Raw genomic sequence first — 284,065 nt, 5'->3', positions numbered from 1 at the left:
CGGACAATGCACCGGGGCCTCAGGTATTGTAACCAAAGTGTCTGAGCTGCCTCCTGGCACTTGCCACAGCCCAACCGCAGCCCCATGACTTGAAGGAGAGGTTTGGATTAGGTGGCCAAGTTGGCCTGGAGAGACATCAGGTCCTAGAGATGCTGTTTGAAGAGTTGCAGGAGATGTGGGATGAAGAATCGTGCAGTGGTTTGGGTTGGAAGGGACTTTTGGGGATCTTCTAGTCCAAGTCCAGGGACATCTTGCGCTAGATGAGGTTGCTCAAAGCTTCATCCAACCTTCATGCCCCAATGATGGGGCATCCACAACTCCTCTGGGCAACCGGTGTTTCACCACCTTCATTGTAAAAACTTTCTTCCTTATATCCAATCTAAACTTTCTTTCTGTTTAAAACCACTGCCCCTTTATCTGTCACTACAAGCCTTGATAAAAAGTCTCTCTCCCATCTTTCTTATAAGCCCTTAATCTATTGAAAGGCTGCAATAAGGAAGAATGCGGCTCTTCCCAAGGGACTGCTAACTCCATGGTCCTTATTCTGTGGAAAGGGGGGGACCTGAAAAGCCTTGCTACGAGCTCTCATGGTTAGGTGTGACTTTGTTGGCCAGGGACTTTTGTGTGTCAGGAGATCTCCCATGGGCTGCTGCCTTTCCACAAATGCTGCAGGAAGTCTGGCCACAGGAAAACACATTTAGATTTACATGGCAAAAACCCCAGAAGTTAACTCAAACGGCCACGTCAGAGCTGAGATGTGTTTTGACTCTGACAAAGTTCAAAGCCTGAGTGCCTTTTACCTCTGGTAGGTACCTCAAAGCCCAGAAATGCCAGAGTTTGTGATCACGAGAGCTTCACCGAGAGCCTGAAGTCCTGCCTGGGGTTTGTTGACGCTGCAGCCCCGTGCTGAAGTCCAACTGGCATCTGAGAACTAGGCACAACCCTGCTCCCATCCTGGAGGGATTTGCCATGATAGGTGTTCTCTAGGGAAACTGCATGCTCCCAACAAACTGGGTTTGAACTCCTCCAGTTCTGGGCTGGTGGTTGCTGGCCAGCAGCCTGTTGAAAGCCCAGCTATGGGTGAGCTGCAGTGCAGCGTGGCTTGGCAGTAGTTAGCTCAAGATGCTCAGGGAGCCACGGGCTTGTTTTGAGTTTGCTGGCTGGGAACAGGCATCTCTTGGGCCCAGATGTCTCATGATGGAGCAGATCCAATCTGCACTAAAATGACAGGAGCATCCATCTAGTCCCATAATCCTTGTTTTAACTTTGTGGCCTTGCCTCCTCCCCTTGCAAGCCACCAGCACTTTCCTGGACCAGCCTGACTGCCAGAGCCTGCATCCCCCACGCGGCTCTTATCTCCTGCCGCGCTGGCTGCAGCTTGGCTCTGGCCTGTGTTTACCACCACTTCATTTCAGTGTCATCTACAGCCTCGCTGTGGCCAAATTTACACTGGTGAAGCAGAAGGGGCTGTTGTGTGGGGCACTGATAAGGGCTTTGTTTTAATTAAGCTGGTCTCCAAAGCCTGTGAAGCCCCTAGGAGAGCAGCAGGCTGGGCTCCATCAGAGGTTTCACCAGCGTGATGGGAGCAGCTCCCCAAGCCACCTCGCCACACTCCTGAGCCACAGCCTGGCATCTCCCTGAGGCTCACCCACACTGGAGCCCTCCATGTGCCTGAGCACGGAGGAGGAGATGGGAACTGCTGTGCTGATGGCATGGAGCTGTTGCTGCCCTGCGCCGTGTCCTGTCTCTCCCAGGCACCGCGACCTTAGGGGGATGTGCCCTGGTGCAAAGTGTCACTGCTCAGAACAGGGAGGAGGCGAGGAGGGCTGGGACCACAAAGCAGAGTGCTGAGATGTGCTGGGGAAAGCTTTGAAGGAGGAACTAATGTATTTTCATCTTCCTTTCTGTTCAACAGCTTTGGTGTTGTCCAAGATAAAGCCATGGTGGGCACAGAGCAGCTACATTACAGGGTCTGCATTGCTGCTTTGTTTCTAAAGATGAAACAGCTGCAGAGGGAAACCCCAAAGAGGAGAGGATTGTGCTAAATAACACTCATAATACCTGCAGAATACCAGGATAGGGTACATACAGGGCTTGATCTTGCAGACCTCAATGCCAATGAAAGACGTGGGAGCTCAGGACAGCAGCTTTGGGAACGTTTCCATAGTTATATGCGACTTCCCCACAGAAGCAAGCTCATGTTTTAAATGTGGCTACCCTGCTGCTTGTCCAGCAAGTGTCTTCTACAGAGATGGAGAGGTGTGAGCAGGGAATGGGCTCTCCGTGCTCTTTCTCAGGAGATCTGAGATGAGTGGTGCCAGCATTGTGGGCAAGACCTGGGGCATGGGCATGGTCCTCTAGGGAGGATGAGCTCCGGATCCTGATGGTCTGCGAGCAGGGGGACCATGTCACGGAGACACACACTGCTGTAGCATGCCCTGTGGGGACCATCCCTTCCCCACCTCCAGCTCCCCCGATTTTAAGCCATACAGGTTGCTGAGCTTGTCTCATGCTCTCTGGAGCTGGGGTAGAGGTTGGGAAACATCAAGAGCCATCAAAGGGGTCAGTTGCAATTTTTGCTCTGTTCGTACATTGGTACACAGAACAGGGTTTATTTGCTCTAAGAGAAAAAAACCCACCCAGCCTTTATGAGTATGGATTTATGTTCTGTGTCCAACCGAGCAACACCTGTTCACTTAGCTGATGTTTCTATATGTCCTTGAAATAGGCTTGTGCATTAGAGAAGAAGCTCTATGGGCACATGGACTTCATTTGGAATCCTTCTCTTTTTATCATTTAAAAGTGATGTATTCAGGACAAGAAAAAAGAAGACTTCTCAGCCCACTGCAGTATGCAGGCACATGCATCCTAGAGAGGTAGATATGTGTGTCTAAATATATATACGTATATCACACCCAACTGAACATCCACAGTTTTGCAAACAGCATTTTTAGGACTATAAATACACAGCCACTATGTATGTTATATATCTATGGCCAGTAAAACATAAAACCCCTTAAAATATTCATACATGCACTCCACAAGCCAAGAAATTCTCCCATCATCTTTAACTTATTTAATTGCATATCAGACAAACAGTCAAGTCATGGACTGTGTTTTTCTATGGTGTACTTCTCTATTTGGTGCATGGGGGAGTGGTGCTTGCGGTATGAGCAGGTACTTGGCATCTGCTCTGCTTATTTGCTGGCATCCCACACCACAGCTCATGCCATGCTGACCAAGCTGTGCATTTTTCAGTTCTGGCTGTCCTGACACATCCTCACCCATACCCGAGCACTGATGTAAAGCACCCTTCTGGTTTGATCCTCTTTCACTTACTGTGCTCCTTCGAGCTTCTGCTCCAGCTCCTGCAAAAGTTCTACCGAAGGAAACTTCCTTCATTGCATGGTCTTGAGTCCCCCTCTGAATAAAGCCTGTCCACCAACATGACAAAGGTGGCTGCAGGTGGGAAGCTCAGTCTCTGGGAGCAGGACTTTGCAACCTTGCTCCTGTTCTTCCAAAGTGTGGGTTTGTGTGAGTCCCCACCTCACGGGAGGCCCTGTACAACAGGATATGGAGCAAGGTGGGTCACCAGCAGATCTGAGGTGCTTAAGTATCTCTGCTGGACTTTGTCCCTGCAACTGGCAAGGTAGCTGAGAGCAGCTGAAGGTTGTTCTCCTCTCTGTGGACCCACGTTTAAAGGAGGGAGTGGGATGCTGAGCTGGAGAGCTCCCAGGTTGGGGGAGGTCTCAGCTGATGACCATGCCCCTGGACTGGAACAAGCTCTCTTAGACAAAGACATATGCCCATTCTTGCTCCCGGCAGCTCAGCTCCTTCAGCCTTGTCCTGCCTCTTCCTCACCCCCTTGCTGTCTCCTCCCAGGTCCCACATCACCTGTTCAGTCCTCCCATTTCCTCTACTGGGGAGGTAAACCTGGTGGCAAGGATTAACGGGTCTGATCAAAGAACAGAAAACACAAGAGCAAGAGGGAACTTTATTTGGAAATCTCTCATCTCGCAGGTGTATGTAGCTCTAAAAATGCTGAAGAAAGAGTAATTACTGTCATAAAAATGAGTGGGAAATGAGACAAAGGGTTTATCTCACGGGACAGGTCATGGCAGAGTAACCTGCCTGCTTCCTTCACTGGGAACTGGTTTCCAAAACAAGGCAAAATGGAAAGTCTAGTACAAGCATCATTAACAACGGGTGAGAACTGAGTGAAAGGAGAGCAGGGCAGATGGTGCCAGAAGGGGAGGTCTGGAGCTTGGTGGAGTTTCCCAAGGTCAGTCCTGGTGTCTGGTCAGTGTTTCTCCTGGCATGATGCGAGTGCACAAAGGCAGGTCAGCACTGCGCAGAGAGGCAGGCGTGCCCAATGGGAAGAGGATGGGATCTCATCAAGCAAGAACCACTGGAGGAGAGGAGGGGTGGGATGAGACCTGTTCACCAGGTGGGAGGCAGAGTGTGCAGCATCTATTGAGCCCAAACAGGCAATAATTCTGTGATAAAACCTGGGGACGTTATTTATCATGCAGGTCTCTTTCTTCAAACATGAATGTTTGAACCTGACAGTGTCCAGCCCAACTTAGAAACTGTAATCCTGTCCCTGAAACCATCTCAGATCTTCCTCGTTTGTATATTCAAGCTGATGGGTGCCTGCTGCAGCCATAAGGATGGTGATACTGTCTTGAATACCATATTTGTTTTCCAAAGGCCATCTGGCTGCATTTCTTTATTCTTTCAGAAAGCAGTGACACTGGCAGTGCTGCGTTACCCCAAAAATGCCCTGGGCTGGGAGAGTAAATGACTGGAGGAGCGGAAAAGAGATGCGTGAGCATTCAGTAGTCGGGGCTGTGTATCAGGGATATGCATCACTTTGTGAGATCTCTCAGGTCTTCACTGAGACGAAGAAACTCGCTGTTCAGGATCTCAGGAGACAGCAAGCAGGTCCTCTCCCATGTCATTTGCTCCTCCAGGTCACCGGCTGACTGGACACCCACACACTTCTGCAGCTCAGGGTTTCAGCTGTGGGTTTCCCACCCGGTGCATGCAAACCATGATGGCCTCTGCAGGGATGGTGCTCACTCTGCCAGGGTCCACAGACCTGCTCCCTGTATGCAGTGCGAGAGCTCCGTGCTAGGCAGGATCAGGCCAAGACGATGCAAAGCCAACGAGTCAAAGGCAAGTTGTCAGACCCTGCCCTGGCTCTGTTGCACAGCAAGAGCTGAGGCAAGTGCAGCCCTTGCACTGGTTTGGACTTGTCAGAGGATGATGCTTTCCAGGTTGTCTTGCTTTTGGCTTCTGCCGCGCTTTTGAGGGCAGGCACGCCACAGCCTCAGGGATGCCAGAGCCCCAGCGTGCTTCAGTGTCATTCAGGGACCTGCAGCCACAAAACTGCTCAAACTTTTAACTTTGCAGTCTCAAACCACCCCCTTTTCTCACTTCAGAGCAGCACTCAGCTAAGCCCGAGCCTAGCCACGCAGGCTGCCTGCCATCTGGCACAAGCAGGACCAAGTAGAATTAAATAAATGTTAAATACACACTAATACCATGTGACAACTAGCAAAAGGCAATGACTTCAAGCTCGAAGAGTCTGGATATGTAAACAGCATCCTGAAATTAATATTTACCTTTTAAAACAAACAGATATTTGGGGTGTTTCATAGTCTTTCTGCCTAGCAGATGCCAAGAACAACAGCTTGGTACTGCAGGGAATTGGCTTGACAGCTCAGGGGACAGCAAACTCCCCACTAGTCTCCAGACTGCGGGGTCAGAGCTGGTCCCTCTCTTTTCAAGCAGATAAATTCGCACAAACCAGATTAATCTTTGCTCAGGGGCTGCGACCTCTAATGAGGAGCAGGAGCCGCCCCAATGTCACAGCCAGAGAGCAGGGATTTGAGCGGCAGATGGGCTGGAGGATGAAGGGTTTGGGGATGCTCAGAGAGGACCCTTGTCCAGAGGGGCTCTGGGGAGGCAGAAGGGCTGTCCTGTGGTGGGAAACATTGCTTGGGTGGCAGCATCGCCACCAGCCTGGCCACTGTGCTCCATTTCCAGCTAGACCTGCACCTGTGGGGTAAATTCCATAATTTCTCTAAGGGGTGATAGTTTTGGAAATAACAGCTAAAACCCCCATCAGAGCACAGCTGGGCTCGAGGATGGGGGCTTGCTGCACACCCTTGGAGTGCCCCTGGTTTCTGCCGCTCCTCCATGAAGAGATCTCATGGCCATCCCCATCTTCATGTGAGCACCCAGCACTTTTCTGGGGTTTGCTAGGGTGTTTTTATAATTTTTTATCATTTTCCTGCAATGGGACATGTGTGCCCAACACAGACAGAAAGCAAAAGTCAGCTGCCACCCTGGAGGTGTTAGGGATCTCAGTAAATAAGGGATGAGTGGAGGCAGGGGCAGGAGCCCAGTTTCAGTTTTAATAGGATATTTTTTGCAGATGTCTGAAGCAGAAGAAACTTTAGATGCACCTTACAGCTCGCCACTTCTGCCATCACTTTGACTTTATTTCACCCCTCTGCTCCTAACGCACCTCCTCAGCTTCATCCCTGGCGCTGTGCTTTTCATCCTTTTCCTACCAGCTGGGGACGACTCTTCTCTGTCGGCTGTGGTGCTCATCCCCTCCTGCATCCCGTGTCTGGCTGTGGGCGCACTTATCCCACTTGGCAGCTCGCCAAGGGTTTTGGGCTGGTATGGCTGTGCAGGGGACATGCTCACAGCTACCACGTGCCCATCCTGGTGCTCAGCTGGCTCCTACCTTGGATTTTCAAGTCCCCCCAGCAGATTATCGGTACATTTTTCAACCTTCCTTGGAGGGGGAGAGATGGGCACAGGGAGCCAGCAGGGCCAGGGATGCGTCAGGGCTTGGAGCAGAGCTGGGGATCACGAATCCAGTCCTCTAGGGCACCCTGATCCCACGAGCATCGCACCCCGCACGAGGGGACATGGGGCTGCCACCTGCTACTCGCCCGCCGTGCAGCTGCTGGCTTGGGATGACAAACTGACACCCGCTTTTGGAGGTCGTTACCTGCCAGGCACGGCAAAGTAAACCCATTAATGCCGGCAGCGCGTGGGTGGGAGCCAGGGCGGGCTGGGGCCGGGAGGATGTGGGCAGGCTGTATTACCCCCGTAAATGAAAAACCAACAACGATGCCAGCACGGCTGCGAGCGGGGCCCCTCTGTGGGTGGGGGGGGGGAGGGGAATGGGGAGCGATTAAACAGATGACACCCCAAAAGTGACGTCAAGCCAAGCTGGACGCACCAAACTGCATGAGCTATAGGATACTTGGGCACCAGTGAAGGGCTGCACCCAGTCTGGGGTGCTCAGCGTTTCCAGAGTGCCTGTGCTGGAAAAAATAGTGTGTTTGAGTAAAGATTCATGTTGAATACCTCTTTCTTTTGAAATCTAAACCTCTTTGCATTTAAACTGCTGACAATGTATGTCAGGGCTTGCAGTTACGGTGATTTAAAATGTGATAGCGAGCAGTAAGCAATGCATCTGCAATGCCAAAGTCGAATGGGGAACCTGCAGCTCATTGCAGGGGACTGGGCCTGGGTGAGGTGACGAACAAGCTTTGACACCGATTGCCTCGTCAGGAAGGGCTGTTGGGCTATTTTCTGACTTCGCTTCCTTCAATTAGTTCAGTTCGCTGATGAGGTCAGCCAAAGTTGAGCTGGGGGAAGCAGGGGAGTTTTCCTATCGAGTGACAACTTCAGGCTAAAGCTGGGAGGATGCTATTGGGTCACCCGGAGGTCTGCGGAGACGCGGGGATGGGGACACGACAGCGGGGTCTGGGGGATGTCATCAGCCCTCCTGCTTCCTGGGCCAGGTCCAGCTCTGGAGGGGGTGTCCAAAATGAGCTCATGTCTTGTGTCGGCACTGCATCTCAGTGTCCCCTTACTAGTTAAAACCAAGTGGTTATGACGTTTGGTGCATGGTAGTCGAATGCCAATTTTCCCTAAATAGTGGTTGATATAAATAAGACAAACCCTGAATCTCTGCTATTAAAATGAATGGGTTACTTGCATTTTATATGAAAGCCTAGAAACCGAGGCTCCGAATAAGCAGACTCAAATAATCCTCTCCGAACTGGAAAAAAAGAAATACTGGAGTTTTGAGGAAGAGCCCTGCCCTGGTATAAACGGGCATGTTTTCAGAGCTGGGAGCAGGAGTCAGTCTTTCTTCAGGGAAATAACCACAGAGCTCGGTTAGGGGTGATGGCTTAGAGCAAGTTTTCCTGCCAGCTGATTTTGATGATGGATTTTAACCGTTCTGCCCTGCTCGTTTCCAGCTTGACAATGGGTTTTGTCTGAGGATTTGTATGCCCAGGTGTTTCTAAGAAATCTTTATATAATACATAAAAATAATATAAAAGAAATATTTATATAAGAATATATATAAAGCATACAAATATAAATATATAAAAATATAAGTATATATAATATTTATGTAAGAAATATATAAGAAATATTTAATTATATTATATACAGCAAGGTAGGAGCATTTCCCAGCCATGGAGATGCCCTGCAGAGGGGCTCAGAGGGGCATGTTGGCTTGTGGATGCTCTGCCCGGTGCTTGGCATGTGCCATGGCCCCAGCTCCAGTCCTGACCTCCTTCCTGCAGAGCTTGCTTTCCTAGAAAGCTCTCCCTGCTGCTGGCTGACCAGTCCTGGAGCACCCACTGCTCCCCAGCCCCGACACCAGAGATGCCATCAGCCTGAAGCCAAGCAGGGAGAAAACCCAGCAATGCCAGGAGTCCTTCCATCCCCGCGCAGGGGCTGCCGAGCCCAAAAAAAGACCTGCCAGAGCAACCAGCTGTGTTTGGGTTCGCAGGCGTGCGTGTGCGTGAGTGTGAAACGACACATGGGTGTGTTCCTCCTACCCTGCCGCATCGCCTGGCTCTGCCTGGCCACTGCTGCCAGCTCTTGGTGGGTCCCCCCAGCAAAGGGGCTCTGGGTGTCGGTGGGAGGATGCTTAATCTGATATGGTTATGGCTTTTTTTTTAACAAGTTGGGGGGGGGGGGGGGAAATTCCAGGAGCGCTAGGGAATTAAAAATAGGCATAACATCTAAGCCTTGAATGCAGCCTTCTCTCCCAGCCATCTCCTGCCCTGGTCCCCCTGGGCTGGGGCTCGATGCCCTCGGCTGCCAGGCGATGTGGCACAGGGTGGCTTCTGTTGGAGCAGAAGGGAAATTTCAGCTGGGCAATGCCCTGTGTTAATTTAGGTAGAATTTCATTTTGGAAAAGACAAGGGAACACACATGTGACGTTTTCATTCCAAACTCAGGCTTCATTTTATGTGATAAGCCATAGAGCTGGAGATCAGAAGAAATTGAAATAATGAATTTCACTGTTACTGACTTTAAAAAAAGAATCCATTAAATGGCAAATTCTGAAATGTCATGACTTTTCCGACTGTTCAGCACAAAAACCAATCTGGAAGTGTCAGAATCTGAGCTCCCATCAGTCCTGCAAGCCTGGATGGCTCCCGAAGCTTTGGCGGATCCCCGGCCGGATCGCTGTTTGCTTTGGCTTTCTTAGAGAGGCACCCAGCTGCACATCGTGTTTTTTGCATGGGGACATCAGCCTCGCCAGCATCTCTGAGTGGCATCTGGGGCTCTGCCCAAAGTACCAGGAGGGCAAGGGGGTTTTCTGGCAGTTTTGCTCATGGCTGGACCACCTGCCCCGGTCGCCAATGCAGTACCTGCCCCAGGATTGTGCCTCTCCCGGCCAGAGCCGGACCAACCGGCAGCACAGGGTACCCTGGGACCAGCCAGCTCCAATGGGGAGTGGTGGGTAGCGCAAAGCCCATATCAGCAATGATTTCCTGACAAACAGTGCGGCTCATTGTCTGTTCTCATTTATAAACTGCTCCACACCAGCCATCTGATATCCATTATTACAATTACAAACAACCCACAGTAACTCTCCAGCTGGTCAGCTCCATCCTAACAGCACTGCAGCCATTCAAGGATGCCATATGGTACCAGAGTTTCCAAAGCAGCATTGTCAATCAGCCTTATTAATTTCTGAGTTCATGTCTTTTCCTTTTAGGGATATTTTTTTTTTCTATCTATATAAGACAGAGACACTTCTCTGGCCTTAATTTGGAATATGCAGCTTGACAGAATAATTGAAACATCTACATCTACAAGGCAGCTGGCAGGGAAAGGAAGAGCCTGAACTCCATGAGCAGCCCCCCGAGTAATGGTGCTCATGCAAGACCTCCAAGTGTCTCTTACCATATATACCACAGTGCATGCCACGAGAATATTAAAAACCCATTAGATCCGGAGTGCCGGACATGGCTGGCTTTTTTACTGCAGATGGAGTGTTGCTAATGGCCATTTCCCTTCGATCTCTTAGTCTCCTTTGAGCTATATTTATTTTTTCCCCAACATTTTGGAGCCTCTGGGTGGTATTATTGGAGATGGTTGCAGATGCTGAGATGCTGCCGGCTCTGGCCATGCCCGTCCTGTGGCAAGCGGGTGCCCGGGTGCGTCCCCAGGTGCTGCCCGACCAGGTCTGCACTGCTGCCATCGTGAGAACCCTCCTTTTGGGGTGATTCATGGGGAAAGAGCCACTTTTGTGCTGGGCTGCTTCCACGTGGCACCGTTGCAGCCGGCTGTGTTGGGTATCTGTCGCTGCGTCATTGCAGCTAGCAGTAAGGCCAAGGGTTGTGTCTAGCATGGGTGCAGGCACTGGATGCAGCCACTTTCAGCCCTGCAAACACATCAGGTTGTAGTGACCAGGCATTGCATCTTCTCCATTCACAGCAGCCGGCTGCTGGGACTGGTGGGGTTTATTTTTTGCTCTGCTTTTTGTATTTTAAAGCAAAACCAGTAATCACCAAGGGACAGTTTCTTTTCTCGGCTCAAGGGGGCTGGATTTTGTGGTTCTGAAATGCTTCGCCCCAGCTAAAGCTCAGCACCCAAGCTCCAGCAGGAGTTTCCTTCCCTGGGGGTGGGATAGAAGTGATGGGGGGAGCAGAGAAGGGGACCATTCAGGATGAGCCACCAGCAGCATGGCACCCTCAAAGTGTGCTTTCACATTTGATCTCTCCCCAGTTGACCATGTGGTGTTTACGCCCTAGGGCAAAAGCTGCCTGTCAGGCTACGGGTGCCTCTGGCATCATCCCCAAAAGCGCTGGGCTGTGGGTACCCGTGCCTGGAGGGCTGGGAGAGCTGCTTGGTGCATGGTTTTGCTCCCAGCTTCAATACATGGCTAGGGAAATAGAAAGCAGGCTGAGTAGAGAGAGGAACATCCAGGAGCTCTGTGCGCCGTGGCGGGTGAGAGTGGCATGTTTCAGGGGCTGTGCATTATGCAGATTGCATGGGATTATGTAAAACCTCTTTGTTCACCCTCCCTGTCGAGGGTAAAGAGCTCTGCGGAGCCGGGACAGTTGTGGGGGGGCATCTGCAGTCACACAGATGGTGGCACCGGGGCTCCAGCCACCGGTGGAGGACCTCCCCTGCCTGCCTGTCCCACAGTCCCTACGGGCATTTCCCACATTGCTTTTAGCTCTTTGGAGGCATGTCCCAGCCTTGGGGAGCCCAGCAAGGATCCAGCACCTAGCTACAGCCTAGCCCAGCTCTGCCAGGGGCTTTGCTGACCCCAGAGCTGTGGCCAATGTCCACCTCTGGAGGGAAGCGCTGGGAATATGTCAGCCATCTGGAGTAGCATCTCTTCAATGATGGCTGTTTGCTAGTGAGCAATATTCACTGCTGCAAGTGCCTACACCCATGAAAAGTGCAGTTTATGGTGCTCCTACCTATGCTTGCTCCTTGACATGGGCTGGGAGCCCCTTTCACATGGTTATTCCTTACTGCCATCATTTTTGTCTTATCCAGTGGATATGCTTTGAAGGGTACATTGAACTGGGTGGATTCTTTGATTTATTTAAGATAACAAAAGACCATCTTTTGTTGCTGTTTCACACTTGTTTGGCTCCCAGCACTGAGCACTGGTCCCCACCTGGGACTTTGCAGCTGTGGTTTGGTGCCCAGCTCGCACACCCATGGGGATGCTGCAGGACATGGGTGCTCTCCTGGTAGGTGGGGGTGGCTTGTGTCCCCATGGATGAGTTCCTGTCCTGAGTTGAGTGCTGTGTGTGACCTGATCTCACCTGATGTAGCTCATGGCGGTGGTGCTGCCATGTTGGGGCAGCAGCCTGGAGCCTTCCCTGGTACCTGTGGGCCACATGGACTGGGCTTATGTCACTGCTGAATTTTCATCTGGCTTTCCCCTATCCCTCTGGCCCTCTCCAGTGTGCAGACGAAGAAGGGGTCCTGGCGCTGTTTGGTATGGACATCCAGCTGATGCTCAGTCTCCTGCTGCTTTGCTGCTGCTCTGAGTTTAGCACTGGTATTTTCCCTGCTTTGTGCTGCATTCACACCAGGACTGTGCAATGTCCCATCCTTTGAGTCCCTGCTCCCCTCCTCGGCTGGATGTCTGGGGCTTTCCAGGAGGGCTGGAGGGCCAGGGTTGGGTGCAGTCCCCAGAAGTGATGGGAAGGAGCCCTTCCTTCTCCCAAGCCCACTGCCATCCAGCACTGTCCCCCCCGTGCTGCCCGCAGCCCCCAGCAAAGCTCTTCCACTCACAGTATCTCCCCACAGGGCACAGAGACCTCCCTTTGCCCTCTGGTTACACCTTTTCCTTTGAGTTTCTGAATTTGTGACATTCTGCTTGATTTTCCCATGTCTTTCCCCCTCTGGCTCTCAGTGAACCACTCCACACGTTCTGCAGGAGGCTGCTTGCTCGCTCTGCACCTCTCTTGATGTGGCCACAGGGCTGTCTGAGCCTCCATGGAGAAGCCCCTGCGCCTCTCCCTCTTGCTAATCTGGCACAAACGAGTTTGCCGTTCAAGATGTGATAGTGCCGTGAGTCAGGCATTTTGCAGAGCCTGGCGTTGTGCAGCTCTATTGTTTCCCCAGATTCTCGATGACACTTGTTCAAAGGAGCCTTCACGGCCACAACATTTCTCGTGGGTTGGGAATGCGTTGGGAGAGTCTCCAGGATCTCACGTGGGTCCCTCCAGCCCACTGCCACAGGGCCAGATGCTGCAGGGCCATGTGGTGCCCTTTGACTGTCCCGCAGCAGAAAGCCACTGCTCTTGGGTTTGTTTTCCTTTTTCCCCAGCCCTGATGCAATTTTGCAGTTATCCCATTGCGCCCTGAAGAGCGTCCAGTTGCTAAACCCGTCCTCTTTCATGTCTCTGCCCAGCGCCGAGGCTCTGGGATCTGCACCATTGCTGTTGCTTTTGCTTGAGGGTTGTTGGTTTTTTTTTTTCCCTACAATTTTTTTTTTTTGTGGGATTTTGCTGTTTTCTCAGCATTCTTCAATTATGATTTCACATACCTCCTGGAGCTGACTCACTGCTGACACCATCTTCTCTGCATATCGGAGGGGAAGCCAAGCCAACATGACTTTCTGATCTTATTCCTTCCTCTGCCTACACGGTTCCTTCTTCTCCTCCAGTCCTTCCTGACAAGCACAGTTGCCCGTGTGCCACCGCTTCCTTGGGGACACCTCACCACGAGCATGGTGCACCTTGCTTCATGCAACATGTGGCCGTCGTGCTCTGGGTGAATCTTGGCATCACCCATGGCCATCTCTGCCGATGCTCCCAGGGCTCGGAGCACAGGCTGGGCAGGCGAAGCCTCTGCGTTAGCACTTCTCCTGACACTGCCATTGCGATTTATGCCAAGATCGACAGAGAAGAGAATATTTCCCTTTTTTTCCCCAAGTCCTTGAGGGTGTTGGAGGGAAAAAAGTCCACTCTACCAGCTGCTCTGCCCCGGGGACTGCTGCCTGGAACTGCCTGCACCAGGGATGGCGAGCGAAGCGGGCAAGCACCCATGCAACACCTTCAGTCCCATCACATGATGACGAGGTCGGTCAGCATTTGCTCCAGATTCTGGCCCACACCAGCTTTCCAAGAAACTTTGGAGCAGGAAAAAAAACACAAACCCAACCTTAGTTTTTCATTTGCAGCTGGAGCAAGGCCAGATTTTGCAGCAGGACATTTTTTGGTGAAAATGGAGCTGTTGTCTTCTGGCCAGCACCCATTGAATGGCTCCTGCCCAGCCACCACCATGGGACAGCAGAGCTGGGGCCAGGAGGGGAGAGCCAAGGGGCAACAGCCTGCTGCCTGGTGGGTTTTGGTGCCGAGCCCGCTCCCCGCTGAGTCCCCAGTGAGGTGCCGCCAGAGGGGACCGGCTGCCTCTCTTGCGGGCTGCGATTGCAACTTTTCTTTGAAAACTCTCCAGTGCTTTGTTCTCCCCCTGATACAATCCATTTGGAGCAAATGCAGTCTCGGAGCATCTTGCCAAGCCCGCAAGCTTTGGGGAGGCTGCTGCGAAGCATTAGTGGCAGATAAGGCCTCCTCGGGGGTGGACGTCTGACAAGGGAGGCGGCAGTGGCGGAGTCTCGCCTCTTCTTGTCCCTGGCCTGGGGATACTGCTGACCGGGCAGAGGAGCCTGCCGGGGGATGCCAGACTCCACCTCGGCTCCTTTTCCCAACGGGCTCTGGGGCCTGACCCTGCACACTGCTGCTCCTTGCATCCCATTGCTGGTGGACCCCTGCCTGCTGGGCACACCAGGGTGCCCCAGCATCCCTCCAGCTCCCTGGGGAGCTTGGTGCCGGACTGAGCAAGGGGCAAGGGCACGTGGCTTCGTGGCAGCGGGGCTGGGATGGAGCCCCCGTGCTGGGGTCCTGGTCCTGAGCCCCAGCACTGTGGGAGTCAAGGCCGGACTCACCCCACCTGCAGCCACAGGAGTGCAGGAACTTTTGAAGCCCCTGGAGGCAAATTCCCCTCCTGCCTTTTCCTGCCTGGTCCCTGTCCAGACATCGCTCCTGACACCCTTCTCCTGCACCTTCCAAGGGGTAAGCCAACCAGGTCTGCCCGCCTGACATCCCGGCTGGGTGCAGCGTGGTTGCTGCAAGCCCTGGCACTCCTCCCCTCGGCTGCCCCCCCCCTCCCCGTTCCTCCAGCCCCTGGGGCTCCGAGGCTCTGCATTTCTGGATGCAGCGCCAATAAGCAGCATTTATGTGCTGCATTTGTCTTGTGCAGCGTTTGCACAGAGCGCTTACACCATGCAGCAGTGACATGCAGCAGTGACATGCAGCATTTACATGCAACATTTACAAGCAATGTTTACGTGCAGTATTTTCGCCATGATGTTAGGAGGGGAGAAGAGAGGAGACTTCCAGCTCCGCTCTGTGCATGGGTTAGCCCGCAGGCAGGCAGTGTTAGAGGTGCAGGCAGGGATGCCCATGCCTGCGAGGTGCTGGCTGGGCGATGGGTGAGCGGTGTGCTAAGCCCGGGATGCAGGCTGTCCCCAGCCCGACGGCCCCGTGGGGACCCGGGGCTCTCGGTGACAGTTGACGGGGGGGAGGCTGGGGGGAGTGGGAGCAGGGCAGGGCGCAGCAGGGGAGGTTAATGCCGTTATAAGCTGGGGCAGGGGGTCTCCAACAGACGAGGCCTCGCCGGCCAGATGGGGAGACTCGTCTGCCGCTCGCCGGGGCCACAAAGGAGGGTCCCCTGGTAGCAGCTGGTCCCAAGGAAGAGGTTAAGGAGACACGTGTCGGGGCAAAGCCCAAGGGTGGCAGACGCGGCCCCGGCCTTTGTTGGGGGTCATCTCCCATCTGACGGGGAGCAGGTGGGGCGGGAGCTGCCCGCGCCCGGGGCCGGAGGGGAGGCAGGATGGCTCCATCATGGCCCTGCTGGGCAGTGGCTGGCTGTGGGGGCACAGCATTGCCTGTGAGAGCTATTCAGCACCATGCTGCCTTTGTTGCTTTTCCAGATAATGAATTTTTTTTTTTTCCTCTTTACTTTTTTCCCCCAAAATGAATGGGAATGGCCCCATGGCAGGAGCCCTGGATGCCACAGCCCAGAGCAGGGGACAAAGCAGGGGACAACAAGAGGGTTAGCGGCTCAGGAGCAGGGGCAGGGCCCAGCTGAGCATCCTTCCAGTCTATCTCGCAGGAGCCCGACGGGGACCGGGACGGACATCCATCCTGCCTACTCACTTCTGGTACCGTTGGGCAAACCCCAGGCAATGATTCATCCCTGGGGCTGGGACTGGCACAGCTGCAGCCCCATGGACATTGCTGGCCCCAGGACCCACTATGGGTGGTGCACAGTGGGTGCCAGGATACAGCCGGGGGTCAGAGCTCACCCCCTGGCACAGCTCTGCACCCCTCATCCAGCTCAGGCCCCTGCTGCCCTCTCTGCTCGCTGGCAGCATGGGGCTAATTTCAATTATCTTCTCCAGGCCATATGAATTCTATTAATATCAAAGTAATGAGGTAATTACTGTGATTCGGAGAAACAACTGGGGAATTGCTTGGGTTAGGATTTCGCCAGCCGAGAGGGTAAATTAAAACCTCTCATTGGAAAGGAGCAAAGGGCTGTATCAGAGGTGAGTGGGGGCCAGCCTGGGGCAGTGGGTGATGTTCAGGGTGTCCTTCCACTGGGGGCCACTGCTGCTGTCCCTGGGTCCCCTCTCGTGCTGGTGGGACCCTTTGGAGATGTCGTAGGTGGGATGGGGATCCCGCAGCAGGGGTGGTGCCCCCCATCCCCTTGCCGCAGCCCCTCCAGCCCCTGCACAAGCCCCCTCAGGGCTCGTGCCTGGAGCATCCACTCTGGAATGAAGATGGATCTCCCTGCTCACCCTTCCCCGAGCCATGTACGTTCAAGCTGCTGCCCTGATGTTTGGTTTAGGGACCCCTTAAAAGTGGCACTGAGATGGGCAGTGTGCATCCCGTGGCCAACAGCAGCCTGGGACTCTGTGCTGTGGTGGGTCCCCTCGAGGCACGTGGGGTCCAACAACCCCGGGGAAGGACGAGGAGTGCTCATAGACCCTGCCTGGCCCCTGAATCCGAGGAGCTGGGGCTTTTCCAGGTCCCTGACCGTCAAAAAGCTGACTGGCAAAGCTCCCAGCGCCAATCCCCCAGGGAGCCCTGAGCTCACTTGAGGGACCTGGGCCAGGGACCTGAAAAGACCATTGGGGAGGGGGAAATAGCAGTGGCCATGTATATATGTATACGTCCTCGTATAAAACAAACTCCAGCTACTTGTCAGGCTGACAAAAGAGCTTTGCACAGGGCGGTGGATGGGGCCTGCAGAAATGATGCCCACAAATGAAGGGAAGCGGCCCCTTCTGCATCCCCCCTGGCTGCAGGGTGCATGGGGACGCAAGCAGAGCCTGGCCCCAGCTGCAGCGGGGTCCTAGCCGGGAACCGGGGACAGTGCTGGGCACAGGGAGGGCAGGAGGCTTAGCCAGGGGTGCGTGCGTGCAGCTAGAGGGTAAAAATAGCTCTTGCTGTGGAGCAGGAGTGCCACAGCTGCCTGCCAAGCGGGGAGGCAGCATGAGGTGCCTCCCAGGTCCTTATGAAAGGAATTTGGTAAGGAAGGCAAGGGTGGGTTTTGGGGCCATGGTACTGAGCAGAAAGCCAGGGCATGCTGGGGGACTCTGCTGGCCATCACCCCCAAAGAGTCTGGGCTGGGGCAGTGAGAAGAGGTGAAAATCCCTCTCCAGTGCCCCCCTAGCCCACATAAGGAAGGAATTTTTTTCGCAATGAGGGTGGTGAGACACGGGACCAGGTTGTCCAGAGAAGCCGTGGATGAAGACATCAAAGGTCAGGTTGGACGGGGCTTTGAGCAACCTGATCTAGTGGAAGATGTCCCTGCCCATGGCAGGGGGGTTGGACTGGATGGTCTTTGAAGGTCCCTTCCAACCCAAACCGCTCTGTGACTTTATGACAACCAACAGGCTGAGCAGGCAGTGGCTGGCCTGGGGGAAGCGTGCCCCCTGTCCCCCGTGGCTGCTGGCCTGGGGCTCTGGGGCACAAAGCCATGCCTGGTGAGATGAGCCAGATGGAGCAATGTCCCCCATTTCTCTCATCAGTGCCACCAGTTTTGCAGCAGCCGTGGCCCCACTTGCTCCCCCCAGGCTGGAAGGGGGCTCAGGGCAGATGCTACAATTTGTGAGCTGAGCATGGGGGTTCTCAGCTGGCTGCAAAGCACTACCTGCGCTCCTCCGGGTCCCCGGAGGGGTTTGCCCACCAGCAGGCAGCACCCAGCCAGATGGGTGGGTTTGGCCAGAAGGTGCCCCAGCGTTCAGGGTAGGGGCTGCGGCCACCCCCCCAGCCAACGATAGGCCCTGGCTGGCTGCAGAGCGGCTCTTTGCTGGCATCTGCTGTCAGCTCAAAATCCTGCAGCTGCCTTTTTGCACGGAGCGATATTGAAATCCGGGCCGGAGCTGTTCCTCACCCCACTCGTGGGAAGGAGGAACGGACCCTGGGAGGATGGGTCTGTCATCCGCCCGCAGCATCCGCAAGGCCAGCAGAGCCCTGCAGGGATGTGGCCCTTGCAGGGAAGGTGAACCCCCAGTAGAAGGATGCACTGAACTCAAAAACCTGATGCTGAAGGTGGCTTTCCAGCCAGACCTGTGGGAACATCCCTGTGGGCTCATAAACGGCCTTTTCCCAGGACACAAGGCTCTTCCCATCCCTCCTGTACCTCTGCGCTGTGCTTGTAACAGGAGGCTCTTCCTGCAGCATCCCCTGAGTCAGGGAATGAAACAACATCCATTGAGGTCTCCTGCTCCAGACAACCTTGGTGTTGTCATGTTGAGCCATCAGAGAGAAACAACAGCAGAGGAAAGAAGTGACATTTATCAAAGCTCTAGTTGTTGAGTTAAAAAAAGCCCAGGGGAGCTGTGAGTGCTGGGGGAGCTGGCATTTTCCACGGGCATCCCAGTGTGATGGAGGAGCCAGGAGGGGACAGGGATTTCACCCATGCTTTGCTGGGGTGCATTGATGTTTGCATGGGCACACAGGCACCGGGAGAGGTGCGCAGGGGTCCCTGTCTGCAGGGCCACATCCAGAAGCCCTCTCTATGCATGGGACTGTGTTTGCCAGGGATGAGGGTTTTGCTTGCAAGCATGTTTGTCTGTCTGTCTGTCACCCTCCTGAACTCACAGCCCACCCCAGGATTTTAGCAAACCCCCTAGCAAACACCTGGGATGCAACTAAAGCTGCGCTGGAGCAGCTGGGAAGCGGGGGAGGGGTTGATATCACTAAATAAAGCACCTGGACATCAAACGCCCCAGCAGGTAGCATTGTCTGGGCATGTGCTGCCCAGAGGGAAGATGCTGCCCGTGCCCACAGGAGAGTCCACATCACCAGTGTTGGCCAACAGACAACATCTCCGAGCCCCTACGCATCACCCATAGAGCCAGGAAACATGGCAGCAATGCGCCCAGCACTCCTTGCAGGCCTGGTTTGAGCTATGACCTGCCTGCCGTTGCTCTGTGCCTCGGTTTCCCCACGAGCTCTGGCTCTGGTGCCACAGATACTGCGGCCACAATGCCAGGGGACATGCAGAATCATGGGTGGTATCTCCAGTGGTGTATCCCACCAACTCTGCAGTCCAAGAGATGCCTCTTCCCCAGTGCCCGGCAGGGAGGAAACAGCATTTTCATTTGCAAGCTGGTAATTAACCAAAACACTGGGGTGTTTGCCCCATTCCCCACAGAAGAGGCCAGTGAGGTGAATCAGCCCAACTGAAACTGAAAACACGATGGTAGATTTTACAATCTGCTGTTCATGTGCTGACTTTTATGATCAATTTATGTCCGTTAAATTACCCTAGGGGCTGACTGAGGTCCGTGCCACTGATGCCACTTGGTCTTAGAGCATCTGAGAGCCAGAAGCTGCAGCAGGCAGTGAATATCAGACTTTAATGTGCAACAACTTTTGCCTTTCCCAAAGCTATTTTAGCTCCCAGGTACTGCTTTTTCCCATCCGGTCTCTTGTTCTTTGATACAAATGATCCTGCCCTGATAAGATAAGGTCTGCCTCAAGGTAGCAAAAGTATTTTCACACCATGAGAACACAGCTGATTGTGGCTATCTTACAGGGATCCAGTAAGAGAAGAGCCTGGACTGAGATGGAAGAAACTTTGTAGGGACTAATTATGTCCCAAAGCAAACAGAAAACGCACTCAAGTTAAAGGACTTGGAGATTCCAGTGATTTTAAAGTCAGACAATGCCGTTTTGCTGCATTTCCTGCATAACAAAGGATGAATCCATCAGTTAAATACATATTGCATATCTAAATCTATTAATATCTATAATAAAATCTATCTATATTGAAATTTATCTCTATGAATATCTATCTATATAATAAAAGCTATTGTACTTCCCTTCCATCCCTTGCATGGTTTTCACAGGGTTCAGTCCTACAGGGCAGGGTCAGTGCTGTGTGCTCCCCCCGCCGTGAATTCCCAGGGGACACCGAGCAGAGCAGCACTTCCTTGGTGCTGAGGGCTAAGAACTGTTGGAGCATCCCGAGCACCGCTGGCAGCCTGAGATGCTACTTGGATCCCCACGGTTCAGGACTGTTGTCCCAGGAACTGAACGTGAGCTCTTAAGGTCTTTTATTTTGCTTCAGAAGGGATTAATTTAATTAACGCAAGTAACAAAACATCTCACGGCACTCTACAAATAGACTGGTGGGCTCTGACACAGCTCCTGGCTATGCCAAGAAATGAGTCTAATAATAGCTGCTTAATGAAAAAGTTCAGGGGGCTGGAGAGATTATGCAGAGAAAATGCCAGGACGGGCTCAGCCCTGCGATGGCAATCAGCTGGGGAAGCACCATCTGAAGAGGTCACTGAGAAAGCGCTGCTGGAGGGAATGACTCGGCGTGGGGGGCATGGAGCCCATTGCTGCCTGCACCACCAGGTCCTCCTCCTGGGGACCGTTTGGATGATGGCTGGAGACGAGCGATGCTCTTTCCAGCTAAAAAGCAGCTATTTCCCCCAGGGGCCAGGGTCAGGGCCCTGGCAGCACCCCTGGCCTGCACCACAGCCTCCTGCGCTCCCCACCCCCTTCGCCTCCCACCGCTCCTGCTGCCAGGGAGAAATTCCCAGCTGGGCTTTTGTCACCGACGCACGCGTGTTTCTGCGGGAAGTTTCTATTTCTGTGAATAGCAATTTTTCAAGCAACTCCCCCCACCCCCCGCCTGCATCCCTTCAGCAGGAGCCCTGACGAACGCCACTGGCATGCCTGGAAGCTGCGACTCACTCCCTCGTGCCAGCCCCGGCCAGAGCCTTCATCCTCCTCCCTCCCAACCTGCAGTCCATCCTGCAGCACTATGGCATGGGAATTACACTCACGGTATCTTGCAGTGGGTCAAATTGAGCCAGGACCACCCCATGCGCTGGGCTCCCAGTGCTCACCGTGTGCCCTGGGACACGAAGGGGCTCCTAAGAAATAAATGAAGGAGCCTGAGCAAAAGCAGGCTTGAGAGCCTGGCCAGGGGAGCCAAGCCCACAGGAAAGTCCCAGAAGCAGCAGCACCTCTGCTTGGGGGGCACCAGGACCCACAAGAACGTCCTGGAGTGCCCAACCTCCCCAGGCCACAGCTCTCGCCTGACCCAGCTGTGCAGAGGAGCCAGCAAATGAGTTTTGTCTTTGATTAAAGCCTGGAGCCAAGCCCCCCAATGCCTAAAGCCAAGCCCCCCAATGCTGCACCAGTCTGCCGAGCCCTATCGCTCCCCTCCTGATGTACCCCCTACTTAGGCTGAGCCTCCCAGTTTGTGACCAGGGTCTTAAGGCCACTTTGGACTCCCGATTCGCACTAGAAGAAATCAACACCTGCAATGCTTGCCTTGTGTCTCCATCCCACATAAGTAATTGATGCAATTGCCAAAGGAATATTAATTACTGAAGAAGGGGAGAGCACGCGGTCCCACAGCCGTACAGAAGTGGTGGCTGTGGGATGAGCTTCCTACTGTGCCTGCGCATCGGCCTTGCTGCACCGGCGGGGTGAGGCTGTTTCTCTGAGGGAAGTGAAGTCGGCGTGCCATGCCCTGGCTCCGGGGACCATGGTGTTTTCTCCATCCCAGCAGCCAGACCAGGAGAGGCAGGGCTTCTCCTTCTGCCTGGCATTGACACCATCTGGATGGCTTCCATGCATCCAGGCCATGCTTTGCAGCATCCGTGCTGCTGGCACAGAGCTGAGAAATGAAAGAAAACAACCCAAATGATGCCATTCCGCTGCACTAAAAGCAGTATTTAGAGTTCCCACTGCTGCTTCAGATGGGAACATGGTCTTAAAGGCTGGAAATATCAAAAGCAGTGCTGGGAAGGAAAAAAACCCGGACAAACTGCTGATTGCAGCTGCCTGGGTGGCAAATAGTCAGTGCTCCCAGAGCGGGTGGCACAGGGAAAATGAGCCCTGTCTCCACTCAAGGACCAAAGAACAAAATTCCTCTCTGCTGTACACAAACTGAGTGGCACAGGCAGCCAGAGTGGGGCCCAACTGGCCCCATCGGGTGTGCAGGGAATGGGATCATAGGGAAATACCTTTGGCTGGGTGATGGGGCAGTGTAGAAGTGCTTGCTACAGTGAGCAGCACTGTGCTGCAAAGACGAGGAGTCATTTAAGCCAAACCCTAGACTTTTTAGCAAAAAGAAAATCAGGAATATGTGAACCGTCTGTTTTGTAAAGAAATAACCTTCAGGGTTTCCTCTGCTGCAACCTCAAGAAATTCCACAGCTGCTGCTGCGTGGGAGGGAGCCCTGGGAGCATTTTTCCCCTCTGCGCGTGGCCGATGCTCAGGGCTGGCTGTGGCCGGGGCTGGGGAAGGGCTGTGCTGAGCAGTGCACGCTGCAGCCCCCCTGCCCCGTGCGGCCAGAGCCCCTTGCTCTGTCCTCTTCCCAGCCTGTGGTAAATGTTGTTGAATTCTTATAAATCCTTGTGTTTTGTAGAGGGTCTGGGACCTTGGTAGCCCCATCCCGGAGGCTTTTGGAGCTGCCTGAAGTGCTAGGAGTGCAAGGGGCACAGGGGATGTGCCACAATGTATTTTGCTACTCCTGGAGGTATTTTCTACTCCTAATTGCTGCCCCTTGGCTGCAGAAAAAAAATGCAGGTCTGCCTAAGGAAACAAAATTCTGTTCCTGTTTTCAAGATCCAGGACAAGCAAGGGAAAAGCAGCACAGACTGCTCTGAATGCCTGCAAACACCATCTCCCTCTGCCTCACTGCTGTTTAACACCCGCCGGGGCTGTTAGGAGGTGCCTGCCCCGGAGTCACTGCAAAGAAACTGGCTACCGAGAAACTCCTTGGTCCAGGGATGGATGCAGGCAGCCCCTGCCCTGCCCCGTGTGGCCTCCTGAGCCACCGCCTGCCCTTGTGCCACTGCTGGCCCCTATAAAGGAGCTGAAAGTGTTTTGGGAAGCTGGTGCATTGCATAGAAGCCCCTGTAACAGAGCACCCACCTCGAGGTGCCCCGCAGGGTCTGGCTGGGCAGGGGTGTGGGGTGCGGGAGTGGGGTGCTCCCTGGGATCCCTGAGCATCCTGCCCAGCCCTGCAGATCTACGCCCCAGGCCTTCGGCCCGGTGCCCTTGCTGAGCAAGAGCCAGATCCTGGGCATGGGCTGCAGGTGAGGGGGCTGTGACTGCTGGGGGGGGCTGTGGCTCGTGGGGGACACGTGAAGGGCTGAGCCAGCTGCCCCCTGCCCCGCTCCTGCTGCTCCTCCTGTGAGACAGCCCAGCACAGGACGCTCAGCACGTCCAGGGCCAGACCCCGGACCAGCAACAGAGCACTGGGGAGCACCAGGTCCCTCCCGGTGCCCCATCCCAGGGCGGAGCGGGGAGCACCGGGGAGCCGTGTCCCTCCCGGTGCCTCATCCCGGGCCGGAACGGGGAGAAATGGGGAGCACCGGGGAGCACCAGCTCCTCCCGGTGTCCCGTCCCAGGGCGGAGCGGGGAGCACCGGGGAGCCGGGTCCCGCCCCGTGCCCCATCCCGGGCCGGAGCGGGGAGCGCTGGGGAGCACTGGCTCCTCCCAGCGCCCCGTCCCAGGGCGGAGCGGGGAGGACCGGGGAGCCGGGTCCCGCCCCGTGTCCCATCCCGGGCCGGAGCGGGGAGCACCCGGCTGGCTCCCTCCCGGCGGGGCGGTGCGCGGGCCGCGGAGCGGCGCGGAGCGGGGCGGCGGGAGCGGCGGGGGCGGCGCGGCAGGCGCGGAAGATGGCGGCGGGCAGGCGCGCCCCGCGCACCGGGCTGCTGGAGCTGCGCGGCCCCGGCGGGCAGTGGCTCCGCGTCCTCCTCACCCTGGCCGAGGACGTGCTGGGGGTGAGCCCGGCCGACGGCCCCGGCCCCGCTGCCGGCCCCGGCGAGGCACCGGCGGCGCAGCTGAACGGCGGCGAGCCGGGCTCCGCCGTGCCCGAGGCGCTCGCCAACATCAGGCGCACGGTGCGCGTCGTCAAGCAGGACGTGGGGGGGCTCGGCATCAGCATCAAAGGTGAGGGCCGGGGCGCGGGGGGGGGGGGGTAAGGCACCGGGACCTGTTGCTGCCGCCTCTTCCAGCAGCTGGCTCCCACGTTTGGAAGAAAACCCCGCGGGGGGGGGGGAGCAGAGCTGGGGCAGGGGCTGGGCTCGGGGTTGGGGTCATCACACCCCACGGCACTGCCCTGACCCAGCCCTTGTGCAGGACGAGGAAGGGGACGCGTGGCAATGACGGGGCCCGGAACATCCCCAGCCCACTGCTTTGGGGTGCAGCAGTGACCGGGTAGCCCCTGCCTGCCGTTCCCCGGCCGGAGCAGGCGTCCCCGGCGTTTGGGAGCTGGAGGGGGGTCCCACTGCCCCTTTGCACGCAAGGGCAGGGTGCTGTCTCGTGAGGCAGGTGGGGCGCACAGGGTACCCGGTTACATGAACGCTGCCCTTTTGCGACCAACGGGAGGGCTCTGCCGGTGCGTCCTTGTCCCCTCCGTGCCCCTGTGCTGAGAAATGTCCCTTCCCTTTTAAACCGCCGGCAAAACGAAGGAAGCAATTGTAAAGCCCTTGGGGATTTCCAGGCGTGGAGAGCTGGGGTGTTAAACGAACGCACTCAGGCTCGGAGATGTCTGCTCCCGCAGAGCTGAGCAGCAGGAAGCCTCCGTTACAATCCCTGTTTTCCTTCCTAAGCTGCCCCGCTCCTCAGTGACGTGCCTGAACTTCAGGCTGGAAACTTCTTGGCGCAAGGATGGCGTTTCTGCTTGCCTTTGGTTTTCATGCGGCTCTGAGCATGTTGGAAACTCCGTGAAAGGAGGCTCAAACAGGCAGCAAACAGGCAGGCAAAGGGCTGTCATGGTGCGTGGGTGAGAGGGTTCGTATCTCCGTGTGTGGGCAGGGCAGGCAGTGGGCTCGGCAGCCCCAGGGACAACGGCGGGGTGGCTCTCGCCTCCTGACGTGGCTTCTCCCAGCTCGGAGGGGATGTGGCTGCAGCCTCCGGCTCCCTCTGGAAGTGGGGAGGTTTTGTGATGTGGATGTCTGGGTGCTGGGACTGCATCAAAATTGTGCTGCTGGCTGTATCTGTGGGGTGCCTGAGCCTGCCAGCCCTTCTTTTTGGGAAGCATAAAGCCCCCTTCGTAACGACCCCTTGGTTGCCAAGTTACTGCTAGCTCTGTGGCTCTCCCAGGAAAGGAGAAACACCACTTGGTTCAGTTAAAACTTTATTTTTGCAGTGACGTATGTGGAAACCAAGTAGTTGTCATGTAAAATGGGAGCTAGGAGCTGTTACAGGCGGTGGGGCAGCCCTGCCGTGCCACTGCCACTGCGGGGGAAGGCCATCGCTCCTGACCCGGGATGCTGATGCTTTCAGGTTAAAAAGTGTGCCAGGCACATTTCACCCAGGGATGCTTCACTGCAAACCGGGGTGCGGGTGAGGTGTCCTGCCTTGGGATGTAGCGAGGGGACGGGTGCCGTAGCTGCTGGGCTGGCCTTCCCCTGGCTGGCAGGACGGCGGGGAGCCCTGCAAGAGCCAAGCTGGCAGAGGCTCCTGGCCCTGGCAGGGGCTCTCGGTGCAGGCAGCTTGGGAGAGGAGCCGCTGCTGTAAGGACGGGCTCCGCGGCTCAGAGCAGCCCCCGCTGGGGCCTCTGACAGCTGATAACCAGAGCCCTCTGAGGGGCTTGGCAGGCCTCTCAGCGAGGAAATGCCTGTGGCACTGGCTGGGAGCAGCCCCAGGGCAGGCGGTGACAACAGGCTGGGCTCAACATCTCCCTCCGGGATGAGAGATCATCTCTTGGAGGCTCCTTGGGACAGGCCGTCCTGGGGCGTAGGGCATGTCCAGGGCTGCCGATCCCTGGATCCCTGGCTGCTCCTGCCCGGGCTGGGCCTTGGCAGTAGCTGCTGCACCCCTGCTCCCTGGCACGGAGGCAGCAATGCTGCTCGGATCTTCCTGCGGGTTCAAAAGTTAACGTGCAAATTGATCTCCTCAAGCTGCTGGGAGGTTTGAATAGCATCCTTTTAGAGTGGAGAATGGGGAGCAGCAGGTAAATAGGGCTACTGTGCAGAGAGGAGCAAACAGCCAGATTGGTTCACTTCTCCCTGGCTCTTTTGCCTCTCCAAAAACATTCAGCTGTCTTATCAGTTTACATCATGAAGTCCTTGGAGCCGGGATAGTCGCTCAGCACACACGATTAATAATGCAAATAAAGACATGCTTTGCTGCCAAAATTGATGGGGAGATGGCCAGGTTACGTGTTCGCTCTGTGAGGAAAACTGCGACCATTCAGAGTGGTTTTGGAGCAATCATCTTCATCTGCTCTAAAGCCTTGTATTTGGGCTACTGTGGTTGTTACAGGCATGATGTGGGCATCCGAGGAAATGGGGCAGCAGGCTGTCCTGGCACAGCGCGGCCGAGTGCTGGGAGAAGGGCTTGGCCTCACTGAGGCCAGCTGGTACCCAAGCATCCCCCTCCCCACCTGCTCCTCCGTGTGCTCCAACAGCCACAACTGCTTTGTTTCTCTTCTGTTTCAAGGTGGCCGAGAGAATAAAATGCCCATCTTGATCTCCAAGATATTTAAGGGGCTGGCGGCGGATCAGACCGAGGCGCTGTACGTGGGGGACGCCATCCTCTCGGTCAACGGGACCGACCTTTCCGAGGCGACGCACGATGAGGCGGTGCAGGCGTTGAAGAAGACGGGCAAGGAGGTGGTCTTGGAAGGTAGGAAACGAGGGTGCGAGGGGGTACGAGGGTCCTCCTGCTTCCAGGGGGCTGATCCCTGTTTTTCCTGGCGATGTAGTGGGAGCAGGGGGGTGGCACATCATCTGCATACACATTTGCATATTCTTTCAAATGGAAAACATGTGCAGACTGGTTTATCTACTCATCTGGAGAGCTGGAGGTAACTGCTGGGATCTCCCTATCTCCCTCCAGAGAGGGAGAGAGATGTGTGTGCCATTGCCCACTGCCCAGCGGCTCCATCTCCCCACTGTGGGACCGTGGGCAGGCAGCGATGGGAGGTGTGGGATGGGTATATGGGGTTTGCGACTCTTCTGTTGTACGACATCACCCTGAGGTCTGCAGTTTCTGGGGCAATAGAAAACTTTTTCTGCTTTTCCCGTGATTTGCATTTAAACCCACATCCTTGTCTGGTGTGGCTCTGCATGCTTATGCCAGCAGGGAGGGGGTATGCTGGCACCCTGCTCCCTGCTGAGCACATTTCGCTTTGCTGGGGTGGATTTTGGGCAGGCAGGAGGAGCAGGCTGCCGGGTGCAGGCAGAGCCAGCTCAGGAGCGCAGCCACAGGAGCTGCCTTCCAGGGGATCCCTGGCAGCTGAACCCCAACTGCAGCCCCCCCAGATCTGGCAGCTGAGGCTACAAACATCCCAGGGATGCAGCTTTCACCATCCCAGGGGAGACTGGAGCTGCTCCCCTGGGAACGGGCTCCCTCTTGGTACCGGGCAGCCAGTCCCTGGTGTCTCCCAGCCCTGTGGCGGCTGGCACACTGCAGGAGCCCCCCAAACCCCGCTTGGGGAGTGGGTGAGGGCTGGTGGGTTGGGACCGTGGGAGCCCTGAGGGAGAGACCCCATTCTTCTCCTGTTACCCTTCACATCATGTCTGTCCGTGCTTGCCCACCCTCTGCCAGCTCGGCCAGGCAGGGCTGAGCACCCAGGATTTGTCCCTCAGGACAGGACCCTTCCCCTCCCCTCCCCATCAACTAGCTCCCCGGGTCGCCCTGGCTGACCGAGAGGGTCTTGGCACCACAGACCCTTCCCAGTGCGGTTGTAGGGCTGCAGATCCCAAAGGGAGGTTTATTTGGGGGCAGTGCTCTGGGCTCTGCCTGGACAAAGAAGAGCTCTGTGTCTTCTGCTGCCAGCGACCGCCGTGGCTCTTGCTTTCTTGTGCTTTCCCCAGATTGTCTCAGCTCCAGATTTTCATTTTTAGCTTTGCTCAGCCCTTTCTGCTGTGGGTTCCTCCTCTCCTGGGAGCCGCAGGACCACGGTTCAGCCGGAGGAATGTGCTGCTCTGCACAGCTGCTGGGAGCAGATAGGGTTGTTGGTGGGGTGGTTTTTTTTTTTTTTTTTTTTTTTTTTTACCAAAGAGAAACACAAGAGCCTCTTTCTCTGGGAGTCTGCGAAATTCCTCCCTGTAGCTGCTGTTCTTGGACCACCCTCTCTCTGTTTTTTCTTTTCATCCTTTACTTTGGCGTGGGTTTCCTTTCTGCTAGAGGTCCTGCAGGAGGTGGAGATGAGCTGCCCTTTCTGTAAAGAACAGCTTCTCTCCCTGGACCACCTCCTCCTCCTCCTCCATCCCCCTGGGGAGCCAGGCGCTGCCAGGAGGCAGCTGCAGGCAGGGCCTTTGCTGTAGCTCACTGAGCTCAGGTATGACCTGCTGGGCTTCTTAATTAATTAAAACTCCCAGCAGGTGCCCTTGGGAGGAGAGCAGGGCTGGGCTGGCTCCCACCACAGCACTGGAGGGACCTCAGTGTGTAGCTGATGCCTTTGGGCTCCTGCAGTGCGGTGTTGCTTGGGGGTGCTGCAGGCAGCAGCTGGAGTGGGACAGGGGTCTCTGCTGCTCGTCTGATCCCAGACATGGGGTATAAACATAGTGCATCTCCATCACCTCCCCATTTTGGGTTTGCCTGCCCATGGAGGATGGCGGGGCTGGTACTGCGGTGTGGTCCCCGTCAGGCTGTCACTGCCCTGTGGAGGTGGTGGCCCTGCCTCGGGATGGGGCGTCCCCTGCCTTATACCTGCCACCCCGATGGCTCTCCAGGAGCTGGCTGGCCAAGTGCCCTGCCCCAGGGAGGGGTGACAGGGCTGGGGGGCAGAGGGTGGCCTTAAAGTGCCCAAAGGGTGTTAAAGCAGGGGCCTTCCCTGCTCCCTTCTACAGCTTGGGCTCGCTACAGAGCTTGGAGAAAAGCACCTTAACATCACTTAGGTGCTTTCTGGTCCCTGCGTGCTGCCAGGTGCGACTCTGACTTCCCTTATGGTTTCTGTAAGTACCAAAGCTGAGTAATTTGGCACAGCCAGTGTCTGTTTGCTGCCTTGCTCCTCCTGGCTGCATTCATTCCTGGTTTTAGGAGGTTTTAAGGTAGTTTGCAAGCAGCGTTGCAGCAGGTAACAAAACTGGGAGAGCTTGCGCCGCCTCACGGGGCAGTGAGCTGGAGTAAGACTCTCCAAAGTGGCAGAGCTGGGAGGCGATGCATTTTAATTTGAATATCAGCAGTGGCTCCACGTGCCAGATCTTAGCCTGGGCTGCTCAGCTTGGCTTCTGGCTCCTGGGTGTCGTTGCTGGCCAGGCATGAGGACACGCAGATACCTCTCGGTGTGTCCTGCCAAGTTTTTTTTTGGACGTGCCAAACTACTCTCTTGATATTTGCAGGAGGAGTTTGACTGTATTTATATTACATTGTTATTTTGGGGAGAGTTGCTCTCCCTTACCTTAATTTTTCTCTTGGGTTGTTTTTTTTTTTTTGCATTGCTTGGTATCCAGAGACCCTCCACAGCAGGGGAAAGACTGATAAACATCCTTCCAGTTGCCCTGGGAAAGGCTTTCGTGCCAGGAGTGGTTTTCTTGCAAGGCCCCTGTGCCTTAGTGCCATGGGGAGAGAATTGGGAGCAGTGGGGAGGAGGAGCTGGGGCAGCCGTGGGCATCTCACCTCCGTGGCAGCCTCGGGCTTGTTGGCTGCAGGGTTGCTCCTGGGGCTGTCGCAGCTCTCCAGGACTTGCTTGGCCAAGTAATAGCCTGGAAGCTTGAAATTCAGAAAAGTTAAGGGGTGCCGGGAGGGCACGGCGTTGGGGATGCCCGGCTCGATGGGCTGATTGCCCTAACCGTGGGAAGCCCAGGCAGTTGGAGAGGGTGGAGTTGTGCGTGGTGTGAAATGTGAAATACCCACAAAATTTAGGTGACCCTGGGGTAAATAACACACAATGCAAGGTGGAAGCATGTTTTGAGTGGAGGCAGGTGGTGGCAGCTGAGATTTGTGCAGTTCCCCATCACTGCTGCCCTTTGGGCCTCAGAAGGGCTTCAGGAGAGAAAGCCCTGAGGTGGCCTTCAGCCCTCTGTGGGACACCAAAGTGAATATCTTCTGGCAGATGTGACGGTCCTCGGGGTCTGAGCAGCCAGGCTTTGGCCTCGGCAGCGCTGCATGTACTCTTGTGCTTTAGGCGTGGTAACAAACCCAAGCAGAAACAGAGGCTTTGGACCTGCCCTGGGGTTGATGCAGAGAGACAGTGAGAGTCCACATCCTCCTGCCTCCTCCACACCTTGCTGCCCCAAAGCTTTGCTTTCCCTGGGGAGTTTTCTGGGCACATTTCTTCTCCTGTGGAAACAGGGAGAGTTGTCCCATGATCTCCCTAGGAACACTCAGCCCATGGGTCACTGCTGGCCATGTAGCACAGGGGAATATTTAGCAAAGAGCTGGGGCATGACATGTGGCACTGAGTACTAGGACAGGGTCCCGGGGCAGGAGGGAGTGGTGGCACCTCCATCCTGCAGCGTCCCATGGTGTCTTCCTCCCTGGGGTAGAAGGACTTGAGTTGAGGCAGCTGGGACCAGCAGTTGCTGCCTTGTTTGTGCTCCGAGCTGGGGGCAGGGGACAGTCCCTGGGTGGGATGCTGGATGGGGTGGCTGTGGCAGCCCCTGCATTGAGTGTTTTGGAAGAACATCACAGCATCAGCTTGAAGTTTAGAGGTAGTTTCAGGGTGTCTCTTTGGGATGTGTGTTAGCTGACACCCCCCCCGATTTAACATGTTCATTTTGCACTGTTGTTCCTGAGGCAGAGAGGGACCAGCTGGAGATGGGCTTAGCATCTCCTTAGGGACAGTGCTGGATCTCCAGGACCTCTCTGGAAGCCTTCCTGATGTGATGGCCACCAGTACAGTCGGACCTTTTTGACTTGCCGTGCTGTGTAGATGCTGCTGGAAAGCTCTTGGCAAGGGAAACAGCAGGACTCATCTTACCCCTGACTGACAATGCAGTCTTAAACCTCTTTGTGTTGAATCCATGCCGTGATCTCCGGGCTGAAGCAGAGCGTGCCAGCACCTGGCTGGTGGCCCAAGTGGTGGGTGGGGGCTTTGAGCCTGCTGCTGGGTATCCCTGTGGCTGGGGCTGTTTTCCTGGCTGGAGGAAAGTTTGTGGCTCCTCGGTGAAGCTCTTGGGGGTCAGGAGCTTGGCTTCGAGCGGTGCTGAGCCATGGGCATGTGTGTGGGGCAGGTTGTGGTGACTTGCGATCAAGGGCACAGGAGTGTTTGGTTTGGGCTTGTTCTCCATCCTTAGGAGGGATGGACTGGTGGAGGGGGAGAATCTGTTACCCAAGAAGTAAAACCAAGGAATTTTGATGGTTTTGCCCCTTTCTGGAGTGCTGAGGAGAAAAAACCCAACTGCAACACAGACAGAAGAGCAGGGCAGACCTAGGGCCTTTGGTTAAACATGTCCTCAACACAGCTCGCTGCAGGGTTCGGGGCACATGCGATGCTCTGGCGATGCTGCGGGCTTGGGAGCCCCTGTGCTGTAACCCCTCTGCAGAGGGACCGTCCAGGCATGGGTGGCCACAAGCAGCTGCTTACATGTGGCCTCCCCAGAGACTTTTGCTGTTCCCCCAAAACCTAAAATGAAGTGTTACTTAGTGCAAATCCCCGAGCAGTTAAAGGTCCTATTTGTCCCCTCTCCATCCTGGAGAGGATCAGTGGGACAGGCTGTCTCCCCGGGGGAACAGAGAGCCTGCATGGCTTTGGGGGCCACGTGTATGAGCCCAGCAGCCACCGAGAGGGCTGTTTGCCTGCTGAAGGTGGCTTTAAGTCAACAGCAGTGAGGCACTGTTTCTGCTGAATGATTTTTGGAGGGTGCTGGCTAACAAGGAGAGGGCAGCCAGCCTGGGAGCCCCAGCACTGCAAGATGTTAATTAGAAAAAAAATCAAATTCAATCATTACAGTTACCAGTATCAGAGATGATGCATAACATGGTCTGAGTTGTTTGCTTTAATGAGATGGAGGTAATTAATGAATCCATTCAATACCAGGTGATCCTGCTGCAGTGAAGGGACTGGCAGAAGTGTAAGTCAACCCGCTGTAAAGCCCATGATGGGGTCACCAGAGGAGACAGCAGCTCCCATGGGACAGTGGCCTGGCCCCAGTGCGCAGCCCCCTGGGGAGCACTGCAGCCTCCAACTCATACTAGCTCCCCGTGCTGGCTTGGGACCCCCCTGTACTGCGGGAACACATTGGTGCTTTGTGACCAGCCTTAAATCCTCCTTAAAACCGCGTGCCAGAGACACACACGCTGGCCATTGCCTAATTCTCCATGCCCTGTCCTGGGCTGGGCACTGCTCCTCTCCTCCATGGCTCCGTCGGGACATGACCCCACCATCGCACAGCTAATGCTGGTGATGTCCTCCGCGTGTCCAGGGAGCCACGGGCTGGCGCGGGGATGCTGATCGGGTTTCAACGGCTGAATGATATCTTTCTGAACTCCAATTAGTTCCCAGGCACCGGGATAATGGCAGGTCCCTGCTGCCAAGATTAATGACTCGGGGTAAAATCCAACGCGGCTCAAATGCCTGTGGGAACGCGGTGGCTATTTATAACGGGAGGCGTAGGGCACGAGGCTGGTGGCCCCATGCTGCCTCCTTGGCCCCGGGGCCACCGCGGGGTAACCCGACCCATGGGCTGCTGCAGCATCGCAGCCATTTATAGCTGCATCCCGCTGGGGCCGGGCAGAGCGGGGCATGCAGCGGGGCTCTGCCTCCCTGCCATGCCCCACCATAGCTCGTGCCGGGATTTCAGGTTTTAGAGGTTCTGGGGGGCTCGCTGGGACAGGAATGAAGGGGAAGATGGGGGGTGGTGGGCAGGTGAAGGATGGGGGTGGTAGGCTTTGTGTGCAGACTCTCTCCTGGTGGGAACAGGGCTTTTTTTTGGCACAAAATCAGGCTGCTTTGGCTTTGCTGCAGCGATGGAGCTGGTCCACCAACCAGCCACCTACAAGAGTCGGCTGCAAAGCCAAGCTCGTGTCCCCCCTCCTGCCACCCACACTGCTGACTTGGACCTGGCACGAAACCAGCAGTGATGGCTGGGGACGTGGCAGCAGGCACGTGTCTGTCCCATGGTGTTTTCCCCAAGGGCGACCAAAGGGAAGCCCTTCCCTGGAGCCACCAGCTGATCCCAGGGCAGGACCATTGGCTGGCATCCCCCCCTGCTCAGCCGAAGCTTTTTGGCCCGTGCTGCCGACCTGATTTTCAGGATGTAGCTATGGGGCCCCATCAATTCGCAGTGATTTTCATCTCCCCCTTCCCCTAAACCTCGGAAGCCGGCTGCTGTCCTGGTGCGGCTCTGAGGGCTCTGGCTCCAGAGTCAGACTTGCTGGGGACTGGAAGCTGATTTCTTGTCCCCGGTTTATAACTCACAGGGCAGGGCTGTGCGAGCTGCGAGCATGCAGTTCGAGGCTTTTCCCGGGGCCAAGCCATGGTATTTGAGAGCTGTTGCTCCCAGTTGGCGGCGGGACCGGCTGTACCAGCACAGTTTGGACTGTGTAATTTTGGCCTGGGACTCCTGCCCATTCCCCGCCCCCTGCCTCCCTGTTCTGCCCCGAGGACCCGATCAGACTTGGATCTGTGAACTGATCTAGGTTAAAGGAAAGAAAAAAGCGGGAAAAGGCCATTTTTATCCCTCCTGGAGGGCTCCCCGAGCTGGGATGGTGGGGCAGAGGCACTGAGAGGATCTTAGGTGTCATGTCACCCTCTGGCACAACCTTGCCCACCAGTGCCATCCCCTCCCCACACCCACAGGGGTGTAGGGCAGAGGACCTGCAGCACCCAAGGGTGGCAGCTCTGGGGAGGTAATGGAGGCGGCACCGGCTCTGATGCAGGGAGGGTGTGAGGAGATTCAGCAGGGCAGATGGGTGCTGGTGGGCAGGATGAGGCTGTGCTGGCCTGTGCCATGCCCTCAACTGGGTGCTGCCTCTCTTTCAGTGAAGTACATGAAGGAGATCTCGCCCTACTTCAAGAACTCCTCCGCGGGGGCAACAGTCAGCTGGGATCCCTCGCCTGCCACCCTGCAGAAGCGATCATCACCCCTCCTACCCGCTCGGGAGCTCCTGGAGGGCAGGACCGTGCCTCTGAAGATGTGCTACGTGTCCCGCAAGTGCCTCCCCACCGACCCAGAGCACAGGTCAGGGCATGGTGCCGGGGGTGGCGATGCCAGCACGGTGCCCCGGAGCACCGAGGGCCGGCGGGGACCCAGCGGGGCCGTGTCCCTGCAGGTACCTGGAGGTGTGCTCGGCGGACGGGCGCGTTGCCCTCTTCCTGCGGGCGAAGGACGAGGCCACGGCGCAGTCGTGGCTCAGCGCCATCCAGGCCAACGCGGGCGCGCTGCTGCCGCGGGTGAAGGAGGAGCTGCGAGCCCAGCTGGCAGGTGCCGGCACGGTGGCTGGACGGGACGTCAAGCACGTGGGCTGGCTGACCGAGCAGGTACCCCCATGCCCCTCGCCACCCTGTGCCACCGCGCTGCCGGTGGCCCTGACCCAGTCCCCTTGCAGCTCCCCAGCGCCGGCACCAGGAACCTCTTGGCCGTCCTCACTGAGAAGGAGCTGCTGCTGTATGGCAGCCTGCCGCAGAGCCGTGACGCCCTGGGCAAACCTGCGCACAGCTACCCCCTCATTGCCACCAGGTAGGGCCCACTGACCCAGCGCCCTCCTGCCCGGCGCAGGGGGCTGGGGCGGTGGCAGTGTCCGGGGGATGGGGCTGGGGCTGGGGGTGGTGGCAGAGCCCCGGGGGTGGTGGCAGTGACTGGGGGTGGTGGCAGTGACTGGGGGTGGTGGCAGAGCCCCGGGGGTGGTGGCAGGGGCTGGCAGTCGGGACAGAGCCCCGGGGTGGTGGCAGGGACTGGGGGCAGGGGGTCAGGGCAGAGCCCCAGTGTAGTGGCAGGGCTGGGGGTGGTGGCAGGGACTGGGGGTGAGAGCAGAGCCCCAGAGTGGTGATGGGGGCTGGGGGTGAGGGCAGAGCCCCGGGGATGATGTCAGAGCCCCGGGGGGTGGCGTCAGGGTGTCAGGCCGGGGGTTCAAGGCGGGGGGGGGGCGGGTCCGGCGGCGGACGGTGCTGGCTGTGCCGGGGCGGGGGGGGCCGCATCCGCGGGGCTGCAGCGCCCCCTGCCGGCCCCGCCGCGTGGCCACCGCCGCGGTGCGGAGCGGGGGGCGGTGCTGAGGCGCGGCGGTGCCGCAGGCTGGTGCACTCGGGGCCGGCCAAGGGCTCGGCGCTGTACGAGGCGGAGCTGTCGTTCGCGTTGCGCACCGGCACCCGGCTGGGCGTGCAGACCCACCTCTTCAGCCTCGAGAGCCCCCGCGACCTGGCGCTGTGGACCCGCCTGCTGGTGGACGGCACCCACGGCGCCGCCGAATTGGTCCAGGAGGTCTCGGCAGGTCAGCGGGGGGGCCGGGAGGGGGGGGACGGGATCCGGGCGGCGGGGGGGCCGGCCGCCGTCTCACCCCTGTCTCCGTCCCCAGCCTGCACGTGGAAGGGGCAGGATTGCACCCTGTCCATCCACATCGACAAGGGCTTCACCATCTCCGCCACCGAGCCCGGGCTCAGCAAGACCATCCTGCTGCAGCAGCCCTTCGAGAAGCTGCAGATGTCCTCTGATGACGGCACCAAGATGCTCTACCTGGACTTTGGCGGCCCGGAAGGAGAGATTGTGAGTTGGTTTTACCCTCGCCACCCCGCACCCATGCCCCCCCACTGGTCCCGAGGGGAGAGGGGGAGCAGAGCACCCACCCTGCGCACAGCACCCATCCTGCCTGGCACGTGGGGATGAGGCACGGCCCATCCACCCACGCCTGGCTGCGCGCAGCCCCCGCGGTGCACAGCCCTTCCCAGGGTCCCAGTAAGGCTGTGGTGGGGTTTGGGGGGCTCTGGGTGGTCCCTGCCCTCTCTGCTGCAAGCAGAAACTTGGGTGCTCCAGGAACAGCCCTCCCCATTGCAAACATCCCTCTGTTCCTTTCTTGCAGCAATTGGACCTTCACTCCTGCCCCAAAACCATCGTCTTCATCATCCACTCCTTCCTCTCGGCCAAGGTGACCCGGCTGGGGCTGCTGGCATGAAGAGGGAGCAGAGCGCCGGGCAGAGCTGCCCCAGCCCCCGGCCGATCTACGCACCTCCTTCCAGGCCAAACGCAGCCCCAAGCCATCCCAAGGAGACCGGAGCCCCTGCGGGGTCATGCCACCCCCACCAAGGAAAAGCACCATCCAGCTGGGAAAAACCACTCCCGGGGCGTTTGGGGGCAGTGGTGGGGTGAAATCCCTCTTGGATGGCAGCACTGGGACTTCTCCGGTCCTTTCTTCCCCTCCTTCCTCCACCCTGATGCCAGGCGGCGGCTGGAGAAGCCTGGTCAGAGCCCGCCGCGAGCGGCCACACGGTCGTCACCCCAGTGCCTTGTGAGATGATATTTTCTGTACAAAGAACCCATTTGTATCGATGTTTTATATTTATATTGCCCAGTTAAAAATGCTGACGTGGCAGCTCTCGCCCGCCTGGCTTGGGCTCCCCAGAGAGTCCCCAAGTCCTGCAGCACAGGGACGCGTGTCTGTCCCCCAGACAGACAACCTGAGGGCTGGAGACCAAAGCCAGCTCTGTAGTGCTTGAGAGATGGGAGCTGCAAATCAGCTCTGTTTGCCAAATTTTTCCATATTGTACCAAATGATAGGAACCACTTTTCTTTGTCAGAGTTGGACAATTTGTTTTATTTTGTTAATTCCTGGGTCACTTTATTTCTCAGTTTAGGGGGGAGGGTTGTCAGGTGGCTTCTGAGAAATAACTTCTTTTACGAACCAAAAGATTCTGCATGAAAATGCCTTTTTTGGGGGGGGTCAAATAAACACTGCAGATCACAACCAGCGGGAGCCAAGATCTGTCTCCTGGTTTTGCTTGGAGAAGTAGAAAATCTGTTCGTGGGTGATAACCTGGGCTGTGCCTCAGGGTGTTTTCTGCCAGGGGAAGGAAGGGTTTTTGCTTGGAGGCTGTGGGACATTGCTGTGAGCCGGTGGTGCTGGTCTGGGGGTGCTGAGGACCCTGGGGCAGGGATTTCAGGTGGGGACAAAAAGTCTCTGAAGGTGCCCAACACTGCGCTGGGTGCAGCAGAGAGGGACAGGCTGATGCTGGCACCAGCTTTAGTGATACCAGGTGGGTTTGAATACCCTGCGCTTTGTGCTGCAGGATGCTCAGCAGAGGGCGGGCATCGTTTCCAAACTCAAAAAAGTTCTGTGTTTTGCTTTTTATATGTTTCTTTTTCCAGTAAAAGTAGCTGCCTGGCTGAGCAGCAGCAGAGGCTTTGCATGTTGTTCCCTTCATGTGACGCCCTTGCTGGAAAAGTCAGACAGTGAGTGCAGCCCTCGTGGTGTGGTTATGGTGTCTGCGGGCTCCCGGCACATGTGCAGCACAGCCAGTATTTACCGAGTGCTTCCTGGATTAACCTCGATCACAATTACCCCAGGAACATCCCTGCTAGTGTGGGGCTCAGCACTGAGAGCCTTTTACTCTCCCGAAAAGCGAGGGGCCGTGCTGCGGTGGCAGCTGCTGTGGGTGAGCTATGGAGGATGTCCAGAAATGGCCAAGTTCCCTGGGAAAACCTCCCAGAACTGACGTCTCTCTGTGCTCCGGTGATGCAGCCTGTCCTTGCAGATGCCCAACGCGAAGCACCAAGGCTGTGTGCAGACACTGGTCCTTGAGGGATCTCCGGGAGCTTGGCGAGAGCTGTCAGCCATCCAAGGGTCCCCCCACCCCGTCTCCTCAGGGAACGTGCTGCGCCGGTGCTGGAACCTGTCGGCGTGGTTTAATGAGAGGTGTGATTTGCCGATGCGTTTCTACCAGCTTGCGTGATGTGCTCATCCAGCGCCCCGTGTAAGTGGCAGGAGCAGAGCTCTCGGTATAGAGCTCTCGGCCCAGAGTCCGCACCCACACAGGGACACCGGGATGGGAAAGGGCCGCATTTGCATCGCTGCACAGTGACAGATTCTGGGTTAACCTCCTTTTGTCCTGGCCCTGTACATGGGGGAGCCTGGAGTCTCCCAGGAAAGCCGTTAGGGGAGAAGGCTAATGCTCAACGGTGTAGGCTGAATAATAGCAACTAATTAGCAGCAAAATAATATCATTTTTAATGATAAGTCATGCATCCTGTTGCGCTGTACGGAGTCATCCCCAGCACAGCACTGATCAGAAGAGCGGTGGGGTGTGTTGCAGCGTTGCTGGCTGGGCTGCAGCGGGCATTCCCTTCGGAGCCTTGTTTGAGAGAGGGAATCCCTCTTTCCCCGGATCGGCTGTGGGTGTAGAGTGCTGCTCCTTGGGTGCTTATGCAGAGGTGGCATTTTCAGGCGAGGAGGCTGAGAGCTGCAGGGCTTCTGCTCTGCTTAGAGTGAATCTCAATGCACCACTGGGAAATTAATGATTTGCCTAATGAAGATGAGCCGGTCCCTGGCAGATGAGGGTGGGTGCAGTTACTGGGGCTGGGAGGAGGCTGCCCCTGTGAAGGTGTGCATCCTGGGGGAGGCATTTGGGGGACACACATGGTTTGCCATGTGCAGACCCGCTCCCAGGTGCAGGGACCCTGATGCCGTTGCAGCCTTTGGGGTGCAGGGGGAGAAGCAGGGCATAAGCTGCAAAAAATGGAAGGAAAGCAATAAAAACGCAAAGCAACAAGGGCAGTGAGGTGTATGTGGTTTGAGCAGGGAGAAGGCACAGGAACAGCTTATTTGGTGTAAAGAAATAGTTCTTATGGGGTGCATAAGCACTTAACTGCTCAGCTCTTGGCAGAACAGGGTGCTGGAGGGGAGGAGGCTCAAGGAGCCCATGCGGGTACGGCCCATTCCTCCCCGCGCAGAGCCCTATGGCTGGCAGCAGTAATCTTTTATGATGAACAAGCCCGTACTTTTTATTGCACATAACTGTCAGATTTCCAGGAGACCTTGCAAAATGGATTTGCAAAAGAAAAAAAGAAAAAAAACCCCACGTTACTAACTGTTAAATCAATACAACAAGTAATTTAGAAACAGATGGTGTATTTTTCTATGATCAAAAGCATGTCTGCACAAGGAAACACATTATTACTGCAATTTACCTTCCTCTTCCTGCCCTACAGCCATTACTCTTTGGGGTTCATTCCAATAAAAGAGGGAATCACTCCCAATCCAGAGCAGATTTCCTATTAATCTTATAGACCACAAACTGCCTGGACTTTACAAGCGCAGCTCAGGCAGACTGTCCCACTCTATGCCTGGGCTATGAAAGAGATGGCTCAGTTTGGAGATGGATATTTCTTTTCTTTGATTTCTTTGCATTTGATATGGTTGATGGGGTGAGGATATTTTTCCCCTCATGTATTTTATGGTGGTTTCTCAGCTTCTTCACCCTTCTGGCACCATCCTCTGCTTAATGGGACCCCTTCCCCAAGGATGCTCTTGCAAAGGGGCTGTGAATAAGACAACTGTCTCTTATTTCTCTGAGTGATGTGAGACCTTGTAAGATAAACCACCCAGAAAGAGAGAATTGAAACTGCCTCACCAAGAGGAGCCCGTGGCAGCTGGAGATCTCTCCCTAAGTCCAGCAGCATCTTCGATTCCTGGGAAGATGTCTGGAGAGGTGGTGTGAGCATCCCAGGGATGGTGGTTATTTTCCAGGCTGGTGCTGAAGGATTGAGGCCAGCGCTCATCAGACCCCAAAGTCTTGGGGAAGAAACATTGCGATTATTTCCTAAAACTCCTCATTTTCCTAAAATTCCCTATTCTCATTGATGTAGATGTCTAGAAACATTCTGACATCCGGAATTGGCACTGAATTTCTCTGCCCAGGGAAGGTTTCGGGGTTGGCAGTAGGGACTGGTTCCCGGTGCGGGACGGCATCTGTAAGGAGTGATGAACGCTCCTGCTTGGGACTACAGCACACTGTTCCCCGGGGAGGAATAACAGCTCATTGGGGTTTTAGTCTGCCAGGCACTTTTATGGCAGAAGGACTAATATTTTTGAAAGTGGCTTTAAAATAAATATAATGAACTCGGCTTATAGAACTGGAATGGTGATAATGAACTCAGATAAAAAGCAGATTTCCTCAGCTGAGTCACTTTAAGGCAACTGTAGTTTTATTTGGCCACCATGACTGAAACAGCTCAGGGAAAGGGGATATTAAAGGTGCTGTGAGTGTCGGGAAATGGATGGCAAATGGAGAGGAGGAGGAAAAAAGTCATATTTTGCTCTCTATGTCAAGCTCTTGGGATGCTGGTTGCCAGAGGGGGGCCAAAATGGGGACGGAAATGGAGGCGTAGGGGCATTGGCACCCAAACCACTTTGATGCCAGCCTGAGCCATGCATGGAGAGAAATGGGTGATGGCAGTGGGGTTGGTAGCAGCCCAGGTCTCGTGCCATCCCTTGCCCTTTGGGAGCAAATCCGGGCAGGACGTGGAGAGGTGAGCTTTTTGTTTCCTCTGTGGGGAAAGCCGATGCTGTCAGCATCCCTGTCACAAGCAGGAATTTTCCCTAGAAATGGCTTTTCCAGGTCCTAAGACCTGGAAAAAAGCCCTGAATGAAGGAGCCGGAGAGGGAAGAGAGAGATGCTGCGAGAAGAGTGATTAGGTTGTCCCCAGGCGTTTGCTCACCCATGGCAGAACACTGTTTCCCTCCCGATACCGCTTGTACTTTCCATTAGTTGGCTCTGACCTTTTAGTGCCATAATCAAACAAGACAACCTAACACTTAAATCTGAGCGTTTAGTGCTGACATTTACAATTGGTTCTCGAGTTAGAGAGACCAAATGAAAATTTCCTAGCAGACAGCATGCTGCAGGGAAGGGGAATCAAATAATTCATTTGCTGAATAACAGGCATGCCGGCCCCCTTCAGCTGTCTGCCCGGGCCCGCATTGCATCCGTTGGTATTTGTACTAGAGCGTTTGTCATTAAAAAGTCAATATTCATCTGGAGTTAGTGCGGCATGCCAGTGCCGGTGATCCCGCAGACATCTCCCGTTTGGGGTGTGGGGAAACTGTATTTGGCATTTGATGAATGTAAACAGGAGTGATCTTACCCAGGCGGGAGCCCTGGGGGAGTGGGGAAGCTACATTAAATGTTAAGGATCCGAGGCAGTAATGAGGATGTTTTCTCTCATTCAGCCTTGGCTGTATCCTTGCCTGAAAAGTGAGCACTCAGTGCATCCCTTGGTGCATCCCCTTGCTGTGGCTCCGCAGCCCACACGTGCCCTGTGGCAGCCGCTCACCTGTGCCGTCCCTGTGCGTGTCCCTGGGCAGGGATGGGCTTTTCCAGCCCCGTCTCTGGGTGAAACAATCTCTGAGCATTTAGTGGTGTTTGCCTGGTGAGGATATATGGCTGGTGGGATGTTGGGGTGTGCTGAGAGCCAAAACACCCCTGGGAGCCCCCAGGTCCTGCACCCATCCCACTGTGGCTTCCCTGGCTCGTCCTCACGCAGCGGTGGCTGTGTCTTCTCCTCCCGTATGATAACTTCCCACTTGAGCCACTTTATTAAGTTAAAGCCATTAAAAAAATGTCTGGACAAGGTTTCCCATGCTGCTGCTCACAACCATCAGTACTCCTCCTGCCTCCTCCAAGCAGCAGCAACAGCAGCAAAAGCAGACAGGCTGCAAACAGGAGCAACACAGCTCACCCTCCACCCTGCCCGGGAACATCCTCGTCCCATAAATAGGCTTAAACAGTCCAAGATACTCAGCCCCACCTGGCTGAATCATGACTCTTCTCTTCCTTTGCTAATACAATGTTTGAATAAATTAATATATTTGTTCATATTATGGAAAACAGAACATGAGCTGTCCGAAACACTTGTTATTGCCATATTTTCCCAGCGTTGCTCTACATGCTGCTTTTCTGAAGTACCGACGTTCTCCTGTGTGGGGAAATCCCACTAGGATTTTGCATGAGAACCGGGATCAGCATTTGTGTCTGCAACTGCTTTGCATCAAACAGCATTTCCCAAAGTAACCGGACACAGAAATACTTGCTCAGAGGAACGAGAGCGCTGTCTGCGTGATGTTCCTGCACTCTTCAGCTCTGCTCAGGCGTTGCTTGTCGGTGGCAGTGCGAGGAAAGGTCAGGCAGGGTGCAGCGGTGGGACGGAGGAGGTGAAGGTGCTCAGGTGCTGTGAAGCATGAGCATGCCGTGGCACCAACGGGGCCTTGGGCACGACTGCTTGCATGAACATGCTCATGCTGTCGGCAGCTGTGTCAGCGTGCATCTTCGGTGCAATGGCCTGCCAGTTACATAAAGAAGTAAGAGAAACACAGAAAAAGCAATTTTTTTTTTTTTAAAAAGGCTTATTTCTCACTTTTATCAAATTACACCTAAAAATTGCACTTTAAATGTGGTCAGCTCTCAAATGTGGATGTCTCTAGAAAACTGCAGGGACTTCACTAACTGCAGCTGGCCCCGGCGCTGGGATGCTGGCATGGGGCACCCAAACACCTGGTCCTGCTCTATGGGTGCTGCTGGAAGCTGTGTCCAGCACCCGGTGGGGATGTGTCCCTGACCTGCAGGGACCTCAGCTCTGCACCCCAGTAATTAATATTTTGCCTTGTGCCTGCTGGGCTGCTGCTTTCCCCCATGTTCCTCCTCCTTTCATTCTTTATGGAAAGTATTTGTTTCCTCCTTGCCTCCCTGGTGCTGTGCCTGCCTGCCAGGGTGCTTGGTCCCCTTCCAGCCCGCGTGTGACATCTCCATGGCAACAGAGCGTGATGTGAAATTGCACGGCTCGCACGAGTCATGGATAACCCTTTTCTCCCCTCTTAGAGGTAAATCAAATTGCAGTGGGATATGTTTTAACATGTGACATTCTCAAGGAGACTTTCCCCGAAACACTGCAGGACAGCCGATGGCAGAGGTTTTCAGCCTCGTCCTCGGGTGGAAATCTGCTTGTCTGGAGGGGGGAGCAAGAGCTGGCTGGTGTGGGCAGGGAGAGGCCGTGCCCAGGTTGGACCCCCTGGTTCAGCCGGAGCTTTCCTCCATCTCTTTGGGCACTGCTGGGGTGTCCCTCTGCCTCTCCATTTCAGGCAGCCCTGGTGTCTCCGCAAGGCTTGGGTGAGGATACAAACACCTTTTAACTGGTTTCCCACCACCAGCTGAGGACATCTCCATTTCTCCATGGGGCTGGGCCCTATTTCCCTTTCCCAGTAGATGCTCCCCTGCCATCACACGCTCTCTGGGAGCTCCATGTCCCTTCCCAGGGCCCTCCTGTGTGTTCCAGGCGAAGTGGCTTTGAGCAGCCTTGCCCTCTCCGTTGGCATCACCCGAGGGGGGCCCTGGGTCCTGGCCACCCCAGCAGAGGCTCCTTCAGCAGCCTCCTGAGCCCTCCAGGGTGAAACACAGTGATGCACACCCATGTTTTCATCTTCCCCCCATCTCTTTGCTGAACCTGGGGGGCTGTGGATGCTGCAGAGTCTCAGGCAGTGATACAGGAGGAGCTGCCCAGCCTGGGCACACGGGGGTCCCTTGCACGGCTGCTGGCTGTGCCTCGTGCAGGGTGAAGGGCTTCAGCGGGGCTTGGGGAAACCATCTAAACCATCTCCCACACAGCTATAATCTTTGAACCCAGTAAGTATCAGCATCTGCTCAATTCAAGTTTGCATAAACTATTAAATCCACTCGGTATCTCACTTCAGCTGTTTAATTTTAAAAATTCAGTAGCAAATCTTTTGCCTTGTTGTAGGCAAATCTTGGACCTTTTCTGTAGTATTTGCTCTTTTGGGAGTTTCTATGTGATGTTAGTCTGCTTTGACTAATTTCTACTATTTTTAGTTAAAAAAACCAAACAAAACAAAAAAAGCTGAGAGTACAAGGAGAGGGAAGCAAATGGGTCTCATGCAGCATCTCTGATGCTGATGAGACAGAGGGAAACAAGTCCACAGGTGACATCTCAATTGTCCTCCTTGCCACAAAACAAGGAGGCAGCCGGTATGGATGTTGTCACTGGAGACACTGGGGAAAGATTCGGCAGAAAGCCAGGAAAGCCAGATATTTTCATCCCAGCTCTGCCGCTCATCTGCTTTGGGACCAGTACAGGCTGGCTCTATGCCTCAGTTTCCCTTTCTGTAAAATGGGCATATTCCTGCTCCCTCCCAGTGCTCATTGACAGCCATGAGCAGCAGAAGCAGAGCAGAATCCTGCACCACTAACTACCCTGAGGGATGGAGTGCTTTGGAAAAGTTCCTGTAATGTCTTTGTGTATGTGTGATACCTTTGTAAATGTAAATGTTACAGCACTCGCCTATAAGGGAATGCTGGAGTAAAAAGCTGAATTGATTTATCTATCTATCTATCTACCTACCTACCTACCTACCTACCTATCTATCTATCTATCTCTCCATTTAATATATCCATTTAATTTCTGTGTGTTCTTAAATAGATTAGGTTTCAAGAGGCTCAGGACCAGAGGATGGCTGAATTGACAACCGGAAGATATAGGTTTGTTCTACAGCAAGAGTATGAAAACCACATGAAATTGGACTTGGTTTTATAACACTTACTCAGGAGTCCTGAAGCCAGAAATGGGATTTAATGTATAACGTGGTGAGATACAGATGAGACCTTTTCAGAGTTTCCATGTTTTTGTTATACTATATATTATCAATGCCACACAGTAGATTCCCCCCCCCCCCCCAAAAAAAAAATTCTTCTAAAAGCAGAAGGTTGTTTCTGAAGGCTTTACTGTACTGGTGACATATCCATATGCAATATAAATGACCTGTTGTTTCAGATGATGATAATGGGAATAAATACCAAATTTAAAAAAAAAAAAAATCAAACCCTCTAGATCAGGAAAAATAGCAGAATTTCCCACACCCAGAAAGCTCCTGCTCTAGCAAAGGGCACGTATCCATGGCAACAGGAGCCCTCACTGTCACGATAATAAAAAAATATATTATTCTAGGAGAGCTCTTAAAAGGGAAATATACATTTTGCTGAGGTGGATGATGAAATACTGGGCAGCAGAGTGAAGAATGAGCCAGAGGAGTCTGGAAAGTGATCCCGGCTGTTCTGCAGCCCAGCACAGGTAGGGAGCTGGGATGCAGACCTCCGTCTCCTCCTCCATCTCCTCCATGCTCCCGTGCACATGACTCAGAGACCACTGTGGAGAAGGTCCACCCCCAACGTGTATATGTGGAGCGATGCAAATCTGGTGGCAAAGGCTGGAAATTATGGGGCTGTGCTGGTTCAGGGCAGCGTGGGCCGCAGGGGAGCCCCGGGGGAGCCCTGCTGAGGTCTGGTGGCAGCAGCCAAAGCCCTGGCATCAGTAGGCACTGAGTATCCTCGTGGCATCGTGGCCCGCCACATGCTCCTGACTGCAGGGGACATGTGCCAGCCAGCTGTGAGCCACGGAGCTGCAGCAGCTTTTTGGGAAGGCTTTGAGTTTTTGGCAAAGAGAAAATTGTGGAAAGCCAGCATATTGGCTGAACTTTTCCTGGGTTTGAATTTTGTAAAGAGGCTAAAAACTGGTGCTGGCAAGGCAGTATTTCACCAATGGTAAGAAAAGGATGTGTTGAGATTTGCAGAACACTTTGAAAATGGGGAGGAAAAAAAAGCTCTATTTTCCCCCATAGGATACCCAGGATTTTCTACCCAGCAAGAAGGAGGGGGTGAGCACCTCAGTGGAAAAGTCCAGCCGTCTGCACAGCAGCGGGCACTGCTCTACACCTGGCCTAGGGTGGGATACAGCACTGGGATCCCCTGCAGGAACTGCGCTGGTCTGGGTGCGGAGCACCCGGCTGGACTTCCATGTCCCCTGTGCCCATGGCCCTGGCCCTCCCATGCAAGGGACATCTCCTGGCTTGTGTCCTGGTGGCTGCAAGACTATTTGTGGAGGAGCAGATCCTGCAGCAAAGCGGAGTGAGGGATGCCCGGGCAGCCACAGGAGCCCGGGAGCGCTGGGGGCTGCTCAGTGGTTTGAGGCTACTTCATGGTGCTCTCTGGGTTTCAGGGTGTTTAATCTGGTGCATCATTGGGTCCTGCCTGCTGACAGCACCGAGGTGTGGGGTAAACCCCCCCCCCCCCCCCCACTTGGGGCACCCTGGCCTGAACCCTTCCTGCAGGTGCTGTCTGCAGCATGGAGCTGGGAAGCTGGCCCAGGACTGGAGAGAAAAAGGGAAAAAATTGACCCAAAAATATAGGGGCAAAGAGGGGTGGCCCTGCCCCAGGAGTACTGGGTGGCGGGGGAGCTGGGGGGCTAATTCGCTTTGTCCCACCTGCTGCTGTCCTCCCCTTCACAGCCTGGTGGGAGCCGCAGGGAGCTCATGGCTTGTGCTGCTTCCCACAAATCTGGAGGGAAACGGCCTCTCTGCAAGTGAGCTCCCTGCAGTCCGGGTGAAGGCGGGGAGCCGGGGGGCTTGGCATGTGCTGTACCTGGGTGGGTGATGGCAGCTGAGTAGGGATGCTCCTGCTTTTGGTCCTCCCCATCTTTGACACACTAATCTGGTCTCTTGTCTCTCTTTTCCAGCACCTGTCCCCAGCCCTGCTCTTCCAAAGCTGGCGTTTTGGCCCAGCATCACTCCTGGCACAAGTAAGGGAGCTGCCCAGATAAGCCCAGGAAGGGATGGAGACAAAATACATATTTTTGGTGAGTCTGCAGTGAAGCTGGGCAGCCAGGGCTCTGGAGGAGGACCCATGGGGACCCCCAGCTCACTGCCTCCCTCCTCCCCAGCTGTCATCTCCCCACTGTGGTTACATCCATGACCATATCTCCACTGGTAGAAACCACTAACACTTTGTGTTTCCCGCTGGTCACCCTGGCCATTAAGGTTTCTGCAGCATTGTTAGCAATTGCTGATGGAGATAATCTCACCTTCTGCCTGGGACTAGGCTGCGTCATCCCTGCTGTAACGTCTCTGGCTGCTGGGATGCCAGAAAAAGCTGAGCTTGCTTTATTGGTTATTTCATCCTCCACCTCCCTTGCACTGACTGGGGTAAACCATGAAGTCCCCTTCCACGCTTGCACCCACCCAGGGCAGATTAGCAGTACTTGTCCCAGGAAATCTCTCCTGGTCAAACACTTGGAAATATTTCTGGATCCTCCTGGGTGCCAAGGGAAGGGAGACGGCATCCCTGGATGCTGCTGGTGCTCTGTGCCCCTCAGCAGAGCCCCCTCTCCAGGGGCTTTAATAAGAGCATAGACCTGGGGCTTGCGTAATCTGCTGCCCAGAGAAAACGCTACATGGGCATCCTTGCAGTAGGGAGAAGTCATCTCTACAGACATCTTGGAGGAAGTGGGGGCTCTTGAGATCGATAGATAAACGCAGGACTTGGGCACTACATCTTATCTCCACTATTCCACAGCATGTTCTCGTCCCAAGGACGTTATCTTAGCTCAGGGGAGTGAGAGATGAGTGGATGGTAATTCCCATAACCTTCACGTCTCGGAGGGAAGCAAGAGCAGCACAAGTTGCCTGCAGAGCCCCTGGCAATGCTAACGGCAAGCACAGCATCCCCCTGTGCTGGTGGGGTTTTGCCAGACTTTGCTCATGTTCTCACTGAAATGCCAGGGCCAGGGAACTGGTGAATCCCAGACCTATAACCCCACAAATCTGGCCTTGAGCCCCCACATCCATATCCTGCAGCCAAACTGGGATTTGCTCTGGGTCCCACCCAGCGTGCGTTTCAGCATCCTCTGCCTCCCCTTTTCCCTCATGGGATGGCACTGATCTCCATGTTATTTTAGCCTAAAAGCAGGAATCAAGATTCTTGGCTCCAGGACAGCATTAATGCCCAGCACAACCCATCAGAGCTATAAATACCTCACCGCTTCATTAGAGACCAAGTCCAAAATTGCATCCAAAGACACCAGCAACGGGACGGAGTACGGCTCTCTAACCGACATGATCCCAGAGCACTGGCATTTAGGAAATGGCTCTTTCAGGAGTCCCAAAATATCGGTGGCTTTTTTCATTCCATTAGACCTATAAGCACAGGGTGCAAAATAAATGCAGTTTGTAAAATATTCCTGAAACTTGCCTGGAGCAGAAAGGTGGGAGCTGGATGCTGGGGACTGGTGGCAGCAGGAGGATGCAGGGGCTTGGTCGGTCCCTCTGCCAGCCCCCTCCCGCTGCAGGGCCCCCCCAACAGAGCTGGCAGGTCCAGCTGTGGGTCTCCCTCGGGTGCTGGCTCAATCCGGGCAGGCACGGGAAAAACAGGGAGGAGAGGGCTCGAGTCCCTCTGAGCATTGCCTGCTACCCCGAGGGCTCACCGTGCACCGGCCTGGTGGAATGCCGGTTGCATAGGTGATTTCGTGGCTAAAACCGGACAATTTTGGCTTAAATGTATTCCATGCCAGGGGCTGGCAGGCCTGGCTGCGCCGCACGGCTGCTTTTCCCAGGGCGCTGCAGGGGGAGCTCGTGCCGTGCGGCAGCGCACCCCAACTCCCAGCACCTTCCCTCCTCACCCCGAACGGGATTTTTCCTCCTTCTCGGAAGAAATTCTCTTACAAATGAGTCGAAGTTTCATGTCTCGCAAACTAACTGAGGAGAAATTGAAGACGGTGACGCCTCCCTCCTAGTGATCCCCGCTGCAGCCTGGCACAGCCAGTCCGTGCAGTAAATAGCAGCTGATGGCTGACAGAGGGCATTTACTTGTGAGTTGGGCTCACAGTTGTATGCGCAGATACACCCCTGCATAAACACACACACACACACACACACACACACACACACGCACGCACACACACACAGAGCTGTCTTCAAGGCCAGCACTGTCTTCCCATACAGCCAGAGCAAGCCCCTTCCCCAAGGGTGCTTCTGCACCGTCTGAGCTGGGAGACTGGCTGCCTCCAGAGCTTTAGCCTGGCTGGAGCACTGCATTATCCTGAAATAAGTCAGAATGAGCAGCAATTCTGGGGCTTCTTCTGCTCATGCATCAATCCCTTTGATTTTCCTGGTTCTTGTGCCTGTTTCCACCAGCAGTAGTTGGCGCTTTGAGCGCTGTTTGGCCCTTTGAGCTCTGTTTGCTGGTGCTTACAAAATACGCCAGGTCATGGGCCAACCTTTACGGGAAGACTTTTCTTCCTTGCCCCAGCAAAAAATTCCCAGGAGATGGGCAGAGGGTGAAGGTGGCAGCAGAGCTCGGGGTGACTAAAAGGCATCACCCTTTGGGAAACAGTCTGGGTCTTGGGGTACTGCTGGGCCATCTCACGATTTTTAACAAGGACGGAGAATTTTCTCATCTGATTTTCTTTTGTAACAGAGAAGGTTCAGGGCCTTAACTAGGATTAACTGTGTGCATGAAGAAAAGGGGAATGTCCCCAGGATACTGCAGTTGGGTTGGGGCCAGTGGGAGATTATGTGTAGCCCCAGGCACCCCCAGCAGTTTGCACACAGTTGAGAGACATAAGCCTCCCATTTGCCCGGTGTTCAAGGAAAACTCAGCTCAGGGTGTCCCTGGGACGTTTTCCTTCCTCTCAGCCTTTACCTTGTTTGGTGCAACATCATTTTCCCTACTCACAATTCCAAACTTTGCTCTGGATCAGGACCAAAGCACCAGCAGCAGAGGAGCTCCTGGGAGAATTGCTTGCTCCTCTCAGTATCAGCTCAGGTATCTCTGATACAAACCTCACAAAAAATGGCTAAACAAGCAGGTTAAAGAAATGTGTGCAGATTTATTTATGTATCTTCCACTGCTTGCTCTGGGGAATGAGTAAAAAGAAAGTAAGGAATTAGGAGTTACTTATCCACCAGAAATACTTTTTAGTCTTTTATCTGTTTTCCTCATAGGTGCCATTTTCACATAAATATGAAGACTATATGTACTTAGGAACATAATGCTGGCTTGGGGTGCATATAGGAGATATAAAGGACGTTGGATAAATTGGAGATAATTTAGCTTTTATATATACACAAATATAGTTATACACATCATTACTATTTTATTTATGCGTGTGTGTTTACACATACAGATCTTATATTTACATATTTATAGAAATGCTGAATGTATTGAATACTATCAGAGACAGCTCACAGATAAAAGAAACCCTGAGAGCTAATGAATGTAAAAAGAAGAAAACAAATATAAAATAGTGATAAATCAATAGTCTCACCTTTTTCTTCTGTTACTGGAAGTAAATTACATTGCTGAACAAATACATTTTTTACCCCACAGTCTACTGTAGTGAAGGTGGTCATAATCAGCCTTCCTTCTTCTTCAGCTTGCTGGTTTTCTATTTTTCAAACAAAAATTATCACAACTTTCCTTGGAAACTAAGCCATAAGTATCACTTTGCCCAAAATTCACGTTTCCACCTAAATATCACCCTTGGTGCTGCTGTTTGATGCCATGGGGGCACCATGACAGCCCAGCATCTGCCTCACTGTGGGGCATGGTGGGGTTGTGATGGAAATTAGAGCAGCTTTCATCAAGCCTTGCTTTAAAGCGGCACCAGACGGTGCCCGGGAATGTATGCCTGGATAGGACATCGCATACCACTCCTCCCCTCGGCACACTCCCGGCTTGCGTGAAAGAGGCTGGAGAATTGGAAAGAGGAATTTTTAGCATTGAAGTGGAATTTCACACCTTTTCTGAGATGATATTTCAGTTTTTGCCTTTTTTTTTTCTGCAATGGTTCTTGGCATTTCAAAACTGAATTGAACATGAGCTTTAAATGCTGGATGGTCTCCTGAAGGGCAGGTTCCTCTGTCCGATCTGGACCCCGACCCCAAGCATTTGGCAAAATAAATGTGAAATTACTTAGTCTGTGCAGGTGAAACTCTCCTCGTGTTGTTCATGAACCGTTTTTTTTGAGTGGCTTCTCTTCCACAGACAAGACAATGGGAGATGGTATTTGGAAACAAAAATATCATCAGAAGAGCAAAACCCTGTCCTCGGTAGGGCTGCTCGTGCCCTGTCTGTAGCAGATGGCTGCCTCTCAGTTCCCTTTGAATTGCTCTCAGTGCATTACTTGGTTTTCAATTTCATTCCCTTTCCTAGGAGCAACCTCAGCTTTATGTATCCCTCTTAAGCTGATTGAAATAAAGTATTTGAACAAATGTCATGGGCACTTAGAAATCTCTCCTCTGTTTCCTCTCCTTTGCTTTCATTCTGTCCACCTTCTGCAGTACCAGCTCTTAAAGCTTTGAGTGCTGCCTATCTAAATTAATGCATCTTGTAGGCAGGATACCATACAAATTCATTAATTTTTTGTATATTGGAAATATGCCTTTATTAAGTCTCTGCTCATGTTTTTTCCGATGGCTGAATAGTTGAGCTTCTTTATAAACCATCAGCAAAGAGATGGTGGCTCCTTGAGATCCATTAGATACATACCTCTGGGAGCATGTTCTTCATCCAACAAACATTTACAGTCAGTACAGAAAACAGGCCCCAAAGAAGAAGTTTTGTGTTCTTCCAAACTCCTTTCAAAACATCTGCTGTTGTGTGCATGACTCCTGGAGGTTCAGGCGGGCAGATCCAGGCAGGGTTTCCATCTCAGGGAGGTAATCCTGCACCCCCATCTCCCCCAGGGTTTGTGTGGTCCTTGGGCAGCCCCATCCCTGGTGCCAGAGGTGATGTGCCTTCTTTCAAGCCATGTTGTCACCATAGCCACCCAGATGATCCTTCCCCTCCCTTCCTCCCCCCCGCCCACAGGAGATGCCTGCTCCCAGGGCACAGAGCTACTGCTGGGTTACATCTGCTTTGCATGGTGGGCATGAGATTGGCACCCACCTGGGAGAGCTTCATCATGTTTCTCCAAGCAGAAAAGTCCATAAACCTTTGGTTGAAACCTTTGGTTCCTCAGGGCAATGGGAGCAGTCCATATATCATCTTTTTCAAACATGGTTGTCAGGGCTCTGAGGACACTAATTAGTCTTAATGGCCCTGACCAGCCTCACCTGGATCCTCCATCCACATCCCTGCACCCAGGAGCTCTATTTAAGCTCAGCAGTTGGCCCTTACTCATAAGCTATGGTGGAGGGGTGCTAGTCTGGTACTTGTTGAGCCTTGTCCTAAACCTGGTCTGAGGGCTGACTCCCAACATTGAACTTGGACCTGCTTCACCACCATGTTATTGCCTTATGAGCTGGATGCTTGGTTGGACCTGGCTGCTGTCTCAGGGTCTGCTCTGCTCACCTTGCTCCCTGTTCCTTGAGGAGCAGCCCTGCTTTTTCTGCTCCCTTACAGTGATGTGGGGACTTGAGGCTTTGCATAGAGGGCTCAAGAGTCACAGTTTCCACATTGCCTGTTCCTACCCTGAGGCTGCAGGTTCTCTGTTGGATGCCTGTCCTGCTGAGCACCTGGAGAGGTCAAGGACAGCACTACCAGCAGAGATGCAGTCAGGCTGGGTCACTTGGTGGTGATGTATGGGTACGGAAGCAAGGGCTGCTGTCTTCAGTGCAGGTAGGACAAGGTAAAGGTGCTAGCACCAGCCTCCCCTCTGGGCCCTGACTACCTGTATGGGGCCAGCCGGTGAGCCAGGAACAGTGCTGGCACCCAAAAGCTCCCACCCCACCTGGCTATTCCAGGACTGTTTTTCTCGGGACCTGTTACAATTAGCCAAGATATTTTCTGCCTCTGGTATGTGGTGCACTTTCCATTGGAGCTGGTAATTCACCTAACATAGCTTTAGCATGATGTCAAAGATGAACCATTTCGCTTTCCAAAGAGAAAGTGGATCAAAGAGAGCATCTTCTGTTCATGCTGCAAGACAGCATTGGGGCTACTTGGTGGGCAGAGAGCAGGTCCCATGCAAGGCAGCAGCTGGAGTGAATCTGGCCCAGGGTGCCCTTTGCAGCTATCCTGGGACAAGTGACACAGTTCCTACTCTGAGGGGAGGTTGCCCAGTAAAGTAAGGAGCAGGAAGCCTGGGAGCATGTGCAAGGTCTCATTTCCCACCACACAACATCATGTGGGGAAGGTAGCATGTGCTGTAGATATACAGCCTGAAGCAACTAATCCAGGTGAGAGTCCAGGACTGTCTAAGCACTCCTGCCAAGGTGGGAATGAATATGACCGGGCAGGGCTTGAAATTATGCAGCAATGTGCTGAATCAGACATGGGATCAGAGTTCCTGTAGGAAGAAATGAGGCTGAGTTTTGGTTCGACTGCAGTTTCAGATCTAGTTTATGCCATAGACTAGGGAGGGGAAAAGGCTGGGAGGACAGGCCACTAGGGCTTGGGGGAGGCTGGGAGGACTTCTCTTGGGGAAGGTGGTGTGTTACACCAGCAGAGCCTGGATGAAAAGCCAGGACCCCTCTGCCTGCAAGAATTGGTAGTACCAGGGAGGGGAAGAATGTGTGTCTCTGGGGACCTCTCAGACCATGCCAGTGAGATATTGAAGGTACACTGTGTGTGGCCTGGGCTTTCAGACTTGCTCAGCAGCATACTCCCAGCAATGCTTTCCATGCAATTTGATTCTTCTGGGGTGAAATCTGTCACCAGAAGGATCATTCTAAGGAAATCCCAGCCTCTTCCAAGTCTGTACCCCTGCCCAGTAGCACCTGTTTCCCATCCCCTTGTTTCTGCAGGGACTAATGGAACTACACTGGCACTACACAGTGCTGGTGGTTGGGTCTGTCACCTAACTCTCCCTGTCCGTCCCCAGAAGAGCTCAGCAGCAGGACCATGGGGTCATGCTGATGGCAAGGGCAATGGCAGTTGTGACAGTCTCCAGTGGCTGAAAGGTAGGGTAGGGAAGATGATGCAGGATGCTCTGTGACACTTCTAGCCACACTGATACTGGGTGGCTGTGCTGGCACTATGCTTCCTGTGCATCGGGCTCTGCACACCAAGCAGCATCTGAAGAGTCTGCAGACCAGACTCTGCACGTTGCTACAATGTCCTTGGCTTGTACAGAGTTCATGTCTCAAACTGAGGTCCTGATCTTTATGGCTTCCTCTAGGTGTGATGTTCTTAAGCCCTCACGTAGATGGGAGGTCTGTTTCTGGACTCTGCAAACCACTCTGGTTTCCCCTGTGAGATGCCCACTCTGCATTTCCAGGGCTCTGAGCACAGATGTGTTTATTTAACTGATTTTCATAGATTTCTTCCAGTGATGCAGAGAGAGTGAAAGAGCTGTGTACATTAAATGAAGGCAGTGTAAAAAAATCAATTTAACTCCCATCTGAGTTGCACAGAGAAGGGAATAAATTGAAAATTATTTTTAAAATGACAATTTTGATTGTTCCCACTGCCAGCTGGACCAGTTCCTTCTGCTGCAGGAACTGCAGCCCTGGCCAGGAATACTGGAGATGTGTCTGGGTCAAGCAGCTTCAGAGAACAAAAAGACCAGCAGAAATAACTGAAAAGTGCCCACATTAATACTGGTTTCAGGCAGGAGTGAGGAGTGCTGGCTGTCCAAGCCCCTGGCTTGCAGAGGTGGATGTAGATACACATAAAGTACTTACCTATGCCTTGATAGTCCTTGAGGATGGACCGATGGGGAGGAGGTTGGTGTTCAGCTGATGCCACTTTCCAATCCCTGGTGCTGGTGGTCACACCCTTGGTTAAGGGCAGGTCCCATCCATGGAGCTGCTCTGTGACTGTCATGCTTGTAACTGCAATGTCACATCAAAGTAGATCTGGGCACAGTGCTCCAGGATAGGAATTTGGTGGTTAGAAAAATATTTGTGACTCCTTGTCAGCACTGTGGAGCTTTTAATGTGAAACTACAAAAGTAACTCCAAAAAGAATGAGATAATTCTGTTCAGTTTGCTTTTTTAATATGAATTTCCTTGGTTTCAAAAAATTCTGAATGTGCTTTTTTCTCTACTGCTGAAGTTAAATGAAAACACCATCCTTCCATTTGGAAGAAGGGATTAATTTTAACAATAGATTTGATTTATTTTCTTTGCAATTTTGGCCCAAAATGCAAGGTGTGATTATTTGTAAGGAAAACAGGCTAATGGCTAAAATAGATGCAGTGACCAGACTCAGAGGAGCAATCCCGGACATGGCACCTGGCCAGCCTTGTCCTCTTGGGCTACTAGGGAAGCTACTGTTCCTGTGAGATCCCATGGAGGAACTGCTCACCAGAGACCCATGCCATGAAAGTAGGGAGTGAAGGGTGCTTCTTATGGAGCATTTTGGGGTGGAAGTTTGGGACTGAATAAGAGAACCTGGGGTTTGTCCAGGACTTATGGGATGTTGAGAGGAAGGACCAAAGGAGGTGAAAAGACCAAGGTGGATCAGGGAGGAATGAATGTGGGAAAAGGGGGACAAAACCAGCTGGTATTGAGAAAGATGATCTCAGCAGCTTGCCCCATTGAGTAGGAAAGAGGTCCAATGGGACAACTGGGAAAGGGATAACAGATGGAGAGGAGTGTTGATGTTGACCTGGCTTTGCCTGTGGGAAGGGAGACTTGCAGATCTGGATGCTTCCCTGGAGACTGCTCATCACCCAAGGTTCACAGGGGAGAGCTGCAAGGCCATGGCTGCAAGCACCACCTGTGACTGGGTGCTTGAGGAAGCCCAACCAGGGGTATCCTCCAAGAAGGGTTCTTTTCCCAGTGTCCTCACAAGGCAGCAACAAGATGGGTGAACACTGGGTGCATACCTGGCCTCGCCATATCCGTCAGTGGGTTGCAGGGAGGAGGAGGAGGAGGAGGAGGGACCACAAACAGGAGAGAAGGTAGGAAATAGGAGCTGGAGGGACCCTGGGGACTGGGTGTGGAGGGGAGCAGAGGTGGGTGCACTTTGGGAGGGGACATGGGCCAAAGTTCAGCTGTTCCCAGCAGAAGGCACGTGGCAAGTCCCCCATGGGAACGGCTGCTTTCCCTGGGAAGGAGGCACTTGGCTGCATGGAGGGATTTTAGCTGGACACCTGAACCCTCTGGTCTGTCCTGCCTACTCCAGCCCTGCCACGCCAGGGACCCTGGATGCACCCCACCACAACACTGCAAAGCCCAGAGCCTGCACCAGACCTTCCCAGGCTGCTGCTTGCTGTGAGAAAAGGGAAAGTCCCAGGTGAGCTTTCTGAGAAACACAGCATGTCCCTGCTTCCACTTATTAGCACATCTCTCACCCAACACCCTGGCTGCAAATGTCTGTGTGTCCAGCCTCAGACCAACATGCTGGAGCATTGCAGGGGTGTAAGTGCTGCCTCTGTGGTGCAGTGAGGGCAGCCCCACTGCATCGGGCACATGCCTGGGTCAGGTTTCCCACTGCTCTGGTGACCTGGGCTACGCTCCAGCCCCAGGGGACAGACAGTCGCAGGTAGAGTTGGCACTGAATGTTCAAAAAAATCATCATTTGTGGCACTCGTTGGGTGGATGACTAGAAAAATCTGTTTTAAAATCATATATCTTGAGTTCTGGGTATTCAGTTTTGGTTTCTGCTCATGCAATGTTTCCATTTTCAGGCTTCCTTTTGAAACCAAAGGGTGAGCTTATTTTTTGTCTTCACGTAAGTAACTGGACACTAGCCAGAGGAGAGGCTTTGCAGCTGCATGAAAAAAGAAAATGCCAAGCTCTGTAATGCAGAGGGACCAGCAGCCCTGTGTTTAGGGATGGGTTTAGCCTCAGCCTTCGCAGCAGGAGTGTGACAGTCCAGCTCAGCCCTCCTCCCTCACAGGGCTGTGCTTTGCGCCCTCCACCCACCCCAGTCCTGCTGGCTGCAGAGCTGGGGGTGATCTTTTTTCCTGCAAGTGCTGCAAGTTAGGGGTGCAGGCTGCTCCCTGGGCTGCTGACTGGTTTCCCCAGCTGTGACATGAACCCGTCCCCTTGCCAGGGAGGCTGCAGTAGTGACAGGGGTGGCAGGTAGACTTCACTGAAGTGATGCCAGAGTCTGCTCTGGACCTGCCCTCCATACCTGGGATGCCTTTAGGACAGGGGATGCTTTGGTGCCAGAATAATTCAGTCCCAAACCCAAGGCCAATGCTCAAGCACTAACACTTGTTTCCACTCGGTCTCTCTCTTCCATGAAAAGGCTCTGAGAAAATATCCTACTCACAGGATTCTGCTCTGCTCTAAATGGTAGGAGGGGGGAATTTGGCTACAGTGGCTTGAAATGGGAGCAATCACGGCACCAGACACCAATACAAGAGATGGGCTGATTCCCCTCACCCTACCATACCCCATCCCAGTTAAACCAGCACCTGCTTGTGCATCATCAGCATTTGCACGTGCTAGTTGAAGCTTTCCTTTGCCAGTCAAAGCATTTCCCTTGTCTCTGTCCCCATCCAGCAACCAAGGGGGGAAGGACTGAAGGCTGGAAATGAAAATGGCAGACGATGTCTCACAGAGGGCATGTTCCTTGCTGCCTCACTCTGAAGACATTTGTTCTGTGTGGCAGGAGGGGACAGGGTGACAGGTTACAGGGAGCTTTTGGCTGGTGGTGCCACCCTGTGTGCCAATGGCTGCGCTGTGGTGTGGCCCAGGATTGGAGGGGACGAGGTGGCAGGAACAGAGATGGAAAACAGGGAGATCTTCCACTGTTTCCCTTTGAAAGGGAATAGCTGGCAATATTGGCATATCTCCAGCAGTTGCAGAAAGAAGTATCTCCTTTTCTTATTTTGAATGGCCTTAAAAAAGAGGTTTTGTAAATTCTCTGTTGCTAATAGTTAAGAAGTCAATCTCATAGTAAACCCCTTTGGTCCACCACAAACATGTCTGTCTTGAATTTCCCCTTTTAGGGATTTTCTGGTTGCTCTTTTGTTCCTGTTCAAAATCTCAGAATGTGTCTTACAAAATATAACTCCTGTCCTCTGTGCAGCTGGGCACTATAATGACCATCAAAAAACTCACTTGGGCTGGGGTCTGAAACTGGGCATGAACTCCTGCAAGTTGTTTTTGGGAGAGAAAGGATTATGAAATCCTTCCAGTCAAACCATTCCTCTTGCACTGTGGAGTAGAGAAAAGTGGGATTGATTACACCTCATCCTGATAGCCTGGAGCTCACCCATCTCCCTTTCTCTCTCATGTTCACTTACCCCCAGACTTAGGTGCCTCTGGGATATTTTGGGGGCATTTCTGAGGAGAATCTTCCATTCCATGGTAAACTCCCCCCGTGCACAATCTCCTTCCCACATCCGCTCCCAGCCCAGCGCCAGCAATGCAGCAAGCCCACGGCATTGTTTATGTCCATGATGTATTCACCTGATAATGTGTCTTTGCTTATTGAGTTTACATTTGCTCTCTAAAGAGGCAAATTTATTTATGACCTATAATAAAAGCTGTTTGGTGACAGAAAAAAAATGCTTGTAGCAATGAAGCAAAATTGCTCATGTACCCACAGCAGGAGGCTGCTCTGGGGAGTGTGGCTGGAGAGGTGGTGGCATGGTGCTGGTCCATGGATGTCCTGTCCCTGGGGTGAGATGGTGGCCAGGGTCAGTGCTGGCCATGCATGGAGAAGACTGAGCTTGGCCGTGTTCAGTGGTGGTCTCAAAATCCCCCAAGAAACTCAGATTTCCCCTTGGCTCATATCTGAGAGGAGCACAAGATGTGGCCACGAGCACAGGAATGATGTGGGGAAGATCCTTTCTGTCTCAGTACATCATGTCCAACAGCCAGCAAACAGCACAGGTGCCTTTTCAGCAAGACAGTGCCTTCAAATGCCAAATGTTTCTGCAAAATTTTGCCAAAATGGTTAACTTTCTGGTAGGTGTTGGGGGGGGGGGGGGGGAAGGGTTAAGCTTTCAAAAGCAGAACATTTTATTTTTGTAACCAAAAATTCATACTCTCCACCAAAAACAACATTGAAGACCAGGGTATATTTGAGCCTGTCAGCTCTGCTTTGCTCTCCATTGTTAAAAAAAACCCCACTGCTCCCTGCCTGAAAAATGTCAGAGGGAAATTGAAAAATAACATTTTCTCCTTTTCCTGCTGCCACACCTGTTTTCCTTCAACCACAACAGGCATTTCTCCAAGCATCTTGACAAGCTCTGTGCCGGCAGGTACTGCTGGAGCTGGGTGCAAGTGGTTGGGGAGGATCCTGGCACCCGCAGAGCCCAGAGATACCCAAACATGGTGGGGTGCTGCTTCTCCCCAGGGGTGTGAGCAAAAGCATGGGACCCCATCTCTCTCCCTCTGTAAAGGGAGGGGGTAAAGGAGAAGGAAGGAAAGAGTTTGGTACAGGTGTATTATGAAGATGGAGAGACTCAGATATGAATCACAAGTGCCCCAAAAGTACTGGAATAGCATCACTGTGATATTGAGGGTAACGGCACAAAGAGCGGCTCAGTGCAGTGGCAGTTGCAGTTGCTTCACCTACTCAACAGCTTAAAAGCATGGAAATAAGTTAAAAGCCAAGTCACTCACTTTTTATCACCTTGCTATCAGCTGTGCTGCAGGCGCTGCCACCTCCCCGGCTGCCTGCAGGGATGGCAGCCTCAGCTTTGCCGGTTTGTGTCACATGGCTGAAAAACAAGGGCTGCACAACACCTCCGAAAGTGCCCACTAATAGAGGTGGAATGGGGCATGTACAAGCTGAGCACCTAAAGTTCGTCAAGGTGCAGGCCACATACCTGGCATCTCTTATCATGTCACCTCGCTTGTCAGTGGATTCTTAGTGCTGCTGGAGCTGGGGTAGCCCAAATAACAGCATCTGGGCTGGAAACCCACGGAGCTGTCTTGCTAGTCCTTGTGGACCAGGTGTATTATCCAACTGGGCTGCTTTTCCTGCACATAAAGGCACATCGCCCAGCCAAAGCGCTTGCTCACGCCCTCAGAGCTAAGCAAACCAGAGCAGGACCTAGGAAGTTCTTTGCAAGCTCAGGGACAAAATATTACACTAACATTAGGGAAAGTGAAGGCATCTTGGCAATTACTTCAGAACTGAGCTTGCAAGTCTGCTGGTTTTGTTCGTGTTCATCTGAAAGCCTTTGACATATCCGTGCTGTATGTTTCTTTTATGAATATGCAAATCAAAGCAGTGAAATTACAGATAATGATATGTAGTCAAAACTTTTCAGAAGTTAATGCATATTCCTTATTTTGCAGATTTCTATCACATTTGTATTTGCAAAATAGATGAGATAACGCCACTCAAGGGAACAGCTTTCCTGTCACTGAAGCAGTGATACACCTTTCAGATCCCACCCTGAAGGGCTGCCAGCTCCCTTCCCAGCACTGGGGTCCCTCCTGTGGGAATGGGGTCACGCTGAGCGCCTGGGAACCAGTGCCCCAGGTCCTTGAAGCAGAGCCAAGCTGCTGTGTAGTTTCAAGGGCTGTGCGGTTGGACCGATGCACTGCCATTCTCCCATGGTCCCGCTGTGATACTGTGGTTCTGCTGTGGATCTGGGACAAAACCCTGTGGGGGAAACTGTGTTGGGTCCCAGGCTTCTGAGGCAGGCTGGGCACTGGAGATTGATGGCCACCTGCATGGGGTGCCCGGCACTTCAGAGATCAGCCACAGTGGTCTGTGCAGCATGGGGGGGTTTCTCTTGGAAAACAAAAATACTAATTTGATCATTTTTTGCTGTCTTGCTCTAAGCCTAACTTCAGACACGACAGTAATATAAAACCGATGCGATAAAATACTTTTGAAGATGAGGATATCTCTCCAAAAAGCAATTCAATATTTTTCCAAAGTGAAGTTTTCAAAATAATGCTGGTCTGGTGGGGGTTCTTGTTAAGGGGGAATGTTATATACAATATGGGGGATTTTACACGAATATTTCTTTTTATTTGGCTTTAGGACAAATGTCAGAATGCTACTGTGTAGTGGAAATATGGAGTTTGACCGGAGTGCTCCTGATTCAGACCCATTCACTGCTGTTCCTGTGATGTTCCCTCTTACCAGGTGAGACGCAGCGCTCACCTCTGTTCCTCACTCTGCTTTCACTCCTTCCTGAGTACCCAGTGCATGGCAGACATAATTCACTGTAGCTGCACTAGCAAGCTCTATCCCTTTGGCCATCAAGTGTTTCATGGCAAGTCCACGGGGGCTGTCCTGCAGCACTGGGGCTCCTGGCAGCGCCTTGCCTAAGCTCCCTGCACACTGCTGGGCCTCCTACAGTCCTGGGGACTGCCTGTACCTCATCGTGCTCCCAGCTAGTCTAATTCCTCCATTTCATCCTGTCTCTGCTGCATTCTTAGTACATCCCCATCAGCAGCCTCCTTTTGATTTTTAAGAGGAACCAGCCTGGGCTGCCATGGAGGATACACATCACCCATGGTTGAGGGTACTCATGAGAGCATCTTTGCTCCTCTCAGTCCAGCTCTGGTGGGATCTTGACCCTTTTGTGCTCTGTTATCCCCCAAAATTAATTTCATCACCTTTAATAATGTGTGTGGGTGAGCAGTTTCCAGCAAGTGACACCCGCCAAGGAGCCTGGCAGCAGCTGGCGAGCCCTCCTCCCTTCCCCCCTCCTCTTTCTCTTTCTTCTTGCAAACACCTACATCCTTCCTGTATTGTTTCAAACCGCAAGATAATAAACTGAGAAGCAAATGCTGTCAAACGGCGAGTGGAAAGGTCTGCGGGGGGAGGTGGACCTCTGCGCCTCTGGTGCTCCACCTCCCCCTGCAAATATCACCGGAAACCTCCGTCCTGCTACTTGCATAACCGGGGCTGGGGTGCCGGGCTGCTTACCCCAAAACAGCAGCGCTCGGTCAAGCCCCTGATCTTCTCCAGCCTTTTTTGGTCATCGCGTCCCTCGCCACCTCTCCTGCAGCCCCAGCAGCCAGACCCAGCAGCCCAAGGCTTGTGGCATGGGGCTCTTCTGCTTCTGGGAGCTGCTTGCTGGGTTCTCACCAGCAGTTATTTTAGCAAAGAGCTTTTTTCAAGTTTTTGAATGGCTCTTCCAGCTGTTGTTGGGCCATCTCAGTCCCGGCTCTGTGTTTGCCGGGGCAGAGGGGATGGATGCCCTGTGCTGGGGTGGCAAGGCTGGGAAGAGGGTGCTCCATGTAGCACCCAGGTCCTGCTCTGCCTTGGGGAGTTTGGACTAAGGGTGCTAAAGTGAGCAAGAGCGGCAGTGCAGTAGTGATGCTGGAGGAGAACGCTGAGGCTGCTGGCACCCACACAGCAGGCAGGGGAGACACCTCCAGGCAGGCACAACCCAATGCTTTGGTGCTGGTGGGAAAATCCAGGGAAAAATCAGGAATGCCTCCCCTAGCCAGCCAAGGTCCCCCTGGCTTGGGTGTGAATCTGTGGGCAAAGCAATCCTTGTCCTGCATCGCTGTCCGGTGAGTTTGGGAGCCTGACTACTGAGTGCGGTCTGCTCCCAGAGAAAGGAATAAACCGGTGCCTGCCCATCTTGCTGTCCCTCGAGATGTCTCAAAAATGTGTCCCTGGGTGACTGTGTCCATGCCCAGCAGCTCCAGGGTGGCCAGCTGAGCCAGTCCCCTGCTGCAGCACCCAACAGCCTCATGCCAGTGTGGCTTTGGGGTTGGATTTATAAAATGCCAGGCTTGCAAGGGGGGAAAGGAGAGGCAATGAAAAGCAGGAGGGGTGGGCATGCTTGAGCCTCCCAGCACCAGCTGGGCTGGGTGCTGAGCACGGTCCTGTGTGCAGGGTGCACCTTGCCCTGCACAGCGTGGCGATCGATGCCTTCCTGCAGCCCTGGCTCCTGCAGCAGGACAGGGATGCAGGACCACCGCAGGATAAGGGCCACTGCAGGACAAGGACCGCCACAGGACCAGGACTGCTGCAGAAGACCAAGTTTTGTTTTCACCCAGGTGTAAATCCAGCACAAAAGTGAGCATAACTGCCTAGTGGCTGTCTGGGCCACAATAACTTGTGTTTTGGGAGCTGGAAGAGCAGAGCACGAGCAGAACTGCTGAACCATGTCTGTGCAAAACATGGTTGCAGACATATGGTTGAAGCCTGGGAGATGCATTTAGCTCATTTTTTTGGCCTTGTTTCTATGAAAACCCTGAGGAGTTTGCAAGGAACCTGTAAGTGCTCCTTACACACAAGGTGGAGAGGGTGAAGAGGACCACAGAGAAACTTTGCTTTGAGGAGGAGGACACTTGAGAAATACAGAACAAACTGTGCTGCTGTGATACCAGGTGCACTGAGGTCTCTACACATGCAGTAGCTGGGGTCTGAAATGCTGCCTCTCCCTCCAGTGAGCAACAAAGAGATGTGGGGATAAAACGTAGGGTGACCATGTGGGCTGTGTGCCCCAAAGCTGCCTGCAAGGTGGGGTGACAGCCCTGCCCCACGTGTCCCCCCACCCTGCTCCACATGTCCCCCAGCCCTGCTCCGCTGAGCCCTGTGCGCATTCGAAGTCATGTTGGCAGTAGATTATACTCACTGCTGCTTGAAACCCCAGAGCATATTTCATGCCTAAAACATTATAATTAGGAAGAATAGTGAAAAGCTGCATGAACAGAAGGCTCCTGTGACTCTCCAGGAACTGCCAGCTGGGCACTGGCAGTTCAGGCATGCACCGTTATCATCCGGCTTCGAGGAAAACCTTTGTTCAGGTTGGTTTGTCACAGCCAAACAGTTCCCTTGCACCTCTGAGATGGAGGCACCTGGGAAGGTCAAGCCAGTTTCCAGACAGGCAGCATTTAATGGGATTTTGTTCTTGATATACTTGGAGGTTATCCTAGGGCAAATACTTAGGTCCTGATAAGACACGGCAGGGCTTCAAGGGAGCTCGGAATACTGCTGCACTTCTCTGCAACTGATATCCCATGCTGTACACAGTCAGAGAGATGGTCTGCGTCTCCAGAAGCAGTGCTGGGTGATGCTATTTTGGGAGAGCACATGGGCCTGGCTATATCCTGTAGTCCATTCCCCATGCACTCCACCAGCACCTGCAGCTGCAGCCCTGGCCACGGACATGGGAATGCCTCCATTTGTCTCAGTCTCCACTTATGGGGCTGTTGTCCCTGAATGTCTCTAAGCCCTTTTTAACCCTGATGGTACATAGCGGTACCTAATGTTACCTGATGGTACCTAACAGCACCATCACCACACCAAACCCCATCATGGTAGGTCCTGGGGACACAGAATTGAGTGGAGCTGCCAGCCCAGATGCCAGTTTGCAAAGGCAAACTCTTTCTGTTCCCCAAATTAACTGATTTTCTTAAAATGTTGTGTAGAAATGCACAGGGGAGTTTCAGGAGCTCAGCTATGTGTGCTCCACCTTTCTCAGTATCGAGGCCATCTGATGCCCATGGCGTGCCTTGTGTGCCGGGATGAGCTGATGCGGAGCAGTGCTTGGTGCAAGGACCCAGAACACAGCCGCGAAACCAACCCCTGCAGTGGCAGACACCACTGTAAACACTATTTTGGTGGGTTGACCATGGGTTCACCTACTGCCTGAGCACATGAATAAATCTGAACTTTGTGGTCTGTGCCCACTGATGCTGGGGCCTCTCTGCACTTGTGTGGTGGTTTGGCTTGGTGCAAAGCTGGTGGTTTAAAAACCAGGGTACTCAAATGTTACCATGCTACAGCTTAAAGCCAACTTGATCTAAAACCCACCAAAAACACTGAAGGATCACCTGTTCCTTGCAGTGTATTTTGAATCAGGCCTGCCCAGGCTGGGTTGTTATTCCCTTAGGCATGAAATTTTGGGTTTTAGGGAGCAGCCCAAGCAATCAGTGGGGCTAACTATGGAGCATCGCCCAAGGACTGACAGGCTCATGGAGTCTGGACAGCATCTGCTGATAGCTCCTGCAAGCTCATCACAGGATGTGCCAAAACCAGTGCTGCAGTTACACTTCATATCAGCTAAGACCCTCACCTGCTTTTATCTATGCTAAACCATGCAGGAACATCAGCAGGCTGGCTGCTGTTACTGAACCTGGCGAGGGATGTAGGAGCTGAACTTGCAGGTGGGTTGAGGCTCTGCCACGTTACGTCCTACAGAAAGTCATCTTTCTGGTCTGATGTCAAGCAGAACATAGCTATTTCCACCTACAAAAGGCAATATTACACAGTGCAGTCTAATGAAGCAACAGTTTCCCCAAGGAAAATATCCAAGCATTGAAGAAATGACCCATTTTGTGCTCACTCAACTCTTAAAGAGCTGGACTGATTATTTCCATGGCTGCCCTACCTGGAGCATCCTGCAGAGACCATGTGTCCAGTGTGCTGATGTCTATGCAAATCCAGAACAAGAGACAGCCCAAAAGGTTTTCAGTCACTCCCCTGGGAGGCTCTGCAGTCCCCTCCCTGCCTTCCTGCCTGGGCTGCGAGGGAAAGGATTTGCCTGTTGGAGGAACTAAAGAGAAGGATGCAGTGGAGGTGCATTATTACCTTTTCATAGGAAATTTCTTGATGAAAACAAAACAAAACAAAAAATAGTTTATGTCTCATTCTGTATTCACATTTTCTTTTCATTTTGGGTTTTGAGAAAGAAGAAATTATTTATGTCTCCAGTTCCTTCCTTCTCTCTCTCTTGTTTCTCTCTTTCTGTCTCTCTGTGCCAAAAATGAGAAGACAAAGGGATGGATGGCAAATGTTTATAGGGAAGAGGAGACTTGCTCTCTGCAGTTTTTTGAGTCTTTTTAACTCTGTAGCTTTAAATAATGCCTGCAACTGTGTAAAAGTGTTGAGATGCCTTGGTACAGAGAAAAGAAATCAATTCTTGGGCATTTCTTGCTTTAATGCATTCAGTGTTATGAAGGGGTCAAAGAAAAAAAAAAAACCTACCTAGAAACATGAAACTCTTGATTGAGAGTCTTGAATTGCTGACAGGGTTCTAGAAATCAAAATTTTCTAATCTGTAAAATGGGAATGGTGCATTTGTTTTGCAACATGACTTTAGATTGCTTTTCAATTATTCAAAATAAGATATTTAGCTATTTCTTTTGATATTTGGAGCTCCAAACCTGATGTAGGCTTTGATCTGTGAAAGTTTTCAGTGGAATTACTGACTACTGAGAAAGGCCCTGAGTGCCCATGGTGTTTTGGGAGAAACAGCCCCAAAAATCTGGGGAGTTTTTGTGGGTGTTTTTTTTTCTACCTGATTTGAGCCAACGCTTTGGTGCCAGCGAAGGGGACAGCCCTGGGAGGTAGCCAGCTCCCCTGTGAGCGCTGCTGAAGCTCCAGGGGGGAAGCTGGGACTTGCCCACCTGGGTGACAGCAGTGAGTGGGACTGTTCATGGGCTGAAGCTCATTTTGCCCATTGTCAGGGCAATTAGTGTGACTTGTTCTGGGCCTTATTAATTCAGCCTCGCTTTACAGGGTGGCTCTCCCTAGAGAGGGCAGCAAAGCTGTGGTCCTTCACAATGCTCACTCGGTGACCGAGGTGATACGAGAAACTTCCAGCAGATAGGTTTTAAGGGTGGAAAAGGCCTTCAAGTCCATCCTGTCACACCTTTTTCCTTTGATAATTTTAGAAGCTGCAAGAGCCTCTCCATGTGCCATTTCCAGAGTATTGGCAGGGAAACTGGGGGAGTGCTTGTGGCCTTTTTTGATCTGTATCCCCCAGTTATTCAGGTGAGTGGGAGAGCGCATGAGCCCTCTAAAGGGTAGTACTACTCAAGCCCTCTGCCAAAAGACCAGCCACAATTAAAGCAGTCAAATAAGGCTCTAATTATAAAAACTCCCCACATAACTACAGAAATATTTTGTGTAAATTGCTAGAGAAAAAATTTAGTATAAACTGTGCTCCAAGCCAATAAATCTACTTTCAGTGTAGTGCCTCTGGAGACGGTATCTAGTGAATGTCTGTGTGTTCCAGAAAAAGAAAAAAGGTTCAATATGTTCTGAAATGCCTTTATCCTGTTTCTCTGCTAACTTCCCCCAAGCCGTTCTGTCTCCTGGAGAAATCCCAAATCCCTGGGACTTCTTCCAGCTGTCCTCTTTATTGTGGGAGTTACAAGCTCCTAATCAGGAAACAGAAATGATTGCATGTTACATGTATGCCCCAACAGGATGGAGAGAGGCAGTCTGACTTTCGACATCCAGCTACCAGATTCCTGCTGCTGATGCTGCACGGAGCACAAAGGGGTATTGCATGAAGCTGACTGCAGTAGAGATGGGTCTGAAAGCCCATGTGGCTCTCTGCAGCCAGCCCTCCTTGCTCACTCTTGCTCCCATCAGGTGTGGGGTGCAACCAGTGGTCCTGGTGTTCCCCATGGGACTGGAGTGCAGGTTAGAATCAGGGATGGAGGGAGCCATAATCCCCAGACATGACTACGGGGAGTGACATGACCAGTCCATGCATGATCAGGAGGGAATCTAGAGGGGAATTGCTATTTCTGCCTAGATATTTCTCAGATACCAACAGGCCTTATGGATTTTCTGCTATTTATTGCTAATAGGCAGCATTTTTTGTTTCCCCCTCTGTTGGGAGCCACAGGAGGGACTGAGGAGCAGAATGACCCCAGTAGTGCAGCAGCTGCCCAGCTGAACGGTGTCCCAGTGGTGTGGGTGCTGCGGGGCAGGGATGCTCAGCTGCGGGGTGGATGGGTGTAAGAAGAGGACGAGGACACATCAAACTCCAGAAGACCCTCTAGGTTAGACGCAACTCAGGCTCTGTAGTCTGCCTATTTTTCTACTGTTAAATTGTCACCAGACTGGTGGTGCCTCTAACAGGTGGGCTTATTCTGCTCATTTCCTTGGGGCTAATCCTGTCAACTGCTTCAGACCTCAGGATTTCTATTAGTGGGGTATTGCTGCCTTGCCTGCAGATCTCTGTGCCAGACCCAGGTGGCTACACTCTGTCTGCCTTTCCTTCACAAGCACCAGCCCCATGGGAGATGAGTGGCACAAGGCACACACATGTGGCCTCTCTCGGCTTTGCAGAAGACACTGACCTATAGTCTTTATCCCATCAAAAGTAACTGTCATTTTATAGTCATAACTATCTCCCGTGACCAAAAATTCATCTGGAAACCAGTGAAATGTGCATTAATTACATATTGAAGAGCAGTAAAAGTCTTACTCTTTCCCACAGACTTGCAGTGCAAGAGGCTTCATTCATAATAAAATTTTAATGTGATTACAGGCCGAGGAATTACATTCTACTGCCATGACTGAGTGCTGTCAGTGACTGACTTAAGGCAGCTGCAGGTGCCCAACCTGGCTGACCTTAAAAATGAGGCTATGGGGAAGGATAGCCCTGCAGCATCTCCTGGTCCTTGCTCCTGTGTCTGGGTGAGGCTCCTGGGAGATGAGGGATGGGGATGCAGGAAGTGACTGGGGGGGGGATGTTCAGGATCCCACCAAGGGATGTATTTGTCCCCTGTAATCCTTCTCCATGGGTGAGTTTGCAGTCGGTACTTCAGTGACGGATGGGTCAGAGTGAAACACAGATGGTCTCACACCTAACATGCCATCAGGCCTTGATGCAAATGGGCCAGGGCTTGGCCTTTCCTTGCATTCCTTTCTCATTTATGCCCATCCTAAAGCTGGTCTAGGTGTCTCCATCCATTGTGGCCACAGCCACTGCAGGGCCATGGTGGCAGAAGTGTGGTGCTGGTGGCTGGATGGTGGAGCGGGCTGGGGGAACCTCTGGGCCAGGAGCTGTGGGAATGGGGGCTCTGAGCCACAATATGGTGATGGAGTCAGGGCAGGAGGGAAGCAGGGCGGGGGGGGGTCCACTCTGGCCAAGGCATGAAGACCCAGAGGACCTTGGCAAGAAGAGGGGTTGGCGACTTTGAGACCCAAGGCTTTCCGCACCAAGAGGGTATGGGATAGGGAGCAGCATCTGCCCACCTCCCACAGGGTCCTGGCTGGGAGGAGGCAGAAGAACACACAGCCCCACAGCATCTCTTTGTGCTCTAGGAAATCTGATCATCCCACTCCAGCAAATAAGGAGCAATAGGTAATGCACTACCTAGGGAAATTAAACAATGTCGTGGGCAGACACTCCCTGGTGCGTTCCCAGCTTTTTGCTGCCTTGGAGCCACGATGGGAGCGTAAACACATGCAGAAAAGCAAAGCAGTGTGTTGGCAGCAGCCATGGAGGTGTTGGGATGGAGAGGCTGAGCAACAAGTCATTCAGCTGCACAAATACTTGCAAACGAGCTCACCAGTATCATCTGCAAAAATACCCACCTAGTAAGTTCTGCAATATTTGACCTTCTGTCCCCACAAATAATAATGGCAGAGCAACAGAAAGCTCTCTAATATGCTTGCAGCATAATAAAGTAACCCCACTAGGAATAAAATCTACAGCAATTACTGTGCCAGGTATTATGCTGATTTACCAAATTGCAGTTGAAAGTCAAGAAGAGTTGAGGATACACTGATAAAATATTTGATCTCATATCTGACTCTAAATCACCCTTCTGGCCAGCACAGTATTTCATCCAGAAGAATTGATATTCCTCTCATCTCTCTTCTCCAAAAATCATTGTTCAAACTAATAATTTTGCACTCCTTGTGTATTGGAGTAAGTACTTCGCCTGCACTCTGCACTGTGTGATTAGCTGCTAAGGTGATGCTAAATATTTTGGACTGGGCCACACAAACCTCTCACGGCAGCGTGGAGCATACTAAATGGAAGCAAACTGACTGTGGTTCATCACCACAAGACACAGTCTCTCTTCTGGGCCCTTCTGTCCTTAGAAAGATGGCAAAGATGCATCATGTCACGTTGGCTTGAGGGGTAGAGTCTTTCCATCACCTGGTGACAGTGGTGGGCAGAGGGCAGGCAAAGCGCAACAGGCCACTCGCACTGTGCAGCGAGAACCCCATCGACCCCACACCTGTGCCAATGGGCTGGGTCATGACACAGGTAGAAGTATTTGATGGTGGCCACCACCTTTGTGAAGCACAAGTATGGCTGGTGTGATGAGCTGGAGGTGCTGAGCAGCTAACACTGGGTCTGACATACAACCTCTTTGCCTGGTTGTGTGGCACTGCTGAGCCTGAACTTGGGGGTCCCAGCACTGTACATAGGGGCTGTCCCAGGAGCTGGGTCCCAGCGCTGTTGCATGTTTCCTTCACCACAGCCTTGCTCTAGGTCTGACCACTCTACTTCCAGCAGGAGCACAGCGAGGACTGCTGCTCTCACCACCAGCACTGCACAGCAGCCCTACCCCGATGGGACCTTTGGAGAATGGGGACACTTGCCGAGGTACAAAGCTGCCCTCGGTGGAGGACCAGGACCTCAGCGGGGCTGGCACAAGACTTCTGCTCCTAGCACATGTGCTGTTGTCAGGGTCCTGGGATTTGTCAAATGAAGTCCTTTGATCCTTCTTGCATAAAGTTTTCAATATTGCTTGTCAGGACTGTTTTCCTTTCCATTCCATCATCTTAATAATAATAACACCGATGTAATGAAGACAAACTATCCTCCCAGCACTGCTGGGGCATTTGTGGCCATGGCCCTGTGCTGTGGGCACAGCTCGGGGTGGTGCCTAAGGTGAAACCACAGGCAAAGCCCAGGCCCATGGAACACCCTGAGTGTGCGGGAGGCTGTGTTCTGGTGGGGTGGTGGGATGCTAGTGGGTATCCCTGTTTCTGCGTGAGCTGGGCATTGCTGTCCAGAGGTACTCCACCCCATCCCAACCAGGGCGGCATGGGCTAGCCCAGAGGGCTGAGTCTCTGCGCTCGAAGGGTTAACACCGCCGTGATCCTGCTGATGAGATTTGTTAAACTCCCCATTATACCCTACAGCACTGCTAATTACGTCTTCATAAACCAAAGTCAATTAGCCAGGTCTCTCCCTGCCCGTGCCTCTTAACTTCCCTCTCCATCATTAGCCTGATGCCTGGGAACACCTGCCTGGGTCTTGCCTCCCCCGCGGTACCACAGAGCACATCTGCCCTGCGAGCCCCCTGCCCCAGAGCTGTTTTGGAGCCTTTTGAGGATCTAGCTGGTGCTTATTGACTGAAAGTGGAAGCACCACAGCTTGTCCTGCCTGGGAGTGCGACCTCTGCAATTGCAACTGCTTAGGTGGGAGGAGAGGAGGTGGGGGGGAGCCAATATCCTTCTTCAAATATGGAAAAAATTACCACAACAAGGAAAGCAATAAATTCTTCCCTATGTTCAAAAGCAAGGGATTTGCTTTGTAGGGAGAGAGATTTAGGTTATCTGCCTGGAATGTAAAGGTTTTGAAAGGGAGGTTAGGCACACAGGGAGGGTTTAGGAAGAGCTGACCTTGCCCTGAGGTGCAAGGGGTGATCGGCCGGCTTCTGGAGACCCAGCTGCCACATTTTTTACTAATGTTAATAATAGACCAAGGGTTCAGGCCAAGGAGAGGCTTACCCAGCCATGCCATGGCTGCCTGGCCCATTGCCCCTGGGTGTTCACCCTTGCCTGCCCGCTGGGCTGGGGCTGAACCTGTTTGAGGAGATTGGATGCATTTCATGAGCCAACTGTGACAGTGGATTGGAGGCTCAGCTCCCAGTTTCTTCCCTGGAGCAATTCCAGGTCCACAACAAATAGCCAACAGCTGGAATACTGTTTAAGCACAGCTGCCATCATGCAAATTTAGAGATTAGTAGGGATTAAAGTGGTCTGGAACGTGGCACGATTTCTCATTAATGCCCTGGGCTCTGTAATAGCCAACTGCCCTGCATCCCCAAGGCGGCTCCTGCGTCGCCACGGCTGGAGATTGGTTGCTGTGACCTGCATGGCTCCCCATGGCAGCCACCAGCCCTTTGCCATCGCCTGCCCGCAGACAAGCAGAGGCAGCCCACAGTAACACTGGTAGGCTGGCTAGAAAGTCGTTAAAAGCATGGGTATTGCTTTGTACAGTCAATCCTAAATTGGCAAGGTCACTTGCCAGCAAGGAGACCTTCTGGGTGGAGGCTTTTGAATGGCTTCAAACCCACTGTCACAGTGACACAGAGACGATGCAGCTGGGGGCTGCCCGTTGGGGCGCAGGTCTACAGGGCTGCTGGGCATCGTGGACAGGCACCTTCCTTCAGAAAAGCACAGGGACCTGGGGTAATGTGATGCTTCCAGTGAAGACCTCTTCCAGATCTCCTCCCAGGCTGGAAATGGCTTCCCTGCGATTTCAGAGTCTCAAGGCCATTTACCTGCTATACACAAAAAAATTAACATTTCAGCAGCTCTCCCTAGAATAAGTCCTATCTCCTTGCTTGATAACTCAAGGTAAGTTTTCATCTTAATGTTCTATTTTCAACCCCCCCCCCCTATTTTAATAATTGCATATTTGGAAGAAATCTCCTGGCTCTGATATTGCTGAGTAATTATCTGCTCACCACTAGATAGCCAAGCTGGGCTGAGATGTTATTGCTCGTGCTGTCCTCAGGAAGTTCTATTATGCTCCTTGTTTTATTTTCAAATGGCTCAAGATTACAGAGATAAAAGGGGAGCTTCATGGCCTTATGCTGGCCACCAGCAAGGAAGAGTCCCACTTTTATAGCTTTATCAAAGAAGAGCTCTCCTCATTTGCCCATCTCCACAGCTATTGTGCTGTGTTGGTGAGATTTTGCTGTGCTTATACCAGAACAAAATACAGTCACCATGGTCAATGGGACAAGGAACAGGCACTTTTTCTGTTTATTCTTGCAGAGAGCAGGAATCTTGGGGTTAAAAGTGTAACTGCTCTAATGAAAGTTGATTCACAGAGTTACATCTTGATTTCACATCTCTCTCTCATGCCGAGAAAGCAAATGGTCTCAGCAGAGAGGACTGCCACTCAATCACCTTGCAATAATGCTGTGATGGCCTCACAAGTGGAGGAGAACATAGATTTTTTATGTCAGGCTGATTGCAGGAGGAGCTTGTGACCTGCCTTGATTTCTGCAAGCCTCTGTGGGGTCCTGCAGCTCCAAGGACTTGCCGTCCCTTGCCACGGTGCCATTTCTTCACCTCTCCTGGCATCCAGGGTGGTCTGCTGGGGACTGCTTGGTCCAAACCCACCATGCCCCAAAGCCCCCCTCCATCTCAGAAGGTTTTCCTCATTGCCCCATCCAGAGCAGGCAGTTTCTGGGTGGGATTTTGGGGTGGGTCTTGTTTGATGCATCAGCATCAGGGCATGTGGGATGATGCTACAGCACGTGTCAACCAGAAGACACAGCAGGACAACTCCCACCACATGGTCCTTGCCCTGTCCAGTGGCCTGTGCCCCGGCAAGAGCTGGGGCTTGGTATTCTAATGGGGATTTATTGCAATAGGCACAGGGCACAGCAGCAAGTTTTTGTATGTAAAACAATTAGGCAATGAAAATGACCATTTACCTCATCAAAAAAACCCTTAACTCTGAAGGGTAAGCTCTTCCCTGGTTTATTAAAATGGTCTGAAAGCTTAAAAATGTTATTTCAAGTTGTTGGAGAACACAAATGTTAAGGCCACTTTCATCATAGACAGGTAGCAGTGGGGAAAAATAGGATCTTAACTGTGGCATTTGGACCTGAACAAGACCTGATGCCCCCGATTGCATGAGAAACACAGCCATGCCCCAGCTTCACGTTTCATTTAAATGCACACTGGAAGAAATTGGGCCTTATCTAAATGACAGTAACTCGTGTGCTAGTGACACAATGTGGTGGGACTCCTACGGCCAAGCTGTGTCTACAAATGGGCTTAAAATGGCACATTAATTAACAGGTTTCCTCCAGGCAGGTGGCCCAGGGTGTGAAATTTCACATCGTGTTATTCTTTTATGCCATTTGAATTTTCCGTCCTTGCTATGGAAGGATGGAAGTGTCAATTCCATCCTTATGCCTTTTGAATTTTCCACCCTTTTCGTGTCCTTCTCACCCATGCTTCCTAAGAAAAGTTGGAAATGGGGCTCTTGTGGGCATCTGCCCAAGGCCAGCAGGCAGCTTGGTGTCCCCCATGTCTGTGAGGACACTTTCTGTCTGCTCAAGGGTTGGCAGAAGGGAGGAGGGTCGACAGGGCTGGGGCATGGGATAGCTTTGTAAGCAAATGCACAGAGCAACAAGTTATTGCTTGCAAAAGTAAAGTACCCTCTGCTGAGTGTAAAGTTGGCATTTTCCAAGAAAATGAAAGAAAAATGCTTGCCTGTCTGCCATTGCTCGGTGATAGCTTCCATTTCTGGGGTGGTCGCAGATATATTTAAGTAAGTAGTATTGGTCCAGAGCAAGGGGGGAGAAAGAGAAAGCAAGTGAGAATGTGGTGGGAGAGGAGCGAGGGATGGGAAAGCTGAGAAGGACAAGGACAAGGCAGAGACCTCGCTGGCCAGGACCTTTCCAGGGTGTGCCCCCCGAATAAGGAGAGACCAGTTCCATTCTACTTTTCATATGTTTTATTATAAAGAAAGGTAAGATAAGCATTGTGAACTGAATGTGCCAGGTGCTGCAAAAGCAGCACCGTCAAACAAAATAAAAAATAAAAAAAACCAAAAATGCACCTTATGAGAAACTGTAATTATGGTCTCTAATTTTTCATAAATAGACAAAAATCATTGTCAGCAATTTTTAAATAGATGGACATATGGCAGAAAAAATATAATAATGCCATACAACATGGATATAAATTGTCCATTTCTTGCTGTACAAATAATAGAAACAAGTTTGGCAGGCTTTTTTTTGTTGTTTTTTTATACACATCTCCCTTCTATGTATAACTAAAAAATGTGCTACAATTAATATAAAATGCTTTTACTATAAAGTAAACTACTAATTTTTTTCACAAAAAAATCTTAAAGATGTCTTTAGCACAGCTCTAAAACACTTAGTAAACTACTTACAACTATCCAACAAATTATATTTTCATGATCTTTTTCACATTTCTCCTCTCGTATTTTGCCTTCTGCTCTCTCCCCCCACCTACCTAGCAATAGTTTTTATTTATTTTTGTATTTTTTTCGCCAGACATCCAAGGCCTTTGCATGTACAATATTCACACAAACTTCACATTTTCTTGCACAAAGTTTAGTGCTGTTAGCAAGTCAAAAGAGTGCATCCTCCTACTGAGCTGGCCTAATGCTGTAGGACACCAGACCTGGGCCTATGCTGCGTCTAAAAGCAGTTCACTAGGAAAGTAGTCTGTAGCTAAGCTGATGGCAAGCAGAAAAATGGTGTCCTTAGTTTATTTTTTTGTTGGTTTTGTGTTTATTTATTTTATTTTTTTAATTTTTTAATTTTTTTTGTTCTTCATGATTTATGAGGTTTTGGGCTTCCACAGAAAGTAGACTTTAGAGTTCAAAAATAATAAAAGAAAACTGCTCTTAGAGCCTGGAAACAAAGCCAGCGACGAGGTGCAGTGGTAGCTCTCTCGTCCGTACGACTTGCTCGGTGCCTCTCCGGGTAGTCTGTAAGATAGACCCTCTCAAGTGTCCTTCGTCTGAGCCTCCTCGAAAAGAGATGTTGAGTTTTAGGTGAGGTAGAGTGCCTTGTCCCTTGGCAGCATGCTGTAAGAGAAACGAGAGGCAGCAGGTGAGACAGGCAAGGAAACAGCCGGGAAGTCACCTGGGGGAGCTGAAATTAGCATTGGCACACACGGTCGCACATCCGTTTTCAGCCATGCCATGGTTTTTATGGCACTCCATAATGCAAAACGTAAAGTGGTCTGCACTGAGGGACAGGTGTGCTGAGATGAACCACACAGAAGGCACTTGAGAGTAAGAGCCTGGTGCAATTTTAGAATTTCAACAGTAAGGGCTAAAACATAAATTCCTTCCTGTGGCTTAATTTTTGCTCTTGCTGGCGCTGCAGGGGAGGGCCAACTCTGGATTTCCCTGCAGAGCACACCAGCGCGATGCTGGTACCAGCTCCACCATGGTGCCGTGGAGTGCTGCGCCTGGAATCAGCTCCTTGGCCACTGGCCCCCTTCTTCATCACACACTGTACTTAGGCTAAGCCATGGAGATTTAGAAAATGTACACTTGCTTTTGGATAAAATGTATAACTCTGACACTACATAAGGAGTAGTGGGTCTCAAAAATATGATTGAGGGGCTTATGCCTGAAGATGTTTGTGTGTGTCCAGGAGGATTTATATATATTTCATGGCTGAAGAGCATGGGAGCAGGAGACACCATCTGCTTGATGCCACTCTCCTCCTCTCCCAAAATAAGGACAACTAGAAAAATTAATAATCAGGAAGTGGGGGGAAAACAATCTTTGAGACAGCAGGATTAGCCAGTCTTTCCCGTGGGTCTGATGAAGACAGCAGGAGGTACAAGGAACCCAAGGAAGACTGCAGTGCTGCCTTACTTGCAGGAGGCTATGGAGGAGGGCTGGTGGGACAGCAGCCAGGCTGTGTGCTCTGCACATCCCTGGCCCACCAGATCTTGAACTGATCACATTAGTGAAGCAATGACTTTGATTTCAAGAGATCCAGGTGGGTCCTGGAGAGGGAAGCCAGCTTACACCACTGAGACACCCGGCGTGCTGACAGCTCAACAGCAAGGTGTATAGATAGGTATCACCGCTCCCTTCCCTGACTGTAGTACCTGGTGCTTCAACCCTCCGTGTGGGCTGGCTGGCACTTTTAACTTGCCATCAGCAGTGTCCTACGAGGGAGCCCAGATGCTCTTTTTTTCAGGACATAGTAGAGAGAGGAGTGGCTGACGTCCCTCTCCCCTGGCTGATGTCCTATGTGGGTTTTGCTCTGAAATCCAGGCATTTTAATGGGTTTTATCATCTACACAGACCTGGTGGAAACATCATTAGCTCCATAAAGATATCTTGGCCTTAAAAGGTGGTCAAGAACATTACAAAGCTTTGGGAGATTCCCGTGTGTGCATGCATATGAGTGGAATAATAGCAGACAGCAAGGTAATGCTGTTGTTGATAGAACTGTCTTCTGATAGAGTGCAGAAGAGTCCACACTTTGTTAATCTCCACATTTTATAATCTGCATTTAAAATGCAGAGTCTTCCCTACTGCACTCAGCAAAGATTTAATGCCACTGAACAGCAGTGAGATATTCCAGTACTAAAACTTCATTAATTTTACAAAATATGCTACAGAACATTTCTCAGTTCATTACAAAGTATTACCATAAATAATTGAATCCAAACTAAGTGCATTTGTGATGGTTTTATCCTTGCCTTTTTACAGTGTTTGCTCATTTAGGTTCTGATTTGGAAAATTCCCCCATTTGGAGAGGATCACTTCATCATCAACAGGAATTAGCGAGGTTTTAAGTGTCCGGATGAAGTGGCTGTACAGGGTTTTGTGTGTCTGGACAAGGCATAACTGAGAGCATCCCATCTTTTATCCCAAAGGAGAGTGGGAAGAGGGGAGAAAAGTTACTAAATGATGGTACCAAAAAGAACCTAATCTGTGCCTTGCAAATGAGAGGAAGGACATAGAAAAATGAAGCCAGTTCAGTGTTGTCGCCAAAATACCTAAACGCTAGGAGACAAATGCAAATGAAACCCTGAAGACAGCTTTGGTATGGAAAGAGTTGTCATCAGAAGACAGGGCAGAAAAAACAAGTGAGGTGCCTTGAGGAATTAAGAAAGATTTGCAAGTGATTGTAAACCAAGCTGCACCCTTGATACAGGTGAGCTAGTTCCCTTGGAGCAAGTAATTGCAAAACACAGGTATTTGGTGGGTGCCTGGGAAAGAGCAAGTGTGAGAATAAGGCTCAGGTGAGGGAGGCAGTGGACTATATAAGTAGTTTGTGATATGATGGCAAAAAGCAGTAAAATTGTATGGTGCAGTTGCTTGTGGGAAGTGATAGTCATATACTAAGCAGGAACTGAGAAATGCTACCAGTGTCTTTGCTAGCAATCTAGGACAGCTTGGGCTTAAGCCCAGAAAGAGCTAGGAAAATTGGATGGAAGTCAGTAAGCACAAAACCATTAAGAATGGGGAGAGCATGAGCTAAGAAACATTAAAAACTCCCTCTCTAACATGGCTGATTTATGAATTAAGGAGTGTCTGCTCACAGGATCCTAGAATTTGAGGGCCATAAGGGAAGAAGTGTCATTTAATGGCATTTTAACTAGCACTGATAGGCTGGGAAAAAAAAAACAAACCCTACAGTAGTTCCCTTATTAGATGGAGAAAGACAGAGAGAAAGACAACCTCGTTAGTTTTTCAGAAGTTGTCTGGATGACAAACACAAAAGAAAATGCAGGATTGGGAGCTTTTTACCCCAGCTAACCCAGTGCCAACACATCTTGGAAGCTAAAGAAATATCAAGGTCAGACATGAAATAAAAATCCTAACCTGGAGAGCAAGACAGGACTGCCTGTGTGCTGGGCAGGTTGGTACAATCCTCTCTTTTAGGAATCTGGGACTCTACAGCTGAGCCACATCAAAACGGGAAATAATCCTTTTTCTTTCCAGCCGGTTGCTGATTTTGCTCCTCAGAGTGCTGCTTTAATTGCAATTAAGCTGAATGCAGTTTTGAGGTTGAAATGGGCAATTACATGATCCAGAGAATTCCCGATTATACCTAAAACTGCACTGATGAATCAAACCCAACAAGATCTGCCTTCCCTTTATCACTGCTTTGCCTAAGTCCTGCTGATTGCTGGGGCCGTTCAGGCACACAGCTCACCCTGCACCCTCACGCCCAGCTCATGGCAAGGCACCATGGAGGAGCCCAAGGGTAACTTTGAATGTCGCTTGCAAATTAGAGCAAAGTACATTGGAGAAAGAAGTACAGACAGGAAGATGATGAGAACCAGATCATCTCTTTTCTCAACATGAGCCTCAACCTTGAGACACATTGGGGCTGCAGTCCTACAAATGTGTGTGGACACTAGAAGCAATGCAGAGCATGCACTTAGGCAGCAAATACCAGGGGCTTGCAGGAGCAGGAGGTGATGGCACTGCTGACGCACCAGGATTTACAATAAAATGTGAACAAGCCAGCTTTGGGAGCTGGGCTGCCAGCAGCTCGTGTGTCTCTAGTCACGGGAGATGAACTTCTTCCTTAACAGAGACTATGACATTTTTCAGTGCACTAAGCACTCTCTCCAGTACTGATCTATATCCATCTGAGTTCATTGCTATAATCTACTCTAATAATTATCTGCAAGTCTCTGCATAATCTGTCTGGTTTTAGAATGATTTTTTTTTTCCAGGAAGCTGCGATAAACCCATGAAATTCGATATTCTGCTGTGACAAAGGAATGAAATGCATGAGCTTTGATCATGAATTGCATGGGCCCTCTGCTTACAACACAGCACTGCAACCAGATGTCACAGAGCTTGTTTTAGCAACACAAAACTCAATCTTGACTACTACGGGAGCATTTCACCCATTTCTAGAGTGCCCTGAGTTTTCTGCATGGGGCCCTGGCAGTGGGATTTGCAGAGGGAATCAAGTGTTTTCCCAGCTGATCCCCTAAGTAGCAATGCTTATTGCTAGGGGGGCTAATTTCTGTGGGAGCTGCCTCTGCTCAGCACCTCTGGAATTTGGGATCCATGTGCCATAACCCTCCAAGCATCTTTAGCATTTTGGCCACAGCATCTAAAGTGACTTTTATCAAGTCCCAAACAGGTTGCTTCTTTCGGGTTGTCTGCACGGACTTCAGGAAGGACCACACAAAGATCGCTGGCAGAGTCCAGACCAGTCCACGTAGCTGAGCCCCCTCAGGCAGGCAGACAGCCGCAATATTCTAATGGTTCAGCAAGTTATTTATTTCTCTGAAAGAAATAAATGTCTGTACGGTCTGTGCCCAGCCCAGCAATTGTAAGTGCACTGCTGGCACAGACGGGAGCTGTGCTCTGAAAAGGCTGGGAGCTTGCTATTATCTCCAGTGAAAGCATTATGTTCCAGTACTCCAAGCAAATCAAACAATACTCCAATACTCAGAAGCTACCAAGCCTCCTTCCCTACCTGCTTTCCCAGCACACCACGTGTCTGCTTTACAGAGCACAATAGCAGTCTCCAAACTATTATCGCTGAGCCAAGAGCAGTGGATTAGGCAGAGGTTGGAAATGGTTTTCACACTCTCCCTGTTCCCCAGCTTTGAGATTATCCTGATGTTTTTATTTATTGGGGAATTCAAGCAGCACTGAAGGGACCTTCACGTTGGGATGTTCACGCCAGAGCTTGTAGAGCATAAGGGGGAAGATCTGTGCAGATGTCTGTGGCCTTTTCCTGCAAGGTGCAGGGAACTGGAGCATCATGTGGCTCTTGGGAGGATGAGGATTTGTACACTATCGTGGTGAAACCCCGGGACTGATAAGAGACCCACGGTTAGAGACAACTATGGGAGGTTGTGGCCTCAGCAATAAGAGCAATCCCTTTAGGAACAGAAGGACATTGCTTATGGACATGGACACCTTCAAACCTCCAGGGACTCTGCTTGGGAGTCTGGGCTTCTCTGGCCTGCTCTAGAAGGAAATGTGTCCAACTCCTCCATTGCTAATGGGACAGAAACACAAAAAAAGGAAACCTCTTCATGCCCGGTGAAGAATTTATCTGTGATTTTTTAAGCTACCCGCTTCCATAGCATTACTTCAGTGAGCCTACAGAGAAGAGGAAACCTTGAACTTCATTGACCGTAATTAGCCTACCAGCTTGCTGTACATTTTAGGGTAGATTCTCAGCTGTTGTACACCGTCACAGTTCAGATAATAGCAAGTGCATCAACAATGGGCTATTTTGTCTACTGGCCTGCAGTGGTTAATCCCACACTCTCTGCTGGGGTAGTCGTTGTCCCACTCAGTGCTTCCTGGAGGGTTTGATGCACCAGGAGAACGGGGTCCAACACTGTTTTGAAACTCAGATGAAATATGTGAGAAGTCCTGCAGGGTGGAAAGGAAAGGAAGGATTACAGGAGTATACACAGCAGGAGAAACCTCAGATCTAATAATATTGCATAAACACATTTAAATGCATTGCCCCAAAAACGCCGCAGTGCAGAGCGCAGGGGGAGCCCCAGGGACAGCAGCGGGTCCAAGCCCAGGACCTGAAGCTACCGCGGTGGGACCTCGCAGAATGCGAGTTGTTGCAAGCAGGTGTCAATGCAGCAACATCTGTTTTACATCCCTCTTTCCCCGTCTTGTTTTTCAGGACCTCCCTCCTCAGGGGGTGGTGAATGGCTGTGGAAGACATGCAGCCATGAAAGCCTTTGCATCAGCAGTCTGGCAATCAAAACCATTTTTCCACTTCAGGTGCAGCCCCTTCTGCAGTAATGCGTTAGCCCGTCATAATGTACAGTAACAAGGTAAGCAACATCCACACAAGCAATGCTCTCTCCATCAGCTGTCACCGCTAGCAATTTAACAAGGATGCTGCGGGACTGTTTTATCTGAAAGCTGATTAGCTTTCCTGATTTTTGGGGGTTGGCTTAATTAGGTAACATTAGGCAATGTATATAAACAACAGTCATGGTAGTTACCTGATCAACAACATGATTTTCTCCAAAATATCCAGATTAGGGCAGTGTGGGGTATATTTTTTTTTACTTTTTATTTTTTGTTCACAAATTTATCTGGAATGAAGCTTCACAAAATGCTGGCCTTACCAACAACTACCCCATTTAAAGTGATTATGAGGATCCCCTTTTATGCTCATTTCTGGATGGAGGCTATCACCAAATTACAGAAGCCACTTTTGCTTATGTAGATCTAAAGCCCCATCACCTTGCTGGAGAAGTTACTTGGAACACCCTGAGCAGTTTGGAAATTAAAATCTGATTAAGGATCTAACCTTCCCACATGTGCTGTCTTTTTATTATGGTCAGGTATAACTGCGCTTCCACATCCCTGCTCTCCTTTGGTTTTCTTTCACTGCAATATCTGTTCCTAAATTAACAATTTCTGTTTCCTCAAAGTTAGCCCCAAACTGAATAGGTCACATTATGGGAAAGAAAGCTTTGTTCATTGCTAAAGTACTGTATGAATTTTGTGATAGATAGCTAGTAAACATGTGAAACACAAATTATTCAGCCAGCTGGGTGAATATTGCAGTTAAAAGTATCATCAAGTAAATGGTAGCAGCTGTGAATTCAGAGCATATGTCCTCCACTGTGAATAGTTCGTCCAGTTCATATTCCAGATGGAGAAACTCTGGAAACCACTCGTCTCCTCCTTCATACACTGGCAAGTTCTCTACAAGGTATAGGAAATAGTTTTTGCTATAGCCAATTTTTCCTCCACATACATTTTCTCAATAGCAGGTTTAAAGAGGAGAGACTTTGACCCTGCAGGCAGGCTCCCCAGGCATGGGCTGCTGGGCTGAGCTGGGCATGGCTAAGCATGGTTTGCTTTCAGCAGGTTTTACACTTTCATAGCACTGGTCTATAGGATTTGCTTTGCTGCTATGCTGTTAGTATAAGCATACGTGCAAGCACACATTGCATGCTCTCGGCTCTCTGCCACAAAAGTGATTTCCTCCTATTGCCAGGCAGTTTTTTTTGAAAAATATTGATTTTAAATTTTGTTTGTGACATTCCTTCTATCCTTTTTCTCCTCCTCCTTGCAACCCCCCTGGATCCCTGCTATTATCCCATGCCTTTCCAGACCCTCATTCTCTCGGCAATATCACGAGAGGGGTTTCTCACTGACTATCCAACCCATTGTTTCAGATGACCACCAGCAACCCCCCCCCCCGAGACAAGGCTGGGGGACCATGTGCACAAGGAGCTTTTACCAGGGGCATCCCCAGTTCCTGCAGCTTCCTCCACTGAAAGAGCCTTCATTGCTCCACTTGCACAAATCTGCCCCATTTGTGGGGGTGCTCGTGCTCCCAGCTCAACAGTTTTGAAAACGTCACCCCCAAACTATGAGATCTGCAAGCTGATGGAGCCAGGAGAAGACTCCCTTGGGGACAACATCGACACTCAACATGCCCAAACCATCCAGAAACCAACAGACCCAACGGGAAGAGGGGAAACGGTGCTGTTCATGCTGCAAAACCTCTCTCCCTCCGAGAACCTACCTGCTGCCCAGGAGGCGAGGCGTTCATGGGGGGCTGTACCTGTAGTGCCATGGGGGGGGACAGGAGGGGCTGCTGGGGGACCTGCTGCATGCTGAGGGGCTGGCTGAGGAGGGAGCTCTGTGGGTGGTGCAAGGAGAGCTGCTGGTGGAGGGGGGGGCTGATCTGGAAGGAGGGCGGCGGGGAGGCACTGATGCTGGGCAGCATGGGTTTGGAGGTGAGGGTCCGGGAGAGGCCGGGGTGGGGGTGGCCACGGTAATTCTGCAGGTCCGATGGGGACAGGAACGAGCCCAGGCCAGGGTAGGGCGAGGAAGCCTGCGGCGGCATCGGGTACATGGGCTGCTTGGGGGGGATCATTTTGGAAGGTGGATTGCTCTGGGCACTTTTCGTCTCCCCCTGGTCGGCAGAGCTCTGTGGGAAAACAGAATGGAGGGTGATGAGGAAGGAAGGGAGGCAACATCATTATGTATCCCAAGACATCTGTCCATCCAACCAAGCTACCCGGACTCCCCATGGCTCCTGCTCTATTCCTACCAGCCAGCACATCCACTTCCAGCCCTGGGGCTCGCTGGGTGACCGCAGGCTGGGTGCAGTATCCACATCTGGGAAACTAAAGTCCAGTAACTCAACTGTGCCTTCGGCAGAGCCTGGAGCACCGGAGGGCCATTAACTGGCGCGGCGGCAAACTGCCCGCCTGCAGCTCACTCCTTAGGTCCACGTAGGTGGGTGACGAAATCACTTTTCCTTCCAATAGAGAATGAATGGGACTGTAAAAACTCTGCTTTCCTAATCTTGTGCATTCCTGCAGCCCTGGTGGGGTTTATAATGCACAGGACAATGGTGGCCTCATTTCTGCAGGAAAAAGAGAAGAACAACGGGACATTTTCTGGCTCGGACAATGAGGTTTTTGTCCTGCGATGGGCTCTGTAATGATACTCCAGATCCTTTCTCACCCAGCAGCCAGGATCACACTGTGCTGTTTTACTCAAAACAAAGTTGTTCTTCTGCAAAGAATTGGTCATTGGAGAAACTGGAAAAAAATGAAACCATGGAGCGCGGTGACTCCATGCCCTCCATGCTACTGGCCCCACACTGCTGCTAGTCACATTCAAGGCAAGATCCTCAGAGGTTTCCAGAGGGACCAAGAAGAGCTTTTAAACCCCCAAACAGTCCTTTCCATTTGCTTTTTCTGTCCTTGCTGCTGTTCTGTTTACCAGTTAAGACAGCTAATGGTGCTCATGTCTGTACAGGGGCTTTGAGCCTTTCTGGTCCACCACTACAATCACATGGATCCTGCAGGTGATGGCTGATTTGGGACATCACATTATTTCCCATGGCAGCTGAATGCAATGGTTAAGTAATGAGGGTGTGGTATAGTACTGAGGAGAAGCTTTGAAGGGAAAAACCAACCTGATATACATACTCACTGCCCAAGGGCAGCACATCCCCCTGAGTCAGCAAGCCTACGAGCTCTGCAGGAGCCACCCCAAATTCACAGGCAGCGAATGCCCGTGTCCCCTCTCTGAAGGCATGGAGGAGGACAAGGTGCAAGGTCCCCTGGGATGGGCATCCATGTCTGGAGGATTGGGATGGGCAGGCACTTGGCCCATGATCGCTGCCTCAGGTGCAGCCTCACAGCACCGGGAGTTCCTGCATGAACCTGAAATCCCCTGGAAGTTCACTATTAGGCACCAAAATGGGCTCTCTGGGTTTTGCCTGACAGGAGGGCGTTAAGCACACATGTGCTCACATGCCCATCAACCCGCAGTTATGGATCTTACTCCCTAAAAGCCCTGCTCTCAGCTAAACATGCATGGGAGGAACAGGATCCAGGGTCCTGAGCAGACGGAACAGCCCAAGTGCCTGGACCAGGGTGCAGGCAGGATGCTGGCACTGGCTGCTGGCCAGTGCTGGCCGGTGAGCCCAGGGCTGGGGTGTCACCTTCCCCAGGGCCAGTCCCTGGTGTCACCCACGGTGAGCCTTGTCCTCCTGCCCTTGCCAGCGCTCCCTCGTTTGCTGCACTCACACCCGGAGAGCCGGGTGAGGAACAGCCACTAGCAGAGGGGACAGGCAGCAGGGACCCCTTCGTCCCTGAGCAGGGACACCCCTCCCCTGCTGTGACACCTGCTGATGAAGGCAACCCAAAGCAAGGTCTCGTTTCAGGGTGCTAAAGGCAGAAGGTAGCCTGGCGCCTACCCTAACCACACTGCAGAGCATTTCTTTTAGCTCCTCGGGAAGGTGGCTAACACTGCTATCAGTTCCAATAGCACGATTAGACTGTATTTCTTATAAACTTGCTCCTCCTGGGAATGTCCCATGAGTTGCAACTAATTCAGCATTGCCATGACCAGCGACTGTGCAAGCGCAGGCTGTACCTTGGAGACGAGGCTGGCCCGGTAAGCTGCCAGGGCTTTCAGGTACTCCTTCTTCGCGGCTTCTGTTTTCCTCTTGTATGCCTGAAAGGACCAAGCAATGGATAATAATTAATAAAGTAGAATAGGGTGCTGCTGGGCTCAGCTGCACCCTGCCTGCTCAATGGGACCCCAACCTCTGCTGAGGCCATACCTGCATGCATGTGTGCACGAAAAACTCATTTCTGCTGGAGAGGAGTTTACCCCAAATCAAGCAAATAAAGCTCCTGGATTGGACCACGCTGGGATTTTTGGAGGCACTGCAGGCCAGAGCAGTCTGCGTGTCTAGGCAGATATTTATGCATGCTGCTGTAAGAGACATAGCCTGATTTCATAGGGTGAACCCAATGAAATCACTTCCCAACAGAACCAGGGGAGAGTGCGATCCAGGCTCTTAGAAGAGCATGACAAGAGCCAAAATGACAGCACTAGCTTAAAAAATGGTAAGACATTCAGAAATCCTAAACTCCTCATTCATTTTCTTGGCTTTCCTGTTATTAAGCCTTTAGAGCTCAAAACTCCAGCTCTTTCCTGCAGTCCTGACAGCTGGGAAGTGCTTTCTCATCATATAAAAGCTGAGATTTTTGTCTAATCTTACGACTTGGGGAGCTGGGGCTTTCAGGGAAACAGCAAGTATCAGGAGAGTTTGCTACCCTAAGAAAAAAAATAATAAAGCTTTGTAAGAGTGAATTATTGTTTATTCTTCCATCCCTCCCCTGTAATGAGACATGCTTCATGATCATGTCACAGTGCTGGTACCCTTTCTGCCCAGACTTCGGCCCTCCACATATGTAAAAATAATGGCATAATCCAGCCTGTTTCAAGCAGTGTGAGTCCCTACGGGGTTAAACAGATTAAACTGAGGAAGCGAGAAGAATATTTTAAAACAGAATAAAAATTTCAGCAAAAAGGCAGAAACTCACAAGAAAAATACCCATCAGCCCTCTCCTCTGCTGGAAACTCAAAGCCCTCCTCAAGCGGCACAGCGAAAGTTGATTTCAATTAGAACAGATTTGCATATGTTTAATTCTGCTTTAAAAACAATGACAGCTTTCAATAATCAAGACGCCAAAGCCTAATGGGGATGTTTAGCTCCTTTCCCCTGCAAATTTCCACAGCCATGGCAGCACCCCAGACTCCCTCCTAACACTGACCTCCGAAGGGAAAATAACCTTCCAGCAGTTAAACTATCCAGTTACTTGAATTTCAGTTTAAAATCAGTACAGATAAATTCTATTAAAAATGGATTGAAAACCTTATTTTCATTGCTAAATCAGAGAGACTCCCATAATGAAACGTTTTGACTTGACACGCTGGAGGTCTCAGATGGTAATTTTCTGAAATGGAGCGTTTTCCTACATTTGTCTTTGGCTTTATGGTATTCAGGAAGTATTATATTTGCTCCATTCAGAACAAAATTACATTTCAAAATGTCAGCCTGAAGAAGAGTTTTCCTGTGAAAAGCAACTATTTCTTCAAACTGTATCAGCTCCCCTAATAAAAGCTATTACCTTTCCTACAATCCTCACCTCACTTATGTCCGTAGCCCACTGCAGTGGCACCAGTGCTACTGCCACGGCATTTACTGTAAAACAGAAATGCGGGGTGTCCACCAGCTCTGCTGCTAACAGATGCTCTTAAATGCAGTACCTGATGCCTGCACAGCAAAGAAATATGAATTCCTGTGTCTCAGGCCACTGTAACAGGGGCCATAGCTGGGTGCTGATGTATTAAAAACATTTTTTTTTTTTTCTTCTGTAACAGCAAAATACCAAGAGCGTTTTTGCTTTTTTTAAATCTGGGACAGTGGGAAATCAAAGTATTCACAGCTATGCGGAGACAAATTCAATTATTAGGAAGACTTGTCTGGAGAAAAACCTGCAATTTATGGATAGTGGCAATTTATGGCAGATAAATGAGACTTCCTTAACCTAAATGCAAATAAATGAATAACCAATAAATTCTGTGCCTGTCTTCATCCCCGTCACTTGTTTTTTCTGCTACACCCTTTTTTTTTTTCACTCTTCATCTGTCCTTGTCTTTTTTAGACAGCGAGCAGGCACTGTGCCTCACTCGTATTTGGAAAGTGCTGCCAGGCGGTGTCTGAGGCAGCAGGACTGGGAAGGGGCAGCTGAGTAGTGTGTCCTCCCGAAGGGAGAGGGAGATATTGCTCCGAGGAGGAGCCTCCGTGCTGCTTGGGCCAGCCCTTGCTCCAGCCCTGGCCATGAGCAGGGTTACAAAGAAGAGTAAGAGGGCAAGCGCAGGCAGTGTTTCCTCTGATGGTCCTCTGATGCTCTCTCCAGCTCTGGAATGTTCCTGGTGGATTTTCTGGTTTGTGACCGTAGACTCACAGAGTGGTTTGGTTTGGAAAGGACCTTCAAAGACCACCCAGTCCAACCCTCCTGCCATGGGCAGGGACACCTTCCACTAGACCAGGTTGCTCCAAGCCCCATCCAACCTGGCCTTGAACACTTCCAGGGATGGGGCATCCACAACCTCTCGGGGCAACCTCTTCCAGTGTCTCACCACCCTCATTATAAAAACCCATCCCTAAGGGTATCCAGCCGGGACTTCTGCAGTCCTGCCCTGCATGCGGGGGGCTTTCTGCACCCACACAGTGCTCCGTCGAGGACACTGAGCAGCAAAACCACAGCCTGCCACTGGGGAAACGCCGTGCTGATGTGGGAAGAGCAGATCTGAACAAAACTTCTCATGAATCCTCTGTGTAAAGGCAGCTCTAGTGCAGTATTTATAACCTTTAAAATTTTAATTTAAACATTGACAAAACCATGTTACTTTCTAATTAAATCCCATTTTCTCCCAGGGATTTTAATTTCAAAGTAATTTATCAGATTTAAGGGTTCTCAAAACATTTTGCATGTTTTTCTTTCTAACCTGCCATGCCCGCTGATTTATTTTCCTTATTCGTTAGCAGGAGGATTCATTAGTCATTAAGTGAGTGGGTGGGTTGGGGGGGGGGAGCAAAATGGTTAGTGATTATGAAAACAAAAAATCAGAGCTGTAAGAAGCATATGTTGGGATCATAATCCTGACACCTCTGTGTCTCAGCAAAGCAGCTAGTAATTGTACCGTAATGAAATGTTCTTGTTTGATAACCAGTTAATTAGAGAAGACAATTATTCCAAACCCTGCTGACGCCCACGAACGGCTCTGTGTGGCGCAGGCACTGAATGACAGCCGGAGCTGTTATCGGTAACCTCTGCATCCCGTCCCGCCTGCTTTAGCAGAAACGCTGCTTCCCAGGCCTGGGGAATGACGAAAAGAACTCAAACTCTCCCCAAAAAATCAAGGGGTCCACTGATCCCAAGTGAAAAGGTCTCTGCTGTAATCATGGATGGAGTTTGGGGCATTTTGCTTCAAAAAAGAGATAGACCATCAGGACAGAAGAGATGAAAAGTGCAGCAAAGGTCTCCAGGAGGAGAGCTGAAGGACTCCATTTATTTAGCTAGAAAAGAAGACCAAGAGGAGCCATGGCCTCCAAATGCGATGCAGCAAAGGAGGCACTGAACGATCCTTTGCATCTACTGCAGATAGGAAAAGAGGCAATAGGCTTAAATTGTAACAAGGGAAATGTTGGCTAAGCAAGAGGAAAACGTTCCTAACAGTAAGGATAATTAAGCATGGGAAGAGATTGCCTGGGGAGATGTGTAATCTCCACCACTGAGGGTTTAAGAACAGATTAGGCACACATCCATCAAGAATGGCTTAAGTAGAGATGATCCTGACTTCAGGCAGCAGTATGGTCTGGTTGACCTCTTAAGTCTCTCCTTGCTCTCCTTTCTATGATTCCATGGCTGAGTTTTTTTTTTCCCCCAGATGTATAAATTTGGATTTTATTCTGCTTGTAAATCTGGAGGGGTTTTCTTGTAACTATTATACACTTTCCTGCAAGATATCTCTTGGGATCATCATAACTTATGGCTTATTCATAAAATGACTCGAAAGTACTTCCTCCCTGCATGGCGATGTCTGCCACATCACCCCTCTCTTTGCATACAGCCTCCACACAGCCATCGGAAATGCATATAGCAAACATGGCCACATCATCCTTATTCCTTCCCAGCTCTTCCTCACCTCCTTGCACCTTCCTCTGTATCCCTCCTGCTGCCTTCTTGAGGAAGACTTATTCTGTCCCTCTCCCCATTAAAACCAACTAACCCAAGCTATGTTTACTGTGTAAATCTCAGCACATCTCCTTCGGACTAATACCTATAGTCTGGCTTGCTAAGTCCTGACATCAACAAGCTTGGACATGGGAGGCACCCATCAATGATGCCCATCACGAGGTTGCTGGTTAAATGGTGCTCCAATTCCCACAGGCTCTCCCACCTATGGCATGGGAGCAGTTGAGCATCTGACATCCCTAAGTACTCCTACATAAAAGGCCCTGGCTATGGGAATTATTTGCATGGTTTCAGGAGAGCTCCTCCTTTACCCTCATGAAGATACAGTGTTGTGAAGCAGTCCTTTGGAGAATTAATGGATAAACTCATAATCAAGTAGCAATTACCATTGATTAAAGCATCCTGAAAGATTCCTGCTTTCCTCTGCCTTGACTTCTTGGTGCCACCTGGGGGTAAGTCATCTATCACTCCATGTGAGGGCACAGGTGTGCTCCCAGGACAACCCGCAGAGGACTCCAAATGAAACAGAGGAGGAGGGTGACAAATCCAACCCCTAACCTCCAATGAAAAGCACACAACATTCATCTTCCACACTTCTGATCTTGCTCTCCAAGAAGAGAAGTCACACTCTTGGAGCTGTTTCTAAGAGAAGTTCTGACCCTTCACATCTTCCCTGTCATTATCCTGGTCTCCACCAGACCTCTCTTGAAACCTTGTTTGGGCTCGGTGCTTTCACCCTTCTCTGGTACATTGCTTTCCTTGACACTCAGAAGATGCTGAGACCTCCTTCCAGGCCAGGGCAACCTTGCAGCCCCTCATTGCCAGGGCTTTGGGGCAGCAGCAGGAAACTGCAACCAGTGGTGGCTCCACCACTGACAGCTCTGTATGATGCTGGAAGTGCGCGGTTTGATGGCCACACTGCCAGACAGCACCTGCTCCATGTGGTTCCCATGGGATCTCTCCCCTGTGATGGCTCTGCCATAATACAGCTTTACAGCTGGCCCGAGATGCCTCTGTCCCACTGCAGATATATACAGTGTCCTGTCACCAGGTGATGTATCAGGTTCAATGAGCAGATGGATCTGATTAGATGGGTGATCTATTATTTTCTGCTGAGCGAGTAATTTTTCTGCTGGGTAATTTATCCCTGGAGTGTGAATGCTGTGTAATTCTCCAGGCTGTGCATTTGTATGAGAAAATCACATATGCATTTGGCCATGGAGTCACTTAGCATTACAGAACTGGTCCTGGTGAAGCAGGGCTATCGCAAGCTAGAACTCATCTCTGGTACCTTTGTGTCCCCAGTGAGTCCCCAGACTCATAAACTCAACTGGAAATGCTGATTTTGTGTGACTTTGCTTCTGCTCACTTAGCATGGGAAGCCCTGGTTTAGCCTGAGGTTCACTCAGCAGATTGCTCAGGAACTTCTTGATGCCTCAGCTCGGAGTTTCCAGGGTCTAGGGAAACACTGACTCAATGCTTTGAATTTGTTGCTGGACTTCCAAATGAAAAGAAGCAGGTTCCAGAGACATCTGCAACTGCCAGCTTGGCAGTGTTCCCCGTGCTCCATCATCACCAGCCTCCAAACCAACATCCTTTTCCCCCAAAACACAGTGGGCAATGGGAAGGTGGCAGAGAAGAGCAAATCCCACCAGTGCCTTCTCAATATGCTCTGGAGAGTTTCCAGGCTTATCCCCCAAATGAAATCCCCCTGACAGAGGACAGCCACCCAGGGCTGGGTGTCACCTGCTCTTGAGCTGAGATGGCCCACAGCAGGGCCGGTGGTCCCATGGAAGGAGGGGAGGGGGCTGCAGCCCTGCTGGGTGGCACAAGCTGGGACCAGGCTGTGGGCACTACGACCGTGCCAGGAAAAAATCCTTCCTAGTGAATTAGCAGAGTTTGCTCCAATCTAGTGCTCAAATTCTTCTAATTTCTGTCAAATCAGGCAGCCCTTTTAAACCTCACTGGATAACACTGCAAACGCTGGTCTATATCTGCTAATGAAAAAAAATAACACCAAGCCACGGGATTCTGTGAGCCTCAAGCAGGGGCCTGGAGCTGCAGGCAGATTACTACGACAGGTACCCCATTTGATGATAATGGCTGAATTAGCATTTCACTCTCCACCAAAGTCTAAGCTATCTCTACAGGAACAGCTGCTAAACTATTTGCAAAGTTCAAAGAGTACGTATTAATATTTTTTTTTCCCCCGAGTCACATTCTTCAGATTCCCATGTAAGCTTCTTAGAAAGGGCCACGCCAGCTGTTGAAGAATGAAGATTACAACATCCTGCTAATGCAGCGCTGGAGATATTTAAAGGTATCGTTATTTATTACTGTTACGCATGCATGGCCATACTGGAAGGGGTTAAAATGGGGAAGAAAACGGCGCTTTGCCGAACAGGTGTCCTTGAGCAGTACCCAAGGACACGGAGATTGCTAATCCTGTATTCCACAGCATGATCAAATCACCAGGCAACAGATATAAATAAAAAAAGGCAGGAAATAAGGAAATTTAGATACAAGTGTGTCAGAGGGAAAATGAAGATTCATTGTGAAGAGGCTGAGAAGAGAAGAAGAAGGAACAAAATGACAAAGGCACAAATGATAAACCAGTAAGAACAAAAGAAGGGGGGGGGGAAGCCTCTCTGTGAAATACATGTCTGTGACAGCAGCAGCCAAATCAAAGATGCTCCTAGATTATATGGTTTCTTGCATAATATGCATTCTGGTTCCTGCTTGGTGTTTGTCTTTCAGCTAGCGCACAGGGAAAAAACCATATCTGAAATGGGACGTGAGCAACCTTTATTTTGCTTGTTTCATCAGGAGGAGAAAGCAAATTTGCTTTGTGGGAGCAGCAGCACCTGCTCAATGGCAAATAAATAGCTACAGCTTTGATATTACGGTGCATATAATCATTAGCAGCACAAATGGCAGAGGATTAACCCTCTGTGTGCCAGCCTGAGCTACCTGGCAAAGAGGTGGCGTCTCATTTCTGCCTGCAGAAATGCTCCACGTAGCGTCTGCGGGCCGAGAGCAGCTGGACCGGGGCTGAGGCTCTGCCTGCCTGCGGGGTGGCACAGGACCACCCTTCCTAGCCTGAGGCACTGGCTGTGTTGCACCCGCAGCATGGCAACAAGCCACCAGCACCGGGCTTTCTTCATCCCTTTGGCACTGGCACGGTGGCTACACCATGCTCCGCATAACCCCTCTGTGCATGATGGAGCTGGGAGGGATGGAGAGATAATCCTGCAGGCACAGCGGGGCACGTGCCAGGGGCTGCTGACACGTGGTGGGGGATCACGAGTCCAAAATGCCCTGGCTGAGGTTGGGCTTATTGTCCAGCTTGCTTTGAACCCCCTCCCTGGTTCCTCTCTGCCTGTTCTGCCTGCTTTTCTCCCACAAGGCAGGAACCAAAACACACCTAGGGCTGGGGAAACACTGTGGCCACTGGAAGATACAAAATATGGTTTGTAAACTTCATCTGAAGCAGAAACCACAGTGGTGCGAAAGACTGCTTGATAACTGCATGGTGGGGCTGGGGTCTGCACATCAGCCCTCTGGAGATGTGATGCCCCAGCCCCACCTTGAACATCTCAGGAGCTGCAAGAGATCCACGTCTGGGACCACAGCCCAGCCCCAGTCAGATTCTATGGCCTCAAATCCATCCTCTTTTCTTACGTCAGGAAGAGGGGAAGCTTTCTTTAAGTAAAACCTTGGTCATAACTGAGCAAGAACGTCCAGATTTGGCTCTTGCTTGCCTACTTTGCCATTGCTGTGTTGGCTTTTCCCTGGGTTGTCTTCTGCGCTGCTTTCTGCAGTGAGGATATGAAGATACTCAAAACCACTGTTGTCAGCAGAGCTAGGAGCAGTGCACCAGGTGAAATACTTCCCTTTTCCACCTTTCCACCCCTCCCCAGAGCACGATGCTCCTGCCTGGCGATGAGCAGAACCGTGGCCCGGTGCAGCCACGTGGCATCCTGGACTCCCAGGTCCCAGCAGGATTTTGGCCAGCGTCCAAAATCCTGAGACGTGCCAAGAGAGTGCTTGGCATGGGCTGCCTGCCTTCATCGTAAACGCGTGCATCATGTCCTGCAGTCCTCGGGAGAAAGGATCTGCGGGACAGCCCAGGCACTTGTTTTCACATATTAAAGACATTTTGTTAATATCTTTAATGTAAATTTTTTTCTTTTCCTTTTTTTCTTTCCATTGCATTGCCTTATGAATCTAAACAAACTTGACTGGAGATGCTGGCAGAGGAAAGCAAACAGGGACTAAATAAATTCGCATCCAGCCAAACACTTCAAGAGTGAACGTGCCACATCGCACAAACCAGCAATACGGTCCCAGAGCCAAAGATAAATAGCGTCCCTCCAGCTGGAGTCCTGGGCAGGGAGGTAGCTGTCGTGGGAGAAAAGTATACAGCTGGAGACAAAGCCAGGAAGTTAATATTTAAGCATTCAGACAAGGAACAAATGACTTAATTAAATCAATTACAGAGGGAGAAATGGAGCCACTTAGAAAGCGTGTGTAAAGAGACGGCAAGGCTGCTACTATCTCATAAAAGAGAAGGAGGGAGAGTTAGCAGGGAAGATAAACGGACTGGTTTAATCCCTGCTGTTAATTAAGAGCTGAGCATTTGCACTGCGCTGAGTCAGGGTCGCACCAGCACTTCCATTATATAAACCACATTTACAGCTGAGCTCAGTGCCCAATCTACAGAGATATTTGTAACCAGATGGAGTAAGGGAAAGGCAGACTGAGATGTTGGGAGGGATGAAAGCAGGAGAAAGAGGTGACATAAAAGCTTTTCCACACTCCTGAACCTCCCATGCCTTGCACCAATAGCCCAAATCCAGCCTCTGCTCTGCAACTTCCGAGGCAGCAGGGCTGGGGTCAACCTGCTGCACAAGGAGGGGATCTTCCTCCCTTCTTCAGCACGAGAAATTCCTGCATGATCCCCCAGTGATCCGCCCAAAGAGGAGAAAACGGAGGATCATGAAAACATCAAAGTCACACTTTGCACAGTATGGAGACTCCAGATGGATCAGCAAAAGTGCTTTCATCCCAGAAGATGCCTTGCTCTTATTCCTGACTTGGTGCGGGGTGGAAGGCAAGGCTATATCCTAGCATGACTTCCATTTAAATGACTTTTTTCTTCCCTGCTGCTCCCTCCCCAAATGTAGCTGCTTCAAATGCTGGCTGTGGACACCCAGTGAGAGATGGAGCCAGCCTGACGCTGGCAGCCAGGCTCTAGGAGAAGGGCTCACCGCTCACAGGGGATTGTCGGTTAGTGCATGTTTGGGTTCAGAGACACATCACACACAGTGTCAGATCTCGCTCTGCCTGATAAAAAGACATACTTGCTACGGAAAGCGTTCCCTGGGGTTTTCTCAATAGGCAACAAGCAATTACATGCTTTTGTAACTGACTCAGCATCCACAAAACAGTTAAAGCAGGACCTAGAAGTCTCTGTATGAAGCAGACTGAAAGTGGTTGACAGCTTTGGGGCAGGAAGGTTTCCTCTGCAAGGCCGCTTCAGACATCTCTTTCCTGAGCTTTTAAAGCCTTAATGTTAGACTTGAGGCCAGCGATGTAGAGAGTTAATAGTTTTTAGCTGGTTTGCCATCACTCCTTGTAAGTAAATAAGCAAATACAAACCCATCTCCCATATAAGTCTGTAAAACCCCCATGTCAGAGAAAGGCCACTGATGTTTTTGCCAAGTATGATCTTATCAAGAATAATTAGTTGTCATAAAAATTAGCTCTTCCCCATGTAACAACCGAGAGTTTTCTAAAAAAGGGGCAGAGCTAAAGCAAACTTAGCGCATCCTTCTGCAGCCCCATCCCTGCTCTGCCTGCGACACGGGTCAGACCCTCCCTCCTTGGGGCATGCAGGTGACAAAGACCTGCATGCAGGGCACCCCAAGGAGGAGTCCAAGGGCCAGGACACATCACCGCCGCACCGACTTGGAGCTGGGAGCATGGCATGCAAGCCACTCAAGCATGGCCTCGAGTGGCAGTGGGCACTTCAGCACCGCTCCTGAAAATAGCCTCCATTTCTGTGCATACACTTCAGCCTGTTTAAGCCCCTGGCCACGCTCCTAACGTGCTTGGGGAGACTCTGATGCTCTGTACCACGGAAAAACACTTTCAACAGTTGAAAGAAAAAAAAAAAAAGAAGAGATCAGTAACTCACTTGTTTTTGTTCTTCTCCCAAACTGTCCCACATTGATGCAACAATTTTCGATACATCTCCGAAAGTAGCATTGGGGTTTTGCCCTTTGATGGCTGCTTGCGTGTCTCTGAAAAAGAGGGCGTAGGCTGACACCGGCTTTTGGGGCTCATTAGGATCCTTCTTTTTCTTCTTCTTTTGGCTTTTGGGCTTTTTGCCCAGGTCTGTTGATGGTCTTTTCTCTCCAGTAACCTGCAAAATCAAGAGATGAACCTTAGCAGTTGGCTGGGAGTAGTCTGATATGAGTCCCTGCTACAGCTTGTTAGCAAAAGGCACGAGAGAGGGCATGGGCAGAGGAGGGCTCCCAGTGCGGTGAGGAGTGCAGCAGCCCTGGGGGTCTCTTTGGCCCCCAGGTGCTTCTAGGATCATTACACAAACTGCTGGTGGGTGCCTGAGCCCAGCTTGGGTGCCTCCTCACAGCCCAGTTCACAGCTTGGGTTTGTCCCTTGCTGCTCCAGTGGTCCCTGCTCCAAAGCTGGTGCTTTCCAGTCACTCATCCTCAGACAACCCCCTTCCCCCTCCTCCTCCTTGGCATCACAAGCTCACTCACTCCTTGGTCCTTTTGGGACCTCTCCAAATGCCTTACTTCCCAGCCAGATCCCTTTAGCAGTCCATGAATTTTTTCCAAACTCAGCTTCCACATGGCTTCTGATTTCCAGCTCAAAAATGGCCCTTTGCAAGCTGCTTCTGACTTTCCTCGTTCATGTGTGTGCCGGTGGCTCAGCCTCCGCACTCCCACCGACCGAGCAGCATCAGCATCACATTAGCCATCGCGCAGGGGCTGTCCAAAATTTGTTTCTTCCTCCTAACAGCTATGTACCCCTATCCAGAAATTAAACTATTTTAATCTTATGTATTAAAGGCTTTGCATGCACCGCTCACTCTTTACAGCTGGTGGTCTGGGTGCAGCAGGATGACTAGGTCTGGCTGTATCGGTGCCCTGTGGGTGGTTGAACCAAGGGGAGCAGGACACAGGCAACAGTAGTTGGACTTTGTGGCCGCTCAGCAGGAGACACTGCCACCAGGCTGGGAAGTAAAACAGCAAGGCTGGAAACAGCGATGCTTCCAGTGAAGGTAGCACAGAAAGAAGATCCTATGGCTGAGCCTCCACCAGGATGCCCTGGGCAGCGTGTTGAATATATGGGACCGCAGAATCCTCTGTGTGACTGGGTGCAAAGGAAAAGACCCCTGGAAAGCACTTGGACATACATCAAAGCTCTCAACGCATTAACTGTGGTCAGTGAAAGCTCGCACTACAGGGAAGCACCATTATCCTTATGTTATAGTGGAGGAAAAACTAAATACACCAGAGGTTAAACATGGCAGACAATAAAACCGTTTGCTGCCAGTTGGCTGCTGCAGTCTGGATCTCTCATTCCTCAAGGACAAATGGGTGCCAGCACCTCTGCCTGCAGACCCACGGTGCTCAAGCACCAAGTGCTAGGCCACTACCTGACTTTGGCAGTCCCGGCTCTACTGGGCTAATTTTACTACTTAGAAAGTTGCCCAGTGTGTCACTTAGAGGTTTAAGAAAAATGTTAAAAAATCAATTGACACAGGTCTAAACACCAAGCCATGAAAACTGTGCCTCCCAGTGAGCTCTGGGAGCAGAAAAGGCCTTTTCTCCTGATGGATTTGCTGATTCGATTGCATGCTTGGAAGTGCTGGGATTTAAGAGGCTTCACTTCAGCTGGCACAGGCCAGGCACAGGGAGGAAAGGGCAGCAGCACTCCTGTTCTCCGCTCAGCAGCTCTTGACTGGTCATTAAGTTCAGTATCAGCGCAGTGACATTTGTCAAACAGACAGTGACCATTAGTGAATGAGCAGAGGGACCACAAAAATTGCATTTAATTTAAAATTGCCCAATTGGGCTTGAATGGGAGGCCTGGAGGTGAAAGGCCAGCTTATTAGGAGAAAAAAAATGCATGACAGGGCTTCAGCCCATTAGCAAGTGAAATGGTATTTTAACTAACTGTAATCCTGTTTGATTCACTTAAGTGCTGTGGGGGGGGACCTGCTCGCCTCACAGACGTTGACCAAGTGAAGGAGCCAGGAACAGGCGCAATTCAACCACAGCTATGATGACAGTTTCACAGCTGGACCTGCTTAGATAGCACCAAAAAGCAAATGGTATTTATGGAAAACAGATGCTGCCCGCAAGGCTGCCTGGAGCTATCAGTTCCCAGGAGGGAGCAGAGCAGATCAGGACTTTGCCTGGTTTTCCTGGGGTTCACCAGGTGTGACGCAGCACAGGATGAGACAACAGCCCAGCCCTGGGCTGCAGAAGATGCTGGAACAACCAAAGCCATGGCTAAAGGCAAACCCCTGAGAGCCAGTGCCTTGCTGCTCCAGAGCAACTGCATCCCCCAAGGGGTGAGCCATGGTCAAAGCGACAGTGAAGGCTTGTGCAGCAGGATGAAGTGTATGGCCACCAGCCCCTGCATGGACCTGCTCTGGAGAGGCAGCAGAAGGCATGTTTAACGCCAGATGTGGACTGGGGCAATTCACTGGTGACAGATGTGATCCCATAAACTGGTGGCTTGGTGCCTTCTTAGATGCTGAACCTGTGAAGAGCAGGAACCTCATGGACACCATGGTTTTAATAACTATGGAGAGAGATTGCTAATCCAACTGGAATCTGGGCTGTAACTACCTCTCCCTCCCGTGCATGTGTACACCCCCCTGAAACAATGAAGCAGGTAAATGCATCAGTGAGGCTGGGAGACCTCCTAAAATCATAAGCTCCCTGGCTCAGAGGACCTGCTGGATCTGAACTACCTGCTGGCATCAGATCCATTTCTTTAACATGTGGCCTTCTTGGTCGCAAGATTAATTTCTGCATGTCAGACGTTGCTTTGATGACTTGTGGCAGAAAGGCCCTTAATGGCCATATGAAAAATGACCCATGGGCGAATACAGCAGCTGTGTAGATAGAGAAAGCAAACAGAAACCTGCAGGCCACAATGCGGTTCTGCTGCTTTCTTTACACTTACGGTCTTCTTCCTCCATCAAATACATAGCTCCTGTTCCACCTCTCTTGAGGGGTAGTTTACAGGGTAGAAAAATGAGGATGCATGCCTTTAGGATTAGGAAATACTAAAATCTCTGCAAGTTGTCAAAATTTGGACACCTCCAAATTCTTTGTACCCCCCCAGGCATCACTGGCTCAATGAGAACAGAAGATCCAACCCCAAAGCTGTGTCCTCCCCGGTGACCCCTGCAGCCCTGCCTGCCCAGGAGGAAAGCTGGGTGATGCTGAAAGAGGCAGTGAGAGAGAACCTGGTGTGTAACTAAGCTGAAACTCATTTTCCGCTGACATGAAAGATTCAGCTCCCAGGTAATTGCCTGGAGCTGTGTGACATGGGCTCTGGGAGATGGCAGACCGTGGGGTCCAGCGGCACAACCCATCCCACAGTGTCCCCCAAATGTGGAATCGCAGAGTTGGAGAAACTCTATCTATTTTCAATCATGTGTATCCCTTCTTTTTACAGTTTTATTCTACTGAAGCTGTTTTTGCATCCATGTGTGCACTCTGCTTTGAAATGTCCTGATCTGAAGTGAAAGCTGCCAACGGATGAAAAACTACAGGATTGATGGGAATACATTTGCCTGGATTTCCATGGAAAGGGAAAGTTTTTTCTCAGTCCTAGCATTTTCCTAGTTTTCCAGTCTCTGCACTGTTTGCTGCTTTGGTTACACATTCAAATCCTGTCACAACCATCTGTTTTTGTGGGACAAGGGTACAATACCAGCACTTCTGGTGTCATCCTTGGATCAGGACGTTCCAGGAGAAGGTTTTCCATGAAAGGCTTTAATCTAAGTCCCCCAGGGAGCCCAGTGATTGACCTGCAGGCATGGAGACCCACTGGGTGTTGAGGCAGCAACCCTGCAATCACTGCAATTTGCCCTCAGTAAATAACAGACAGAAGACTCATGGAACACAGCATGTGTTGTTTGCTTTGCTGGTGCATTTTGAGAAAGATGGGCAACAAAGAAGGTGTCCCCAAAACCATAGGAAATCTTTGGGTTTCTCGATGTCATGCTCAGCAGCAGTTGTGTTGACTGTAGAGGCAGACTCTGTGCCACTAAGACATTGCTGACTACCTGAAACACTGCCTGGGTGAACTAAAAGGCAGAAGACTTTTCCTCCTTTAATTTCTGGGTTTTTTTCCTTAGCAAACCCTGTCTGGTGAGCTCAGTTAAATCCCACCCTGCATTATTTTCCTTCCCTGTTTCAATCTCCTCTACCTGCCACCAGAAGTCTAATTTTGCACCCAAGCACTTGCAGAACCTTAGCCTTGAACCTGCTTTGCTCATCCAAACCCTCATCAGAGGAAACTCTGCAGATCGATGGACCTGGTAAACCGTGGAGAGAAAAGCCCAACTCTCATTGCCAAACTTGCTGCATGCACAATCCAAGCATGTGTGCTAGCCTGCCATGCTGTACCTCACCCTAGGTTGGAAACAATTTCCTCATTCTTGGGAAAGTCTCCCACTATATATACATATTTAAAAAAAACAAGACCGAAAGTCTGTGCTCTTATTTAGTGCAATTTATCCCTCACTGAAAAACATAATCTGCCATTTTCTTGCTGTCTGTTAAAACAGGCGTGACTGCACGTACCTTATAATGTGACTCTGTCTCCTCTTCCTGAGTAGAACTGGAGGGAGATGGTGTAGCAGACTTACTTCCCGGGGGCGATGGGGAACCGTGGGTAACACTGCTCCGCATCCCCATTTGAGAAATCAGCTGTGACTGGCTGAGAGCGCTCATGGGGCTGGCTAACATCCCGGGGCGATTGATCAGGGGCACTTGACGGTTGGACTCATAGGACGTGGCATCTGAGTGGACCATCTCCTGGATCTGAGTTAGGAGAATATCACTTTGTAATTAAAAAATGTATTTATTTATTTATTATATTGTCAAATCACTTTAAGATGAACTCCTATTGACTGAGTCAAAACTATTCTACACAGTTGGTGAAGTCTTCCTGGTGCCCCCTTCCAAACAAGCCAAGAGCAAGAACTGAGTACCGTGTACCTGGGGCTCAGCTCCTGCCACCGTCCTGCCCACGAGGACTACAGAGAGGTGCTAAATTGTCTTTGTACATAGGTCTGCGTGTCCAGGAGGTACCCCTACCTGCCTCAGGGACCAGCGGTGTCTGGCACCTATCAGGGCTCTGAAAGAAAAGTTCATAAATGAGCAATTTTTAGCCAAATCACTGGGAGAAGGGAGGGCGTTGCAATGTCCCGGGCATTTCTGGGGCCAAGCCTTGCTGCTGCACACGTGAGGCCATCGCTGAGCATCAGCACATGTGCCAGGGTATTTGGGGCCTGTGGATGACAGTCCAGCCCTGGGGCATCAGTGGATCCCAGACACGCTCTTTCTGAGCACTATGTGGTGTTGACATTTAATAATTGCATAGGTGAAAAAATATCTGTTTGAGTTTATGAAGGTACCGCAACCAACCCTCCCGCATCCTCTGTACGGCTGTTGGGTCGCTAGCACTACCGTGCTTATACCTAGAAGTAGTAAGCACAAAAGCAGTCAGTGAAAGCCCCAGGTCCCCACTCCTACCACGTTGGTCTGTCCAAAGCTGTGACACTACCATCAAGCCAGAGGTTTGTATGTCCCCGAGCCCTAGAAGCCCCGAGCACCACAACATGCCCCGAAATGGACCCCAGTGCATGGGGGCAAGCTCTGCTGGTGCCCACCACCTCATTACAACTCCTCCTGGAGACGTCTCTTCCAATTTTAAATATTGCAACCAGTTCCAATCCCACTTGAAATGAGTGTAGCCGAAAAAAAAAAAATTCCAGACAAGGGCAAAGAAAATTATGTGCTGCCTCTTAAGATTTCCCAGTGAGGGAAGGAACCAGAAGCAATGTATGTGTGTGCTTGCGTGTAGGTAAGAGGTGAGGGAGGAGGCTATGTGATAGAGTTGTCCCCAAAAATGAAGAGTTTCCTAATACCTATTTATCTGTTCTCATAACGTGAGAGCGAGGGGACATCCGATGGGACTGAAAGGCGACTAATCACACCCGGCTGCAGGGATGCATGGACACGGCACAGGCTACTGGCACAAGTGCTGCCTCCTGAGGCTGCTGAGCCCAACACTCTTGAAAGATTCAAAAGAAAAATGAAACATACATATATGGCTAATAAGAAATGTTGAATGCTACATCAGACAAAATGAAAATATCTTTTGGAGTGTATATCCCCCCATGTCACGGCATAAACCAAAGTTCAAGTGGCCGGGTCAGGTGGGAGGAGCAACAACCCCCTGTCCTGGCCAAGGAGGGAAGATGACATAAGGACAAACACAGCCACGTTGCAGGTACATGGAAGGTTTTGGGGCTGCCCTGCTGTCTGCTGAGCCAAGACCCCATTTCTAGTTTGTAACATTTTCCCTGAAAACCCCCTTTTCACCCCAGGATCCATCCCTGCCCAGCCACCCCCCAGCAGCAGGGCTCAGCCCCACTGCAGGCCCCGTAGGCAGAGCCAACCTGCCTCCCGCCCCACAGCCTCATCCATCCACAGAGGCAGGCAGTGGGAGGGAGAGCAAACCCTGCCTGAAACGTTTTCCAGACTTTTTCCCTTTTATATTAATCTGATTAATGTTAACATGAGTTTAAAGACCCAGGCTTTATTTATTAACAATCTTCATTTCCGATAAGCCCGCTGAGGTGCAATCTCTCATTACCAGGGGAGGCTTGCCAACTCCATTAGCAGCACATACAGAAAGAAACCCAGGGAAGACCTGCAAGGGCTCAGTAGGCTTCAGAGGAAATAAATCCAAACGCAAACCCAGATTTACTGCTGCAGGTCAGGAATCAAGAGCTTTACACAACACCCGACAGCATGTTCTGCTCTCTTTCGGATTCTGCATCAGTAAAGGAGTGTGTGTCAGGGGAACAGATTTTCCTAGATCTGCCCTTTTTCTGTATTAATTACGAAGTGCAGAGATTTAACTCGCAGGAAGAAAATAAAGTCTTGCATTTCAACAGCATGAGGAGACTGACCGAGGCTGACTTAGGGGCCATGCTGAACTGCTGTCCTCAGCTTTGGTGGTTGCAAGGAAAAACCAGCTTACAGAGTGTATTGGCTTTGTGTGGCAAGGTTTTGGTAGTGGGGGGCAGGGGGTTACAGGGGTGGCTTCTGTGAGAAGCTGCTGAAAGCTTCCCCTGTGTCCGACAGAGCCAGTACCAGCTGGCTCTGAGATGGACCCGCCGCCAGCCAAGGCCGAGCCAAATCAGCGATGGTGGTAGTGCCTCTGTGATAACACATTTAAGAAGGAAAAAAAAGTTGCTGGGACAGACAGAAACCGCAGCCGAAGAGAGGAGTGAGAACATGTAAGAAAAACAACCCTGCGGACACCAAGGTCAGTGAAGAAGGAGGGGGAGGAGACGCGCCAGGCGCCGGAGCAGAGATTCCCCTGCAGCCCGTGGGGAAGACCATGGTGAGGCAGGCTGTCCCCCTGCAGTCCATGGAGGTCCACGGTGGAGCAGATATCCACCTGCAGCCCGTGGAGGACCCCACGCCGGAGCAGGTGGGTGCCCGAAGGAGGCTGTGACCCCGTGGGAACCCTGCGCTGGAGCAGGTTTTCTGGCAGGACTTGTGACCCCATGGGGGACCCACGCTGGAGCAGTGTGCTCCTGAAGGACTGCACGCCAAGGAAGGGACCCATGCTGGAGCAGTTCGTGAAGAACTGCAGCCCGTGGGAAGGACCCACGTTGGAGAAGTGTGCAGAGGACTGTCTCCTGTGGGAGGGACCCCACGCTGGAGCAGGGGAAGAGTGTGATGAGTCCTGCTCCTGAGGAGGATGAAGCGGCAGAGATAACGTGTGATGAACTGACCGTAAACCCCGTTCCCCGTCCCCTGCGCCGCTGGGGCGGGGGGGGTAGGTAGAGAATCCGGGAGTGAAGTTGTGCCTGGGAAGAAGGTGGAGGGTGGAGGGAAGGTGTTCTGAGATTTGGTTTTATTTCTCATTACACTACTCTGGTTGATTGGTAATAAATTGAGTTAATTTTCCCCCAGTTGAGTCTGTTTTGCCTGTGACGGTAATTGGTGAGTGATCTCTCCTGTCCTTATCTCGACCCACGAGCCCTTTGTTATATTTTCTCTCCCCTGTCCAGCTGAGGAGGGGGGAGTGATAGAATGGCTTTGGTGGGCACCTGGCGTTCAGAGGCAGCAGGGTTGGCTTTGCTCTGTCACAGAGCTGAGGAAACTCGCTGCTGCTTGAACTATGGCAAGTTTTATGTGCCCTTAAAACCTGCCTTATTGCAGAGGTTTGGCCTCTCCTTGCCACGTGCTGCTGTGTGGGAAATCCTGGCCAAAAAGACATCGAGGACATGCATGCTGCAGTCAAGCAAGATGGGGATGGACAACAGGCTTGGGCAGCACAGGAGGCATCAGACAGGCAATTTTTGCATTTGCAATTGAATTTTCAAATGTCATGGGAATGGCCAGGGGTGAGACAGGCAGCAATGGGGAGCCTGCAATTTGGGGAGACAAGTCAGCACCTACCTGCCACATGAGCGGCAAGGTCCTTCCCAAATTCCAGTGAAAACGGTACATTTGTCTTGGATTTTATTAGTTTAATCCCTACCTTTCATGTTGGAGAACATCTGCCAGCTGCTAAGGAAAAGAGTAATTTATTGTCCTTATTTTAAATTTAAATGATGAAAAAGTTTAGAAGATGGGTCTTTCAGAAATGGGGAAGGCTATGAAACATGGCTTAAAAAATTTTAAAATTTAAAATAGCCTGTTCACATTTGCAGCCATGGCAGTCTCTTGGGTAAATACTGTATTAAGACAATTTTTTTGAAACTTTTATTATGTGGCCAATAGACCACAACGGCTCCGTTTATCCATTAAATATGTAATCATACACTTTTTCTTTACAGTGCATGTTATTTATGCATCAGAGCAGAACAAGTCCAGGAGTGCAATTATGGATATGGGACATGTGCTGCAAATGGTTATGAAAATTTGTAGGAAGAAACAGAAACCTGAGCCCTGGCTCAGAGAATCCATGCAGAAGCCTCCTGCTGACAGCAACCCAATCACAGCCCTCTTTTAAAAACCAGAGACACTGCATTTTTCCTGGGACATCCCCACCCCCAAGGATATTTTAGCCCAGAGGCCTCCTCCCAAGCAGCTGCCTATTTCTTTACATTATTAAAAACTGGTGGTTTTACTTAATACCTTTGCTGAATATTGCTGGTTCTGACCTTCTCTCACTCGCCCATGTCCCCAACTCTTTTCCCCCTGGCCAGAAGGTTTTGCAGAAGGACATGTACAACTATGCTCCTGGCACATAACCTTGCTGACTGCTGTCTGGAGGGGCAGGATCTGGCTCCACTATTTGTCACTCACTAAATTTCTCTCCACTTCCCTTTTTTAAAGAAAATGCAGTTTTGGAAGCAATGTGCCAGGCTGCCACCTTCCCATAGCCCCTGCCCATGGCTCCCGATGTCCTCAGGACTGGAGAGGGCGAGCAGTGGAAAAGCCATTTGTGTTCTCTAGATGTAAAACATTTGGGGTGAAAATGAAGGTGAGTGGCTTGTGTGTGGCCCTGGCACTTCTTCCGTGGGCTTTAGGGCAATGATGGCCTTCACTCAAGCTGGGGAAAGGGTTAGTCCTGCTTTCTGCTGCGAGACCCTGCAGACACTGAGCTATTTCAGGGGCCTTAGTTGTGCACCCAGATAGATGATATCCCCCCCAAGAAAGACCCAAGGCAAGAGAGAGCCTGGAGCAGGATTCAGAGATGCTCCCCTGCAGCAAATGGCCTAATTAGGCGAGTAAATGATGAATGAAATTGCGATGACGGCAAACCAAAGTGAAAAAAGGTAACGAATGCAATGTTCCCCCTGTGAAAGCAAACAACCTCTTCTCCCACGGCACACCAGTCCTGTGGGATACAACCCCAGCCACGGGCTCACTGGGGCTGCACCCATGCCTTTCCCCCTCTGCAAAGCATTCAGCATCCCTGCAGAGCCCGATGGAAGCACACGCACAATTAAATAACCGCCCTGCAAATGTGATTAGCTCCGTCACCAGGAGGAGCGGCTCTGAGAGCCAGGTCAGATCTTGTCTCCATCCCGGGCATTCAGTGCAATGAGCTTGCTACAAGGTGCTGCAAAAGACTTGGGACATGTTTGCAGCCTCTGCTGAAAAGATGTTTTGCATCTCAGAGGAAACATGAGTGAAATGTGATGTAGTCATAGCTAAAGTAATTAAGTGCATCTTACTTAGCAGATTCCCAAAGGCTGTGCTAACTCAAAGACAGCTTCTTTTTTTCCACAATATTTCAATTTTTTTAATGAACATGCGTATCAGGCCTATAAACGCTCCAGCTAATCCTAAGAAGGAGAGAAAAATAGGCTGACAAACAGCACATGCTCCATGCTCCTTGTTTCTGGGGAGAAGGGTAATCCAGTGCATGTAACAAAATGCTGCGAGGAAGAGCCTGGTTGGGGACCTGGGTGCTTTGCTAGCAAAGATAATGTTTTGAAATGTGTCAAGATGAGCTTCAATTTAACTACCCCCTGAAATTCATATGTAAAAGGCAGCTCTTTCCAGCAATAAGGGCTACAGCACTAGCCAGCAGACCTGGGGCTCAGGTCCCAGGCTCAGGCAGGGACAGTTGCTGTCGTTGAATGTCCTCTCCTGCAAAATCCTAATTCCCAGCTGAAGCCTTGAGGCAGGTTCAACCCCCGTAACCACCTTCTGCCTTCGCTTTGCATGGGATTTTTCTCCTCCTCCTCCTTTCCTTGGTCTTGGCCACACCTTAAAGATATCACCATGTTTTGGTGGCAGAAGTACAAATTCAGAGGTTCTGTGTTATTCTCCCACGGCGTGTTTCGCCCTTGCTGCATACGTGGAGCAGCGAAGCTCCAAGCTGCTACAGCCTTGCTGGCCGCCAGCTGGGCTACGATCCCGGGTGGGATCTGTGCCGAAGCACTTGCAGATGTTACCCAGCAGGAAAGGAAGAAATTCGGCTGGAGCTTGCCGTATGGCGTTGGCTGACCCCTGCTGTATCACAGCCCCCCAGGCTAAAGCAGAGCCACGTAAAGCGGGATGTACAAAAGACAAAGGCCAAGACCAGCGGGAGCGGGCAGATGGCACAGTCCCAGCCCAGGGGCATCGCCCCACGTGCCGGGGAGACCAGTACATGGGGACCACTAGGCTTCCTGCCAGGCTTGCCTGCCGAGAAGGACTTGGGGGTACTGGTAGATGAAAAGCTGGACATGACTGGGCGATGTGTGCTCGCAGCCCAGAAAGCCAACTGTATCCTGGGCTACATCAAAAGCAGCGTGACCAGCAGGTCGAGGGAGGTGATTCTGCCCCTCTACTCCGCTCTGGTGAGAGCCCACCTGCAGTACTGCATCCAGCTCTGGGGTCCTCAGTACAAGACAGACATGGACCTGCAGGAGTGGGTCCAGAGGAGGGCCACAAAAACGATCAGAGGGATGGAACACCTCTGCTGTGAGGAAAGGCCGAGAGAGTTGGGGTTGTTCGGCCTCGAGAAGAGAAGGCTCTGGGGAGACCTTATCATGGCCTTCCAGTACTTAAAGGGGGCTTATAAGAAAGATGGGGACAAACGTTTTAGCAGGGCCTGTTGTGACAGGACACGGTGTAATGGTTTTCAACTAAAAGAGGGTAGATTCAGACCAGATATAAGGAATAAACTTTTTATGATGATGGTGGTGAAACCCTGGCACAGGTTGCCCAGAGAGGTGGTAGATGCCCCATCCCTGGAAACATTCAAGGTCAGGCTGGTCGGGGCTCTGAGCAAGCTGATCTAGTTGAAACTATCCCTGCCCATTGCAGGAGGGTTAGACTAGATGACCTTTAAAGGTCCCTTCCAACCCAAACCATTCTATGATCTTATGACTGCGACCCTTCCCGGGGCGAGTTGACTCAGGTGGGCTAAGCAGAGCTGCCGGAGTCTTGCCTGGCCAGGGTCTTCCTTCTCGGGCAAGGGGAGCAGCTATGCCAGGGATGGCCACAAGGCTCACCGGCGGCACAGCTTACCTCTCCTTAGGTTTGTTCTTCAGAACAAGCCATTACAATCACAGTCAACCAGGGAGAGAAATTATCTGCTGAACAGCTTTGAAGCAAAGTTTTCCCAGCAGGCTTTTTCTGTATTGAAGTTTAAATGTAAACGCATCACCATAGCTGAAATGCTTAAAGATGATTTACTTAAAAAAGAGAGAGAGCAGGAGAGAGAGAAGCTGATAAGAAAATATATCCCCAATTACCACCCCTCCTCTTCCCGATTTGTAACTGCTCCTAATAAACTTTCATGGTCTATGTAAAATGCTTTAGTGCAGTGACAAATTTCTGCTGGAATTTGAGATGTCTTGTTCAGAGTAATAGCTATCTCACACAGGTGCCCAGCTGCTATTGTAAAATCAGTAAGCATTTAATTGAAACAAATGACTATAATAATAGTACATTATCCCTGCAGGCTCATAGCCATAACAGTTTTAATTATTGAGTTAAGAGTCAAACTAATTTATCCTTTAAAGTAACAGCCACATCTTTGGTTCCACTGATCATCCTATTACAAATACGAGGGGAACAGTAGGGAAGGATTTAAAAAGGAAGCAATTTATTTCTGTAGGGGCGGGGGACATTTATCATATGGCAGAGGCTTTCTATATGCAGTGGGGTTCCCAGCCATGGTTGTCACTCCCTGGGACAAGCCTCCCTCCTGGATGCTCCTGGTCCCCAGAGGGACCAAGCACACCCCTGCCAGCTCCTGGGGATCTGTAACCCCCATCAGGCTGCCATGGGGTGGCTTTGCTGCTCTGGCAGCAGCAGCACAGGAGCCCATGGGAATGCGTGGTGCTGGCTTTGGGGGTTTGGGCACATGGAAATTTTTTGGAACTATATTGAAATTGCAGTTTTTCTTCATGAAACAGTGAAAAAAAGGTTTTACAGACTCAAGTTTGCAAACATGAGCCGAAGGAGCATCTCTGAATTGAGAGCCAGGCAGCAAAGAGAAAGAATCCACATTCACGATTTAAAAAGAGTATTTCCGAGACAAAGACATGCCCTAGGACAGATTTGAAGGCCCAGCTTTCCCAGGCCCTCAGTTTCATGAGCCTTCTTACTTTTGTCCCAGTGGCTGTGACACGAGGGATCTAAAGCATCACTGTGAGCCTGCTGGGCAAGACACGGGAACCGCAGGTGGAGGGGACAGAGTGGGACAGAGAACGGGTGGCTGGCTGCAAGGAGGCAGCGGAGGAGGGCAGGCGCTGCCCACTGCCCACCCCCCCCCCCGCCAGGTGTGGTTCAAAAGCTGCCCATGAGGATGGATTCCCTTGCTAAATCACCCAGCCGGTGATCCCTGGAGCAAGCCCTACGTGCAGCCTGGCATGGGCAGCCTGTGTTGCCAGTCCCCGGAGCTTCGCATCCCACCGCTTGCCAAACTGGAGGGCTCTCGCCAAACTGTCTCTCACCAAAGCACTTGCAGATCATAATCAAGCCCCTCCGTCTTTGGCCAAAGACGCAGAGCGGTCCTCTGCACTCTCACCAAGTTTCCCACCCTGCTCATTGCTATGGATATTTTTTGGACTTCTCCATCAGCCAGCACCCAGCCCGAAGCATAGCTGTTCCTCGCATCTCACATTCCTTTTCCAGAGCAAACATCCCTAAGGAGAAGAGTCCTCATCTTGAAAGATTTTTTTTGCTCCTGCAGGTAGGACATTATTGGTTCTCCAAATGCATATTCATTATTGGTGATCGTTTTACCAGGGCATGCTAAAAGCTCAGCATCTCTATCTCCTGCCACCTGCCTACTCATTGCATCATCTACAAACTTCACTGGCAATTATTTAATGCTTTCTTTGGCAAAAATATGACAAACTCGGGGAAGACAGAGTGACAAGCCCATCCACCAAACTTGTGTAACATTGGGTTTGTATTGTTCAACTTTCTCAATATACTTTGTGCTTCCAAGTCAAATGTCTTGCAGATGTCTAAGTATATTATGTTAACACTGTTACCTTTATCACCCAAACCTGTAATCTCATCAAAAAAGATATCAAGTTAGTTTGACAAGATTTGTTTTCCATCAGCCTGTGTTGATTGGCATTAATTATATCACCTTCCCTTAATTCTTTATTAATTGAGGCCTCGATCTGCCACTCCATTATTTTGCTGAGGATTGATGACAGACTGACAGGTCTGTAATTACCTGGGCTGTTCTGTTTCCCTTTTTAAATATTTGCACATTAGCTCTTTTCTAGTCCTCCAGAGCTTCCCCAATATTCCAAGAATTACTAAATACCAGCATTAGCAGTAGTGAGAGCTCCTCAGTCAGTTATTTCAAGCCATGTGCACACAAGCTAGCTCAGCCTGATGACTTAAAGAGGAATTGTGCAGACATATATGAGAAAAGGAATTTTTACGGTCTGCTTTAAATGCTACATAATTTGAAATCCCGACCTTTCTAATTAATATTGGCAGTTTCAAATGCAATGTTTTTGAATATGAAGCTTCACTGTAAAGCCATACAGCTGACCCCAGACAAGGTTCCCAGGGCTTCTCCCAGTTCAGTTGTGTTTGTCTCCTCACTCATGTTTTTTTTTTTATCTGCTTCTATTACTACATAAATTGCTCCATGTCTTTCCCAGCCTTGACCACCTCTGCCTGTTTTTGCCCCCCAAAGAGCAGTTCCCTGCAGCTTGCAGCCTCCGGGTGCCTGGTGGGCAGGGGAAGGCAGGACCGAGGGATGGTTTTGGAAAGCACCTGCCTGACAAGCTGAATTCAGCACTTTGACAGGCTGTGATCTTCTGTTATGATATCCTGCTATTACGGGGGAAAGAATCCTCCAAACACAATTAACACTTCATCACGAAGATAAAGCACTGTAACTTCTGGGTGAGAACAGTGGTGTAAAACAGGATAGTGACTGTGCTTGGCAAATGGAAAATATTTCTCATTAATACTTTCATCACTCCCGGTGCTGGAAGCGCACAGCCAAAAGGAACAGACCAACTCGCTATGGCATGAACCGAATCTTGTTATTTTTCTATGACACAACACCCCACCACGGTCATCTGCCAATGAGAGCATTATTGTGGACTTCTACAGCAGAGATGTCCATGAGGATCCCAAATCCAGTAACTCCCACCCTCAGGGAGTGCCAACCAGATAGGAGTCCTGATTCAATGTGTGCTTCCCTCTCTCTTGGGCTAGTGGAGTTATTATACAGATTGCAACATGTTATGGTTTTAAAGAACCTCGAGATGTCAGAAGACAAACCCAAGCTAGCTGGACCTCCAGACCTGTCCTCCATCTCAGCACTGCTGCAGACCTGCAATCCTAGCTGGGATGTTGCTTCTTAAGGCAAAGACCAAAGTATTGTAAGGTCTTGGCCCATCCTGAGTCCCAAATCCCACCAGCTGTGTGATGATAGAGAAACAACACAGTTGTGAGGGAGACATGGACTGCACATGGCACTCTTCCTACAGCTGACCTCCTGCAGCCCCACAGCCCTGCCTCACCTGCACTATGGAGACCCCAGGGCTGACCTGTGCTTCCTTCACACTCCTGAGCTACATCATTACCGTGGACAGGTTTCATCATCCCTGTACACCAGTGTCACACAGGGTCCCTTTGACTTAAGGGAGGGATAAACCCTACTGCTTGCATAGGAGGTGCTTGGGAATAACTCGACAGGATGGATACTGCAGAACTGCAGAAGCAACCAAGACTGGTGGCAGGACTGCTCTCGGGCATGAGGAGCTCAGAATTCTCCACTCCCGTGGGACATGGTTCCTCCGAGGTGGGTTCCCACCCATCCCGCTCCCTTCACAGCAGCGCAATGTGCTGCTATGGGGACCTGCCAGGCAGCAGATCTAAACCATCCATCCCCAAATGATCCCTCGCTGCTTGCCAGAGCTGGGCACCATGATGTGACAATGAGACACAAAATGGCTTAATTCCCCTCCACTGACCTTTTGACAGGTATTTTGACTCTTCACCAGGAGCAGCACTGAGTGTTAGAAGAAGGTGATGCACGAAGCAAAGCAACCGTTGTGACAATTCCCATAGGGAGCAGGGAGGGCCAGCATGTGTCCCTCTCCAAACTCACTCTGCCAAGGTCAGGGATGAGCAAAATCATCCAGCACAATGCAAGCAAAGTCCTGGACCATGCATGTGTCTGGAGGAGGAGCGACTGCCCCTGGCCACTGGGAAGCAACCGGGCCACGTGTGTGCTGTTGGTGTTCCTGTAGTTCTCAGCTGGAGAACAGTCTGTAAATAATGTATTCAATAAACTTCATTTTTTTTAAGTACATTATTTTACGGATAAAGAACAAGCCTGATAATTCAGTGAACATGTTTGCAAATAATCTATTCCATTAATTTCCAGTGTGTTTTCTGAATACATTATTTAGTGATTTTGTAAAAACCATTTGTAGATGAAGGCAATTGCCGCTCATCCAGGCATAACACCATCACATCCCAAAAGCTGGGGCCAGAAATCCCCTGTAATGGACAGTGGGAGGTAATTAAATAGCAGCAGACCCTGAGCCCCCCACCAACCCAAGGGGGGGGGCATAAAACTTAATAAAATCGTCACATCCCCTTCAGGTGTGTTGGCAAGAGGAGGAAAGCCAGTGAGAACCGGCTATGTAGGGGAAAAGAAGCAAAGGGGGTAGATGAAAAATACCTGCAGGTGTGCAGGTGTAGGGACCAAGGGGGCCAAGACAGTCCTGGGAGCTGGGAAGGGTCTGCACTGACCCTGAAGCCCACCCAGAATGACCTCCTACTCCAGATTTCTGTCTCCATGCTCAAGATGTATGGAAGAGCAGACAAACTGTCTCAGGGAGTATTTCTGTTGCAGTATATGGGTCTAATGGTGAGGCAAAGCTATCCCCATGAGAGGCAAGGGGAAAAATCTCTTCAGCATCAGACCTGTTTATACATTAGATTTTCTTTAATTTTTGGCTTTCACTTTTTAATCCCAAAGGTACTGGTGGGGAGATGGATTCAGAAACCAGTGTTAAAACCTTCTGCAAAAATAAGTATCTCTATAGTGGGACTTGCTGCGTGGTTCTGAGGGCTGGGATGAGAGACCACGTTACAGGTGGTCCCTGGCCACACTTCTGAGGTCCCTTCTGAATGTGGGTCAGCTCCTAAGCTGTGCATTCCAGAGGACCATCACCTGCCCAGCAAAGCCATCCCACAGGTCAAAGACAGGATTTGAGACACGCAAATAGATTCCTGAGAAGCAGAGATCTGGTTTCATGCAAATAACCTTACGGATAAAAAAAAGGGAAAGCAGGAAAATACTAGAGACAGAAAGTTTTTCACTTCACATCGCCAGCTCTACAGTGACTCCTTGGGGAACTTTGCTTTTCCTGGTGGGTTTAGCAGATCCTTGGCGTTATTATATGTTTAACATCTTGAGTTAGAGCCCAGCCTCCTTTTTACAAGACTTTGAACTGCTGGGATGGACAGAAGTCCTCCTCCACAGGCTCCGCTCCCACAAACACTTTGGCACTCCTGACACTCCCAGCAAGGCAGTAGGGCCGGCCAGAAAGCAAGAATTCAATTTCTCAGAACGTGCAATGGAATTGACATCCACTTCCATTCCCTACACAGCAAAGGACAGTGCCAAAAAACAGAAATGAAAAAATGAGCAAAAGGGAAAAAAGGAGAAAAATTAGTAATGGAGAAGACCTTTCTACTGTCAGAAGCCAGTACCCTGGTGGGAGGCACTGGGGGAGGCTGGAAGGATGCAATCTCTGGTCTGCCTGATTTGCGGAAGGGATGAGAGCTCCTGCATCACATCTGGCCCAGCCAAGGCTGTACAGGAGCTGCTGTCCCTTGCAAACTCTCCTGCTTTGCAGGCCCTGATGGGGCTCAGGATAGCTGTGGGCTCTGGGTGGATAGGACAAAAAGCTGCTGGTGGATTGGAGGCCGATAATTTTATTTTTGTTATCCTGCCTGCTCAACAGGACAACATGGACAGAGCTGAAGCGTGCTCTGTCCTGTGTCGTTGCCGGGGCAGGATCACACCGAGCCCTTCCCCATCCTGCTCACAAGGGAGAGCACCCTGGGGACCCCCAGCCACATAGCTCTGCATTGCTTGGTGATAGCCATGGAGCACATGGAACTGAGCCCGTCCCCAGTCTGGCAGAGGGGCAAGAAGCTTCGCTTTCGATGGAGAAGATGATGGGCAATGTGGGGACTGTGTAAATCCTGGTGTTTGCTTCTCAGGGTAGCTGGGGGATAAAAATTGACATTTGCAAGAGCACCTCCAGCTCCTACGGGCCTTCCCACAGGCAGCTCACCTACCGCTGTACACCACACTTCTCCATCCACCCTCCCACCCACGAGCTGGACCTGCAGCCACGTTGGTCCCATCATCTCTCACGGTATTTATTGGCCCCTCCCTGTGAGCTCTTGCAGCTTATTGAAACCTTTCTGCACAGTCCGGTTCACTTTGGTTTATGCCTCTCCTGGCTCTTCTCAGACATTTTAGATATTGCATTCACATAAAGCAATAGACTCAAAAGTAATGACAGACCTCCAAGTTTTATTGCATGGAGCATTAAAAAAGAACAAGAAGAAGAAGGAAAAAAGAAGTAATTTTAGAACACAACAGGAAAATGGGAAGACTACATAGAAAAATCGTCCCTGTGGGATTAAACTCTGTGAATGAATTTTAAAAGCTTTTTTTTTTTTTTGACTGCAAAGTTTAACAGCCCACTTTTCAAGTACCATAAGAAATGCTTACAGTATTAGAAAGAGTTGGGTTCCCCAGTGTTGATACCACATCTGCACACAAACTACATCACTTCTCTTCCACATCTGCAACAAGTTGCCCCCTTTTTGCCCCCACCTTGGTATTCCTCTGTGGCCAGATATTGTTGGGATTATTGCGTTAGTTTGTAATAACTGTTTCCTAAGTCTCCTATTACTGGGAACACAAGCATCCAGAGAAGAAGGATGGTTCTGTGGCCGAATATTTGTTGGGAAATTATTTGAGTTTCAAAACCCAGCTCTGCCAGAGCAATCTGAGACAGGGAACTGAATCTCCAGCACACCAGTTCCCCGCCAGCAAAATGATGATCATGGCATTTACCTGCTCTGCAGAGGGGAACCTCTGAGAGCTGCAAGGTATGCAATGACCTTGCTGCATCACAAAAACTGTTAACAGAAGGCACAGTCTATTATCTTCTCGTCTTAATTATAGCAAATGCTGAACACTTTCAAAATAGGTGCGAAAAGCCCAAATGACTCTGTATGTACAAAACTAATTGCAGGAGGGAACAGAGAAGAGAAACTCGAGCACCGACTCCTGCCACAAGAGCCAGATGCTGTAACTTCTGTTCTGACTCCTGACAATGACAAACCCTTCTCATTTCTTAACTAGCTAATATAACTGCAGATGCTATTCTGACACAAATTACAGACATGCAAAAACCTACATAAATGCAGAATGAAAGCCACACAACTTTAGGAAGTGCTTACTTAGGTTCCAGCAGCAACATTAACCTGAGCTGCTGCACTGCCTGCACTGAGCAATACAGTTTATTAGATTAGCTGTACTGTATTAAGGAGGACCGGTGAAAGAATATTCAGTCCAGCAGCATCTCTGTCCTCTTGGGCTTCCTCATGATGGATAACAGACACCTCAGAGATTCATTTATTTCCTTCTAACATCAAGACACTCAGTTCCTGGAGGTGGAATATGCCATATTAAATGAGGCTTGGGTCTGCCCAAGACTGGATTGCCACAATAACGAGTGCTCCTACTGCCAGTCTTCATTTAATCCAAGTAATGGCGTGGATTCAGGCCATCAAAACCACTTCCTTCCCTCCCAAAACATATAACCCCAAGTGGAAAACCAAGAGTAATGCATAACCCCATTAAAGGTTTGATTTTTTCCACTGGGATTACATGCTGGCACTGGGGAGCTTGATCAATTGAGTCTTGAGGTTCAATCAATAAGTGTCAACGACAACATACTGCATTACACTGATGCTATCCATTTATCAACTTAAATAACTCCAGTCACCCAAAAGACACAGGCACTAAACCAGCAATTAAGGTCTTAAGGGAAGTCTGAAGGCTGGCTCTGCTGTGCCAGCGGCTCCTGGGACAGCCCTGGGTTTTCGGTGCTCCTGAGGGAGCCGAAGGAGCTTCCACCTTAGTATCAGGCAAATTGCCCTCAGTGCTGAGCTGTTGATTTGATAGATATGGCAGGACTCACTCAAAGGCAACGGGAAACATTTCAATTAGGCTCTTTAAAAAATTGATCGCTATTTTGTCTTACACATTGTGTCACCAAAACATTTTGGATGGTGTGCCACGCTCGGCGCCGCATTTGCATTTCCATCTGATCAGACATCAAGGACATATGCCAAGTGAATGTTTACATTCCAGATCAAATCACATATCCCAGAGATCTCATTAACCTGCTGACCTGGAATTAAACAAAACCACCTGGAAAGGAAGCGTTTTCCTCCCCGACGTGCACCAAAAGACACCTTCTGAGTTTCCCAGCCAAGCTTTGAGCATGGGTGGCTTCACGTAGGTGTAAGGATTTGCATTTCCTGGAATACTTCCCAGTTTTTTTCTGTCCAGCGAGTTTCAGCACAAGCGTTCAGGTTCTTCAAGATCTACAGCTGTCTCTATACATACAAACGGGCTTTATAGCTGAACTGCATGGCAAAGGCAATAGGTTAGGGGAAGCAGGTGGAGGGGGAAGCACAAACAATATTCACCCCTCTCAAGAGCTTAGCATCTCCACGGGGGGCTCACAATCAATGAGGACCTCAGCTCTCTCTGCTGTTGAGGACATTGCTATCCCCTTTTTACCACTGGCAGCTTCAGAGTGAAGCCCTTGGCCCCTACACCTGCCATGGCACACGGCTACTGCACTCCTCCCCCTGGAAAGGGATAAGCAGTGGGGACTGTGCAGCCTCTGTCGCTGTAAGCAAAGGGGCCCTTCTGCCACAGAAAAAGTGCTTCATAAACATGCCAAATAGAGAAAAAACTATTCCTGTTCTGCTCTAAAAAAATACAGCAATCTTAGCTTGAACTTTGGGGTTTAGGCTGTTATTTACACAAATCCTTGTTTTTTAAACAAAAACTTAAAGCTGCTTATAGGACATGACTGCCAAAAACCTTTAACACTTTCACAGACTTGTTTTCCAGGAATAGACAATATTTCCCAAGTAGCCATAAGTGTATCAAAGAGGACATGCCATAGCAGATAGCCTTGGGAGAAGCTACGGCAGGATTCTGGGATCCCAACTTGTAGGAAGGGATTTGATCTCACTTGTCTCAGCTTCCCAAGGTGGAAATGCAAAAAAAAAGCAATTACTCCAGACCTGAGATGGGCAGATAGAAATGCTATGTCACGATGGATGAGATTTGCAAAGATTGGGCCATTCCACACTTGCAATATCCTGTTCCTGAGATGCAGAAGACGAAGCAGAGACAAATATTTTATCTGGGAAGAAAGGGTTACTTTTCAATCGAAAATTAATGCACTGAATTCTGAATTAACATGTGGGATAATTAAAACCATCTTTCCAATGAATTTATTATAGGATATACAAAGCTAATTATAAATTCTCTGTTGCTTAATCCCTTGCAGTTTGCTAATGCAGCGTTGAAATCTCTTTGGCCACACTTGTTTAAATTATTCATTAGACACAGCAACAGTTGTGAACTGTAATTTAAATTGGCATCTCATGAATATTCAATTAATACAATAAACACTGGAATGTTTTACTGCACACTGCTCGATAGTTTGTGCTCGAGCTTGTGTTGACACATTTTTATTAACTCTTTATAAAGGTGTTACCTATTTATGTCACTGATTACAATGAGAATAAAAAGTCCCACTCATAAATATTTGTGTCGTTGTCTTAAGAGAGACAATGTAATTAGGCAAAGCTTCAAAAGTCATAATTAATATCGGGAGGATATCCTTTCCCTCCTGTTTGCCTCTGAACATGCGGACTGGCACGCTTTCAAAGCCAGGCACATCTATCCACGTTGCGGCTTTGGCACTGCAGCTTTCCAAACTGCCCCGGCCAAATTTCAGGGTGACACCTGGCACCCCACAGCCCCCGGGGACTAATGCCGGGCTGGCATCCCAGTCTGCCACCCGTGCCGTGCTCTGCACCCACCATGCAGAAGATAGAAATATAGAGATAAATAGAGATAGATGTAAATATTTACTTTCTGGTCTCAAGACTTTGCCCCGCCAAAATTAGGAAATAAAATGCAGGTGGAAATAAAATCCTTCTGTGTGGTAGCCTGATGGCACTCTGCAGTGACTTACAGTCTTTTAATAGGGCATTTTTAGCAGAAGCACTAAAAAATAATTATCAAGTGGCTGTATAATTCAGTGTGGTTTTCTATTTTAAGACTGAACTTTTTAAAAGCAAGGTCCTGCTCTGACAAGAGACTGTAAAAACGACATTGTGGGACTCTGCATCTGTGGGTTTTCAGCAGCACCACATAACATTGGTTTTGTTTAGAAATTAAAATATTTCCCCCCCAACTTCCGTCCTTGCAAACAGGGTTGGTGGTGTGAGACAGAAGGTATCAGAGACTTGGTAGCAGAGATTCAGCATCACATGGGGCTGCAAAGTATTCCCAGCAGTGCGGTAAGACTTAGGGAAATCCCTAGTTCTCAAATGCACCCTCATGTGCACTGACTTTCATCCGCACAGATCGGAGTTGCCAGGTGTGAAATAACAGCTTTTGCAGCCATTGCTTTATTTCCAGAAAAATAAGGATTTTTTTTTTGGAGCAAACATCCAGCCAGGACATTCTCACATACAGGACAAAGCCTGCCTGCTTACTTTGGGGATAATATCGCTGTCCCTCTGTTGTATGGGGTAATCTTATTAGCAAGTGGATGAACGAAAAGACCAAAGGCCAAGCAGTTTATCCCAGCAGGAGATTTTGCTGATTGCTGATGTGACCACAAGCTGCTCCGAGGCTCTCGTGTCCTGAGGTGAGCGTAACATCGCAGGGAGAGCTGGGCTGAGTGTCGCCCATCAGCTTGCAGCTCGCTCCCGAGATGCCCCCAGCAAGCACCTTGGCCCCTCCTGGGTACCAAGAGTGATTTTCCTCAGTGAGGAGGGGTGGCAGAGCTAATGAATATTCACAAAGTGTTTAAACGCTAATTACAAATGGATCAGCTGAGTGAACAACTTAAAAAATGCAGAAGTTTAACGAAACAACGTTACTATAAAGTTATTACTGTGTCGACATGTTTTAGTTGGCTTGGGGTCATTCAAAGGATTTTAGACCCCGTTTCAAGGAAAGTAACTTCCATATGTGCTTTCCTATAGCAATCTGTTCAGATTTTCATAACCCTGAAAGGCATTCACAGTACCTCCAGCAGACACGTACAAGTATTTTATATACATTTTTACTTTCTTCTACCAGTGGAGACAGTGGACTACCGCTAACCATGCATGGCTTCACTGGCAATACTCACCTTGCCAAACTTAACACTCAACGTTGAATAGATCCTAGTAAAAGATTTTAGGCATTAAGGTAGTTTTGTGTCTGCTCCTTTTTTAATGATATGCTTCCACCACAGGACTCAACATTCAGTGTGGCATTTGCTTGTTGGTATCTGAATTTGATTCCTCATGGGGCAGATTATTCCCTCTGCTGTTCCCCTGCATGCATGGCAGGAACCACCGTCTCCTCTGTGAACTTTGTATTCTGTTTTCCCCCCACTCTAGGACAAAAAGCTGGTTAGGCATCTCCTAACTATGGCTTTGTCGTTGGCAGTTCCTCTGTTCACCTCAACCTTTATTTCCAGTGACATAAAGCATACGACTGTTACGCTCTTCTGTTGCAATGCTTCTTGTTCCAGATCAACCGCCTGTGAGTCAGCTGAGGGTTATGCATCCGTTGTACTTCCCCATAAATTAGTAAGTGATACCTTGGCTTGAATTGCAAGGGTCTTTCAAGAATAATCAGTGCATTTTTGTTGGTGTTTCTTCAAGTTATTTCTCATGTACTGCAGCTGGCATCGCGTTTCAACCTTGCGGTAGAACAGAGACAATCATGACACTTTGTACTGCTAATGCCTTTCTTTTTTTGATCCATGAATAGTTTTCTCTGCTACTGTAGCAGCTCTCCCAGAATACTAAAAGCCACGCAGTCTGCTGTAACTGTATCAGTTCAGCTCTGACGTGAGTCAGAGAGCTGCAGCGCTCCTGGTGATGTCAATGCATGATTCAGACACACTCTCCTTTATGCTCCCAGATCCAGGGCCCGTTCTGCTTCTCTGAGAAAGGGGGGAGTTGGCTGAGCTCCTACAAACTCTGCCACAACTCACCCAGCCTTGCAATTTGCATTCACGTAAAGTGGAAACTGCCACTTTACTCTGTTCAGCTTGAAGCGTCTTCTCCCCGAAGCCCTGAGGAATGGCAGTGGGTAGATCCTGGTATCCAGCACCCTAAATGGGCTGGATCATTACTGGTGTCCCCTCTTGCTCCTGCAGGACCTCCCCACCTCGTGGACCCTGTGAGGCTGGTGGCTCCCAGGGCTGCCTCCACCCCAGAAGCAGAATGTGCAGAGGCAGGACGGATGGTCCATTGAAAGAGTGAAATTTGGCAGGTTGTAGGTGTAGGAGAAAGTGGGAAGGAAACTCCTGACCTATGGGAAGAATTTGGTTCATGTCACTTTAGCAAGCACCAGGTTTCATGGGCAAGTGCCAATGTTTCCTTTTAAAATTCTCCCTCAACTGCATGGGATTGATGCAAAGTTCAAGACGTGCCTTATTTCCTCCACGGCTGGACATGAATGGACCTACTCATTTCGGTGATGCCATCTGCTAGGATGTTCTGTCACTCTTCTAAGTTTCTTGATTACACTGACTGTCCCAGAGGGCAGGATATACGCTGTGTATATTCATAGCTCCTGCTTGTATGTCACCAGAGGTTACCCTCACCCCGTGAACATACAGTTCTATGTGGCTAACCCATCCAGGGCTGAGCTGCAGCACCGTAGCACAGACTAGGCACTTGGCTGCCTCAACCCTTCAGAAACACAAGCTGAAGACAAGAAACCTCCCTTGATGCACAACTGCAGGGTCTTGTCCTGCTGCTTTGCCTTTGCAGTCAATGTTTGCAGAGGGATGATGCACCAAGGAATATCCGTTCCTGTGATAACAGCAGGAATGCTGCCATGTTCCTTTCTTGTGTATCAGGTGAAGAGGTTGCAAACTGCAGCTATCTCCCATCCCTCCAGCCCCTTCCCTCTTGCATCCCAGTCACTGCTCATCCCGCACCACCAGTGCCTGTCCACTGGAGACCAAGACTGGTTGCCCACAACAGGATCTCACTCCTAATTTTAGCTGCTCCTCGTCATGTTCATGTCTACTCATGTGTCTTCAGTGTGTAGCAAAGACAGAATGTGAATTTTTTTATTAACCTTCACTTTCAATATGCAACTGTTCCTTTCCACTGAAGAGCTGGAAAATTAACATCCATGCAAACAGAGGCACCTAAAATGTGGACTAATGCATCTAGGTTGGGTGTCTGTCTAGTCCTCCTCACATCCCTACGGAGACATTCGCTTCATCCCAGGGTAGGTATTTCAGACAGGTCCAATGAATCACACTCCAGAAGTGCCTCTTCACTGTCAAAAAAACCTGGGTGACTAATTCAGGCTTGGTGAGTGACTCCCATCCCTGGTATCACTCCACAAAGTTGGCTTATTAATGTAGGCATTTTCCACCTTTGCAATGTTTTTAACAATGTTAAACAAAGTGTAACAAAATAGTCTCAATGGTTAGTATTTTTTATACTCCTGACTCAACACTGACACTGCCCTGCACTTGGCAATCTTATTCTAGGCTTTGGCTGGAAAACCTGTTTTTTCACAAACAGAATTTTTTTCCTAAGGACTCTGTAAGCTACTATCTCTTAAAGACTTTTCATAACTCCCTTGTCAGACCCTCCAGCAGGAAGGGCACTGTCTGTACTCAGTGCCTCTGGCCCAATCTCCATCAGGGCAGGGGATTTCTCCTTCTTTCCTCTATCTCCATGTTCTTAGTCTTTTTGGCTTTAAAGAAGTCACTTAAATGTCTATTTGTACTATGACCAGCTGTCCTCTGTTTTCCCCATGGTGGGCTATTAGATGTTGCGTATGCAGGCTCAGAGCAGTCAGCTCAAAGGCAATGTACTTTCTCAATAAAACCAATTCTGCCAACCTCAAAAATACTTGCTGCTCCATGGTGCCCCTTATCAGGTGTCCTGGACTCCTGATATCACATAATGTTTCTTTGCTGGTCAAAGCACCATCCTGCAGGACCAGCTTCCCATTCCCCCCAGAACAGGTAACTTCACAGCACTGACCCCAAAGGAAAGGCTTTGGAGCCAAGCCTTACAATCCCATAAACCAGACACATGCTCAAGTCTTGTCTACTTAGTGGCACTGTTGGCTACACTAATTTCATGCTGAATTCAAAGTGGCTGAGAGGTCCACTCTGCTCATGTTAAATATTTGCATTTCTATTCAGTGACAAATACAGGGAAGAAGTGAACTAGGAAAAGGCTTCTTGGAGGAAATAGTAAGCCCAACCTTCCTTGAGCTAATGCTGTTTTCCATAACTTTGGCTCTCAGCTCTTGGCAAGACTGACACGTCTTTGTGTAAGGGAGAATCAAGCTCATAAGGTCTGGTTGGAATATGTATTGATTTTAATGATCCACGTTTTTTAAATTACTGTGTATTATGTACTACAAAGGAGCCATCTTGCTACAGCCATAATTGTAGTTATTCGTCTAATTTTTCCGCAGTGAACTTTCAGTATAAGCTATAACTGAAGTCCAGTTATTATTATTCATGGTGTACATGGCATCAGAGTGTGCCAAGTGATTGATAGGGTGTTAAAAATGTTACTGGCTGCTTCTTCACACCTATTTATTGTAATCATATGGCCAACTTCCCACACAACATAAACACTGCAAAAATGTAAATACAATGGAATATGATTTAAAGTTATTGCAAGTACCCCACTTGCAACTCCTCACAGCGACCTCCAGCTGGAGAGCCAGCTTCACTTCCACAGACGCACCCTCCAAGGACAGCTGACAGGTGAGTTCAGCATCACCCAGAGGACACAAGAGCAAAAATATCTGGTTGTAATAACTAAAACCTTTGACCATTCATGGGCAACAGTAAAAATCAACATGAAATTCACAGGGACTAGCACTTCCAGAGAAGTGCAGTACTTCCTAGTGAATGGCTCAAATAAATCAGCATGGCTGAATTGTTGCTGACTGCACTAAATTCATTGTACTGTATATGACTTTTCTACTTCAGTGAGAAAGCAAAGCAAAAGGGAATGAAGCAAACTGTCACTCAGGAGAATTCCAGCTCCAATCGACCATTATGGATCAGGAAATCCAAATTTTCAAAGGGGCCTCAATTTAGTCCTAGATTTTTGAGGCATTAAGACCCAAAGCATAAAATCAAAAGGCAGGACTACCACAGACAAAAGTTCTCCTGTGCAGACCTGAAGTTAGTGTACAACAGCAGTGTGTACAGACGTGCACTTGCAAACCATTCCTCAGTTGTGTGAGGAGCTTGAAAATGCAGCTCTGTATGATCCTAGCAGATTCAGGCTTTTTCCTCTGAAATTCTTCAGAAATTCACATCAGGGAAGCTCTATCAGGTCACACTTCATCAATGCTCTGTGACTCTGAGAAGCCAGAGGAAAACTACTTTTAAAAGTCCTCCTTGCTGGACTTTGTACTATTTCACATGAGACTCCCTTCCACAACCAGCTTAATGTTACAGATCTTTACTGCAAAATGAATACCCACTGGCTTAGCAGAGGAAATGTTTACAGACCCATGCCGCGTAGCCACACATGGACACATTCCATACATCAGCAGTGGTATTGCTCTTCCACTTGGCATTAATACAATACCCTCATCAGGGCATAATACTTGGTGCTGAACGTCGGCTTCCATCCCTTCAGGAACTGGATTTTTGCCTTGTAAAACAGCATGGCAGAGCCACAGATGCTGAATTATAAAAGAAGGATGTTCAAAATCAGCTGTACGCCGGGTGCAACAAGGATCTCTAATCCGCCTTGCAAATTCCCTGACACAGTTTGTACGGGTCCCTAGCACAACCAGGACTCCGCCAGTTCAGTCTTTGCTTTTGTGGAAGGATTAAAAAACCTTTTTCTTTCTGTCTTGGCCTCTACTGTTTGGATTTAATTCTTAGGGCAACTCTTGCTTAGGCACTCTGTAGAGCATCTACTGGCCACCATGGCGGGGCTGAAGTTCTGCTGGCAACAAGCTGCCACTGAAGAAGCAATGACCCCCCCAGAAGGACAAAGCAGAGCAAGAAGCGCTTGGTCCTCTAGGCGAGCTGACGGGATGGAGGCAATAAGAGGACCCATAAGTACAGATCTTTCTGTCCTTCAATCTGCAGTGCGGATGCATTAAAATGTAACTGCTTCTTCAGTTATAGCTGCCTGGCATCTAAGACACCCCAGTGAGAGCCCCGTAGTCACTTCTCGGGCCATGAAGACAATTCTGTCTCTAGCAAATATCTGCTCAATGCCCAGACCATCTCAGAGCTCTATGGTGTGGTTCATTTCTGGACATTTCTCATGGACCTCCAGACCTTCTGTGTCCCTAAGAGAGGCCTGATTGTACCCTCAGCTCTGTTATAGGAAAAATGAACCCAAATGTATGTTCTGGGACAGTTGCAAGGGGAGCTAGGTTGTGTTCCCCACAAATCCTGTCATGAAACATAAACTTAAAAAGGAATGGATTTCCCAAAAGAGAGAACTTAGCCGACACTACCCATCAAATCAAAACCAGCTGGCTGTGGAAGCTGAGTGGTGGCCTGCCTCGTCATGCTGGGTGAGAAGGCAGGTCTTTTCCACCTCATCGTGCCTGCCAAGATGTAGAAATCAAAGCAAAAACTCAACTTCAGTTTCTGATACCAGCTTTGGGTTTTGTGGGGGACAGCTGGGAAGGGAATGTGTCCTAGCTATCCCATTTTCACCTCTTTTCCCCTCTTGCAAGAACTGGATGTTCTCAGTTCAGCTTAACATGAACATGAAAGTTAACAGGACTTGTCTTGAAAGGAAAGTGATTTTACTGCAGGTAAGCATGCCGCCTCCTCCTTCAGATTAATGCTAACCAGATGGCCAACTGTCTGTAGACTGTTGCTAAAAAACACAGGCAGAAATAATCAGAGAGTCTCTAGGACAGACACAGAAAACTGATATAGAACTGGAAACATGCCATGAAAAAGCCCAACTAGCGAGAAACTTGGAGCTGTGTGCAGGATTGTCTCTAGCACTGGGCAGAAACCTTCTGTGATAAAGCAGGTGGATTGGCAATGGCAGATGGATGTTTTGCACTAAGAACATGAAACCTGCGCTGTGTTAACAACAGGAGCTCAGCTCTTCCAGAGACCATTTCTGCACATGCAAACCAGGCGCACATGAAAAATGCACCTTCAAAGACGTGGCTTGCAAAGGCTGATCTATCCCAATGGGTTGGCACCAGTACGAGCTGGAAAAGAGCAATGGGACAGACCTTCTCTTTGCATTACAGAAAACAAAGTTGATGAGATACATAAAAAATGTTTCAAGTAATAAGAAGTTATTAATGCTACAAGGTTTAATTTGGGAATGTGTCCAAATCTCCATCCCTACCCTGTCAAGGTAAAGAGGATCCAAGCTTTGGATGGCGTTGCTATGTAGCAAGGACAGCAGAATCAGTATTGATTCAGTCATTGTTTTTTAACAATGGTCTACGGCAAAATCAGTAGGCGCAAAGTGTTAACCGGAGCCCAAAGCAGACATGGCCTGGTTCCACCGCACCTTTCCCTGAATGAGACATGGTACGGGTGAGATGGGACCTGGTGCTCCCCAGTTTCAGATTAATTCCAGTTAGAAATCAGCTTTGGATTTATTACATGTAACAACTGCCTCCTCCTCTCCACCAACATGCATTTTAACATCTACTACAGCAACTCCCCATGTATTTTGGTAGATCCATGAGCATTTTAAAAATATCTTTTTGGTGTTTTCATTTTCACCCTCACTCTCAGTAAGTCCCAGACTTTATCTTGGCCTGTGTGGAAAAAAGTATTCCCTGTTATTGCTCTGAACTTCCAAATCTCAATTCCCATGAAGTTTCCCTGTTAAGGGACATTCCTGATATAGCTGTTCTCGCTTTTTTGTTCTATGCACTGTTATAATTTCAATTATTTTATTCACCTCCTTCTTAAACTTAGCATCTGCCATTGTAGAGGAGCTTTTCAGGCCCATGATAATGTCTGTTTCTATTATTTGAGACTCTTGTTTTTTCCTTCTCCTTCTTGCCTGACACGGGCTGACCAGCACAGTAAATAGTGTACAACTCTCCAACACCGCACCACCCCCCCCCGCCCCAAATTTTTCCTGTCCTTTAACACCTTGTCCCTGTGCAGGGTTTTTTGGGGGAGCAGCCCATGTGCTTTCTGGCAGTTAATTCAGAGCATTGCAAGCTTTACGAGTAGTGAATATTTTTCCCCTCAACATGCATTAATTCAACACTTATCAATACTGAATAAACTGCCTTGCAGTCCATTTCCCTCCTATGTTTAAATCTCTCTGAATTCCCTTTCTCCTGTCCCAAATATATCCAATTTCTTTGTGTCACCCTCAAATTTTATTCCTCACTGCCTATATCCAGCATTGTTAATAAAAAAGCATAAACAACACAGCATCCAGGAAAACAACAAAACCTTGGGAGGCCCCCCCCAAATCATTATATGCATGGGTCTTTAATCATTACTTTTTCTAATGTTAGCCAAACAACATAATAAAGAACAGGAGAGATTGGCAAAAAGTGCTTCTCCTCTACAGAAGATGTCCTGGGTCAGGACAGCCACACCGTGATTGACCTCGCTCTTTGCTATTCCCTTTTCTTGCTGCAGCACCTCAAATCGCCCCAAATTCCTCCACCTCTGTCACCGCAAGGAGAAGGCATGTTCTTCCCAGCCACCCCACGAGCTCCACTTGCTCTGCTACCAATTTCCGCAGAAAGCAGATGGGAGGGGTATCGGTCAGTGGGGGCAACCGTGTCCAACGCAGCCCCGAGTGGCAAGGGCACGATGTCCATCACGGGGCTGCCCATGTTGGCCACTACATAGCTGGCTTTGGACTCCAACTCCAAAGCAACAACCGACGTAAAAGCAGCAGGCTTCAGACAAAATAACATTAGTGCCTCTCCGCTGGGTGCCTGCCCTGGGTGCTGCGCTGCTGGTGGCTGGAGGGGAAGGGAGCAGATCCTGCTCCCTCTAACAGCACCATGGTGTCTAACAGCTGCCTATTGCAGGTTACAGGACATCTCGATCCATAATGAGAAATGCCCACTGCAAGAGAGATAAGTGAGAAGTATAACGCTGGCAATTTCTACAGATGTTGAAGAATTGCAGCAATACACTTCTCCCTCCCTTGTGCAGCCGTTTGGAGAGACCAAACAATTTCCATGGTGTAAACGAAAGGTTCCTAATGGGATTCTGCAGAGCTGGGAGACAAATATAACAGCCATGCAGAGCATTAAGGAATGCTTTCCAGCCAGCAGAGCCAAAGTGAAACACTCGGACATATAACATTACTGACTGGCTCGCTGCCATGCATCAGATGCAGAAACATTTTTCTCTTTCTGTGACAAGCTGCATCTGTAGCAATCATTATAATTTCTCTTGACATTGCATCGCACACCTCTTCACAGAGGCAGGACTCAAGTAGCATTCTTCATTTCAATGGTAACTTTGATTTTTCTGGGCTATGGGGATGTAAAGCGTTTCAGCCTGTACCACTAAGGCAGAAGGGAGGACTGCCAGGACCTGTGTTTTTCAGGATGTGCTTCACAGCTTCAACACTTTTGGTCTTCTGGGGGGGTCTGAATTTGGCAGCTGGACCTACCCAGGTTCACACCCACCCCACCAGTAAAATGCAGGCAGAGATTGGGATGTTTGTTGAAGAAAGTGAAATCTGACTCAAGATTCATGTTTGTGTTCTCCCTTGCTCTCCACTGTCATTCACACTAACAGCAAACTCCACTGAGTCCACAGGCAGGAGAAAACTCCTCTGAAAAGGCTAGGATTACCATTTATATTTACCAGCTGAGGAAATCCTACCTACCAATTAGAAACCATTTCTCCCTTCACTCCGAGTGATCAGCTGAGTGACTGATGTAGCTCTTTGATCTCCTCATTGCATAACAAAGCCTGTTACAGCCTATTATTTTTATTGTAAGCATTTTCTGTTATTTGCCTCTAAAAACAGCTGCCATTTAAATAATAAAAGAAGACTTACTCAACGTGCACACACCTACAGCAGTGAATAGTCATCATAACTTCTACAGCTGAAACAAAAGCCGTGGAAATTTCCACCCTTTTGTGCTCTCCTGCCCCGGGCGTATGCTGGCGGCAGCCGAGCTGCAGGGATGGCACCAACTCTGCCTCCAAAACCAGCCACTGCATGGCCATTTGGGTATGAAACTTCTGGAAAGGCAACTGAAAGCAAGCCACGTAATGCAGCATGAGTGCTGATGGGAAATGAGCCTCAAAGTTGCACGGACCCTCCTTGGCAGCAAGGAAAATCCAGGGCAATGAGTAATTGCTGGAGCAGGTTAATGCAACCTGGTAACATGCAAAGAGGAGGCAAATGACAGCTCAGAGATAAATATGATTGATCTAAGGGATAAGGGCAATTAAAGATGGGCTGCAACATTGATCAAAATGTGCAAGATGGATGGCAAAGTGTTGCCAGACATGCTAGTTTGGTGGGATAATTGACAGCACACAGTTTTTCCTGCATCGGAGGTGCTGCTGGTTAAAACTGGCAAAAATTATTCTATTTACAGCTGCAGGATGCACTTCAAAGAAGACTTTATATTGCATCATGATGTGGGGTGTAAACACATATGGGAGCTTGAAGACTTGAAGGTGTGGGAGAGGTTATGATGCAAACTAAAAACCTTCACTTGTCTTTCGGAGGCTCTTCCACAAGGCACAGACACACAGCCACATCTCCTCATTATTCCCACGGAAACAAGCACGGATTGCAAAGTGGGGAGCATAGCATGGGACAGAAAGGACAGCAAATGAGGTGAATATATGGTGCAAGCGCCCAGTGGGATGGAGGGAGCTCCATCTCTTTGGCAAAACCACCTTCCCCGCATTAGACCGTTACTGTCAGTCCAGACAGCTGGCAATGAAAGCTCAGCTTTGTTTTGCACACCCATGCCAACAGAAGTGACAGGCAGTGAGCAAGAACAGGATGCAGGAGAAGGTGCAGAGACATGTGCCTTGGGGATTATTGCTGCCTGGAAATTATTTTCCCGTGTGTGACCCAACAAAAATAAATCCTCAGATAACCTGTACCATTGACTCATGCACAAAATAAGGCACAAAGACAGCATTTTGGGGAGGGTGGAAGCCGATTCTGGTTGATCAGCTGCTAGAGGGTTGAGCACATTCAGTAAGAGGCGAAGGAAGAAGTAAGATACTGCAGCTCTCACATGAACTTTTTGCAGTGCTGATACATACATATAGCTCAGGCTGCTGGTGAAGCACAGGTCTTGGTTAGCGGAGAGTCCCTGGAAACACATTAGTGTTTACTTACTGTTCCCAAAGGGGTTGGGGTCTCTGAGATCCAAACAGGACCTAAAACCATTGCATGAAAGACGACCAACCTTTAAGCAAAGATGGTTTGACATGGTTTATCTCATGCTGCAATTAAAGGCAAGACGTTTTGCAATGCCCCAAATAAGTTTGCATGGGCAAGAGTAATTCCAACACTTTCTGACTGTTATCTGCCTGACTGTTCAATGTTTTTATCTTTTCTAATGCTAACTTTTGGCACCATTTCCCACAGTTTTACAAATTGTGATAGGATGGAAGAAGGTGGCAGAGATGATCCCACAAGTACACCAGAGCCCAAGCAGCTGGGGAAAGCCCATACAGGCACCAACCCCCGGCTTCTGGGGCCAAGGTGACAAATCCTCCATGAGGAGACAGGGAACTGGCCACGCTGGGGCACTCTTTCCCCAAAGCCACGTCACAGACTCCAAAGAAACTCTCTTCCAAATCTCTAGTTCATTTTTCAAAGCATGTTCTCATTTGCAGGATTTTTTTGATGTGGGCAAAATTCATTTTTAACCTCACCCAGAAAAACTGTTGAAGTGGGACTGTTTGCTAAGAAGGGGAAAAAATGTAATCCTGCAGAAGTACACAACCTAAATCTAAAGGGTTAAAAGTAGGCTAAGTAACAGGCATCCATGTGCATGTCTGTATACTAGAGACAAATACATTTTAAGATCAGAATCAGTTCTTAAAAAAGATCCATCCCATACCTTGAACATATTTATTCCAGTTATTCGATATTGTTCTGAAAACCTCCTTCATGCTGTATTCATCTTATCTGCTACTGTAATTCACAGATTTTATTTCCCACTATATTTTTAATTTATATTGTGTTTTATTTATACTACTGTCTTTTACAAAACCCCAAATTTCAAAACTGACATAAGCATTACACACATAAAGTAGACTTCTTATTATCAACATGGCATAAGAGACAAAAAATGACAGGAATAAATCTTAGGCTTTATGCTGGCAAGATGTTCTGCAAAGTAAGTGACATTTCTCAGCAATACAAATTGTACATTAAAAGATAATTTTCAGAACATGATACCAGCTATGGAGTGCAGCACCATTATGCAAAGTAATATCGAAGCCGTGCTTTAGCAAATGCTGTTTTTATGTTGTACTAGTTTGGCATCAAGATTGCATCAGGTCTTGTGAGTAGACTTTGGAGTGATTAAGTTTACTGTGCACAAAAGCCAGTTATTTGGCAAACTGTCAACACAGCGTAATTGATATTTTAATTACACTACTAATACATACATGCTGTTCACAATGAGCCTTCTCGTTGGTGTTACACAAACCATGTATATATAGTACTGATTACTGTTCCAAAGAATTTTGCTTAAATGCAAACTTAAAAGCAATTGTTAACATTTTAAATTGCGATAAAAGCAAATCAAATTGTTTCGCAAATGCTTAACGGCAGGCAACATGCACCACAGTGCAAACAAGAGGGACCGTCTCACTTGACATATGTTCCGCGGATAATGCGTGCACCCTCCCGTGGTTACAGCATGGTTATTTTATGGCTGATAAGGCGACTCTTTAACTAGTGGGACTGCCCTGGAGGCACCAGCTTATCAGAAAGATAGTGACCAACTCAAGGAGAGGAAAGGAAAGATTAGGAGGACGAATTTCTATGGAATAGTTAAAAGCTGCAACACAACTGGATTGCCATGCGGCGCAGAGATGCTGCTTAATTGAAAGCGGCAGTTACACCACCTTGGGATGGGACCTGCTGCCTTTCTGGCCAAGCGATGAGTAGGGGGAGATAAACCCAGTCTGCAGCACAAAACCAAAAGGGACAAAGGCAAGAGAGACACTTCTACAGCCAGACTCACACACACACGTTGACTCCCACTGTGCAACACCCTTCCAGCATGGTACGATGTGGTGCTGTAGGTAAGAGCACTTTTTAATGCTTTCCTACACCCCCTTGCTATGGGACAGAAAGAAAAGGGTGGACACGAGCATGTAGAAGTGGCTGCAGCACGAAGAAGGATGGATGGATAAGAAGAAATCTAGATCAGGGGGTCAATGGAAAGGGAGGGGGTGTGAGTGTGAGAGCACTGTGTTTTACAGGCAGCAGATCTACTGTGCACCTCTGGCTATTACTTTGCACCTGTATATTATTCTTCTGTCTTGCCTCTGTAGGTAGTAAGTTCTCCAAGGCTGGGGTATCTCCTCCCTGTAGGTTTTGCACTGTGACAAGCACCTGTGACTCTGGCCCAGGTATGTATAATATACATGACATTACAATTGTAACAGCATGTAACTGTAGTAATAATAATGATAATAATAATAATAATAGTAGTGATGCAATAATATAAAGCAAAAATAATTTATCGGTGGATATCACAGAAAATCTCCTAAGGGTGAGACCTCCCAGAGGACGCAGTAATCCCATGTGACCCATCCTTTGAGAGGTGCCAGGCGGAATTTGTCACGTCGAGGCAGGATCCCCCCAGACAAGAATCCGGCACTGGCTGGCAGAAGCCTGCAAAGGTCAGGAATACTTTTGCTACCAAGTGCTTTGTGTGTATCGCAGGTCTCGGAGCCCACCTCCATACAGCTATGCCAAAGGGAAACTGGGCCTGAGAGGTGCCGTCCATCAGCCAAATCCTTTAGCCATCCATAAAATTTGGAGGCTGCAATCAAGCCTCTTTTCTTGGAGGATCCGGGCTGTTAGGAGGAGACTGTCTGCAGAGGGAAAACCCACTTTATAAAGCACCAAGGAGGAGATACACAAAGACATGAACAGGAGAAGCATCCTCCTCCCCCAGTTGGGTACCTACCTGCCTTTTGGAAAATCACTTCTCAAAAACCCGTTGGCCATTTCCCTACAAGTGCAACGTGCTCTCACAGCGGCAGCGCCAGCTCCCCATCTCCTCTCCCCCTCTCTGGCCCTTCTCCATGCACAGCCCTGGCCAGACACAGGCAGGAGGCATGCTGAAGTGAGGGGACTTACTATAGCATGAGACAAAAATAGGATTTCAAACTACTGGAAAAAAGCAACTTGGCTTATTGCAAAGTAAATTAATTAGTTAAGTGCTGTTGCTCTGTTGGAGGCTGACCATAGGGGATGGACCAGTGCGAAAGGGGAGCGGGGACTGCATCTGCCTCTGGAGAAGCTACTCTGGGTGGAGGTTGGGGCATCACCTTGCTGGGGATCACCAGAGGCCCAGCAGCCTCCTCTCGTGCCCTACTGAGCTGCTGAGGAGCTCTGAGAGGTGTTCAGGAAAAAAGGCAGGCTCCCATGCAAGCTCCCCACCCTGGCAGGTGAAGGTCACCCTCTCGCAGACCTGGCAGGCCAAGGTGGCACCTTGCCTTCTTCATTAAGGGAGTAAATCTTGCATTAGTGAGCAAAACCCACATCTGCTTTGCTGCTCAGCTATCACAACAGTTCACTTGTTGCTCAGCTATCACAACAGTTCACTTGTGTGAAAAGTGTATCATGACACCTTACTTTCTCGTATCTCAGAAATGGGATACCCATGGGTGAACCCAAGGACCAACCACACAAGCATACTGGCAGGAGCTTGGTCCCTCAGGTCCCCTCTTCCTATGCACAGCCCAGTCCTTGTAAGCTCTGCTGCTGTCTGAGCACTCGCAGAGCTGGGACCTGAGTGTGACTCCCATTGCCCCGATTCTCTCCCAGCAGCACTTGGCAGGGACCACTCAGAAGCATCTGCATTGGCTATGTGAAAAGAGGGGCTGCTGCTCTGCAAGGAGCTGGTACTGGTGTTCAGGATGACTGGGAAGCTCAGGAAGGACCTCTCCCATGGAAGAAGAGGACCCATACTCCCACAGGGACCTGCACTTCTGCCTGCAGGCACCAGCTCTGCACCTGCATCTCCAGCATCAGCAGTTGCTCCGAGAGCACGGGCAGGAGCAGCAGCATTCCTGCTCTCCCCAAACACAGAGCGCTCAGCCACGACGGCTAAAACTTCAGAAAGTAACTCTCCATATGTGCCCCCTCCTCTGAGAAAGCATGTTTTTGAATACATACAAGAACAATTTACTCTTTGATTGGGAATCTTGTCTGCCAGGTTCCGACCTGGAGTGAAATTTTATGACCAAGCGATAAAGCTCGGGGGGAGGCGTGGAGGGAAGAGTGCTTTCAAATGAAAATGCCAACAGATACTTAAAGCCAGAAGCATGTGTGGGTGTTGCTAAATTAAGCTCGCAAGTAGGTGGGGCAAATGCCTTAAACGAGTTTGTGAAGGTAAAATAACGTTCATTAAAAATAGAAAAACAACTGAAAAAATATCCTTTGTATTCAACTTCACACTCGTACATCATAATGTTCCAGTAAAAGCCCATTTTCCCTTGAGATAATAAAAGAATTGAATTTTTCCTTATCGGTCATCTATTTTTCTAGCTAAAGCTATTACTCCCTCTCTGCGGTTGCTAGGCAACAAGAAATATTAATAGCAGCTTTTATTAGCTTAGCTTTAGCAGTGGAGTACCAGAATGAGAAAATGGAAAACATAAATGTGTTACATAAATCTTTCAACCTTTCAGGGTTTGTGTTAGTCTCTGTTTTCATAATGATTTATTGAAGTGATGGTTCATTTATGAGAAAAAGGAGTGTGAAATAAGAAAACGGAACATTACCCTGAAGGACTGTTTGAAAATAAATAATTATAGGAGGTGAAGAAAAGCTGTTTAAAACCATTTTTCTGAGTTTTATAAAATTTAAAAAGACATATTTCTTTCATTTATTGCCTCTGAGAAAAACACTAGCAGGGAATTGCAAACAGGGCTCTGTTTAATACAAAGAACCCTTCACGTATGGTTGTATTATTACTATTTTCCACCGAGGGCTCATGTTCAGGAGTTTAGTTTTTAAATACTGAACCATTAATAAGCAGAAAGCCAAATTAGTCAAAACCTAAAGCACACAACACAAAATTGCCAGTGCAAACTTATCCAGGACTGAAACACGGGGGACTCTGCGAAGTTTTTGCTACTGGTGACACACTGCCAGCCTGTGGTTTGATGGAGCTGGCTGAGCATTGCCTGACTGCTGCTCTTGCTTGTTTGTTTATTTATTGAGGCTCTTCCGATGAGCTTGAACTTGCTCTAAAGGGCACTGCTGCATGTACGTTGCATTGGGATATAGGTTATTTTAAATAACTTATTTTAACAGGCAGTCATTCAAAATTATTGAAATATTTATGTATTGGAAGCATTTACCAACAACATGTAACTTGTATTGCCTACAGGGATCACATATTTCCAATGACTTAGATAAAAGACTGGCACATCTTACTTGGCTTTTGTGTCAACATCTAATTGGTTTCTTTCTTGTATCCTCTGTTGGAAAACTTTCAATGCTCACTGGCTCTGTACAGCCACGTCTAACTGTGTTGCCTACCACCGAGCACCGTGACCACCTTCCTAGGGCTGTACCCAGGGCGATCTAGAGAGAACTGCTGCGATTCCCACTGACTCTGGCTCAGGCTGTAAATAAGAAATGCTGCTGTGTTTAATGGGAAGCAGCAGTCTTGGGAAGTATGGGAGCTGGGGAGAGACCTGTGGAGCCAAGATTGCTGGCCAGGGGGCTGGTCTTGCAACCTGCCTGCAGGACGACCTTGCTCGAGCTCTTCTGGTGGGCACCAGAGAGGCTGCTTCTCCTTGGAGCCCTACGCCATCCCCACAGCCCGGGCATGCACCCCCAGCTCTGGGAAGGGACTACTTTTCCTTTCCATTTTTCACGCGGGAGACAGGCAGGTGTGTTATTGCTGAGTTGTTTTACTGTTTTCCCCTCTATGTTCCACAGCAAAGCCCCATAGCATTGGGAAATGGCTATTCAGGTTGCAAAGTCAAGCAGCTAACTCTTCAGGAATTTCAAGGTTGCACTCATCCTTGCTACTACAATTCACCCCCATTTACCTGTTACTCTCTCCCCTCCACATAAACAGGTTCCACAGGTAACTGAAAATTTGACACTTTTACACCATGAACGTGTATTTTCGCCACTGAAGATTTTTAATATTTTTCGAATAATCTGTTTCCACTCAACAAACTGAAACAAAGAAGTTCCAGGCTGTGGCTGCAGCCTTTTTTCACTTGCATCAGCTTGCTGTGAGCAAAAAAAAGTTATCCCACCGGGCTCAAGGAAATGTCAGCACCTTTAAAATAGTCACAAAGATCTCTCATCATGAGAAGCACCAGGAAGATGCAGATACAGGGCTAGTTGCCAGTCTCTCCAATCAAACTCTCTATACCTGCTACAAAGCCGGTGTTTGCTCATAACAGCTGCCACATGTCCAAAATGATGCTTCCCCCAAGCAAAAATACATGGCTCCACCCTAATTTCACCAGGCCATGGCAGAGCAGGAAAGGAGTAGGGTGGCTGCAGCCCCACAATTTGTGCCACGGGAAAACAGGCTGATTTTTTGGCATACCACAGCACGGCAATGTCCTTTGACCAGGCTTGGAGGAGCACAAAGTTTTGGGGTTTCCAAGCGGTGGTGGTGGGCTCTGGGCAGTGCTGTCCCCCTGACCAGGGCCTCCCGGCTCCCCCCACCCCAGCACAGCACCCAGGTACCAGGCACTGTCCCACCTGATAAGCAGACATACCCCCAGCCCGCTCAGCCGCTATCTAATATTTATGGAAATATGTTTTGCGCTGCATTGGAGATTCTTGGGCTCTGACCTTGATCGCCCTTTGTTTCTGTCAAATATGTTCTGCCAAATCCCTTCTGAAATCTCATTTATTCACAGCAGCTCCTTAACCCAGCGGGCACCCCACCGTGCCGGCGATCACCGCCGATTCATGGTGTTTCTCTGCCCCTTCCCCTGCTTTCCCCCACATCCCCATGGCCCCCTGATCCCGGGCCCAGTGTGGCCCCAGCCCAGCAGGTCTCCCTGTGGATCCCCGGAGGGCTCAGCAGCTGCTTGTCCACACTGTAACACTGCTGGGATGTTCACAGTGGGCAAAGTCACTCTCTTACCAAGGAAAACATCTTTTTTCCTCTTTGATTATTTTTTCCTAAATACCTCCACTTCTGAATGACAATCACATCTCTTCTATTTTCTTTCCCTCCTGCCATTCCTTCTCTTTCCCTCCTCTTTCCTTCCTCTTTTCCCATAGCAAAAGAGAGGACAGTACCAAAAAAAATAATGCACTGTATTAAGAATTTTCTGTTTGTTTTTTGTCACCAACACAAAAAATAACATGTCTTCCTCAAACAAGCCAGCCCTGCCTCCTCCCCAGCCTTCCTGCACCCCGCTCCATCGGTCCTCCTAATGTCACGTTTTCTGCCATCTCTTTGCCTACTCTTGTCCATCCACCCCTGCTTCTCTCCTCTCCAGCTCCCTGCACCCTACCTTCAGTGTTTGAAAACTCCCTTAACTTCTAAAAAACTGATGGGGAAAAAAAAAAAAAAGGAAATAAAGTGACAAAAGCAGCAGTGAAGAACCATGTTATGTAAATGTAGAGCTGGTCCACGGGGCACAGCAAAGTGCGCAGAGGTCGGTGGCATGGAGGGTGTTCTGGATGACAATGCTGAAGGGATAAGGAGGTGATGATGGTTTTGTTTTTTTCCCATCAGGGTACAGCTGCTTTGCTTGAATGAGGGGCTCCAGCTCCTGATACCCCATGGCTGGGGTCTGGCATGCAGCAAATCTACCTTCACTCTCCAGCTCTCATCCTGCCATGGGAATTTCTGCACTGATTTAAACTTGCTCTGACTTGGTATTCATCTGCATAATGGGAGCAGCAGCCTCTTCCCTTGCAGAGGGACTGGAAGGCTTAATTCAATATAAGGATAATGTTGGTACATCCCAGGACAAGAGACACACCAAAGAGTACAGCAACCTGCACCTGTATTTTCCTTATTCACTTCTGAGCTGCAGAGGAAAATACCAATCCCCATTGCTCTCAGCGAGTCAGCTCATGTCTTTTCAGCAGGTCGAGATTTTTTCATGAGGATGCCTTAAAAAAATCCCAAGCCTCAATCTACATTAATAGAGGAAAAGTCTGACCAATGTCTAAACATTTTACCTTGAATTGATTGTCATTTGTCACTGTATTCAAACCAAAAGACATGGCAGCCAAGGCAGGAAATAGCTGTATATGCAAAAACCAGTATGAACTACAGCAAAGAGCAGCAGCAGCAAGGAGAGAGGCTCCCAGCTCCAGCATCTGCATGAGCAACATCGGTCCTGGAACAAAGACAAAACCTCCGCACGCCTCCTCCGCAGTGCTCCGGCAAGGCTCGCTCCCAGCCTCGCTTCCTATCACTACCCGTGCGGCAATAAATCCTCTCTTTTTGGAAGTGTTAGCAAACAAGCCCCTTTCTTGATTTGGAGGCTTCCTGCTGCAAACACCCACCCAAAGGTGGTTGCCTTTCGGGCAGAGTTGTAGCACGTTGTGCACCCTGCGCCGTTGTGCAGCGATGCCTAAAGCACGGCTGGCTTCATGGGGCGACCACCAAGTGGGCTATGGTTCGATGGGCACGTGGGCAGGATGTATTAACCACATGAGTCTAAAAATCTGCTCTGTCTCCGGGATTTTATTGTGTTCTCATGTGCATGTGCTGCTCCCATTACCACTAACAGGAGTTATATGTGTGTGATGGGACGAACCCTGCTGTCGTGGGCTGGTGCTGGAGTAAGGGGAGACTTGATTTGGGCATCCAAAAAAAGGGGGCTAGAAGGTGTTACCTTTCAGTGGGAGAAGTCTGATGGCATGGAAAAAAGGCTTTGACAGGAGGGTAAGGCAGGATTTAATTTTGACCTAAAATCGCAACACAGTTCACTCCTTGATCTACTTCCTTTGCTGCTGGGACCTCTGAAGATGTATTACAGCTCCAAGGGTTTCTGCTCAAAACTAAACAGTTTCAATTCACTGTCGGCTGGAAAATTCAGGGTTCACTGGATTTTTTATTTTCGTGGTAAGGGGCAAACAAATCTTAATCTCTCTATTCTACGTTTACAGCCCACTAAGCCCCCTTCTTATCTTCTCTGGCTCAGTCCTGATTTATTGTCACGATGCTGCATTTGTAAAACAGTACCATAAAGTAAGAAAGAGAACATTTCCCAAGGACTACTCCAAAATAAATTATTTTAGACGTACAGAAGCTGCTTAATAAATCCAACTATTCTTGTTTCTTTAGGTATTTTAGAAAGTGATTTATAAGTGCAATATCACCTCTCAAAAATGAGACAATCAACACAGGATAAAATTATCGTGTTATGAAAATAGGGGTCAGGCAAAGGGGCTGTGCTTTAAATGAAACCAGGGAAAAATATTTCAAGTGAAATTGACTCTTTTTGTCTCAGAAATGAATGTTTTAATCACCTAAGAACCTAAAAGCTAACACAGAGGCCTAAGTAATATTTAATTCCATAGAAATATGCCTCTGTTCAATATTGATGGGCAGAACACAATATTTTTCTTAAACACACTAACAATGAAACTTTGAGACACATCAAGACTTTAGAAAGCCTTGGGATTTTCCTAGACTAAGATAATATCCTATTTAAATATTTAAATATCACTACCTTTCAGACCGTTATCTATTCAAGCAATCAACACCAAATGTTCTCCAGCTAGTGCAGTGGCAGACTCGCAGGCATACTCTTTAAGTAAAATTAACTCTGATATTGATGCCATCCAACGGCACCCATGAAAATCAATGATCTTAAGAGAGAAACAATGTAGAGAACTAACCATAGGGCTAAATCTGCTAAAGAGGAAAATATTGTTAAACAGCAACAGTATTAATTCAATACCACTGTCAAAATCAAGTCACAACCTTTCCTCGGTGCTGCTGATATAGAAGCATCGTAAGGTCTAATTAGCCCTGAAGTTTCTTCCCAGAGCTGCACTTTACTTCATTACCCCTGCCTTATTTATTCTTACAGAAGAGTCATTTGAAACTTCGCAAGGTATCCCCTTGCCACGGCGTGAGCCAAGAGGCAATTTGAATTTGCAAGTGCAAGGAGGGATCTTGTTCCCCTTGAAATCAATCGGACAGCTTTTCCTTCATGGAGCATCCGTGCTCCTCCTGCTGATGCCACCGGGGCCACCTTGGCAGCAGGACTCAGGGGTGATGGGCTGGGGGCTTTTCCCAGTGGGAGAAAGGATGCAGGGCGTGGGGGTTATGAACTAGGGGCTTTGGCTGGTCACCTTCACGTGGGGGATGGAGCATATGCACTTTGCTCGGTTCAGTGAGGATGTTACGTACACGGAGGAAAACAACATTTCCCCCTGCTCTTGAGGGCTTAATAAGGCTCAGGAAGACACCAAACTGGAAACAAAATTGCCACCATGCGCACGGCCACACAGGTGACTGCAGCATCTGCCACCGCACCCTGACCCTGGCGGGCAGCGAGGCTGGGCTGTGTCACCAGCTTTTCCCAACCCCCGCTGCAAACATCTCATCGTTAAAGTCCTTCTACATTCAATTGACTCATAACTCAAAATACAGAGTGGCTTTAATGAAAGACAGTAAGAGGGGAAAGTCACTGACCGTGGGTAGCTGGCTGGAGAGAAGATGCCCATCCTGACTCAACATGTTGGAGACCATGATGGCCGGCAGGTCCATGTTCTGGTAGGGGTACGCTGGTATCAGGCTGTTTGGAGGGAGGCTATGGCACAGGGAGTGATATCCAGTTTCGTGGTCCACCAAGTGCAGGAGGGAAGGGTCGGGGAGATTAGGAGGTGTTATGGGAGGGATCTCATAGTCTTCATTATTCTCATTCTGACCGTTATACGTCTAAAACATGAAAAAGACATTTTGCAACACGTCACTGCCTTGTTGCTTCAGCAGAGAAAAGCGATTATTTGTGTAAGAAATACAAAAGCACATTCCAGCGAAAATGGTTTTGTTTTAATAAAAAAGACATCTCTAGTCCCAGACACCAGCAGGTTGTATCTAGGTAGGAGCCAGGTAGTGAGTTTGGCAGCACTGCACTGTCTGTCAGGGACACCACGGGTCCTCGCACACCTCAGATCTGCCTGGGGCATCCCCACTGCTCTCCTCTCCCACGCTGCATCCCTCTAGCACATTTTTAGCTTGCCAAAACCTCAGCAGAAACCTCCGCGCCCAGATCGCAGCCAGGTGAGCTATGCTTGCAGAGCCCACAGCCACGAAGGAGCATGGCCGTTTCCCAACCAGCTGCTGCATTTTTAAGTCAAAGTCCCTCCCTGGGCACCCAGCTCAGCTCTTACAGTATCTACAGTTTGTATTTTCGAGAGTTTTTATGAGAATTAGCTCCGTAGAAATAACTGATACTTGGGAACAAGATTCCCGTTGATTCCTCACAAACTCCAGCACAGAAGCTTCACCCGGGGAGGGAGGTTTGGAAACAAAGCTGTCACTTTTTAAAAAATCCTTTAAAGAAAGCCTGCATGACTTCACCACACATGGAGGTTTGTCCTTCCTTATATCCTCATCCAAATTTCATTTGGAGAAGTGTTCCCTCTCCTCCCTACCAATGCTCCCTTGAGGTGACCACGAACATGCAGAGATGTTGGTACTCCTTGTGCTTCCCATGTGTCGTGGTTTAACCCCAGCCAGCATCTAAGCACCACGCAGCCGCTCACTCACTCCCCCCCCACCCAGTGGGATGGGGGAGAAAATCGGGAAAAAGAAGCAAAACCCACGGGTTGAGATAAGAACAGTTTAATAGAACAGAAAAGAAGAAACGAATAATGATAATGATAACACTAATAAAATGACAACAGCAATAATGAAAGGATTGGAATGTACAAATGATGCGCAGTGCAATTGCTCACCACCCGCCGACCGGCACCCAGCTAGTCCCCGAGCGGCGATTCCCCGCCCCCACTTCCCAGTTCCTATACTAGATGGGACGTAACACGGTATGGAATACCCCGTTCGCCACTTTGGGTCAGCTGCCCTGGCTGTGTCCTGTGCCAACTTCTTGTGCCCCTCCAGCTTTCTTGCTGGCTGGGCATGAGAGGCTGAAAAATCCTTGACATTAGTCTAAACACTACTTAGCAACAACTGAAAGCATCAGTGTTATCAACATTCTTCTCATACTGAACTCAAAACATAGCACCGTACCAGCTACTAGGAAGACAATTAACTCTATCCCAGCTGAAACTAGGACACCATGTTTTCTGGTGGCTTGTTTACTTCTAAGCATTCCAATTTATATGGAGAAAAAATATGTTATTGCACCTGTGCAGTCGTTTTCGCTTCAGACCAAAACATATTTGCTTCATAATATAAGTCTGAATCTATCCAAAATTATTAATTATCAACGCAGAATATAATGAGTCTCTGGCAGAGGAGGCTTATTCTAAACATCTACTGTTTCACATAATTTTATAGCATATGAAATTCTGATTAGCCATAGTATTATACACATGGATTTTAAGCTAAATTTCCCAGATCACCTAGTTTCATGGTTGGATTTTGACTTAATACTTGATTTAAGAGCAAAACCCCAGATGTGTGCAAAACCAGTTAAGCACTGTAGGCTTTATTAATCCATTGCCCCAGAGCTCACACTCAGATTCATGCTCTTCATCACCCCAGACCGCGGGGAGAAAACCCTTAATAAAATAAAATAAAACCCATATTTAACCGGAATACAGCAGTCAGTGGGAGAGGCAGCGGGGAGTAAGGAGGTATCTGTGGATAGGTGGAAGGGCTCCCAGCAGAGAGAGACGTGTCCCTGCGGGGTGTCGGAGCAGGTGGTCTCTCCTGCCTCACCCCAAAACCGGGGCTGGAAGTGCCTCATCCCCTATTAAGCTGAACTCCCACTTCTCGCCTCCTCTCGGCCCATTGCAAAAAGAGACAGAGAAAAGAGCAGGTACTGCACATCCCACCTGACCCTCCATGTTCGCCTGAGATTCCCACTGGCTGTAGGGAAATATGAGTATGCAAGAAATACAAGACAGAGCCTGGGCTGAGATAGCTCTGTACCAACAGTTATTGTTTGGAGGAAATTCAAGCCCAGCTATTTTTCCAGCCAGCTTCTGTCTAGCAGTGGTATTATACAGGGAAGGCAGGGGGCTGAGAGGATGTACACAACGGCAGACAGATAGATCCCATTTAATATGTCTAGTAGTTAGGCTTCCGATTGGACTATGCTCTTCGAGGTACACCGATTATTTCCCAGTTATTTAAGAGGATTTCGCTCCATGCTTTACGGAAAGGGATTTAAATAAATCATCGCACAGCAAACTTGTTCCTCCAACTGGTTTATTTTGGTATCAGGTATATAAGCAAGTAGCTTTGCTGTACTTAACTAAATTATGTAAAACCCACTCAAAGTTTCCTAAAGCTCTCTTCAAAACTACAAGTTCCTTGTGTTGTTGCAGAGCAGCTCACCAAAGGGCTTTGAGGCGGTTTTGTAAGGAGTGCGGAAGCCCCGTTGCCCTGCTCACCCCCCTGCACATTTCTGTTTCTGTTCTATTCCACCCAGGGAAAAAAAAAAGAAGACCTGTTTAAATCACAAAGCTTTCCGAATAGCTACAGTATTGTGCAGACATATCAAAATTACAATCAAAGCTGTACACAATCAAAATCAGATTAGACAATATCCAATCAACATAATCAGACTCGGCGTCTGCCAGCTTTTGCACCCTATCGCTGCAAACAATTTTCCAAAGCAAGCCACGTTTATTCTATATATGTTTTAAATACATCGCTAGAAAGATAAGGAAGGGAGATGAGACAGATAGACACTCGGAAGGGTGGGAAAGGGAGGTGATTTATTGTCACACACGGTGCCTATTGACATGTCTGAGGTGACATCTCTGTCCCCATGAAGGGTGGTCTCACGCCATGTGCACAAAAGCCGCCATCTCAAACCCTTTGCCAGTAACACCCAACACTCCCTTCTACCGCCATGTGGGCTACGCTGCAGATTATATTTTCTATTCTTATGTTAATTTAAATTAAATTAAACAGCCAATTATACATTATAAGGATACATTACAAATTAGATTAGTGAGCTGGTCTGAACCCATTCATCCCACCAGGACTCCAAACGCGAGTGCAGAGAAGCTCGCTCTACTAAAAGGCTGCCCGTTACGGTACACAAAAAAGCACAGAAGATCTAGGATTTTCCACTGTCAAACAGATGACAGTTGTTGTGATTACACATTATTCCTCTTCAAATTAAAACACTGAAATCAGCTGAAACAACAAGCCTCTTCTTGCAAACCCTCTCTCGGCTCGCACTGCAGGGCAGATGGGTGCTGCTTGGAGTGGCAAACCCCTGCTTCTGCCTGCAAGCAGGATGGAGCAAGAGGATCGAGCCAAGCACTCTCAGGGAGGGGACTTTTCATTGACTCCCTCCTTGCCCTCAGACCGCCATGCGTCTCTGCTATAGGGGCTGTGCTGCAGGGGCAGGCACCAGGCATGGACCAAACTGCCCTGAGCACAGCACTGGGGCTATGCCCCATACTTGCACAGCAATGCCACAGGATGGCATTGCAGCAGGTACAACCAACCTCCAACAGCAGCAAAATCATATTTAAAACCAATTTTTCCTTCTTGAAATCCAAGTTTGAACAGAGGTCCCTGGAGCATCTCCAGTCCACCACCAGATTCAGGGTCAGAGGACAGAGGGGTGGAGGGGAAGTGATGTGGAGACATGAAAAGATGCATCCGTCTTGCTGTGCTCATGCCATGCAGCTTCCCCGCCACCCTTTCTTCATGCCTTGCTGGGCCACAGCTCCCTAGACCCATGCCTTTGGCATGGGAAAATGTGGAGGAGTCTGTAATGGGGAGAAAGGCTCTGGTTTCCAGCAAGGTGACACCCAGGCCACATCCAGGACCAAGAGGAATCAGAACAGGCAACCACATTCCTGGCTGCTCCCTCCTAGCTCACAAGCGTAGGGCTGGGGACATGCTATTTGCATTCGAGAGGAAAGTCAGAATTGATGAACCCCTTGCAAGAGCATGGGGTGACTTACATAGCAAGATCCCATTGCCAGAGCTGCAGTGGGACCAGCAGGCACAACCTGTGCTCCCAAAGCACCAGAGGGTCTTGGAGACAACCCCATGTGGCCTCCTGCCAACGCTGCTCCCCACCACAGGGACAATGTGCCAAGATCTCCCAGGCTTCCCGTACTCCCTGATGCTTTTCAGGAGAGGGAGGCAGAGATGGATAGGAGGCAACCAAAACCCCCAGGATCTGCAGGTGACCCACATAAGGCTAGTGGGGAAGGACACAACAGCTTGTGCAGCAGGAGAAAGCTGAGAGGGAGGACAAGGAAGCAGTGGGGCTGGAAAAGGGCTAAGGAGCTGGCAGAAGCAAGTCCCTGGGGGCAGGATGAGTGAGAACAGAGGGTGACACAGCAGAGCACTGCAGGATGGCCCTGGCCAACCAGGGGGAGCAGAGCTATTTGAGGATGAAGAGAGAGGACAGGAGTCCTGCCTCTTGCATGCATGCTCAAGCAACAGCGCTGTGCACACCCTGAGCACAGCTGTGCTGACCAGAGCCCAGGTGGTTCTGTGGTGCATGTTTGTGGGGGCAGAAGAAGCAGGAGTTGCAGTTAAAGGGTGCCCCGTATGGACATGGAGCTGAATCAAGAGTGTGGGTGGAGAACAAGAGCTTTACAGGGGAATGAGCTGGTCCCTCTGTCTGCCTCCAGTGTCCCAGGCATGGGAAGCCTGAGTTTTAACAGTAAAACTGGATCTTCTTTTATACAGCTGGATAAGCACCTGAATTATAAGCTCAACAAGTCGCGGACATCTTCTCTACTTGCCCCTAAGCTGCCTCTGAAAGTTACTGTGGGTCAAGGAGAGAAGCAAGGAGCTCTCACTCCAGACTGTCAGCATCCAGTGATGAGCAAGCTGGAAATAGTGCGGAGCATTTTCACGGCAAGCATCTACCCTTGCTGTAGCAGCGCAAACGCCCGCAACAAAGGAACGCGTTTCTGCTGCTGCTCCAGGGCAGGAGAGAAACAATCCCACTTTTCTTCTGCTCTTATCAGCAGACTGCACCAGGCAGTGCTGGGGGAAGGTCAGGCAAGCAGTGCTGGAGCCAGGGCTGCCTTGCAGCCATGTGGGCTGGACGGGTGGTGGCTCAGAGGGCTGCCCTGGGAGCAGGCAGCAGTGCAGGTGGTGAGAGCTTCAGCCATGAAGCCTTCTTGTTTGCTTTGAGAAAGCCAGGCCACATCACTCAGCTTTTTTACAAAACCCTTGGATGCGTTTGCACCCAGTCACCAGCACATCTGAGACTGATGGGGTGTGCAGGGATGGGAATGGAGACGCCCCTTCCCAGATCTCACTTTGATCTGTTCAAAGCATTGGGCCAGATTTCACTCCTTCTAGCTCATGTATACTGAGCCCAGACATTTATCTGCCTTGCAGCATGCAGAGCCCAGCGCAGGAAAAGCCTCTCAGGCAGGAGGCGGCTTTGGGGATTGGTCTGTCGATGGCAAACAGCTCATCTCTGCTGCAACACGGAGCGCATCTATGAGTTATGAACATGTCCTGCATGTCCCTCACCTCTGCACTGCGAGATGGCCCGGCGGGCAGGGTGACCCCGCAGACCCTCTGCCATTGGACTCAAAACCACACTCAATGTTGCTGCTGCTTCATTTTTTGCTCCTATGCTGTACCTCCTCTTGAACTGCAAGTAATGCCAAGCCCTGGCAAACTCCCACCAGCCACCCAGTAACAAAACTGCTCTGCCTAACTGTGGGCCTGAGCCCAGGGGAGTGTTCCCAGCAATGACAGCAAAGAGGAGGTGTTTTGGATCCACCCACCCACCCCTGTGCACTGGCCAGCTGATCCTAGACTAAGGGACATCCAGACATCTTAATGCAGTGCAGCTCTTGAGGGACCAGCTGTGATTCAGCCACAGCCGTGTTTTAAAAGACACTACGAATTCGCTGTGCAGGTGACTCAGGAGGGAGCTACAAGTGTTGAGCATATGTACGAATTAAGCCTTTAGCTTTCTCCTGCCTTTGCCCTCTTGGAAGGGGAGGAAAGCGCTGCCTTTCTTTACAAAACACTCCACAGCCGGCCAGTGCCATCTCTCCACTGTGCATTGGTATTAACCTTAGAGGACATGACTTGACCAAGGACCTGGGAAACTGTTCTCCTCAGCAGCATGGCAAATGTCCAGTGACCCCAATTCTCCACTGAGTCATGTTCTGTGTGATTATCCGCAAGGATCCAGGAGTTGCAGCCAAGCATTGATTCAGAGAAATATTATTCACAGTGACAAGGATAGAGATTTGCAGTATTATTGCAGGTAAATATTTGCCCTGTCAAATAACATTCAACAGTAAATATGAGCCTAAGAGAGAACATTTATTCTTGGTAAGGTACAAGGAAATATGTAGGCTGGCGTGATCCATCCCACCCTAATCATCCAGAGGACACAAAACACCATGGACTCTGTACCATCCCTCATCTACTAACTAGGTTTTCCCTGCAGCTAACGCAAGAGCTTGCTGCTGTAGGAATGTGACCCTCTAGACACTTCAGAGATTAGATAGGTCTAAGCAGACCAAAACCAGCCTGGCAAGTCTGCAAGGTGAGGAAAACATTGCTATTTGTGAGGCTGAGAGGTATGACCAAGGGCTACACCTTGAGCTCCTAGTGTGCATAAAGAGCAGGGAGGACACGGAGGTTATGGGGTGCCCACACCTTCCCATGAGCAGCAATGGCAATTTCCCCCACCACCACCCAAGCCCAGCTGGACACAGGGATGGCAGCAGGACCTGGGGCCCAAGGGCTGTGTCCCCAGGGAGAATGCTCCTCTCTCACCAGCACTGCAACCTCTACCAGCACAGCTTGGGGAAGGGGTTGCAGAAAAGCAACTAGGTGGTTTGTGGGGTATTTCGATTGTACCAAAGCTGGGTGATGCATCAGGTTGGATCAGAAGCCAGATAAGCACATTGCTTTGTCATACAGAGACTTTCCTTATTTCTCTTACACACATATAAAAGGATTCACCACGTGCCAGTGTTCACACAAGCTGCAGGGCATGCCAGGTTGAGAGATCTTGGGCCACCATAAAGAGGAAGAGTCCAAACACAATGAAAAAGTGAAAATCGAAGCTTAATGAATGCAAGCTACCCGCATTTCCTTAAAAGATTCCAAACTGCTCTCCCATGACGTACATTACTTGTCACAGGCACAATCATATCTGCAAGAAGGGGATATTGATATGTTTCTCCAGCACATGAACCACAGAGGTTTTCTGCTGGGCACAAAGCACTGAAGCCACAGGGACAGAAACGTTAGTTCAGGTGGCAGGAGAAGGTGGAAGTCACTTTGACATTGCAAACTCCACAGAAATGCTCTGGGGACAGCAAGGGAAATGGCCTGGTGCTCGCTGCGGGGTGACCCTGGGGGCTGCAGGCACGGGTGCGGACCCCTTTGGCACCACTTCTCTGGTGGGGGGGGATGCGGGAGGGCTGCGCTCGCACCTGTGATTCCCAAAGCCCTGTGCCAAGAAGTGAAGTAGCGCTGATTTTCCGCGTCAGCAGCTCTGGGTCTTAGGAATGGAAATTGATTTGCCTCATCTTCGTACACGGAGATCCAGCATGTGAATAGCAGGGCCAATGAATTACTTGGGTAGAGTTGGATAAATACTGTAAAGAAGTATTTATTAACAGTCAGTCACATACAATCTACAAATTGTCTTTGAAGTGTTCCCAGCCCCTTCTACATTAATTTTCACATGCTCAGGTTTTTGACTATGGGAATGCAGTTGAAAAGGGAAAAATGAGTTCTTGCATGAACACAAACGTGCATTGGAAGCGTCTGCACAATATTCAGTAACAGGCAGCCACACCGGGGAGGTTGGGAGCACAGCAGAGCAGCAAGCAACCTGCGGGAAAGCTGGGCTCTCCCTGCCTCTTTGCTCCTCTTCCATACCCATAGTAGTGGGGTTTTAAATCCCAAACTAATATGGGTTCACCCAAAGAGCAAGCACACACCTCCATGTTCCCTGTTTCTCACCATTTCCTCCTATCTTGCAGGCATTGCTCTGATGCAGACTCTGCATGCTACGATGACCCGCAGCAGAAAGCCAGCCTCCAGCTCAACCACAGCATTACTGGATGGCTTTGCCTTTGAATAGAGCTGGATGTTTACCTTTTAACTTTACATGAGTTGACTTTGTCCCAAATCCCATGCAGTCGCAGAGCCATGGGTCTTTCAAAAGCTGAGCCTGCCAGATGGTTTCAAGCAAATTTGACAGTGCAAAAAAAGTCTCTTTTCTACAAGTTTCATAAAACCACATGTGCGTGGAAGGGAGATACCAGGGTTCTAAACATTCTTGCTTGACTTAATAATCTTTGATCTCCTTGGCCAGCTGCTACAGCAGCAAAAGAATGGCTGCGATGTGGTGCCGCGGTGCTCAGCAGGATGGGGACTGTGAAAGGAACCAGCCAGCAACATTCAGAGGGAACAAAAAATCTCAGTTCACTCAGAAAGATAAAATTTTGGGAGGCATGCACCCAATTATGCTCCTCACCAGAGACGTGATTGGGTTTTTTTTGTTATTGTACATGCTATCAAAGCCAGAAACAACATTCTTGGGACTCTCTGGCCTCAACCTGTCCATTGGTACCTCATTTATCTGGGTACCGGTTATTAATAATCATCTATATGATGGACAATCCCCGAGATTCCAATCTGGGTAAGGACTCGTTTGTGTCTGTGGCTAAACTGATGCAACAGCAGTGACGGTCCCTGCCCTGTGCCCTCAGGTACATCCCAACAGGGCTTCTTGGGATTCATGATGTGAAACACGTGCGTGTGATTCTGCTGCATCCCCTTCAATGTAAATAGAAGCTTACAGTCAGTTTTTATATTGTCCAAACTGTGGTTGACCTGCATCACCACTTCACCAAAAAAAGCTAAATAATGGAGTTCTGTGAACAACTTATAGCAAAAGAAATCAGCCCTATTGTAGGCTTTTAAAAAGGCTCCCAACTCCCTCTCTGCCTCCACATTTTTTTTTTTTTTAATCAGTATCTTATCCAGAACTGGAATCCTGTCAAGAATAGTGGATAGCAGAGAACTATAACTTCTTATTATGTGTATAGTGATTTTATGAATTCAGTGGGGAATGAAATGCAATTTTGTCAGACTTGTCTGTGTTCATAATGACCAAGTCAAATTAATCATCGTGGATAATACTCCTGTGTCAGCCATTCAAGAGATTTTTTAATAGAATTTTTCTGATTCATGTCTTGCAGTACATCAGATCTGTAGTAATGCAGGCACTTCTAAAAATCAGTGCAATTATGGCTTCTTGTTGGCCTGTCATTTTCCTGGAATAAAAATGTCTCTGCAGAAGTCATATACTGTACATAAACCAAAATGGAAAACAAAAATATAGTTACAATTAGGCTTGATTTTTTCTAAAGATTTAATATCTTTTTGAGGCCATTATTTACAGGCAATATATAAAGCTACAGTGCATAATGCTAAAGATGGACTGGTTTATCACAACACATACCAATTTTGTCCTGGTTGTCATTCTTCGTTTGATTGCCCTATGAGTTAGTGTTTTTTGCAGGCATGGAAATGACTATCCCATAGAATAAGTAGGGGATAGGTAATGGGCTTGCAGTCAAATTATTGTGTTTATTAAAAATGTATCCAGGAAAGCCCACACAGATCCCAAAGGCCTCTTGTTCAGGAAAATCTCTGGTTCAAGAAAAGGTTACAGTTACCATAAAGGCAGATATACATGCAGGGAAGCAGCAGTGCAGCATGCAATGGTATATAAAGGATTAGTAATGCTGTGTTTATCCTTCTGAGGGAAGAGAGAGAAAGACCTCTAATTCCCCAGTGACACAGACAAAAATGAGTTTTGGAAGTAGTTACGCCCAGGAATAAAGAGGAAGAAAAATGTAATCCACATCAGATATCTCAGCCTTTCCTCCTTTTACTGCAAGGCAGCAATTGCCTTGTAGGAGAGCATAGGGAAGGACCCTGCCAGAGCCACAGCATGTCCCAAATGAGAGATCCACTTGAACCTGCTGGGACAACTGTCCCTCCACATCCACCTTCTCATGCTACCAACTACATCCTGGAGAGAAAAGCTCTCAAAACCACTTGCAGGGAGGAATGGAAACCCATGACCACATATTGTCCTCCCGAGAACTCAAGACCCACTTAAGCAATCAGACCAGCAGCTCGTCAATGTGCTGACCTAAAAATTGGCCAATACTAGCCAGCATTTTGGGGGAGATATAAAAATACCTAGTGAACAATTATGGAAGCTCCTCAGAGAACAGAACAATTCATCCCTCCCTTTCACCTGCCTCATCTGGTTTTACTGTCCTTCCACCTCCTTGCGCCTTTATTAAGCTCTTGACATCAACATCTAGCAGCAGGGAGTTCCCCAGGTTGCTTACAAAACATGCCCAAAACTACCGCTTTGCAGATTTGCTGTTTTTACTTCTCTGAAATGCCATTTTTATGAGACAGAGCATGTCCAGGCATCACCTTCCTCTGCCCCATGCTGTCCTGATCCATGCTGGGCTATTGACATGATGGCACAAGTGCAGGTGCTACATCTGGACCCCCCATTGCCAGCTCTGGAGGCTGAACTCTGTATGGCAACACGATGTCCCTGTAACAAAGACCTTCAACTTCCAAATAAGCAGATGGGATATTAAGGCTCAAAGTCTGTTGACAGTGTTTTCAGAAGCATTCAGTACTGGCTTACGCAAACATCGGCAATAACCAGAGCTCCCGAAAACCCTTTGTTGTATCCTCATAAGCAGGACCAGGACTGTAAGGCATGTTTGATGCAGAGCTGCTCCTGGATCATGCTTAGTAATATCTAGTTTCACCTGTGTTTTAGTTACCTACCCACACTGACAAGAGAACTGTTTCATTTCACGGTGTGTTTTTGTGGCTATTCTTCCCTAGTCTTTCAAAGCAAATGTGACAGTGCTCCAGGGAAAGCTAGGAGATGTGCAAGCTCTGCTCCATGTCGGCAAAGCGTAGCCTCTGTCATCTGTCTCACAATCAGCCTCCTTAAAATTGTTTATAATGATTTTTGCCTGCTTTTAAAATGTATTGAAGGGACTATACATCCAGTGAGATAGGAGCCAGTGGGGATCTAAAATCAGACTGACTGGGCCAGACAAATATAAAACCTTTTCTTTTCTTTCCTAGTATCTCGCCCGGAAGCGAATACGAGGAATATGATCATATTCTACCCAAGAATATCATGCATTTCTGGGAATTATTTGAGGAGTACAGATTTTACATAATTGCCTTTTTTGTCTCATGGCATACTGAACTTGCATAATAAGATCAGTGCACTTCACAGAAATTCATTGTTGGACTGTACGGATTTGGTATTTTGTGTTGAGCCAAGGGTACATTATATAATGATGTATAATGCACTGTAAGCAGGTCAAGAGATAAGGCAGCCTGAAAACAGTAATGGAGTGCATGCAAGGAAGAATTAGTAAAAAGCACTCTAAGAAATTAATTCAACCTGGCTTCAGTCGAGCCAGAAGGACCCAGAGCAGGAAGGAAACTATATTCTGTACCATACTTGTCCCCCTTTGGTTTTCATCTTAGAGAGTATTTCCCTTATGCTCAAAACTGAAGGTGTGGGGTTAAGGGATTAAAAAAAGTCTTTGTGCCACACTTTGCATGTATGCTTTGTAGCAAGTTTTTCAGAGTTTTATCTCAAAGAATATGTGCTAGCCCACTGCACGTGGCCAGCATAGCCATACTCTGTGCCGCAGGTATTGTGGCAAACACTGCTTTACCTAGAGGTCTGCAGCAAGATCCTCCAGCAAAGCCATAATGGCAACACAACCCATCTTGAATCGTCTTTTTTCTCTCAGATGTGCCCCGATTTTTTTTGTTTTTTCTCTCATCAGCAAAGACAAATTTTCCAATGAAGCCCTGTGCAGTCCTTGCACACCAGGGCACGCTTGCAGCCACCAGCACTGGTGTTTGCAAGGCATGAGAGACCTGCACATACAACTGAGAGTACACCACCAGCATGCTTGCAGAAGCAAACGCTGCAAATCCCTTGCTGGAGCTGCCATTTTTCCTAAGAGGCCCTACGCTACACCTGGTTTGCCCTCATCACTGTACATATGCACCATCTTCCCACGTGCAACCGAAGTACTTAACCGCAAGCTGTCCTTTTAGTACACAAACAAAACTTCACAGCACTTGGAGTGTTGGTACTGCTCATGGTCCCAGTCCAAACCTACGAATGCAGAGCAAAGCTGCTGTTCAACAGTAACAGCTCTTGGTACTCTTGCCTACAAAGCAAGGGTATCAGCCAAATGAAATCACAAACTGGGTCAGCCCCAGTACATTTGCTAAATTTCTAGTTATTTAATGTTGTGAGCCAGGCCAGTGTGGCCAGTGGTGGCAGAGATCAGGCCAGGACCTTTGAAGCCCAAAGCATCGCTCACCACAAATGCACTCAGATTGGAGCCCACACGCTTCCAAAGTCAGACTTGGGACCCCAAAGCAAATTGACAAGAAAACTACATATATTTAAAAAAAAAAAAAAAGTAATAAAATCCAACAGAAGCAGTGGCACCCCTCCTCCCCATCGCCCAGATTTGACGTGTCTGATTAGCACGAGGAAGGCAGAGATGTGGGGAGAGCTTGCATAATGTGGTGCAATCTAGCACCTCCCCCAGGGTGCCCAGCTGCTGCAGAAGCAATTTCACAGCTCATCATCCATTATGAGATTAAAATAATTTTTTTTCCTCCTGTGAAGTATTAATAAATTGTGCAGGCAGACCAGAGTTAGTGCCATTTACACAAATGGTAGTGAATCACCCACCTAGTTATTTCTTAATGGATTGAGTATCTGTGTTCCTCCTTATCCTGTAATTTAAAAAACTAAATACACAAACCTGTTTATTTGTCTCATCAGGCCCTGAGCCAGCTTTTATTAAGCCTGGGGATACCGTGACAATGGCAGAGCTGCTGCCTCCCATGGATCTGCCCCAGCACTTTACAAGGGAACAATACCAAAACATCCACGTTGATCAGTATGAAAGGGGAAATGCACTACAAAAAAGCCCAAGCCCACATTGAAATCCCTCCCAGAATTCACTTACTTTCCCTTCTGGGGGCAAAACTCACTGAGGCATTGCTGATATAATGCAACTTCCTTGGTACATATAGTGAAGACGTAAAGCTGTAGTCAGAGCACCACTAATGGCTCTTTGAACATCCCTGCTTTATTACTGTATCAGACGAAGCAGGCACGTTTAATGTTTAAACTTCCAATGACAAATGCCTTCAGCAAATATATTTTATGTATTTATTCAGTGCTTCTTAAGTGCCTGTCGCCTTAGCAGCTAAGGTGCTGCTTACCTTTTTTTTTTATTTTATTAAAATTAAGAACATATCAATGCTTTGTAAAACGCCACTTTTTTCCCTCCCCTCTCTCCTCTTTATCCCCAAGAGGAGCTTGAAATCCTTTACCCTTCCATCCACTGCAAAACATTTCAGACTGCCAGGAAGTTGCCGAAATGGGAAAAGGAAATTAACTGAAATCACCAGCACAATAAATCAGCCTCCCACAGTATCCCAAAGACCCTCAGCCCCAGAATCTGGCTCCAGCACGTGGGAGAAGTGCCAAAGCCAGATATCTCTGAGTCAGCTTTGCCAAAGTAAACCCTGAGATGACCCGGCAAGAGCATCTACCCAATTTCAATCTCAACGATTGGGTTTGGGTGGGCGCTGCCTCCAAAACCAGGGCAGGCAATGTCTGTCTGCAGCAAAGCATGATCTGGGTTTGGTTGGTCAAAGGAGATATTACAGATTACCTATGGGATCGGGATGCCTCACTCCTTGCAGACCCTAAATATACAAAACTCATCAACGTGTCAGTCCTCCCAGTCCATGAGATGTCAAGATAATCACCCAGGATCTCTCTCTACCTCCTTTGCATTTGCTGAACCTCTGAGCACCACAATTACAAGCCTTCCTCCACAACCACGAGTGCCAGAATTTCATTCTTTCACTCACTTCTCTAAAGCAGAAGCTGTCATGTCACAAGAGCACAAAGGTGCCGGGCTGTTAGGGAAAGCACGAAGCACCAAGAGACTCATGACCAAATTGTGAGAACTGTAACATGGTGCATGGCCAAATATCCAAATCCGCAGCATAGGCTCTCAGCCTTAAGCCTCCAATATGTGAATTTTGGGAAACAGATTTTATCTTTAAAAATTTTAACAATTTTTTTTTCTCTAGTAAAAAGACGCTTATGTATGGTATCTAAAAGAGGCAGGAACACACACATTGCTGTGAGGGGTTCATCTATGTCTTAAATCACACATACTCATCAAATGCCTTCTAAAGCATTAAGCAACCTGGACAAAATGAATAGCTAGAGTAGGTACCGTCCCTTCAGAGGAAGGGCAAAAAGGAAAACCATCAAATTAACAATCAAAATAGCAGTGTTTCCCTAAAGTAATGACAACTCTCCATCTAGAAGGACAGTCAGGACACCAATCTGCTGGTCACAGCCAGGAGCCTGTAGCAGTGATCACCTCCAATGCTGGTGGTGAGAAAAGACCGTTGTAGGCACTGGCAGCCCTAGAGGCAATGGATAGCATTTGTTCACACAGGGAAGAGCTTTGCAGAGGAGATGAAGGTGCAAGAGGGCTCACATCAACACCAGCACGACCTTCGTCGCATGACCACGAGGGACCCAACCCAATACACAAGGCATGAGGTGGGAGGCACTCCATTAACTGCTGCATCTGAAGAAAACCAGCCCCAGCTATCCGGAGGCCAAACTAACTGAAACACTTAATTCCTTAAGCAGCTGGAGAGGTTTTTCTATTATTTTTACTAGTTTACAACATGCCAGGTAGAACCTGAACTGTTCCAAGGGAAACAGACAGAAGTGGAAGAGCCAAAATGAGAGATAGATGCTAATGGAGAGGCAGGGGAGGCAGGTAACAAAGCCAAAACATCTACCCCATGGTAAAAATTCACATTTGCCCAGTGTACTCAAGGGTGTCAGCTGCCATGTTTCAAATCCAAGCCTGCACAAAGCCTAGATATTTTCACAAACCTGTGATGATTCAAGAGTCAAGTGCTTCTATTGCTAATACTAGCACCAAACCGGGTACCTCAAGAGTCCTACTTGGTGTTACCAAAAAGCATCATCCCAGTCTAGCCCCAAGTATGATCAAAATGGGACAGATCCTTTCAAGGAAGATTACCGGAGAAGCTTGGCTGCAAGATAAGCTGCATTGGTTCTCATCATTTATCCTCCCATCCCTATTCTTGATATCAAATAACAGGAATCTCTTTCCAGACTGGAACAGAGCGAGGCAGAAGTCGGCAATCAAGGATTGCATGGACAAAAGAAAAAATGTGCAAGTAGAAGAGAGTAGGTGTCTATAACATGGACGTTGCAGTAATCCTTGATGCAGAAGTCTGGAAACCAGGGCAAGTAGAAGAACTATACCGCATGTTCAAATCGCAGTGTTTCAAAAATTAAACACTATAGCATGAGCTGCTCAGAGAGCTTCAGTCTTCTGCATTTTACAGAGTGGCTTTCCTTTTTTGATCCCCAGCATCTCTGTGTGACTATGATAAATTCATTCCTGAAGTTGCATTCAAGTGCCCAATAATTTCCATCCTTTCCCTGCAGCTCCTCTCTTGACATTTCATGACCAATTTTCTCAGGAAAAACTTAAAAGGCCTGAGCTCACAGTGTTTTGCTAACTAGTTCTTTGTGCATGCAACCCACACGTGACTGCACGCAGAGCTCTGCGCTTGCACAGGGAGGGTAGATGGAACATTGCATTTGCACAAGCATCAATGTTAACTACACCTGCAAGAAGGCATGCAAATATTCATGCAAAAATACACAGCTTTCAACTTTCTAACACTCAGGTGAGCAAAAATCCTGCTCATTTTATGAAATGGAGCTCCTACAGCTTTGCTACTTTTGATGTAAATAATGTTTCCCTTTCATGCGTTCAGTGCAGGGAATCCTGCCCTGGCATGAGGCTGGGTAGGTGAGGACCACACATCTTCCTTTTGATATTGGTGCGGGCTCCCAGGCTTGTAGCATCCTGACCTGCACGCAGAAGAGCACGACCTGCTACTACCTTGTGCCCCATCCGCTTGCAGAAGTGACAGGCATCCTCCTCCAGCCAGGTCCGGTGTGGAAACAAGCACCTTTTGGATATTTGCTTCCAAAATATACTAGGAATTGCTGAAGCCTGGGAAAAAGACCTCCTTGAGAGAAAAGCAGCCTCCAGCTTTGAGTCCAGCATGGGGAGCATGAGCCCTCAGCGCCACGTAGGTGTCTGGTTTTGTTTAGAAGTCATCTGGAATTCTTAAAATAAATTTGTTAAATTGTCTTCCAGAGACTGATGACTTTTTTTTTCTTTCCCTTCCCTCCTTAATAAACTTTCAGGGGTATCTTTATTGTTATGTCTAATTTTAGAGAAAACTAACATTTCCTGAGATTCAATTTCTCTCATAATTGTTGGAAGGAAACTAAATTGTCTGCTGTAAACATTCACTGTATTGTGTGAAAAGTATCTTTATTACAGCCCACTGGGAATACTAATAAAATTCCCAATCCTAGCCCTTCCTCACTTTTTTTTTTTTAAGCTCGCTCTTTTCTCTCATATACCCATTAATGTCAGTTCAAACATTCTGCAGTCGAGATATGAGAACTTAAAATATATTATTTAACAATCAAGGGTAGAATAAAGACTTGCGAGCAGTAAGATCCTTTCTGCCTTCTTTTTCAGTGCTTTCTATTACAGAAAATGAGAATGGCTATTCCATTTGTCTGTGTGCGTGCTTAGAGTTGATGAAAAAAATCTCATTAGTTTAGTCTGACATATACTCAATACAGTCTATGTACATATTTTTTTTCATTTTATTCTACAGCTGCAAAATGATACTAAATTTCATCAGATTGGAACGAAAACTGTGGTCTTGGAACATTTCCCTTTAAGGGTCTTATATTTATTCAGAATTCATGAATCATTTTCCAGTAATACAACTATAATTATTCTTAAAGTGTTATGTTTGAAGGTTTAATATGAAATACTTGCAAAAAGCTCTTTTTCACTTTGATAGTTTGTAATCTTCATGGTAATCAGATCAGTTAGCTCCTTCACACAGCAGCCAGGAAAATACAATTTAATATGAATCTCATATTCTTCACTCATGTTTTAATTAAAGTAATAAAAGCTAAGTCATATTTTGCCCTTTACAGTGTACACAGATGTATAGACCTGAGCTATACAGCATCAGCTTAGACACTTTTGATGGCTGCTGATGGATTTCCTAGTTTAAGATAAATTTAATTCAGGCTTGCTCAGAGGCTGCTGGTCATGAAAGCAGTGTCACCGAGGAGTGAGACCCAGCATGGTCCTTGGCAGAACTGCAATATGGGTGATGGGTGCATGGGCCAAATGCAGAGCTCTGGGTCAGCTTTGCCACCTTTCACCCTGCCAGTAGGAGCTAAGACTGCTGCGATAGCAGTCCTTCAGCTGAGTCCAGTGCCAGAGCATACCTTCCTGTGAAAGACTAGCACATCCCTAAATACCTCTGATTTTTGGTTCCCATCATAGCTCTGACCAGCCTGGTGTAATGCCTCACCCGACAGGGAAAGATCTAAGCCTTCCTCAAAGGAGCAGAACCACATAGGACTGGTGGCATGCATGCTCCCCTCCCTGGGCAGCTGCAATGCACGCTCCCCACGCATGGTACCCACATCGCACGCTCACCTTCTCCCTGGTTACCTACATCAGCACGCTCCCCTCTCCCGGGCACCCATGGTGCATGCTCCCCTCCTGGGTACCCACAACACATGCTCCCCTGCCTGGGTTACCCATGGCACCCACGCTCCCCTGCCCAGGTACCTGCCAGCTGCACCCACTCTGAACTGCTTAGGCTTCAGGAAGGAGGATGCCCAGAGGTCTGCTGAACAAATCCTGCAGCTGAAGCAGAAGAGCTAACCCAACCGACCTGTTGTGTGCAGGCACCAAGCCAGCCCATTCACATGGGTTGGCTCCCCATGAGGTCCCTCCACTTTGTCAGAGCAGTGAGGGGTCGGGTACCATTTCACGATCCCAGGCAAGCTGCCAGAGCACTGCTGGACACCAGTTCGGGTCCACTGCTCCGCCCAACCGCACGAACGAGTAGAGGTTGGAGTGAATGCCTGACTCTGAGCGTAAGGAGGTGGATGGCCGTACTTGGGATACATGACCCTCGTCATTCTCCAGTACCTGCAGAGCCCCAAGATGCTCTGCTGAGCAGGTCAGGCCATTGTAGGGCTGGAGTAGAGCTCAACCTCGCACATGCCCAGGGCAGTCCCAGAGCCAACATGGAGAAAAGGGCTCATTCTGCAGCCAGCCGAGACTACGGAGGGGTCTTCCTTTCTGCACAGGCCTTTGTCCAAACTCTGAAGTGGAAAATAATGCTTTCCTGCTGGAAGTGGCTCCCCAGTTAATCACTCTGTTGTGACAGCAGACCCAAACACTGGCTCAGGCTGGGGCTCCGATGAGAAGAGAAGTAATCAATCAGTTGGGAAAGGAAATCACAAGAGCAACAGGCTGGGTTTTTTTTCATATTCCTGCAGCCCAAGGTGCTACATTTCCACAAATAAACAAAATTTTCCAAAGCCACTCCCCAGAGGTCCATTAAAGAGGCAAACCAACCTCTGCAGGAGCCAAAACCAAGCCCCCCAACAGGATGCAGTAGAAAATCTTGCTTGTCACAGCTAACCGATAGTGATGTTATCACATTATCAGAGCTCAGCATCAATCGTTAGCATGTAAAGACCTGGCTTCCAATCACACTGTGTCACAGCGGGTAATTCGGGAGACAAGCAGCGAGGAATTAGCACAGTGCGAGATGCTGGAGGATCTGAAGGCAGAAACAGCTTGTGCATAAAAGCTCCGGGATTGCCTTTGTCTGAAGTAACAGCCACCACTCAAGGACAACCAAGCACCCTCCCAGGAGCAGCAGTACCTCAGGCGGTTTAAAGCACACATTAGCACCATATTAATGTGATACCTATGCTTCAAAGGTGACCTGCTCCCTCCAGAGCTGCCCCAGGTTCCCCCACGTGTAGGTCTCCACCTTGCCCTGGGGCATACCAACCATCAAAGGCAGGAGCTCTGCGTACACCACGTGCAGTCCCTTTAGAGCAGTGTTGAACACAGTGGGTAATCTTTGATAAAGTGACACTTTGTTGGCTAAAGGATACTGCACACCACCTTCCTCTATATTTTGTTGCTATTTTATGAGCTGTTGGCTTTACGAACTCATCAGCATTGCTGGATAGCCAGCCCATGCGTTCTCATGTCACAGGAGTCACCATGCACACCAGCAGATCGCCTTCAGTGTTATTTAGTCTGACGGGACCTCAGCTGTGCCCCATGGTACTCTGAAGCAGTCCCGGTTACTCCGTCTCCTTCACCCTCCAGCACACAGGGAGCATTTCTGTGATCTCGGATCCACATTTCCTTCAGCCCCACTGGTGGGCATCATGGCATTTCAGCACCAAGAAACACCCATGTCCAACCCTCTATCAGAACTCGTCCTGGTATTAATATTTTCTATATGTAAAACTTTGGATCAAGACACAACAGCAGCAAATGCTGTGTCTCAGTGGGATACACATTGTCCTGCTGCTGCCCTCTCTCTGCCAGCCGCCAGGTACCCACCATCCCGGGCAGGTGGAGCATGGGCTGGACCTGGGCTGCCTCCAACCCTGGACCACTCTCCTGCTTTGACTGGGTTATTCTTCTTATTATTTTTTAAATGTTTTGGTGCTTATGGACTTCTTCACTGCAAAAGAAATCAGCTCTGTTTGAAGGTCCTCATGCACATTTTGATCACACACCTCGCAGACTGCGGGCTACAATCAGGCATGCTGCTTAGTACAGGCAGTCTTTACCATTGGGTCAAAAACAATCTCTGAGATGATTCAGATCCCAGAAAATCCAAGAAAGACTTGGGAAAGAGAAGGAAAAATTACTGCTCAGACTGACCCAAGGGCATAGCTGGCTGCGAGCACCGGGAAGACCTTGGAGGAATGGTGGACGCCATGCCTAGCCCTCCGGCTGCCAGCCACAGTGCGTGTTATTCCTCTGCTTTCCGACCACTGCTCCAATGCACCCAAGGATCTCCTTCTCCATCCTGCCTTTGCCCCTAAACCTAAATCTATTCAAGAACCTCAGTTCCTTGATGAAATGTCTATGCATGAAATTCAAGCACCACAACAATTTCAGAGTTTTCTGTCCCTACAAGGCACTCTGTGTCATGTGACAGATATCTTCAACTGTATAAGATGCTATTTCTTTTTTTTCCCCCAGAGTAAATGCAATAGAAACAGAGACTACCCATTTCGGTCTAGGAACTGCTCAGTTACATTAGCTTTTCACTCTGTGATGCTTGGTGGCTGTTTTTCAAACACCCTATTGTTAACAACTTAGGAATCCTTTGAGACCAAGGGTTGAAGATGATGTTCATTCTGCTTGTAATACCAAGGGATTTTTTTTATTATCATTTTATTTAAGCACTACAGCTGACCCTCCACCAGCAATAGAAGCTTCTCTTGCTATGACTAAGTTACAGGAATCGCTTTCTGACTGCACCTTTCAAAAATTTCACTGTCACATAGGAGTTCATGCAAAATTCACAAACCTGGATCATCAGCTGTAGTTGTGCTCACCTCCAAAACCCCGCCTGGAAGGGTTTCCATTAGCTGCTGATTATAATAAATGACATGTAACAGTCTATTGTTCATTCTAAAATAGTACATGAGATTCTTCCTGAATCATCTGCTGAGAAAGGCTTTTAATATCTATCAATGTCTTCCCTCTATTTTTTGTTCTCTAGCACAACATATGAAATTATACAGTATTACTCAAAGAACAGCAGGGTAAGAGCAAAATCTGTATCTTAGCATGGGTGCCTGCTGCAGCACGCACTCCCAGCTTCCACTGCACTGCCAAACTCTGTTTAATCCTCTCTTTCAACTTTGAGGCCATAAAAAGCTCTCACTTCTCTTCACTAGGGGCCTTCTATGTATATATGTCCTAGCAACATTTGCAAGATATCACTGTAAAGGGATTGGGGAGTCATCAGTTTTTTTACTTTAAGGTGTACTCTGCCCCTGTTGTAGTTGACTCTAGACTTCAAAAATACAGACTATTTGCCGATTGGAAGAGACCAGGATGCTGTACAGAGGCACGAGAGTGAAGCCCAAGGAGCACAAGAGTACTGGAAATTCAGGAGCATCAGAGCTCTCTACGCGTGGGGGACAGGTTCCCCCTTGTTTAAACCCTTCTCCTTATATCAGTGATTTTCTCTAACACTGACCATCCTCCAACTATCATCTGTTCCTGTGATCAATAGATCAAACCATTCAATAGCAAAATCAATAGATTATTAAGACGTCGAGACATGTGTCCTCAAAGTTAAAACAAACACAAGTTTCTTCATGTGCAAAGACTGATCAGACTCTTTAGAAACACAAAAGTTCATCAGGGGACTTGAGTGGAAATCGCACGAGGAATAACCTCCTGTGGGCTCTAATTTTTCCTCCACCACTCTGCTGTGCAGTCTCTACTATGACAAGACTCAAGAGAAGGATCACCCTAAGGTATGGCTCAGCCACATGTATGGTCTCCTGGTTTCTTCTAGCCTTTCTTCTGGAGCAAACCCAGGCCTGAGACAGCGACTGTAGTGACCATGAGGAACCTGCTGCACCTTATGAGCTTCAGGGACAAACAAATTGCTGGAAACTCCTCCAAATTCACACGTCCTGATAGGTCAGGGATCAACCAACATGAGAACATTTTATGCCTGAGCAATTGCATGCTGTCGCTTCACTGCCAGTGACAGAGCATCTCTACCCAAGCCACTGATGGAGGCAAACCCAAAGTCCATATTGGTCCTGTTTTACACCTTTCTACTAGGGAGGAAGGAGCTAGAACCAGGGGACGATGACTCACATCTTCATTAGCAGCACTGAATTGCCCTCACGCTGCCTGGGGCTCCATGGCCACTTCAGGACTGCAGTCGTCACATCCTGGCTCCTCGGTCCCCAGGGGGGAAGGGGACCCCCACAATCGCATGGCACGGATGTGCCCCAGAGCCAGGTTTATTTTATCAACTGTTGACATTTTGCTGCAATTCAGTTGAGATTGGTGGGAGGCCCAGGAGGTGGGAGGACAACACGTCTGCCAGTATTATGACAAGGTTTGATGGCATATTTTATAGCAGAGGCTGCCAAGATGAGCTCTGTCTAGTCTGGAGCGTTAGCGGAATGAGAGGAAGGTATCTGCAGCTTCCCGCACTGTCATTAATTTCTAATTATGATATCACTTGCTTTCTACATTATTGCTTATTTACCAAACACAGCTTTATTGTACTGTCCAGTTCCTTATAACTAGCAAACCCATTGTTATGCTAAAATGAATGTTCTAAATGTTATTTATTATTTGATAAACCTTGTGTAACCCTGAATGAGGACATTAAATGGCAAGAACACTACTTCAAAATCCCATTTTAAATAAGTCACCAAGACAGCTGTGCCTTTATAAAACACATTAGAGTGGCACTCAGAGCACATATGGCTCAGGGATATATACAAATTATACAATTTCTGTCATTCGATCAAATAAGAGGGACGTTTTGACCCCAGAAATGAGTCAAATGTAAGTTGTAATTCAAGCCCCACCGGAGGCCCTGGTGGTAATGTATCCTGACGGCTGATCAAAGAGCCCTGACCATTTGACCCACCAGATCAGCGACTTACTGTATCTATTATGGCTAATACAGACCCCAGCTTGAAGATGTATGGAGATAAACAGATAAAGGGCAATAGATACAGTAGATAAATGTTGATTTATACACATCCAAGCACACGGATACATACGCAGATGGATTTCACACGTGCTGAAAGGGGCAGGCATGTATAACCCCACACTAACATTTATATTGGAACACATTTGAAGACAGATGTTGTATATGTGTGTGTGCACATGACAAATACAATCTCTCTTAGCTCCATTTCCCTTGGTGCATCAGTGTAACCCCCGCACTCAGCTGAGCTCCTGCTGATTTGCACACAGCCAGAGAAAAACCCACCTTCCATTTTATGCACATGCTGCCACATACAAACACATCTATGCCCACAGATCTACTTTCTCAGCAGTATAAACATGAGCAGCTCCATCCATGAGTTACTCAGACTCACCCTAGTGCACACAGCCCAAACTAAAGCCCTCTTTGCTGCTCTGCAGGGTCATCGACATCAGGTGTCTCACCAGGGCTGGGTGAAATCATGCTTTTCCAATGCTGCGGTGCAAACCTGCAGCCCCTATGCATGTCCACAGGACAGATGTGGTTCCTGGCAGCCAAGACCTGACATTTTTGATGCACAGATTGGCAGCATGAGTGTGCCAGCAAGAGCATCGTATAAGAACAGCATCAGGAGGAGGAAATGGTGTGCAAATAACTTTCTGTCAATTTAACTACCATATTTTCAACACTCGCAGTTAAAGCAGTGGGGTCCTATCTGTCCTCTCAGTTACAAAAGCAAAATGTTGCTTATGTGGATGCGCCTCCCTGGCCTGAATAAACTATACTGATGTATAACAGCATTTGCATAAGGAGTCACACAAATTAACTTGTTGGTACAGAAACAGGCACGTTGCTCAGCTGGAATAAGCCGTGCACTGAAAGCTCCTGAGATTAGGCAGAGTGCAGGATCAAAAATGCCCAGCGGTAAGTAATCAGCTCTTTTGTCTTTCGAAGCTGCCCATTGCCCTGCCAACAGTCAGAGACATGCCATGGAGAGAGGAGAGATGTGGCAAACGCTCCCCTAAGGTTTTCCGTAATGTCCCTCCAAGGACCAGGCACAGAGTCACATCCCTGCTCCCAACAAGCTGAGGGACTGTTCCCAAACCCGTGCCAGGGGTTGGCTGTTCCCACACCCTGCATCACGTCATCCCCAGCTCCCTGGCAAGGTATTTCCTGCGTTTATTCACCCGTAATGTGGGATAATGGTACCTTCTTGCAGGGTATTCCCAGCTGTAGTTAATTCATGCTTATAAAGCACTTGTGGAGTCTTCCTGCAAGTGCAAAAGTCTTGATGCCAAACAAAACCAACCTCATTCCTGTCCAGCTACATGAGGAATTTCCCAACCTTTGCCTTTCCTGGGGTTACTCTCTCTATCACAAAGACCTTAATAAATGCCTTTTCTTACTCATTTTTGAGGGTGTTTTTATTTAAGAGCACTATTGCATTTTTACTCATCTTTCAGAGTACATCATATGGCTGGTAATCTGTCCATTCCCTGGGATTTTTGCATTACTTAATTCCTTGTCTTTGTTTGGGGAGGGCAGGGGGGGAAGAAAGAAAGAAAATTGACAGGGGTGAGGAATGATGCTCTGCCGACTTCATGAGACACAACAGATACCTCAGTCATCTCGGGGGTCAAATGTCCGCGATGGTTTGATCAGATGTCAAGTTGCATTTATACTCTGGCCCCTGTTGGGGGTTGAATTACATTTCACATTTGACTCACTTCTGGGGTCAAATGTCCCTTCTATTTGATGGAACAAGAGGAATTATTTTCCCCAAGCAGGCTGTGCTGGCATGGGCCTGGATCTGTCAGCACTCTCATTATGTTTTAAGCTCCTGTATTTCTGCATTTCGTTCTCAGCTGAAACCAACCCCTTTTGAGACGACAACAAGAATGCAGCCGATAGCACATAAGCAATCCCATCAGGTAAGATGAGGGGAAGGAGATGATCAGCTGGCTTTCAGATGTTTTGGACGGTGTTTTGTTTGGGTTTTTTGAGGGGCTTTTGGTTGTTTCCCGCCCCCCGCCAAGTTAGCAGCTCTGCAGGGTAGGGAATGATGAAGGAGAGGCAAGCAGATCCCAGTCCTGGCTTTACCACACTCTTGCCATGAGATACTGCAGAAACTCCTTAGGATCCAAAACCATACAAGGGGCTGAGATAAGCTGATGTCAGGGTGCTGCAGGAAAGTGATGCCATCCGAGGACTGCTCAGCACAGGAGCTGCCCTAACCGCACTGCCTCGGTAGCTCCAGTTGTAAAATAAGAATAATCTTATCTGTGTGATGGGAAAGGTTGACTCAAGAGCTTAAACAGTTGCTGGATCTCTTGGCAGAAAGCATAAAGCATTGCACTGACAGGCAGGAGCCATTTAAACCCCCCTGGGTTTAAACCAGGGTGGGGGGAGAAGTGAATTCTCCCTAAACCGAATTCTGCTTTCCACCTAACTCCTTCTAGGCATTTTGAAAGAAAAATTGCAAGGTAATACAGTATTTCCTATAACAAAGACTACCGAACCTCTTCCATCTGTGGACCCCTAAAAATTTTCCAGCTGAAATGAAGCCACACACAGAGGTGAATTTCTTGCTTGCCTAGCCCTTCCCACTCATCTCGAAGCACAGAGGGGCTGAAAGCCCTTGTGCAGGTCCAGGGGATTTCAGCATGACAGTCTCACCCCAGGCCATCACAAGCATGCTGGTATCTGGGGAGGTCACCGTGTAGCGCAAAACTAGGGTAAATAAGCAAACGTGCCCTAAAACAGGCAATGTGAAGCTAAGATTTCCCACCATTAATGCTGGACGTCCCAGCCCCTGCACCTAAGCTGGGCTCAGTGTGAAGCTGTGTCTACTGTGGAGAGCTGCAGATGCCTAATGGTGCCCAGTGCAACCAGTTTAAGACAAAAATGTGGAAAAAACCCCCAACCCACCAGGCCTATCTATTACAGTGTGATGACTTCAGTAATTAGTGTGTATGATTTGTCTTTGTCCCCAAGGATCCCAAGGGCTGAGTGATATCCTGTGTGTGCTGCACAGGCATCTCGGGGCCGGTGATTTAGCAGCCTCTCAAGCAAGATTGTGAAACCATGCTCCTGCTGTTTAATGTACTCATTCAGGTTACAACAGGTTTAGCAAACAATAAAAAAACATCTGGAACCCCCATTTAAATAGAAGAGTTGTGTTATTAGTAATAAAGTCATGACTGGTGCTATAAAGTGTGCTCTGGTGAACAATGTGCAGGTAAATAAAGGGAGATGAAGAACTAATGAGGGTGAGGGAAGAAGGCTGTATCTATTTTTCATGTCAGTCCCCACTCCTGATAGGGCTTTTGCTCCAGGATATAAAGCAGCAGCACAGCCCCCGTGCACAAACCCATGCCTGTGACGGGGGGTACCTGCCCCCTGCTCACCCTCTGCCAAGAGAAGGATACTTCCTCCCTTTTCATCCTTAACTGCTATTTCAAAATAGGAAATAAAGGTCACCAAGTAAATAGAGAACAAATGAAGAGTAAACTTCTATTTCCCAGGTTACAGGGATCTAAGCTGGTTTGGTTTACCCTTCTCCCAGGTTCAAACAGTACATGAATCCTCCACGACATGATAGCCTCTATTTTTATTCAGAAGTCAGCCCTCCTCCTCCTCCTCAATCGTGACACAGCAAACTATTCCCCACCCCGCAGCATCACTTCTGATTTCCCTCCAACTGCCTCCAACTGCCTCCAACTGCCAACGCGTGTGGGAAGCGGGATGCAACAGGGGCAGTGAAGTGATTTCTGTTGATGTAGAGTAGGAAAGACAAATGGTTCACGCTGGCTGTGGTTCAGTCCCAGTCCAGTCCAATCCCACAGGCACATCATGGCCAGAGAATGTGGCCAGCTGCTGAGCCAGTGCTGCCAGCCCTTCCCGATGAGGCTGTGAAATAGTTGTCCCTTGGGAGTTTTTAAAGGCAGAATATCTATGACAACTACCCCCGTTAGCATCCACCACTTGCTTGTAGGCTCTGCACAGCCCTGCGGAGCACAGGGCAGGGATGGGCTGACCACGGGCCGGGGCAGCTTGGGGTCACCCTGTTCCTTTCTGCGTTAGCTCAACCTCTGGCAATTCCTGGCTCTAACAATCAACCACATGCTGTTGTTGATCGACTATATATTTGTTTCTGCTGAATCACTCAATAGCACAAGGTTTGCGGTTCCTTCCCCACCCTCTGGAAATCCTTCTCACCCGAGAACAGCCCTCTCCCCTCGCCTCGGCGGTGATGGCTTTGTGTGCCGCCTTCGAAAGCCAGAGCAGGAACAACTCTCCCGAGCAACGAGCCAACACACTGCAGCACTCTAAGGTGGCAAACAACAGGTTTTCATCCTGTTATCAGTTTAATATGCATATATTTTAATCGCTGCTGGTATCTGAGTTAGAAACACCATGGATGCCTTGTAATACCCAGCGATGCTGCGGTAAGTACCAAACCCCAGCAGCACAAGCACACCATAACCTCGCTCCAGGCCACACACACCAGGTCCAGGGCAATAGGAAGCTGGCAGCATCTTGAGCTGGATGGAAATCATCACACACCTGCTTTTAAAATTTTGGAACGCATCACTTTCACATGACATAACCCTGCAGAGCCCATGGTGCACATGGCTGCAGTCAGCAGGGCCTCACAATGAAACGGCCCAACACAGCCCAAAAATGGGATGCTGAAAAATATTAGCAATGAACTTGCACCTTCCCTCACAAGGCAGCTGGATGCGATGAGATGCTTTGCCCCGAGGGTGCAGCATCAGGCACCTCAAAGATGCACTGAATCCCCAGCACGCTCTAGTCATGCTGGACTACCACAGTGGGATGCAGATGGGACCATCCTTCATCTCCTGGTCAGGAGGACAGGTAAGCACGTGCTGAAGTCCTCACCTCCCAGCAGGACCTAAGCATGGGCTTAACTTTATATATGTTTAGGGTTCCACTGAATGGACATGTCTGTATCATGTGTATCCAAGCCCAGAGAGAGCCCTGAAGGCTCAGGCACCTGCGAGACGTGAGCACTTCTATTCTGGTCCTCCACGTGTGGGTTTATAGTTCCAAAACAGGAAACCTTTGATTCCTTTTTCTCCCTGAGCCAGCTAACTGTTAATCTATTTAGCTACAGGAAATACTCTGCGTGAGGGAAGGAGACACCTGAACTACACACGATACTTGGAAACCTCACCGCATGCAGAAACACCAATTGCATCTTCATTTTGAGTGAAGGATGCTGAGGAAAAGCTTTTCAGCCTCATTGGAGAGTTGTGGCGAAGCCGGGCTCCAGCGATACACAGCAGCACTGGCATGCAAGCGCATCCCTCTCCCTGTACTGAGTGCATCCACTGCTGCTCCTTGGCAGCCGCCGGGTTGACAGCTCTGACCTCCTCCGTGCACCCTCCTGATGTCCCAGGAGTGCAGATTCACAGAGAGCTCCTAGAATTTGTGCTTGGGCATAGCCTAAGTCCCTTAGAAAGTCTCACCACACTGCCCACCCAAGCAAATTGACGCTTACCTGATTTGCTGATAGAAACTCCTGGGCGTTGTCATTCATTCCCATGTACATGTTCTCCCCATCAAACTAGAAAGACAAAAGAAAGTCAGAGTTAGTGAAATACCATCTGCACACCAGGGTCACGTGCATCCCAAATACTTTCCTGGCTCTTCACGTAAAGAGCCAAAATTCCCAGAAGAAAATCCTGAGCTGCTCCTTTAAAACTTTTCAGCATGGTTATTTGCAATGGGACATGGTAACATAGCACGATTATGTTATTTTTTCAGTGAAATAATGAATTAATCACTCCAATTCAAACAAATAAGCCAAACATGTGCAAAACCACAGATGTACCCAGCGGCAAAGATCACCCAAATAAGTTCTAGCTAAAATTCCTACTAGACCATCAATCAGCTTTAAAAAGCCAACTTCCATCGACGGAAGTTTCCATGACAGGTAGGTCCCATTCAAGCCTCTTCCAGACACCTACGTATCCCTTAACCCACAAAGGAAACCTACAGCAGCAATGCAGAAAGCCACTCCAGACCATATATGAGGGGGTCTCTATGCAAAGCCTGATTCCCCAGCCTGATAGTTTGTTGTTCTTTGCAAACTCTGGCTGCAAGAAGGCACATTTCCCCCCCCATTTCCACTTCCCCTGCCTGCTCTGCCAGGACTCTGCCTCCATGGCTGGGTGAGAGGCAGGGCAGCCTGAGCACAGTGCATTCGCCTGTGCCCCCACGGCTCCTGCAAACACACCTGCCCCCTCCACCCAGTTCCAAGCTGCTAATCCACTTATTAGGCTACAAAATCCCCATGGAGAACTGCAAAACTCTTCTCATTAATTAGCTACAACGGAAGCTTTTCACTTGCTCCCATTCCAAATGAAGGAAAAAAGCCCTCCAGGATTGTCTCCGGCTTGAAGTATGGCTGGGGCAGTTCTCAAGGCTAAGTTCACAAATTAATTATGGCAATAAAATGGGCTATGCCATAAAACACTCCCGAGACAAGGATGAAGGTACCAGCTGTGAATGACACCATATACTTAACAAGGGGAATAGCCAACCCTCTTGCCCTTACAAGCCAGATGATGAATTGAAGATTGTTCACCCCGTGCACGTCCTCTCACTCTCTGATAGAAAGCTGATACCAGTTATGCCTTAACAGAAATGGGCCATATTAAGAAAAATAAAAGAGAAATCTAAATAAAACCAGGTGAAGATTTTCAGTGTAGACTATTAATTACACTTCAATTTCTCAGAGTGCTACAGGATTAGCTATTAAAGTCAGCAGTTAGTAAAGCCAAGTGGGGGTAACTCAGCTCTGCTTGGCATCAGACACCCTCTAATTGCCAAACCATCCTCTGGGATAGCAGAGCAAACCAATTAAAAGCAGCAAAATTAGAGCGGGTATTGTGACACTCATTAACTAGTACCAATAGCAGCCACAGCAGGGTGGAAGGGGATCCCTGTGCAAACGCAGGATTTCGTTAAACCCATCAGCGAGGCAGGAGCCATGGGATGCAGCGAGCATAGCCAGCCCTACGGGCTTGCTGGGACAAGCAGCTCTCCCAGAAGCCAGCCGGGTGCTATCCACTTTAAACTGAATTTCCCTCCCTGTAAAATGACCGCTGGCATAGCTGGCTCCTGCTAACACGGTTCCAGCTGGAGCTGCCATGCTTCCAGGCATGGAGACTCAGTCAGCTCTATGGCCTAAATACCCTCTGCCAACCCGACCAACCCCAGTGGAGAAGGCTGAATTTGCAGAAGAGGTGGCACAGTTTGGTGGAGGTGCTCAGCCCTGCGGCAGCTGGACCCAGGCACTGTGGGAGGAGCCGGTCTCTGACTTGGCAGGGGCAGCAGCATGGTTTTGAGGAGTCAATCTTTTTGGAACAGGCAAAATTATGGTCCTGAGGTCCCACTCCCAAGCTCTTTTGGGGACCACCCCACCAAAAAACCATCAGGTGGATCCTGGAACCTGAGCAGACACCCCAAGGCTGTGCACCATATGGATGTATGGCCCTTTCTCGTGCTCCAATCTGCAGTGCCAGAGCTTTGCGTCAGGTCGGCTGCACAGACACGCTGCATGGCACTGCGGGATGCTTAAAAGCTATTGCGTCTTGAGACTGCACACTGAGATGCTGCAGGTGAGCTGCACAAGAGCTGTCCAGCAAGCAGCCCTGAAGAGAGATAAAATATTCCAGTGGGGAAATAGTCCTCCCTGTCCCTGGAACCGGTCAGGAATTTGCACTGCAGAAATATTTACTTCCACATCAGGAAAAGAAAAGCTCCTTCCTAAGTAAAAGCTTTGCCCCTCTGAGAGATTTAAATACACAGATGATACACATCCATCCACCCCCCTTCCTTGCAAACACACACCTCACTTTTGTCCTCCTCCAGCACAGTATTTTGCAGATCTAGACTGAGACCTGTTTGAAACAGCTCTTCTCCAGAAAACAAAACTCACCTGGCAATCTACATTCAGAAAACAAAAAGTATCTTTCACTGGGGAGGTCCAGGGCAGGACAAGCACTCTGCTTTCTCTATATCATTCTGTTTGTCAGAATGTATTTTTTTTTTATGGCTTTCTACTGTTCCCCTACCTCCGCTCCACACTTCCTTCTGGCCTTGATGCCTTCATAATAACTGTAATGAATCCTGCCTTCAAAATTACTGTGCCTCTGATTGCCAGTCTGAGCAGCGAGCCTGAAAATCAAGACTTGAAATGCAATGGAAACTTTGGAAATTCCCCACTGCTGATTGGATTTTTTTCCCCTCTCCTCCAGGCTATGAGGGTGCAAACAAATTTATTAGAAATTCTCCCATCAGGATATTTTTTCAATTAGATGTTTGCCACTTATACACCAGCCAGGTGGAGCAGATAAGTAATGTGCTCTCCCTCTTCTCATTATTGTTTCGCTACAGAATGCGCTTCAAAACAATCAGCGCCATCATTCCAGGTAGATTTATGGCAGAAACAGATATTTTAATATTTCCCTTTGGTTACAAACGCTTCCTCCCTTTTCACTTTGGTCTAACTCCCGATGCATGTCAAGCCTCCCAGGCAGTTCCAGACCTGGGTGCATCGATTCATCACCCTCTGTGCCCCCCAAAATTGATCAAACCTGTATTGAATGATGTGCACATGTGGAGTGGTGGGTATCATTTTCAAGTCCTAACTTGAAAGGCACATACTCTCGTGCAATTGTCTTAATTATCCATTTGCTCTTTTGTAATTATTTAATTTTTGTTATTCTTTGGCTAATAGAAGCAGCCTATTAAACAAATCAGTGGCTGTGGCTAATTCTCACTCTCTCCTGCATGGAATGAGCAGGAAGCTGAGGTGAGCCGAGATCACTCTCAGCTTGTAGTGCTTTGCCTCCATGACATGGTGTTCGCTTAAAGACCTGGGAAATGCAAACCCTGTGTAGCCAAGTTGGGAAATTGGGAGAGGCAGGTAGATGTGATTAATTGCTTTTCTTTCATCTGAGACTTGGACCCATTTTTATCTAACTTGCACTGACTTACATTAGCGATGGTTGCCTACAAGCACTACTAGAATCAAGGACCTCTACTCCAGAAAGGACCCGTGAAGCCCCACTTTGCTAAATCCTAACTCAAACTTGTCTCACATAACATGCTCAGGACAGAAACAACTCTACTCACCAGATATTAAAAAAAAAAAAAAAAAAAAAAAAGAAAAAGAAAAAGAAAAATAAAAAACCCTCAGAGGAAACTGCTCAAATTCCTACCAACTCTGGCAACAAAGGCATGCTGTCAAATGAATGCCAGCAAGCTGCCTTCGTCTGCAGGTGACATGAACTGCAACCTGATGGACTGGGAGCACAGAAGTGACCCAATCTCATGCCACAGGAGGTGACTTCGCCTGGCACCGATGGATAAGCACACAGACACTGTCAACCCCATTCAGCCAGGGAGTCCCAAGGAATTCAGGGTGACGGACAGAGAGCCGTGCCTCCAGACAGTGCCTCTCCATGGGACACGCCCCCATGTATTTTGGGTCCAAGAGATACAAGGACAGTTCTATTCTGTGAGAAGACACCCTCTGAAATTTAGTTTTTCATGGCGAATTTACTTAAAAATGCAATTCTTTTACTACGGCTCTTCCAGGGGAGCTGTAGCTGGCACCGCAGCTGCAGAGGCAGAGTGCTGCTGTGAATCCACGAGCCCGTACAGGGAGCTGAGCAGAGGCTTGATTCAGATGATATTCTACAAAGCACTTTTTTTTATTTTTATTGCTTTTCTAGACTCACTTTGGTTTGTTATTTTTGTGATACGACATTATTTTCAAATCTGTAAATGTGCCCAGAGGTCATATGGGTCCCGTGTTAATAAGATGAAAATGAATAAGAAAAATAAATGCATGCTGCAAGCTGGGACAGACCCCAGAGCCAAGCAGCTGTGTGATCTCCGGCTCTGTGCAAACATGGAGAATAAATGTTTGTTAACTGGTAAGGACCCAGCGGAAAGAAACACAACCTCCTGCCAAGATTCAGAGAAGGTGTTACTTTCTCATGGATGGCACTGCCAGCTTGTACAATTTTATTATGAATCTCATCACATCCTTTTATTTCCTGAGAGTCACGAGCTGAGATGAAAATCTCAACTCTGTAAGAAATATGTTGACAGCACTTACACCAGGAATAGCTTCAATGACACCTGCAAGATCTCAAAAATTTTCCAAACTTCTTACCTAATTTTATTTTAAGTGTGGTGAGGTTTGGGTTTGGGTTTTTTTGGTTTTGTTTTTTTTTCTTGAGGTGTCTTACCTAAAATTTAACATTCATTGTTGGCAATACTAGACCAGAGCACCTTAACTGCAAGTTCACTGAGGATCTGAGGCTTTTAAAAAGTGGTCTGTTGATGCAAATTCCAGCGGTTACTAAAAGCCATCATCACCAAGGAGCTATTAAATGCCCAGCGAAGAACAAATTGGATGCTTCCAGTGATTCCTACTGCTCAGAGCTATAAGCACTTGTCTCTCAGTTTTGCCTCCTTGTGCCAGGACACAGGAGACGGGCAGCAGGTCCCCTCTCATGACAACCTCATTTCCAAACCGGGTGCACTGGGGCTATCACCTTTCACTAGAGATGCTTGGGATGTAGCTGGTTTCGGTGCTCAGCAAGCTACACCTCAGCCACCACTAGCATCATGACATAGAGTGACCCACAATAATGCCATGCAACAAATGCCTTTAAATTTTTAGTGAATAAAAGTTAAGATACAAGAAAACTTGCATAACACAGTCAATGACATATTTAATACCCCCCATTAAAAAAAAATATTATTGCAGCCCATGTGTTGCTGGAGTTTATTTAGCTGCCTCTGATGGCACCCTACCCACCATGCAGAAATATAACTCTTTAGAAAGTTTTAGAAAAGTAGTTTTTTCCACAATTAATTTTTTTTAGGCAAGCATTATTTGAGTGGCATAACCACATTCTGCTGTAAGTGCATTTTGGCCACGGTACTTCCAGGCCCACATCCCCATGATGCTGTTCCTGCACAGTATGCAGCACCCCTGCACACCAGGCTCAGCCCTATGGGCGCGCTGGGCACCAACACCAAACCAACACCACCAATGCTGGCAAGGATCGTCTTTGCCAGTACACATCTCTGCCACATCCCTGGGACGTGAAATATTCGCTTCAGCCCTGCCCCTGTCAGCGCTGCTGCCTGCAAAGCTGCCGCTGTGATTTCCTATAGGAGTAATTTAGCATCACGCTTCTTCGGGGAATACATCGCTGAGGTTAGCTTAATCTCTTTAACTGCAGTTTCCCCATTAAGGTCTTTACACAACCTCTGGCCCAAAGTGATCTACTTAGCATTATTTATTTGTTCGCTGAAATGCTTGGATAGCCCCTCAGTTGATCCTGTCAAAGAGGGTCAGAAGTTCAGCAATAGATTTATGACCCCCCCCCGCTCCGCCTCGCCAGGACCCTCCTGCGAGGAAAGCTCTGCATCTCCATCCTAGCCACGGCGCGGCCGCCTGGGCTGGCCACGCGCTGCAATTTGCTTCAGGACAAATGTCATTAAAAGAGAGCACAACACCACAGCAGGTGTCAGTGGCAGTACATCCTTTTCACAACGGGTTGCACAGCTGAGTATCTGCAAGAGTCACCTGGGCTTTATGGGGGCTGGGTTTTTTACATGCCATCAATATTCTCATATATTATCCTAGGGTAAAATCAGATTGATACAGACGAAGTCTTAAGGCTTAAAACCATATAGTAAAAAGTGGTTTCGTTGGTTTGTTTGTTTTAAGAGCAATTCACAAAAGCTAATAGCAGTTATTTTTCAAACATACCAGAAGCAGGAAACCTACTGCACAGCTGGTGGTGCCAAGGGCTGACCGAGGTACAACAAAGACTGTCAAGAATCTAAAACCAGCTGGGAAAGAAAGGAATGATCTGCACTGGCTTGCACTCTGAAGGAGTTTTCAGTGGTTCCCAAACCAGAGCATCTTCCTTAGAAAGACCCGTACTGGGATGGCCAGTAGGAAAAAAAATTAAAAGAAACCAACAAAATCCTGAGGAACCTCCATGGCCAAGTGGCATTCACCCATCCGCTCTAAAGCAATGCAAGTTAACAAATGCGGTGCATAGCCTACTGCCTCCACTCCAAAAGAAACGAGAGTGGCAAGGGGAAGGTGCCAGACCAGCGGGTCTGACTCCGTCAGTGTGAAACCATCTGGAGCTGCACCACACCACCGAGGCAGCAGAGAGAGATGGGACGAGGGATGTCGTGCCTCGCAGCCCACTTTAGTGTTAGCTGAAGGGACAACAAGTACCTGGAAAGGGGAAAATGATCTCTCTGGCTGGACTTTTCACAAGGTTCCTCAACAAAAAGCTTGTAAAAACCAAGCCCAACTTGTTGTGGGATATAAGGGAAGGTCCTCTTGCTCACAGCCAGTGCAAAAGATACTCATTAGGTTTAGCAAGAGGAGGATCATGGTCCACAATCCATCTGCACTAAAATCTGTCCAGTTCATAATATAAGTGATCTAGAAGGATTCAACTTTATTAATGAGACAAAGATTATTCAGGCTAGTCAAAACTAAGAGCAACTTTGAATGGCTTTGCATTAAGACTCTCACAGTACTGAGTGGTGGTGAGGAAATGGAAGATTAAATTTAATGTCAATAAATGCAAAGTAATGCACTGGAGAAAAACAATCCTAACAATAGAGAGACGACAATGGGCCTTAAAATAGCTGTTACTGTCCAGGAGAGAAATCATGCATTTGTTCTGCAGAGAGCACTTCTAACTTTCTCTCAGTCCTTGGCACCTGCCAAAAATGCCATTGAACTTTTAGGAGCAATTAAGAAAAGAATGGAGAAGAAAAGATCAAACATTATTTTACCATCTATACAGTTAGGAGTAGGAGAGAAGACAATCGCAGGGAGGATCCAAGGGGCGGAATGGTGTATGTGGCTGAGGAAAAGAGGTGATAGATATAGAGGGACTCGACAAAGATGTACATGAAATCATGAGATGAGAACAGGGAACGGCTCTTCTCTGGTTCTCATAGCCCAACCCAAGGAGGCAGACACTGAAATCACTAGCTAGAGGAATTAAACACCTTACAGAGAAGTTCTTGATACAGGACTCAACAGCAAAACTTTTACTACAGGATGCTGTGGCCTAGATGGATCCAGACAACCGGATCTAGCGACTGGAGAAATTAGAGGGGAATAGTAAATCTGAACCATTGAGCTCAAGGTGCCCCTGACCTGTGGGCTGCTGGAAGCTCCTTGGGTAGATGTAATCTCATTAGATATTAGGCAAAACATTTTCCAGCATGTGGGTGGTCAAATATTGGACCACAAGGTTGTGGGATCTCCATCCCTGGAGATACTCAGAGCTCAGCTGGACCAGGTGCTGTGCAATCTCATCTGGTTGGCTCGGCTGGGCTTGGGACACGCAAATGTCCCTCCCAACCAGCAGTACTTGGTGTTTGGGTGCTTCTGTGATATGCGAGCATACGAGGCTTACCCAGGCGGCTGCACGGACCTCCGCCCCAAGAGCACCTCCAACATCCCCTTTTATTCTCCGGTACTCAAGGCTGGAGAGATCCTGAAACCCACCACTATTCAAGTGGCAGCATTCATTTATCTAAGAGTTATCTGGCTGGTTTTCTGTGAATGCTGCACATTAAATTATTGTTATTACGTTATTTGGGGGGAATGAGGACTTAAACTCATTTACCTGGACCTTTCAGAGCCTGCAAAGGAGTTCAAGCTCTGCACATACACACACAAAAAAAATCCGTCCACTGAAAGCTACAGGGAGCAGCAGAATTTAGTCTTAAGACTGACATGGAAATAGATTAATTTTTTTTCCCATTTCATATTCTAATTACAATTCTTCTCCCCCTACTATTTTCTGTTCTCATTACAGTCTTAAAATTGCTCTGCAAATTCTGTACCTTATTCTGCTCTTCCTACCATCTTTGTCATGGAAATGAGAAACAGAATGTATAAGCATGAAAATATTGCCGAGATCAAAATTCTGCTTAACCCTTTCACGTGTGACTCCGAAAAGAAGCGAAGGCAGCACAGACAGCAGAGCAGCAAAGCCAGCTTCCTCCTTCCAGCCTCCTGTCCTTCTCCCCGCCGCAGCAAGGAGAAGAATGATGCACAGAGAAACGCGCTATTAATTTAAAGGCCAAAGGTGCTCATGCTTACACCTCCGCTGTGCACGGAGGAGGGGATTGGGTTTTTTCAACTTAGCAGGTTTTGCCCCTGAAGGCAGATCTTGATCTAATACATTTTGATCGTATTCAGCTGACAGCGTTTAGTTCTTAGCTTTCGGTCTGCCAAGCACCCCGATGTAACGCTGGCTGGCAGAGGTGTCACACAGCGCTTCGAGCAGCCCTGGTGCAGCGGATGCACGGGAGGTCTCCATCCTCCTCCTCTCCCGCGGCGCAGAGAGCTCACCAGAGGCACAGCTTTGGCCAGACCAAACCCTTCACAATTTCTCTCAAAGTTTGGGCATAGATAAGGAGAACAGGCTGCCTGGGAGGTGAACAGGACCTCCTGACACCCATCCTCCCAGCTCACCCCTGCTTTCACCCAGGACCTCTCCAGCCCATTGCTGACCATACTCAATGCCGTTTATTTTGCAAGATACGATCACACCGATGTAGCTGCAAGGCTTGGGCATGCACATCACTTCCTTTTCGAAACCAAACAACAAGCACATCCTGCGTTGTTTATCACGCTTACGCAGGTGCTCGAGGAGTTTATCTGCAAAAAAATAAATACCAGGCCCTTGCTAAGAGGGTCCTTCTCCCATTAGCAGCTGAATAACCAAGAGAGCTGAAGGCACCAGCTCGCATTGTAAATGCCTGGTGCCCTGTGCATTGTTGGGGAGGGAGGAAGGTAAATGAATGCAGCATGTTTCCTGGCACCGGGCTGGTGTGTAGACAGTCTGAAACAAATACAGTAAGCGATAATGAGACTTAACTGCACTGCCTGCTTCACTGGTAACACTTGTAATTCACAGGAAACTAAGAGAGGCAGAAAACATACAAAGATCTAAAAGAAGGCACAGAGGCTCTGCGCGAGAACAGTGCCAGCGTCAAAGGCACCTAGGTACATTGTTTTTTGCAAGATAAAACCTCGGGGTTGAGATAAAAATAGAGCTTATACCTGTCTGCCTCGGAAGCAGCTACCAGCATGGCTCTGCTCTGGAAGTCTCTTATGGAGATGCCGATTTCGACACCAGAACAACAGCCCTCGCTGCAACCAGAGGTATCGCTGAAGAGGGTTACACGTGGCCACCGGCACCAAAATAGCTGAGGAAGCAAAGGAGCAGTCGGGAAGAAAGAAACCTTAAGCCAGAAAGTTTTCCCATCCTATAATTTTGTCCCCCTGGCCCAGGAAGCGAGCAGGGAGCCTGTGTGGGCAGCGATGTTTGGATGCCCACCCAACCCGGGGCTGAAAGCAAATGCCTGGATTGAATAAAAGCAATTCATCGGCAAGGAGAAGTGCAGTGCAAGCAAGCAAAGGAAGCAGCTGTTGCCACAGCAGCCCCGCACGAGCAGTCGCTGTGGTTACGCTGGGTTTGACGTACCCGCACAGTGCGGGAATAATTTTGGAAATCTATTTATCTTTTCTCAACTGCAGAGTAAATAAATAAATAAGTACACGAGTGCACGTCACAGAGAGGAAGAGAGCTGTCAGAGGAGCGATGTAAAGATTGCTTAAAGCTTTTAACTTTTTAAGACCATGTATTGTGCTTCTGATCCCGACACCTTGTTGACAGCTGTACAGGTTAACAACCTGGCTCCCAAATATCTCCTAACTCCTCCAAAAATTCACAAAAATCACAGGTGCTACTCAATTGCCTTTCAAGAAGAAAAATCGTAACTTTAATTCTCTCTACAGTCACTGTTCCTTCAGCAAAGCCAGTTCTGAAGCACAGCCCAGAGCACACGCTATTCACTTGCAAGCACAGCCAGGTACTTTGCTAAACACTTTCGTTATTTGAAGCTTTGCCCCACTACCGAAAGCAAAAGCACATCTCTGCCCCCAAGAATTCAAGATCATGCTTTTTTTCTTCTGTTACAAAGCGTAAGGGAGAAGAATAATCGATTTTCAAGACAACTTTGGTGAGAATGGGGAGCGTTATGCAAAACCAGCTAATCAGGAGGAGAGGGGGGGAAATCAGAGAGCTTCCATGCTAGTCATTTAGAGAGTAGTTTCCAACACACAAATATTTGGCACCAGTGAAAACCTGCCTTCTGTGGTTCTGCACTCAACTGTGTATGCAAATAACTCTTGCAGCGGTACATAGTATGACTTGCAAAAAAAATGGGCTGACAAAGTACAATCCATTTCATAATTTTACCTTAAACACTTGGACATGATCATGACTAAAAAAGAAAATCCTAATGAAAAGTGAGATCTCCTTTAAAGACAAAAAAAAACCCAAACTAAGGATGCTAGGAAGGTAATTTCTGAAAATACATCCTAGAAGTCTGGGAGCATCATCACTGCCCGCTTTCATTACAGCAGTATAGCTCTCTGCATTTTTCCCTCTCTTATTTAGATCGTAGACTCCATGTCCATATTCTGTAAGCGTTTTTACATCACCTAACTAGATCCTAATCCTAGTGAGAGTCTCGGAGGTCCAGTGTAAATAAGTAATAAACAATAACACAGCATACAGCTTCCTGTATCAGAGAACCAGCTTTCATCCTGCCAGCATCACAACCCTGCTATTCTTTCTAAACCCACACAATCAAACCAATGGGGACCACTCACAACCTTAATGCATATTTTGATGTACACAGGACAACAGCAAGCTCGTCCCAGCACGCTTGGCTGCTGTGCCATGGGAAAGATGTGCAGGGGAGCCTGAACCCGCATACCGACACTGTCGGGGAGCAGAGGGAGTTCACCCAAACCTCCTCACTCTTCAGATGAAAGACTCTCATAGGCTTGAAGGTGGCCAGATTTCAGATCCCTGCTCTGCCAGAAAGAGCATCGTCTCCAGCACATGGGCCTCCTTTTGACTAAGCTGATGATGCTACCTCTTAACAAAAACTGCAATTATCCTCTTAAACAAACAGCAAGGAGCCCCCAAGCCATTCCAGTAGCCTGTGCTGCACCCAGGGGACCCCACTGGTGTCCACAGCCTCCATCAATCACCCCATCCCCTTCAGTAGTGGAAGCAAAGGAGCAACATTACATTTTCATCACCAGAAGATCTGCTGTCGAGGCATCATTGTGGGGCCAAGCAGATGGGGCCAACACAGCCAGACACTGCCTCAGAGGCTGCAAGCCGAGCAAGCCATTTGGGGGAAAAAACCAAAAAGCCTCAGCAAGGAGCAGTTGAAATACGGCCCCAAGCAGCGAGGGGCAGCTGCAGGGCTGGGAGGGGGAGCTCTGCCCTCGGTGATAACCCGAGCAGCGTGCAGCATGGTTGGGTTAAATAACTCAGCCCCTGGGGCTGCTCTCACTGCGCGCCCCACGTCCGTGAGAACAGCAAAACCCCGCGGGGCAGCAGTTGTGGCCGGTCAGGAGCAGGGTTGTGAACGTGCAGACGCTCTCAGGGCCCGGGCGCTCATCGCCCCTGTGAAATCAGGGGTTGGAGCCAAAATTCACCAGCTGAAAGGTGGCAGGGAAACAACTCTGAGCTTTGCAGATGTTGCATGCGCAAAGCTGCAAACGCAGCATCGGTGCTGCGACTTCACGCGCCGAGACTTAAAACATGCAAACCTATGGTTTTACAGAAGCTGAAGCTCAGCGACATTTCACATGGGCAATAAAATCACATCAGAACGGTATTTCCACAGGCAGCATTACCACATCCTTGTACATCCTATTTTATGAAGTGCTGCGTTAGGTTGTCGAAGCTGTTGGGCTGCGTTTCCAGGGGGTTGTACACGTTAACGCCCCGCCACCGCACTGGCCTCGATTCCCTGCCAGGTCCACGCATCGTATCCAAAGTTGGTACCGCTTCATTCCCAACCTCAACTTCTGGTTATTAAAAAAAACCCCAACAAACCATCTCTCCCAAGCACTTCTACTTTCAGCTCTTTTTTTTTTTTTTTTTTTTTGAGACCTCTCTCTGTTCATCTTATTAATCTTTCCAGCAAATTTTACTGCCACGTAACTTTTTTTCATTAGGGTGAAAAGGTAGTTTGTGCTTACTGCAGCCAAGCCAGCCTCAAGTTTACTTCTTAAAATACACACCTTAGCATTGAAAATTCTCAATGTCTTAAAAAGACAGTTGAAAACTCAATAAAATCAATGAAACTAATCAGAAAGAGGCACCTCTGATTATTATTATGCCCCTGCTTCACTGTAAATAATTGAATAGAGATATTATTATTACTATTATTATTACTACCATTATTAACCCTAACAAGAAGTTTAAAGCATGTTGATGAGAAAGAGAAAAAGCAGTTTTGCCCAACTAATTAATGACTTAAATAAAAATAAACAAAGGGAGTCTTCCTGATTTTTAGCAAAGTCCTGCCTTTTTCCAAGCAGTTAAAAGCAAGACTGACAGCTTTATAGATAGGGAAATGGGCAGATAAGATAAACACACACAATACAAACTTGTCCAAAGCTTTTACAGTCTTTCTCTGCACCACTTCCAGCTCATTAAATTACAGTATTACTATAGATTTGCAGCAAAATTATCTTTTATCTTGCCTTCTTTTAAAGCTATTTGGCATTTACTAGTATTTTCTATTATAAATCTAATTGCAGATTCCAAACAGACAAGGGCTCATTAAGCCTTAATTATGCACATGTTGTTTTCAACAAACATTTTCATTTGGACTGCTGTGAGCTGTAATTGTTCAGAAGGCACTGCAGCCTCCGATTACCCACTTTCCTGGGATGGCAAAAGCTACTTTCAAGTAGGTCATGGCTTGGCTGAACAAATGATTTGCAACCTGTGGAGTTTGGGTTGTGCCACTCCGGTGGGAATGCCGGCAGGGCAGTGTCGGCAGACACTGGGGAGCCAGCAGAAGCAGCCAGGATGCTCCCTGTGCCAGTGCCTGCCAGTGCTGAGCCCTGCTTGCGGGGTTAACCGTGCCCGGCTTAGGCAGGTGGAGGGGAGCAGGGGGGAGCCCTGGGCACAGGACGGGAAATGGGGCAACGGCCACCCTTCCCAGGGAGCAAAGGCAGTGGGCATGATACGCAAACAGCACATAGAGGTGCTGCTCGCCTTCGGCTACGGTCAGGAAGTGGGACTCCTGCTCGGGTACCTCTGAGGATGCCGCCGTCTCAGCCCAGCATCTGTGCATGTTCTGCCTAACAGCTGGTCTCCTGCCCAACACCAACCCTAGGTCCTCATCCAGCTATATTGCGCAGCATCACCACAAGCACCACTGGCCAAAAACTTTTCAGTCCATCCAAAACTAGATGAGGGTGGAGGAGAGCCCTTTTATCTCTTGTTGGAGCCACGGTTATGTCTGCACGCTGAAATAAGAAGTAACGCACACAAACAGCTGAGCTTTTATTAGAAGTTCAGGCTTCCTTCTAATGGCACGAAAGCTGCATCTGCTCAGACTGCAGCAGTGTTAACAGAGCAGGCATAAGCTGCAGGACAACAACATCAAGGTCCTGGGTCCCTCCAGCCTTGGTCCGTCTGACTTCACTCACCCCCACAACTCCTGGGCCGTGGTGCCCAGGTTAGCAGAGCACGGCTCTGCCCCATCCCATCTCTCTGGTGAAGAGAGTCATTGTGTGCAAATGTCATCAGCCTCCCCTGAGCCTCTTTAGGGGAGAAAAAGCTCCTTCTAATAAATAATTTCCATCTAATTAAGGGTTATGGCTCCAAAGTTAGGCTGGAGCTGCTGGTTGCTGCTGGACCCAGGAGTCTGGCAGGATTTAGCACTGCTGGAAAGAGCAAGGTGCTAATACAATCAATGTTGCAACTTCTAGCCTAAAATCCTGCTGGCCAGGTATCCAACATACTATCTCAGGACAAGAGAGGTGGCCAGAAAAGGCCTCGTTACATTAAGAAATTGATATCCCCCTTCTTCACATTTCTTTCTGTCTTCTCAGTGGAGCTGACAAATTCTCTGCCATGTCCCAAAGACTCACGTTGCACTGTTAGAAGGGAAATATGTCAGAGTAAGCATAAAATCTTATGGCCTTGCCTTTGAAAAAGACAACTTTTCAAGCAATAGTTTGACCTAGAAAGGTTTTCTAGGTCATTTTGACTTAGCATGTATATGTCTGACCTACTAAATCTAACACAATAAAATTACAGAGTTTGTTTCAACCTGTCGGTGTCAGATCATTCATAAATTCAGATGCACTATCTACAAAACTGCTATTCATATATTCACAAATAAGGTCTCGCTAGGCTCCTTCTGGCGGGGAAGTATTTGCCCTGTTCAACATTAACTCACGCTGACAAAGGGAAAATGTAAAAGCTCCCTTGACAAGCCGAGTTCCCATCTTTCTCACACAGCCCTTACCCTCAAATCACGCAGGATTTATGGCTGCGCTACCCCTTCCACTGCTGTTGAAATTCCCCAAACTGGCCTGCTGCCAGCTTTGCCATAGGGTGGGAACCCCAAAGGCCTGGCTGTTCTCATTTGTATAGGTGCAGCCCACTAATCAGCACAGCTGCACTAACAAAGCAAAGGGAAAGGTTAGCTGCTATCGAGATCCTCCTGCTCCAGCACCCGGCACCCCTCCGATGAAGCCACGGGCATGGTGGTGACACCAGAGCTGCCACCAGAATGGCCCTGAAGAGTCCAACACGGACTTTGCAAGAGGGGGAAAAGCTCCTGCTCAGCCCACTGGGATGCACAGAGGAGATGCACCTCGGTGCTGGTAGCTGCAAGCACCTGCCTGCTCTGCCTGGCAGTCGCGATTCCTGACACTGAAGGGTTTTCTTAAATCCACTTTAATATTTATTAATTCTCATACATAATCCAGGCAATACCTGTTAAAGGAACGATTGTGAGAGGTATTATGGAATATTGCTCTCCATGTTCGTGTGGGTCTGGTTGTCAGAGCAGCCACCTGCATATCCTCGGCCTCCCGCAGAGGAGCAAACCTCATCTGAAGAACCAAAGGGACTCCAGGGCCGGGTCCTTGCAAGCAGCCCTCCTTGTCATGATGCACTTCCCACAGGCGCACTTGAGGGGTGCTGTGCACTGATCCACAGCTTGTTTCCCCCCAGATAAGCATGCTTTCAGCCCCGGAATGGATCCTGGCCCCAAGCACACCTGCAGCCAACACCTTCAAACAGAGGCTGTAAGACCAGGTACTGTGAAAAGCCTGAAGAGCTGGGTCCATGGTCCCTCTGACACCTCCCAGGCTGTCCACCCCATTTGCACCAGCTGGGTTGAGCAGCAGTTACTGTCCCATAACTGTGTGTTCATGGCACTGCCCTACCCCAGTCAGGCACCAGAAAGACTTTACCAGGCACTGCACAAAGGGACAAACCCTTCTGCAAAGACCTCATGCTCTCATTTCTGAGGCTCATTCTTAACTGCTGGTCAAAACCAGGACAGCCAAGGTGACTAGGTATGCTAGCACAGGGCACAAACACCAGCATTTCCCTCTTCCTTGGTTGCAATTTCTTCCTGAGCCACAGGATCATAAGTGTATCTCCAAAGGCACATCCAGCTCAGGAAGGCTGGACCCACAGACCAAAGAGCTCACAAAGCAGCAGTTATCTGCACAGTGTTGCCATGAAGCATGGCCTTGGGGAAGAATTTGCCCACAAGGTCAAGGCATAGGTAGGAGAAGCCATTTTTCCTTCCTTGCCATAGCAGTGTGGGAGGAGAGGGACCTTCTTACACATGCCACCCCACAAGTGTGTGAATGTAGAGTTAGGGCCGTGCCGATGGGGACAACCAGCAGAGCTGTACCTAGTCCTGCTGCTTCCCAGATAGTTGTGATGCCCATCAAGGGCACACAAGGGATGGGTACCACGGCACAGGCTTCTGCAGTCCAAAGCCTTGTGAGGGATTTCATGGTCCTTCTGCAGCAGGGAAGGATGTGCTGTTAAAACAGATCAAGACATGACACCTTCAGACCCAGGGTTTTAATGAGATGATACTCAAGTTCAGCTTTGACGTCTCATCTTTTTGAACCATGTGTTTCCAGAGACTGGGACCCTCTGCTCAGGTCCTCACGGTGCCTAAGTCAGACACCTAAAAAAAAATAAATCACATTTACTAGCTCTCACGTTCTCTCCAAAAGCATTTAGTGGGTGAAAGTGATTTCCACCAAACACTCTGCATCCCAATTCTGGAAGTCACACCAATATTCCACGCCCTCCAGTGGATATGTTTCATTTATATTTCAGCCACACCTCTATAAAAGATATGATTTTTTTTTCCACTTCCAAATTTTTCATAACTGTTGAGAGAAAGAATCCTCCTTGTTCTGAACCCACAGGGAGCAGCAGGAATTATACCAGTGCCACGTGCTATGTGGTACAACAGTTGCAGGGTCTGCCTCGGTTAAACTCCATCACAACAAGGAAGGTTTTCTTTATTTGAGTTTGTATTATAAAGATTTAAGCATCCTGGAGAGATGAAAACACTTAATTTTTTACTGCCTGGCCATAATCTCTTGTTTCCCTCGGTTGCCCTGCAACCTGTCCCTCTGCAATCCTCCAACACTACACGTGCAGCATCTTCTCCACCTGCTAATTATAGGCTCCATTGTGCCAGATAATTCAGCCCCAGCAAGGCTGCAGGGTGGTTATGTATCGCCAGACCGCGTTTCGCTGTTGACTACAAAAACAGAAGAATTAATCACCTTCTCTAGTCAGTAAGTGGGACCGGACACTTGTGTGCTTACTGGAAAGGAAAACAAGTTTTGTTCCTTTAAACAAAACATAATGAATCTCCCCAAAAGCAGAAAGATCAGTTTGTATTTCTTGAAAAATAGTGTATTACTATATTAAGTGCAAAAATATATATATAAATCTTTGCAAGTCATAGCGGAAACAACAATGCAACATGGTCAGATCTGAAGGACACTGCAAGTGCTGACGCAGACAACCCCCAAGCAAACACTTTATGTGCAAACCGCATTTACCTTTGCTGCCCGCTGGGGCTGTAGTTTCAGCCTGCGTGGAGATTTTTACCGCAGGCAGCACAGAAACCATCATTTTGCTACATCCCTTCCATCCACCCATCTCTTGGGTCTCACAGCAGCCTGGGACATGCTGCTCACCAACACCTGCCTGCACCTGACAGCCCCCCAACCCAGCATGACAGCTGAGTGTATTTAATTATTTTCCTCTGAATTCAGAAATTAGGCTCACTGTCTCCCTCCTGGGGAGTTTCTGCTCTCCCACCACTGCTAAGCCACGGTCTGATCAGCCAGCGAAGAGGACGGTGTCAGTTGTGCCGCTCTACCCTTCTCTGAGGCTGCCCAGCCGGGGTCTCCAATGCTGCTGGGGCAGATGGACCAGGGCAGCCCCTGCATAGCTCCAGGGCACAGGAGCTCGGAATTCACACCACCCACCCTAAACATCCCATCAGGACGAGATGTACAGAAGCATTTTATCAATTGCTTAAACTCCAGCTTGTGCCACAGCAAGATCATTTTTAGCTTTTCCTGTCCGAGCACAGCCCTTGAGCTACTGGGTCAAAGCAACAGGGAAACACCAATGCCAGCATCTCCAGCCCAAGGCCTATACCAGAGGCAAGCCCCGCTGTGAAATACTGGAAGCTTCAGCCTGGAGAAAAGAGCATCTGCTGTAACACATCCCCCGTGAGCAGGAAAGTGGGAGGACTGAGCACCAAGCAATGGAGAAGCACACCCAGGCACGCAGGAGGCATTCCAGGAGGAAGAAGCTTTGGCAGAAGACCTTGCTGGGACCACAAGAGACACAAGGAACGCAAAAAGACTGAATGAGTTTGTAGCAGCCTTATTCCCCTCTGCCTTCCAAAGCATGGAGGAGATACCTGTATTAACTTCTTTTTAAGTACGAAAGAGATGGTCAAGGATGAGATAGCAGAAGAGGGGATGGATTGGGTAATTCCCAAGGATACATGTCCCCACTCGCTGCTGGGGCCACAGCAGCTTATTTGTTCTTCGCATGATGCCCAGCCCCAACAGCCCAGGAGGGCTTGAGCCAGTGAGGAATAAAGAAAAAGTTTCTAGTGGGCATTACCTCTGTACTAGGCCCAGAAACAAGCACTGAGCGAGGTTCCTGTATGCACAACCCACGGATGATCTCAAACAACAGCTAAAGAATAGGGTAAAACACAGCAGGCAGCAGAGCTCTTGAGGAGGTTGGTCTATCTTCCCGCAGAGAAGGTGAGAACTGATTTGTCCAGTCTGCAGATGCATGAGGGTTAAGACATGGGCTCTTTCACCTGCAATACAAAGGTAAAGCAGTGTCCGGTTGCTAGAAGTTGAAACCCATGAATGTTATTGCCCAGCAGTCCCAAAGGAACCTATAAAATGTCACAGGCACGAAATCACCAGCAAAATCAGCTGCTTTGTAGAAGAGCTCCACATTGGCAAATGCTACATCTGTCCCTAAGAGAGGCTTAGAAAGCAAACCTGCAAATCAGGACAACTTAAATCTTATTGTTGAGTGACGAAGACTGGTGACAACAAAACAGACCCAGAGGATGTGTAAGAGATCATGATGATCCCATACTGCAGCAAAAAAGCATGGCAATTCTGAGAGGGGAAACGGCACTTCTCCTGCAGCTCGCCCTCAGTGACTGAGGGTTACAGGAGAACCAGCTGCTCAGGCGTGTTGACGCTTTCCAAGGTTTCTTCTCAGAGCTCTCTACAAAGAGAGATGTAAAGCTTTGAACCTACCTCAATTCGAGGTTCAAGCCATTTCAATAAAGGTGCATTTTCTTTGCACCTACTTCCACTGGCATGGATGCTCTCAACTGAAATTTCATTTAAATACAATTGTTCTGTGAGGAACTGACTTAAGCTTAAATTAATAAAAGACTGATCGCAACTGTGTGAAGAGTTCCCATAGTGAGCTGTGCTTCGGTTTAACCAAACTGAGTTTAGATGTGGGTGATGCTGTATGCAGACCTGATGCTGCTGAGGATGATGACAAGACTAAGCATGCGACATTTTTCAAGACGGAAATAATTAACAACACACCAACAGAAGTATTTAACCAGGTCTCCTGTTGCTTAATATATTTATTAATGACCTGGAAACTAGGCTGCACAGTGAAACAAAGTTTGCAGATGAAAAGAACATTATTTAGGTTAATTACAAATGAGGAAGCCTTGGGAATTTCAGAGCCACCTAACCAAGCAGAAGGCAACATCAGAGCAGGAGAAACCCTGTGCTGACAAATGTAGAACAGTCCATGCAGGAAGAAGTGGTTTGAAATCCTTCTAGACTTTAGCAGGCTTTAAATTAACTGAACATTAAGTGATAAGACCAACTATCACGTCAACTGCCCCATGCAAACCTCTACTGAAAGCACAGCAATATCAAAATGATAGAGTGCAAAAATAACAGGTCAGAAAATGATAGAGAAAATGTTGTTACCCAACCTGTCAGCACACACTTGCTTCAGGTGCTGAATTCAGCTCCACTCCCCCCTTCTCAGAGGAGAGAGATGGGAAAACAAGGGTAGCAAGATGGGAAACCAAGGCCCTGGGGCAAGAAAGGACATTTGAAACATGGAGATATTTCAAAGAAGAAAAATGGAAGAGACCCTGTTTTGTCAAAAAAGGAAGTGGAAGAGACCTGATGACAACATATAAAATCTTTAATTTTGGCAAATCACTCGATGCAGGGATGCGAGTCCCCAGCATAGGGGCTGTTCCCATGCTCTCCCCGGAAAGCACAGCGGTAGGCGCTGGCCGGGATCCCCCCAGCGCGCAGGGAAAAACTGTTCTAATCTCACTCAAAGTGGGCTCATTTACAGGCTATGGGTTTCCCCACATGTAAAATATGGATAACCGCGCTCATCTCCGGCACAGCAGCGAGACGTTTCACAATGCTCCTGCAAGGAGCAAAGCATGCGCGCCTGCTGGAAGGAGAAACCCTCTGCAAACAAAACTGTGTCCTGCCATTTCAGTTTCATATCTCCAAATAACAAGTTTTGTAATGCAGATGCAGCTCCCACTCGGGGCTGGGTCACAGGCGCGATTCATAGTGAAACAAATCAAGGCTTTGATAGCTGAAAGCAGAATTTCACAGCATGCCAGGCTAAAAAAATACTTATGTATCTCAAAGCAGAAGATAATACTTATAGGAAAACAAAAGGGGACAAATTCACCTCTGGCTTTAGATTTATACCTATGAGAAGTTTCGCTCCCCCAACTTAAACAACAAAAAAACCCCCACAGTGTTTTCAAGACGGTTCATTTCAGGGCACTAGAATCACATTCTGAGCCAAGAAGCATGAGAAACCTGTAAGCACTATAAAACCTGTCCCTGCTTCGGGTTGTTTTGGGGTCTTTGTTTCCACAGCTGTTTCCTGAGCTTCAAAGAGACAAAGCTTTTCCCTTCTACCAAGCGATGGTGCACCTCAACTGCCTCAACCAGGGGGGGCAAAGCCTGGCTGGGAGGGAGGGGAGCAAATCCGGGTGCCCAGCAAGGAGACATGAAATCCCACCATGAGGTTCAGCCTCCTGGTGCTCAGCAGCGGCTGCTCACCCCATCCCAGGTGCAGTGACAGGCAACAGAGCAGCACACGATCCTCGGGGACCAGGGAGCTGCTGCACATCAGTACGGTTTTTGTAGTCAGGAGAAGGCAATTGTGGTTGCACTAACAACGCACAGAAGATGAGCAGAAAAGCTGGGTGTATCACGTCATTGTTTGTCTCAGCATCATCCATCACTGATGAAGTAACCAGCAGCAGAAGCGTTTTCCTTCAAAAGGGATGGCGCAGATCACAATGCTGCCCAAGCTGTTTGCCAAAACACCAGTTCCACTGCTGCCCCAGCCTGTGGGACCGGACAGACCTCCGCATGCTGCTAACACCAAGGTCAAGGGACCAAGTGGGAAGGTCGTTAACTGCTGCTCCCTCCTCAGATGCATCCGGCACGAGCGCTGATGGCCGTAGGGCTGGACGATACTTGGCCAAGCTCACGCAACCCGCCAGAGTGAGGAGCAAAGGCTGAGCCATAGCAAAGAGACAGGATGAGAGGCAAATCCCCAGGTTTTGGCCATTTTGGCCAGGTTTCCTTCCCCTCCTCCTCCTTTCCCCAACTGTGACAGCTCTTCCAGCTTCACCCCAACACCTTGCACCAAACCAAGCCATCGCAGCAGGGCTTCAAGCACGTGACAAAAGCAAAAACAAGGGGCAGGAGGAAACAAGCTGAACAACACAGCTCCACGGAGCCGAGGCTGCTCGCCGGCTGCTGCTTATTAATGGTTGCATGTTATGCAGACAAATCTTTCCTTTGCATACGCTGCTGCAGTTGTAGCAGACTCCTGTCAACTTTGGGTCCAACTTTCTGTTAAGCAGTGACTTGAGTATTTTTAACAGATTCTTCTGTTTGAAGATGAAATTTGCAAAAACAACAAAAACAATGGCAACCATTAAAAAGCAACAAAGCACCAACACCCCAACGAAGCAGCCCCAAGCTCAGAGACTGTTCAGCTCCACAGCAGGTGAAAGCAAAGCCCGTGTTTCCAAAAAAACCAACAAACCACCTCCTGTCATTCAAATGGTATTTGAAGGTGAATGAGAATGCCAACCAATCAAGTCCACGGCAGGATTCAAAGAACAATATATCCAAACCTCAGTGCTGTGGCCAAGAATATATTTGCAATGCAGGAACACTACAGCAGCAGCAACAGAAGCCGTTTGCAAGAGTAAATGAGGTTATTTTGGCAGCAGAGCGGATGTAGCAAACAAGCCACTTTAACTGAATATGGTAAACAGAGATGGAGTGATTATAGCAAGAATGAATGTAATAGGGTTCTGAGTTGCTTTGAATTGCCTTGACTGACCACAATATCTGATAAAACCAATGGAAAAAGTTCTGGTTTCCTCTTGCATATAATTGATTATCTTACTGAGATCTACTGTTTTATATACACATACACACACACTCACAGCCCTCTGAAATTCAGTTACTTGGTGATGCTGTCAGAAATAACCCAGAGCAGGAACAGTTAGATGGTATTTATTTTTGTCTGGGGTCACGGACTCCAGAAGTGAGAAAGGATGCAAAGCCCTCTCCCAAAATAAGCACCTGAGAGGTTTGCTTTGAGTAGCTGAGCTGTAACTGCTCTGATCCATGCACAACCAACAGAGCTCCTTACTTGCTTTTAAGACAGGGAGTGAATAATCCCAGGTGGCGGGGGGCGGGGGGGGGGGAAGCATGCTGCATGCCATTAATCAGATCTACCTCAGGACTCTCTTCCTTGACAAAGAAACTGTGGCTTTGATTTATAAAAAAAGATGCAAACATGTCATTGGAATTTCCCCAGTGCCAAGAGCTGGCAAATGAAGATGATGGTGCACAGAAGGAAATGGCCCTGGTGCAGCCCTGTGGCTGAGGAGGGCTGTGGGATACAGCCGGGTGACTGGAGAGCAGTGATTTGGGATTGAGAGGATGGAGATGGGATAGGAGCAATGGGTCCATGCTCTTTCCATGCTATTAGATTCCTCTCGCACAGCTGCGACATGGGCCAGAAGAGTTTTGCAGAGGCCAGCCTGGATCTTTGCAGCATCCCATGGCTGCTACCACCTCCACTGCTCCTGCCAAAGCCAGAAAAGGCATCTCTTTGCCTTGGCTTTTGCCAAAAGTTATTAAAGAACAAAAAGAAAACAAAAACAAGCAAAAGAAAACCCAACGGGATCTGCAAGCTCTGCTTGCTGCAGTGAAGACAAATGCTACAACCAAAACGTGCCAAAAAGCGGGTGGGGGATGGCCCGGGGCTCGGTGGGGTGCCGGGAAGCATGGTGAGCTCGCCTGCCGACAGTGGGAAGGAGCCAAATATCCACACAAACAAGTTTCCTGTCTGAAATTAATTTACTTACTGAAACAGCACTCAGCAAAACCTGTGATTAATATTTTCCTCCCTAGGCTCCTAACATGACAAAACAATAATTAATGAAATATGAAACTGAATCTGAGTTACAGTAAGTATAAAAATATTATTGTTTCTTTCACCTTCCCTCCTCTTTATGCTTCCCAGCGGTGGAAGACACCGAGCCCCACGCATGCAGCACAGGGTGCACGCAGCGTGGGGTGCACTCGCTGCCTGCCCTGCTTCCCAGGGCAATGCTCTGCACTGGTGCGAACGTGGGGGCTGATTTTTTGGCACCTGCCCTTGGCTACCTGGCACCCTGCTCGACAGAGGAAAGCCATCCGGGAGTTCAGAAGAAGGGTGATGTTGTAGGGGAAGCAGCACTGCAGGCATGGTGGGGAGCAAGCCTGTGCTTTTCGGAACTGTGTCCATCCCCGCTGCAGAGCGATTAAGTGCGATAAAACAACTGAAAGGCAGCTGGAAGATTCAATCCTAAATACCATGTGCTGTGTTATTTTGCCCAATGTTTTCAATACCCACCTTCCTTTTATCTATTCCCCTCTATGGCACATCACTCCCTGGCTGTGCTCAGGTCTCATGCTGCGCCTTCATCCCAAAAGTGCTCATGGGCAAATAACAGACTGGGGTTTCTAAGGGACCGCTCACAGCTGGAATAAACCAGCAGAGGAGGGTTTTAAATAACAGCTTTAGCAGCACAAAAGCTCCTCTCTGGAAAGCTGAGAGCAGACATGCTGGGAGAGGGTGCCAGCCCTGGGAGGGGGGGGTGGCACAGCACCCACGGCCATTCCTGCCACAATGGACAGCAAGGACAGCAAGGCTGGGACGCCTTCTCCAAAAACCATGTCCTTCTCTACTGCTAGCTTATCATCCAGCATTATGTTTTGCTTTTCTACAGCTTGTGCTTTCTCTGCAGTGATGGAGGGAACTGCGTGGAGAGAAGTGCAGAGGGCTCCAGGCACAGCCCCTGTGTGCAGGGCTGCCTGCAGGGTATTTTGGTAGCACAGTCCCTGCAGGTGTATGGAACGGGGCAGCGATCCCCAGGTGTGCTCAGAAGGAATGTCAGGAAACACACAGGTAGCTGGTGGATGGGGAAGAAAAAGCGGGGGGGGGAGTATTGCTTCTACCTAAAAATGTAAGGTTTGCTTGAATTCTGTTTACAGAGCAAATGTTTAAATAAATCATTGCTTAAGTTTTCCAGTGGACTTTCTCAAATTTTCATTTTTCTCTGCATCTCTGATGCACAAATGTATTGTGTTTCTGCAATTACAAAACACAGTAAGCGAGGTTTTACCAGTGCTAAAATATTGTGGAAGTTATACATGCAGACTTATAAACACACACACACAAATTCACACACACACACACTGATTATTATATACTCACATATTTATGTCCACACACATATACATATATATATATATATATATATAAACACACCCCCTCATATATAACCATACATGTGCATGGACACAAACATTGAGCCCCTAGTTTCTCTCTGCTTCTCTCCTGCTGTACAAGCCCAGCTTGTACAGGGTTGGGGAATCAGGAGCACAGGGGCCAGGCAGGTGCCGCTCTGCACAGGCAGCCTCCTGCACCCCACTACAGCCCCACTTCCATCAGCTCTTCACAGCCAAAGGTACCCAACTGCCTGCGGCCTCAAAACCCAGCTCAAGGGCAGCAGAGCAGACCCCACTGCATGGCAGGCAGCTGCAAAAAACAAGGGACAAGGTAACTATTAGGGAAAATAAACAACATTCGTAAGAGTCTTCCAGCTCCTCTCTTTTTTTTTTTCCTTATAGTGAACATGGTCTGGGGACAAGCACGACCCATATTTGATTCACGCAAATAAAAGCATCTGCTGATGCACGTTCTCCTCCGTGAGGGTTGTGCGAGGCAGGGGGACATGTCACAATGATGGCTTGTACTTTCACTAATGACTCCAAGATCAATGGCACAGAAGATGAAGAAAGTGATTTAATTTTCAGATGAACAGATTACACAAGTACACAAAGTATTCCCCGTCAAATAAACATGTTACCTCGATTCCTTCCATCCTTCACCTGAGATAGTAACAAAATGCTATCACATTGCCCATCTTTCATTCCTTCACCCCCTCCGAGACCCTGGCTACGTGAAAGGCCACACCAGACTTTTATTTTTATGTAGAAAAGATACAAAGCTGATTAAGTATTTCCCTTGCTAGTAGGGGACACTTTGGCTGCCCTGATAATTGCCCAGATTTGCAAAACACTCAGGAGAGGAGCACAAAGAAGGAGGAAAACTAAAAACTTAACACTGCCCCCCCCCCCCCCCCCCCCCCCCAGTAACTAAATCTTGACATATGGGTCCAGGAGAGCACAAGGACCAAACCTAATAATCAGATGCACATATGAAAAAAGTGTAACTAGCAGGGCAAGACTGCACTGGAGAGCCCAAGAGAAGAGCAGGGCAAGGAGCTGGAGGCAGGACTTCACTCCCTGCCCTTCATGGGACCTTTCGCCTTTCGGTGCTGCTCTAACTCACCTGCGGCCACAGGATGGGGAACAGCGAGGTGAGGAACGCGGCTTCCCACCACCCTGAGCTTCTGCTCAGCATCCGAGGGCTTTTTTGGAGGCCTCATCCAGGAACTGATTCAGCTGAAAACATCAGCTTCAGCACCCAGCCCTTCCAGTCAGCACCGATTTCTACTCAGCGCTGGGTTAGGAGATTTTTCGAGCTTGGTAATTAAAGCCCACTTAAAAGAGTTTCCTCCATCCTCAAGAGCCTCATGATTTACTGTATCTCTTACTTGAACTCCATATATGTCTTGTATTTCCAGACATTATGTAATGAGGTTTTTGTGGTCCATAGAGCTTTCTTACTGATCCTCTTGTTGATGCAGCCAACAGCAACGACTACACGCACAAACATTTATAGAAAAGTTTTCAGTATTTTACACTAGATACTCCAAAACCTGTCATATCACACACACCACACCACCCCCCCACCCCCCCAGCCCAATCTATCCTAATATTTGATGGCAAGCCAACGTTAAAATGATCCAGACACAACAGGTTTACATTCTGGTGCACCCAAACTGTATGAACTGTGTTGGCATTGTTTCTCACACCTCCCAAACCGCGCTTGTACAGCGCTAATCATGAAACCTGACAGAGAAGTTGTGGCAGATCACACTGAACCCCGGAAGGTGACAGGTTACCCAAAGGGTCCTGTAACCGTTTAAGGTCACAAGAAGCTAGGAAGAAGCATTTCACAGCTAGCCCTCTCCAGCAGCACAGCTCCTATGCCTGGCAGGACCACAGCTTCAGTGTGGGCTCACGAGGAAGAAGCAGAAACTCATCTACTCCACTTTTAGCAACAGCTGCTTTTTCTCAGAGAGCATGCAAGACTCAAAAAAAGCACATAAACCTCAAAACTTTCCTTGAGTCTACCAGGTCACAAAAGAGGAGAACATGGACACAAAAATATGCGGTGACAATTGCAAGTATCTATTGATACTGAAGGGTGGAATTCAGTTTGGCCAGTCTTTCCATGTACCAACACTTGGCTCCCACAGATTTCTACATGGCCCTCTGGTAACGAGCATCTGACATCTGGAGATAACTGAGCTGATTTGGTCATGCTTAAATTGCACTGAACTTTCTGCATCAAAACCAATGACATTGGTATCCAACAGGGAATGGGCCAGTTTTATCGACACAGTGTACAGTTTGTGTGAGGTTGCTCATGTTTTTGCTAGCAATAAAAAGGATCTAGTTTTCATAAGTACTAAAAGTTTAAGCCCCACTGAAGCCCACAAGCACAACCAAGGTTCCTAATATCTAGGAAAGAGCCTGGAATTAAAAGGGTTTCCTAAAGTCTGGTCTCAGTGTACCCACTTAAACGTCCAGGCACAAAGAAGAGAAGTTAACTGGGCATCCATGACCATTTGTGGATCTGATTAACTATCAGTGAGCCCTGTTAGGGCCTCAACACTATTGCAAATCAAATAAATGCTCAGGCAAAGGCTGTGAACTGCAAACATGAAAAGGGAGGCCACTTTTGGCCAACATCAGACGCGAAGCCCTGTAACACAAAGAGAAGGGTTCTCACCCACCAACATACTTGAGGAACCACCAGGCTCATTGTGCCTCACCTTGTGCTGGTCAAACTGGCTGCTCTTCCGTGCTCCAGACTTCCCTTTCAACTGGGGAAAAGCAGCTCTTACTATCACTTTCCTTTATTTATGTATTTATTGAAATAAAGTCCTTCACACATCTCTCTGCTGGAGGAATAACCAAGCAAATAGCTATTTGGTGAAAATGGGAATGTGGTCTCTCTCTGCCATCCCAGCCATGATGGCTCTAACCAGTATGGTTGGTGTCAGGTGATAAATCAGATGCCCTTTAACTCCACAGCTGAGCTACGCACACACTACAGTACTGAAAGCAGAAGCTATAACCAATATTTTTACTGACAGATGATAAATCACATGCCCTTTAACTTGTGTGTACCAGTTGCAAATTTAGTTAATTAGAAATTCATGCTCACTTCTTTTCATGTATTATTTCCTGCTTGATTTACATGAGCTGTTGTTGTTTGAATGCGTGCTGGGATTAAGGCGCTCAGATGCTGAGTGAGCACGAAGCACAGAACTTCACTGCAGAGCACCACGACCTCTAGTGCTTTGCACTCTAGAGAAATTATTGGCAGCGTAAAGAGTAGCAGCAACGAAGAGTGACCAAAATGTTTTACGGACATACGACGGGAAAGTGGTTCCCTGCCAGCAAGCCCCGCAGGTATGGCTTGCACATGTAAACCCAGTGCTACCACTAGAAGCCTTCCCTGAAAATATAAAAAAAGAACAGAAAACTCTCTCTCAAGCCTGTAGAAACACAGCTTTTGCTTTTTCACATGTTCCATTGCAAATAGCTTTAAAAAGCCCCCTTCTAATTGCTCCTGGAGGTCTTTCACTAACCCCTGGGCAGACAATGTCTTGGAACACTACCACCGTGACACTCCATGAGCCCAAAGCGCTATCCTGCGGGATTGGTGAAGGAGAGCTTGCTGGTGCCCTTATGCATCCTCCAGCACCCACTGTACTGGGCGCTGGCGAGGGAAACAGCCACCCACTCCAGTCACCCTGCTTTACAAAGTCCACACCAGAATTTGTTACCCTCCTCATTTTGGCAAATTATACCAACTCTTATTTCCAAGTATTTTGTCCGTATTTTCCTATGGACATTTTTGTGCTACCAGTAGTATTTCCAGCTCTGCTACAAAAGGGCATTTGTTAAAATACTCCATGGCTGCAGAAGATTCATAAGAGATTCAGAAACCCAGTGATAATCATAATAATTTTTTAGCGCTTGTCTGCCAGACAGAATTATCAGCAAAAGCGGGGCCTTGTTATCTGCAGGAGCGGTATATGATACATTCATTTTTTTTTTTCCCCTCTATAAACTTCAATTATTAATGAGGGAAATTTTTCCCTGCCTGTTCTTCCCTTGGTAGGAAAACCAGCCATTACTGACATTTGCCAATGTAAATCTAATCCTCCTCATCTACATGTAGACAAGGCTCTGTTTGACTCTACCCATTGATCCAGCCAGGAAAAGGTACTCTATAACTTAATCTGATGTCAAACCGTGATGTGTCCTGTAGGAAATCGGTGCTGTAGATCTCCCTGCTATAAATATGTCACCAGAATTAACTGAAAGCACTAACAGGTCACTCAATGAGCTCCGCAGTGCACACAGGGCACCGCGAGGCTGCTGTCTTGGTACTTGTGATTGATGACACCAAAAATTAGCCCGAACAGAGGGTTGTCAGCCAGCCTGGAGACAAGGGACTCAGTGACATACTTTGTTCTCCACATGTGCTGGGTCCCATCCCAGCCCTGGCACTTCTGAAATATTTAACTCACTTTACATAAAGAAAAAAAAAAAAATTCTTACTACTAGCACAAAACAATAGAAAAGAAGTAGGATCTCTTCCAACTCTCCCTTCCTGCAGGTTTGTCTTGCTGCACCCACTGCCTTTGGTGAGCAACTAGAGCCAAGAGAGAAATCCTAGAGTCTTGTTGCAGGCAAAAATCCCCATGGAGGATGGCAGGCACGCTCTGCCTGCACAGGGACAGCATCAGGTCCTGAAAACACAGCCCACGCTGCTCCGGGGATCAAAGTGAGCACACCTTGCTCACTCTGAGCTGGTTTCTGCACACCATGCTCCAGCCAAAACACCCTAACCCAGGCAACAGCCTGTGCAGCTTAACTGTGTTCCTTCACTCGCAGTTTATACCCTCTTCTGCCTACCATCTCTCTCTCTCTTAACACATGTACACACGCTGTGGGCCTTTAGATAAGAGGTTATAAGCCCCCATGCTCAGGTATTTCTAATGCTATCTCTAGTCCTGGTTGGTTGAGCCCCATGACCCGTTGGGTTGCTCACCACAGTCAAGATGGCCAAGCCAGCCTGCCCCAGAGCTCTCCAAGGGATCCCATGGTGTGTCACCATGCCAAGGATAGCCATATGAGCCCCTCGGCTCCAGGACTAATGATGGAGAAAATGAAGCAGAAGCCAAATTCTGAGTGATAGCTTGGGTAGTCTTGCTCTCACTGGCACCTTGAAAAGCAGCAGCTTTTGTCCCCCAAATGTTTGTGATTCCCACAGGGGTGGGGGTATGCCTCAGCCTCAGGCTATGGCAGCCTGCAGAGCCCTGGCTCTCAGCAGGTCCAGAGACGCTCTACAAGATGTGCGACATCTCCAGAGGGGGAGTTCCTGCTTCATTTTCTCCATTAGTCCTGGCGCCGAGAGGCTTATATCCAGCATGAGCCAAAATTCACCATGGAGCTGCTGCCACCCCCTTCATTAGGGGTGACAGGGCTACACCTTTCATGTCATCTCCTGCTGTCAAAAGGCCACCAGACTAACCACTGAACTAAAACTTGTCCTCAAATCCCCAGTAAATCCCCACGAACACTCATGGCTTCCCAGAGCACACCAGAGCTGCTTGAATTTCTTTCCTTTTCAAACAGATGATGTTGCTTTCGATGCCTGTGCCCAAGCCCAACTCCTGGTCCTGATTCGTCTCACTGTGGCCGTGTCCAGCCCATGCCAACTGCTGGGAGAAGAGTCCACCACGGCTTGGAACCTTCCTCTCACTTCCCAGGCTAAGGAATACCCCCACCCCTGTGGGAATTGCAAACATTTTGAGGACAAAAGCTGCTGCTTTTCAGGGTGCCAGCCAGAGCAGGACCACCCGAGCTGTTGCTCACAAGATGGCTCCAGCGAGCAGAGGGAAAGAAACAGCTGCGTTGGGACATTCGACTCATGCACAGTGCTTCCAGTGCAATGTCATTTTCCTTTACACGTGAATGGGCCTCACACATGACTAAAGCCCTGGAAAAGCATCCACCCAGCCCTGAATAACTGCCACCCCCTGTGCACACGGATCAGCCTGCAATCTTCTCCCTGTCCAGTTACAGCCAGGCACTCATGACACAGCTTTGCTCTCTGGCTGAGAGGCAGCTCAGACCAAATCGTCATTATTTTCCTGCACCAAAGCAGCCAAGATAGTGCCACTTGGAATATCACCAGGGATGCAAGAGGCAAGGCTGCAAGCCTGTCCTCCAAAGGCATGAAAGATCCCATGTGTCCCTGGAATAGTCAGAAGTCTGAACCACCTCCAGTTAGTTTGACAAAAGTCAAAGCCAACCAGAAGACCTCAGAGAGTCAACAGGACTGTCAAGTCCAAAGCCAGCCTGAGCCCCCCAGCTCTCCTGGATGAGCAGGGCTTCTTCTCAGGGTTATTTTTATGGCTACAAATTATTTGTTCTGGATGCCTACAAAATGGAGACATGGAATCAGTCCCTCCACTCAACTGAGTGCAATCAAAGCCAACTTCAGATGGGGCCTTTGAGGTCTTTTTCAGCTCATGAGCTGGGCCTCCTTGTTAAAAACAAACCAACCCAAAACAGTTTCAAGAAACATCAGAGGACCAAAATTTGTTTGGATTTAAAACCTGACCAGAAATATCCGGATGGAGCAGCGAGCAAATTAGAACAGAATCCAGACTTGAATTTACTGGAATCTCGCCCATTTTAGAGGGCTCATAAACACAACAACTCTTCAGTAATCTATCATCCTTAAAGCCAAGAACATGGGTTATCCTCAGAGCTGCTGTTGCGGGAGCGGTTGTTGTGCCACACTGCAGTTAATGCCGGGAGCCAGGTGTTCAATAATCCCCAACCACAGAGAATATTATAATTGTTAGCACGGTAATGATAGCAAGCGATTTTAACAGGTGGCCTGTGTTAACAGACTCACCTTAAACAGAGGAGCAGGCAGCATTTTCAAACAGCAACTGGATTCGTCCTCGTTATTTACCTGAACAGATGTTCACTGTGATACTTCCCGAATCCTGGAGCTGGATATTTGTCAGCGTTAATGGGATTTCCAGGAGCTAGTTTGCTTTAGGAGCTTGTTTTCTCATTCAAATTGTCACCATTTTCTGTTTTGTGTTGCCTCTTTCGCTCATGATTATCTTCCCAGGTTTTCACTTTTCTCTGGGTCACTGAGTGCGGATCTGTTCTAATTACTGTCATTTTTAGCTTTTGTGCCGCGCTCCATCACACCAGGATCCAGGCTGCATAAATAGGTAATACATCTGCTCTTTGTAGTCTTTGCTAACCAAGACAGAGCCCTGTTCATCTCATCTCATCCAGCACTGACCGTGTCCCTGCCAGCCAGCTGCACCACGAACTCACCCGAAACGCAGCCCCAGGGACGAGCCCACGGCGCTTGCTGGCTTTTGGCTTCCTCTCACAAGGGTTTTTGCATCGTTTCATTCATCTCTGTTTAGACGCGGATGCCCTACTTCCACTAAAACTCCCTGGTGTGGATGCTGATCTGCCTGCCTGAGGGTACGAAGTTATACTAATATGGATCACAGGGCAGCAGTCACTCTAAAGGTCTGCTAAATTAACAGTATCATTGCAAACACCTCATGCCTTATGGAAAGGCTTAAATCAACACCGAAACGTGGCCCAGCTGGGGAGTTTGCCGCCCTCTGAGTCCCATGCTGGACCAGAGCCACGTGCCATACACAGAAGCATAAAAGCTAGTTGTCTTTAAACCCTCAAACCCTCTCTGTTTGGGAATTCACAGCCCTTCACCATCAGATCTTGCATTTTGCTTGTGCTCTCGCAATCGCTATCGGAAGAGGAAGGTGGTGGTTACGGGACGCGATAGAACTGCAGGATAACAATCTACAAGAGATGACTTCAAGTGTTTTGTGTGTGTGATGGCCAAAACAATGAGGGTGTTGCCGCCCCGGTCCCTCTCGCAGGGTGCATCCTTCCAGCTTCAAGGGAGAGCACATACAAAAGTAACTGCAAGGCAATGATGTGCTTCTGCATCACAAGCTGAAGGGGCACAGAGCTTATATCAGCGTTAATACCTGAACGCCCCAGCAGGCTATAGAGAATTAAGATGTGCCGCTGTCCCAGGAATGGGAGAAGGGCTGGCACAGGCAGGTTTTAACAAGACCCAGCTCCCAAAGCCAGGAGAAGTCATTTGTGAGTGAAAGGATCAGAGCTGTGTCAGCCAGACGCAGCTCTTGGTGACTACGAGGCAGATGGGACCTACCAGAGGTAGGATGGTCAAATATTTGGTAAGCAAAACAAGGATAGGCATACACATAATGCGACAGTCTCATTGCTGCTAAATTTCTTTAATGTGTTTTTTTGCTGTAATAAATAATATTTCTATTAAGAGAAGCTTCATGGGGCCAGCACATGCAGGAGTGGTGTGCTCCCAGGAGTGGCACCAAGTCGGACCTGCCACGGCTGTCAGTGCTGACCCCAACATCCTGGGCTGGCAGGAGGGACAGCCATGATGCGGCCTGGGGCGCCTGCCAGCAACACCCCTCTGACCATAGCAGGCATCCCCAGAAGAGGTCAGCAAGGGCTTGTCATGGTTTAACCCCAGCCAGCAACTAAGCACCACGTAGCTGCTCACTCACTCCTCCCCGCTTGCAGTGGCATGGGGAGGGGAATCAGGAAAAAAAAAAAACAAACAAAAAAACCGGTAAAAACTCATGGGTTGAGATAAGAACAGTTTAATAACTAAAATAAAATAATAATGATAATTATAAAAATATAATAACAATAATAATTGTAATGAAAAGGAATGTAACAAAAAGAGAGAAATTAGACCCAAGAAAAGACAAGCAATGCACAATGCAATTGCTTACCACCTGCTGACCGATGCCTGAGCAGCGATCTGCGTGTCCCGGCCAACCTCCCCCCAGTTTATATACTGAACATGACTTTCTATGGTATGGAATATCCCTTTGGCTAGTTCGGGTCAGCTGTCCTGGCCATGCTTCCTCCCAGCTTCTTGTTTGTGTACCTGCTTGCTGGCAGAGCATGGAAACCAAAAAATCCTTATCTTAGGATAAGCGTTACGTAGCAACAACTAAAACATCAGTGTATTATCAGCATTAATCTCACACTAAATCCAAAATACACTGTACGAGCTACTAGAAAGAAACTAAACTCTCTCCCAGCTGAAACCAGGACAGATCTACAGAAGTGGTAAGCTGTGGCAGCCTTAAAATAAAGTAAAAAAATATATAAGATTGCCAACAAGACTTATTAATGACATGGGCTTTTTTTCTCTCTCCTTTCCAGGAAGTGACTTTGCTTTCACCTCTCCTGATGTAGAGGATGCAGAGCAATGCTTGAGGCTGCTCATTCAACTTGGCTCCGAGCTGCTTCTTGCAAACACTCGAAGGAACGAGCATTCGTTTATTCAGCTGTGCACCAGTCACACGAAAACCAATGAATAACCACACCGAGCTGCTTGCAAACATCCAACAGGTTGGAATTCAGTCACACAAAACCACTCCTTAAACAATACCTCCAGGCAAACACATTCAATAAAATATAACGGCATCAACACCCAATTTGTGAACAGACAGAAGAATCACAGTCACACAGGAACCTCATTCACAGTTGCAAACTTGGCCCGTTCTGTTGGCACACGGACTGACTGTAATTCAGCACGTCCTTCAATTGACATCTGCTACTGGTCTGATGCACAAGGACTTTCTGTCTCCTATCACACGAGAACAGTGGTTTAAAACCTTTAAGAATAAGCTATTTTCAGAGAGGCCTCGTAATTCGAGAGAATCTTATCTGGGGACTTTGTCTGTATCTTTATCAGAAACGTTCTCCCGTTTATCTGATAACATGTAGATACATTTCTTTGTAATGAGATGCCAATGACGGCAGGAGCTGGCATCTCTTAGGGTGAGAGCAAAGCCAGTGAGCAGAAGGAGCTGCCCCGGGGGTGTACCTGGCCCTGGGCAGGGGGGCAGGACGGAGACGTCCTGGTGCCGTACTCCAACCGCCGAGGTGGGCTCCCTGGCCCTGCTCCAGCGAGGCACACTGATGAAAACACGGAGATGGAGCGGACGCACGGTGCGAGCAGCACTACCAACGAGCAGCTTCTCTCTGAGCCTACTTCAATGCCAACCCCAAGTAATGACTAACACTAAGCATATCCTCACCGGAATAAGGCCAATGCAAAAACCACAAGCAAGTGTTAGAAGTATGAAACTAAGAGTCAATGCTCCAGTCAGTTGCTGGCAATACCAGAGTCAAAGCTTTAGACAGGACTTAGGCATTTTTAATCTGTGTTTTATTACACTGGTAGTTTGGTGCTGCCACTTAAAGACTGTACAAGGCTGCAGAGAACAAAGTCATCTTGTAAGGACAACCCCAGCTAGAGTATCACTTCCTTGAATCAGCAAAAGCTGCTAAACCCCTTTCTCAACAAGATATATGATTGCAACAAGGTAAACACTTGTTGCATTTCCTTTTCTTCCAGTAAAGAGCAGCACCTTGCTACCATCATTTAATAGCAGAATATTGAAGAGGCCACGTATCTCCCATTTTCCAACTACAGCAGATCTTGAATTTCATCATCCTCTCCGCTCTAGGATTTATTCTCAATACTCACATGCCAACTTAGTCAAGCAGTCACATCATTCTAGTTTCAAGTAATCCTGCGCTATAGGATTTGCTGCAGCTGGTCAGGCCAATTAGTTCAACACCTTTCCTTTGGAAATAACCATTGTGTTGTGAAGCTTCAAAAAAAAGCTCAAAACACCCCACAGCAGAAGCCAAGGTATCTGGATAATGACACAAGTTAAAAACACATACTGCCTGGAACGGCAAACAGCTGAAACAACACTGGGGGATCAGCTCTGACAATCTCTCTTGCTGGGTGTTAGCAGTCCCTGGGCAGCACAGCACATGAGCAATGGTGAACAGGAACAGCAAGTCAAAAGGTACACAGAAATGAGAGGAAAATAAAAAAGTATGAAGCAGAAGTGTTCATTGGAATGACCAAAAATAAAACCCAGACCCATGTATCAATTACTGGTTTGTCCTTTTGGCTTGAGCATAGGTACATCTCTCTTCAGTATTAAGAGTGATTGAACGTTTATTTAACTCTTAGCAGAAAACTGGACAGTACTTTATGCCTATACTGGAGGTACTTGACTCCCACAGGCACTTGGAAATCCCAGCCCAGCTGACCGGGCATGACAACCTGCAATCCTCATCCTGCAGCTCATGTTCTAGTCATCAGTCAATACTAATGCCAAACCCGTGGTGTGTTACACACGCACTACTGCAGAAAGGCTTTTAGAGTCATTTAATATCCTTGCTGGAGGTCACATTTAGACCTGGCACATGCACATAGATTCGGAGCACACTCGCTTACACCAGCCATGAACACAGCCACTAACGGCAAGAGCTGGGAACAGCAGAGTTACAAACTGGCCAGAAAAATTTCTGTCTTCCTTCATGCAGGGAAAACAGAAAAGGAAAAAAAAAAAAAACAGAAAAGAAAAAAACCAACAGAAACAGTTCATCAGATAGTTACAGCTAGCTAGAAACAAAAACCACAGCCACTTAAAGCTTGTGCACAGTGAACTTTCTGGGGCACTCACCTCCTGTTTTTTATTTCAATTAAGACAAAAGCAGGGTTTTTTTCAGTTTCTGTATTTAAAAAAAAAAAAAAAAAAAAAAAAAAATCACCAAAGGCCAACCTAGGGCCCTGAGCAGGCAGGCTGCAGCACATGGCTTACCTGAGCAGGCACAGCCACCCAGGGAACTTTACTGGTCTCACTGGAGGCCGCCGTGATGCATGCAACCCAGTAATTCCCTTCCACAGCTCTCCTCAAAACCCATTCAATCTTGCATTTGTTGCAGCAAGGTTCCTCCTTCCCTGCCAGAGGAGAGCCTCCACATCCGTACTTGTCTTATCTGGATTTCTCCCCTTCATTCCTGATTTCACCATGGTCATATGGATGCTGCCTGATACCCCACAAAGCAGCTGGTCCAGAGGCATCAGTGTTTATTTTTTTTTGGGAAGGGGGAAGGAGCATCCAACATATTCCTTTGCAAGAAGAAAAAGAGAAATGTGATGGAGTGGGGTCCTGGTTTCCCAGCCTGCCACCTACAACGTCAGGGGAGAAGCTCTCTTGCTTGCAGGCTACAATATTAAATACTCAGCATCTCTGTTGAATTCAAACTCACCTTATAAGCACTATGCTCCATCTTTAGTTACACCTGGGAAAGCCTCAGCCTGCCAGGGCAGAAAATCAGAACTGGCAGAAAGACCAGGCAGGAGAGGGTTGGGCAAAAGCACAAAAGCAGCAATGCAATGAGTCTAAAATGAAAGTACATGCAGCTTGTTGTCCCAGTCCCCACCAAGTCTCCCTTCACCATCTCTCCTCCTCAATGCTGCCTGCTCTTCTTGCCCATTTATCTTACTCCTACTCTACACGGGTGCAAACCAGCTCATTCGCCCAGCTGCCAAACGGGTGATGCTCTGACACCTCCCCATCATCTGCCAGCCCTTTTCTCCCAGGCAGGCTCCCAGGCAAGGCTCAGGGCTCAGCCTGTGGCCACCGCATACTACAGGCAGGGATCATGTTGGGGTCTCATCCTGCGCTGGAAGGGTCCAGGCAGTCCAGAGGTCAGTGAGCAGCTCTGCTCATCAAGGAGTCCATAGGTTTTTATGATGCTTTTTCAGTTTTTCTTAGTTTGATGACATCAACAAAGATGACATGAGCAGGAACATGCTGCATTTTGGGGCATTTGAAGACCAGCAGCGTTGCTGGGGCAGCACAGGACAGGTATGGTTCCCTCTGCTGCTGGGACATCCAGCACAGGCCAGCACATGCTGCTGCATACCCAATACACATCCCAGGATACCTCACGGACCACTACATCTTCTGCCCTCCTCCTCTATCCATGCCCAAACAGACCTGGCAGCATCCAGCTCCAACTTCTAGCATAGGCAGGGCTTTAACAGAGTTATCCCAAGCTGCACCAAAACCCAGTTATATTCAGATTCTAGAAATTTTCCAGATTCTCTATCTTGACCTTGGTTGATTTTAAAATCAAGATGTGGCCCTTTTTGTACCTCCCACCTGAAAAATAATGAGAGATAGGGACAGAGAGAGAACAAAGCCTTCCTTCCTCCTCCCCGTCAATATTTTATCACAGCAAACACCTGCCATGCAAACAGCCCTGGGAGAAACAGGAGGTTCGTGGAACTGCCTCAACAGCAACACAGACACCACAGGAAACAAAACAACCTGTACGAAGAGAAGAGCCACGCTGCAGCACAGCCCACAGAGCAAATGTTTGCATGCTCCGGAGACGAGACAAATTCTGCTTTTGCTTACGAGGGGGTGCAACTGCTCTGTCCCCACTGATTTTGGTTACAGCTTCTGCAAAGGGCCTTGGAAGCGGTGCAAAATCTTTTCCAAATATGCTCAGCTTTGGGGGTTTAAGTCATAGTCAAAGGCAGAAAAGTCACTCTCTGCCTTGAGTCACCAACTTGCAGGTTTGGCACTAGGAACCTCCCTATGAAAGCACCAGGATTCACAGCAAGATGGTACAAGGGACATCAAAGAACAAGAAACATGGGGAATCCTTCATGGTTTCCTCTGAAGGATTCAGATTCAGCTTGCAAGAGCTAATCAGTCCTCCCTGCCCAGGTACGAGGTACTCATCACTTTTTCTTTTCTTTTCTTTTTTAAACCTTCAGAGAACGAAGCCAAGACAAAAAAAAAAGTGCTACTACCAACTTTTACAGTCATGGGCTGTGTGGGAAACATCCCAATTCCTACATCTCATCCATTGAGACAAGCGCTCCTGGATGCCAGCGCTCCCAGGATGACACCACCAGGGAAGGCACCATTTGTTTATTATAGAGCACACAGGGACTGGAGAGATGGGAGGTTATTATTTCTGTTGGAGACGTGATTTCAGGCTGTAAGACAATTTTAGACTGCACAAGCCTGAAATAACTCACTAGACCAAATTTACAACTTGTAACAGTCAGAACTATCATATCCACTTGTCATTTTATTAATGACCCGCATGACCCCCTGACTTCTGTATGCACCAGAGCTGTCAGCCTGGGAACCGAAAGCATCAGTGTCAGAGAGGCCAGGCCCCCTTCTCACAGTAGTGGTTTTGTCCCAGTATGGTTTTTAAGACATTAAACGCCATGGTGGGATGGCTCTTGTCCATGGCCACATCCCCCCAGCTGGCTAGTGGAGCAGTACTGGGTCATCCTGAGAAATGGGACCCCACCACACAATCCAACGCACCTCCAGATGGTGGTGGGCAGAAGGGGAGGCAGCATCCCCTCTGAAGCACGTCGGTGTATATACACCCCCGGGATGCTCCAACGCCTGCATCTCCAACCACGGAGAACATGATGTAATGCACATCCCCACATCTTATCATGAATGGGATGCTGCACAGCACCTCGTTTAGCGGTAATGATCTGTACTGTCTCTTTGGCTTTCCCATTGCCACTCTCCACCTTGATGGTTTCCCCCCAGACTATCACCATATCTGGTGTAAGCCATAAAAAAAAATACCCACTTTCAACACAGATATATAGAAGGGCATGACAAATACCAGATCATGTTTTGCTGATATGCTACACACTCAGCAGTGCTGATAGGTGGCTGAAAGACCATAGCGTGTTTTGGGCAGAAACCTGCCCTTTTCTGGCAGGTTATGCCTCCCAGGACACAGCCTTGTGTCACAACTGGAGCCCTTTCAATTGCAGTTCTGTGCAGGCTGCAAGCCAGGACCAACACACTCGGATGCCCATGGCACTGGCTCACATGGAAAGGGTCTTCTTGAGTCTACCATGGAGATAAGAAAAAGTCCCTCCTCTTTTACACTATTTATCTTATCTTCTTTATAAAAATAAAACCAAACATGAAGTTGTGGGCATTGACTGCATTAAGGCCATCTGCAGTAGGAATGCCACCGTATCTGTGACACCCACCCTCCCCTCTCCTGCTTGAAAGGACAGACCCTTTGCCATGAGATTGTCTTTCCCCAAGCGATGCAGTGTGGGGACCAGACTAAATTATATTCTACAGGAAATATTGAGAAATCCAGTCTCTTTGGTAAAGTGATCCTTCCTAAGCATGAAAACCACACAACCATGATTGATGGAGCGGCTACGCTTTCAAACAGTTAGCTCATGCAGACAATCCCAAAAGCCAGAAAGAGAGCCCATAAATGAGCATGTACAACTGTCTGCAGAGACAAGGGTTAACAATCTTATCTAGGGTCACCAGAAGAAATTCCAAGTAAAACCCACAGCACGCAGATTTCCTGCTTTCTAACCCAATGCCCTATTTATACCTCTCTTTCTTCACAATGCCAGTGACAGCTTTTTCCTCGCTTACAGGCATGTTTCCTGCTTTTTGAGTTGTGACTTTCATTTGTAGCTCATTTCCATAACCTCAGAAATATAGTTTCAATGGAAGTGTTAAATGTACTGATAAATTCTTCTTGAATCTTAAAGTTATTGGCACAGAGAATGGGGGCAATTTAACCTGTATCAGCCAATTGAAAATTATATATTTCAAAATCCTTTAACGGAACGCAGCAAGGTTTATCTCTGACTGATATGGTAACGCCTTGCTGCTAGTGAGACAAATAACAGAGCCTATTTCCAAAATACAAAGTCCCCAGTATGATGGCAAATAGGCTCATCTGTGCACAGTGACCTTCACAGTCTTCAGTCTTTATCCCAGAGTACAGTGACTAACTCTGTAATCAGGTGCAGGCACTGCTCCGGAGCAGCACCCAAACAGTCCTTGGTGTTAACTTTTCCACCCCTCCATCTGATCAGGCTGCACTTTGATCAACAAAGCATTTTTCCTGCGTGCTGCTTGCACATTAACCAGGAGCATAGCATGGTCCTGCTGTACGCCGCTCTCCCTATTTCTCTATTTAAAAAGCAAGCAAGAAAAAAAAAAGGAGAAAGAGAGAAAAGACAGTCTCATCCGATCCTTCTCCCTGCCAGAGCACAAGCATCTTCAAAAACACTGGCTGAACGAGTTGCACTAAATAATTAGGACACATGGGGGGACTAAAAGTAAAGAAAGACTAAAACACAGATTTGCTGCAACGTTTCCACTTCACTGGAGTTAGAAACAAGACACAAGTTGCCTGTTCTGGAAGCAGATGTGGCTGTAACCGAACAAAACAGTATGAACAGGAGGCAAGTGGGGAAAAAGAAAACCCACAAAAGTCATCATGACTTGTGTTAGAATCTGAAGGTCAGACACGGAAAGAGAAAAGAGAGGGGTGGGAGGCACCTTGCAGGAGCGCAGGGGATGCTGCCTGGGCGAGGCAGGACTGCAGGGTGCGGGGGGCCCAATTTGAACTACGGATGAAGTTAAGGAAAGGCGTTTTTAGATTCCCTAGCAGGAAAAGAAAGCATCCAGCTAGGAAACTCCATTAGAGTACAGCCCGCCTTCCCTGGAGGGAGAAACCAGGGACTGAGGCATTCGAAATGAGATTAAGTGCCAGAAGCATCCTTCAGGACGCTGCTCACAGCAGCCCAGGCCAGGCTGTCAGATCCGAGAGGAGTGCGCCATCTCCTTCTCCCTCACTCTAACATTGGATGCAACTCATTCAGAATTACCCATGGGCAGCAAAACCCCAACAACAAAAGCCACAAGCGCGAGGCCCCTGCAAGTACATGAGGTACTGCGTGGTGACACGTCGCAGCAACTCTGGAGCAAGGGGCGTGAACCCTGCAGCAAGTCAGCCGCCTATCCTCACCCTTCTTCGAAAGCTTTGGGAGGTTATAAACCCATGTATGTTCATCACGGTCATGTGTCATGGAGACTGAGAGTGCTATTCAAAAATTAAGTTGAAAACGTTAACATGAACCAGAGGAGCAAGGGAACAGGACCGGACAATAAAGCAACCATCTGACCCCAGCAGAGCTGCTTCCAGCTTCTACTCTCCTACAGAAACACACGCAGCTTTGTGCCCCATATAAAATATTTGTGCATCCTACATAATTTAGAATCCTATTAAATAACTTGACTCCAGTATTTTTCATGGCAGCAAATTCCATGAATTTTGCATTGAATAAAAATTTAGCAATCATAGCAGTTGCTAATTTCTGTGCTGTGCTCAGAGCAGCCTTTCACTTCCCCATAATGATTTTAAAACATTATCCTGCTGTTTCCTTTTTTCTATGCCTGGCATTGAAGAGCTCTGCAAACTATCTGAATAGCACTGCTCTGAAAAAAAAAATTCTGTAAGGGAGAAAAAATTAAATTCAATCATCACTCTACCCTCTGTGAACTGTGAAAGTCTTGGGAACATGAAAAGGTGCTTTCTAAAGGATGTTAAGCATTCAAAAGATTAGACTGCAATGTGCAATTAAATGTGTTCCACAAACCTTTGTCAGAGTACCCAAAACCTTACTTCTGCATGAACTTAAAATCCTCCCACTGGGAGCTTGTTCAAGTGGTTTACTTTAAACCTGTACTTTAGATATTCCATACCTTTCACTTTTATAATTCTTCAACATATGCTAACACTGGCAGAGTTAATAGTAACTGACTAATTTTAAACCCTATGATTACTGGAGCTGATTTATATAGTAGCTTCACATCACAATACTGCGAATCATGCACGCGGTAATTGCCAAGTTCAATTTTAGCTCTGTCATACTGAAGCATTAGTTTTTATGCCTCAGCTGTTGCCTCCTCCATGCTATAGAGGTAAGTTGATAATGCAGTAGGTTTTGCTGTTAAATATCATAATATTATGATACCCCGTGTCAGATTCTTGCAAGCTTTGTGAGCTATGCATCATCTATTAACTAAATACTTTATTAAAGGAATGGTTTGAAAAGGTTTCTATTCTAATTTAGCTCAGAACACTGAATACTGGAGGAGAAAAAAAAAAAAGTAAGGATTTAATTCACCACCAAAAGTGACTTGGTGGAGAGAAGCACTCACTGTCATCAAGGCTCAGTGGTAGGAGCTGCAAAGGGATCAAACTAAAGCCTGTAAACAAACACCCTCCGGGTGAGGCCCCTCACCCTGGACTCAGGCCGCAGCCTCTTGACACCGGTAGAAGCAGTGCTAGGAGCTGTTTTACCCCCAGCGCCAGGAGCTTTGGGGCTGCGGGGCCCCAGCTGTGTCCAACAGCCAGTAGCATCTTGACCAAAGCACAGATATTTCGGGGCAACCTTTCCCCCTGTCCCCACGGATGCAGCTGGCAGAGCTCATGGAGCACAGGTGGGACAAGCAAAGAGGAAAGGGTAGAGAGACAGGAGAAACCAGATACCCCTCGCTACGAAGGGACGGGACGTGGCTCAGCAGCCCAGGCATGAGCTGCACTTGCAAAAGAAATGAGACAATGCTGCTGAACTGCTGCTGCTCTGCTGCCTCTCAGCTGAATCAATATACACAGCTGGGCATTATCAATAATCTCTTAATAGCACTTAAATTCACCCATCTCTCAGGCCTTATGTTTTAAGATTTTTTTTTTTTTAAATGAGGTCTGCTCATACAAAATTTAACAAATGTGGGCAAACTGGAACTGCCTTCTTTTCCCATTCACACATGCCACTGATGCCTAAGATCAATGAAGAAGGTAATGCGAACTGAAGTCCCCAAGTATCAGAGAAAGCTTCATGTCATCGAGGGATGCCCAAGATTCAGGCCCAGAGATGGAGGCTAGGTACCCCCTCTGTGCCAGGAAGGAATTCCCCACCAGGTGCGGATGGGGCAGAGGAGTGGGGTCTCTGCAGTGGTCCTGAGTTGATCTTTGCAATCCTTTGTATGAAAACAGCACAATGCAACAGAAAAGTCTGTCTTCACACCTATATGCTTACATCTGTTGGACAGTCTGCATTTGTTTTAATGCCTTCCTTTCCTCCACAGCTCCCTCATCCCCAAGCAAATGCAGAGACCCCAACCCGAGCCAACACCTACGTGCTGGCCCCTGTCTTGGGGACCAGGGGACCCTCCTCTGATGCCACCGCTCAGCGGGCACTTGGCCATTCACCAGATTGGGGAAATTGCCTCTATCAGCGCTATTCGTCCCACATAAACTACAGCTCATGCGTACACAGGACAGACATGCAATTCATGATATTCGCACCAACAACATGGATCTTGCTCCAGCTCTCAGAAAAACCCATGCGACAATGGTTACCAGTTCAATGGTCACCTTTCCTTCTAACCCTCTCACCATTGTGGCAAGGCGACGAGCATAAAAGTGGATGAGGTCCTCTTTTATCCTTTTTTTCCCCAGGTTCCCAAAAGGAAAAGAAACAAGACAACATGCTAAACAGGAGCATCTTACAAGCCTGGAGAGCTGCAGCTACACCCCAGTGTGGCTCAGAACAGCACCCGGGGCTCCCGTACCACAGGCAGCCACATGCTGTCCGCGGCGTTTTGTACGAGTGAGGCGGGTTGACCCTGGCTGAACACCAGGTGCCCACCAAAGCCCTTCTATCACTCCCTCCTCCTCAGCCAGACAGGGGAGAAAAAAAATATAACAAAGGGCTCGTGGGTCGAGATAAGGACAGGAGAGATCACTCACCAATTACCGTCACAGGCAAAACAGACTCAACTGGGGGAAAATTAACTCAATTTATTACCAATCAACCAGAGTAGTGTAATGAGAAATAAAACCAAATCTCAGAACACCTTCCCTCCACCCTCCACCTTCCTCCCAGGCACAACTTCACTCCCAGATTCTCTACCTACCCCCCCCCCAGCGGCGCAGGGGGACGGGGAATGGGGTTTACGGTCAGTTCATCACACGTTATTTCTGCCGCTTCATCCTCCTCAGGGGCAGGACTCATCACACTCTTCCCCTGCTCCAGCATGGGGTCCCTCCCACAGGAGACAGTCCTCTGCACACTTCTCCAACGTGGGTCCTTCCCACGGGCTGCAGTTCTTCACGAACTGCTCCAGCATGGGTCCCTTCCTTGGCGTGCAGTCCTTCAGGAGCACACTGCTCCAGCGTGGGTCCCCCATGGGGTCACAAGTCCTGCCAGAAAACCTGCTCCAGCGCAGGGTTCCCACGGGGTCACAGCCTCCTTCGGGCACCCACCTGCTCCGGCGTGGGGTCCTCCACGGGCTGCAGGTGGATATCTGCTCCACCGTGGACCTCCATGGGCTGAAGGGGTACAACCTGCCTCACTGTGGTCTTCCCCACGGGCTGCAGGGGAATCTCTGCTCCGGCGCCTGGAGCATCTCCTCCCCCTCCTTCTTCACTGACCTTGGTGTCCGCAGGGTTGTTTTTCTTACATGTTCTCACTCCTCTCTCCGGCTGCGGTTTCTGTCTGTCCCAGCAACTTTTTTTTCCTTCTTAAATGTGTTATCACAGAGGCACTACCACCATCGCTGATTTGGCTCGGCCTTGGCTGGCGGCGGGTCCGTCTTAGAGCCGGCTGGTACTGGCTCTGTCGGACACAGGGGAAGCTTCCAGCAGCTTCTCACAGAAGCCACCCCTGTAACGCCCTGCCCCCACTACCAAAACCTTGCCACACAAAGCCAATACAACGAGAAGGTGCGACATTTCACACAGAGAGAAAGAGGAAGGAAGAATGTGAAAATTTCGCCAAGTGTGTGGTCACTAGGAGGAAGGAATAGGATTGATGAATTTTTCAGCTTTGATGATTCTGGTAAAACCATAAACCACGTGCCTCATGCTTCAGGAGACTACATCACAAATTAACCGACCATAGTGCCCAGGGAATTCAGAGGTGGAATTGATTCTTTGATGTCCGAAGTCCCCTTTTTGCAACTCACCAGGGATGTCTGACCAGTCCTATTTGGTTTAGAGCCTCTTCTGAAGTCAGTGCTGCTGAAACTCAGTAGCCTGATGCAAACTGCTAGTGGCTGCATCAGACTCTGCGTAACATAGTTGTAGGATGCTGACAGCATCTATGTCTCCAGAGGTCTTCTGGAGCTAAAGATGAGCTTAAACCATGCTTTCTTACTTGCATCATAACTGTACTTTCTTACAATCATCTAATGATTTCCCAGAGTGCAAAGTCCCCGTTGAAGTGAAGGAAGACGCCACAGCCCAGCAGCAATCTCACCAAGAGTATGACTTGCAAGAACAATGATTTCCCCAGCAGCAGGCCAGGGAAAACCAGTCTCACGTCAGACACCGGCCTCCCTCAGCACACAGTGCAGGACCATGCTCTGGTCTCAGGTACCACGTACCAGACATGCTGGTAATACAGAACTTGCAGCACTGAGATTCTTCTAAAAAATAATCCTGGAAAGAAATTCTCTGGTAGCAATATAATTTCTCTCTCCCTTATATACACACACATATACACACTCTTTGTCCATCTTTGCTATTTTTCTTAGGGACCATCCTTTACCAGCTGTTTGCTCAGTGCCCAGTAGAGCCCACTTCAGTTGGGGCCTTGAAACTGTGCTGAATCACACATAGTTGCAGTAATACCCAAATCCAATTTTTGCGATCTCCAAAGTTTAAACAAAGCCTTGTACCCACATTAGCCACAAAGAAAGCCAGCACAGCTTGTCCGTCCCCTCTGCTCACGCAGAGCTGGTACTCTCCACTGCCACTACTACGCACTTGCCTGCAAAGCAGTCAGGGAGGTTTGCATCCTCTGGGCACATCCTTACCACATACGCAAGGGCTGGAGCTTGCACAGCACTTTTACCACCTGTAGTTTCGTGGCTTCACACCAGCTATGAGGTCCGTTTCACTTTTGGACAGAGAAGGGGCATTGCCACATCCAACACTGGAAACCTGCATCCCTGGGGAGGCTGCAGAACCGGAGCTCCAGAGCCCAGACCTGCACGATCAGCGCGTCATGAGCCAACCCTTCACAGAAAACACCTCCTGTCCACAGTCGGGAGTTAATCCCTTCAGCAGGATATCCAAGTCATCCCCACCTGTGTTTTACAATTCAGAGATAATGAGCTAACGGCAACATTAAGCTTAAAATAAAAACGTTGACACCTTTGCACAAAGAGATCTTGACTTCTCTTTCTAATGCATTTAGCTACTTTTAAAGTGTCACTTATTGCATTGGAAACAAAAAAATGTCCTCATTATTTCATGTGAAAGGAAAAGAGGCAAGGCAAGCAGGTGGCCTTGACTGCATGAGTCTCTTACCACACTGTTAAGTGACTAAAGTGAGCATTTACACCGGTCTGAAAAATTGTTTGCAATGGGCATGTAGACAGCAGAGCTACCAGATGTTGTTTTCCTAATATTTGCTGTATTACATCATTGGACACTGCTTGAAAACCAACCTGTGCCAAGCTCTCAGAGGTCTCCGCTCACTTTCTATGTGTGCATCTGCAGTTCTGGTGACCTGGCTCTGGGATGTGGCTTGGACTTGGGTGCAGAGAAGCCTTTTCCGCTGAGACAGGCCGCTGTTTGTGCAAGCCACCTCGCACACCCAAGAGCTATCTATACAATTACTGACACACACAGAGCATCAGGAGCGAGCACTTTCCTACTCTGTCCCATCACATGCTGTCAGACTTAGGTATAGTTAGGAAAAAACAACAAAAAAAGAAAATCCCCAAATCGCAGGTGTAAGGTGGTGTTCAGATAAGAAAATAAAAGATATTTCACCAAAGTATTTACTCATGTGCTGACATATGGGGAGGCTACATTTAAAACATTTAAAACTTTCTTGGTTCCCTCCACCTCTGGTTAGCACTGCTGCCACCCCCCCCACCCCCGTGCATTGCCCGGTGCCTTCCAGTTTCAGATATAAGTGCTTTAACCAATTTGCTGGGGCAAGATGCTGCTTCATTGAGGTGAGTGAAAGGAGGAGGGAAGAGAAGGAGCATGAAGAATTACATCAAGAACCAGCCCCCAGAGACCTGTCTGCAGTGCACATCCCCACATCAAGCTGTCAGCTCCCAGCACTCAGCCCCACCTGGGTTTATTTGCTCTGGAGAAAGAATTCATTTTGCACTCAGCTAATGTAAGCCCAAAGTACTTTAAAACAGTGTTCCTCTAATAGAGGCATTACAACAGCCATTATTTTCCTGTTTAGAGTTAAACTAAGCAAATACAAAGGTAACTTTATTTTAAACAAACTACCATCATCACAAAAAATGAATACCAAATGTTCTCCTCCACCATATGGTGAATTTAACTTTATTTTTTGCTCTTCTTGAAGGAGACACACTTACTGGCAAACACCAGCTTGTGCAGCAAAATGATAAAGAAACTGGAAAACACTTTCCTGAAAATCCTCTTGCTTAATGACAGTTAAGAAAGCTCTATTTAATAACATATTTAATTTCAAACTCTCTTTCCCCCTACTTTCTAGAAAAGTGTATATTCCAATGACCTACTAAAAAAAAAAATGTTATTTCTAAATTATTCCCAAGTATTACGTTCTTGAAAGTATTCCTAGTTGTCTGTGACTTACCATTGGGCTTCATTTTTCCTACCCATCCCACCAGCATCTATAATGATCGGGAGGGGTCTGTGTTTGCTGCTATAGCTGTATAAATCCAAAGCAACTGAGAGGAAGCAAACATATTTGCTCCACATGGAGCAAGCCTGATCCTTGTATCCTCCATGCCACGATACTACTTGTTCAGACCATCTCTGACGGAGCCTGGAACTTCAGATCACACTCAGGGTAAGTGCACCTGGCCTGCACTAGCATTAACAGCACTCCCTTTCACGAGATACGCAAGTCCTCAAATTACATAGAGCAGAGCTCCGTAGCAGCAGCCAAATTTCAGTGGATTCCCATAGCAGCTGCAGCCTAACGGACTTTGAAGTGAGCAGACACATCAGACACAAGCCAGCTGTCTCTTGCACCTCCAGAGTTACCACAAAGTTATTGAGCGATTACTGTGATATTTGTATGTTGGGTCTGCCACACTCTGAGGTTCCTCAGGCTTCCAAGACAGGCTCTGCATGAGCACATTTGATCTCCTTGGTCAAAAAGGTCTGTATGCAACTTTACATGCATCCAGGTGATTTTTAAATGTCAGCTTTGCTAAGCAGCATGAAGACACCTGCTGCTTACAGGCTCACCTTCTCTGAAGCATCCCAAAGCTGCCACTGTTACTACTCTGGTGGTTATTTCTTTGCAGGGAAATTCAGAGCCAAGGTGGGCATGGGTTTGCAGGTGGTATGAAATCCCGAGATGGCCAAGCCACTCTACAGCCCCCTTGCATGAGCATTCCCAGGGTAAGGGCTCCAAACAGGGCTGCAAGTGTGAACTCTTCTCCAAAAGCCAAAAATGCCAAGGTCAGTTTGCACAAAGCTTTTCCCTCTCTCTGCCTCCTCATCTCCCGTGGATGCCAGGGGCAGTGCAGATCTCCAGCAGCACATACCCTGCTGTGCACTGCCCTACTTTATAAAGCTCTTCTAGGGTGCAGGCTCCACCACTGCACCCCCTGCGCTCCCAAGCGGGTCTTTTTGATCCTCAAGAACTTAATTTGACTATGTACAACACAGAGAAGAAGTAGTGAAGACTATTATCATTTCTCCCACCACCAGGACAGTTGCTCGGTGCTGTTGCTGAGCCTTGTGCTGAACATATCCTTGGAATTGCTGCAGAGCCGTGCTCTCTCCTGCAGCCCCAGCAGGATGCCCAGCACAGGGCACTACGCATTGCTGGTGTGAGTCACAGCACTGGTCCTCGGCCCAAATGGCAACACCGCAGGTCTCGGTGCTCCTCTGAAGACAACCTTTTTGATGCTGGGGCACCTTATAAGGGCATACTCTGGAATCCCACCATCACTGTGCTTGTGCTGTAGGATGCATGCAGATATACTAGAAGGTCCAACAGCTGCTGGAGGCTGTGAAGAACATCGTCTTTAACCTCCAGTCCCACTGCAATACCACCACAGAAGAAAAACAGCGGCCAGGACACCAACACAGTTTTGGCTGGATCTAGCCCCTGAACCCCAATGCATAGCTGCACCTATTCCACTTCATTCCTAGTTTGAGAGATGGCATTTTTTTAGCTGAAACTCAAGGGACACATGAACATGGCATCCTGCCCATGCAGGTCGGTTGTTGCAGGTCCATGCACAGCAGGAGCACAGCAGGAGCATCAGGCCAGTTCCCCCAGCCAAGGAGCCAGCCCAGGCACCCTTTAATTCTGTGGCAGTGCGGATTAATTGGACACTGCAACAGGAATAGATGTACAGCTATCTTAAGAATTCATCCACCTTATAAAGGTTAATTCATTAGCCTTTCTGCTCCAGAAACAAGTTCTGCCTTCATTTACACCTCTGCAGATTCACAAGCTCAGAGGAGGTTTCAGAGATGTAACCTGGGCAAATTTTATCAATGAATTCAAATCTTGAGCTAAATCAGAAGGAGGAATGGATTTACCCTAATCCCCTCCAAACATTCATCAGCATCACCTGCCAGCTCAGCAGGATTTAATCGCTTTTTAATCTCTGAAAAAACAGTGGAGTATATGGGGAAGAGGTTGGGCACACAGCAATGGTGGATATCTTTTTTTTTTTTTTTTTAAATTCTGGTTGCCAAGTCACATTAAGCAGCACTTGGAAAGTCATTAAGATCTTTGCTAATATCACTTTCCAGCTAAACAACTGGTTGCCACCAAGACAGCATGCATGCTTCAGAGGAGGGCCCATGCTATTTGGCATAGGGGAAGAGATGCCCAACCAGCAGCCTTTGCAGGAGCACAGTATCTCCATGAAGATGCTCCGGGAGCTCAAATCTCATCAGCTGGCTGCCAGCAAGCATGGGGACCGCACAGGCAGGCTTTGCCCTGGACATTGGACAGCGATGGGGCGCAGATGCAGCAAGCCAGTTGTTGGTGCTAGCACAGAACCACATCCACCAACGCTGCTGCAAACCCAACAGCAGAAACACAAACCCCGGTGCCAAAAACCAAGCTTTGCTGTGCAGGTATCACACTCTACAAACAGCTTAAATCCTAGCCATGAGTGACTTACAGGGTGTTTTCATGCCTCCCGCTAAAACTACCAGCAACAACGGCGATATTGGCTCAGACGGCTGTGGGTGTCATGACCAGTGTCATCCCACCCCCAGTGGCTGCTGAGCCAAGGGGACCCCCTGGCACAACATGCCTGACAGCAGCAGAGTCAATGCGGGGGTGAATCCAATCCAGCGTGTTTAGGAGCCCCCGGATTAGAGCGTTAGCGTGTGATTCTAGGTTTACATAACACCACCAAATGATTTTGGCAGAAACAATTGGTATTAGCAAGGAAAACGAAGCATCAGGAACAGCCGGCAGAGCAAAGAGACACCTCTCGCAGCAGCCCCCAGGCTAAAAAGAAAATAAATAACAAACGCAACAGAAGCAACACTTGGACAGCAGGGAGGAATAGGGGAAACCTCCGCGAGGGGAAATGAAACCTGAAATTGCAGCCGAGATGAGCAGGGAATTACGCTTTCCTCTTTCACCTCCTTCCCACCCCCGTTCTGCTTTTATTAAGGCACTCCAGTCAAGCTTGTGCCACTTAAACACAGCGAAGGGAAAGCAGTCTTGCACAGGGCTCCAAGCTGTGAGGTCTGAGCAGCTCCCGCTGAGCAGCCTCCGGCCCCGTGGACGCTAATTGCGGAGCTCAGCGACGCATGGGCAGGGACCCAAAGCACCGATCGTGTTGGCTAACCAGCCCTGCGGAGCCTGGCTCCACTTCATCGGGCAAAGTACCGACAGCGGCAGGCATTGCGCTCGGAAACATTCAATCCTGCAAACTTCACATTGTAACAAATTTTAAGTCAATTCAGCCTGGATGTTGCTGGGTTAGCAATACTGGAGGTTTTGTTTATCCCCAAACAAATACAGCAGAAACCCCCAAGAAGGCTGGATCTCCCTCTCGGTCTCTCTAGTGGCTCCAGCTCCGGCCAAACGGATGAGGCCACCAGTTTCAGGTGGCCCAGCTAGCCCCTGTCCTGCTGTACGTCCCACACTGCCGCTGGGAGCAGCCGCGATGCACGCAGCCATGCTCAGAGAGCAGGATGGCAGCGAGCAGCCCTATTTCACAGCATCTGAGGATGTCTGGTCCCTTGGCACTCTGGCCTGGCGACCTAGTGATGGGAAGAGGCGCAGCAGCTCTTCAGAAACTTCTGGGTCCCGCAGCCTTCCTACTATAACTGAGCTAAGCAAGGAGGCAGCCTGCTCTTGAGACCTTTTTTTGCCAAGCAGAGGATCCCTTCCAAGCTGGCACCATCCCCATGCTCATGGCATGACGACAGTGACACAAGCTAAAGCCCCAGATCCAGAAGCATGCTCGTCCTGCCTCTGAGCTACCCAAGATTTACAGCTTGGGGGGCAAAGGAGAAGCCCCAGCCGAGCTTCAGAACATCGTAAGACAATTCCACAAGATGAGAATGTTGAAATCCACATTTCCCAGCCAATTAACTTAGAGCAGTGCTTTCCCACAAATGGGAACTGCATCTATGGCTTCACATACAGCTTGTGGAGAACAGCTCTGGAGAGCAGGACTTAAAATTAATCAAACTCAGTCCAAATCAGAAAAGTTTCCATGATAAACTTGGATTTCCCTGTGATACAAGGATCCTATTCTGCTAACGACTACCTCATCTTTACATTTAGGTCCTGCCTATATCCCCTAAAATTCAGTACTCGGTCTCTGCTCTGGGAGCTTATAGAGGACCCAGAGTTACACTTATTCTTCTCTATCACACAGGTTTAGTGTGCAGCACCTCACATTCAGGAAGTTAGCCCTTAGATACTGTCAACACCAAAATGAAAACAGTTTTCAATCCAGCTGGACATCACAGGAATATTACAAAGGGACTTCATGTGACTCCAGCACAGCCCGCAGCCTCAGAGCAGGGAAGTCGCACATGTGGGGTGGCATCCCACTGCCACGCAAGGCATGGCAAGGTGCAAGACTGGGAAAAGCAGATGATAATTTTGTACGAGGCTGCCCTTCTTTCCAGCTCTTCACTAATTTCCTCTCAAACTTGCACACTATGACCTTTCCAGCCAAAAAAATAAAATAAATGAAGCCCTGCACTCTAACAGGAATAGTAACACATGCAGGGAAAGGATGCCGGAGCCAGCTCTGGAGCGCGCAATCTGGATTCGTGCTCCTACAGGATGTGTTTCTAAATCTCAGTCAATACCGCATGTTTTCCAAGGAATGAGGCATTTCACATTTTATTAATTCTAACTAAAGCCCTTTTTATTACAAACTTCCTATTTAGCATTTGATTGCAGCCATCACCACTGAGACTCTCACTGTATCAGAGCAGAAAATCCATGGCTCGTAGTTGGTGCAGGCTGTATATTGATATTTTTCTCTCCTGCCATCTTAATCCCAGAAGGTGCTATTGGAATTATTTTAAATACACTTCCAGAGGTCCCTTCCAGCCTAAGCTATTTTATGATTTTAAACATGTATTTGTTTCATTTGCACTCTCATACAAATCTGGTACCCACTTCCACAGGTGACTGAAGTTATATGCTGTTATTCCCACCAGGGTTTGGCCTCCCCCAGAAGAAGGTCACTATATGCCAACCACCTTACTCGAAGGGCTGCAAGTTTATGAAGCTAAAAAGATCATTTCAGTAATATTTTTCCCCTTTTCAAAGCCCAACTCTTAAGTGGAAAAACTGATTTAATATAGTTTTCATAAAACCTACACTCTGGTCTGATTTAAATCAAACAGTTAAATACTCCGCATGTACTGTTTGGCACAGCCACGACAGAACTATCTGGTTTGCAAACAGATGGCCACCCACAATTAATATGCCACCTTGACACAGAAATGCAGGTTGTCAATTAATTAAAAAACACATGCCACTAGTCTTCAGTTCACTTTATGACCTGCAGTCTTTCCTCCTAGGCAGAGACTCTTTATCGTCAGTGGGGGGAGGGACACCAAACCTACCACCTAATAATGAAAACATGACTCTGGTTTTCTTGGCATCTAATAAATGTTGTTCTCAGCTTTAAGAGATTTATCAGGTTTAAAACCACCATGTCGCCAACAACTGTCTGGGGTAGAGGAGACCAGACCGTAATTCCAGTGCAGGTTCCTAAATATACAGAGTGAAGCCTGCGTGACCTCACTGTCTGGCTGCAGGGTTAGATCCATGGTGCTTGTTGGAAGGTTTTTCTTCTGCTTTCAAGGGCTGTTTGATCTTCAATCAACAACGCTTATCAGTGGTAAAGTCTGCCAGCCGTTCCCAAAAGTTTGATATTTTTTAACAGCACATTCTTCTTCTCCTTTGAATGCTATTTAAAGACAAGATAACGCATCAGGGGAAAAGTTGCCTCCCTGGGTTTTACACAGAGAAACAGAGCAGGATCCTATCAGGGGGAGCACACATTTCCCAGTGCTACAACAAGCCCCAGCTTCTGTGGTTCATGTTTCCCCCGCAGTATTGCTGCTTTTTCTTCTTCAGATGATATCCAGACGCTTTTTTGTGCCCATTGCATAAGCTGAGACAAACCAAGATAATTCAATTAAGTGTTTCCATACAAAACTTCCTCTAAAGTTTTCATAAATTTAATTTCCACACTGTCGATGTTGCTTTCCTTTTCGCTAATGACTCCAGGGCACACTGTCCCTCTTCTGACACCAGGGACTAGAAATCTAATTCCCTAAAAATACATCATTCTTCCATGGCAGGCACGCTGTGCTGACATGGCTCACCATATAAAAACCCACAGTTCAAAGAAGTGCCCATGAAAAATGAGAAACATGGAATGGATCTAAACAGTTATTTTTTGACAGAGAAAAAAAATGTACCTTTATTTTTAAGGTTCAGTAGCTGTAAGCGCTGAAACAAAAGGTCTTTTAATTCAGAGCTAGCAAGCAGCATAAGGCTGGGAGACCCAAAGCCCACGAACACCTCTGCGGGTACAGCAGCGCTGGACTTGGATAAGCCAACCTTCGGCAGCCCACGTTGTCCTCCCCCTGGCTGCAGCACCCCCAAGGTCCCTGGGGCCCTGGCAGCATCTTCCCCATGGTGTAAAGGAAAAGTGACGGTAGAGGTGGAATGACCCAGCTCATCACTGACCCAGAGATCAGCTTTTGGGGGAGAAAGGAGCTCACCCTGCACGCTGTTGGAACAGGACTGAGGTCCCCCAGTTCCCCACATGGACAGCAAGCTGGTGTGAGACCAGCACCATGTGAGGCCAAGTTCTCTGTGACCACCACCTGCCCCATCTCCTCCCCTACACGGTCACCCTTCACATTAAAACTCTTGCATATGAGGGTTTTCAAATGGCTTAATAACTCCTAATGAGCCTACAGCTCTACCACCTTCCCAGGGAGGGGGAGGAGGTGCTCAGGGAATAAACTACTGGGTAAATCAGACTGGAAAGGTGGAACTCTTCCATAGGTGGAGATCCACGTCTTTGGAAGAGGGAAGCCTTTCGGGGTGTCCCAGGCTCTGCTTGCACCTCTCCAGGGACCTGGGTCTTGTGCAATGGATGCTCAGCACTCAAGATGGCTCCAATTCTTTGTAAAAATAACCCCCACATGCCTGGGCTACCCCGAAATGACCCGCTGCTTCTGGAGACGGAGACCTAGGCCAGTTCACGCAGAGGATAAATGGCAGAGCCACAACACAGCCCTTATTTCTCAACCCTGACCGCAGGCAAGCACAGTCTCCACCCTGCAAGCAGAAGGAGATGAAGATGATGGTTTTCTCTAAAGTGGAGCAGAGCGGAGAGAACAGGAGTGTGGCACACAGTCAGACAGCCGGGGAGAAAGGGGACGGAGCCTCCCTGACAAGTCCAGACGGGAATGGAAACTCTGAGTCATCAGTACATTTTGTGGCGAGGAAAACCTGCTAATGTGATCCAGCTAATCTGATTTTAAAAAAAAGCTCCTCACCGCCACCAAGTTGGAACAGGATCCAAGGGGCACAGGCAGGCTGGTCCTGGGAAAAAATACAACCAGGGTGACAGAGAGGAAGGTGGCACATCACCAGAGGCAAGGGTGGCATGTGCCAGCACGCCCGGTGCTCGCTCCTCCATCCACCTCCCCTGAGCACCGTGGTGGCTGGGCTGCCCATTTTGGAGCAGGGGCTGCCCCAGCCCTTCTCTGCAGGGCTGGTGGTTTCAGCCGCGTAGAAACGAAGACGCACATCAGGAGTGGGGAGGAGAGGCTCAGGGCAGAGCCGCAGCAAGTTTTATCAACCACCTCACTTGGGAATACGTCCCCATACTGCCATCCCCCTTTTCTAGCTCCTGCTAAGTTATGAGATCCTTAGAAACACAGAAGAAAAAAAAAAAAAAAGAAAAGAAAAAAAAAGCACCATGAGAGCAAGAGGCTGGGTCCTTAAACCAACAGGAAAAAAAAAATTAAAATAGCTACATTTTAAACACTCATGCAATCCAGGCTCCTGTGCCCAGGCTATAATTAGAGGTCAAGAAACTGCCTCAGACCAAGAGTCACCTGATTTCTGCAGATAAGGTTCCTCACAAGCCATATGCAGCAACCAGCATAAACCGATGCTCAAATAATCTTTCCATAATAACGATTACTGGTCCAGGGCCCTAATTTAACACTTACCTAACAGTTATATTCACCACAGAGCTGAACCAAAATCACACAGCCATCAGGAAGAGACTTAGCTATATCTGCAGAGGTCAACCAATCTATGCAAAAGATTACGGCGGAGGAGAGATATTCTGTGGCATAATGCAAACATTTCGCCTGCAGGCGACGCAGCAGCCAATGCCATTTTTCAAAGAAGAAATGGCATCCATCAGAACAAAACCACCAGAGGGAAACAATAGAAAGGGGGGGGGATGCAGATGATTAAAATATTTAAATCTGGTCATATAAGTGCAAAACCAGGCAATGTAACACTATTTTCAATCACTTCAAAAAAAAAAAAAAAAAAAAGGTTTGATTAGCACTTATTTCAGTAAGTTCTTCCCCCTGCAGCTGAACTGTGCATCCCCAAGTATAAGCTTTAATTATATGAAAACGTGTGTGTAAAATCATGAAGGTGGAACGTTAGAGTTCAAACCTCCAATTAGGAGTTAATGGTATCAAAGCTGGAATCATGCTAACGCTTTACCCCGACTTTAGAAATGCTGAATAAAATGTAAAGAAGAGGTAGAGAAGGTGGTACACAACAGCTTCAGACAGAAGCCTTGCACTCACTGGATGGAAAATTGTCAAGGAAAACACATTAGCAGCACAATAACTTATTTTTAATGTAGAGCTGTTAGGAAAACACAATTATATGCTTCATTTATACTGAAAGATATAACCCAACTTATGGTAAAAGCATTTAGAGCTCATTTTGTAAAAAAAACCAGATGAGCACAAAGGTAATAGGGAAGCATTGTGCACCTAGAGGGGATGATGCTCCCCCAACGCAGCACGCTCCTGCTCGGCCAGTCCTCACCTCCCGCTCCTTGCATCCAGCAGCAGAGAGATGCAAAGTGAAGGCAGAATGAAAATAGAGATTTTTCTTCAAATACTGCAGAAATACGAAAAGAGTGGCAACAACCCCCAGGAAAGGAGGCGGCAGCACCCATTCTTACAACTAGCAAAAGCAGGGCCCTGAAAGAGCTCTGCAAGGGTTACAGGTGCTCTCCCCACCGCTCCAGAGCAAGCAGCAGCCAGGCACTATGCAAGCTATAGCATGCTCTGGTCTGCTACAAGCAAAATACAATTTATCAACAGAATGTTTTCTCCATTATGGATGCAAAAACTGATCCCGGTGCCCATTGCAAGCTCAGAGATGTAAGTCCAGAGCTGTTCATGGATTTACCCCATGGTTATGGTGGCGTAACAGGCAATAGGCTTTGGACCACTGATTTAGGGGACAATGTTTATAATTGATTTGAAGCATCATAAATAAATCAGAGAAACTTGCAAGATTTCGATCCTGAATTTTTGGTCTCTTGATGCCTCCTGTGCTACAGGAACCTTCACAGATCAGGCCCCAACAAACACATTGTTATATACAAGTCAGACCAGTCTTCAAGATATCTCCCATTGTTCCAAACCCAACCAGATTAAAGCCATCCCTCTGCGCATACAGAGAGAACAACAATTTCTATGAATGGATGGACATTCATTATTTAGCTCCCAATCCCTGACTTAAAGCCCAAGGCAAAATGGAGCTTCAAATGCTTTCTGCCATGCAACCCGTCAAAAATCGCTCTGGAGAATGCAGGGTTGTCCCACTGAGTAGCTCAAACACTTTTCAGAGGAAGCCCTTGCTCATATTCAGAGCCTAAAAAAAAAAAAAAAAAAAAATCCACATTTGCAAATCAACAGGAGCTGCCTGCCAAATGAGAAGAAAATGGGCCCCAAATTAAAAATTTGCTGGACTTTGTTCTCCATCCAAAATCCCCCATCTCCAAAGAAAGGTTTATGCTACTTCAAAACAGAGTTGGCTTAGAAAGTAGAAAGGAAAAGAATATATTTTATCTTCCAGAATGGCAAAGCAGTTCTGGAATGATGAAAAAGGGACTGTGTTTATCACTGCAACATACAATTTATGGTAAAAGTCAAAACAAAACAGAATGTTCCACAGAAATGCATTTGCTACATCGACCCGGGCTCATACCAGCAGCTCAGATCCCATTTCTGAAGGGTTCTTAAAAGAAGAAGAGAGCATTGGTTGCAGATTAATACCCATCTCATGACTAGTAGATTTTAATTATCCATAATTTATGATGGTGTATTGGCAAAATAGTTTTTGTCAATTTATCAGCCTAAAAGGCAAGACGCAGGGTGAGTTTGGAGATGCAAAGCCACAGAGCCCTATTAGAAAGATTTGGGACAAGTTTTGATGGTGCTGTTGAGTCCTACAGAAATGCTACAGGGTTAATAGGGCTCCCCAGCACGTGTCTCCCATTAACTGCCGGAGATGCTGGAGGTTCCCAAGGACCACGAGCACTCCTGGTGTCACAGCAGCGTGCTTGCTATGCAAGGATGAGGTATTCCCAGGCTGGGTCTTCCTCCGCCTCCCCATCAATCATTGCCCTAAGTGGAAATTAGGCATCGTGCTAACCAAGTCTGATCATCAAAACACCAGAAAGAACTAAGAAGAATTTATATTTAAATTTATTTCCGCAGGAAGAATAGAGAGATGTTAATTCACTCCCCACAGTTGCCCCTAGGGAGTAAGGAGCAGGATCACTCCTCGTGCATCACAGCACAGCATCACTGCAAACGCTGCACGAAAGAGCATGCGGTACTGTGCTCAGACAGGATTCCTATTGTATGCCTCCCTTGCAAAAGCAATTTTGCCTGGGCTAAGAAGCAAAAACTCCCTCCTGTACTTTGTGGACCCACACAATTTAAGATCTGGGAAAATCCTTCCCTGCTGGTATATCAGCCAGCATACCAGATCCTGGTGCTAAAGCTCTGCTAAGAGCAGAACGAGCCCCTGTGTTACTAAACTGTATGTTCTTTTCCATGGTTTACTTATTGCAAAATACAGATGCAAAGAGTCTCACTAGAGTTTAAGTGGGAATAATCCCCACATTTTCATGAAGCAACTGGAGGGACGTGAAAATACCCTACCACAGAACAACAGTCCCCTTACGTGGTGCAGGAACATGCTGCCTCAGCCTCATAACACCACCACAACACCCAGGCAGCAGCAAGGCACCGTGAAAGCTTCGCTTCCCCAGCAAGGGAGCAGGAGGAGGGTCTGCAGCAGGTACCAATGTCCCAGGGAAAAGGCCAGAGAGGACAGAAAAAGTGGCTTTAGACCCAGATTTAAGACAGGAATCCTAAATAGAGGTAGGTGCTCCCTTCAGCGGGGCTCAGGTGGCCGGCAACAGAGGTGGGGGTCACAGTTTGGACGAGGGGTCCTTGCAGAGATGGTATCACTGTCAGCTGAACCTCCCCAGCCCCTCACAGCTGCTGTACAGACACAACCTAATGCACAAGAGGTGTTTCTTCTGTGTAGTCCCAACGATGGAGCAGGTCCTGGATCCGGCCCATGGGAAGGAGGCGAGGGGCTGGCACCCCGACACGGGAAATGCTTGTTGCAGCATGCCCTTAGGGAGGCTTTCAGGTGGCTCCGGGAAGGTGTCCCTCCTTATCACCCCTGCACCTTGGGCAGAGCCCAGTGCAACCCCAAAATTCCTGCCAAGGAGCATCAGTAGTCCAGGCTGCGAGCGGCAGCTCCCGGGCACCGGGAAGTTTGGGATTGGCTCCGCTTCCCAGCTGCCATGGCAAGCTGTTCCATGCAGGATCACCCGTGATGGGGACTGGTTTACCTGGGGAAGACCATTTTCCCCTGCTTCAATGCCACCAGCATGCCCAACGCATAAAAACTCCTCACCAAACGCAGTTAGCAGAGGGGAAGGCTCCTTCTCACCCTGCCTGCCGGAGCATGAGGGACCCTGTTCTCCACCCATGGGTGTCCAGTCCCTCACTCCCCTGCACTGGTCCCTCCCAGTGGCCAGCCCTTTGAGGGAAAACAGGGATGCTCCAGAAGCAGTTAAAGGAAGGGTGCAAATGCCTCCCTTCCGGGGGGCCCTCGGCTGAACATACACTCTCATTTCATTATCCCTCTAAACATCCCTTGTCCTTTTAAAAATGGAAATGCTGATATGCAATAGGCATCTCTGTAGCTGCAAAGAGAAATTGTGGCTTACTGCAGCACACAAGCGAGATCGGAGACCTCACAGTAACAATATCATGTTCAGCAAGTGCACAAAACAATTACATTAACATTTCAGGATGCTTTGGGCTAAAGCACATCTACCCGGCAAGCTCACTGGCAATGGGTGCACAGGCAGAGCTCTGCTGTGCTCTCAGCGAGTTATTTATACACAGTGACAGGGCACACTCTTTCCTGGCTTCTCTGCCTCCTCCCTAAATAAATAAATAAACAAAGCAGACCTTTGGGAAAAAAAAAAAAAAAAGCCGAACCTGAACAAAACAAGCCCTTTAAATCGAAGGGCTTTAAAGCCCCTCCATAAACTCAGCAAAGCAGGAGGACAGCAAAGAGCCTGTAAGTCCTCCTTGCCCAGGTCCTTCCTAGAGATGGATTTCATCCAGGATACCTGCGTGCAATAGTGGGAGAACTTCTGATTTTTCCAGTCCACCCTATCCTGGTCTGTAGCTTTTTAAAGTGAAAATGTTTTGAGGCAGACACTGTCTTAGCCAGGCTCAGGGTTGAGCCACCAGCACCAGACGGGAGGGATGGAGTTGGGACCAGTGCGAGCTTTTGGAGTTTCCCAGAGGGTCCCATGTGGCTCCAAGAAGTGGCTGCACTCAGCACTCTCCATAGTGAGCACAAGATAATAGCGTGCTGGTGGTGATCCTCAGCTGTATGCCACCCCACACTGGCCGGAGAAGTTCTCCTAAGCAAAGGCAGCAGGTGATACCTCTGCCTGCTCCGCACTGGGCCACATTTTGATGCTGAAGTTACGGCTGTTACAACCACATTTGGCCGGGAAAACAAAGTCAACCCATTTCATCTCTGGCTTCATTCCAGCAGCCTCATCCCACAGACAAACGTGTACCGCTGTGCATAAGCAAATGACATTTGATAACACAGAAAAGAGGAAAAAAAAAAAACCCCAAGCCCTGAATATCAGAAAAGGGTAAGTCCCTTCCTTTCTTCCTCCTGCTGCCTTAAGATCCTCTGTAGCAGTGACAACAGCAGCATCTGGTGGCAGTGGTCAGTACCTGGGGTGCTCCTCTCCGGTGTCCCATCCACCCTGGCCAGCACCCAGCACCGAAACGCACCCACTCATTCTCCTGGGCTGCGCTTACTGGAGACCCAGAAGGGGTGATTTCCTCCAACCTCCCCATCCTCAGCACCGCACAACAGCAAGGACCCGCAGATCAATTGCGACCGCCTAATCCGGGACTAATCTCAGGGATTCAGGCCAGGGATGAGCTGACGACGCGGGGCCCTGGGTGCCCCAAGGCTCGGACAGGAGCTGCTGGGGGGACGCCAGGACCACGCAGCCCCACAGCAAGGGTCTGCATCACTGCGTGCACGACTGCGAGCCCCAGCTCCCACATGAAAAACTGGAAGGCAAACTATATCATGTTCACATCTAACAACTTGGTAAAATTTGAGTTCCTAAAGCCAGCAGGATTTGAGGGTTGCTGCAGTTCCCAGTGGCACACGCTCACACAATCCCAGACTTTCAGCTTTTGCCCACTTTATGGGCTGACGTTTCAGCGGCACGGATGACCTGCTCCCAGGTGACCCAGCTCTCGTTAGTATTTTAAGAGCATATTTAGCATTTTAAGAGCACCAGCAATGATAACAAAACAGTTTGAAACTAGCAGTACGGGGATACAGCAGAAATCAATTTGTTTCCTTTCAGCACAATCAGGCATCTCAAAATAAGTGAGAACTATTAGGTTTGCTACAACTTAATAAAAAGAGATAAATAACCCAAATGACAGAGCACAGTTAAATACATATATTGATACATAAAGATTAATTTGCTGCACCTAGGAAGCCACACAGGTTTCCCTCTGCTTGTTTATAAAGAGTTTGATCCCGAAATATCCTAACAGCAAGACGAGCCGAAGGCACCCTGAGTTGCAGTCCCAACGCAGGAGAGCATTTTCTCCCTTTGTTAACTTTTTTTCAACGCAATTACCCGAATTTGGCCCGGGAGGACGCAGCCAGGGTTATGTCTCGGAGCTTATCGTGGTGATCCTCCCTCTCTCCAAACGGGTCTGCTTCCTACGGCTTTGTTGCCGAAACATCGGCGTTATTTACCTACACGCGAGGAAGGCGATAGTCGCGGAGAACTCTTTATCCCCGAAGTACAGCATCTATCCCCGTCACTTCGTCTTCTCTCGGATGAAGGAAATTTCCTACAGCACCTCCGGCTCTCTCAAATACCCCCCTCCCCTTACAAGAAGGGGGTGCTTTGCCTTGCAGCTGCAGCGAGCGGGGAAAATGTAGGTTAGGGAGCTTTGCTCGCCGTGTTGTAGGTCTTGGGGAACACCCCCCCCCCCCCCCCCAACCCCGGGAGCTGGCTGCCGCACTTGACAGGAGCCTCAGCGCCGGGGGAGGGCAGGCGGGGGGGGGGGCCGGAGGCGAGGGACGGAGCCGGAGCCCCCTCTCCGGAGGTACCAGCGACCCCAGCCCAGCGGCTCCGCAGCCTCGCGAAGAAGGTGCAAAAACACCACAACCAACAGAAAAAAAGTGCCCGGCAACAACCGCAACAACAACAAAAAACCTCCAAACCCACCTACACCGCTTCGGGCCAAACGCTCCCGTAGGGAAAATATTAAATAGACCCACCGCTCGAAACGAACACACGAACAAACAGCCCCAAAGAGCCGCCGCTCACCCCGCACCGTTTCCCTCCCGGCCGCGACCGCTTCCAGCCTGCCCCGCCGAGCAGCGGCCCGGGCTCAGGCTCCTCCCGCCCCGCAGCCCCGCTCGCCCCGCCGGCCAGCTCGCCGGGGCCGGGGCCGGGGCGGCCCGGGCACCCGACGGCTCTCCCGGCGCCGCTTCCAGACCACTTTCAAAATTCCCTCCCGCAGGAGCCGGGCGCCGCCGGCACTTTCCTTCCTCCCCCCGCGGAGAAGTTGCGGGACGAGCCGAGCGGAGCCACCCGGGCAGCCCCGCCGGGCACCGCCGCCCCCCCCCTGCGTCCCCCCCCCGGCCCCCCCAACCCAGCCCCTCCGCCCCGGTATACCTTGTTGCAGTGATAATAATCCAGCGGCCCGAGGCAAGTGGGGTCGGCGCCGGGCAGGGAGCCCACAGCGGTGGGAGCGGAGGGGTAAAACCTAACGTCCATGCCGGGGCTGCGGGCGGCGGCAGGCGGGGGCTCCAGCGGGCATGGACCCGGCTGCGGCGGCGGCGGTGCCTCTGGCGCGGGGGGCGGGGAGAGGGCGGGCGGCGGCGGCGGCGGGGGGGCGGGCGGCGGCCCCCGGCCCGCCCCGCTCCGCGCCGCCCCGCGCCGGGGCCGCTATTGTTCGCGGCGGGGCCGGGCGGCTCTCCGCCCCCCCCCCGGCGCTGGGCCGCCCCCGCCCCGCTGCCGGCACCGGAGGGTGCTGGGGCACCTCGGGGCGGCGGGACCGGAGCCCCTCCGGAGCCGCCTGGAAAGGGAGGAGAGCGGGACCCCCCCCCCGAGCCGAGGGAGGGGAGGGGAGGGGAGGGCTGCAACAGCCGCCGGGGAACCGGCAGAGCGGGTGTGACTCCGGTTCCCGCTCCCTGGTGGGGACCCTGTCACAGCTTCTCTGTCCACCCACCCCCCCTCACCGAAACACCGTGCCCCGTTCTGACCTCCTCCCGACACAGGACGGTGCCAAGCAGCCGCCTTTTCCCCCTGCGCAGCCCCCGGCGCCCACCGCCTGAAGAAGGACGCTTTCCGTCATGCTGAACCACCCTAAATATGACCCCGGCACAGAGACGCTGCTTGTGGAAGGCCTGCGTCTCCCCACGGGCTCTCCCACCCGGGAGAGAAAAGCCGGTCTCAGCCTCTGACACCGGTGTTGGCTTCCTGCTCCCCAAGGCGTGGAGACCTACAGCCTCCCACCCCGCCAGGCCACCCGGCATTCCACACCTCTCCGTCTTTAAGGACCCCACTGTTGGAAGGGCAGCACCCTTCCGTGGCCTGTCAGCCGCCCTCCCATCCCCGTCTGAGTCCCCACCCCACGGGCCGGGGCTTGCAGGGCAGCCCCCCATGGAAAGCCCAAATCTAGCAGGTGGGGAGGGAGGATGCTCTGAGCCCTGGCTGGCAGCCCTGGGGCGTGCGGGATTCCCCCCTTTCTGCCACGCCAGCGCTGGCTCTGCGCTCTCCCGCTCCCTTCTGCACCTCTCACAACAGGCCCCTTAGAAAACCAGCCCTGTGGAAGAGAATATTACATATGGAGTGTTTTTGCAGTACGTTATTCCATTCCCAGATACAGTGAGTTACCGCAACCGATCCGTCTGCTCACAGACAGCTAGGACAGGGCCGATAGAGTCAGTTTTCTGGCAAATCTCCGATGGAAATGGTCTTTTTTTTTTTTAAATCATGATTATGAAGGCACAGTTGCAACATGCACCCTACAGGACTCTCTGTAGCTGGAAAATGGAGCTAAATAAATGCTGAGTTCTTCCACAAGCCTCTTTCATTGCAAGAGTGTGGCCAGCTCCTGCCAAATTCGGGAGTGGGGAGGCGGGCTGGGGTTTCGAGGGAATGCCAGCTCCGGGAATCAAGTGATTATGTAAAAATCGTAGTTCTCATTTAAATTAAAAACAAGCTTTTAGCCCTCGTGATAGTGGAAAAAAATGGATTCGAGGATAAAAATTGATTTGGGCACAAAAACTACTATACATTTATTATTATTTTTCAAACCATATGATTTTTCTGGAGAATCAGCATCGATCCTTCTGTGTTTAGCAGCGAAGCAGGTCGGTTTGCAGGATTTCTCCATGAGGCGAGCTGCTCCGAAGGCTCCCGGTCAAAGGCATTATAGAGACGTATAATATTTTGCATTACAACTTTGAAGATCTGTGTTCAGCTGATCTACGCTCTTCCTGATTTGCACACTTCCAGAAAGGACTGGTTTTCCTCCCTCCCTGTTTCAGCAAATCCTGAACTGACATGTCAAATTATTAGAGCTTCATTATTTTTGTAAAACCCTCCCAAGCAGAGTAACTAGTATATTATGAAGTATAAATAATTAAAACTAAACGAGAGTTGTCAAAATAATGGAACAAAGTGTATTTTATAATGCATTATTCTGGCTTGTTTATCCACAAAATTCAGTAATTAGTAAGCAGCCTCTGAGTCATTAGTATGAATTAGCAAGGTTTTACTGTACTATTATCTTTATTAATTATCATAATTATTGTATTTCATATATTGTGGAGTCATTGCTAGCAGCTTTACAGTTAAGGCTGAATTGGCTTTTTCACTTAAAGCAGGATTTAATTCTGTTGTTTCCTACAAAAATTAAGACATTTCGTCACCAAACTTGCAGCGTCTCCCCAGCAGATACAACCCAATTTCTTTTCAGTGCCTGAGACACCACAACGGTCCCATTCAAACCATTTTAAAAGCTCATCTTTCCCAAACGAAGCACCCTTTTCTTAATGCCTCCTCAGATCCCCAGAGCACGAGATTTACAACAATCAGCCCTGTCAAACTTTGCACATTCATCTGCCTTCGTTAGACCTCAAACAGAGCCTGATCTGAAAAACCCATCGTCACAAAGTGTTATTGCTATTAATATCCATAAATGCCTTTTTTTTTTTTTTTTGATATATGCCAAGGGAAGCTGGCAGAGGAAACGCTCTTGATCAAACAAATGTTCTTACAGCTCTCCTCGTGTCTCCAGTGTTTCTACTGGTTAGGCTGTCAGAAGAAGATAACCCAGTGGAGCTGAGTATCGGTCGGCTTCCCAGCACAACTCCTGACCAGGGCCTGGAGAACGATGTGTCACGAGGTGCCTCCAGCCTCTCTGGTGCTCTGCCCGTCTGTCAGCAGCTCCTGCTGTGCTGGGGGTGACCTGCCTGGGCTCCCCACGTGTTCAGGAAGCCTCCGACTTGTACCTGCTGTCAAACCTTTCTTCAGCCTGTTTTTACCCACGTTTCAATGTATTTTGTCCCCTGTGGCAGTTTGGTGCCTGACCTATGAAGCAAGTGGGAGTCTACCAGGAGATGCAGATTTGTCTGAACTCCTGCTTTCCTCTAGCACTTTGGTGTCCCTCTCTACGCAGGTTCAACATTATACAACCTCCCCCACCAAGACAGAGGCATTAACGGCGCAGAGCTTCTTCCTGGCAGGTGCTGGACACACAGTACATCTTATCTGAGCAGTGTGGGCTTGCCAGACTGCCCTGAGGGGACTGCAAAGGTACAACCAGTGCTGGACAAGTTTCGGATGAGGATGACTGCATCTCCTGAGCTCCACACCAGACGGTGTGCGCACACAGCAGATGTGCTCCTGCCGTGTCACCCGTATCTGGATTGCAGCAGAGCTTAGGAAGGAGCAAGGTGCCCTCATGCCCCTGGAAGGTCTCTCTTTGGGATCTCCGTTCTCCAAATGGAGGAGGGTGAATGAATTCAGGCACCGACTGGTTTTTTCCCCAGCGGGGGAATTTCCCATGCATGGGTTTGAATGCAGGTATCTAAATTCCACCCAGACCCCACTTTTTGGCATCTATTCTGTCTCCAAGTCTTTCCCAGCAGGTCAGAGAGGAAGCGGCCTCTCCTTTTTCAGAGATGGTGGTAGCAGAAAGAAGGCCGAGCATCCCTGGAAAGCCCAGCTCTGCAGGAGCCATTGGAGTGGGGGGATGATGACCCTCACGATGACAATGTGCTTGTTCTCCCCTAGTGATGCCCACATTGGACAGGTCTTACCTGCCAGCCCCAGAGACTTGGCTCACTTTGCATTAGATATCCCCAGCCAAGCAAGGAGCATCCCAACAGTGCAAAGAATTGTGGCGATCGGCCCCAGCCCATGCGCCTGTTATTGCATAACCTGTAGTTATTATGTTGGTATTGCATTACCAACATAACCTGTAGGTATAATGCAGCTCAGTTAGACCTCAAAGGACCATCCTTGGGGGATCTCTCACTGCAAGGGCGATCTAGGGAAGAGGGGAAATAAAGGCCAAACCTCCAGGCAGGTGAAGCGTACTCACCCCCCGACACCACATATGCTCACTGCAGGCACAGATCTGCCTGCGAGGCTGAGGCAGAGGCTTTTCCCCTCCATGGCGCGTCACGGCCATTCCTCTGGGGCTAGCTTAGCTCCAGCAAAGCTGGGTGCTGTCCTCCATAGAGAGAGCTGGGTGCCAAAAGGAACAGGGAGAGGTGGTGCAGACCCTCAGCAGAGGAGCAGCTTTCACTTGGCTCAATGGATCAGCCATCGATCAGCAAAACACCCCCTGGATCCACAAATAGAGGACCAAGGAAAAAATAAGTCAAGACCTTGTGTTTTGGCCAAGCGTCAAATGGTAAAAGGAACGGCCTAGGATGGCTGAAGGGAGAGCAAAGCCAGCGATATCACCTGAGCCGCAGCATTCACAGCAGAGCCAACCCAAGCAGCTAAACACAGAAATGAAAAGATGCTGTTCTTTTCGTTCTTTTCACAACTGACTCCTCACACAACCCAGGATGTTTGTAGTGGCTTTGGCCGGGTCGTTGAAAGAGGAGCTCCAAACATGACAACTCACATTTCATGCCTAACATTAGCCCTGGAACAGAAACAGCAGAGTGTGATTATCTCAGCAATCCCACTGAAGCCACACGTACTCCTCACAAAGAAGAAAAAACTCTACAGTGAGTATTTCTAAATATTAGACTAAAACTGAACAATCATAATTTCAAAGGCACCTTTTAGAAGCAGGAAAAAGTGTCTGAATCTATCAGTTTCATTATTTGTTTCAAAGTAGTCCTCCTCCTCTCAACATACCATCTAACATGCCTGCTGAAATTATTTTAAAAATAATTTAGCACAATGCAGTTTATTACTTTAAAACACTGACATCATTTTTTCCACTGTATTATGCAGCTATATTTTGACATTTTAGACTTATCCCCAGTTTATGTCTGAGAACTGTTTAATTCAGAGCTACACTCCTCATCCCTGCTAGGAATTATATAGATCTCTAAATATTCAGTAGTTTCCTTGGTCGTAAAAATGCTGAACAAATGGATAAAACCAATTGCCAATAAACACAATGCAAATGTGTACATTAAAATGCAATGAAATTGGATTAATTAAATCCACATTGCATCTGGATTTACATGTAATACAAAACAAAATTAAATGCAGCTCAAGAGCTTCCTATTACTTTAAAATGAGTCTGATCAAAAGTGTGTTCATTTACCTGCGTGGGCTCTGGGTCAGGAACTGTGCTAGTCAATAAAAACCATCCACAATCTAGATAAGCTAGATTTGACCCACAAATCAAGGTTATGAATTTGGCATTTCGTGTCATTTAAAATCTAATGTAAAATTGCATCTCCCTGCTAACAAAACAGATGGTATTAGGCCTTCTTTTTGGCATTGGGTTTTGGTACCTGTCCAAAAAATCTTCTTGACATCCTTTAAATGCAGCTATTTAACCACCTGTCACTTTGCTTTAGATGCCCATTGAATTTCTGACAGGAAAAACATTATTTTGTCTACACATTATTTCATGACACAAGAAACGTAACACATATACAGCAAAGTTTGCACATTGTGTGAAAATCTATTTAAAAAAAGAGGAGAGTTGTTACATGCTACTAAGGCAATTACTCCGTAATTAATGTCATTGATAGGATACAACATTCCAGAAACCCAAATATAACAAAACAAAACAAGCTCAAACACGACAGAGAAGCATTAAGGATGCTCACACATCAACTTACATTGTTCTTCTGCCCAAGTGAAAATATCTGCTCCTCTTTAGTCAAATACCAAACTGGCTGATGCTTATAAGCAAATCATTTTCCCCCCAAAATCTCCATTAACATGCATAATGCTGAAGACAAAAGGTCCCAACACTGTCAGATATATCAGCAAGTTTCTTCTCATGTTCAAGGTGATACAAGTGCTTCGATACCTTGATACCTCAAACCCAGGCTCCGTGCTTCCTCCTAACCTTTAGGGTATTGCCCAAAGGGAGTTGCAGGTAGGTGGAACCCCTTACATCCTCACCTGACTTTCTTTTTATGAAATGAAAATATAACAAAGCTCAAGTTTAGCACCATTTCATGAAGGCTAAATGTAGCAAACACAGCTGCACCGATTACCTAGTTGTTTAACTCTGTGAAGAGGTTTGGCAGCAAATGTCAAAAACCTCAGAGGAGCAGCCCAGGACTTTGCGAGGTGAAGACGACACACACGGGCAGAGCTCCAGATGGCCAGCCCGGCGTCGCAGGGAGATGGCAGCGGTGCTTGGAGGCACGAGCGTTCGCGTGAGGCCTCCTCTTTCTGAGTTTTCCCAGTAAATCTGTTCTTTGGGGCAACATCAACACATAGGCTTGAGAATGACAGCTGATGGTTTGCAGAGCCAGCTCAGGACTGTGTCAATAGTTTCTGCTTCAGAGTGCCATGGCAAGCTGGTCTCAGTTTAGGAAATACATGATGTAGCAGGAGAAGGATATTTTATGGTTTGTTAGCAGACCTGTCCTCTCAAAGATCATATGTATTTTTTCTGCTGGCCAGAAGTTTCAACACGTGAGGTGAAATCCTTTCATTAACAAAGGCAGAGAGCGCCCTGTCCTTAACTTCATCTCCTTAAACCTACACCGAAAGACACTCCTGATTTTTCAAAGTGTCAAGTGACCGGCACACCCCCTCCTCCAAGATGTGGGGCAGCACTGTAGAAAATGAATTTACTCACCAGACGCAGACTTGGGAGGCCAGCTGCAGGTGGCTTGCTTGAAAAGCCCCAACCACAGGCTCTGTACTCACATCTGTCCTGAGTTTGGATTTGACTTTGGAGATTATTTGACTGTTTGGCTGCCTGGCATCCTTGTTTCACAGGAAAGTGTAACAGCTTGCCCTCCTTCCTAGTGCTGCTACATGGGAGAAGACTATCTGAATGGTATGTGCTTCCTTAAACCTGACCTGGCCAGTGAAGCTCATGCAAATTTGGGGCAGCAAGGTAAGGGTGGCTACATAAGAGAGAGGAGTGTGCACTCTGGGGAGGAGTGAGGACCTGGGGTTGTTCCAAGATGAGGACCGAACCCATCTCAGGGGGGTTTGGGCCAGTGCTGCCTCAGCTCTCACCTTGGCACGCTGGCATGGTAAGCACCGGCACACCTCCAGGAAAATGGAAGCTTTCCATAGGCAAACCATAAGCAAAGAAGTGGGTTATGTCCCGGAGCATAAGTACAGGCGTTGTCTTGCACAGATTGAGTTTACAAGTTTTACCCCAAAGAAAAAGAGAAGGCCTGCAGGAATAGAGAGAAGCAAGCTTGCTCTACCACCGACCGGGGAAGGTGTCATGGGATGACCCAAGAGTTTGAGGAGGTGATGCTCAACTCTGCCAGCGACACGCTGGCCAAGGGCAACAAGCCTATAACACGGCCCACAAATCCAAAGACCTTCCCCTTCACCAAGGCAGGCACGCCAAGGTCCATGTTCCCTCCTTGATCACCAGTCACCTGATGGAGGTATTTTTTTCTACATGAGGAATCAGTAAATTCTCACGGCTTCCCACCTTTCACCCATGTGAACAGGGTGGGAGTCACCCCTGTGGGCTGCCATTAGCCCAATATCCCGTCCTCGGCGAGGTGGAGCTTGGAGCCACTCAATTTTGCAGGTGTGGGACACTTAGTGAATAAGGTTTCTGTAACTAAGTGTTACAAAAAACATTCGAAACAATTTGTCAGGGTCGTGTGCCACTTGTATAATAGAGGAGATTAATCCCAGGTGCCTCCCTGGCCACTGGCAGGAGTATTACGCCAGAGATGAATTTGGCTTCGTATCTTTAATTTTACTGTGCAGTCGCTGAGAAGAAGTATTGCTTTTATTTCAAGGATGTCACATACTGTGACCAAGTTTAACAGTTTCTTCAGTATTCTTCCTCCTAAAGTAAAGGAGTCATTTCTTACAACTATGCTTTGAATGAATGTCTCGGGCTCACGCTCTGAAAGTGATGCAATTGAATCATCTTGCCGGTTCATTTTGAGGGGTGAAGCCAACGCTCCCCTCCTCTACCCAGAAAATTAATCTTTCTGAGAGCATCTCTCAGGCTCTTCAATGCAGCAGAGAGTGATTTTTGTTTTATAAATGATCTCCTGAGCTTGCAATAGTTGGCTTCTTTCTCTAAACTTATTCACAATATTTTGGTGGTTTGAGGGAGCTCCTGTGCTCACCCTCAGCCCACTAAGAAGATTGGCAGCTGATCTTCAAAATTAATTTATTTTTTTTTTTAAACTGGTTTCATGTGGCTCTGCTTTGTGCCCAGGTGACAAGAAAAAAATATCTATTGTGAGATTTGCCAATTGATCTAGGATTAAATGTCAAAATTAATTTTAGCTCAGTTTCATTGCTGCAATTTTTTCTAATGTTTCCAAGCCTCTGCTTTTGCTTTCACCTGACATATCATTGCTGGGCATTTTATGGCAGGGTGGGAATTTCGCAGGGTAGCCTCTGCTCTGAAGTTAGGTACACGTACTACACTTTAAAAATGTTTTTGCATGTATTCCCACGCATGAAGACACACCGCACCCCTACTTGACAACTCAAAATATTATCGCCTTAAGAATCAAGGCTAAAATTACATCCCAGTTTCCGCTTGCTATATATATTATACTTTCCTAGTGACAGAAAGTTACCTTTAAAAAAACAAAAATGTTAATAAACCTGGAGATTATCAGTGGTTTCTAGCTATTTCAGCCTGACCTGGGATGACTCCTGCTTCTTCAGATGGTTTATCATCATCCTTGCAGGGCTAATGGAGTGAGGGAGAAGAGAGGTTTGACACAAGTCTAACATTAGGCATTTGTAATGCCATGGCTAAAGAATTTGAGAGTCTGAAGCTTTGAACATGAAGAGAAACTCTGACTCCCCAGGCTTTTGGCAGCCTTCCTCCACGGTTTCTGCTGCCCATGGAAATGCCGGTCGGTGTTATTAGCTGAGCCGGACAAATAATGGATTTTCATTTCAATGGCAGAACTAAAGACTCCAGCAATGCCAGGGAGGGTGCAGGGAATTATCATGGGTTAACCCCCAAACATCCTCCATCTGAAACAAAACTTTCAGCCAAGTGTCAAGTTACTTCCTGCCCTCTATATCTTCAGATAATTACATTAGTCAGGAAACAGGGGCCTTCTTGTTAAGTGAAAACTGAAAATGTTTCATTTCTGAAAATGTTGAAATGAGATATTTTGAATATTTTCAATCTCTTCCCCCTTTCTCTCTTTCTTTTGCAGAAAGAAGTTGCAAAATTAATACAAATCACAAATTGTTTAACCCTGGTAAATTCAGTTTTCACCAAAAAGATACCTCCTCCCATCAATGTCCAAGGATGAGCCCTGTCTGCTTCAGGCCCAGCTGCAGAGACCTTGGTTCTCAGCTCTGAACACCCTGGTAAAATACCCCAGACCACAACCCACACTCTTCCTCCTTTAGGCTCTACCCCTGTTCTTCCTCCCCCAATGCCCTTTCTGCCCTGATAGTCCCTCAGTGCCCTTTTCTCCATTGTGCCTTTTACTGCTGCCTCCTCTCCTTGGTCTTCTGGGCTTGAGTTTCGCCTTGGCCAGCTTGTCTCCATGGCTATACAAGATGTCCCCCCCAAGTAAAAGCAGCAAGTATCACAAGACTTGGCAAAGTTTCTTTTTCTAAGTTTCCTATGTTCTGCAGGCTTATTAGGAAACTTGTACAACATAGATGTTGTACAGCTTCTTCCATGCTAGGTTTTTGCTTTGACTCTCAATAAACTTCATCCCAGATTCTGCCATTTTACCACTATTTTCCTCTATACAGTTAAAACAGCCAGAAACCCAGTCCCTGAGCAAGGCAAACAACATGAAATCAGCATGGGCTATGCAGGCTGAGCCACTCAGCACATGCTCCGCATCAAACAAAAATAGAACTTTCAAAAAGCCAAACCCCACCACTCTACAGCTCATGTTCTGACCACTTCAACTTCCAGAAGAGTTTGCCCTGAGACATGGCATGGGAAGTGTCCGGAGAGATGTCCTCTGGGGGAAGTTAGACTGTGGATGATGAAAATCAGACTTCTAGAGGGAAGTCAAGTTAAATTTAAATGAGCAATGGCTCCCATTCAGCAGCACACATGTGCTCGTTGGCACACTGGCAGACACCCAAACTCGGTCCATACTGAGGATCTGAAACATCCACCCCCTCCTTGTCCCACGGCTGCTGGAGGACTTTGTACATGAATGCATCAGGGGAAAGAAGGATTTACCCCATCCTGATATTCCAGGGGGAATTTCAGGGGATCCTACATTACACTGGCACAACAGCTATTCACCATCCCACTGGGCAGGGAAACAAGGCTCCGGGGGTTTGCCGCAGGGTGAAGTGCCCTGGGAGCACAGGCTGTGCTGGTTGCTGCTCACTCGCTGCATCCAAGGAGTCTTTGGAGAAAGTAAGACTTTTGCGACAGAGGATCACCTTAATAAAATGCCAGTGAAACACAATAATTCATTATGGTCATGAGCTAGGGAGAGGGATTCTCTACAAAATAAGTTTTAACGGCTAATTATTTTTTTTAAAGCAGATAAAATATTTTCTGCAAGTTAAATACAAAGAAAAAAAAAACAAACCCAGAGCATTTTTTTCCTGTGGATGCACTACAGCCTTCACTGATGGGCCCTGGGTTGGCTGAGCCCCCCAGCTGGCTGGACTGTCATGTTGTGTCCCAGGCCACGGCAGACCGAGCACCGTGATGCAGAGCAGAGCCCACATCTCCCGGAAATTCATGTTTTCCCCTGAAAGGGGAGAGTCTCGAGATTTCAAACAAACCTTTGCCAGCTGACTGTGCAACTAAAGAAAACACTGATGTAATTCAATGAACAATGAGGAACCCAAACTTAGCACAATGATCATTCTGGCTTTGTTTTCGATTTCAGCAGCTCTGCACAACATTGATTACATTCAGAGGGGCCACGTTTGCAGAAACCAAGGTCTGCAAGGGAGCGCATTCTTCGCTTGTGTTAAGAATACACCCCTGTTCCATGTGAATCCAGGCACGAGCAGACTTTAACATGGTGAAACCCACTTGCACAGCACAACTAAATCACATTTGAGTGCGTGCAACAGCTCTGCTTATTCCCCTTGCCCCTTTCTTCACAAATGCAGCCCCAAATGAAGTCCAAGGTTGATTGGTTTGGAGGCAGAGCTGTGATGCTTGAGGTCTGTGGGAGCTGGAAGTCATGGATAAGTCTACTCCATCCACTGCTGGAGAATGAAATTATAGTAGTGAAGTCATTCATGGCCTGGGCTTCTAGAGTACCCACTTCATCCAGCTCTGGACTTCACTCAGTCTGGTTGATAACATGCATTTCAGTATTTCTGCAAGCAGCACTCTTCAGCATAAAGGTCCTTACACTCCTCAAAGGCAGGGAGTGAGCAGCTCTGTGCAAGAACAAGCACATCATGGTGGCACTCGTAGGCATGAACTGCTTTATTTCAATGCTGCTGAGCACGGCCGCAAACACCGGCCACTAAACCCATACTAAAACCAAGTAAACAAAGAAAACCCAGCAAACTCGGTTTTCTCTGAGTCTTTGAATTTAGTACACATTTTTTTTTTTTTTTCTGCAAGAAAATGTTTATCCCTCTCAGATTTTAAATGGGGGCTATAATGACCCAATAGCATATCTTTAAACAACAATGTAATCCCTGCGTGAGTTTCTTTTCCCTGGCTAGTAAGGCAGGGATCCCAGTCTTGCCAGCTATTAATTGTGCTATTTCAGGTGCTTGTGTAAGTACCAGCCTTTCAATATACCAAAGACATGGCAAAAAAGGGTATGAGAATGATGGAAAAAACATCTATAAATTTTTTTTAATATTTAATTCCAGTGAGGTTTTTTTCCCCTGGTAATCTTGCCCTGTCTTTCAGCTGAATGCAAGTTTTTAAGATCGCTGGGAGAGGCAAACAACACACTCGCACTGTGGGCTCCTAGCAAGTGTCATGGGCTAAAAGAAGGTTGCCTTGTAGAGCTGGATAATTAGTTTTGTGATGGGAAACAAAGGACAGGAACAAATGGATGGTCTCACCTGAGCAGGGAGATTGCCAGTGGAGCCCCGTGGGGACGTGGGCTGGGGCCTGTGCAGTTCAGCCTGTTCATCAGCGATCTGGAAAGGAGAGCAATTAGCACAATGAAGATGTCTGCAGATAATGCAAAGTATTCACATATTTTCTTAGACCAGCTTTGCTGCTGGAGGAAAGGTGTTGTGGAACAGCTGCCCAAATAACTGGGCAAGATGCAATGGCAGGGGGAATTCAGTGGCAAGAAATGCAATCTACTGCAAATGAGAGAGCAGCAACACCAGCCTCCCATTAGAGCTGTGGCTGTGTACGTCACATATGGCGCTCAGGCGTGATCTCAGAGCCATGCAGGCAGTTCTTCAAAAACATCATCAGCTCAGCAATCAGGGATGGTCAAAAATGTAACGAGAATGACAGCAATCGTCAGATGAAACACCGAACAGAAAAAGTCATTTTGCCAGTGTATAAATTCCTGCTGTAACATCTTCTCAAATATTGCAAGCAGTCCTAATGTTCCCCTTTCGGAAACGATATTGGAGAACTGGAAAATTTATAAAGACAAGTTTAAAGTGTCGGAGTTGTGAGTTGCTTCCATAGGAGCAGCTACTAATAGGATAGGTAAAGACATAAGAATTTTAGCTTGGAGAAGAGACCATTGAGGGAGCTCTGATACAGGCTCCTAAAATCATGAGCAGGATGGAGGATGCTCAGAAACAACCATTTATCATCTCTTGTAATGGAAAAAACCAGTGGGACCCATATTAAACCATCCCAAAGGAAGTAGCTGTCCACCCCACAGGAAATTAAATTGTGGAACTCATTGCCATAGGGTGCTGTGGGACTAAACATATAGGTGGGTTTAAAAGGGACGAGTTCTTGAAAGCAATTAGTTGTGATGACCTGGATATATAACACCAGGCACTCTACATTCATATTTTCCTAAATCTGAGATAATACTGGGGAAGTGTCTTTCAATACAGGCTTTGTCTCTTTTACACTTTCCTTAAGCAGCCATTGCTGGAGATAGGATATTAGGCTATATAGATATTTAGGAAACATTTATGGCTTTAAAATCATGGGACCAATAGAAAGTATTTTGCTGATATGGGCCCTGACCTCAGAAAGTGAATATGAGGCTATTAATTTCAGCAAGTTCTGGCTTCAATCTGACAACTTCTATAAAAACTACAAATTTTATTGTTATTAATGAATGTGGTGGTTGTTTGTCAATAACATATTTGAGGAATATTTGCATTAGCCTGGTGACAGAGCTGACCCAATAACATATAAAAACATATAAAAATTATTTATGCTCTGATTTATTCACTAAGTAGCAACAAGATCATGAAGCAACATTCCAGCCGCACAGATCAGGCAAAGCCCCGAGAACAGTGTTTTCCCTACACATTCCACTTTTGCAAGTACTGGGCCAAAGGTCTCTCCTGTGCAGGAGTTTGTATATATCAGTTTAGCTAGAAGCAGAGTTTGCATTACTTTGCAAAGTCATGCCTTCATGCCTCTCATTTTGCTGAGCATACCCAAAGTGGGAGTCTTGGCCATGCACAAAGACTGACAGATTTTACCAAGGTTCAGGTTATGTCCTGAATTGAGCACCACTGTTGTGGGAAGCCTCTCCTCTCTACATCAACAGATTTGGTACATTTGTTTCTTTAAATATGTCAATAATATCTTGATTTAAAACCTGCAAACAAGATCATTTCCCCTTATTTATTGAGGGACAACTTAAACGTTTGTGTTGAAAGTGTTGAAGCAGACATGGCTCAAGGTGTAAATTCTTTGTTCAGAGCTGAGCAGCATTTACTCTGTGTTAATCCTGATATGCTGTCCTCAGTGATGACTGTTTGCCTTAGCAGAGAAGTGCTTGGAAAGCTCATGCAAGGCAAGACCTCAGAAAGTTAAACCATTGATAAATCTACAGGTAATTTCCTGACTGTAAGAGTTCACTATAATAAAAAAAAAAAACAAAATAATGACATCTAAATTCAACCTCTGATATTAAGAGCAGTTCAACGTTGCTTACAATCTTTGAGTCACAGAATAAACAAGAAGTAAACCAGAAGCCACGCGAACCTCACCAGTTTTGCATTTACAGAGCTGTGGATCTGAGATGAGACTTAAGCTGGGCATGTGGAGAGATGCAGAAATCTTTAGATTTGCATATACAATATTGAGATCATGAGAATGTCACATTTAAATGCAAAACTCACGTGTCTCATGAATAAATCATGAATGGTGGCAGGACTGATTTATTCTTTTTTTTTTTTCTCCCTCCAATTGTCATCTACCCCCCCCTCCCCACCCACTGAAGAGACACTGATCTGCAAAGCAGACAATTCCTCCTTCCCTTCCTGAGGAAACGCATTGATAGATGAGACTCGATAAGAAGCTGAAAGCTCTTCCAAAACAAAAACATGTGCGTGTGTTTCTTGTTTATACTTGGCTAGGAAGTAAAGAAGCATCATTTCCTCCCTCTCTCTCTCTTTTTTTCTTCTTTCTCAAGAGATACCTTAATACCATGGCAACAGCCTTCAACCCTTTTCTTGTATGACACAACCAGATTTGGAAAAGGTTAGCTGTGTGTTGTAATCAAATCCAGGCAGGTCAATCATGTAAAGAGATGACTTCCCATGTGCCATGGAATAATGAATGAATAGATCATATAGGTCTTCCTTCCTTCCTTCCCCTCCTTCTCCCCTCACCATTTGAAGTGCCAGGGTATTAGCATTTTGTCTCTGGTGAATAAAATTGAAATGAACAATTTCCAAAGGTTACTAGAAAATACAGAGCATTGCAGAAATGGAGAAGAACTGGTGATTATAATGCCTAAGAACAAAAAAGTCTCCAGTGTGGACATGCACCTCATTGTGGCATTAATGAGTAGAGAGGTTTTATGTGCAAAACAACAACAAATAAGATGTGTCAATGCTGTGAAACACGCCCTCTCTCACAAACTAAACAGGTCCCCCTTCCTCTTGCTGCATGTGTATCATTTTCAGGCTTAAGATATCACTGCCAATTTCACGCTTTGAAAAGAGCGATTCAGATCTCATTAACATCAGGCTGGGATTGGGTTTTGTTTGGTTTTTTGATGACGCTTTCTAAAAATCAGACATTTGGGATTCATCCAAACGTTGGGAATGTATTGATTCTGACAAAATTTGCTTGAGAAAAGATGTCTCTGGTCAGTGATGGAATTTCTGATCAAAGCTGAGAACATGCAGCACAAACTATCCTGGATGAAGACAGACTTGATGAAGACATTTGAATATGGGACATAGGGGCTCCTGATGTACAGTTGTCCCCATATCTCCTGTTGAAGCATCCCCACATGGTAAATATAAAGCCTTCATTGACTTGGTGACTTTAAGCTTCACTTTCCACACCAAAGGCTGAAAGTCCTGACTAGTGACATTCAACCCCCATTGGTGCACCTCTACTGAATACTAAGTTTTACAGGAAAAGCTGTACCCAGAGGTCCTACACCAGCAGAGGCAGCCAGCAGCCCCACATTCAATCATGCAGCTGCTCTGTGCATCACTTGGGTTTAAGTTCCTGGCCAGCTGGCCAGAAACATACTTGACCTAAGGTGTCACATAGCTTGTAAGTGAATCTGTGCTTTTTCTGGGGTCTGAGGGTTAGTTTCTACCTTCCTCAGTGTTATTAAACATGAAAACACTAGTAAAGCACTCTTCCTTGTCCCATTGCAGGAACATTTTGGGGAAGTTGGAAGGTTTTGTGGGACAGGGATGTTCCTCACTGAGCTATACAATATTCTTATTGCATGGTATTCACCGGAGCAACTTTCAGCAACACAGGACTTTGCAAGCTTTCTACACACCTGGTATTTGTCACAGCTGTACTTTGATTTAAAAAGAGCTTTCAGTCTGGGTATTAGTTTCCAGGACTATTTGCTGCTTGTGTCTGCGACATGGTGTTGCTAACATGCCGCAATTTGTAGGTGGAGTCTGGTGGGTGGAAATGTTTTCATGGCTGTAGCCATGAATGCGGCAGCAAGTGGTCAGGATCCTATAACAGTGATCCCCAGTGGTATTAATGGGCAGGTAGTGGTTTGGCACAGTCCTGCTGCAATCTGAATAGGGCCAACGAGGACTCCAGCTGCCACTGTGACTGTTTCTCTATTGAGCAAGAAACAAGCAGCCCAAAGGCAGTGGGTTTTTCCACAGGTTATTTGCAGACACTAATTCCAGATTACTGTCCAGCAGGGAATAGAGACACAGGGCAAGGGAAAGCTGAACCCCTAGAACACCCCCTGAACCACCACTCCCTCCTTGGGTTAATACTCCTCGGGTGATATTAAAGATGCAGTGAACTCAATATTTTGTATTAATCAATGTATCCCACTCTGTATGCACAGCTCATGGTTGGTGTGTGTGTACACACACTATCATGGATGCTTTGTTTCACCCCAGAAATGAACTGAAACAGCCAGAGCATAAACAGGGCAGACCTTCCTCCCTCTGGTTCCCTTCAAAACATACATATTTAACTGAATCTGTATTATACACATACAGTTTCCTACGATTTTTGATCCAGGACTCACCAGCTGGTGGTGCTGACCCAGCTATTGACTCTAGTGAAACTATTCCAGTTTGTACCCAACAAAAAATTACACTAGGCCAGTTCATTCTATTAGACAAGACAGTTTCTTCCAAACCCTTGGACAGACCTTTTTGGATCATAACTGTAAACATACATATCCATTATTCCAATGCAAATAGCACTGAAAGACTGTTGAATTTGCAAAGACAAATGTTCAAGGCCACTCATGCATCCTCATTCAATCTTCCTGTGATTATGTCTGACGAAATCTGAATGCTACTTTTTAAAACAGGGAAACTTTAAGCATCTTAAAATAGTCTTACAATAAAAATAGCTAGCAATCTTAAACCCAAGTTCAGCTACAGCTTTCTCACCTACTGGAAGTTTCCAAGACCTAGTTTTGATTAAATTTTAATTATAAAGATGGTTTTGATCTCTGAATGTTAGCTACTATAGAGAAACAATACTTAGAAGTGGAAACTTAGAATGAAGAAGTAGTCTTAGACAAGTATGAGCTACTATTTCAGGAGAAGGCCTTTTAGCTAATATGCTTTGTTCAATCTGCAGTAGGAAAATATCTATAAAAATGACAATATTAACCAATGCTTGAAATTGAAATTCATCATTTTATTTTGAATCAGCTTATCTTTCAGCACTGGATCCGGGTTCTGTGTCAGAAAAATTTTTATCGTTTCCCCTCAGCAAAGGATAAGAATGGAGAGCGTAAGAGGGATTAGGATGAAACTATTGCAGGCTTGATAATGGCAGAGAGGTTTTTAAAGATTGACTTTGAAGTGAAAAATTAAACAAACCTTTAGAAAAAGATTTCTTCTTAATCAGAAACGGTGTATTTATAAGAGGCATCAAATGTAAACAACAGAAATAGCTAAATGCCAGACTGAATGAATGTCATCCATCTCCAGTAACCTGGAAGCTGAGTTAATTTTTCTTAATTTACATCCTGAAACTAACGGCGGCAAAGTAGAATTGCTTGGTACTGAGCAAAGCTGGGCACTAAATGATCTAGTACCCGTGCTCCTGTCCCATCCCATCACAGTACCATCTCTAGCAGCCAGCTACAGCTTCTCCTGAGCATCCTCTTCAAAGAGGTTGCTGGAGGAAAACCTGATTTTAGTCCAATTGCCACAGGGTGCCCCAAGCATTAACCAAAGCCAGGCCACAGGACAAAGAGTTTTCCACCACTGAGCAATACTTCAAACCTGGTTGGTATCAGGTGGGCACTGTAACTACATGGGGCTAAAGTTGTATCTGTTAATGTGGTACGGACTGAGGCCAGAAGCCATTTGGACAGCCAGGCTGACAGGTCCATGAACCAAGCTGCAGGGCTTGATTGGACAGCCAGACAGCCTCAGTAGGTAGTGCTTTTCTGAGTGTTTTTAAGAGCCTTATGACTGGACAGCTCAATCACATGGAATTTGTTTTAATCTCTAATTAGATGCCCAAAATTCCTTAATCAGGAGAACTTTTTCCACTCTTAAATTACCTGAAAACAGTCCTAATTGTTCAATATTAGGCTATTGTGTGACTAATAGCAGTAGCAGAGAGAACTTTGCATACTGGCTGGGGGAATTCTTCCAATACAGACACTTCAGGGAATAAATATTCCTCGTATTCTTCAGAGACCTCTTCCCTTCCATAACATTTAACTTTTTATATTAAATAAGTTATCCCCTCAGCTCTCCACTCCCAAACTTACTGTTCCATGCCCCCCCTCCTTTTTTTTTTTAAACTACATATGCTAGCCTGATTTTCCCTTCTCTCTACTAGGCTTTGTCATCTGACCTTGAACCCAGAAAACATAAAATAGTCCCAGAACAACAGAAAGTCAATAGCTTTCACCTACCTAGTATCCAAGAGAAAGAATCACACATATCTGACAAAGCTGGAGAATTAGCCCCTTTAACACTGTATAATTTTTTTCCCACTTTCAAAACACTGTTCAATAAAACACCTTATCCCACCATGTGGGCTCTATACTCTAACTCTCATTTACAGCATCTCTTCAGTGCTCGTGACTTTAGTCAGGGCTAGCTGCCCATGGCTGTTAAATAGCAGCCTGGTGCTCCCCAGCAGCAGGTGAGCCAGGGCTCACAGGTGAAAGTTTTGAGTAATACAGTGATAAAAGCTACTAAAAACCCCTTCTTGCTGTTTGCTTCCTATTCTTTCCTGTGCTTAATCATCCATTACCTTTTCACTTCAGTTTGGTGCTTTTAGGAACTACTCTATGTGATGAACAGTTTAGTCCCTTGTACCTAATTAAAAAGATTTTGTCATTTTGGCTGTATTACTTTTTCCTTTTTATCCCCAATTAGCACCAACAGTTGCTCCCTTTGGCTGGAGGAAGTAGTACTGGGTGTGGGCAACATCAAAGTTAGTAGGCATAGGAAAGCACTTAAACACACTTAATTTTACAGTTGTGTTTAAATCACACTGATTTCAAGAAACTGTATCATGAAAATTAGGTTCCATATAGGATTGTTATCCTGAATATGAGATCTAATAGGTATGACACGGGAGAAGCTGATCCTTTGTTTCTAGAAATATTCTGAGAATAAACATCACCCACATTTAAATACCAGATACCTCTTGAATTGTTCCAGCCGTGGTCTTAGGCACAGTGTAGGAGTCCTTTCCCATTGCAGTTTGGCCTTTCCCATAGCTGAAGATAGTTTTAATTTATTTTCCTGAATTTTAACGTACCAAATCCCTATTCAGCTTTAGAAGTAATTATTATGTCAAAGCATAAGGTATTTTGAGACCTACTAACAGATGCTCGGCTGTTATTTCATATCCACCTACGGCACCAAAGCCTCTTAGGCATTAATGAGCACTGTCTCTGAAGGGGACTTACAAGCAGCCATGTGGGAAGGAAACAATTTCCTAGGCTTGATCTCTCAATAAATGCAAAAATCATCCCTGATATCTACTCCTCCCTTCGGGTTGGCTTCATTTCCCTCTCATTTCCAAAGGATCACTACATCAAAGATGTAAGAGAAGATCCAAACTAGAAGTAGTCATTTCAAATTCAAGTCTAGGACAAATGAGCAGGATTTCCAGCAAAGTTAATGACAGCAGTAACCACAGACACCAAAGATGCTGCTGAGCCTCGTGCTCCAGTGAGCTCTGAGTCTTTTTGTATCCACTGCAGCAGGGTGGATGGAGATATTTATGTGACTGTGTTTGTGCTCTTCTCCAGTTCTTTGATTTGTTTAGCAAACTCTGGTTTTCCCATGGTTCCTCCAACCAAAGTTATCTGCTGATTGCAAGGTGCCCTTGTGGGACAAGCACTGATGTCATGACTTGTGGGCGCTGGAGGGTTAGGCCATCTTTACTCGGAGCTGAGATCATAAAATGGTGTAATTCCCTCCTGTGGTTACTTCAGTGCAAGTCTCTGTGCAGTCACTGGCGAGGAATCTAGGTCCCTTCTCAGGATGCAACAACTGCATTTTAATTGAATTAAGCTATGTCAAAGTAATCCAGCCATCCTATAATCACACTCCAGTCCTGCCCTGAAATAGCTTATGGAGTGATTTACAACTCATGCTCCCAAGTAGAAAGGACAAAAATTAATTTCTCCCTCATTTACAGGCTGAAAAGTTTTGATACTTGAATTTTTCAGAAGTGATTTTCTACATTCAAGAACTGCTGACAGTGAAGAGTCAGGTGAAGAATGGGACATGGAAATGCACACCGATTGCAGACCCCCTTAACCTCCTGCAACACTTTTTGCTTCCTAACTCTCTGAGAAGCTCACAGCTCAAGCTTAGTTTTTCCTTTCATTTGCACCTTTTTCATTGATCTTAATTTTCCTTGTGTTTGCGATCACAGAGTGATGCTTTACCGTGGTCCTGCAAATGCAGATCATTTTGCCTAAAGGCCACCTGACCGGCGCCAATTTATTTGGGAGCAGAGGGAAAGACAAAGGCAGACGAAGTGTCCTTGTTTGCTTGTGTCTCTTTTGATTGCTTTCAAAGCAGCTGCTAGATCCTCTGTGATGTGGCACGTTTCCCTTCTCTGCTGAAGGATGCAGGTTTGTGCCCTTTACAACTAACTCCTCTGGCCCTAACTTCCCACCTACCCATGGTGATCTCTGAAACTCGCTCCTTCAGAGCACAGCACTCATGCGTTTCACCTGCCCCATCTGGAATCTATCAACCAGCTCCTCTTGGTAAACAGGGTTATGGAGCAGGAGAGGAGCCAGGATGCTTCTGCCCTGACTTCTCAGTGGGTCGCCTTTCCCTGATGCTACCTGTACCCTGAGTGTGGTGTTCCCTGCACTCACTTGGCAAAAGGCTGAGAGGTCTGAGAAAGAGCTGCAGTAAATCCTGGGGAAACATGGGGCCAGCTCCCCAATTTCTGAGCAAGTGCATCATGGGTGACAGGTAGGACTGGGAGCTGTTAAATTTACCTGCCAATCCTGTTTCTTATAAATTTACAACTGCACCTCTGGCCTTCATTTCCATGTGTGCATTTATGAGAGAAGTTCATTCCAGAAGTAACTAAATCCCCATGCATCAAATGCTTGGGGTGGATGGGGCTGACCTCAAATCACACCCAAAGCAAACCAGGGTCACTCTGCCCATCTCCCCTGAGTGTCTCCTTACTGGTGAATGACTGTCATGCCGAGGTGACGCAAACGTGGTGGTGGGAGAGAGCGCTGGGGAGGTACCAGAGGGCTTTTTGGATGACCTTACCATGGGGGACATGTCACCCACCTCTACAAGGAGGTCTTATGGTACCCTGAGGCCATCATCCCCTCTGCTGTGGCTGAGCAGAGGGGATCTCTGCTGCCCTTGAGACTCCTTAGCATCAGTGCTGGGTCACCCTCCTCAGCCTCGACAGCCAAAGCAGCTCTGTCAGACATTTAGCTTCAATGGGGTTGATAAGGCAAATGATATCAGGCTACATTTTTCTTCTAGTTGGAGAAAGTGCCTGGATTCGACTCCCTTCTGTGTGCCTGTTTGCCCACAGAAATAAGGCAATTGTGATTTATCTCATCTTTAATGTTCTTTCTGCCGAGGATTTCAATCTGATTATCCCAGAGCTTTGGCCAACCACTTCTAGCCTGGATCCTTGGCCTTCTTCTTTCATGAAAGGCTGCTTTTAGCTCTTTGGCCTAGTTTTAACCCTCAAAGATAATCTCTCTGCAGCACTTGGCAAATTGCCAGCAGGATTAAAATCTGCCGGGGTTATTTACTCTCTTAATGAAGTGCAATATACCCAAGTATATCAGCTCTAATTAACACCCCATCCGCAACATCTCTCCTTAGCTCTGGTAATTATGAAAAAAATCCACACTTTCCCAGTCACCCTGCCCATTAGAGAGGAAACGAATTTCGGTAGTTTTTCAGCTCTATTACTGCAAATAGAGCTCTTCCCAAACCATGCTGGCTCATTCCGCCTTCTCTAAGCTGAATTGTTGCCAGGAGTTGTCTGACACTTTTAAATTTTATTTAGTTTTGGCTGAAATGGGATGTGGAAGAGGACTGGAAACTCAGCATGCCCTCAGGCCACAAACTGCAGGGTGGCATGGGCATGGCAGGGCAGCAGTGGTCGCTCCTGCCAGTGGGCACTCCCAGGGAAGAGCTCCTGAAGGGTAGCTGCTGTAATTTGTGAAGAGGGAAGCAGGGTTCTGCCCAGGTATCAATCCTGTCTCTTGTACCAATTCCCCAGTGAAGCCCTCCGGGAAGTTTTGTTTTCATAGCCTCATTTCTAGATCTGCATTTCTTATGTTTTTTTGGAAGGATTGCCAGGAGCTGAGCTTGCTCCCTGTTATCTCCTGTGCAGGGAGGAGCTCTGGTGGGAGCACTGCAGGCATTTCTCAGCCTCTCCGGGGACAGAAGCTGTGTCACCCCTCTCTGCAAGTGTGCTCTGTGCACACATATCCACCAGCCTGTGCTTTGAATAGGACTGAGTCCATTTCACCCAGCCTGCAAATCCCTCCTACTAAGGAATACATCTGGCAAGCAAGCAGTGATACCAGAAAGGGGCACGGAAGTCAGAAAAAAAGGCAAACCCTGTTATTTGAGGAAGAAAGCAGGTTTGAGGAAGCCTGGCTGATGTAGACATCAGGGCTGGCTTTGGTTTCCAGTGCACCTTAGCAGTCCTTGGTGCAGGGTTGTTGTGGGTGAAACAAGTCTGACAGGGATCCTGGAAAAGGACTCCAAGGATGCTTTGACAAAGACTGGAAAGCCTGTCTTAACATTTCACTGTCACAGCTGCTGATGGAATACTAATATATTCCTAATTCAGAAGAGAATAACTCCAAATAAGCACTGTAGCATCTCAGAAGCCCTCATCTATGCTAGATTACGTCAAGGGCTCTTGAATTAAACAAATCTGAAGTTTCTAGGCCAAGCCATTTTTGAGATATGACATGAAAAAGCATTAGGAGATGCTTCAAACACTCTGAGTTACACTTATTTTCCCTAAGACTCATGTCTCAGAAATGGATTGTCTGATACACCTCAGGTTTTGCCAAAAACAGTCCTCCCCTGGCTATGCACCACATCCGTGCAGTCTGATGATGTGCCCGGCCTTTTTATGTGACTCCAGCAGCAGGGCCAAACCCAGCCATTGGAAAGCTCATTATAAACTTCTTCACAGGGAATGGTGAGAATTGGGAGAGTCGGTCTCCATCAAAACCCCAGCCCTTTGTCCTGAGCCAGGACAGAGCTAACAGCTTCTCACTTGCTGGCTGCACTGCCAGCTTTCCCCCCTAGCATTTTGATAAATAATAACTGCATTGCGCTTGTACGGGGTTTTCTCCTTGGTACCTCAACCCGCTACCATTAGATTAAATAGAGGTTAACATAATTGTGTAGAGGTGGAGGGAGGATGCGTGGACCCAACCCTACTTGCCAGAAGAGGTCATGTCATTAAGAGGGAGATGCATGTAAGTTGCAGGTAATAGAGAATAATTTGTATATACGCACAGGCAGCTCCTCTTTCACTCTGCAATCCCTGAAGCCAAGGATGGAGTATAGATTCAAGCCAGGGCTGCATGCAGGTGAATGGAGAGCAGAATTCAACATGTGCCTCTAAGTTCTCCCCACCTCTGCCAGACATAGGCAGAACTAGGCAAACTGCTCATGCAAAACATTTGACATCTTTTCTTGTTGAAAAAAAACTAGAGGCAAAGTGATGACGTGCATCTGACTTCATGCAGGGCCCTATCTCAGGCAGCAGAAGCAGCTCTCCATCGTGTCTGGATGTAGCAGGAATTGAGGCTTCTCAGCATTTTGCGAGAGCAGATACTTCTGTCCTTATAGAAGAAGAGGATGTTGCTGCTAAGATGTCTAAAAAAGAAGCCGCACCTTGCATTTTTGATGACCTCCCTCCAAGGAGGCGTTTAGGGAGGTAGGTGAAAGCAGAGACATTAGTAAAGTACCCATGTTCCCCTGCACTTATTTCTTCTCCACCAGTGAACTGCTGGCAGAGCCCCAAAATCTGCTGTCACAAAGGAAAACAGTGGCATACAGAGAAAAAGTCTTACTGGGTCCATCAATGACCTCTCAGCACGAGGAAGGGCACAGTCCAGATCTATCCATTGCGCTGGGAGTGCTCCATGCCTTAGCACCAACAGTGATGGAGCTAGACTGATTCCTTGAGCAAATCGGTTGTTGAAGGCTGAGAAAGAGGAGAAGTGATGCTATGGGCTTCAAAATAGCATTAATTGTTTCTCTGCTTGTGAGGTGATTTTCAGCTACTGTCTAATCCAGAATACGTAGGAGATGGGAGTGAAAGCAGGTGGTTAAAGAGGACCTGGAAGAGTTGAAGATCATGGCTGAGGGAGAGCAACTCAGTCCCTTGGGGATATTCAGTAGGACCTCTGCACCGTTTGGGCTGAAACAAGACGGGAGGATGAAGAGTGCCCTGCAATGGCCCTGGGCCTGTTTCTGAGTGATCCTTTCAGAGAGCAGCTGATGGCCACCTGCAAGTGACCTCCCTGCTGGGACATGGAGGTGCCATCACAAAGTGCCTCAGATCCCTGCCAGTCCTGGGGACACTAGCAGGTCCCTTGGAAGACCATGCAATGTGTACCGAGGCTGGGACAGAGGTAACCCTGAAAGTCAGGGGCGAAGTTGTAACTGAATACGAAATGGGCTTTTACGGGCAAGGTCTCACTGTGTGTTTCTGCCAGCTTGGCCTGGGCTCACCGCAGACAAATTCATTGCAAAGGACTGTATGGAAAAAGATTTTGGCACCTGCATGGGAGATGGGTTTTGCTGAGTGGTTCATCTTCACTAGAGAAGAGGTAACAAGGTGCCTGCAGAGCCCAATGGACCAAGCATTTGGCAAGTCCCTGTGCATCCATCTTCAAGGTAACATCTTTCTTCCTCCTGCCCTGAAGCATGACAAATCAACCTTAGGAGCCTCTCATGACACTTGCCCACATTTTGTTCATCTCCCGGGAGACCTTGGTGCACTACAGCCTCAGCCAGGATAACTGATCTGAGGGATAATGGCCTCTGGTTTCAGTGCAGTGTTGAAATGCAGTCTTCTCCAGTAACTTGGGATCTGCAGCTCCACATCTCTTCTCCTACTCAAGCACATTTGCATCAGAGCACTGCGGCAGATCTGGACAGCTCTCCCAAAGCACCTCCTGGGGCAAGTGCATGCCCAGGCTGAGCCTGTGCAAAGGACACTGCGAGGAAGAGGTACTGGGTGGACAAGGCGGCCAGAGAGACTGAGGGAAAGCTGCAGATCCCCCAGCACAACCGTGCTGCACTTGTCCCAGGGTGACAAGCACATGCCAAGCTTCTGGCAGGGGCCACACGGTTGGAAGCCATGATTATTTAACTGAACTTCAGCCTGGCTATTTATGGACAGAAATCATATCCAGAATCCAGGCTACAAAAGTGTTTAAGTGCTCTTTGGGAATCTTCCAAGAAATGTCAGAAAATTCTGATTAGTCAAAATCAAGATTTTTCATGGGAGCATACCAGGCTGTTCAGCGGCGGCACGTAAGGAATTTCTGATGGAAAGCAGAGGCAGGCAGTGGCAGAGCAGGCAGCTGCCCACAGGAGAGAAGCTTCTCCAGGCCAGGGAGGACCCCAGCTTTGGAGCAGTGGTCTTTTTGCTCCCTGGGAACAGCCTCCACTGGTTTCTATTGTTGTTCAATGCCAGCCCTGAGAAAAGTTTTCCATAAAAGCTCCATTAGAGAGGTGCATTTGAGGATCATGCCCTTGGAGAACTGCTCCCGCCTCACATCAGACCTGGTGCAGAAGGCTAGGTGGAGAAAATGAAATATGAAAATGAAATATGAAAATGAAATATTAAATTCAGCTGCGCTGTGAATGTTAGCAAAAGGCTGCAGCTCAAGGAGAGGTGCTGCAAGACGTCCCTCCATTGCAACCCTAAGGATTCAAAAATTGTGAGTCATATATCCCCAAATTGGGTCTCTGCCTTACAGAAACAATCTATATGTATTTATGTATATCTCTGTGTGAATAAGGGATGGGGAGGTGTTTTTAATTTGCTTTCTGAATTTTGAAGACTGTAATTTTAATCTTTTCTCTGCAATGCTGAGGCTTGGGTTTATTTCTTTTTTTTTTTTATTGGTGGATGACACTGCTGGGCAGTTACCAGCTCCAGGAGCCATAGCTTCTGAGGGACAACTGTAATGAAGCAATACCATTGGATATTATTAGCAATCACGTAACCAACGTGGGATTTCATCTGAGGTAGAGCCTCCAAACATATTCCAAGTCAGGTGTATAAATAAGGTGTCTGTGAAAAACCTTGTGGAGGAGAAGGGTTGAATTTCTCCTTTCCTTATTAAATACTTTCCTCAAATTCATCTTTCCTGACATCAGGCGGCTGGGTAGTAGGGAGCTTAGCTGGGTTGGGACCTCAGTCCAGGCTGGATGCCCGGGCCAGGTGAGGTACCTGCACCATCTCAGCAGTCAGTAGAGAGGAGGAGCTGTAAGGGGAAACATCTCTGGTGTGTGATATCTTCTACCGTTAGGGAATCTTAGGCACTTATTATAAATTAGGATCTAATCTTATGGTTAAAGTTTTATGTAAGATGATCAAAGCCTTAGATCTTTGCATTGCTGAGATATCTCCTGGAGACAGGCTTGCAGGATCTGTTGTCATTGCGGCTTCAGTTGGATCCAGCAAAAGAAAAAAGAGGCCAGCAGGGAACACTGTCTCCAGCCATTGCTATATGGGTGCCAAATCCTGCAAACACGCTGAGCCTCAAGCATAAAATGTAGCATTCAGGCAGGCAAATTTGAAGTCATTCAATCAACTGGCATATGCTTACTTGCCTATATGTTCATTTAATCCTGTTGAAATCACTGGGAATGTCCCCATGCAAAATTAGGCCTTGAAAGGGTGTTTTGCAATGAAGTTTTAGCAGGGCATGCCACGCTGAAGATCAGCCTTAGAACAGAGGTGTGCGTATAACCCCTCAGGGCTGCCAGAGCCCTGCACTATCACTGTGAGCTACCCCCCTCCCTGCTCATCAGGTACAGATAATTACCTTACCCTAATTGCCATCTCCTAGTCATTAGTTATGTGAGATGTTTACCCAAAAACACGAAGGCAGGGTAGGACTACTTCATCCTAGGAGAGGGTTAATCTCCCGCTGGATGCAGGATGCCCTCATGGGAATGGAATGTGTAGTGTTGGTAAGTGGTTGTGCCCCAGAAGCCTTTGAGAGCCCACTGACTACTGCATGCTAACGATTGGTATTATTAAAGAACAATTGATGGCCTGTAACCAAACAACGGAAACTAATTACTGGAAAACTTTTATTGTCCTTTAATTACTGGGCCTCTTTGTCAATTAGCAGAAGAGAGAGGGAGAGGGAAAAGAGAGAGAGAGAGACTCATTTTATAGCAACAATAAATTTTCCAAAACTACAATCATCAGTAGCTGAAAAAGCGAGTCTATTAACACACAATATTAAGTCATGATATTTACTCTAGCTGCTAAATGTAGGTGCTTTTCTTCTGAAAAAGTGCAGAGCTCTAGGAATACTAATCAGGGTTTTCTTCCTATGGCTCTGCCACTGCCTGGCATGACAGCTTTCATTTTCCAAGTAATCTTACCCCTTGACCAAAGGTTTCTTTCTGCAAGGCTCCTCCAGCAAACTGGCCCTGTGCCCACCACATAGCATCGAAGCTTGGGGGGGGGCTGAGAGGGAGCGGGGGTGGACAGAGCCGGGTGCCTCCGTCCCAGGCAGTTGTCCCTGGACTGGGGAGGGAAAGGGAGCTGCGAGGGGCCAGCTCACTGCTCGTCCCTGCACATCGCTTGTGAGCGCAGGTGCATGGGGGACCTGGTGCCTGAATGGGGGCTTGGCTGCACGGCCCCATGTGTCAATACGTCCTGCTCCTTGTTCCTGGCTCGCTAGCACTACCCAAAAATAGTTTATTCAACTTTTTTTTTCGTTTCTCATCCACTGCCAAATAAATTATTTCTGGGCATATTGTCACGAGTAGTTAACCTTCTCTGAGGATGTTTGAACTACAGTTACCCCCAAAAATGAATCACAATTTTTTTTTGTCATTTGGCAAATAATGTTCACCATTACAATTTTCTCCTATTTGACTTTCTCAGATTAACTAGTTAGTGCCTCCTCCAAAGGAAGGAAGTGCTGTGGGCACCACCGCTTCTTGGGTACGATGTGAATCACGGGGGAACCAGTCCCTGCTGAGCGATGCAGCCACTGCCGTGTGCGGGGCTGGGCTCCACATCCCGGATGGTCCCTCCAGGTCCCACCTCCCATGGGGGAGTTGCGAGAGCAGAGAGGGCCACCAGACCTGGCGGCACTTCTGTCAGGGATGAGATGCTTTGTACTACACAATAATTGCCAGACTCCTAAAAGCTTCAGTAATAATAACTTTTATTTGGGATGGATCTTTTCTCCCTCAGCAAGGGGATCTGGATATCTCTGAGTATTCAGGAGCTTCATGAAGTTTTATGTCAGCTCTTACACGTGAGTTGGCAGAGGCAGGGACAGGTTATTGGAAGGAGTTAAATTACTCCCCAGAGCAACTGCTTTTAAAAGTAGCTTGCAAAAGAGCAAAGTACCAACCTTTTATCAGAAAACAAATATAATTTCAATTCATGACAGCAAATACTGGAGATGCCTGATTTTCCCGTATGTTGGCCTGCCGAGCCCATGCCTGCAATGCCAGCCTCTGCTCTGTGTACTCAACACACTGACGACAGGAATTTGTGGCTGTGGCAGGATAAGCGGTGGGGAAGTAGCTTAGAAATTTGTCACAGCCTGTCTCATTTTATGTTACTTGAATAGACTTGGATTTTGTGCTATCAGAGAGAATCCGGAGTAGTTCCTGCAGGTGACCTTAAAAGCGACAGTAATCTATGCATGTTTGACACATCTATCCCTATGTGATGATGCAGAGGAATAGCTAATCCTATAAAAAGCAAGCCAAGCTACACGGGATTTCTGGAGTTTACCCATGGGGCATTTTTATTTCAGCATCGAGGGTAGGCAGCGAAGCCCCCCTCCCAAATTCCCCTCCCCTCTTCAAGGGGGCTGGGGCTCGGGCAGGATTTAGTTAAAAGACAGAGTGGTGAAGCCAGCCCTAGCAGAGGAGTACAACACACAACATCTCTCATCACAGGTGGTTTGCAAGCAATGTGTACCTGGGACTGCTCACCCAAAGATCGTCCAGAGACAGGAAGAAACAACAAACCCAAGGGGATGAGGCCAGTTTTCTTGGCAAAGGTCCTGCGGGTGGGCGGTTATCTGCAGAGCAGGGCAGGATGCGGAGATCAGCAACACCTGGCTGCACAGCCCATGGAGTAACGGAGCAGAGATCACTGCCTGTGGTGCCAGGTGGCTTTGGCTTCCCCCCCCACACACCTTTATCCCTTCTTTTTTCCTTCTCCTTGCACATATATTGTCTATCTCCTTCCACATTTTCTTTTTTCTTTCCAGCTATTATTTTTCCTTTTTCTTTCCACTATTCGCACAACAGCCGTTCTCTTCCTGTTTTGCAACTTTTTTCTTGCTCTGAAAAAAGAGGTGTAGTATCTCCCTTTGTCCTAATTTCCTGGTAGGACCGATTTCAGGGCTCCTGTTTCTGAGAATTTCTCTCCATCTTACACATGCACTTGGTACTGATAGAGAGAGATGCACAACCTCTGCAGGGTGGGTGACCATATACAAGCAGGTTAGTCCTTACGGTAGTGTATTTTCTTAAGAATCGTACAAATAATGCTATCCAAAATAAGGTTTCTGCCAGGATAGGTATTTCAGTGGAAAACTGTTGTGACAGATTCTTGAAAGCTGGGAGGAATAGTAAGAAAAAGCACATACAGGGAGAGCCGGGGTTACACGGACACTGAAAGTGTGTTTTGCCTTCACCTGCCTTGTAGCCTTTTGCTCCCTGGCTCCTCCTTCGAGGCCTGTGTCTTGCCCAGTGCTAAGAGAAGGTGCCTCCACTGGGGAAAAGGGCCTCGTTCCTCCAGGCAGATGTTGAAGCAGCCTGACAGAAAGAGCTGTAATGGTAAAGCAGGCCCTAGGGCCAAGGCATCCCATCCCCAGGGCCATCCCTGTCCCCGTCTGAGAGCTGTCTGCAGATCCTGGCACTGCCAGGAGGGCTACTGAGCAACTTTGGGCTCACTCCGTCCCTCTCTGGTTTGCTACTCCTGCCTTTCATCCAGCATTTAGCAGGAATGCATGTCAAAGCACACTACCTACAGAAGCAGCACCCATGTGCCAATTTTACAGATGGGGAAACTGAGGCACAGAGGTGCAGTTTCTTCCATAGCAGATTGGGGGATCCCATTCCATCAGCTTCATCATTGTGAGTATGGCACTGCCCATCGCAACCCCTGAAGGTTTCATTTCCAACTCGTGCCTCCACCAGGTATTCAGTGTCCTGGACATGTAGCCATGCCTCATGCAGGAGTTACTGCTAGAGCTATTCAGCACAAGCCAAGGATTTGGGAGACCTGGGACCTGTTTCCCACATTTCCTGAGAAAAGGGACATGAGTCAGGGCTTGTTTCCCTGGTAGGGGACTGTAACACCTGCATGTGTGCCCCAGCTGGTGGGTCTGTGGAAGCACAAATCTCTGACTGAGCCGTGGTGCCTCCAGAAGCTCAGCTGAGAGCATGAGAGCTGTGGGTTGGGCGCTGTACATCATCACGGGAAGAGACAGAGGCTCAAACCCCGGTCTTGAAATGCAGTGGTTGGATAGTGTTTGCTTTTAGTACCCTTAAAACACAGGGTGGTCACTGCCAGGAGTGGGGTGGACACATGAGGTACCATCACTGTTAGGTAGCAAACAATTAAAAAAACTTGTTGCCTTCCTCTGGGGCTCTTCCTGGTGTTTTTGCTAGCAATTTTGGCAGTGAGCACCAATAGCAATCATGTACCTTGTCCCGGCCACCGCTGCTCTGGTCCCCACTGCTGCCAGCAAGGCTCAGCACCGAAGGTGACAGCCCCACCCTCCATGTCGCACGTCCCCTGCGCTCACCGCAGGGATGTGTGAACTTCTCAGCTTAGTTTGACCCATTTAAATGCAGGTGGTTTTCTCAAAGAGCAGGAGGAGTGATTTCCTCCCGCAGAGCTCACTGCCCCGGCTCTCCCTGGGAAAGGACACAGTTGCATTTTGGGGGCCTGTGCTCCCCGCTGGGAGCAGCCGGTGGGGGTGGGCAGAGGTGCAAGGAGCAGCATGAGACACACAGGCACACAGCACCGCGGTCAGATGAAAGAAAAAAGGCACCTGCTTAACTCTGGTGCCGTTGTCATGATGCTCCCCCCTCTTTGACATTTTACAGAAGCCCCATCTCCTAGAGATACGTGATCACAAGAGAGGTTCAGGTTTCACTTCTAAAAACCAGATGGTTTGTGCTTCATTGTGACTTTTCTCTGCAAATAAGAACATGGCCCAGCGGCTCAAAACCAGAGGGAAAATAAGAAAGAACTCCGATTAAAAATGAAAATCTTGCGACAGTTTGGCTGGTTCTGTGGTTTGGGAACCTCAGAATTTTTTAGCATTTGGGGTTGGCAGTACTCTCAAATTACAGGGAATAACTTGCCTTTTTATAGAGTCTTTCATCTGGAGGATCCCAGCCTGCTTCATCAACTAAACCCAGAAATATCGCCAGCTCATCACAGCAGCCCGTCTGTCCCATCCACTTGGAAGTGCAAGGTGAGATGGGGCTGGCAGAGCACTGCTGCCTGCTGCTGAATCGGCGAGAGGCTCCCAAACAACCCTCTGCAAAGTGTGATGGGATCTTCGCTGACCACACCTGAGCAAGATTTGCCTTCAGAATTGTTGCAAAAGCTGCAAGATGCAACACAGATATCGGAGGCAGGGACACTTGGGTGACACGCAGGGACTTTGCAGTGTGTGTCCCTCTTCTTTGCTGCTCCCTGCGGTCCTCACTTAAATAGCTGTTTCCAAACCAACCCATTGATGTTTTGCCTGAACTAAGAGGATATTGCATGTTTTCTCAGGCAGGCAGCAGACTTCTAGCAGCAGACTCAACTTTTAGACAAATCTGTCCCATGTGTTCACACTCACTGAGTTTGAGTGTGAAAGCTGGGAACGGTCCGTACACTTGGATACGGATGGTGCACGTTATGGAACTCATTTTAAACACAAGCTTCATACAATAATGAACATGATTTACTGGACTTATTTATATAAAATTAGATCATTAACTAACTAGACTACAATTTAATCTTAATTTTCACTGGAGTTTATAACTACAGGAAATTGCCAGAAACACACAAAATTCATAATTTGACATAGTTAAATGATTCAGAGCCTGGGTGGCTCCCCTCATACCAACTTGAGGTCAGTAGTTTCGTGACGCATGCTTTCTACCACATCCAAGGACATGAGAAATCTCTCCAGAAAGTGGGAAAGCACAGATGTTAACCACTTCACAGAAGAAACTGGTTTCAGGTCAGCCACCAAAGGACTCTTTAAAGAAATACGTCAAACCTGGGCAAGGAAGAGCTACTCAGTGCCAGATCCCAGCACTCCACACTGAAGAGCCCTGGACCAGGGTCCAGAGCATTTTGGGATGCCAATGATGCTAATCCATCCAACAGCACGGTTCTTCATTTTAGCCAGGCTGGTTTGCTCCTGTCTCTTACAATGGTTGCAGTAGATGCTGGAGCAGGAATCCCATATAGAGTACAATAGTACAATAGACCTGCAGTATATAATTATCATGCTGTATCTGCTTTCATATCATAGGTATTTTTAGATGTGTCAGTTTGAAATCTAGGATTTAGTGCACAGAGCCTAATGGATTGTTCTTTCTTTCTTTCTCTTTTAATGTCAACTCTCAATATGCATGAAGCAGACATAAAAGCAGTTTTGTGCAGGTGCTGTGAATCTCTTAGCACAGATGACAAGGGGAGATGGTTTTCTAGATTCATTGAGCTTCAGATGAGACAGGACTCGATGATCCAGCCTGAGCTCCTGCCTAGCAATAGCTCAGGTTTCACCCACAGCCCCCTCCACGAGCCAAGCAGCTCCGCACATCCCAGGAAAGGCACAAAGGGTCTCCCTTCTGCAGAGGTGGCTTGTTCCTCCCACGTGGGACCACACTCATGGTTTGCACAGCCTAGGAAGGAGAAGAGGGGGAAGTCACTCCAATTCTGTGCAGTCCTGCAAGGCTGCCTGAATTCTGCCTAGCTCCAATTTGGCAGCATCACAACAGGAGCCAGAGCAGCCAGCCCCTGCGCAAGAGAGCCCTTGGCCAGGTGGCAGGAAGCCCTGTGCAGAGAGGAGTATCTAAAATCCTCCCACCTGCCTGAGGTCGGATTTGGTCTCAGAGGCTAGAGCTGAAAGGCTGATCTACTCCAGCCTATGGGCACGGAATCCCGTCTGGAAGGCAAAATATTAGCTTGGGCTTGATGCAAGGATTGCAGCAACATGCTTGGCCAAGTGTTGTCCATACCTGCTCCCGCCAAAGGCATCATGCATTTTGTAGCATACCCCCAGAAATGGGTGAACAAAAGCCTGCCTCAGCCCATGGGGCTCAAGCGCTCAGAGGCTCCATGGTGAGGTGCAGTGGGGGGACAGGGTGGGTCCCAGCCCTCTCTATAGCTGTGGGCCATCATGGTGGGATGCAGGAAAAAGAAGGAGCAAGAGGGAGCTGCCAGGGGTGGGCTGCTCCTCCACAGCTGGATGTGTGCATTTTATCTAGTGACCCAAGGGGAAAAAGGTAAAAAACAAAAAAATTTGAATTAGTTATCCTCTAACTTTGATTGTTTTACCAAAGTGGCATTCCTATAGCACAGTTCTAGGTATGCTCTATCCCACTAGGTACTGTTCTCTGAGGTTTTTTTGGCAGACACACAAGAAATCCCTTGGTTTGGCAACTGATCTTGTAACAGTCTGGTTGTCTGAATTATGCAGAGGCCGTAGTCTGTCTTTTACACTACTGTTCTCCTACTGCATCTGGCCAGTGGACACAGGCTTCAGAGAGACCTGTAGAGGTATATAAGCATGGACACATGTTCACTTGGCTCAGAGATGTCCAAAACCCATTAACATGTCATGCAGCTTAAGTTAATACACCTTGCTTTTCAGTAGAGCTTCCCTATGCCCAGCATATACTCTGCAAACATAACCCCAGAGCAGGTTCATCCAGGAGGTCCAGGGACACTTTGCACGGCACGCTCCCAGGGACAAGCACACAGAAACCAAATGGACTCATCCTGATCTACTCTTAATCAGACCAAAGATTGCCACCAGGTAGACTCCTTTTTTTGCTGTTTTACTATGTTTCTCAGTTCAAACTCAAGTAGGAATCAGGCATGCTTTTTTTTTTTTCCTTTTTTTTTTTTTGAAACGAACTCAATATCAACACAGCATCAGAGTAAATAAAGGGGCAGCTCTAACTGCCAATTGCAGTGCCCAGCACACTGGCAATTTTTGATTGTGTGAATGATGCTCCAGGACTGTAGTAGAGGCATAACTGAGACAAAAAGAAAATCCTTCCAATAAAATTTCTGCTTATTTTAGCTGTCACTACCATATAACAGAAGCCTTTGTGGAAACCAGTAATTCATGGGAGCAGATTTTCAAAGTCCCCCTATTCATGCGTTTCAGCCCAAGGTAAACAACTCTGTTCTGATAGTTAACCCCACCCTGTTTGAGGTTGAAGTGAAGCATTTTTTTTCCAGTATGTGGTATGTACTTAATAGCTGTTATCAAGCTATTACGAGATCCCCCTTCCACCGCCCACAACTGTGTGCTGGAGGTGTCCCCACTGGTCCCACAGCAGAACTAGTCACCCACCCTGCAGAGAGGAGTCACTGAGCAAATAAGTAAAGAACAAGGCAATCAAAGATAAGGTGGAGATGGGGGGAGGGCGAAAATTCATATTTTCATGAAGACAACAAATGGTGGGAAAACAAACTCATTTGGAGCAAGTTTTGTGTGCACATGCAGACTGCACTGAAGTGCAGTTCGATATGGCACTTTCTTGCTTTGACCTGGGGAGCGCTCGGGTGAATTTGTGCTCCACCACACCAGGAAGAAGCTTATCTGGGAGGTGCTGGAGCTTAAGTGAGTGAAGATAGTCCCATGAGGTCCTCCTGTGCTGTACTTCATGGTGGCAGGCTGTCCAGGCAGCGACTGTCTCTGGGAGAGCACAGAGCCCAGGGCAATGGATTTGGCAGGACCAAGATAATGTTGTTCAGCTGCAATGGGGAGCAGAAGATAGGTCCCAAACCCACCACCCTGCACCTGGGGTCTGAACCCAGCTCCACACCTCACCACTCACAGCCCTACCAGACTAGTGTTTGGGCACTAGAGTTTCAGAGAGTACCACCAGATGTACCATGTTACGCATGATGCCAAATGCATTCTTTTGGGGAGATAACAATACCAGTTGGTCTATTTTTAATTCAGTTCCTTGACAGAACATTTAGCCATTCCTCTTAGAGAAGAATTTTGTAATGGGTTCCTATCATGTCAATTTGGAAAGCGTTCCAGCCTCCCACTACTGAGAAGTGTAAAACTATTGGCAACATATGGCATCCCCGTGGAGCTATTTAATTGTACAAAGGGCTGCCAAAAGATAAAAAGGGACTCAGAAAAGAAAAAAAAAAACCCTACAGCTCCGTTCTTCCCCTTTCAGCATCTAACAGCAAAACAGCTTTCTAGATTTCGTAAATCCTCTCTCAAACAAAGCTGGGCTGCTGCTTTGGTCGTTAATAAGCTGGGGACTCTCATGGTGCAACCAGGGATTTGACTCGAACCCAAGCTCTCGGTGGCTGAATTTTGCTACTCCTTGGTGGTGGCCGCTGTCCGGCGTGGGATCCAGATTCCTCCTAGCCCCATGGCCCAAGTGCTTTCTGTGGGGCTCAGCCTTGTGATGGGGAACTTGTGGGGTTGGATGAGCTGTGGGGCAGGCTGGATTAGACATGGAGCCTGGGGAGTGCAGGTAGAGTCCCAGGGGAGCTGCCCAGGTCTGCTGGGGTTGGGGGTGCCCCTGATATGTCTGCATCTCAAGCTAGACCCCAAGAGAAACCTTGCAAAGGCTATTTCTCAGGGCCTTTGGATATGTTGTTATCTAACAATGCTGTCATACAAACAGGGGACACATCTCAAGGGTCCCAGGAAGCTCTATTGAATGTATGGTAGTTTTTATGACAGCTTGAAGGGTTTTCTTCAGAGCAACTAGCTTTGGAGGAGGACAAACAGCTTCTGAATGTTTGAATAATCTTCAGACACTGCCTCACTAGACATGGGCATGGCCCTGCTGCCTCCCCTGCACCCCACGCTGCCCCAGGCTCAGCTCCATTGGCCCTCACCATGTATGTGCTGGACCACTCCTGCTTAAGTCTGGGGGATCCAGCTTGTTCCCTTGGCCACCAAGGTGTGACAAGGGGCTCAGGCACTGCCCCCACACAGCACAGCACCAGGGTGACCCTGGCTTGGGGATCTCTGCCCAAGAAAGTCTACCAACACCTCCCCTGGGTGCCTCATACCTTCAGCTGCATGAACACGTCATTGCACCATGCATGGGCACGTGCACAACATCCCCCCAGGATGAATGCAAAGTGGAGGATGCAACACAACTCTCTCGTTATTTGCTTTTTAAGTTCACAGTCCTCCCCAGAAGAAGCCTCCACCCCTTGAGAACTCCCTGGAGGTGATAGCAAGCCAATGTTTAGGGGATGAGGATGGCGGTCCTGGGTGGGGTAGGGGCCTCACATTCATCACTGATCCTTGGCCTGGGAAAATGCCTCTCCTGCCCCTTGGACACTTCATGAACGGGGGAGAATGAACTACCCTTGTGAAGGATGTGGGGGTTGGAAATGCATGAATATCCATGGTTTGGGTGAAGAGTTTATGGATATCATGGATGATGCTCCCACCTGTACAGCCCCTTGCACAGGGGTGGACGCCCCCCCCCCCCCCCCCCCCGCGATGGACTATCCCTACCCCCAAACTGCTCAAACCTGCCAGTGTGGGGAGTAGCCCAGCCCTGTGCCAGGAGCTAAAGACCATGAATGTCAAGGGAGAGCTGCTGCTCCATGCTGACCATGATGCCCTAAACCCAATGTCCTGCTGGGGCCACACGCTATGCATGGTGCAGGGCTGAGAGGTCCATGGTGTGGGTCCCACCATCCCAGGGTCGACATCACCCACTCTGCTGGGTGGGCATTAAACTACTGGCCATGGACAGGAGCAGTCTGGCTACACCACATCAGGTGGCCTAGGGCCATTCTCAGGAAGAACAGCATTACAGGGACATAAGAGGAATTAAAAAACCAACAAAACAAAAGGGATTTCAAGGTACATAAATCCTTAAACCTCTCATGGAAAAAAAGCAGGAAAGAAACAAGGGGGAAAGCAAACACCAAGCCCCATTTGGCTTAGTAAAATAATTCAAGAAATTATTAAGCCACAGTCATTCTGCTAAAAATGGAAATCCAACTTTAATTAATCCTATAAAAGGGAGCATTGAGGAACGCAGGAAACTCAGGTTAGGAGGGGAGGGGGGCTTGATGCCAAACCAGATACCCATAGAGAAACAGGCAGCAACAGATCTTATTATATCAGACATTGTGGAAGCCTGCAAGAAAATTTGCACCACCATTGAAATGCCAGTAAAAGGAAGGGAAGAAGACTACAGGGAAGCTACATTATTCATCATGAACAGTACAAGCCCCACACAGCTGTGGCCTGTTCATGGGTAGAAAGGCCAAAGCTCCATCAGGGTTTTGTAAAGGGACACAAGAAGGAGTTAAGTGAAGAAATAAAGAGAAAAAAAGAAACCCACACAAGGCAGGGAAGGTGTCAGCCAAGATCCTGCAGAAAGAAGAGGTGGAACAGAAACCAAAAATATCCAGTCTGTCACTAAAACCACCCCCTGTACTGAAAACCTGGAGAGTCACAGACTGCACAGCTCTGTAGGAGAAGCTCTAGGTTTCACCCCAACTACACAGGCAGTGCAATACCAGGAAGACTGGATGACCTGGATACTCCTCTTGGACAGGGAAAAATACATTCAAATGGATTTTCAGAAAATCTTTTAACAGCAATTCTCAAAATCAATTTTGACTAATAATTTTCTCATCTTCCAGGGCTTAGGGGCAGAGCAGGACAAGTCCTCCATGCCATCCCTGCCAGGAGCATCCTGCTGCTTCTTCTGGGGGTCTCTCAGCCCACCCCCTCCAGCACCACTAGGGACAATGCAGCTGATACTGTTCTTGTCCTCCCCTCCACTGCGGCGACCTGCTGGCCCTCACTGGAGTAACTGGAAAACCCTGCAGGGAATCCACGTCTCATCCCCATGGAAAATCCCAATAGATCTTTTGCCTTCTTTCTGCTTTTTAGCCAGCGTTTCCTGCCAATAAAGGAAGAAATAGCCTGACGGAGATATAAATATCTTGACTGACATAAGAGATGCCTAAATCCCAGTGACTTTCCTATGATGATCCTAAGTCACCAAGGTGGTTTTGAAAAAGTTCTCCTGCGGTACCAGCACAGACATGAGGTTTGGCCTCTGTGGGAGGAAGAAAGCCTGAGTGCATTACTCCACTAAGGGCCATTGCAACTCCCCATTGGCATGCATTATTTATAGCAGGACTAGCAGTAAATTAGTATCTGATGAGCTCTCAGATTGAGCCTTTGTGTTGGCTCAGTCCCACTAATGCAGCCTACAGAAAATCCTGCTGCACAGAAGCAATGTCACAGGCTCTATCAACAGCACTCACCAAAACTTCCCTATGCTATTAAGATGATTCTCTGGTACTGTTTGCATGAATTGGAGCAAAGGGTGTCATTGTCAATGCCAAGCTGGTCTTTCTATGATTCTATGATTCTTAGTGCACATTGGATTTCATTAGAAAAAGCTTTTTTTGCATGGCAAATAATTAGACCTGGGAGATCAGAGAGAAAAACCCCACTGACTAGAAATCATGTTTTTGTTTAATCAGAGGAGTAACAAAGACACATCTGCTGAATGAACTCACTTTCTTTTCCTAAGTTGAGCTGGATCTCATTAGAAAAGGAATTATTTTACTCTGAAGAAAGTCGACAAGTTTGAACAAAAAACTAGAACTCTTTACTTGACCAAATGCATTTTAAAAAATTGTTTTTCTCCTCCTTCCCTTTCACATTAGAGCTGACTTGTCATTCCAAAGACAAAGATTTATGTTGTTATTCTAACAGCATCTTGCTTTATGTCATGGATTGGATTCAGCATTTGGTAACGCCATAAAAGAGATCTGCAGCACATACACTAGCAGGAACAAACAGGAGGGGATCCTTCCTCCACAGCCCTGATTTACATCTGCATTGCTGTGGTTGGACTGGGTGCCCACACAGAATGGTTCATCAGTAAGGAGCCCCCATATGCAAAATCAATAGCTGGAAAATCTCTGGGCACCAGAGATTGCCAGTGCCCTTGTTTCCCTACTTATATTACCCTCCCCTGCATTTCAGCAGTTCTTTTCTGGGGACCACCGCTACCCTGATACCCCCAACTTCTCCCTGAGGTGTCTGCTCCCATCCATCCCAGTCCCATGTTCACTGGCATTCCCTCTTCCCTTTGTTTCTCCTCATGCCTCCACTCCCCTGGCTCTGTGCGAGAGAAGGAGACTCCCGCCCCTTCTCAGCATGTTGTACAATGCTGGGGATAGCAGAGCATGAGCAAGTCCTGCACCTCCTGAGCGAACACGGGATTGGGTTCAACATGAGCTGCTGGTTTAGCTCAGGCAAAAGCCAGAGCTGGGTCCAGGTTTACTGTCTCACAGGAGTGCCCCTAAACACAGGGGAATGTTGCTTTGTTCTTTTCAACAAGAAGGTCTTGGTTTCATCTCAGTATAAATTGGGAAAGTCTTTAACATCTCAACATTTTTCGATGGCATGGGAAATCCTTCCCACTGGACTCTAACAACTAGTGGAGCTTGGGTTTGCTCCCTAATCATGAGATTTCAGTGAAATAATGAACCTGATTAAAAAAAGAAAACACATGAAAAATGCAATGTTCCAACTCCGTCATGTACCCTTTTACAGAGGATGAGGATGGCTGATGCAGGATGCCCTATTTTGCTGCAGAATATCTCAGCATGGAACAAGACTCTCCAGGGTCTCTTCTCTAACACTGGCCTACCTTAAAACTGCTTTTTCTTTGTTTGGTTGGTTTTGGTCATTTGAAAACCATCCAGAGACACTGCACTTGTAGACACATGAGAAATCTTCAAGTAGAAGAAATGCAGATGAGAAACCTCAGCTTTCTACAGAGGAGTCTTTTTTAATCAGATCTGAATTGCAATATCAGTAACATGAGCTCTTTTAAACATTAACCAAACCGCAGGAAGCATGTGTGCAGGGGAAAAGTTGCTAATTTCTTAGAAAAGTTTCTTATTTCCTTTTTTATTTTATTGTTGCCATAAGACTTTGCTGTAGGGTGAGCGGAGGAAGGAGGTTGTCCTTATTGTTACAAAATAAGAACAGAAAAAGAGAATCTGGCTACTTTTTCTTCAACTACCCAGTGATGTCAAAAGTAGCAATGTTCAGGGTATTCCCAGAGGGAAAGAGGACAGGGTGTCTTGCAGACACTGTGAACACTGCTTTCTGGAGCTTGGATTCCCACCTCCTGTCCTGGCCATGCATGGTCCTCAGGTGGGACCATGAGACTACAAAGAATCTGGATTGTCCCATCAACCTTACGGCAGATGTTCCTGATGCTGGCCAAAACTGCAAGCTCCAGCCTGTGAAGACCCCTGACTCCTCAGCTGGAGCTACAGCTCCCCAGCCTGCATCCAAGCTCCCAGAGGTGGGGAGGTCTGCGGGGGAAGCTGTTTCACAAGTAGTTTTGGTAAGCCAGCAAGGACATTATAAAAGAGCTGGATGTAGAGAAGAACTGGGATGGTTCACAGATTGGTTCAATTTAAACAGAAGGATGAACTAAAGCTGATCTTTATTTGGGAAGGCAGACTTGGAGGAACAGAGCAAACAAATACAGCCAGCTCTACTCGTGCTTTCTACAGGAGAGCTCTAGAGCCTGAGTGCAGGGGAGACCTTGGGAAGTCAAAAGTGCAAAACTGATCTGGTAGGCACATTCCAGGCAAAGGGAGTAAATATACAGCTGGTATCCTGGAAGAGAGATTGTAAGAAAGCAGAGAGCCTGAAAGGGACAGAAGAAGAGATTGATCAACAAACTCTGTCAGAGTGCAGAAACTGCGAGCCTAAAATGAGACTTGCCAAAACTCAAGCTGAGTTACAACTTGCAAATTTTTTTTTTAATTATTTTAAGTAAAAAAATCTTAGGTCATACAGATAAGAAAGCAAGCAAGATGGATGAAATAAAAAATAAATGTAGTTACAGCAAAAACCCCTAAATGAGTACTTTGTTTCAGTTTCCAACAAAGATGATGCTTCAGGACACAAGGGCACAGGGATGATAGCTAATGGGTGTAAGATTTATAAAAATGGAAATTTCGGCATCCAAGGTGAAAGCAAAACTGAAACAGCTTTAATGCACTGAAGCCAGGGGGAACAAATAATCCAACCCAGACTCCTAAAAGAACTGGCACATGAAATCATGAGTCCACTCTTAAGGATTTTTTAATACATGAGAAGAGCACAAGAAAATGGCAAGCCCAGTTCTTCTGTTTAAAAAAAGAAATAAAGGGTCCAGGCAACTAGAGACATCCATGGCACAAAAAGCTTAGAATAAATTTGTGAGGAAAGAATAATTAAAGACCTGAAGGTAAATGGAAAATTGGATCAAATATAACAAATAAAACACTCGGATGATCCTGACGAGGGAAGTAATAGAAACAGAATGAAATGTAATAGTACAAAGTGCAGAGCCATGCACACTGGGACTAATAACATGAATTTCTGCTTGAAGCTTGGGCCTCATCACTTGGAAATGACAGAACAGGAGAGGAAGCTGTTTCCACTCATCTGTCACAGGGGGATGGTGAGCTGCCAGCGTGGTGCAGCTCTGAAAAAGGGAAATGTGCTTATCCCAGGCAACACTTTCCCACTAGGAATGGGTGAATAGGAGTACTGCATCCCTGGCCAGGTGTGACCGTGTCCAGGACCACTGCACATCTCTCGCCATCCCTGTTGAAGGACAGCGAATGGGAAGATGCAGAGAAAGGCTGCAGAAGGGGCTGCATGGGCTGAGACCTCATCTGCCCAGGGAGACAAAGGGCTTGGCTGGTGTAATAGGAAAAAGCAATGGCCAAGGGAGACATGACTGCGATGAGAGAAGGGGGAATAAACAGAGAGGAGGAAGAAAGCTATTTAAGCTAAAGGACTATCTTGGATCAAGAACAAATGCAACATGCTGGCCATGAAAGCATTTAGGAAGTTATAAGAAGATTTTTAATAGAAGAGTTGTAATGGCCTGGAACAGTCTCCTGAAGATTAGGGGAAGGAGGAAACTAAACCTAGGCTTGAAGAAGAGATGGAGACATGGTTACATGGTGCAGATGTTGGAGGTCTTTTCTCACCCTCCAGTCCTGAAGCTATGGAGGGGGGTGTGAAATGAGTGGCTGGGCAGGAGGCGAAAAGTGCGGGTCATAGCTCTAGCAGCACAGCCAGACTTTCCTGGTTGCTTCACCTGGAAGTGCAGCAATGATGGTCACTACCCAAGTGCCCCTGGTGTCTCTGCACGTTCAACCTTTCATATAAAAAGCTCCATGATTCTGTTATAGAAATCTCCTGGTTTGGGGGTAACTTTTAAAATCCTTTGCCGCTGGAGTCACGTTTTGAGTTTTAGTGTTGATGCTTCTGCAGACAAGATAAAGCCGAGAGTAAGAAAGTGGGGAAAAGTAAAGCTGCCAGGAGATTTTCACCTGGGAGAGATGGGGTTTGAGGGAGAGGAAGCCAAACCTGGGTGATATGCACCCGGAATGGCCTTTCTAACCTCCACAAGCACCTGCTTTCATCCACAGTATTGGTGCTTGGGTTTGGTGTGTTTCTAGAAGGCAGCTGATGCTGGGACAGAAGGGACTTCCCGTCACGTCTTGGAAAAAATGTTAGTCCTTTGCAGAAGGGCTGTACTTTGAGGCTGGACATAAAAACATTAACTTTCTCTTGTGTGCCAATATTATCTCAGCTTTCTCCCCCTTCCATTTCTCAGAGTCAGCTCCGTGGACAAAGGGCTTAAAACCCGGATAGTGCCGAGCTGTGGCAAGCATTGCAGGCTGGGCACAACATCTCTGCAGGGTCCCTGGCAGATCATAGTGTTGAGAGGGTTACTAGTGTGGGAAGGAGGTGAAAGACAGATTCAACTTTCACTTGCACTAAACTTACCCTTGCTGGCTTTCATGGTGGTCTTCCCCATTCAAAATACATAACTGAGACATGAGCAGGATTAGCTGATCCTGTTGCTGAAGCAGGAGGCACAGAAGAGCCTCGATTTTCAAGCAGCAGTTGTATCAATGATCAGCTGAGGTGGGGACACCATGACTGGACATGCAGGATGAACCCCCTGGTGTATTCTCATAGACTGAAGGCACATCAACATTTCATCTGTCGGGAGCGGGTCCGTGAAATAAGAAAGTGCCGTTCTCCATCATCACTGGAGCCACTATTTAAATTCACTTGGATCACAGAGTAATTTTTCCACTCTCTTAAAGGTTTCTTTCGCAAGTGCCACTCCATGTCTCTTGATTTGATTTCCTTGTACCTTTTTTCATCCATTTTTAATAGGCTTCCAGATTTTTAATAGCTTTAGAGATTTCTTTTCTTCTCATGTCTATGTTGTTGATTGTAAGACTGGCTTTTGGATGTCTCCTTTCTTTGATACCCCGCTTGCCTGGGTCGTCTTTGCACTTATCCTTTAAACACATTCTCAATGTACTTGGTTTACTTCATTGAGGATTTTTGAAAGCATTGCCTTTGCTTTTCCTCTCAACTCTGTTATCTGAATACATCTTAGGTAATTAATCAGCTTCCATTGATCTGAACATAAATTTCCAGATTTTTCAGACATTCATTACATGTGCTGAATAGAAGTGAGAGTGGCTGGATGAGAGAATTCATACCTGACAAACAGCCCATCCAGATTTGAGCTGTTCCTTCTCCTCATGCTCTTCTCCTCATTGAGTAGCTGGGTGGGGGAGTGACATTTTTCAGACAGCTGTGAGTGAGAAGTAAAAGCTCAGAATATAAATTCACTCTCTTAAGGGCTCTTCTTCCTAGTTCCTCTAGATCAGCTGCCATTTCTGAATTTAAAACGACCAGGATTAGCTGGTCCTACTAGTTGCTGTTTCATTCCTAAACCCACCCTCAGTTACAATATGTTTGGATCCCAAAGCACCACAGCGTGGCCCTGGGAAGCTGGACCAGATGATCTCGAGTTCCTATCGCCCTGCACAGACACATGTCTTGCTGTGAGCACCAGTTACCTTCTTTCACTCTGAAACCCAGCCTGTAGCTCTTTATCTGTGCCTTGAGAAGAATTGAGGACAGGTAATAAAAGGTGTTAGATCCAAATTAGAGGACATACATGGAGATGCAGGAAATCATACCATATCTTTGTCTCTATGTGTCCACTGTCATGGGGGGAGCCGGCTGCAAATGAACCAAAACCCCAATATGATTTACTGTATCATGGGAGAAACAGTGTGCAGCAGCATAGTAAAGCCCATATCACAGAGCATTAACATAAGGGACTGAATGACCATCTGTGTAATCTCAAGGATCCCTGATGTAGGTTTTTTCATTGAGTTATATCGAGCTGCACAATATTATCTTCCTTTCCACTATTTTCAGTACTCCTGGAGGTACAGGATTTCCCAAGAACTGGATTAAAAAGCAGTCCCAGCTTTCACATGTCTTGGCCAGCTGCTGCCGCCTTTGCCCTAAGCATGATCACCCGTCCCAATTACACTGAGTCCGGTGAAGTCACTCCTGTGTCACTGGCACTTCACAGAGCAGCTCCAAAGTAGTGAAGGTTATTTGTTAGGGGAACATTTCCTGCATATTTAAAAAGCTTTAAGTCCTATATGCATGTACCTCATTGTGCTTCATTGCCAAAAATGCAATTAATGGGTTTTCTACTGCAGCGCAGGGCAGAAATAGCGCTGCCTCACTTTTTATGCTTTATGTACTCTCATGCTGTGAATAATGAGGAAAGTATTGTCAAAGTGGAATGAAAGAAGTGTATGAATTGCCCATCTTACTGAGTGGACATGAATGACAAAGGCCAGAGGTAGGGTATGGATCAGATAAACTGTATGTAACATCTCATCCTCCTCTCCCTGGCAAATCAAAGTGGGAAGTGTTTGTAAGGCAAAGAGCTCAATTTAATTAACTCTCTCCTTCTCTCTGTGTATATATTTATATGGTCACTAGTTAGTTTATCCCTCCACTTTGGTTTCAGCAGGGATATATTCACACCAAGCTACAAACCAGCTTGAAACAGGGTTCTTGAAACTGGCTCTGAATAATAAAAAAAAATTACTACTGCTAGGAAAATGCAGTTCAATAACTAAGGGAACAATGCCATAGCAGATCAGTCCAGGATGGCCAGCACCATGTTTCAGAAGGACCATGTTTTTCAATGCTTAGTTATTATGAACTGTATCTCTTATTCATCCTGCCTCTTCATCCTTTTTCCCTAAGCATTGAATTTGCTCATGCAGTACAACTGTCTATCAGAAATCACTGTTGCAAACTGATTTCCAGTTGCCAGGTCCAAAGATATTTTTATTTTAGTCAAATATTCTTTTCCACTAATTCAGTCAGCTCACCCACAAAGTTTAACAACTACTCCAAAGAATGTGCATGTGAATATGATTTGCCAGTATTCCTGCAGCTCTATACACTGCTTTTTGAAATAGGCTATGCCTGGTGTCTGCATGAGAATGATTTAATATTTAAAGGGAGTGAAAAGGATTTGAAGAATCCTTATAGCTGTGAAAGTTTGTGAAAAGTCTCTTTTCTGGTTTAAAATGGATCAGAAATTGGATGCTGTTTATTGCTGTGGACTCAGTTTTCCCGGTGGTCAGACTTGGACACAGCCTAGGAAAAAGTCTCATTTCATCATGCAGTATGGATCTGATCCTGCAAGATCTTAAATAACCAGACAAAAGCCATTGAAAATAGTGGGATAGTTCATGTGCATGGAAATAAGCATGGTTTTACATGCATTGGGGTGCAGAGACCAGACTGTTCAACATGCAAAATCAAACCCTAGGTACAAGCTGGGGGAAAATGCTTTTGAGGACTTAAAGGCAGGTTGTGGGTGGCTCTTGCTTCATGCCCATCTCCAGCTGACCCTCACCCAAAGGAGCCCTTCCTGCCTCCTGCAGACAGTGGTGCTGAGGGTGGAAGGAGTGGAGGACCCCACTCCACCACACTGGGGTCTCCTTGCCCATCCCTCAGGAACTCACTTCTGTTCTGGCGTGGCAGACATGCAGAGTCTTATTCCCTGGTCTCCATGTCCTCTAATCAGCTTAGCAAAAGCCCTCCACTGCATATGGTCAGATTGCAATTTTTGAATACTTGTAGCATGGGCAATTCAAACCCAATTTCCTGCAGTACAAAGCCCTGCACTGCTCCCCAATGAGGGCTATTTTCCTGCCAAATTGCATCTTTCAAACCATAGCCAATTCAGCTGTAGAGCTGCCAAGAGAAAAAGGTTGGAAAGATTTAAAAAAAAAAAAAGATTTTCTCCTCTTTACTGTATTCAAAAGCAGCTCTCCTAATTCTCCTCAAACTTTCAAAACAAGGGAGAAATCGCTGTGGGATAGGTTCTGATTACAGTCAATTTCAGCCCAAAGGACAACACTCTGCAAGCCTATTAAGAGTACCTGAAAATATCAATTTCAAATGTGGCCAGTGCTGGAAACACCTCCATCTACCCCACTTAGTATGAAGAGTTGCTCCACTGAAGCCAGTGGAATTATGCAAAATTAGGACCTTTCTCACTGCAGTAATCACAGCTACCTGTACAATATTTTACATGCATCAGTTTTATTTGAAAGACTCTACCATGAGTACCTGTTTAGCAATGTGCTTTATGACATAACTACGCAGTAAATGGGAAGATGGGAAAAGCATATCTCCTTTTCTATATGGGAGAAAAAAACTGGACTGGAAGGTGATTTGAACAAACAATAAAATATGTAGAAAGAGCAGAGTAATGGAAGATTTTAAGTACCCATGCAGAGAGTAGAGGACATTAGGGAGAGAATGCTAGCTGGAAGCTTGTTTATGGAATTGGCATAAGATTGCATTTTAACTTACTATGTGTATCAGCTGAAAAGGAAGAGAGCTACGTGACTTGTATTAAGTGCTGCACTACATGGAAGGTGGTTGAAGACAAGCTGTACTCCAAGGGAAAATATTCTGCCAGACATCCATGTCCACATCGGTAGACTTAGGATAAGGGAAAATTTTGGAGCAGGAAACTTGGAGAACTTGCAAGTGTCTGCTGACAGGTGCTCTAACAGCCAGAGCAGAAAGCCAGCACAAAAGTTCAGGGTCTGATGAAATCATATGCAAAGTTTTATAATCCAAATCACCCAAACAGCTGCAAACACCCAATTCAAACAGATTGTAGTGGTGTGAAGGCAACTCTAGGGCATTCAGGGTTCAGGGCAGGTGAGGTAAGAGCCTCTTCTCATACAAAAAATGTGAACTTTATTGTTGGCTGAGGTGGGGGGAAAAAAAAGACTTGTGAAAACCACTGAAGGCCCAGCCTAGACAGCTCTGCAGGCAACATAGGCAGAGACGACAGAAGCAGAAATGGTGATGGAGGAATCCGTGTGGAAAGGGGTGAGACGCGAGATTGGTGCTGCTGCCTGGGATTCCCTGCTGCATGGTGAGGTTTTTTTCATGCAAGAATCAGAAACTCACCTCCCTGCGACAGGTATTCATTTTCCAAAGGAAGGAGCCTGGGGAAGTGGAGATTAAAACATTAAAATGCTTCACCACAGTGCTTGAGCAGATAATTAGGTAATTAGTACTATTAAAGGATGACAAAGCACCTGGCTTGCTGAAGGACATTGCTGGGTCCTGAGGCCAACAGCAAGGGTGAGGGAGGAGCTGCCAACTCTGGAAGAGGTTTTTGGACAGTTCACTATGTTATTTTGGTATTAACAGTGCACAGGGCTGATGCCTGCCATCCCAAGTTGATCTGATGGAGGATCAAGGTGAGAAACACTAGGGGTAGGTGTGAATAATCTCCCCTGTGCAGGAGGACATCTGATCTTACGGCAGAGATACACATATCGGCGTCAAGGCTGAAAACAAGGACTTCTCCCAACCATTGGTGGACCGAGGTTTGGAAAGCCTTCTTTTGGTACTAGTCTGTACTCCAAACTCCTGCTATCATGAGCTAGGGGAGGTGACAACAGTGGTTTTGCAGAACAATGCTGTGAGAGCTGGGGACAGGCCTCCAAGCACAGAGGTCTCTGGCAGTGTGACCCTCCAAGACTGTGTTTGATTTCATTTCTTTCTTGCTTCCTTTCTTAGCTCACAAATTTTGTTTACTATTTGACAGCCTCTGCACACCAAGCAGATGTTCTCATTGCATTTTCACATTGATGATGAGCTTTTTTCAAGCAGGTACAGTCAATTTAGAAGCCATTAATGGGCATAAATAGTTCAGATTGTCCATTCCAATTTCCATTACTTTGCCTTTTATGCACCAAATTTGTTCAGCCACCACACTGTCCCATCATGGAACTTGCGGAATTTCCTGACTGAGCTTTCAAGACTTGACCATTACATGTAGTTTCATATTTATCCACAAATTTTCTTTTCACTGCTCATGCATTGAAACAAATGCTCAGGCATCCAGGCTGTTAATAAATACACTTGATAACAATGGTCCTTGTGTGAACCATTAAGACACTGCAGTATTAATAGCCTTTCCTTTTGGAGAAGGACTATTTATTCTTACCCTTTTCCTTTCTTCAGGCTGGATCTGATCAAATTGTTCATTGGGAGTAATCTCCTTTGAGAATATAGTTCTTATTTCTCTATGAAAATAATTCATTAATTCATCCTGTGAACTTTATGCTAAGACATTCAGCCTTTTGCTTTCACTGTCTGCTCCTTATTACTCACTATTTAGTCTTGGTTCACCTCTATGCTATAGTACGGCTCCTCCTACGTAACTGGATGATGAAACGATTAAGGAAGGAGTGACTGGCAGCCAATAGCCAATATTTTGTTTCTTCTGTGATTGAATCAGCCTTTTGCAATGATATAATACTTGAGAGGCCTGTGAACTGTTCTTTGAACAACCAATAGCTGTCTGCTTGTCATGAAAAGCCAACACAATGACTCCAACGGCAAGTCTGTGGGTGCTCTCAGCCTAGCACAAAAAAAGCCTTTCCTATTTCCAAACCACAGCAGCTATGACCTCTCCTGGGCCTGGAAGCCTCTTTGGCAATTTTCTCTTATTTGCAAACACTGTGTAAAGCACACTTCTGGGGGAGATTCATCATTATGCAAGAGGCCAGCAGTGCTGGTGACGGTGATCTTGGGAACAAACTTTGCCCTTTTTGCCCCCATTTCCTTACACTTCCCCTAGTTCCCACAGCCTGGGTAGAACCAGGATCACCTTGACACCTGAGAATTCAAACCCTGTGGTCAAAACGCAGCAGTTACCATTCAAAAGTCAGCATCTGTTTCTATACATTTCCGTGATGCTCAACATCCACCTTTCCCAAAAGATACCACATCAGTCACACTGTTTGTCTGCTCATTGGTAAAGCCTATATATTACTACTTCTAACATTCTCTCTCCTGGTGTCGTGGTTTAACCCCAGCCAGCAACTAAGCACCACGCAGCCGCTCACTCACTCACTCAGTGGGATGGGGGAGAAAATCAGGAAAAAGAAGCAAAACCCACGGGTTGAGATAAGAACAGTTTAATAGAACAGAAAAGAAGAAATGAATAATGATAATGATAACACTAATAAAATGACAACAGCAATCATGAAAGGATTGGAATATACAAATGATGCACAGTGCAATTGCTCACCACCCGCCGACTGGCACCCCGCTAGTCCCTCCGAGACGATTCCCTGCCCCCACTTCCCAGTTCCTATACTAGACGGGACGTCACACGGTATGGAATACCCTGTTGGCCACTTTGGGTCAGCTGCCCTGGCTGTGTCCTGTGCCAACTTCTTGTGCCCCTCCAGCTTTCTCGCTGGCTGGGCATGAGAAGCTGAAAAATCCTTGACATTAGTCTAAACACTACTAGCAACAACTGAAAACATCAGTGTTATCAACATTCTTCACATACTGAACTCGAAACATAGCACCGTACCAGCTGCTAGGAAGACAGTTAACTCTATCCCAGCTGAAACTAGGACACCTGGTTATTGAGCATATTTTATGAAAAGGGTCTAGATAAAACAATCTACCTGCCCCTGCATGCAAGGGCACCTGAGAGCTCTATATCTGTTACAGTTAGTTTCTTTACATACTGTAACTTAAAGCACCAATCAGTAGGGAATTTATCTGCAATCAATAAGCTGTAACTTCCCAAACTGCCAAGAAAAGAAAGGTTCACTTAAGAGCACCTTTTATTCACTTGGATTGTTGCTGTCTGAGACCCCACAAGGCAAAAGACAAATAAAGATATAACCTTAATTAACTGCAGGGTAAGCACTGGGCTTACAGGTTCAAATTCCTGCAGCTTTTCAGCTCATGCTGGTATAAATTATTGTATGTCTTTGCACACAGATTGTAGTTTGGGATGATCAGCATCTTGAGTTAAAGTGCCTTTAGGCTCACAAACCTGACCGTTTTGACCACAGTTCTCACAAAAGCCAATTGTCATGTCAGTAACAGGGCTCAGCACTTGTGTCCCCAAATTATATTACAAGACAAGCCAGCACCTGTGAAAAATAAAGGAAAATCTCCTAGTGATTCCAGTGGGAAGTAATCTAAACACTTATTAGCCAGCATCCTCCTGTGTAGATTCACCAATCAAAAATCTGTCACAACTAATTGGAAATGTGTATCATCAACATCATTGTTATTATTATTATTTTGATTGCACCTAGGAATTTGATTAGAAGACGGCACCTCTGAAACTTACAGCATAACCATAAACCAAGGGACAATAAAATAGAGAGTACAGACAGAGGAGAAAGTACAAGCAAACAGCCTGACTTTATTGGTTAATGTGATAGATGGTGGTTTTAATGCACCTGGGACCTGTGGGTTGCTTGCAGGGGAAAGGAAAGTCTTCAGGGTGGATTTGCAGAATGATATTGAGGTGGTTTTGAGGATATTTATGAAGACAACTACCTAAAGCAGAAAGGTCAGGTTAATTGTGCTCAACAAGGTCTTCCTTTCTCTTGCCAGCCAAGGATGCTCACAGTGCCTTACTGAGTTGTACATGTCCAAGCTGTGCATCTCCCTCCAAAATAGATGAATCTCAGGCAAGACCGTCTGGGGTAGAGGTGGATGTGCAGAGTGCGAATAGAGGGAAAGGCTATACTGCTCTTTGTGGGCAAGAAATGGTGTAAGAGGACATCCCCATGGAAATCCTGGGTGAGGAAGTCAGTTTTCTGACCAACATCATGAAAGAGAAATTGTGGAGCCAAGAGAAGAATCAGCAGAACAAGGAAACAAGGAAATGCAAGGAGACAAGATTTCAAGAAGAACTTGTTCCACCCTGTCACCGGGGGGCTTGATTCATCCAGAAGCAAAAAGATGGTGTCCTGCATCAGATGGAGGAGGTTTTCTGGGTTAGTGATAGGGATTTTACTGTTCAGAAAGGTTTCCATCAATGTCCTTATTCCCAACCTACGGCTTTCCCTTCTTTTCTAACCCTAGCCTGCAGCATAGACATCTATAACTCCCAATCCCAGTCTGTCCTGGACCTCTCTGCAGAAGAGGTTCTCATTCAGGCCTGAGAGTCATATGAAAGAGTAACTTTTGAGAGATTAAAAATGTGGAATCCACTTTTCTCTGGGTTTGAAAATCCCTCTCTTTGTGATACAAAG

General features: G+C 48.3%; 2 protein-coding genes across 7 annotated transcripts; one reads left to right on the top strand and one right to left on the bottom strand.

Moving 5' to 3' along the window:
* The first annotated feature begins 23,973 nt into the window (after nt 1–23,973).
* SNTA1 (syntrophin alpha 1) lies at nt 23,974–37,171 on the top strand. 2 transcript variants are annotated; one of them, XM_030010021.2, is made up of 8 exons: nt 23,974–24,317; nt 26,814–26,999; nt 34,246–34,444; nt 34,536–34,743; nt 34,812–34,942; nt 35,494–35,690; nt 35,775–35,962; nt 36,276–37,171. In XM_030010021.2, exons 1-8 carry the CDS (start codon nt 24,044–24,046, stop codon nt 36,366–36,368), a joined length of 1,476 nt encoding a protein of 491 aa, XP_029865881.1. In that variant the 5' UTR covers nt 23,974–24,043; the 3' UTR covers nt 36,369–37,171. The 2 variants fall into 2 exon arrangements, with proteins under 2 accessions (XP_029865881.1, XP_029865882.1); XM_030010022.2 differs by lacking the exon at nt 23,974–24,317 and adding an exon at nt 26,319–26,733.
* Nucleotides 37,172–74,257: 37,086 nt separating this feature from the next.
* Nucleotides 74,258–232,249, bottom strand: TOX2 (TOX high mobility group box family member 2). Of its 5 annotated transcripts, none has more exons than XM_030009980.2 (9): nt 232,063–232,249; nt 168,620–168,685; nt 139,795–140,040; nt 100,236–100,475; nt 95,576–95,803; nt 85,196–85,276; nt 82,824–83,231; nt 80,556–80,686; nt 74,258–75,379 (listed from the first exon to the last, which is right to left on the bottom strand). In XM_030009980.2, the coding sequence occupies exons 1-9, from the start codon at nt 232,162–232,164 to the stop codon at nt 75,343–75,345; spliced, it is 1,539 nt and encodes a 512-aa protein (XP_029865840.1). In that variant the 5' UTR covers nt 232,165–232,249; the 3' UTR covers nt 74,258–75,342. The 5 variants fall into 5 exon arrangements, with proteins under 5 accessions (XP_029865840.1, XP_029865846.1, XP_029865841.1 ...); XM_030009986.2 differs by lacking the exon at nt 232,063–232,249 and adding an exon at nt 231,712–231,828; XM_030009981.2 differs by lacking the exon at nt 232,063–232,249 and adding an exon at nt 231,663–231,681.
* Between the last annotated feature and the right edge of the window lie 51,816 nt (nt 232,250–284,065).

This window comes from Aquila chrysaetos, chromosome 3, assembly GCF_900496995.4.
Source record: "Aquila chrysaetos chrysaetos chromosome 3, bAquChr1.4, whole genome shotgun sequence".
NCBI lineage: Eukaryota > Metazoa > Chordata > Aves > Accipitriformes > Accipitridae > Aquila > Aquila chrysaetos.
This window is presented reverse-complemented; position numbering and strand designations above follow the sequence as displayed.

Excerpts from the sequence above, each read along its gene's own strand:
- SNTA1 (XM_030010021.2), top strand. The coding sequence starts at position 24,044 with ATGGCGGCGGGCAGGCGCGCCCCGCGCACCGGGCTGCTGGAGCTGCGC. Across the intron at positions 24,318-26,813 it reads GCTCGGCATCAGCATCAAAG|GTGGCCGAGAGAATAAAATG; the intron begins GTGAGGGCCGGG and ends TTCTGTTTCAAG. Across the intron at positions 34,744-34,811 it reads TGGGCTGGCTGACCGAGCAG|CTCCCCAGCGCCGGCACCAG; the intron begins GTACCCCCATGC and ends GTCCCCTTGCAG.
- TOX2 (XM_030009980.2), bottom strand. The coding sequence starts at position 232,164 with ATGGACGTTAGGTTTTACCCCTCCGCTCCCACCGCTGTGGGCTCCCTG. Across the intron at positions 95,804-100,235 it reads AGACAGAGTCACATTATAAG|GTTACTGGAGAGAAAAGACC; the intron begins GTACGTGCAGTC and ends TTGATTTTGCAG. Across the intron at positions 85,277-95,575 it reads TGGGAGAAGAACAAAAACAA|GCATACAAGAGGAAAACAGA; the intron begins GTGAGTTACTGA and ends TGGTCCTTTCAG.